The sequence below is a fragment of the Siphateles boraxobius genome, unplaced genomic scaffold (genome assembly GCF_051911475.1).
Source record: "Siphateles boraxobius isolate OS27281-9 unplaced genomic scaffold, OSU_SipBor_1 30, whole genome shotgun sequence".
NCBI classification, from domain to species: domain Eukaryota; kingdom Metazoa; phylum Chordata; class Actinopteri; order Cypriniformes; family Leuciscidae; genus Siphateles; species Siphateles boraxobius.
In genome coordinates, this window is record NW_027508920.1 from 14,741,157 (window position 1) to 14,997,500 (window position 256,344).

At 40.0% G+C, this 256,344-nt stretch overlaps 5 protein-coding genes across 14 annotated transcripts; 2 read left to right on the forward strand and 3 right to left on the reverse strand.

Annotated features, from left to right (window-relative positions):
• Window positions 1-26,472: 26,472 nt before the first annotated feature.
• On the reverse strand, window positions 26,473-34,776 carry grk7b (G protein-coupled receptor kinase 7b). The gene is given in 6 exon segments (XM_077248102.1): window positions 26,473-27,001; window positions 28,249-28,520; window positions 31,837-32,274; window positions 33,474-33,688; window positions 33,691-33,945; window positions 34,722-34,776. Coding segments are annotated over 6 exon segments (1,575 nt in total). The 3' UTR covers window positions 26,473-26,661.
• A 7,232-nt stretch (window positions 34,777-42,008) lies between these two features.
• On the reverse strand, window positions 42,009-44,484 carry rnf7 (ring finger protein 7). Its single transcript, XM_077248345.1, has 3 exons — window positions 44,259-44,484; window positions 43,047-43,094; window positions 42,009-42,476 (listed from the first exon to the last, which is right to left on the reverse strand). Exons 1-3 carry the CDS (start codon window positions 44,431-44,433, stop codon window positions 42,358-42,360), a joined length of 342 nt encoding a protein of 113 aa, XP_077104460.1. The 5' UTR covers window positions 44,434-44,484; the 3' UTR covers window positions 42,009-42,357.
• Window positions 44,485-46,004: 1,520 nt separating this feature from the next.
• On the forward strand, window positions 46,005-89,133 carry trpc6b (transient receptor potential cation channel, subfamily C, member 6b). Its single transcript, XM_077248325.1, has 12 exons — window positions 46,005-46,233; window positions 65,095-65,851; window positions 78,169-78,354; window positions 78,549-78,713; window positions 78,813-79,029; window positions 79,628-79,855; window positions 82,408-82,672; window positions 83,299-83,494; window positions 86,459-86,662; window positions 86,876-86,935; window positions 87,117-87,192; window positions 88,886-89,133. The coding sequence occupies exons 1-12, from the start codon at window positions 46,052-46,054 to the stop codon at window positions 89,020-89,022; spliced, it is 2,673 nt and encodes an 890-aa protein (XP_077104440.1). The 5' UTR covers window positions 46,005-46,051; the 3' UTR covers window positions 89,023-89,133.
• A 7,657-nt stretch (window positions 89,134-96,790) lies between these two features.
• Window positions 96,791-107,180, forward strand: pgr (progesterone receptor). Its single transcript, XM_077248326.1, has 8 exons — window positions 96,791-97,692; window positions 99,411-99,520; window positions 100,427-100,543; window positions 101,772-102,077; window positions 102,245-102,389; window positions 103,185-103,315; window positions 104,041-104,198; window positions 105,779-107,180. Exons 1-8 carry the CDS (start codon window positions 96,920-96,922, stop codon window positions 105,932-105,934), a joined length of 1,896 nt encoding a protein of 631 aa, XP_077104441.1. The 5' UTR covers window positions 96,791-96,919; the 3' UTR covers window positions 105,935-107,180.
• A 1,561-nt stretch (window positions 107,181-108,741) lies between these two features.
• Window positions 108,742-242,746, reverse strand: arhgap42b (Rho GTPase activating protein 42b). Of its 10 annotated transcripts, none has more exons than XM_077248341.1 (26): window positions 242,387-242,487; window positions 221,759-221,971; window positions 213,281-213,376; window positions 196,540-196,601; window positions 175,897-175,968; window positions 149,943-150,044; window positions 147,172-147,282; window positions 144,662-144,766; window positions 142,443-142,572; window positions 139,716-139,816; window positions 139,532-139,641; window positions 138,676-138,732; window positions 135,916-135,994; window positions 135,668-135,707; window positions 135,239-135,301; window positions 134,178-134,255; window positions 133,168-133,252; window positions 132,942-133,000; window positions 132,616-132,721; window positions 131,162-131,321; window positions 127,109-127,277; window positions 123,666-124,007; window positions 122,568-122,727; window positions 118,920-118,982; window positions 118,683-118,762; window positions 108,742-110,214 (listed from the first exon to the last, which is right to left on the reverse strand). In XM_077248341.1, exons 4-26 carry the CDS (start codon window positions 196,561-196,563, stop codon window positions 110,126-110,128), a joined length of 2,385 nt encoding a protein of 794 aa, XP_077104456.1. In that variant the 5' UTR covers window positions 196,564-196,601; window positions 213,281-213,376; window positions 221,759-221,971; window positions 242,387-242,487; the 3' UTR covers window positions 108,742-110,125. The 10 variants fall into 10 exon arrangements, with proteins under 10 accessions (XP_077104456.1, XP_077104455.1, XP_077104449.1 ...); XM_077248340.1 differs by lacking the exon at window positions 242,387-242,487 and adding an exon at window positions 222,286-222,750 and having other exon boundaries at window positions 221,759-222,056; XM_077248334.1 differs by lacking the exon at window positions 221,759-221,971 and having other exon boundaries at window positions 127,127-127,277; window positions 242,387-242,746.
• Window positions 242,747-256,344: the final 13,598 nt, after the last annotated feature.

Sequence of the window (256,344 nt, forward strand, 5' to 3'; positions counted from 1 at the left end):
CCCCCTGGGTCTTTGGGCCTGTTGCCTGGAGCATGTGATGTACAGCCTCCGTCTCATCCACTTCCTCAACCCTGGCATTCCCCGGCTATGTTTCAGACAGCATAATTCCATGCTATTCATATTGTTTCTACTGTGTATGTATATGTAGCTTTTCAGTGTGCATAAAATGCTTGGATGAGCTACTACATTTTTATATTCCATTTATTGTATAAGGGATATAATTAAGGACATAGTTTTCAAAAGATTGACACAAAGACATACATTCACAATAATATAATAGCACTTTAGAATTATATACATTATGCATTATTCACATTAATTATGAACCTGTATATAGCTCTTACCTCTGGGAGATATGAAAAATATGGTTGTTATTGAGCTAGTGAGCTACTGAACCTCATTCAACTGAGCGCTACTTACCAATTTCTTTAAACAGAGTTTCTTGTTAGTTAACAGTAGTTACTAGAATTTAAATATTGCATTACTCGTTTGTTTCTGTGTAGTTATGCATTAATGATGGAACAGTATTCTAAAGTGTCACCGCAGGATGTGCTATTTCAGGCCAGTTCACCACAGTGTTTCGTTTGAGATCAAAGTCAAAGATCCGTATCTCTAGGTGGATTCATTTCAAACCACAGAACTACTGTATAATTTCCCATTTAATCTTCTGACAGCTGTGGACTTGCCAAAAAACAAAAAGTCCAGGTGAAGTGAGCTTTAATAGTAGCTCCGTTTTTAACCCGAAACAAGCTTTACGTGTTTCACCTTTAATTCATTTTATACAACTAAATAGGCAAAACAATGAGAGGATTTTAAGATAAGACAGCTCTGCCTATATTTGCAATCAGTGTGATGTACAGGAGTGTTTGGACTGGCCTTGAAGCCCCGTAGGAAAGTCAAAAGAAAGAGTTTCTCTACTTTCTATTTGACAATAAGATAAAATTTTACCCAGCCTAACCTGAAGAGAAAAAAAACCTGGCACCTGCTGTTGCCAGAATAGTTCTGTAAAAAAAATACAGTAAAAATGTAAACATATTTACAGAATAACATGTTAAAACTGTAAAATTACAAGTGTTAAATCCAATAGCCCTTTTCTTTATTAATGCTGTTACTAAAATCTGTTTTGTATTTTTAACATATATTGACATCCACCATAATGACACTGGTGGTAAAAAAGAGAGCCATATGATGAATCAAAGTTCATCACAAGGACCTTTTCCACAAACTGATGTACAGAACTTTGTTCTTTTTTACTTCCAAAAACAGTACATTTAACAGTATTTTTACTGTAAAATTACATTCATTGTAAGGTTAGATCTATTACAGTTTTTCCTATAACTACTAAAGGAACTTAACCCTTGTCTATCAATTTAAAAAAGTTACACATAGGTCCATAGTGGACAAAAATGTCCAAGTCAAAAAACTGTCATAAAAATGTTAAGCTTGGGAGCAAAGACTTAAGTTTGGTCTCATTTTAAAGAGGATCCTTGGCAGATTATTGTTGAAGTGAAAAAAGTGAAACTACGTTTTTTTGTTTTTTTTTACAGAGGATTAAGTTTATGAAAAATATTTATGGCGTCATGATCAGGCCTTCTTCTCCTTGATTTTCCCTAGTCTTGAGGCAGAATCATGACAGACCCATGTTTTGTGTACAAGCACATGGCCTTTTGTTTGGGCCATGTGCTTGTGTTGTCGCGTTAAGTAACCCCGCCCCCTTGTTATCCTTGTCTTGTCTTGTCATTATTGTCTAGTCAGCTTCACCTGTCCTTGTCATTAGTTTCCCTTTATAATCCCCTTGTGTTTGCTGTCCTGGGCCGGTTCATTGTTTCATACTTTGTGATTCTTATCTGCGTGTTACCTTACCTTACCTTTATCATGCCTTGTGAGTATCCTGTCGAGTGTATTGCCTAAGAGAAGGTTCAGATCCTGTATCTATTCTTTGTTTATCGTCAAGTAATTTGTTTATCGTCAAGTAATCTGTCAAGTCTTAGTCAAAGTTTAGTCTCTCCTAGTCCTGTCTATGTTTTGCCCCCTCGTGGGTTTTGTTTTCCCTTGTTTTGTCCTACAATAAAGTGTGTGTGTTAATCATCCTGTCTGCGCTTGGGTTCATCTCTGTAATTCATAACATGTGGACATTATTATCATTATTTTATATAAAATATATATTTTATGAAATATGTTGAACTCTAAAACTGATAGAAATTCAAAGCCGTACATCTAAACAAGTTGTTATCCAAATTTGAGGATGATTCTGTATCTAAAAAAATGAGCTTTCAGTAAGATTTTGTTTGGGCGCAGTAACAGATTTTCCCAATTGGATGCCAGCAAAACTCCACTGTTGCACACAGTGATTGGATTTTAGATTTGCAGTTGAGTTTCTCTCTCAAATATTACAAGCACACAAACACACACAATTTTTTTTTATTAATACACATATACAAACCACACTTCCATACCAACACACCCACACAATTATCGTTGCATAATTTATCCAATTGGCTCGATAATATGCTGAAGCAGAAAACCGGAATAAAGCGATATTTGCTTTATGTCCAAAACCTGAACAAAAAATGGCACCATCTGTTAAACAATAGTGAAAAATGTAATTTATACGCCTTGCCAACTGAATGAAAGCCTATTAACAAAGATTGGATCATTTGATAGTTAAATGGCCCTGGTATTAAAAATTGTTATAATTGTAAAAAGTATTTTTTGTACCTTGTGCAAAATTGATTTTTTAAAGGAAATGGTGGTGAAATAGTAAACCTCCAATAAAAATACACACCTGTGCCAAATTTTATGCAGTTAGCATTTACCCAGGCAAAGTGATTAAAAAAACAAAAACTGAAAAAGACAAACAGGTCCATAAGGATGCACAAGGGTTAATCAATTAACAGGTTTCTACAGTAATTATTTCAATGTATCTTTTGTGACCTTTTTGTCTTTTAAATATAAGCATTAACTAAAGAACAGCATCTCTAATTTTTTTCTGTCTATGCATGTTCAACATCTAGCTAGTTGTGCAGCCTATAACGTTAAAACAGCCAGCAGTAGAAACACTTTCTAAAAGACACTGAATATTTAAATTCTGCCATGTACAGAACTTTACAGTGTACATAGCTTTGTATAATTAAATTGTTGTAGCTTTGTGGCATATAACAACAAATATGAATTAATTAATGATTAAATATATAAATCTAAACTGTGATATTCTGTGAGAGTTAGGGGTAGTTAATGCAATGTATTCACCATGATGTGATATAGAAAAATGGAAAAGTGGACACAGAGGAACTGTTTAGAATTGGGAAAATCTTTGGCCACGAGAGGAAAAATATGGGCAACATCTGGGTACTGTCTGTGTGTGTGTGTGTGTGTGTGTGTGTGTGTGTGTTTGGGGGTCATGGTATCATGATATTTCATTTGAATGTAATTTATTTCAGTATTCTCCTTATTTTGTTCCAGTTTAGGTAAACTTCTCTTCAAATATATCATAACATGAAAACAACTAAGTTCCAACATTCCATTTGAATGCCAAAGGTCAGACAGGGGCCAAAAAAGCAGACAGAAAGCTATAGTGCAATGAAATTGCAAAGCCAATGATGACCTCATGTCAGAGAAACCTAAAAATATGACTAACATATTAACTTACAGGAGTTCTAAACATAGGTCTCTCATCACCAAGGCATTTTCAATAGGCACATGGGAGTCTGGACATGTGAACGGCATACAGGACCAGCAAACCACATGGTGCTCTCATAAAGAGCAAGACACTAAAATAACCTGAAGGGTTTAAATGTAATAAATATAAGCTATGAATCCCAATCTGCTCTAATGATGGAATATGTGGATTCAATATTCCTAAGCATATTGATTTTTAGTCTGTTTTAATAATGTAACTTGTCTTGAACTATTCTATGGACATAACAAATTGAAAATCCAATATCCCTTATCGGTTACACTTTATTTTAACGTGTCATTGTTACAGTGCAATTAAATATTTAAGTACAGTGTAATATTAATTAACTACATGTACTTACTATAGGGTTAGGGTAGGATTAGGATTTGGTTGAGGGTAAATTGCATGTAATTAGACATAATTCACTGTTATGACTACGGTAATTTCATGTAACATATGTAACAAGGACACTGTAAAATAAAGCGTTACCTCCTTATCTAGTGTCCAAAATATCATAATATCAAAAACTTAAAGGGATAATTTACCCACTCTCATGTGGTTCCAAACCTGTTTTACTTTCTTTCTTTGGCAGAACACAAAATAATATATTTTTAAGAATGTTGGTAACAAAATAATTTTTGTAACCATTTACTTTCATTGTATGAAAGAAACAACAACAACATAGAGACATCTCAAAAATATATTCAAAAATAAAGTCACGGGGGTAAAAATAATTGTAGGCTACACTTTAGCATACTTTTAAAAGGAGTAGTTGTTATGTAAATAATTTTGGAAACACTTTATTTTAGGGTTCAATTCTCGCTATCAACAAGTTGCTTATTAGCACACATATTACTAGGACATTGGCTGTTTATTAGTACTTTTAAAGCACATATTAAAGCTTTATTCTGCATGACCTTATTCTACATCCCTTAATCCTACCCAATACCTAAACTTAAACGCTAAAGTTGTAGTTAATAGTGAATATGTGTTCAGGCCAACTGAAGTGTGAACAGAATGTAATGTTTTTGGACACTTAATTGCATGTTATAGTATTTACAACTAAATGAAAATGTATTATTTCCCTTTATATTCAATTTTATTGAAGTTTAGAGTGCTTTTTCACCCATTTAATTAGGACTTGAGACAATCTTTATATGTCATTTCTTTATTATTGTCTTCTAGTGTATTGCTGAATGTACTGAAAATCATTATGGTAAACTAAAATATCCTTTAATGTCATTTGACACATGTATGTTGTCTATTTCAATATATTTGTAAATTGTTTATTCCACCTCAATAGCAGCAAATGTGATTTGCAATACAACATGAAAACGTACTCGGTTACTAACGTAACCTCGGTTCTCTCTAGAGAGGGAACGAGTACTGCGTAATATCTTACGCTATGGGGAAAACCTCTTTTCCACGAGATATTGAAGCCAAAAATTATCCTTTAATTTTGATTAATGTAAAACGCTGTGCGGCAGCGTGCAGACATAGGCAAGACGGCTCGCGCGCCTATTGGCTGCCCTGCGGCAACAGCAGCAAGCCTATCGAGAGAGGCCCTGCGTGACGTGACATCCAATGGGGGTGCTTCGCGCCCATTTCGTCGCGTCCCGCCAGAATAGGCGTGGCCTTGGCCTATAAATACGCTCGACAGGCTGATACAAACTGGTTTTCAACGCTGAAGCGAACCAGCGCTGTTGTATGCACGGCAAGATACGCAGTACTCGTTCCCTCTCTAGAGAGAACCGAGGTTACGTTAGTAACCGAGTACGTTCTCTTACGAGAGTATCTCTCGTACTGCGTAATATCTTACGCTATGGGGAACACAATGTAAGACGCCGTGCGTACTGGGATCCGACACCAAAGTCCCAAGGGCAGTAGCCCGGGGCTCATATAGTGCATAATCACCGTAGACTCACAGAGAGTCGGAGAAGAGAGGCTACCAGCATCATTCCCCACGTAATAGCATCCCATAGGAGCTAGTTATGTCAACAATATATCCCGCAGACAGGGTGAACGCGTTCAGCCTGAACTGGGCAAAAATACGGGCCATTCAACACCCATGGAGGTGTTCCATCGATCAGTGAGTGATACTCAATCAAAACTCAGCATTTTGCGCCGGCGCAGCGGGACAGATAGTACTGAATTCTAGACCGACAGCAGCTTGGCCTGTAAGGCGGGAACTTCTAGGTTATAGAACCTTATAAATGTAGACGGCGAGGCCCAGCCTGCCGCCATACAGATATCATGCAAGGAAATCCCACTAGACCACGCCCACGAAGAGGCCACGCCTCTCGTGGAGTGCGCTCTGACACCCAAAGGACACTGCAGGCCCTTAGAGGTGTAAGCCAGCGCTATGGCATCGACTATCCATCTGGATAGGCTCTGTTTTGATGCGGCCAGTCCCTTGGAGCGTCCGCCAAACAAAACAAAGAGCTGCTCGGTCTGCCTGAAGACAGACGAGCGGGACACATAAGCTCTCAGCACCCTGACGGGGCAAAGGAGATTAGCATCCGCTTCCTCATTGTTCACCGGGAGGGCGCACAGGGAAATAACCTGGGCCCTGAACGGTGTGTTGAGGGATTTTGGCACGTACCCGTGCCTTGGTTTGAGTATGACTTTTGAGTCATTAGGCCCAAACTCAATACAGGACGCGCTTACTGAAAACGCTTGCAAGTCTCCCACGCGCTTCATTGAAGCAAGAGCCACAAGAAATACCGTTTTGAAAGACAGGTGCTTCATGTCTGACAAATGGATTGGCTCGAATGGGGCACCTCTCAGGGCTTCCAGAACCGTAGAAAGGTCCCACATAGGGACTGAGGGAGGTCTGGAAGGATTCAGCCTCCGCGCTCCCCTGAGGAATCGCACGACAAGGTCGTTCTTCCCCAGTGACTGGCCAGACGTCGGTTTTGCAAACGCCGCTATGGCCGCCACGTATACTTTGAGCGTGGACGGGGTTCTACCCTTATCCAGCAGCTCCTGAAGGAAGGAGAGCACTTCCGTAACCCCGCAGTCTACGGGTGTAAAGCCCTGAGCTTGACACCAGGTAGAGAACACTGACCATTTCGAGGAGTAGAGCCGTCTAGTAGACGGGGCCCTAGCCTGCGTGATCGTGTTTAACACTCCCTCCGGGAGGTTAGCGGGTACCCGTTGATGGCCCACACATGTAGGGACCATAACTCCGGGCGAGGATGCCAAATCGAGCCCTTTGCCTGAGAGAGGAGGTCTCTCCTCACCGGTATCGGCCACGGGGCAGTGCTGGCCAGCTGCATCAGGACTGGGAACCAGGTTTGGTTCGTCCATAGCGGAGCCACGAGTAGCACTGGGCATCCATTTTCCCTGATTCGTTCCAGCACTTGGGGCAGGAGCGAGACGGGGGGAAAAGCATAGAGGGGGCGTCGGGGCCATACGTGGGCCAGCGCGTCCCTGCTCTTGGAGAAAAAGTCCGGACAGTGAGCGTTTTCCTGGGACGCGAACAGGTCCACCTGCGCTCTGCCGAATGTCTCCCACAGCAGTTGGATCGTCTGCGGGTGCAGCGACCATTCCCCTGCTGGGACATTGTTTCTGGACAGTCTGTCTGGTCCCAGATTCAGGTGACCAGGCACATGCGCTGCTTTCAGTGAAAGCAGGTTGTGCTGAGCCCAGCCCAGGAGGCGTTTCGTCAGCCTGTAAAGGCTTCGGGACCTGGTGCCGCCCTGGTGATTTATGTATGCCACCACTGACATGTTGTCCGACCGGACTAAGACGTGGCGGCCTTTTATCTGGGGACGAAAACGCCTTAGCGCGTTGTCTACTGCCAGCATTTCTAGACAGTTTATGTGTAGGAGCTTCTCCCGTTCTGACCACTGGCCAAAGAACGGTCTGCCCTCGAGCAGTGCTCCCCACCCCGAGGTGGAGGCGTCCGTGGACACCACCATCACACTCGAGGGAGTCGCCAGACTCACGCCTGACTGGTACCAGTCGGCTTTTTTTCCAAGGTTTCAGAGCCGAGACGCATTTCCTGTCGACCCTGAGGCGAAACAGACCAGCGGCCCAAGCCCCGGGCGGAACTCGTGCTTTCAGCCATAACTGCAGTGGGCGCATGCGAAGCAGGCCCAGCTGAAGTACTGAAGATGCTGAGGCCATAAGGCCCAGCATTTTCTGAAACCGTTTGAGCTGGACTATAGAGCCGCGGCGGAAGGATTTCACGGCGCGCTGAATGTTCAGTCCTCGCTCCGGCGACAGACGTGCTGTCATAGACAGGGAGTCCATCACTGTTCCCAGGAAGGAGATTTCCTGGCTGGGAGACAGCGAACTCTTCGCCCAATTGACTGTGAGACCCAAATTCTCGAGATGCTCGAGTAATGCGGTCTTGTGTTCTATGAGCTCTGATCGTGATCGAGCTAGAATCAACCAGTCGTCCAAGTAGTTCAAAACTCGCATGCCCTGAAGTCTCAGGGGTGCGAGAGCCGCGTCCATGCACTTCGTGAATATACGGGGTGCTGGAGACAGGCCGAACGGTAGGACTGTGTATTGATATGCCTGGCCCTCGAAGGCGAATCTCAAGAATCGCCTGTGACGTGACGCAATCTGTATTTGGAAATAGGCGTCTTTCAGATCTATTGACATGAACCAGTCTCCCTGGCGCACGTGCGCGAGGATTTTGCTGGTTGTCAGCATTTTGAACTTGCGTTTCAGAAGCGCTTTGTTCAATTGTCGCAGATCTAGAATGGGTCTGAGACCCCCGTCTTTTTTCGGTACCAGAAAATATCTGCTGTATACACCCCCTTCGCTCTGAGATAAAGGTTCTATGGCCCCTTTGCTCAGTAGTTTCGCTATTTCGGTTCGAAGTAGATGAGATACTTCATTGTCCACCGTGGTTTCGACACGCGCCGTGCAACGGCGGGGACGTCGAGCGAACTGTAGCGAATAGCCTCTCTTTATAGTGTTCAACACCGATTCTGATACCCCGGGAAGCATTGCCCATGCATTCGCGTGGATAGCTAGAGGCAGAATGATATCCGGGCTCTGGCCGCGGCACAGCGGCGGCTGCAGAGCTTCGGTGTGCTGAGACATGAACACTGTGTTTAAAGTGCGCGAGGCGGGGGGCGCGCCGATCACGGCGGGCAGCCTGTTCGCACTCGCTTTCTCTATGACAAATTGTGGAGAGAGAACGAGCGGGACAAACCCCGTAGGGTTCAGCGTGTCTGTGAGTGAATGTGGGCGCGGGACAGCGGGCACATTTACTGCACTGAAAACACCGTCGGCTTGCGCTGACTGAATATGTGTTGGTTTCGTTTTTACAGAAACCGTGGGACACGAACTGTGTAGTGTTTGTGGGCACTGTGTCGTGGGCACATTCACTACGTTTGCACAATCGACATGAGTCGATTTTATTTGTGCTAGCCCTGAACTGTGGCGGGCTGTGTCTGTGTGTGGGAATGGGCACTGTGACGTGGGCATTCTTACAACACTCATAACACCATCGGCTATGGCCGGGACACCAGAAAATACACTCTTTATTGGATTTATCTGGGTCGCCGTAAAAATGGCGTTAATGTGCAGGCAAGCGGGCTGTGGTACCGGCTTGTTTACTGCGAAATACACTGGAACAGTCACATTGTTTGGAACTGAACGAGCGAGAGGTTTCGGTGGAGTCTGGCCGCGGCGAGACTTAAACACCGTGGGTCTTAGCTGACTGTATGTGTGTTGGTTTCGTTTTACAGAAAACGTGGCACATGCAGCGTGTAGTGTTTGTGGGCACTGGGTTGTGGGCACATTCACTACATTTAATGCACAATTGACATGAGTCGATTTCATATGTGCGAGCCCTGCACTGTGGCGGGCTGTGTTTGTGTGTAGAAATGAACACTGGGCTGTGGGCATTTTCATTACACTCAAAACACCATCGGCTGTGGCCGGAATACCAGACAATACATTGCTTATATGATTTTTCTGGGTCGCCGTGGAAACAGCATTTGTGTGCAGGCAAGCGGGCCATGGTACCGGCTTGTTTACTGCAAAATACACTGGAACAGTCACATTTTCTTGGAACTGAACGAGCGAAAAGTATCAGTGCAAGTCTGGCCGGGCGAGACTAAATTTTATCTGCTGCGAGAGCTGGGATCGAACACGGGTCTCCCGTGCGATGGCTGTAGGTTTCGCCACTGAACCACAGGGGGAAACGACAAAAGCCTAAAATAGCTCGACCACATAATAGAGCGTCATCACAGTTTTGTGTGTGTTGGCGTTTGTTTGCATGTGTGCGTGTTATACAACAGGCTCATAGCTGCAATATTGACATTTTCAGCCGCTCAAACTAAGAGGAACTGAGAAATGTTTGAGGAATGGAGATTGGTCCGGCCTCGGCGGGACTAAAAATACACTCTATCCTCATTTCGCCGATGACGCATGCCCACGGGGGGCGGGGTAGCTTTCTTATAACGTAAAGAAAAGCTAGCCGCGGTTTAATGCTGGCCCGTTTCCCTGACGACTCGCGGGCAGAAGGGGGAGATCCACAGAGCTCGCCCAATCCTCACTGTCCGACGCGGGGATATAGCAGCTGGCCTCCTCTACAGATGCAGCTATCTCGTCGTCATTAATGGCGGAAGCGGCGGCGCGCGGCGGCCGTTGTCCGTCAGTGAGCGACTCGATTGAAGCTGGTGAAGCTGGCGGGCGAACCGGCGAGCTTTCACGGCTGGAGAAGGATCAGGGACCCGCTGAGTACGGCGCTTTGCGGCGCGGCACTACAGCGGGCGGGAGTCTCACTCACCATGGCAATAGCTGGCCTCCTCTACCGATGCAGCTATCTTGTCGTCACTAATGGCGGAAGCGGCGGCGCGCGGCGGCCGTTGTCCGTCTGTGAGCGACTCGATTGAAGCTGGTGAAGCTGGCGGGCGAACCGGCGAGCTTTCACGGGCTGGAGAAGGCTCGAGGACCCGCTGAATACGGCGCTTTGCGGCGCGGCACTACAGCGGGCGGGAGTGCAGACTCGGAGAGAAAATGCCAGGCAAGTCCTCAGAGTCACCATGGCAATAGTTCCACAGGAACGAAGCGTCTTCAAAAAGACGCTTGCTCTTTTAGAACAGATACAAAACAGAGATAGAGTGTGAGTCGCAGCGGCGAACACACACTCAGCAGTGAAAAGGATATGAACGCCGGAAAGCGTAGCAGGTACGGCGGCTGAAGGCGGCGAGGTGTAGGCCAGCGACTTCAGGCTCGAAGGCTCGTCCCGCAGAAGGCTTACAATCAGACGGCGCGGCTTCTCACTCCGGATCCAGCGATGCAGTAGTGCTTCGCTGAAGAGTTGAAAATCAGTTTGTATCAGCCTGTCGAGCGTATTTATAGGCCAAGGCCACGCCTATTCTGGCGGGACGCGACGAAATGGGCGCGAAGCACCCCCATTGGATGTCACGTCACGCAGGGCCTCTCTCGATAGGCTTGCTGCTGTTGCCGCAGGGCAGCCAATAGGCGCGCGAGCCGTCTTGCCTATGTCTGCACGCTGCCGCACAGCGTTTTACATTAATCAAAATTAAAGGATAATTTTTGGCTTCAATATCTCGTGGAAAAGAGGTTTTCCCCATAGCGTAAGATATTACGCAGTACGAGAGATACTCTCGTAAGAGAACGTATCGGTTACCTAACGTAACCTCGGTTCTCTCTAGAAGAGGGAACGAGTATTGCGTAAGTTAGCTTACGATACGGGAAAGATTCATCTTTTCGAGATATTGAAGCCAAAAAATTATCCTTAATTTTTGTATCCATTGTCAACGCAGTGCAGCAGCTAGCAGACCTAGAGCAGGCTGTCTAGCGTCCTCATAGGCTGCCCTGCGGGAACTGCAGCAGCCTACCACTGAGCCCGACGTGACGTCACGTCCAATGAAGGGTGCTCGCGCCTTCACAGCGTCAAAGCCCGCCAGTATGGGCGTGGCTTAGCGTATATAAGCAGGGCTCGTAGGCTGTCTTCTCTGGTTTTCATCGACTGAAGCGAAGACGCTCGAAGCGAAGACGCCTCTGAAGCGAAGACGCCTCAAGAATGGCCTGTGATGGAGTATTATCTGAATCTGGAAATAGGCATCCTTCAGATAGAGAGAAATAAACCAGTCCCTCGGGCAAACGTGCGCGAGGATATTTTTGGTTGTAAGCATTTTGAACGGTCTTTTCATAAGCACCTTGTTCAAACGTCTCAGATCTAAGATGGGTCTGAGGGCTCTGTCCTTCTCGGGTACGAGAAAATAACGGCTGTAGAAGCCTGACTCGCTCAGAGAAGGCGGTGTCAATTCTATGGCCCCTTTGCACAGCAGCTTCACTATTTCTGCGCGAAGTAGATGTGCTACTTCTGCATTCACAGTTGTCGCGGTCCACGTTTGAAAGTGCGGGGGGCGGTGAGCGAACTGTAGTGAATAGCCGTGCCTTATTGTGCTCAGCACCCATTCTGAAACCCCTGGAATGGCGTCCCATGCTTCTATATATTTAGCTAGGGGGCGAATGGTCTCCGGGTTCTGATCGCCGCGCACTGCGGGGTCGAGAAACTGAACCGGAGGTGTGGGCACTTTGTCCTCACTTAAAACACCATCGGCATGAGCCGGATAACCAGATATTATACTCTTTATTAGATTTCTCTGGGTCGGCGTGAAAACGGCGTTTGTGTGCAGACGAGAGGGTTTTTCTACTGGCTCGTTGTCTGCTAAATGAACCTGTAGTAGCCTGTTTGAAGGGGACTGACAGGGAGAAAAGCTTTGACGGTGGTCCGGCCGCAGTGGGACTCGGCCGTCTTTTCCTTCCTGCTGACGCTAGGAAGGCTTCGCGTGCTCGGGCTTCAGCGCGATCTTATGGTGGGCCCTCGGGTGGGTGGCGGCCTGTGACAGCTGTCCGAGCGCTACCTAGGGCGGCTGCCCTGATGTCGCTGTGAAGGCTGGCTAGGCTGCGATGGGCGCTGAGTGGTGGCTAGTGCAGGCGGCGGATCACGTGAGCGGCCTGTAGAGGAACTCGAGTGTCGAGGCAGGAAGAGATTCATGGCCTGCGTAGTCTTTTGAACCCCTGAAAAACGGTCGACGAGCCCGCTCACCGCTGGGCCGAAGAGACCGGTAGGGGAAAGAGGCGCGTTGAGGAAGGTGGCGCGCTCGGATTCCCTCATGTCAGCAAGCGTCAACCAGAGGTGCCTCTCTGTGACGGCTATAGACCTTCCGATGGCTTGGGCTGCGGTCTTGGTAGCGCGGAGTGATAGATCCTTCACGCTCCTCAAGTCTGTAACGGCAGCTGGGTCCCGGCCCTTCTCATCCCATTCACGGAGGAGGTCGGCCCGCTTGACGGCGGCGACTCTGAAAAAAGCAGCCGTCGAGCCTGTTCGGTGCGGGCTCCTTCGGCGGCGACCACTCGAGCCCGAGTCATTCGACAGCCTGAGAGAGGAGGCGCATCAGCTCAGCGTCCACTCCAGCCCGGGTCCGGCCGGATTCCTGGATCGAAGAGGCGGAGGAGTGGTGAGAGCCCGACCATTCCTCGCTGACCGATGCCAGGATGGAACAGCAGTCCTTAGTGGCCTGTTCCTCTGCCTCGTCATCAGAAGCGACGGCAGTGCGGCACGTGGGCGGCAACTGCGCGTTGTTGATGGGAGGCGGAGAAGGCGAGAGCAAGGCTTGAGGGAGAGAATCAGGTGAGTGCGTCACGGTGGCCATAGGCTTCGGCATCCTATGGGAACGGCGCTTCTTTTTGCGCGGTCCCGCAAAGGGTGGAGTGGGGTTGAAAGCTTCGAGTCGAGCCCGCAGGGTTGACATCGGAAGCGCGTCGCAGAGCTCGTATCCTCCAGACGAGAGGGCGTGGGCTGCGTGTTCCTGGCCCAGGCAGATTGCGCAGATCTCGTGGCGGTCTTCGTCGCTGAGCGTGGCTGCACACGAGCCGCAGGAAGTGCGAGGCATCTTGAAAAAGACGATCGCTGCTCTTTTAGACAGTAAGTTTTGCAAGAAAAGGATACGACGCCGGATAGCGTAGCTCGCACGGATGGCTGAAGGTGGCGAAGACGGCCGGTTTCTTCAGGCGCTGTCCTAAGCTGGCTTGTCGCTTCCTCGATGGCGGCGGCGGCTTCTCTCTAGATCCAGCGATGCGGAGAGCTCGCTGAAGAGATGAAAATCAGAGAAGACAGCCTACGAGCCCTGCTTATATACGCTAAGCCACGCCCATACTGGTGGGCTTTGACGCTGTGAAGGCGCCAGCGCCCTTCATTGGACGTGACGTCACGTCGGGCTCAGTGGTAGGCTGCTGCAGTCTTTCCCGTAGCGTAAGCTAACTTACGCAATACGAGAGAACCTCTCGTAAGAAAACAATAAGTGCATTATACCTAATAATGTTTTGTTGATACAAGAACATAGTAACACCAAATATAAAGTGTGGCCAAATAGAGTATTTAATTTAAAAAAAAAGTGGTAACACTTTATTTTACAGTGTCCTTGTTACATATTTTACATGTAGTAATAACTATAAATTATGCATAATTACATTTAACTAACCTAAACTAAATCCCAATCCAAACTCTAAGTCTATAGTAAGTACATGTAGATAATCATTATTACTCAGTACTTAAAGGGGAACTTGGCAACTCTATCCATTTCTTCGCTGATTTTCACTTTTATTGTTGCATGTTTTATCATTGAGCTCCCCCAACAGCTGTGGGGCGTATATTTCACAACACTGCCGTACAAAAACTCACTTACCGCACCCTCCTCCCCCTTTCTACCGCTGCTCATGTGCATTTGTTATTATCGGAGCCGGTCAACTTCATCGTTTTGGAGCTATGTCTACCAAGGTGGGTAATACATCATACACATTGACGGCGGCGTGTGCGTTTATGTCGAATTGCCGTAAAGCAGTTTGTTTTTCTCGCTCGTTCTCGCTTCTCACGAGACTTCCTATTTCCAATTCACCGGGACGTTAGACCCCATGTTGCAAGGTTGATTTTCCGCCTGGGAACGCTGGGGGGAGCGGGGAAAGTCACCATTCTCACCAGAACAGGTTATTTAACCATCCAAATGATTTCTAAACAGTTTTATCAAGTTGAAATAGTTGCCAAGTTCCCCTTTAAATGCGCAATTACACTGTAACACTGACACCTTAAAATAAAGTGTAACCAAAAAAGTCTACATGGATTATTTAATGTGTATTAGAGCAGTAGGTAAGTGGTAGAGAGGAGGAAAACGATATGAGAGACAGACAGAAGAGATATAATATACTGCATAAAATCAAATAATGACAGAAACACATGGAGAGAATGGACAGATGACAGCAGCGATACTAATGGCTTTGGGACGTCTCCAGCTTACCACTGTGGCAACTCACCAAATGACACCACTGAGAGGGAATGTAATAAATCACGATCAGCTTTGAATCTGATACCTCATTTTCCACACCTGAAGAGCAATCTCACCTGGCTGTCATAGTTTTTATATTGTCCCTGATGCATTCATTGATTTTCTATTCTTCTTCATGAATACAGTATTTATCTTTTTACTTTCACTATTTTTAAATCAAGTTTAATTACCATGTCCATTTTTCTCTTTCCATCTGTTCACTCTCTTTTCACTCCCTCACTTCCTAACCCTAATGCAGAGATGCCTGAGCCAAACCTCTGGACCACATAAGCAGGAAATTGCCGTTTGTTTTAAGTAAATTTGCACATGTAATGATATCTCGATGTTAGGTCTGACAGCGTGCAGCAGCGTGTAATTATTGTTAGAGGTTTGAGGAATATATTCCCATCAGGGTGATCACTTAAATTCTCGGGACAACATGTTTATGAAGGCCTCCAATAGCTCCATTGAGTATGTTATACTAGAGCACTTCGGTGGGACCCACTTGCCCCTAAGAAAAGCTTGTATCCATTTATTCATTCAGTAGTCCATACAACTGAGTAATAAACCCTTGTGATGAAAGAAGTACACTTTAGCATACTTTTAAAAAGAGTCCATATTACTTATTACACAATTACTTTTAATAGGCTATCCTTAAGTGTGAACTGAATGTAATGTAATCGGACACTTAAAATCACAAAAACACATGATTTTAAAACACATTTAAAATCATGATATCTTAATAATCTTGTGTTGTTCTTTAAAGAAGTTATTTTGATGTGTTGACTAACACACTAAAGCTCATGTAAAGTGCTTGATTATAATTTTAACTGTAGTATGTTATTTGATAACTGTCACAGACGTGTTTGCAGGCAGGAAGACAAAGACAGATGAATAAAGTTCTAAACGTAGTTTAATAACAAGTAATCCAAAATGCAGGCAGACAGGCATTAACACAACACATCTATACCTATCTTTAAGTTCACTTAAAGCAGCACTATGCAGTTTTTTTAGCTTAACTGAACAGCTTCAGAGTTATTGGAATGGTTATATGACTCTTTTCGGGTTGAATGGTGGTCGTCTCGCCCCCCTCTGGTGCCTGTGAAAAACTGCACTTGCAACTTTGGGCCGGCGGACCGCTGGACTCAACATCAGGAAGTATCGCGTGATTTCAGCTCTCGCGATGTAACGAATTAATTTACGGCACTGCACACATTACACGCATACACGCCCCCCATCCAGATCCGGCTAGCTATAAGAACAACTATCGTCATGGCTAAACTGGCATATAAGAAGCAGAAAGATAGGAAAGCATTGTCGGAGGTACAAAGAAAGAGGAAACGGCAGACTGACCGAGCAAGGAGTCAGACACGAGTAAATATCGGACCTGCGTTTTCAGAATGGCGGTCGAAAGAGTCTAGAAAAAGGTAACGAGAATCTGACAGCGCGAGGAACCGGACAAGAGTCCTACTCGCTCAGGCTTTCACTGTTAAAGTTGATTCCTGCGATTATCATGAGAACAGTTGTCAATATCTCACATAATTATCAGGACATAAATAAGCCTACATGTTGTAAATAGTGTAAATGAGCGCAATTTGCAAACTATTATGATAAATTGCAATAATCATGTCTAACAACATCATAATAACGGACATTGTTATGAAATAATGCGACGTACATGATGTAACTTGTCATCTGGCATTTAGGTTCAGGTTAGCCTAACGCGGTAGGCTATTTTATTATTATAAAGTGGAGAGGCCGTGAGTGCAGATCATAGACTGTCACGCTCTGCGTGAGTTGTATTTAATTACGACAGTAACGTTAAATACAAGTACTCTACAGCGACACTAGGGGTCGCTGTTTGACAAAAACAGAATTCCTGCATAGTGCTGCTTTAAGTGGCCTTTGATTTCACTAATATTATCTGCAAGTAAAGTTGTATAAAAATATACTTTTAAGGTTTTAAGTACACTACAAATGCACATTCACTAAAATGAGGCACACTTATTTTTTTTATAGGTAAATCAAAAAGATCTTATTCCCAGTCATCTTTTGATATGTTAGGCTGAATGACTTGATCATTTGTACATTTGTGCTTAAAGTTTCCCAGTCATGCACATAAATTGCTTCTATTTGTATAACAACTGAGAACCGACAATAAGCCATTGTATAGACAAATTCTGTACAGAAAAAAAAACAGGCATGAGAAGAAAAAACAGTCTAAAAAGAGAAAAACAAACAGACAGAGACAGAAATAGAGAGAACATATTCTCCAGGTTTAAAATTATAGTTGTTCCAAGATTTCACTACTGGTCACAGATAATATCAAAGTTTACTTAACCGTCCTGGAATATTTTTAACTGATGTAAACAGTCTAACTACAGAAACAATGAGAGCATCTGTTTTCTAGATGACTGTTCCTATAAAACTCATCAAATGATTCTTCATACTTGACCTGCTTACAGTAAACAGGAATAAATCAAAAGTTTATTCCCTGATCAGAAAAAAGTCAGAATAAGAGAGTATCTTGTTGACTTTGTTTTACTTCAATTGTAAGATGACAATAGCAGTTGTGGTGGTCAGTGGGTCTATGGATAGAGCTGAATTCGATAAGCTACTTTTATTTCTTTATCACAACATGGGGGAAGGACGAATGTGCACATTAGGAGAGAGAAGGGGAGAACGAGAGAAAAACATGCCAGTGTTTGAGGTTTGTGTTTCCTTTGGCCTTCTCTATGGAATTCACTTATTTGTGGAAATGTTAAGAATTCAAGTAATGGGCCCTACTTAACACAGAAACATAAATGCAATGGTCAGCATATGAGAAACCAAGACAACCATAACTGTGAACGATCTTCTCTTCTTTCTCATTTTACCTGTATCTTTGATCAAATAATTGTAGCCTTGGTGAACATAAGAGACTTTTTCCATTTATACATATTCTATATATCTATGAATCATCGATATATTCTTTATAATCCAACATATAGAAAGCTGTTGTCATTGACAAGAATATTACATAGCAAGGTTGGTACATGTTCACATATCAAAATAAATAACCTCAAGAAAAGTTCATATTGTCACACGAAGTGTGGCAGGCAACACGCACGAAGACGGAATACTTTAAATAGTCTTTAATAAAAAATGCAGGAGATCGCTTGGAGTACAAATGAGATAAACCACAAGGCTAGGAGATAAACTGAAGTCTTATATAAACAAGGGAGGATAATCAACAGGGAACAGGTGTGGAACTCAATTAACGTCCATAGAAACTCACACCATAAACAACTAACAAAGTCCAACAGAGGAGGGAGGGTGCACGTCCTGATTTTGCCAAGTTAGACTCATTCCTGGGTCAACATATTTTGTTGATCCTGGAACAACATTCCTGTCCGAAACTGTAATCATAACCATATCTCTACCCCTAAACCTACCCATAAGTCATTCCTAAAATCAGAGGGAAATGACAGGTGAATAACACCGATGTAGAAGCACCTTACCCTGGTTGTAAGCCTAAACTTGAAATAAATTGTGAACTTTGTTCTCAAATCTGAGGGGTTGATTGGAATGTTGTTCCAGGATCAACAAAGATGTTGATCCAGGAACATGATGCACTCTGTGAAATCAGGTTCTACGAGGGAGGGTGGGGGGTAGAGCTGTAGAGGTAGACATAGAGCTGGAGAGGGATGTGACCAAGGTTTGACTGGCAGATGGAAACACCATAGTGAAGGATCCAAATGACAACATAGAGTACAGCCAGGATGAAGGCCCGTGGTGGAACCGATGGTGGGAGGAGCCATAGTGGAGTCAGAGGTCTGACAACCAGCGGTTGAGCCAGGAGAGCTTGAGACCCAGTCGTTCCCGTGGAGACACAGAGACCAGGTGACACCGTAAGTCCTAGAGGCCAAGGTGGAGCTACTGTGACAAGCGGCTGAGGTGGAGCCAGGGTGCTGGAAAACTGAGGAGTAGACTTGGAGCTTGACTGGACCATCAGAGATGAAGGAAACTTGGAGCTGGGCTGGACCAGCAGAGACGATTGAGACTTGGAGCTGGGAGGGACCAGAGGAGACGAAGGAGACTTGGAGCTGGGCAAGACCAGCAGAGATGGGGGATTAAGGTTATAACAACTTCTACTTCCTCATCAAATAATACAGAGGCCAGGCACAGCTCACCCTCAGCAGCGAGAGTGTTCCCCCCATGCCCTCGTAGGGCATGAGCACACCCACTGGGATGGGCGATGTTGCCAGCTCACGCATCTGGTCAGACATTCCGTTGGGCTCAGGCTCCAGGGTGAGGATTGGCTCAGGTGTCCTCTCTGGAGCTGGCATTGCAGCAGGCTCAGGCTCTGTGTCTGTGGTAGATCCTGGCATATGCTCCATGCAAGGCATATGTGTGGAACTCATATGTTTGGAACTCAGTTAACGTCCGTAGAAACTAACACATGGAATTATTAGCCGCTTTTCCACAGTAGGGATGGCTCCAGTTATATTTCCACTTGAGCTTGGTCCGGATTGGCATGGAATGGAACGGTTAAGCAACAAGAACGGTTTGGAGAAGCAGCTATTGTACCCCCTCCCCCCTCCCCTGAATGGCCTTTGCATGATCTCAGCCTATGGTCTTTATTGGCTGCCCGCGAACAACATCTACTTTGGCCCGCCCACAAACACTGTATACTATAATACTTTAACTATAGTTGTAGCATGAGGCCAAGAAGAGTTTGGTTCATGTTGTCGACATGTCGAGAAGATGTTGTTTTCTGCTCAAAACCAATCCACTTTGCATGTACTTCCAAAGGAAGAGGACTTGGGCTCAAATTGTATGGTTAAACCGACACCATTGTTACAGTTCGTATCACTGGAATTCAAGGTAATACGTGTTCTGTTTCTGACATGTGCTGTAAGAGGTAGACCAATCACAACAGACTAGGCCATCTGACCAATCAGAGCAGAGTCGGCTCTCGGAAAGGAGGGGTTTGATGTGATAAAAACTTGTGATCCATTTTAGCGGAAGTGAGAGACTAAGTTTTGAATGATTATATCTCCTAAATGCGAATTTTTTCATTGTTTTCTAACACACCAGCTTATTCATAATCTTAAAGCTAACATATTCATACTAAACGCTTGAAAACTAATTTCAGGGGGCATTTAAAAATCTATGAAATATCCTACTTGGCAGAAATCACTGAAATGGTTGAAAAATTGCATCACCTTTAAAAATCAAAAACTTACTTTTTAGAAATGGAAACTTTTCAATAAGATTACATATCTATGACATTGGCACATATAATTTAAACTAGATTTTTTTTAAATGATCTTTTCATCACCCTTTTTTTTGTCATGAGTTCTTGTTTATCATAACATTGACATGTATAAGGTCATAATCAGTGATCCACTATCCACTTTTACACAAATGGAGAAATTCAAGTTATCAGCAGAAGATTGGTGAGCAAGATTTTTTTTTACACTATTCCACCCTGTGAAGTGGAGCCAGATCATCTCTCAAACATGACTTCCAATTTGCCATCACTGTCACTTTGATGTCACACCCCAACTGCCCGCACAAGCGCTAAAAGTGTGCATGTGTTTATGGTTTTTTCACATTTGAGAGTGAGTGCTGAGACAGTAAATATTTAGTGTCCATACACGTAGGTGTGAATGCGTGTTTGAGGGTGTGTGTGTGTGTTTGTGTGTGTTTTGCGAGGAGGATGGCGGCTTTCTTTGGGTGACTTGATCAACAACTTCCATTACCAAAAGACAGTCTTTGTAAGAGTATCACAGTTTCACACTGACAGACCAGCCTGGGAAAAACATGTTCTGAGATCTTCCATGGAGTTCCAGCTGTCACTGCGGCAGCCACAGATGTCACCCTGGTTATGTATCCTATAACTGCAATCATGGACCATCTAAGATTTCCATTTGCACGTTGGTGTGAATCTCAGCACTCTTGTCCTCTAGCACATTTCATAGGGCATGCCATTCTGACCTCATTAACCCTAATCAGCAACTAATCTCTCAGTGCATGCCTGCATTAAAAACCTGTGAGCATATGAACTGTCTTTGTTGGTGCACCATGTTAAAACTAAAAATAAACTAAGTTAATGTAGTACCATTCAAACATTTGGAATTACCCGACTTGTTAAAGGCTTAAACCATGGATGTCTATAGATGCATGTAATGCTTCACAATAAGGTTCCATTTATTGACATTGGTTAATGTATTATGTATCATGAACTAACAATGAACAATAATTAGTTTGCAGCATTTACTAATCTACAGTAGCTTAATGTTAATTCATAAATACAGTACAATTCATTGTTATTTCTTCATAATGCATTAACTCTTGTTGAAAATGTACACAAAGTAAAGATCATCAACAGAACAGGGAACAGGTGTGGAGTAATTAGAAACCATAAAATCTAATAAATATCAGGACACAGGTAAAACAGAGACCATGAAAACCAAGACTAGAAAAAAAGAAAAAAACAAGACAGTGAAACAGAACTTCACCCAACTGTATGTTTGCTAGATTGTTGCCTAATGGTCTAAGTCAAAGCAGTCCATCCACAAGCCTATTGATTCTCTAGTGTAGGTACAGTAAACAGGATTGTAGGACTTTTATTGTTTGTGAGGTGAAATTCATCGGTTACACTTTATTTTAAGGTGTCATTGTTACAGTGTAATTATATATTTAAGTTCTGAGTAATATTAAGCAACTACATGTAGTTACTATAGGGTTAGGGTGGGATTAGGATTTGGTTGAGGGTTAGTTACATGTAATTATGCATAATTTACTGATATTACTATGGTAAGTACATGTAAATGGAAGTATGTCTATGCATATGAATAAGCCCTTTTAAAATGACATTAACCTCTCTGAAATATTGTAGGGCTGACCCCAGTCTGTTAAAGTGTGAAGCAGAAGGCTGAAGTGGAGGGTTTCATGAGAGTATTCTGTTAACAGCCATATGTCAGCTTGTTAAATGAGATTAGAGAGCACTGTCTGTGCCGCTGTGGTGAAATCTGAACCTAATATTTTCAATGTAAAAGAAGATACCCGAAGAGGGGGCCTTCAGATGGTGGTTTGGATAAAACAGCTTAATATCCACCACTAAACACTTAAGAACTGCAAATTAGTCCAACACAAGCAAAATCTCTAAGCAATTATGCCTATTGTATTCAAAAGCACAATCAATTGCTATAAATGCTCTTTCAACCAGTATTAGAACAGACAAGATCATTTGTAAGAGGTGCTGACACCACATAAAGTCCTCTGGAATTGTAACATGTGTTGTCAAGCCCAGAAGAGAATCTCCTCATTCATATAAAGCATTCTTGTGTATTTGCCAGCCTAGTAATGAGATTTATTTCAAACTCTAGATGACATATTGGTATGCAAAAATAGTTTACAGGAATGCCCTTACAATGGAAGTCTATGATACAAAGCAGCGATGTGTACCTCACATTTTTTTATTTTGCTTATATTAATTATTTAACATAAAAACGTGTTATTTGACACCTGCTGCCATTGTCTGCAATGTAGAAATTAGCCTTGCGTAGCCAGGCATTCAGACTGACAGCAGAAGTTTTAGACTACATAGCAGTTTTCCATTGGCCAAGGACAAACCAAGAGGATGGCAATTCATTCAAGAAAGTCCTGAAAGTCTACTGCAACAATGGTACTGTGAACTTCACATAATTTTGAAAATACAGTGTTTAGTTGAACCTGATTGTGGCGAGCAGGACGAGGCCGAGGGCCATGAGAGAGCGGCACGAGGCCGTGGCGTGATTATTGATGAGTGCCACCTGCGCAACGCACTGGTCTCGTATCTCTCACGGAGGAGTGGAAGCATAAAAGGAGGAGCGACAACAGTGGAGATCGAGAGAGGCCAGGCCTGGACTTGTGTTGGGTTTGTTATATGTGACAGCAGTCGTCCGTGAGGGGCTGCCGTCTTTTACTTTCCTTTTTATATTTGTTTTATTGTGTTATTAAATTGTGTTAACTGTTGCCGGTTCCCGCCTCCTGCCGGTTCCCACATCTGAACTGCGTTACACTGATAAGCATTTATTTTCACAGTTGTAAACACAACGGCTTTCTTTTTCCATGAGGGGGTTTGGCATCAAAATGACTTTGTTTCCAGACGGACCATTGAAGAATACGACACACGTTTCCCGGAAATCCTGTAAGATTCAATTAATCAGATTATGACTTTGAAACTCCCGAAGTGTTTATCATTTTGTGTGCTACCTGCATCAGATATTCTTCCAACTGTCTTTGGGCGTGACGTTTGAGGCTGAGACGACATAGAAAAAGGATAAGCGTGTGCCCATCACTCCTCACATGCTATAAGAAAGACATTTTGTTGACGAATGGGTAAAAAATATAGCACTAAAGAGTATAGGCCAAGTTAATATTCATTTTAACTGAGATATGAGTTTTTCTGTAATCAACAGCATGCCACAGATGCTGTTCACAGAGATTCACTTGTGTTGAACCCAAATTAGGGTGACCATACATTCCAGTTTTCCAGGAACAGACCCATTTTGGTGTCCTGTCTTTGTCTGAAGCTGTCCCCGGAAATGTCCCCATTTTACGTTCAAAATAGCCTGTGAATACACTGCAAAAAAGCCTGACCAATATAGCCTGGTGGTTACCAGAGCAACCGTCTATTGATTATTTTCATCAACAGGGGAGGCTGCAAGTCACACTGATTTACTTCATTGTACGCCGCTACTTTAGCCAAGGAAGAACTTAAAGGTTGTATCAGCAATTTCAGGCCCAAACAAAAATTATCACATTCATCTAATCTTTCCTAACGATCCGCTAGCTGCCCGCCCCATAAGCAGGCTGTCAAAAAAACGCGTCTCTGTGGGCAGTCTAGGCTCTGAGATCTGCACACAAAAACAAATCGGTACAACCACCACTCAAAATCAAAATAAACAGTGTTCTAACCAATCACCGAAAGGGGCGGGTGTTGTTTGTTTTTGCGCTCGTGCACGGCGCCTGCACGCGAAGTCGGAGCTGAAGAATAAGCCAGCGTCTATCAACCCTATGCTATCAACGGACCAGATACATTTAACATGGAAGAGGCAATCCCCAAGAAGAGAAGGTTAGGGCGAGGGAATACCCTCGTTTTTCGTCAAAGAAACAAATAATAATCGGGAAGGCTTTTGAACGGTGGAAAGAACTCAAAGAATTGAATTTTTTTAAATTGGACGCAGAGGTTGCACCTTCTGGACAGGTGAGTAGCTTCTAGTGCTGACTTTTTTGTATGTGAACTGTGTGTGAAAATATAATTCTTTAAAAAATATGAGTGAAGCTCGACTAAATTTGGATAGCTCTAGCGAATATCAGCTTGTAGGGATTTAGTGTGTGAGTTGCGTTTGTTATATGAGTCTATATAAATGCGCGTGCATGATCGTTTTTTTCATTATGCACGAAACGGGAGGGAGGGGCAAGCTAATTTGGTTTGTTTGGGATCTCACTTCAAACACAAACAGAAGTGACATCACCCACAATCGCTGATACAACCTTTAAAGTCAAAAAGACAAAAATAAAATTATGGAATATTGCAGTATTTATTGTAAATGATTTATCGGTGCACATCATTATTTTTTAATTAATGCGCCCTTGTAATCTTCAGTCAAAATAACTTCCCCTCCTTGTTGCAGTGACATCTCTTCCCTGGTGATGCATTTACTGGCGCAACCTGATGGAACCTGTCACTCACATGAAATCACAGCAATAACAAAACACAACATCCAACGATTCACTCAATTCATGATGGTCAAAATCAAGTCCCAGCCTACATTATTTCTTGTCCGAGAAGCTGTTTCCCTCAAATATACTTCACAATAGGGACTATTGCAACTTTGTTTCTTGTCAACTTCAAGGTGATCAGATTTCTGAAATGGATTCCAGGGACATTTTCTATTTCAGTGGTCAAAATATAATAAATATGCAGGACAGCGCTTGATTTTGTCCATCAGGAATTAATTGGATCATTGGATTGTTGTGGTTTGCTATGGCTGTGATGATCTCATGAATTCCGCACTCACGCTAGTAAACACGTCATCAGCGAAGAGATGTCACTGTAAGAGGAAGGGGAAGTTATTTTGATTAAAGATTATGAGGGCACATACATTTTTAAAAATAATCATGTGGATGGATATAAGAGACCCAGACACGTTCAGGCACACATTCCAATAAGGGAACAGTCTGGCACGATGAAGAGCAAAGCAGCATAAAATATTCACATTTAATAACGTCAACCGTTGCCCATAATACAAACAGACAAGGCTTGTTTTCCTAATGAAACCACTGGCTATTTCAGTCGGTTCCCGTTAGCCAGGGACAAAACACTTGAGCATGTGGTGCAGGGTGCAGCGCAGTGGTCTGAGTCTGTCTGGCCTGGCCACACCCAGAGATTTCCACCCGCCTCAGGAGAGCTTGTTTATCACACAGTTGAGGTGTCATCCAGGAACATGGAGGAGAAGGGCAAATATCTGCACCCTGTCCAAAGCCACAAGCCTCTTTCCCATGCCGTGCCTGACCCCATCCTTCATCGTATTTCATTAATAATCCCCCAATGACAAGAACAGGATTTATGATAATCTACTTATGAACAGCTAAAATATTTAACAGCTCACATAAAAAATGTACTCCTTTGAAATGGATAAACTTTCTTCACCATGGATGAGTTTATCACTGCAGTTGCTCATCTGAGTAATTTTCCCGCCTAATATACAGCAGTATCTCTTTGTGAACAGTGACCTCTGCTGTCTGTACAGCAATCAGTAGATTCTGTATCCTCGAAAGGGTTTTTGGAAGTGGTGTCTGTTTGACAAGCGTGTCGGTACTGCAAGCCAGTGGCAGAACTTTCCAGTGAGCTCTGGTTTCGTTTTAATGGCCGGTTTATTACTAAAGGGACCTTATCATAACTGACACAGCAATTCACACAGACATTAAAGACATTAAGATATTTTTTTTTAACACATTTAGAATTTCATTTGGCCATTAGGTGTTTCTTTTCGATCAGACTTCTGTATATGAGGCAAAAATAAAGTATAGACATGGTTAAAAACATAGTCGTTCAGAGCATACAGATAAATATCAAGTAAGCGACTAATAATGTCTCATGTCAACTGTTTAAACTTTGTATCCAGGAAACATGGGAAAGTTCATGCATCAGTAAAGCATCATCAGTAACTGAGAACTGTGACTGCAAAAATATACATTTAGGTCATAAAGTTTGAGAGCACCTGTAAAAATATTTCGCTAGAGACCCTATATTTTAAATTATTATAAATTATATTACCAATATAACCATTTTTAAAAATGAACAATTTCAGCAAAAAATATTAACATGTCCATTAACAGCATAGCAACAGCACATTATTTTGCCAATCCATCAACCATAAGAATAACACACAATTCATAATCTTTCAAACAAATTCTCAATAAAAAATAACACTACAAAATAATAATAATATGTATTATTATAACAAAAAAAACTTAAAGTACTGTTACAGTAATCTATTTTCTTCAAAAATGTAAGCTTACAGGAAAGGGTCTTAAAATAAAAAAAAGAGAGGGGGGGGGGGGGGGGGAGTTAAATTAGTTAATAAAACCATTTGTTTTGTTGTGCAATATGTTCTTATTTTGTCACAGAAGAGTGCAAGATTTGGATTTTTGCTCATCATCATGAACATCCAGTCCCGCTGACAATTTCTTCCTATTTGGGTCATTAAGCTCATCAAAGAGTCCACTGTCAATCATTTCCTGTTGCCATGGAATTGGCACTGCCCCAGTACTGAATTCCTTAAAAAAATTATCATCATTGGCATCAAATTCAACCCCCTTAACCTCAGAGAAGTCCCGGATATCGCTTGTGTCTTTAGCGTACACAACATTGGGTTTGGGCACCCATGGAGGTGCAATAAGCCCCGCCTCCAGCCGAGGGATGTTTATGGATTTGAAGATCTCGTGTTTCCGAGGGTCATCCCTGTGGGCAAAAAAAACTGTTACAATCAGAAATAAGGCATATATGGATATGGCGTTAAGATAACCAACAGTTTTCTTAGCCAAAATATTAAAGCACAAACTCAACTCCTAGAGGGCCACTGTTCTACAGATTGTAGACTATCTCCAAAACATCTGCCTGGACGTTTCTAGTAATCCTGAAGGCCTTGATTAGCTGGTTCAATTGTGTTTAATTTAATTTGAAGCTAAAGTCTGCTCAAACTCCACACAGAGAGGCCTTGAACTTGACCCCTTATGTTGTGGGTGCGGAGGCGCAAACCACTGAGCAACCTATCTGTCCAAGTATACAAGTCTTTTGAAGCCATGCAACAGCATTGTGATAAATAGACTAAAGTCATTTAATATACTGACAATCTTCCCCTCCGTCGCAAATCAAATCAAAAGTGGTGCCAATACTGCAGGTTAGATGTCGATGACATCAAAGGTCATTGGGTTTTGCAAGCCTTGTATCTAAACCCATTGATATTAAATCTGGTGTGACACATCTGTCGGCACCCTGTTTGATTTGAGAGCTGAAGATTGTCAGTGAATAATAACTTAAATTTCAGTCTGTTCACTCAAAACTATGAAATGACTTCATAAGATTCAAAAGCGCATGAGTCATATTGACTACTTAAATCGATTCGATTTTATGGTTTTTGGCCATTTTTGACAGATGTGACGGGAGCTGCATAAAGATTTTTAAAACAATTCTCCTTCTGTGTTCATGGAAAAAAAATTGGATTTGGGCTACCATAAGGGTGAGTCAATAATGAAAAAATTTCACTTTTGGGTGAAAGTGTTCCTATAACAGGTTTAAAAAAAATGTAATGGGTTGAAATAGTTTCAGCTACTGACATACGGAATACTGTAGTATCATATGTTAAAATCTCATTTAAACCTATGAGCAATGAAGCTGGTATTAAACCTTTTGGTGTTTTCACCCACAGAATGAAAAAAGAGTCAAAGCTATTTTGTTTTAACATTCATGCTTTGCTCCATCCAAACCCAGTGCTGCGGCTCCAAAACCACTGCTCTCAATGAGAAAGGCTGACAGAAACGGCCTGTTTCTTCGATTTGCTGCCACACTGGCTTAAATTTGCTGACAGAGTAAAGCTTCTCTCCTCTGTTGGCACACGGAGGGCAGTTGGACTGACCATGTCCTAATAATGACCTAGAGTGGAAATAGTGTGTCCTCTTGCCATGAAACACAGAAACGCTGCCACTTACTTGCAGCCGAGGCGGTCTTCAATGTTCTTTTTCAGAAAAAGACAGATGATGTCCTTGGAGGGGGCGTCAAAATTTTCGTGTTCAAATATGCACTCGTCTTCAAGAGTTCTCCTTACTATCTCTTCTTTAGTAACCTTCTCTTTGTGACCTCTAAAGGGCAGACGGCCGGCCACCATCTCATAGATGCTACAGCCCAAGGCCCACCAGTCCACTGACGTACGATATGGTTCACGCTTCAGGATCTCTGGCGCCATATACCCCTTGGTGCCAGCCTACGATGGAAAAGACAACAGAGAGGTTATGAGAAAAAACATTCAGCCTTCTTGAAGCCACCTGAAAAAGCATTTCAAATCATATTTAAAGCCATCTATCATGGTACAAACTCTTTGACCTTTTCTTCTTCCTCACTAAAATCCCATTTCAGAAAAGATTCCTGAAACAAGTTAAAGACACAAAAACAGTCTCTTTCCATTTAACCAGTATCTCCAGGGACTTAAGTCAAACCCTTTGTAAGGGTCTGCTGTGCCAACCCAGATGCTAGCTTTGGGTAATACTGTAATTAGCAGTGTTGGGCAGAAGCGAAGCTACAAGTAGTGACGCTACTAGTTTAACTACATTTCTCTGTAGCGTGGTGGTAGCGTCGCTGTTTTCTGAATCAAATAGCTTTTCTGTAGTGAAGCTCTTATTTTGATCAAGTAGTGCGGTAACGTCCACACAAGCTAACGTTACATTTCCCCAAGCATTTCTAAAGCTCAAGCTCAAATCGGAAATGCAACTACTAAGTATCACTGATGCTGGATCAGTTAGTGACGGTGACTTCTTCTTCTTCTTGTTTTACGGTGGTTGGCAACCATGGGCCATATGATTTCATTACCGCAATACGGAAAACATGGACTGAATCGCGATATTCATGCATAAAAGGAAATTTACTGTATAACGCGGAATTTCACGGAATTTGTCAGATCTTGGATGAAAAGAAGGTAAGTAAACTTAAATAAAATCGCGATATAGACTAGTGTCTATGAATATTAAACCGCTTAAAGACTATTTAAAAAGGAATCATGCATGTTCTGCGTGTTTCTGTTAATGAATGGCTCAGACGTGCGGATTAATTTATCACACACTAAGCACATGACGCTTGCGATGTTTTCAGTGATGGATCGATGAACTTCATCTTTTATACAGCCGCTCTGAGAGTCACTTTAGCAGCATTTTAGCTTGATTTGAGAAAAACTATCGTCATATCAAAAAAAAAAAAAAAAGAAGAGACTCAAAGGTCTAGCTACATGGCAACCTGTCAAAATAAAAGGTTGGTTTTAACCTTTGAAGAAAGTTTTGCTTAAATCATTAGGCCTACATTTTAAATAATTGGTCATTACAATTTAAACCATTAAAAGAAAAGATTTTATAGAGCCCTTAAAATGTAATTTATTTAAAAATTTAATACATTATTGTTAAATTATATACGTTTCATGATTTCAATTAATTACACGTTTTTGATTACTAAAATGTTATTTAACCATTAAAATGGAAGTCCAGAAAAATGAAAACAAAATAAAACTGAATTTGGAATGTGGGAAAAAATCAAACTGATTTCATAGGGCCCTATAAACCAGCTTTTTGGTGCATTACCTGCACCTTCTGCTCCGTATGGTGTGACAACATGTACCAATATCAATCCTTGGGCTGACACGTGAGAAATGGAAAAAGATGCACACACTTTTGACACCTGGTTTTGTTATAGTTTTATATAGTTATATGGTTTTATATAGTTATGTTTTTTTTTTTTTTGCCAAATTGGTTTGGAACAGTTGTTGAATAAACAATTGAACTGACAAATTATGCCTGCCTATATGTTTGATTGACAATTTAATTGATCACTGAGATAGCATTGACTTGGAATTAAGTTGGTTCAATATAAAAATTAAATTTGAAAAAGTAGCTTTAGATGTAGTAAACTACTTTTGCCATATTGCTGTAGCTTAGCTTGCTACATTTCCCAGGGTGGTAGCTTCAGTGTAGTGAAGCTACATTTAATGTAGAGTAACTGCTAGCTTAGCTCACTACATTTTCTAAGTAGCTTGCCCAACACTGGTAATTAGCATTAGCAAGGGCTTATTCAATGTTTTATGGTACCCCTGGCAGAAATATTTGAAAATAATGAAATAGTCCAATATTTCCTAATTTTTCCACTTGGAAAAATTATCTCAGTGTTTTAATTATTCGAGTCAATCAAAGTTTTACCTGTGTCGTCATGATACAGTTAACAGAATACTGAACTTAGTCAAATTATTTAGTACACTAGTGGTTTGTAAAATGGTTGGATGGATTTCGTGGGTTCATTTTCTTTTCAATTATGTGTGATGTATAAGGTACACCAAAACTGAATGGTAGTATTCTAATAATTCAAAAGTTATCTATTCCAATTATATCAATTCTAAACTTACTGTGACAGGGTTTAAATAATGTAGCACTTTAGGCCAGTGTTTTCCAACCCTGTTCCTGGAGGCACACCATCACTACAGTGAAGTATGCATCCGAAAATGCATACTTCACCACAATATAGTAGATGAAAAACAGTTTGTGAAACAGTAGGCAAAATGTACCCAAATTACCTACTACTTCTGGCAAGATATATCTGATGGACAATTTACTATCCCATGAGGCCATAAGAGAAAATTTGTGAATGGCAGTAAAGCGACGCAACTGATGCTGAAAGGTCACAAGACAATGACAACATGACAAATGTAGTATGTCCGGATTACATTCATACTACACACATTCATACTATACAGAACATCGCAAAGTACTGTAAGTACCTCAGTGGACATGTTATTTTTGGATACAGCTAACACATTTTCAAACGCTTTCTAATCAAGCACATCTGATGCAACTCACCAGTTTGTTAGTGGAGACTTCATAGATGGGTCAGATAAATGAGACGTGAAATGTGTACATCCAAAATGTGTACTGCTGGTGTATGGGAGAACAGCTAGTAAGAGCTGTGCAAGTAAACCACACTTCTCTGGCATGCTAGCAAATGACGCTAGTGGCTGCAGTCTTTAGTGTCCTTGTTAGTGTGCCCGTCTCCAATGCCAGTTGATGTTGGTTCATATTCTGCTCAAAATTACTGCTCAATAATGGGTATGCTTCCAGGAACACGGTTGGAAAATATTGCTTTTGTGCAGTTCAGCTTCAACCCCAATCAAACACACCTGATCCAGTTAATCAATGTGTTCAGAGTTACTGAAAATGACAGGCAGGGCTGTTGAAGCAGGGTTGGAACTAAAGTCTACAGGAAGGAAGTCTCCAGGAGCAGGGTTGGCTAGCCATGCTTAAGCATTATAGTATCAATAAGTACTTTACAAAGCTGTAACCACACATTTATTATTTGGGTTAGTATTGGAACTTTTTAGAACTTTTTGTTCAGCAGTTACCTTTTCAGGTGCCACAAATATATACTTTATATACGTGGAGTTCAGTCCTCAAACTTTTCCTCTACCAGCTCAGATTAACCACTACACCTACACATTTTCCAGGGAGATAATATTTTCTTCATCAAAGCTTGTCTTATCTTCCTGTACTTACCTTTTGAGAGATAGTTTTCCCGTTTGGTAGTTCCACAGCTAGGCCCAGGTCTGACAACCTGCACTGGCCCTGACTGTCCAGTAGGACGTTTTCTGGCTTCATGTCACGGTACAAAATATCCATAGCATGTAGATGCAGGATACCAGTGGTGATCTGAGCTGTGTAGTGAATGATTCGCTCCATCTCAATGCCATTCTCCCCAATGTGGTAAATGTGGTACTTCAGATCTCCACCATTCATCAGAGTCATGACCAGACACAGGTGTGTCTTAGTGTCAAATGCATAGGCCAGGTTCACCAGAAACAGGTTATTCACTTTCTCCAAGATTTTTTTCTCCAGTAGAGCCATCTTTTCCCCACCTTTTTTCTTCAGGCGTTTCTTGTCCAGCTTCTTGCAGGCATACATCTGACCCGTGTTTTTGACCTGAAAAGCACACACCTGTACAGAGAGAGATTTAAAAGAACATTAAAAGAGAAACATTGCTGTTGTTGAAATTGAAAGATGGGCTAGATTCTAGATTTTATACAATAAAATACTGTTTTTTGATTGTGCAAAAACACAGAATATGCGGCAGCAATAAGAATACACACTTGAAAATCCATTCAGATGAAGATGACATTTTTTTATGAGCACTGACTATGATGTCAAAGGTATCAGGAGCATTATTTCCTGGGGATTTTATTCCAGTTGGCATTTGCGATTTAGCCAATGTATTCCACAGTTCATAAAAGCATATTCACCTTGCGTATTGTCTCTTTAGTTTTGTATTAAAGGTGAAGCAATCTGAAAAACATTGCCTGTAATTCGAACGGATTTCCAGAACACCCTCCCCATCTTCCATTAATTGGAATAACTGATAGTTCCACCCCAAACTCATCCCACAGGTAAGTGTGGTGACAGTGGTCATGCCAGCTTCTGAAACTAATAGAGCAATGTTTGATAGTACCACAGTAATTAAATATTTGGTGAAATCAACCTATGAATGGCTTACTTAGCTGTATCTGCATATTGAACATATTGAATCCTGAGCATGAAGTTACAATTTCCCTACCCTACTGTGACGTATATCCAACTGAAACTTCTTCTTCTAGAAGGAAAAATGTAGGGCAGGACTTGAAATTGTCCAACAGGAATTGATTGGATAGTTGGATCGTTGTGGTTTGCTTTTGCTGCGATCTCATGTGAGTGATAGGTTGTTAATGAAAATGTAATAAATTACTGTTAGTTTAAAATCACTTCCCTTTTCTGTTGACATCACTACACAGGCTACTGGATACGATCTAATCCATTCCTAATGGATAAAAGCATGTACGCTTCAACATTTGATTCTCATTTAATATCCTGCTTCACTCTCAAATACGGTCGAAATATATAATAACATACAATTACACACATGACCTCCAAAAGTTAACAAAAGAATAATAGAAGGCAATTTAGTTTTATAATAAACATTCATAAGACATGATATGCTATAACTGTTATTAGAGTTAAACTGAACAATAACTATCAAATTATACAAGCTATCAACCAAACCAAGAATCCGGAGCTAAAATCGGGAACTTCTAAAAAAATTCATACTTTTAATATTTAACATCTGTAGATTTGTTTGTGACAGGGTAAGAGGTGCAAACACTCACCTCTCCAAATCCTCCCTTCCCCAAAGTCCTGAACTCATAGAAGTATTTATCAGAGATGGGCTGCTTCTCGAATTCCTTCCACTGCACAAATCTCTCAAAGAATGGGCTAGTCTGATACTCATTGAAAGGTTTTCCTCTCAGAAACTCTTGCGCGGCTTCTTTCACCTGCCCCATCATCACCTCCTCAAAGTCCTTCTCAGAGACGGCTTTACACTCTCCACCATGTCCTCTGTCAGATAAGACAGGAAACTTTTGGAGTCAGCTTTGCAGAATTTGTTAATGATATTCTGCCTGGCTTTTTCTTTAGCACCTGCTTCTGACAAATTCCAGTCATTCAGCTCTTCCAGGAACTCAACAGCGGCGAGGTATTCTGGATTGGAGGCTAAGAGGAACTGTCGGAAGCATTTTTTCCCAATGGGCTGCCTCTCACAGATGTCCTAAAAGTCCTTGGGAATAGCCGGGTTCGAATCCACTGTGAGACACCAATGTGTCCCTGAGCCAGACACTTAACCCCTAGTTGCTCCAGAGGCGTGCGACCTCTGACAATATAGCAATTGTAAGTCGCTTTGGATAAAACGTCAGCTAAATGAATAAATGTAAATGTCACACATGGCTGTGGTGAGGTGAAGTTTCAACTATGTGATGCTGCAGGTAACAATGAATAAGGACATGAAATAATAGGCACCACATTGGCAAGCTGTGATATGCAGAGACAAAAAGAATGGGGCTTCAGCGTCTCAAGTCAGAGTCCTCCCTGTGTCACTCATGTAATTGCATTAAAAACCTCAATAGGGGTTTTCTCTTAAGTAAGTGTCTTTGTAGGCTAATTCGTGGATACTGCTCACAGAAGGAACTTATGCCGTACCCAACTTAAGAGGCTTTGTACTATGTTTAGCCACAATGCTAAGGGATAGACAATGCAATTGTTGCCTGAAGTGCTCAGTCCTCTACTGTCAACTTTAATTTTGTGAAAATAAATAAGACTTGATGAGTTTCTGAAGAAAATGTGAATGGTGCTTGCCCATGCAAAATTTGCTGCTTTAATGCTATAGGGTGTTGCTATCCAGTTTTTAAGGCAGTGGTTCTCAAAGTTTTGCCCAAAATGTTTCTTCTTTTGGATCTCTACTTTTGCGATAATATAAACTCCCCTGATATTAGAGTAACAATTAAAGAAGAATAAAATAAAGAATATTTTGTTACCTTTTGGAGCTTGGAAAGGTTCAGTTCAAGCAGATTTTTGTTTTATACCATCATCACTGTTCTCGCCAGAGCTCATACCCAGTACATCCAGCATCTGGCTCATTTTCACGATCTAGTCTCAAAACTATAATTTTCAACATCTTTGAAATCAATATTTTGATCACTAAAAGCTTCTTCTCCAGATCTACCATTAAGTGACAGTGACACTAATATTCGATTGTGTTCAGTACTTTTAGTACTTCAGTACATTGCAAGTTGTGCTGATGATCAAAGCTATTCTTTTGTTTTCTGCCTACAGAAAATATGAGTGAAATGTCACTTCATTATTGTGTATCAGACATTGTCACCTTTTGGAATAAAGGTGAATTGCACTTACTCAGTCATCAAAGACTCATTATTGTTATATACTTGGGTCGTTTGAGACCCTATAAAATTTTTACGAAAAATGATTTGTTTGTAGCGTCTGGACCAGACACACACAAATTATTCATTATATTTAATGAATAATCAAACTTACTCTCCCAACAATGGTCTATGAAACATCCCCCAAAAACTAACATCCCAAATGAAGCTAATACACTAGCAGAACTCGGTGTCCTGTTACAGGACACAGTAAGACTGATAAGAGTTTTATGACCCCAAAAGGAATGTGCAGGGTATTGTGACTCTCACTTAATTCTTGCTGAGAAGGAGAAATTTACCCTTTTAATCCTATTTATTCTATATATATATAACCATGTGATAAATGTATTAACATGTATCTAATTTTCCATCTCATGATTTTACTTTTATGTGGTTTGGCCTATGTCTTCTAAACTCTTATAAACTATTTTGGTCTGAAACATGACTAGCATACTATGGTTAACCAAAATCATATGTGTAACATGTTTAGTCTCTGTAAACTCCAATCTTCATCCCTCATTTGTTAGTTTACATTACATTTTGCTAACTTTGTGACACACTAGTATTATAAGCTAATACTAATACCAGTTAAATTACATGTTCAAAGGCCTTGAACAAAGGGCGTAAATAAATTCCCTCCAAAAGGAACAACTTCTTATTGGCTCACAACCATCCAGAGGGTTTGACATCTTCACGCTTTAAAAATCATCAACCACAAGATCGCCCTCTTAGTCCTCTCTTCCTCTGGCCTTCACTGCTGCTTCTTCGGGTTGATGTCTGTGGGGGCCCCGGCAGGCTGTGACCACAGCCTGCTATGCCTTCACCCTCCCAACAGTCAGTCCCAACAGACAGTCCCAACTGTATTTTCTTCAATCCAACTCAGAAGAAAACTGCAACTTTACCATCACTGAATAGGCAACCAACTCTTCCGACTTCCTCATTCCTTGGTTGCCTGCGTGGCAACCAAGGCCCAGGGCCGGCAGGTCACAATCTGCATGTGCTCAGCCATGTGCTCATGGAGAGAGAAAAAAAACTTTTATCCAGAACAGAGTCGAACTACCCATGCAAGTTCATCATATCTTCAATGTTTGACACTCAAAAGAAACATCAACATCCTTTTCCAAGATATTTAAGAAATGTATCTGCTGCAAATGCCATGCAAGTATATACATTTAATGAGGTACTCTGAAACATGAAAAGGTGTCACCTTAACCATTTACCCAATGTCTGTGTAATTGTTTGTAATTTAGTTATGTGTTCGTGACTTAGTTAATAAAACTTGTGCACAATACGTATTTGGCTCTGATTCTCTGCTTACAGACAAAGTTTATTTTATGATCTTGATCTTGTTACATGCTCTAAGTGCTGTAAATGCTAATAGTGCAGCAGATTAGCAAAAAAATTGTTCACTTTAGTATAGAAGCATGAAATTTGGCACAGATATTCTCTAAGGGCCACTATTTTGGAAAAAGGCGTTGGCGACTCAAATATTCAATGTGGCGGAAATCCAATTTTCAAGATGGCCGCCATTGCCAAAGGCAAAGCCCCAACTTTTGTCCCCAACCCGCATCTTCTCCCTCAGCTTTTGTCACAGACCCACGAATGAGGCATCAAATTGTGCGGATTATTCGGAAATGGTGTGCTATGACTTTTATAAGTGATCGGGGGTACGATGTTCGCCCCAGGGGCGAAAAAGCGCCCGAAAAATCCCATAGTCTTAACATTGCGACAAACTTTGACGATTCATAGCTCCGAGCGAGGATTTCGCAGAAACGTGCGGTTTACAACATTTGAAGAGGCTGGCAGGCTCTGTAAGAACATACCTCACAATGGGGTTAAAGGCGCACCCCTGGGGGGCAGGAGCTGCCCAAAGTTGCCCCATTGACTTACTATGGTGTAGGACGCCCATGAAATTTTCACGTGATGAGGAAAATAAGGAAGACAAGGATTCAAGTGCAGGAAGGTAAGTTTAATTAAAAGACTACAAAACAACATCAAAACTGAAAACCAAAACTGCCCCGTAGGGGAAAACCAGAGAGCTATCAGGCAGACACAGGAAACACAAGGGAAACAGATAATAACGAACCAACACAGGACTGCAAACACAAGGAAACTAAATAGGGAACAAATGACAGAAGGTAACAAGCAAGACAGGTGAGGGAGATAATACAATTAACAGGTAACTAGATGGGAGGGGCTGACAATAGACAGGAGAGCACATGGCACAAAGGAAATACATGACAAGCCATGTGCTCACAATAAACAGAACTAGAACACAATAACATGACAAACCCGGAATGTCAGACCTCTGTCACCAACTAAGATAAGACCAGACAGAAGTGACAGAACCCTGACAGAAATGGGCAGTCATACACATTGCATAGGGATTTTGTATTGAACATAGCTCTGGATCACAGTGTCATAGAGACAAGGGGACGGGCTCATTTTACTCAGACGACCAATCAGTCTCTCAGGATCATTGTGAAGCTATTAAACCACGCCCTAGCAACTATTTAAAGCACCTTAGCAACAAGTTCCATTGACTTCCATTGAAAGAGATAAAAGGGATATCTCTGGATAGAAGTATTATAGAAACATGAGTGTGGTCTCGTTTTACCCGGGGCAGCAAACATTCAATCATGAATTACCTGAACACTTCTAGCCCCTCTCTAGCAACCATTATTGAGCACCATAGCAACCAAAATCCAAAGAGGTATATCTTCCATTCTGAATGTCACAAAGACATGGGAGTTGGTTTATATCATTCATAGTGACACGCAGCCTTTAGAGTTTCATGATTGGCAGCTGCCAAGCCACTCCCTAGCAACCAAAGAGAGTACCCTAGCTACCATTTTGCGAGACCTATACTGCCCTACAAAGGCAAAAGACCTTAACTCGCTAGAGTGTGGAACTAAGAAAATTGACTTTAAAGATTTTTTGTTGTCCCGGCAAATTAATTATAAGTAGGACACTGGAAATCTGGCAATTAGATGTTTAAGTAATGAAAATTATCTACATAAAAAAATATTGAGCTCAAACTTGACTTTTGACCACTATTTTAAAGTTACTGTACTCTGCCTTTGTATTGTCAGCGAAAAGTGAGAAGTCATGCCAAGGCAAAAGACAGTAACTTCCACATTATCAATATTTGGTTGCTGATCACCATTAACAAAATCATTATATTAACACCTGTATAAAATCTAGTGATCATGGCATTTATTTTGAATGATTTACAATTACTTATAGCCATCTACTTATTGTGCTCTTGTTGCATTCTGGTGGCCCTATTAACTCATTAGACATGACAAAATACTTCAGTAGCGGTAAAGAGTAGGCTATCTTCAAGTGGTACTGAGTGGCATAAGACTTGCTAAACACACGTTCAAAATGATCACGATAAAACAGATCCTCACGCACATTCGACCCGGAGCCTGGTTTATAGCGGTGGATCTAAAAGACGCATACTTTCACAGGTGCTTACTGAGATTCGTGTTCAAGGTGTCACGCTCCTCGTCCGTTCACGAAAAGTAGCCTATGCAGTGCTTTCCCCCTTGAGACTCAGTAGGGAGCGCATTCTGGACTAGCTAGACAACTAATGCATTTATAGCACAACCTTCTGTGTTCTGTGTTCCTCAGGTTCTGAGGACATCAGAAGTTACAGGGACTGATGGTAGCTGTAAGTACACAGGCCAAAAATGTGCCAAAAATATCAATAACTAATTTTCAACCAAAAACGAAGTTACGGTCTTTTGCCTTTGCACGGCAGCATATCTCTGCATCAGAACATCGTATAGAGATGGGGGTTGGCTCTTTTGACTCATGCTAGCAAACAGGAGTTCCAACATGCTACACATGCTAGCTGTGAACAGCTACATGCTAATTGCAATTAGGTAAGTGCTAAATCATGCCAAGAAAATGCTAAGAACTCCAATAGTGACCATCTGTGACAACTACTAACCACCTAGTAACACCATAGCAACCACCCAGAATACCCTAGCAACACCATAGCAACCACCAAAAAACACCCTAGTAACCGCCTAGCAACCCCCCCAGAACACACTAGTAACCACCTATCATCACCCTAGCAACCACCCAGAATACTCAAGCAACTGCCTAGCAACGACCTAGCAACCACAGAATACCCTAGCAACCGCATAGCAACACCCTAGCAACCACCCAGAATACCCTAGCAACCAACTAACAACACCATAGCAACCACCTAGCAACCACCTGAACACATGAATAAGCCATATCTCGGCACCAGAACATTGTACAGACATGTTTGTTGGCTCGTATGCAATCATGTACCACACCCTAGCAACCGAGTGGCGAGTTTTGCCACTGCAAGCACCCACTCACATTTTCTTCTGGAAATGTAAATTCTATGGCCATCTTGAAAATGGTCGCCATCTTGAATTTTTGAGTGGAACACACCTTTTTCCATGATAATGTTCCTTAAAGAATATTTGTAACAAACTTCATGATAGCATCACCATTTGAAAAAAATATGTAATATGCATCTTGAATTTTTGAGGGACAAGCACTGTTATCCAAAAAAACATTCTGAAGAGAGTATTTTCACAAAATGTTATGCCTAGCCTACATGATATCACTGTTTGAACGATTGACATGAGCATTTGACAGAAATAGCGGCCATCTTAAAAAAAAAAGGCCGCCATGTTGAATTTTTGGGTGCCTTTTTCCAACGCCTTTTTCCCAAAAAATGAACCTTGGAGAGTATCTGTGCCAAATTTCATGCTTCTATACCAATTTGAACGATTCTCTTGAAATATGCCATTAATCTGCTGCATAAGAAAGAATTATTTTTCTGTTGACCATGAAAGATACCCTTTTCTTAGGATAATGAATAATCAAAAGAGTTCGTTTGGACGAACTGATTATTTGATTGTAATATTAATTTTGGTACATCAAGTTAATCCAATTAACTGACCCAAATATTCATAATGAATCATAACAAGTTATGATTGATTATTAATATTTCCCCTTTGAGCTAACTCATTACGGGAAAACAGGCATTGTTTTATAAAAAAAACTTTTCTTATGTTGTCTATAATGAATTGATTTAGGAATACCATGAAGGTTGAGGTCGAACTTTAAAAAATGAATAATGAGGAGGAGGGTAGTTATCGATGACCTTGATCACTAACGACTCAAGGTATGCGTTCAAGGGGTTAATGATGCATGATTATCTGCCAGATGATAGTAAAATAATAGCTCTTTTTATGTTTGAAAGTTTAATACTTTTAGAGGTTTCTTAAAATTCTGAACCCTAAGTATGAGCCACATTAGCTTACCACCAATTAGATTTTATTTATTGTTATAAGCTCATAGATTTCCGTTGTTTTCAGTTCTTTGAGTCTGAAGACTTTAGAATCGTATGGGACAGATTTAGAGCTTATTATGACAGTAGAATGAGAATAAGCCTTCATTAGGTGTAAACATTATGGTAAGATCTGTCCTCTAGGCTGCTTTTAATCAAGCTTTGTGCACTGGGGCAGCCATGTTTGCATTAATGGGTTGTCTGGCAGACAGCTGACATATTACAATAATAATGCAGCCTTGCAGTACTTGCATTTATTAAGATGGCAAGTTTTTTCCTTTTATAAATTAAAAATGTGTAATAAAACTTCAAATGCTTGACATGATTTTTGCAGAGTAATAAACTTGTTTCTGTTAACGTCTTTTTAGTACTAAAAAAGCAACTGTTTTTTTTGTGTTTTTTTAAATGAGTGAGAACAGATAGTAGCCAACAATATAATAGACATAATTAGACATTTAACCTGGGGCCAGTTGCATAAACATAGCCAATATGTTAAGACTGTCTTAAGTTCTAGTATGACAACTAACAGTTAGTAAAGGGGCAATTAGTCTTACATTTTAGTATCAAATTAGACCAATCTACGTTTATATATAACTGACTTAAAACGGTTATGAACAGTTTAAAAAAAAAAAGTGATGACTAACTTTTAAGACTAGTCTTAGCCATTTATCCAACTGGCCCCTGGTCTAGATTTATACTAAGCTGGAAACTCTTGTGCATGATGGGTATAGACTGCATACATAATATCCAATGAAAAAATATGTTGGGCAAGCCTTGATTATTTCCAAAGCAGGTGTTACGTAGCAGAATGCTGCCAGACCTGAATGTGAACTCCCTAAAACAATGTCTAAGTAGCTTTATTCTTAGTTAACTATCTATCGCATGCACAGCCTCAAGTATTTTAACAAGAAGTTATTACATTAAATATTGTTTATACAGGACACTTGTCACACTATATGCTTAACATGTCAACTTCCCAAATACAATTTAGTGCATAATATTTCATATCGATGGTACTCATGAGAAAAGTCTTTAACCCCAGAATGCACCAGAGGGTATCAGAACAAACGGTTTTCAGTGGCGCTGGCTGAAAAACCAGCGTCACATTTCTAGTAACTAAATCATTGTCTTGGAAATCGTCCTTATGGGTTCCGGACTAATCATAAGCACTCAAATCCTGAGCTAACTGTTTCACTAGAATTAGCAGAGGATGGAGCAATAAGAAACAGATTGGCGGAAGACTTACGAAATGCTTTTTCACTGAGGTCTCAGTGTTGCGTTGACTTTTTTTTCCAGTTTTGTGCCGTTAAATATTTCATAGATAGATTTCTCTTTGTAAGTACTCATGTAAAAGTAAAATTTGCCTGCAAGCCAGCTTTATAAATATTGAAGGTTATTGATGACAATTTACATTTTTGAACCCTTCCTTTAAATCTGCCCATTGAGGGATTTTTAGAGACCTGTGTACACTAATAATGAATAATAATCTAAACAACCATCAATATATAAAATGTAAATGCTCACCAGAAATACGTATACATCATTTTGAAAAAATCCTCATCCAGTAATCAGTATCACACACCAATAAAACATTGAATTCTTTTTTGAATTTATTTCTAGCACACTTAAAACACACATTCATAGTACAACTTCAGTTAGAATGTCACACAAGATGCCACAAACACCCAAGTGAATCTGCTGTTTCCCAGAGCTCTTCTGGCTGGTTCTTGTTAATGCTGTGTGAGGTGACAGAAGGGTAAAGCTAACCAGTGTCACCTGGATTTCTGCTTACATCCATGGTTTCACTTTGACAGTCACATACATGCAGATAGGTATTCCTACACATTCAGCGGCTGGAGATGATCTGATATTCAGTCTTGTCTCCCTAAGGGGAGAAGTGCCAAAGTGGACGGAGGAAATGTGGGTACAAAGCTCCAATCCTCACTTGCCAATCCTCTGTACGACCCAGTCCTGTTGGCATAGTGGGCATCTATTGTTCTGCTTGACCCAGAGGGACATGCAGCAGTTGTGGAAGGAGTGGTTGCACTCTCCCCATACCACTGAGAGAAAGACAGAATAAGAGACGGTGATGTTTTGGACCTCAGTAACTTTTATTGTAAAAAAAAAAAAGCACTGAGACATTCCTCAAAATATCTATTTTTTTTCCACAGAAGAAAGAAAAATGTGAGGGTGAATATATGATGACAATTTTCAGTTCTGGATGAAGTGTCTCCTTAAGTCTTTGCTGCTTTAAATATCATAGTGTGAGACTCTCCTTTGATTTGACCAGTAGTGTGGAGGCAGGGCGCGTTTGATGACACAAATGAATACTATGGATTGTGCACTTGGTCAAGGCACTTAACCCATGGTTGCTTCAGTTGGATTGCCACTAATAAGTGTTCTGAAAGTCACTTTGGATACAATTATCTGATAAATGACAAGGTCATTTTTATTATTATTGTGCATTAAAAATTAGATAAATAAAGAGATACAACATGACAGAAAATATTGGTGAAGGGCAAACTGTAGTGGCAAAGGACTGTGGGTGCCATCTGCTTCTAGGGGCTTAATGTAATTTATTAAATAGGCAGGTAATTAGTATGCCAGCAGTGATGTTACAGTTGACTCACCAACGCAGTCCTCTTGTTTGTTTTCTGCCTGGCATCTCAAGCAAGCATCTGAAATACATTTTAAAATACACACAGTTCATAAACAAACCTAGTTCTTTGTATTAATTTAGGACAGAAATAAGTTTAAATCTAAATCATGTCTATGAAGAAGTCACGGTTTGAAGCTGTGTACAATTACAGTTTGATAAGGTTGAGGTGGACAAAAGGCTACATTTGCTTGTCTTAAAGTCCCTGTAAAGTCAAAATGAATTATGTGTTCTGAGTTTGTCACACCACAGAAAAATGTGTTATTAGCCACCCAACCAAATTTGAATGATAAAAAAAGCCGACACGTACATAAAATAAGCTATCAAAATCTTGAAAAATGAGCAGTAGTTCTCTGCTCTCAAACACTGGGGGCGTGTCCGCTGTCTGGACACAGGTTTGTCTCAAAGCCTCAAACTGCCTAACGTTACCTAGATAGCTTTTTGGTATATCGTTTATTTATAATTAAGGCAAATGTTCAATGCAACAACAAGTGCATTTTTGCACATTCAACGCAGTCTTCTGAACATTGTTCGATTAAGTGGTTTTTGACGTCTGCGCAGATGCACTTGCAGTTGAATTTGATGCAGCGTTTCTGAGCATCACAGGTGTTCAAACGTTCGCTTTAACATTCTTGAGCATTTGATTCAGCAGGTTACAGTATCATATTGTTAGAATCATAAATGATGATCATAAATGTGTCGATTCAAAGAGTTGATTCACGTTTTTGGGCAGTAACGTTATTCGTTACAGGTTCACTCGAACGTTTGAAGCAGATTATAAACGACATTTTTGAGCAGTGATTGTGGTTCATTAGAACGATCGATGAGCATTAACTTAACGTTACTGTTGCAGAAATTTTCTAATCTCGGATTTTTTTCTTCTTTTTTTCCTAAGAACTAGGTGCATTTGATTTGTAACATTTTGGGCACAATACGATTTACCAACGTTTGAGTCAGCATTTAACGTTAAACGACCACTTATGATTTCCACAAATGTTGTCTATGTAACCTTAGGCAGCAGTAAGTTATGTCATTCACTTTTAACAGTTCACAAGTTTTACATGTTACTAGTGTGTCAGACGAACGCTTTCTACATACATGGTCTGTTGATGTTAACCATTTAACAGTCACATAAAAGCTAACTTTCCTCAGGTAACGTTAGCCTGTTAGCTAGAGAAACACTCACCCATTACTTGAACCCGACAAATAGCGCAGGTGTCGCACTCCACATCCCAACTCCACATTGCCACAGCATTCCACTTCTTGAGGGAGAACATCTTATCTCCCCCTGATTTGGATCCAGAAGAACTGCTGTGAGTGTGCGCTAAACCCGGCTCATCACCATCGTCCATCTCCGCCATGGCGAAGAGGCGCAGAAACAAAATGGCTGGGATAGGCGGGTCTGCAGACACACAGATCGGTCTCTCAGTGGAGTTCTCTGTTAACAGGCCCCTGGCTGGATGTCTTAAAATCCATGCATTAATTCAGTATATTTTTAACATCAAGTTCATTTTTACCAATTGCTCTAATTTCTGCAGATTTCTCATTTATCTTCTTGAAACAAGAAAAATGAATAGAGGGATAAACAAATTGCATATATTTATTTTAATTCATGGAATGATTTTTGTAATAATGGTCAGCATTATAGTTCTTTATATACACACACACACACACACACACACACACACACACACACACACACACACACACACACACACACACACACACACACACACACACACACAATGTTAGAAAAAAAATTGTTCCCTTGGTTTTACATGCAAGCATTATTATTTAGCAAATAAAAATGTTGAAAAATGACAAGCAATTATCAAATGGCATGCACAAGAGTGCTGTTGTTGTGAATTTTAACATGGCTATGACTGCCTAAGTTCATGCTACTGCCGATTAATGCCAAAAGTGCTATAGATAGTGATATTTTCACTATGCCCCATTCTCCACTGGTTATGATGCAATTGTGACATCTCATCAGTAGGCAATAATATGTATAGGCTGCTGTCAGGAAAACAAGGTAAAGGAATAAATAATAAATAAAGACATTCATTAAAGTATACATCCATACAAAATAACGTTTAAAAATGATTTTGAAAGTTTTCAAATTCTAAAAGAAAAGAAAATCAGAAGGAAGCGTGCCAATTTTTAAAATCTGGTCAATAAAATAAAAAGGTCAATTTGCGACATGTCTGCTTTTACAAATTCTGTATAATAATGTATTGCAGCATAAAAGTAGCCTACATTCAGAGTGCTGCATACATTGACATTAACACTGACAAAGTTATACATTAAATAATTTTCATCCTTTCGGAAGCAAACTTTTCAAGGTTATATGACCCGATGTCAACCCTGTTACCATGATTTTGGCTACATTCACAAAATTTGGTCTAGTTAATGATGTTTAAAAATAAAAACCGTTCTAAAGACACAATTATTTCAACTTTTTGTCTATATTTTTCTCTGTATAGCCTACTACACAAACATTCAGTAGCCTCCTAATCCATTTAGGCTGCTGTCGATGCAGGTTCCATTGTTATGTTTGTCAAACTTTGTGAAGTAAATGTATTAGTATTAACTATGACAATAGCATATCCCCATTTAGTATAAACATGCCAGCGCCCATGAGGGGGCGACTCACTCCACTTACAATAAAACAGCTTTTTTCTAGTAGGCTGAATTGATTCTTCATGCATAGGCTACCCTATCGTATGTGATCATTTTAATTATATTTATCAAAAGTAGGCTACTGTTTTAATCTTTTTTTTTGTTACAGTTTTCCCCGCATAGGCCTACGGTGTCTAAAATCTTACAATAATTTATTTTAAAAATCATCTAATAAAATTGGAAAAGGTTTCTTCGAACGACTCGTAATGATGTAGCCGTGACATCATCACACATTTGATTTGTTGAACACACTTGACTGAATAAGCTTACATCAATCCCACACTAGAATTCGCTTCGTTAATGAAAAGTACTTTGAGGACAATTTTGCTTAACTCGATGATCACATATATTCCTAGTGAGCGTCTCTTCCGTGCGCCAGTGATTCATGAAGACAGCAAACCGATGTCCACTGATCACACTTCAGTTCATCAACGGATGAACACCGACTTTGAAAAGAATCCTTTACCACGTTATTGCAAGAGGTAAGTTCTGTTTATTGGACATTTTGGAGATAGGCTAGATAGAAATGTTGCAACATTAACAAAGTTAAGCAAAGTTTTACTACTTAGTTAAGCTCATTTTTTCCCAGATTTTTGTCATTGTATTTATTTAATGCTCTAGATGTAAGATAAATGATAGCCACCCTCTCTGACAAACTGACAAGTTAAATGTCCCTTTAGTACAATTGATCTGAAAACATTGATACGTAATTATAAAGAAATGACATAAATACTAACTCTGTTCTTTGTCACATAGGCTATGGCTATTTTCTGACAAACTTAATAATTTGGACCTAATGTAAGGTGAATTAGGGCAATAACCTCTGCATCTGCCTAGCTGGAACTGACAAACTACTCGGTTACTCACGTAACCTCAGTTCCCTGAGTTAGGGAACGAGTATTGCGTAGCTATACGCAGTGGGGGAAACTCCTTTTCCTCGATTTACTGAAGCCTTTATGTAAAGCGCATTTGCAGCTGCACAGCTAGAACATGAGCGTCTGGCTCGCTCATAGGCTGCGCTGCGGCAACTGCACATCCAATGGCGCAGGCGCCTCTGACGTGCAACCAATGAGATCACTCTGCGTCATACACGTCAGAGCCCGCCAAGGGGGCGTGACCTCAGTCTATAATAGCCCCCGAATTCGCCATTATAGCAGGTTTAACGACTGAAGCGACAACTTGCCATGTTACCATAGTGCGGCTGGCTACGCAATACTCGTTCCCTAACTCAGGGAACTGAGGTTACGTGAGTAACCGAGTAGTTCCCTTTCGAACGGTCACTTCGTATTGCGTAGCTATACGCAGTGGGGACGCCATGCAAAACGCCGCACTGAGTAACTGGCTGTCACTGCAACTCAGGACCCCTGAGCGTACAGAACAAGCCATAACCGCATAATTTATGTAAAAATAGACCAGACACCGTCAGATCTCCGTAGTATACATCAGTAGAAATACCCAATATACTACACCAATGAACCCAGACTCTGTCGGGGTTATTAGTATACGAACATATACCCAGTCAAGTGGGTTTATATATGAAATCTTAACCAGCTAAAGCGGGTTGATATCTGTTATGGAATATAACCGGCCGAAGCGGGTTTTATATATGTATGGAATTTATATATGTCATATAACCGGCCAAAGCGGGTTTTGTATATGTCATATAACCGGCCCCAAGCGGGTTTATATATATATAAATATAACCAGCCACAGCGGGTTTATGTATGAACTACAACCGGCCAGCAGCGGGTTTCATGTATATATGTGAATGTGATTGTGCACAGTAATATATGACAAGACCGGCCACCCACGGGTCTTAATCATACCGAAAGCACCTTCGCCTGCAGGGAAGGCACTTCCATATTATAAAAACTCATAAATGTGGAAGGCGAGGACCAGCCGGCCGCATCACAAATATCACTAATGGGAATGCCAGATGACCAAGCCCATGACGAGGCCATACCTCTGGTTGAATGGGCCTTGACGCCTATAGGGCAAACTTGACCCGCTGCGGTATAAGCCATAGAAATAGCATCCACTATCCATCTAGACAGTCTTTGCTTAGTGACTGGATCCCCCTTGGATCTACCACCAAAGCAGACAAAAAGCTGTTCTGATTGTCTAAAAGACGCAGAACGCTCCAGATAGATTCTCAGCGCTCTGACAGGGCAGAGAAGATTAACCTCTCCATCCTCTGCAGAAGGAGGGAGGGCTGATAACGTCACCACCTGTGCTCTGAACGGTGTTGAGAGCACTTTAGGAATGTAACCATGTCTGGGCTTGAGGATGACTCTGGAGTCATCTGGACCCCACTCCAAACATGCAGGGCTCACAGAGAGTGCCTGCAGATCTCCCACTCGCTTGATAGATGCCAAAGCCATAAGGAGAGCGGTCTTCAGCGAGAGGGGTTTTAGATCAACCGATTGGAGCGGTTCGAAAGGTGGACCTTTCAGAGCCCCCAGGACCGTGGAGAGGTCCCAAGATGGCACAGATGGAGGTCTGGAGGGGTTCATTCTCCTAGCACCTTTAAGGAATCTGACGACCAGGTCGTTTCTTCCTAGTGACTGGCCAGCCACCAGAACATGATGTGCTGCTATGGCTGCCACATACACTTTGAGCGTGGACGGGGAGCGACCCGCATCCAGCAGCTCCTGTAAGAATGAGAGAATTACAGATATCTCACATGACTCTGGGTCAGCCTGATTTTTCGAGCACCAGCTGGAAAAACCCGACCATTTCGAAGCGTAAAGGCGCCGAGTCGACGGGGCCCTGGCTTCAGATATAGTGCTTAAGACCTTCTCAGGAAGGTCTTTGGGTACCCGTTGAGGGGCCACACATGGAGGGCCCATAAATCGGGTCTCGGATGCCACAATGTCCCGTTCGCCTGTGTGAGGAGGTCTTTCCTCAGTGGGACAGGCCATGGGATTGTGTCCGATAACTGAACCAGTTCCGGGAACCACGGTCTGGTTTTCCAGAGAGGGGCCACCAGAAGGACTGGGCACCCGCTCTCTCTGACCCGTTTGATGACTTGTGGAATCATCGAGACGGGGGGAAAGGCATAAAGGGGACGGTTGGGCCAGACATGGGCCAGCGCGTCCCTGTCCTTCGAGAAGAACAATTTGCAGTGGGTGTTGATTCTCGAGGCGAACAGGTCGACTTCGGCCTCGCCAAACACCTTCCATATCAGACTGACCGTCTGTGGGTTCAGGGACCACTCGCCGAGGGGAGTGTTGCCCCGTGAAAGCATATCCGCGCCCACATTCTGGATGCCCGGTATATGCGCTGCTCTCAGAGAGCTCAGGTTGGTTTGTGCCCATAAGAGGAGGTCTCTCGCCATCGCATGCAGGTTTCCTGACCTGATGCCCCCCTGGCGATTTATGTAGGCCACCACTGATATATTGTCTGTGCGGACTAAAACGTGGTGACCCCTGAGGTTCGACAGAAATGCTTTCAGGGCCAATCCAACTGCTTTCATCTCCAGACAGTTGATATGTAAGCTCTGCTCCGTGCTCGACCAGAGGCCGGATGCAGGCATGCCCTCGTGCAGCGCTCCCCAACCCAGGTTGGACGCATCTGTAAGAACCATTTTCCTTCTGGAAATTGTTCCCATTGTCACCCCCTCGTGGTACCAGTTCTGCGCTCGCCAGGGAATCAGGGTTCTTAAACAACCGTGATTTACCATAATGCGCAAGTTGCCTGACTGCCATGCGTGAGTTGGCACACGCCGTTTCAGCCAATGCTGCAGCGGGCGCATGCGCAGTAATCCCAAGCGGAGTACTGGCGATGCTGCTGCCATGAGACCAAGCAGTTTCTGAAATTTCTTCAGTGGCGCGTGCTCGCGCGCTCTGAAAGTGCCTGTAAGCGCTCGCACTGAGAGCGCGCGCTCTGGTGTGAGTCGCGCTGTCATCGCTCTCGAGTCTAAAACTGTACCCAGAAAGATCACACTCTGGCTGGGGGTTAGTTTGCTTTTTGACACATTGATTGTGAAACCCAGGCATTTTAGATGGCTGAGAATCAAATCCCTGTGAGCTAATAGCTCGGTTCTCGACTGTGCCAGCACCAGCCAGTCGTCGAGATAATTTAACACACGCACTCCCTGATGTCTCAGGGGAGAAAGCGCTGCATCCACACACTTCGTGAATGTACGGGGTGCTATCGATAGACCGAACGGCAGAACGGTGTATTGATAAGCTTGGCCCTCGAAGGCGAATCTCAAGAATGGCCTGTGACGAGGGTTTATCTGAATGTGAAAGTAAGCGTCTTTCAGATCCATTGTGACAAACCAATCCCCCGTGCGCACTTGCGCGAGGATATGTTTGATAGTTAACATTTTGAACGGCCGTCTCATGAGAGCTTTGTTCAAATGTCTCAAATCTAGAATGGGTCTGAGACCGCCGTCTTTTTTCGGAATCAGAAAATAGCGGCTGTAAAAACCCATGTGTTTTAGCGCGGGGGGGACTAATTCTATCGCCCCTTTTGCTAATAGATTCTGTACTTCGGTGCGAAGCACGTGACCCACGTTGCTTCTCACCGAAGTCTCGAGAACCGCCTGAAATTTCGGGGGTCTGCGATCGAATTGGAGCGAGTAACCTCGCTTTATAGTGTTTATGACCCAACTCGACACACCGGGGATAGCTTGCCAGGCTAGAACACGTGTGGCTAGGGCTTGACACACTGACTGGGGCTGGTCGCCTAATGTAGGGGGACCGGATACCCTTATCATGTGATTTGTGCATACATTGAGTATTGGACTGACTGTACAGGCATTCGCGTGTGGGGAAGTCAGTGTTACAACAGGGGAGGGGCCGCCTAGTGAAGGGGGACCTGATACCCTTATATTGTGATTTGTGCACACATTGAGTATTGGACTGACTGTACAAGCATTTGCGTGTAGGGAAGGCAGTATTATAACGGGGGAGGGGCCGCCTGATGAAGGGGGACCGTGAACCCACGTGTTGTGTTTGTGAAACATACTCTTTTTGTGCTTTATATGGGTCGCCGTGAAAACGGCGTTTGTTTGCAAGAACGCGCTTACTGTTGCGGGCCTGTTTGCAGTAATAAAATCCCCAGCCACCTGAACTGAACAAGGGGCTGTGGGAAGTTTTGTTGACTTCTTCGAGGGTGGTCCGGCGAGTGCGGGACCCGTGCCCTCTCTCTTTCCCCTGCATGCTAGGACGACTTTGGCGGCGCTGTGTGAGGCGCGGCGCTTGGTCTGGGGCCTTGGCGTCGGGGAAGCGGGAAGCGCTTGGTTGCTCTCGGCTGGCGCTGGGCATCAGCCGCAGGGCGGGGCTGAGAGGCCTGCTTCGTGGGCTTTGTTGGCCGAGGCGTTGGCGGGGCTAGCTTGTGAGCACTCGACGCCGAGCTAGAGCGCTTAGGCAGGAAGTGACGCATGGCCTGGGACGCTTTCTGTGCCTCGGTGTATCTTTCTGAGAACCCCTTCACTGCCGGGCCGAAGAGGCCGGTGCTGGATACTGGGGCGTCGAGGAACTTTGTTCTCTCCGCGTCCTTAATGTCAGTGAGGGTAAGCCAGAGGTGGCGCTCGAGCACGACCAAACTCGCCATATTCCTCCCGATAGCCTGCGCTGTGGCCTTAGTAGCTCTCAGGGCCAGGTCTGTGGCGCTCCGAAGGTCCCGAAAAGCCTCAGGGTCCGGGCCAGCCTCGTCCATAGACCGGAGGAGTTTGGCCTGGTAAACCTGCAGCACGGCCATCGTGTGCAGGGCCGATGCAGCCTGACCGGAGGCGGAATACGCGCGTCCGGCGAGGGCTGAAGTGCTACGGCACGGCTTGTTGGGATGCACAGCTCTAGTTCGCCAGCTAGCAGCTGTGTTCGGGCAGAGATGAGCGGCCAACGCCTCTTCGAGGGGCGGCAACGACTCATAGCCTTTTTCCGCTGCTCCGTCCACGGAGGAGAGCGTCGCGAAAACTGCGGGGCCTCGTGTAGAATAAGGAGTGCGCCAGGCCTTGGTAAGCTCCTCGTGTACCTCAGGAAAAAATGGCGCTGGCTTGTGACGAGGGGCCTGTTGGTGCCCTGGCAGAAACCAGCCATCCAGCCGACTTCGAGGGGGTTCAGCGGGCGCGGCCCACTCGAGCTCGAGGTCCGCTACGGCCTGCGTCAGGATCCGAAGCATTTCCGCGTCGGAGTTAGTCCTGGTAGCTGAGGCGTTGGGCGTTGGCTGGGAAGCCATGACGGGGTCGAAAGAGCCCGGCCATTCTTCCTCAGACGCAGCGATAGACAGGCTGTCGTCGTGCTCGCTAGGCCCGCCGAAGGAGACAAGGCCCGCCACGTGGGGGGGGGGCGCTGATCTCCCTCGAACAGGACCGGAGATGAACGGGTTGGAGAGAGTGAGGCACGCGGGGACGAGGCCGGCGTGCGTTCACTAACATCCATGTTCTCCGGCTGCCGTTGGCTGCGGCGCTTCTTCTTCCTTGGCTGAAGTAGGGCCGGAAAAGGAAGCGCGGGAGAGGCGGCGTCGCCGTCACGGGAGAGGGCTAGCCGAGTTCGCAGCACGGAGATAGGCATGCTCTCGCAGGCCGCACATCCGCCGGCAGATAGTGCATTCTCCGCGTGGTGAAGTCCCAGGCATGGAATGCAGCTAGCGTGTTCGTCCGCCTCGTGCAGCTTGCATCCGCACGTGGCGCAGGTCTTAACACGATGCATTTGAACAACGCTCGTACAAATAATACAATATACAAAGAGCAATGAAAAGGATATCGCCGGATAGCCACAGGAGAGACGGCGTCAGGAGAAACACGGTGAAATGTGTCGTCTGCTGAACTGTAGCTGGCTCAGGCTGAAGGCTTGTTCGACGGCGAAGGCTCAATAAATGGTCAGAGACGTGAAGTTTGTCGCTGAAGGAGTAAAATCTGCTATAATGGCGAATTCGGGGGCTATTATAGACTGAGGTCACGCCCCCTTGGCGGGCTCTGACGTGTATGACGCAGAGTGATCTCATTGGTTGCACGTCAGAGGCGCCTGCGCCATTGGATGTGCAGTTGCCGCAGCGCAGCCTATGAGCGAGCCAGACGCTCATGTTCTAGCTGTGCAGCTGCAAATGCGCTTTACATGAAGGCTTCAGTAAATCGAGGAAAAGGAGTTTCCCCCACTGCGTATAGCTACGCAATACGAAGTGACTGTTCGAAAGGGAACTGAAGATTATGATGTGACATTTGAAACAGTCAAAAGGTTATGTCAAAGGTTCATTACACAAATGTTTTTTTTCTTCTTCTTCTTTCATCTGTGGTATATATGTGGTCTGTTTTTGAAGAATTGGTTAGCATTTCAGCATGTTACGGATTTTTGTAAATCTATGGCAAATTTGACCCAAAATATTAGAAATTTTCCAAGATTTAGGCTAACTACTCTGGTCAGTCCTACTTTTTAGTTGTTGTTGTTTTTTAGAATAATGTCACTCAAAATACAAAGATGAAGTTGTAGATGTTCTTGTCTTGAATTTTAAAGGGAAAAATGATAATACAGATTTAAGTGTGAAGAAGAGAACATTGACACTGATTTATCTAACAGTTAGATGCCCCTTGGCTTCTGAAATTAGTTTTGTTCTTGAATTACAAAGACAGCATTAGTGTAGGAGGACTCATCAATCTCTGATTCAGCGCTGTTATTGCTACGGAAACAAACAAATTATGTTTAATTGAAATACTTAGGCTAGTATTAAATTAAGCATTTTAAATGGAGTCATTCAGGCACATTCTCTATTCTTTGTCTGACATATGCTACCCAGTTTTTAAACTTCTTTTAAACAACTCTGTTATTTCGTAGGCTAAATCTCAGATGATTCACAATTAGAATGTTTTTTTCAAAATTAATAAGCATCTTAGATCCATTAACATGTATTCAAGTATAATCTGAAAAAAATATTATAAACATATCATCTGTGTACAGTGAACAGTCATCCCACAGTGTTTGGACACTTACGATTTAAGGATTTCATTGCAATACTAAAATATCATGAACCAAGTGTGATCTGCAAACATATGCTGCTAGAGTTTTTATCTGAACTATCTTTACTATTGATATTTTTTGCAGTGACTTTAAACCAACTGTTCCCAGAGTCTTTTTATTTTATTTTTATTTTTTTTTACAAATTTAGGAAGTTCTTCTCAAGTTCACACAGGTGTCCTATCAGAGTAATCACAGGTCTAGTTCATCACTCAGCCTCGGAATCCCAGGAGGCTGATATACAGCTAAACATTTTATTAGTCAAAGCATTATAGCATGATAGTGGCCAAGCTAACTGGCTTCTTATTATAATTCAAAGTAGTTAAACTACAGTTAGTTACTAACAAATGTAGATAACTATATTAAAGCTATTCAAGGGGACAATAATTTTTTTAAATACATTTTAAAATCTACAAAATATCTATAATCATATAATATAATTTGTATTATGCCTCAACCTGCATTATAATATGTAATACCTACTGTATAACTGTATACATACAATTAACTGCAGTTCCCTTTCGTTGTCACTCCGAGTTACGTCGGATGACGACGAATGGGGTTTCGCTTAGAAAGCCTATCAACTTCGAGTATTACAAAACGAGCCAATGGCAAAGAAATGCCATGGGTCTGCGGAATTTGCATGGCGTAACTCCGCCCCACCTCGTGGGTATAAAAGGAGGAAGCCGGCAGCAAGCAGATATGTTTTCGCTTCGGAGCCAAGTGTATTCTTCTCTCCACAAGCCATCTCTGAATTGTCAGCTTTACAAACGAGTACCTCGAGTGTTGGTGTGACGGCGATCTACGGCGAGAGTGTGCTTCCTGCTGATCTGTTGCAGTGGTCTGCCAGTCGGTGCGTTTCTCCCCGGGTGCTTCAACACTTGAGTTTTCTCTCACTAAAAGAGCTTACACGTGGCACGTCTTTTTAAAGATGTCTCGCCCGTGTACTTCTGGTTGCGGCAGATTGGCATCGGACTCTGATGGGCACGAGCGTTGCATAGTATGTTTGGGCATTGATCATGCTAGAGCAGCGCTCGTGGATGACTCATGTTCTCTCTGTGGGAACATGACCATCGCGTCATTACGGTCGAGACTCCGTGAACTCGCAAGAGTGAGAGTCCCCTCATCCACCCCCCGTCCTGCGGCTGGTGGCCAGGGTGACCTGAGGGTTACGGTCTGGAACAAGGCGCCGACTATGTGTCCGCGACCCCAGCCCCCCTCTTCAATGACGGTGCCCGCTAGTGAACTGCTGATTCCCGCGGGTCTACCCTCTGGTGGCCCGCGTGTTTCAGTTGAAGCTACAGAGGAAGATGCCATGTCTGTTGCAGCATCACTAGGCGGGTTTGACTCTTCTGGAAGTGAGGGCTCGTCACAGCTGCCACCTTCCGGTGTGCATACGGCTGTGCTCGAGTCTGATCCGGAGATGACGGCCATGCTTTCCCGGGCAGCCAAGAGCATCGGACTTGAGTGGAGGCCTCGACCCTGTCCTGAGCGCTCGCGGCTGGACGATTGGTTTTTGGGTAAGGCCACCGACCCTCGTCCTCGGCAAACCCCAATACCTTTCTTCCCGGATGTGCATGATGAGATCTCGAAGTCCTGGAAGACCCCCCTGTCTTCTCGGGACCGCTCGCTGGTCTCATCCGCCTTTCCTCCCCTCGATGAGGCAGCTGCCCGTGGGTACACTGGGCTTCCCCCGGTTGAACGCTCTGTTGCCATGCAACTATGTCCTCAGAGTGCTTCTTCATCGGGGCGAGCCTAAGCACCCATCCAAAGCCTGTAGATTTTCGTCGACCCTGGTGGCGAAGTCTTACAGAGCGGCGGGACAGGCGGCTGCTTTACTGAATGCTATGGCCACTCTGCAGGTCTACCAGGCCCAGATGCTCAGAGACATGCACGAGGGTAGGACAAACCCAGGGCTCTTTGATGAGCTGCGCGCCGCGACCGACCTTGCTCTACGGGCGACGAAGGTTACCGCGCGGTCCCTGGGTTTGGTGATGTCCACAGCTGTGGTCCAGGAGCGACATCTGTGGCTGAACCTGGCTGACATGCGGGACGCTGAGCGGACCCGTCTGCTTAACGCCCCCTTGTCCCAGGCCGGCCTCTTCGGCGGTGCAGTTGAAGACTTTGCCCAACAGTTATGAGGCCATCAGACACATTCTGCCCCGCCGGCTCGCTGCTGCCTCCACCTTGCCGGCCGGGCAGACGCCTCGACCTGTTTCCCGCCGAGGGCGCCCTCCTGCGGCTCCCGCCCCTCCCGCCCGGACCACGCAGCAGCCTCCACCCAGGGCCGGTCGCGGAGGAAGCCGTAAGAAGGCGCCACAGCCCTCTCCTGCCCCGCCCCCCGCTAAACGCCGGGCCAAGCGGCGCTCCTGAGACGGGCTGCTCAGGGATGATGGTTGTTTCTCAGGAGGTGGTAGCAGGACCACTCCTTCCCCCGGTGGAGGGCCGGGGGAGAATCTTTTGTTCTCCACCCCCCGCTGCTCACCCACGGGTGGGCAGCACCCTAATGTGGTTAAAGTCAGAAACAATCCCCTCTTCCCTGAGCTCACAGAGTTCTCGAGCGACACAGAGCGCCGCCCACAAGCCGTGCTCTCCTCGCCCCCCTCTGTCCCAGAGGCGGTTGACACGGCGTGCCGTCCACGGACCGCTTCGCCCCTGTCCCCCTCTGTCGCCAGACCCCTGGCAGAGCAGGCCCCCGCGGGACGACCAGCCTGGTCCTCCCCTGGCCCCCTCTGCCAGGGCGCGGTTGCTAACTGTGCCCCCTCTCCGGGCCGCTATGCCGTCCACATCTGGGCCAGTTACTCCGCTTCGCTGCCCCTCCGGGGGGACGCCTGTGGCTCGCATGATCCCGTTGGTTCAGTTCCTGGGAGCCTTGCTAGAGCTTCCCCGTCTGTCCCACTGGATCGCGCGTACCGTCAGGCTCGGCTATGCGATTCAGTTCGCACGGTCTCCTCCCCGCTTCAGGGGAGTCCGCTCCACATTGGTCGGTGGCAATGCCCCTATCATGAGAGCAGAGATTGCCAGCCTGCTGGCGAAGGGTGCAATCGAGACTGTCCCTCCAGCCGAGATGAGGTCCGGCTTCTACAGCCCCTACTTCATTGTCCCCAAGAAAACCGGTGGGTTACGGCCAATCCTGGACTTGCGCGTGCTGAACCGCTCCCTTCACAGGATGCCGTTCAAGATGCTCACCGCCAAACGCGTTTTCGAATGCATATGGCCCCAGGATTGGTTTGCAGCGATCGACCTGAAGGACGCCTACTTTCATGTCTCCATTCTTCCTCGACACAGACCGTTCCTCCGGTTTGCTTTCGAGGGGCAGGCATACCAGTACGCGGTTCTCCCTTTCGGGCTAGCCCTGTCTCCTCGCATCTTCACCAAGGTCGTCGAGGCGGCCCTTGTTCCCCTTCGAGAACAAGGGGTTCGCATCCTGAGTTATATCGACGACTGGCTGATCCTAGCTCACTCTCGAGATCAGGTTTGCGAACACAGGGACCTAGTGCTTCGGCACCTAGCCCGTCTGGGCCTTCGGGTCAACTGGGAGAAGAGCAAACTGCCCCGTGCAGAGGATCTCTTTTCTCGGTATGGACATCGACTCGGTCGCCATGTCCGCGCAGCTTACGAGCGAGCGCGCGCAGTCACTGCTGACTTGCCAAGACAATTCGAGGGCAAGAGTGCGGTTCCACTGAAACTTTTTCAGAGGCTCCTGGGGCATATGGCATCTGCAGCCGCGGTCACGCCGCTCGGATTGCTTCATATGAGACCGTTTCAGCTTTGGCTTCCCGAGTCCCGAGGTGGGCATGGCAACACGGCACGTTCCGAGTACCAGTTACTCTGACCTGCCGTCAGTTCTTCACCCCGTGGGCGAACCTCGGTTTTCTCAGGGCGGGTGTCCCCCTGGCACGCGCTTCCCGGCATGTTGTTGTCTCAACAGAGGCCTCCACCACGGGCTGGGGCGCCATGTGCAATGGACATGCTGCTGCGGGCTCCTGGACAGGACCCCAGCGGCTGTGGCATGTCAATTGCCTCGAGTTGTTGGCAGTACGCCTTGCCCTGCACCGCTTCCGGGCGTTGCTCAGGGGTCAACACGTACTAGTCCGTTCAGACAATACCGCCACTGTAGCGTACATCAACCATCAAGGTGGTCTACGCTCCCGCCGTATGTCACAACTCGCTCGCCACCTCCTCCTATGGAGTCAGAAGCATCTGAGGTCGCTTCGAGCCATCTTCATTCCCGGAGCGCTGAACTGTGCAGCCGACGAGCTCTCACGGCTTCAGCCCCTCCCTGGAGAATGGCGACTCCATCCCCAGTCGGTTCAGCTGATTTGGGACCAGTTCGGGGACGCGCAGATAGATCTGTTTGCCTCTCACGACTCGACCCATTGCGCCCAGTTCTATTCCCTGACCGAGGGCACGCTCGGCACGGATGCTCTGGCGCACAGCTGGCCGCAGGGCCGCAAGTATGCGTTTCCCCCTGTGAGCCTTCTTGCGCACACTTTGCTCAAGGTCAGGGAGGACGAGGAGCAGGTCATTCTGGTAGCCCCTTACTGGCCCAACCGGACCTGGTTCCCCGAACTAGTACTCCTCGCGACAGCACCTCCCTGGCCGATCCCTCTGAGGAAGAACCTTCTTTCTCAGGGACGGGGCACCCTATGGCACCCTCGTCCCGATCTTTGGAACCTCCACGTGTGGCTCCTGGATGGGACGAGGCAGGTTTGGGTACCCTACCACCAGCGGTGGTGGCTACCATCACTTCCGCTAGAGCGTCGTCCACGAGACACGTCTATGCGTTGAAGTGGAACCTCTTCGTCAACTGGTGCTCTTCTCACCGAGAAGACCCCAGGAGATGCTCGATCAGTGTTGTGCTTTGCTTCCTTCAACAGGGGCTGGAGCGAAGGCTGTCTCCCTCCACCCTGAAGGTCTATGTTGCCGCCATTGCCGCACATCATGACCTCATCGAAGGTAAGTCGGTGGGGAAGCACGACCTGGTCATCAGGTTCCTGAGAGGAGCGAGGAGACTAAATCCTCCTCGTCCTCCTCTCGTTCCCTCTTGGGACCTCTCAGTGGTTCTAACTGCCCTGAAGAGTGCTCCCTTTGAGCCCCTGCAATCAGTCGAGCTTAAGTTCCTGTCTATGAAGACAGCGCTCCTGGTTGCACTGGCCTCCATCAAGAGGGTTGGGGACCTGCACGCATTCTCCGTTGATGAAGCGTGCCTGGAATTTGGGCCGGCTTCCTCTCACGTGATCCTGAGACCCCGGCCTGGATACGTGCCCAAGGTTCCTACCACTCCCTTTCGGGACCAGGTGGTGAACCTGCAAGCGCTGCCCTCGGAGGAGGCAGACCCAGCCTTGGCACTGCTCTGTCCAGTACGCGCTCTCCGCGCCTATGTAGACAGAACGCAGTGTTTCAGGACCTCAGACCAGCTCTTTGTCTGTTATGGTGGGAAGCTGAAGGGAAAGGCTCTCTCCAAGCAAAGGTTGTCTCACTGGATAGTGGACACCATTGCTTTGGCTTACCAGCAGCAAGGTCGACCGTGCCCCCTTGGTGTGACTGCCCACTCCACCCGGAGTGTGGCGTCCTCTTGGGCTCTAGCGCATGGCGCCTCGCTAACAGACATCTGCAGAGCTGCAGGCTGGGCGACACCTAACACATTCGCCAGATTCTATAATCTCCGAGTGGAGCCTGTGTCCTCTCGTGTACTCGCTTCAACCAGCTAGTACCGGACCCGCTCAGGTGTCTTCGCTTGCTCGCCATTCCACTCCACGGACTGGATACGTGCGATATTTTCCTCAGGTGAGCTTTTCCGAAAGCCCTGAGCTCCTCCAGCACTCCTGACGTCGGCGCCTGTGTCTATTGCCTGCGCGTCGGCTAGGTGCCTCCCGTGTGCATGGTCCCTCCTCTGAGCGACCCCCACATGTGTATTTCCACTGTAAGCCTCTATGAGCGTGTGTCTTTCCCTTGGCAAGCCACCTTGCCACCCCTGGGGTTGAAATATTCCACCTGCGGCTGGACACCCCAGTGTTTTCCATATGCTTCCTTCGGGTCATATGTGTATTCTCTAAGTCCCCCCCCTCCGGGCTGGCATTAATTGCATACTTCCCCTAAGCTTGGGATATGCTTCCCAGTGTACCTTGGTATTCCTGTAATAAATGGAGTCCTTTGTCCAGGCTGACAGGGATCTCGATGTACGCAGGGCACTGGAAGACAGCTGAGAAGGTGGCGTGATTAGACTGGTAACCCCATTCGTCGTCATCCGACGTAACTGGGAGTGACAACGAAAGGGAACGTCTACGGTTACGTATGTAACCCTCGTTCCCTGAGTAGGGAACGGAGACGTTACGTCTGCCTGCCACTTTCCGCTGTAACGCGGGGATCGCCTGAGCTCAGTCTTGGCTCCTCAGCGAGGAAACATATCTGCTTGCTGCCGGCTTCCTCCTTTTATACCCACGAGGTGGGGCGGAGTTACGCCATGCAAATTCCGCAGACCCATGGCATTTCTTTGCCATTGGCTCGTTTTGTAAAACTCGAAGTTGATAGGCTTTCTAAGCGAAACCCCATTCGTCGTCATCCGACGTAACGTCTCCGTTCCCTACTCAGGGAACGAGGGTTACATACGTAACCGTAGACGTTTTCAGCCAAAATTAAAGCCCAATTTATACTTCTGCGTCGAACTCACGCCGTAGCTACGTCTGCTGCGTACCCTTCGGCGTACCCTGACGTGCACCTCTCCAAAAATGTAACAACGTGTCAATTCTACGCGGACGCAAGCGCTGTGATTGGTCTGCTAGAACCCCTCCCTCGGGTTTCACATGTTCCCTCTGCATGTGTAATTGCACGTCAACGCGGACAACGACTATTTAATTTTGTCATTTGCATCATATAACCAGCCGCATATGGCTTTTCTGATATAGTAAACTTGCTCGATAGCTCACCTGGTACAGCATTGCACTTGCAAATGTAAAGTGCTCTGGTATAAAACATGAGTCATAATAAAAAAAGATCAAATATTTTTAGGATCAAGATAAAATAGCATGGGTGCTTCAGCAAATGTGTTTTTATCTCACAATTGCTATTGTTAATACTATCGGTTAGGTTTAGAGTAGTTTAATGTTGGTGGATTTTTTTTTCCAAATGCGATTAACCTTTTAAAGCCACTCACTGGACATTGCATTTCCAAACTACCATGATACGTTCAACAGCCAACACAATAAAACGTTGCCAGATTCACATTAATCTGTTTCAGATAAAACTGCTTTTAGCACCACTCACTGAACATTTCACTTTGAAAGTGTTGCGAAATGTGCAAGAAGCAAAAATTTTCCATTGAGGCTGGGTTGCTTATCTCAAACACAGGGCATTGATCAGGGTGTTGTATGTTGATTTTTTTTCTGGTGAAAAAAAAAAGATACTTTTTGAAGAATCTTTATTTAGATCTTTCCATACAAGAGCAGTTCCCTTTTAGTCTGTCATGTTCAACGTTACGTCAGAGAGACTGACGACGAATTGGGATCTTGCCTGAGATTGCTTCAACATCAGAAAAAGCAATTCCCCTAAAAGAGTAAACACGGGTATGATGTTGCGTATTTTTAAATATGTCATTCCACCCGTGTGTTTCTGGATGCGGTCGTTTCCTGGCCCCGTCTGACACCCACGATCTGGGCCGTAAGCGCGCTGAGGTGGCGTTCCTTGATGAGTCATGCACCCACTGCAGGAAGATGACCGTCGCGATGTTGAGATCAAGACTAAGATACCTTGAAAGAGGTGAAGTCCCTTCTGTTATTGTCAAGCTGTTTCTTTTTGTGCACAATTTCCCCGCTTGAAAGGAACAAACACATAATCAACGAAGGCCTTAACTGGATTCCACTCTTCTTTTTTTTGCATCAATTATGATGAATGTTCAAATAGGCAAACAGAAGAAATGTGAAAAACCTTTAACAGAAATAAAAATGCAAAATATGTAAATGAATTGCAAATAAAGCTTATTAAACATTCGTTGTTGTCATTTAGTTCTTTGTATCTCTTTTGATATGCAGCATTCTCAAATAATATTATTAATATGCTAAATACCCTTTTTGAGTATAATCTGCAACATACAAAATCCAGAAAATGTACTTTAACACTTTATCACAATGTGTGTATATGAAATCAGATTAATTACGTTATTTTAACAATCTGCTTAATCACACGTGAACTTCAGAAATAATATCGTCACTCTCTCCCGCAATTAAATCGAAATACAAACAAAAGTACACAAATCAATTCACCAGTAACTTAATAACATTAATATTTTGCATGGAACTAAATTTAGCTTGAAATAGTCACGTTATGAGCAGTTACAGAAAGTAGGTCATGGAATCTTTCCGTGCCGAGCACATACAGATATGCTGCATCACAAACTAATTCGACATCTGCCTCTACACAAGTGTCATTTAATTCCATTCACAGAAGTAAACCGAATTATTAAAGATCTCACCGGCTGCCACTTCGGGATTTGACGATGTAATGAATGTTTGTGCACTTTTTCCGTGTCTAGCTGTTCAGTTTTCGGCAGAGCTTGTGTCCGACTTCACAGCTTCAGGCTGTGGTTGCTCGTCCTTCTCATGGAGGACCCAGCATCTCATTTGGGGCTCCAGTGGAGGTCCGGTGTCGATTGCTGCATTGGGGTACAGGCTAGAATCCTCTGGGGATGAAGATTTGGCTGCGCTGCCCCCTTCGGGGAGAGTGGCATTGTTTGAGTCCGACCCGGAGCTGACTGCCATGCTTTCCCGGGCTGCCGCAAGTGTCGGGCTCAAGCGGAACCAACCACGTGTCCCGAACCTTCGCGGTTGGATGATTGGTATCTTGGGGTGTCCCGGTCTTATGCCATTCTTCTTTCCTGCCAGAAATCCCCCCGCTACCTCCTCAGCTCTCAATACCCTCGATGGTGGGGCGGTCAGAGGGAACGTGGAGATCCCACAGTTGGAGTGTGCAGTTGTGCCCGCAAAACAGCGCAGCTGGACAGGCCGCCTCCGCCCTGCATGCCAAGGCCCTCCTGCAAGTATACTAGGCCAAGGCACTAAAAGAGCTGCACGAGGGTAGTTCTGACCCCGGGTTTATTCAGGAGCTTGCCTACAGCGAAGGACCTCGCCCTCGACAGGGCGTCGAAAGTCACTGCGCGGTCCCTGGGGCAAACAGTGTCCACACTAGTGGTCCAGTCCATCTCTGGCTGAAGGAGGTCAACAAAGTTCACTTTCTCGACTCCCCCATCTCCCAGGCTGGTCGCTTAGGTGACGCTGTTGAGAACTTTGCCCAGCAAATCTAGGCTGTACAAAAGTAGACGGAGGCGATCATCACATCCTGCCCCGGCGGGATGCTCCTCTGGACGGGATTTGGCCTAGCTCCAGTGGTAGTTGACACCATCACTTCAAAGGGCCCTCTATAAGGAGCGCTTAAGCTTTGAAGTGGAACCTTTTTATTGATTGATGCTCTTCCCGCAGGGAAGACCCCCGTAGATGCCCTGTCAATATCATGCTTTGCTTCAACCTGAAAGTGTATTTTGCCGCTGTTTCCACACACCATGATGCAATAGATGGTAAGTCTCTGGGGAAACACGACTTAATCATTAGGTCCCTGAGAGGCACCAGGCGGTTGAATCCTCCTCGGCCATTCCTCAGCCCCTTTTGGGATCTTTCCTTGGTTTTGATGGCCCTACAGAGAGCACCGTTTGAGCCCTTGCAGTCAGTAGAGATTAAGTTCCTGTTTCTCAAGAATAGCGCTCCTGACTGCGCTCACATCCATTACGAACACCTCTCACACGGCACCTCTCTGGCAGACAAACGCAGAGCTGCGGGCTGGGTGACTCCTAACACATTCACAAGATTCTACAATCTCAGAGTGAAGTCGCTATCTTCCTGTGTGTGGTGTACAAACAGATAATGTGTAGGAGGAATGGCTCTGTGTCTCGCTTGATGCGCCATTTCGCTCTAAGGATGGGATACGAGTCCTTGTTCTGCTCCTCATGGGAGTTCCCCAGCTGGAACGTCAATGATTGACATTCTCCGTACACAGCCCTTTCCATTCTTCCACCCCTACAGATGCAGGAGGCTTGCTCAGGACGTTGGAAGGGGCACCAGTTGTGATGTCTTCCATAGGGATCCTAATTCGTCAGTTGTTCTGACTTAACGTTGAACGTGACTGACTGATAGGGAACGTGAAGTCCCTCAAGGAGGGAACGGAAACATTACGTCCCGTCGCCCTGACTCCTTTCCCTCCGCTGGCACAGCTAGGAACCCGTTTTCGGCTCCTCAGCGGAAATCTTAAAGTGAATATTTGCACACTGCCTTATATACCCGGAAGTGGGGGAGCAGATTGCAATGCAAATATCACTCGCCAATGTGCATTGGCTGGTTCTTTTACAACTCCAAAGTGATTGGGCTCTCAGCTGAGGTCCCGATTCGTCAGTCGTTCTGACGTAACGTCTTCGTTCCTTCCTTCGGGGAATGGGGGTTACATTAGTAACCTGGACGTTCACAAAGACTTTGTGTCTTGGATTGGTGATAGAGCTCTGACACTCCTTCTGTCTTGTCGCTCATTCTTAGTGTACTCTGTCTTGTTGTGTTTGCTTGGGCCATACACGCTTCTGTCCGCATGTGTGTTGTGTTCAATGTAGCATGCATTTCGTGATTATTTCAGTCGTGAGAGCTTTCATGGGCTGCACGTTCATGTCATGTTTTGAGCACATGGATTGTGATTGTGTTCACTGGCCATGTGCTCTTGTTTTTGTTATGTTTGGTGTAAGCAGATGGCACATAGAAACAAACATGACAAGCCATGTCTCTCCTGTCTATCGTCTAACCCCACCCTTCTTTTTATCTGATTATTAATTAATTTGCCACACCTGTCATCCCTCGTTACTAGCTTTGTGTGCTCTCCCTATTTATTCTCCTTGTGTTTGCAGTCCTGTGCCAGATCGTTGTTGTATGTGCATCATGTTTACCTGCTCCCTGTTGTCTTGCTGTGCCACCCTGTCCCTTGCCCCTTGCCTGGAATTCTCCCCCTTGGGGTAGTTTTTGTTTGCTTTATTTATTTTGTTTGCTTTATTTAAGCCCATATCTGTATTCTTAAATCCTCGCCTCATCCCTTTACCCCAAACCCTGACACTATGATCCAGTCCTTTATAAAATCTAAAATGTGGGCTAAATGCAAGGGGAGCTACTTCTTATAACTACATGTTTTGGTTTGAAAGTGACTTCTGTGAGCTGTGTTTCATACTTTGATACACTGTCTGAGAATAGATAATGGACATTTTTTCCCTCAACAAAATTTCACTATGTTTACACTGGTTACTTACCACTACTGTGTTTTAAAAAAGTATGTTGTTAAAATGTTCTTTTCTCTCTGTTGGGATAGGTGGAGCAATGATGACATTCAAAGGCACACATTGGCTAAGAGCCGGCGCATGGCTATGCGAAGACCGGCCTACATGTTTAACGCCCGTTACAATTGTCTGACCTTAATTGAAGAGCGTTTCCTAGAGGCAGCTGAGTATGGAAATATCCCTGTTATCCGTAGGATGCTGGAAGAACTTCCGGAAATTAATGTCAACTGTGTGGACTACATGGGCCAGAATGCATTGCAGCTTGCAGTTGCCAATGAGCACCTGGAAGTGACAGAACTCTTACTGAAAAAAGAGAACCTGGCCAGGATAGGTGACGCTTTGCTTTTAGCCATAAGTAAAGGATATATTCGTATTGTAGAGGCCATTTTGGGCCACCAGGCCTTTGCAGACACAACCAAACTCACTAGCAGCCCCCTCCAGACAGAGACACATGACGACTTCTTTGCCTACGACGAGGATGGCACTCGGTTTTCCCATGATATTACACCCATTACACTAGCCTCTCATTGTCACGAATATGAGATTGTGCACATTCTGCTAAGGAAGGGTGCCCGCATTGCACGCCCACATGACTACTTCTGCAAATGCAACAGCTGCCTTTATCACCAGAGGCATGACTCTTTTAGCCATTCACGTTCCAGAATCAATGCCTACAAAGGGCTGGCTAGCCCTGCCTACCTATCCCTGTCCAGTGAGGACCCAGTACTGACGGCGCTAGAGCTTAGCAATGAACTGGCTGTACTAGCCAACATAGAAAAAGAGTTTAAGGTAGGCATAATAGGATATAGGAAGAGAAAATATAGATTGTATTATTAACCCCCTCACTAGACATCCCCCATTTTGGCAAGTGGGGCATAAATGACATACACAAAATAAAACGGTTGCTGCTCATTCTGGATAGATACATGTGGCGAGCAGGACGAGGCCGAGGACCGTGAGAGATATGAGACCGGTGCGTCGCGCAGGTATTGCTCATTATCAATCATGCCACCGGCCTCGCGCCATTCTCCCACGGCCCTCGGCCTCGTCCTGCTCGCAACAATACATAATCAACATATATTTAAAAAGATGACATTTGGGAGATTACAGTTCAAGACTCATAATTACTCAGACTGCTATTAATATGGAGATATATAAGCTCAAACATAAAAACAAAAATAAAAATATTAAGAATATAACTTTTAAATGTATACAAATACATGTATTATATAAATGTGGTATTACAACTTATACCAAAACTATTCTAAATACTATTTTATTAATCATTTCATAAGCTTATATCGTGTGTTTTTAGAGAAGGCTTTACTATAACTCCCCTGCACTGTAATGTTTGTTGCAGAGAACTGCCTACTGTTAGCACCTCTTCCGGTATCAACACCACTTTCAACCCAGATTCGTTAATCCACCTATTACCTGAATTCTTTATAAAAACAAAAGAAAAGAAAAGGCATAATCTTGGAACCTTATGTTACTTCTTGTAACAAAAAAAAAATCGTGAAATAGATAGCTCCTGGCACAAGAGGTGGGTTAGAGCTACAGTTAGCATCAAGCTACATAACACAATTTAAAAGATTAATATTACACTTTTACTCAATTCACTTTAAACCACCAATGTGTGTTTGTACTAACTTCCGATTGCCATTTAATATGGATTTTGGTCATATAATGTTGTTTAAATATGTTATATTTAGCATTTTTTATGGAGCTAATCGTTACACCTGCTTACCATGTATACTGTAAACGTTCCTTATTCAAATGAATATACCCCAAATCTCACGAAAATCCAGAAATGGAGTACTCAAGTCACATGTCTTGACGCAAGTCTGATTCGAGTGGCAACTTTAAGGACTTGAGACTTGCTTGACTAAATTAAGAAAATTACTTGATTTAACTTTGACTTGTGATCCAATGACTCGAGACTTGAACTGTATGATTTGAGAATGACTTTATATCATTTTTTATATAAATCATCGCAACATCAATTGATGAACAAAATTAAAGCAACTGCGCGATCGCGTGACGCTGCACAACCACAGAAAAAAAAATACAGCGCAGTGAGTACGCTAAATACAAAAACATCTCCTAGCATTGTTTCTTTTTGAATATAAACACTTTGAAATTGACCATATTCATAAAAGGAGATTTGATGTATGCATAATAACTGGAAAGGGATATCGGACAAGACCATCACAACTTCGAACTTCATTCACTACCTCAAAAAATAAGCTATGGCTTGTTTAACCTGTTTGTTATAGTTAATTTGTCTAACGTTAAATCCAGAGAGAATAGTGGTCAAAACAGCATGCCTCTTTATACAAAATTATGTTTTCAAGTGTAGCTTAAGGCTGTCAATTGATTCAAATGAGAATTAATGATGGCATATGTTTTGTATATAACGTGCTAAATTCACAGACATTTGCCACAGTTTCTTTCAAATCATAGAGCTTTAATGCCATATGTGTCACTCTTTCCAATAACAAAAAACCAGCATAAAAAACTGTTAATGATATTTTGTCGGGTTTTATGTTTCTCTTGAAGCAGGGTCAGACATTATCAGCAAAATACCAGCAGAGTTATTAGAATGCACCCAAAATTCAAGATATGGTGGAAAAAATGACCCTAGTATGAGTTATTTTTATATTTATAACATATGATATTAAACAATATTTCCAGAATATTGACGCGATTGCAAATGTGATAATGATTATATACAACAGTTTAGTAAACAAAGAGTGAATATTGTGATGACATTTTATACATATTATTGTCAATATTCTCTGTTTTTGCTCTATTTCTCCAACGTCAATAGTTCAAAACAAGCCACAGAAAAAGTGTTGAGTTGCGCGTATGTGAATGAATCCGGAGTTTTCTGATTCAGTGACCCAGTTGTTTAGTTCCAGAATGAATTTGCCGTTTAGAATTTTAACAAATCATTTGAATGAATGCTTCTGTGACTCGTTCATTAAGACTACATTTGCCACCACTTACTGTTATGTAATAAAAATAATTTATTATTTTTTAGCATCTCATTTTTTTATATTTAAATCATTAAAGGGCTCCTATTATGCTCATTTACAGGTTCATAATTTTGTTCAGTGGGTCTAATAGAATTGGTTAACATGAATTAATGTTAAAAAAATTAATTTTTTCTGCATCCTGGAGTCCGTGACGGGAAGGCGGACTGGGTGCAGATGGACGGACTCCAGGATGGTCCAGGCGGCCATGGCGGAGCAGACTGGTCAGGGGGCCATGGCAGAGTAGGAGACCACCCCTCGGGCGGCCAGGGCGGAGCAGGACGTGCAGGCGGCCAGGGCGGAGCAGGGCGTGCAGGTGGCCAGGGCAGAGCATGACGTGCAGGCGGCCAGGGCGGAGCAGGCGGCCAGGGCGGAGCAGGACGAGCAGGTGGCCATGCCGGTGAAGACCCTTTTGGCGGCCGAGGCAGTGAAGACCCTTCGGGCGGCCGTGGCGGAAAAGACCCTTCGGGTGGCCACGGCGGTGAGGACCCTTCGGGTGGCCATGGCGGTGAGGACCCTTCGCGAGGGCCTACTACCCCCCCAAGAAAAAATACTTGGGTGAGTGACAGTCTCAAGACAATGTTCTGGGCCGGACGGAACCAGCGGTGAAGGAGTCTCTGGGCTGGCTGGAACCAGTGGTGAAGAAGTGTCTGGACTGGGCAGCGCCAGCGGTGAAAAAGTCCCTTGGCTGGACGGCGCCAGCGGTGAAAAAGTCTCTGGACTGGACGGCGTCAGCGACGAAGGTTCTGGGCTGATCGGCGTCAGTGGCGAGGGCTCTGGGCTGGATGGGACCAGCGGCGAGGGATCTGTGCTGGACGGGACCAGCGGCGAGGGATCTGTGCTGGACGGGACCAGCGGCGAGGGATCTGTGCTGGACGCGACCAGCGGCGAGGGATCTGTGCTGGACGCGACCAGCGGCGAGGGATCTGTGCTGGACGGGACTAGCGACGAGAGAACAGTGCTGGACGGGACCAGCGGCGAGGGATCAGTGCTGGACGGAACCAGCGGCGAGGGATCTGTGCTGGACGCGACCAGCGGCGCGGGATCTGTGCTGGACGGGACCAGCGACGAGAGAACAGTGTTGGACGGGACCAGTGGCGAGGGATCAGTGCTGGACGGAACCAGCGGCCAGGGATCAGTGCTGGACGGAACCAGCGCGAGGGATCTGTGCTGGACGGGACCAGCGGTGAAGGCTCTGTGCTGGACGGGACCAACGGTGAAGGCTCTGTGCTGGACGGGACCAGCGGTGAAGGCTCTGTGCTGGACGGGACTAGCGACGAGAGAACAGTGCTGGACGGGACCAGCGGCGAGGGATCAGTGCTGGACGGAACCAGCGGCGAGGGATCTGTGCTCGACGGGACCAGCGGTGAAGGCTCTGTGCTGGACGGGACCAGCGGTGAAGGCTCTGTGCTGGACGGGACCAGCGGTGAAGAAGACTCTGTGCTGGACGGGACCAGCGGAGAAGGCGGCTCTGTGCTGGACTGGAGCAGCGGAGAAGGCGGCTCTGTGCTGGACGGGACCAGCGGGGAAGGCTCTGTGCTGGACGGGACCAGCGGTGAAGGCTCTGCAAACTTGGTTGGCGACAAGGGCTCGGGCAAGACGTGGAGATCAAGGTCCAGACTGCCAAGAAGATCAGGCAGGGCGGGGTGCTCAGGCATGACGTGACGATCTCTTGGGGCTGACTGTGTCCCGGATCGAGGCCCGACACTCTCCAGACACAGGATGACAGTCGCTCTCCAGTCCAGTCCAGTGGTGTCAGGGAGGTCTATACGCTGGTTGAAAGTGGCCCGGATCCGGAACAAAGTACACAGTCTCTCATCGTCGACGTCGCTTTGGGCATCAAGATGGCAGAAGCCTAGAGAAAATGCTAGGAGATCTTGGCTCTCCTGGGCCAGGACGATAATTTTCACTCCGTCGTCCATTTAGGGCGGTCCGTTCTTCTGTCAGGGTTATGCAGGCTGAAGATGACGAGGAAGGCTGAAGGTTCCAATCCAAAGTGTTTTATTTAACAAGTACTCAGATATATAGCAGGTCACACAACAACGTTACACAGACGAGAACGGACAAGGACTGATTGAACAAAGGAAACTAAATACAAGTACTAATGAACATTAACGAGGTGAAGACAGGTGACACAGATGATGAAGACGATGAACAGGTGGGTGATTGAGGGAGTGAGTTCAGGTGTGGAGACAAGGAGGATTCTGGGGAGTGAAGTGAAGACGAAGACAGACTGGTGCAGACGAGGACTGTGAAAGTTGCAGCACCTTTTTTCAGCCTCTGTCTGAACGGTCTGTTTTAGTTTCGGTTTCTTCAAAAGATGCCTTTCTAAAAACCAAGTTCTCTTACGAGAGGTTCTCTCGTATTGCGTAAGTTTAGCTTACGCTACGGGAAAGATTCATCTTCTCGAGATACTGAAGCCAAAAAATTATCCTTAATTTTGTATTCCTTGTCAACGCAGTGCAGCAGCTAGCAGACCTAGAGCAGGCCATCTCGCGTGCTCATTGGCTGCCCTGCGGGCAACTGCTGCAGCCTACCAGTGAGCCCGGCGTGACGTCACGCCCAATGAAGGGCGCCCGCGCCTTCATAGCGTCACAGCCCGCCAGAATGGGCGTGGCTTAGCGTATAACACTAGGGGCTGTAGGCTGAATTCCCTGATTTTCGTCTCTTCAGCGAGCTCTTCGCATCGCTGGATCTGAGAGAAGCCACCGCCGCCGTCGAACAGCGGACAGCCAGCTTAGGAGAGCGCTGAGGAAGCCGGCCGTCTTCGCCACCTTCAGCCATCCGTGCGAGCTACGCTATCCGGCGACGTATCCTTTACCTTGCTAAAACCTATTCTAAAACCTATTCTAAAAGAGCAGCGAGTGTCTTTTTTAAGACGCCTCGCACTTCCGGCTGTGAAGCGCTTCCGCTGTCGACCCTGCGGGCTCGACTCGAAGCCTTCAACACCCCCCGCCTCTCCTCACCGACGCGCAGCTGCCGCTCACGAGCCTCACTGCCGTCGCATCTGAGAATGAGGCCGAGGGACACGTACGAGCACGCGGCTAGCTCTCTTTACGTTACAAGAGAGCTACCCCGCCTTCGTGTCCCCGTTCGCGCGTCATGCAGAGCCCTCTCGAGCTCTCTGCATGACCCAGACGGGCATCATCTGTGTTACATGTAGGTCCCGTGCCCACTACTCGTGCGCGCGCCCTCGTACAAACACTGTTCCAGTTCTGCTCGACCACCGAGCACGCGGCTAGCTATCTTTACGTTACAAGAGAGCTACCCCGCCCTCGCGTCCCTGTTTGCGCGTCATGCAGAGCCCTCTCGAGCTCTCTGCATGACCCGGACGGGCTTGCGCGCCGCCGTCGAAATGTCTTGCCATGTCAGTCCCCTTAGATAAGGCTACTGCAGTGGTGTATTTGGCAGCCAACGAGCCGGTAATGCAACCCGCTCGCCTGCACACATCCGCCGTTCTCGCGGCGACCCAGAGAAATCTCAAGTGAGTATAATGTCAGATTAAGAATGTAAGTTAAGTGCCCGCTCACGAGCGCTCACGCTTACTAACAGACACATCGCCTCCGAAAAGGCGTGCGTGTTTGAGTTTATTCCCTGTCAGTCCCCTTCAAACAGGCTACTGCAGTGGTTCAATTAGCAGCCAACGAGCCGGTCTGTTGACCCTCTCGCCTGCACACAAACGCCGTTTTCACGGCGACCCAGAAAAATCTCAAATTGAGTAAAATGTCTGGTCCGGCTCATGCCGTCGGTGTTGTAAGTGTAATGAAAGTGCCCACGCCCCAGTGTTCACCACTACACATAAGCACTCCGAACCTCGCAGAGCACAATCTCATGAAGCGCAGAAAAACCGCTCGAGTGTTGAATGTAAGAAATGTGTCCACAAGTCTGTGCCCACTATCTGCCCGCTCTGTTACACGATCAAGAAAGCAGGTTATGAATGTAAGTCTCGTGCCCGCCTGAGTGCGTTCACGCTTGCTAACACTAACCTCCCCCCGGGCTGCGCCTGTGCGTTTAAGTGTTATCACAAAACGCAGGGCATTAATAAAACGCTCCCCATCCATTATGATCGGGGTATCAAATACACTTGTAAGTCTCGTGCCCGCGCACACGCGCTCACGCTTACAGGAAGCTTTCCCGCCCGGAGCGCTGCTCGCGCGTCAAAAAATGACAAAAGACTGTTCCCCATCCCTTATGATTGGGACATCTCACATAAATCAGCCGGTTTCGGCTTTTCAGCGAGCAGCCATTGCCCAGAACCGAGAGCGCGCGCACCGCGCTTTCGGCTCCGGTTCAGTTTCACAAGCCCGCAAATGGCGATTTCCCCCCTAGCGGCTCACATAGCTGCGTGGGAAACTATCCCAGGGATTTCAGAATGGGTGTTGAGCACAATAAAGCAGGGCTATACACTTCAATTCATTCGCCGTCCCCCGCGCTTTCAAGCCCGGACCGCGACGATTGTGAATGCGTAAGTAGCACACCTACTTCACGCAGAAATAGCAAAGCTGCTGTGCAAAGGGGCTATAGAAAAGGTACCGCCTTCTCTGAGCGAGTCAGGCTTTTACAGCCGATATTTTTCTCGTACCCAAGAAGGACGGAGCCTTCAGACCTATCCTAGATCTGAGATATTTGAACTAAGTGCTTGCGAAAAGACCGTTCAAAATGCTTACGACCAGGAAAATCCTCACGCACGTTCGCCCGAGGGACTGGTTATTTCTCTAAATCTGAAGGATGCCTATTTTCAGATTCAAATAGTACCCTGTCACAGGCAATTTTTGAGATTCGCCTTCGACGGTCAGGTATATCATTACACCGTCCTGCCGTTCGGCCTGTCCCTGGCGCCCTGTACATTTACGAAGTGCATGGACGCGGCGCTCGCCCCCCTGAGAAGTCAGGGGCTGCGAATAATGAACTATCTGGACGATTGGCTGATATTGGCACAGTCAGAGACAGAACTGCTATCTCACAGAACAGTGCTTCTCAGTCATCTGGAAAGCTTGGGTCTCACGATCAACTGGACCAAGAGCTCATTACTGCCCAGCCAGTCAATTTCCTTTTAGGAATAGCACTGGACTCGGTGACCATGACGGCTCGTTTATCGACACAGCGCGCGCGCCGTGTTCGCCACCTAGCCGCATTTTTCCAGAAGGGCAGCTTTCTCCCTTTGAAAACATTTCAAAGGATGTTGGGCTGTATGGCATCAGCTGCAGCGGTGCTCCAGCTGGGCCTACTGCGCATGCGTCCGCTCCAACGCTGGTTGAATGCTCGCGTGTCCCGCCGGGTGTCTGGCGGCCAGAAAATCAGAGTGACTCAGGCCTGCATAGCAGCTCTGCAGCCCTGGTTAGTGGCCGACTGGTACCAGCAGGGAGTAATGATGGGAACCATCTCTTATCGTAAAGTCATCTCGTCAGATGCGTCCAACTCGGGTTGGGGCGCACTGTTCGAGGGCAGACCGGCCTTTGGCCAGTGGTCAGACCAGGAGAAGGGTTTTCACATAAACTGTCTGGAAATGATAGCGGTCGAGAACGCGCTGAAGTGCTTCCTCCCGTTCATACAGGACCAGCATGTTCTTGTCCGCTCGGACAACATGTCTGTGGTATCCTATGTAAACCGTCAGGGCGGTGTCAGATCCAGAAATCTCTGCAATCTGACGGAACGCCTCCTTATTTGGTCTCCGATGCACCTGCGCTCGCTGAGGGCGGCGCATGTGCCTGGCCATTTGAACGACGGCCCAGACAAACTGTCCAGGGACAACGTTCCCCCAGGGGAATGATCCCTGCACCCCAAACGGTCCAGAAACTGTGGCGCCTATTCGGCAGAGCGGAAGTCGACCTATTTGTGTCAAAAGACAACGCTCAATGCCCGACGGTCTGTTCGAAGGATGAGGATGCGCTGGCCCAGGTTTGGCCCAGCCTCCCGCTATATGCTTTCCCTCCGGTCTATCTGTTGCCACAGGTGATCAAGAGAATCAGGGAAACGCGCCACTCGGTGCTCCTCATAGCCCCGCGTTGGGAGAATCAGATTTGGTTCCCGGAACTAGCAGGGCTGTCACATACAGCTCCGTGGCCGAATCCGGTGAGGGCAGATCTCCTCTCTCAGGCTCGCGGCACGATCTGGCATCCCAATCCAGAGCGCTGGTCTCTGCATTTATGGTTGATCAACGGGTACTCGTTGCCCTGCCAGAAGGAGTGATGAACACGATCACGCAGTCTAAAGCCCCTTCCATGAGAAGGCTCTACGCGTCTAAATGGTCGGTGTTCTCTGGATGGTGCACCGACAGAGATCTGGAACCGCGGACATGCGGGGTGGCGCATCTGCTCACCTTCCTACAAGAGCTGTTGGATAAGGGAAGTTCCCCATCCACGCTCAATGTATACGTGGCGGCCGTGGCAGCGTTCGCAGAATCGACGCACGGCCAGTCATTGGTAAGACACGAGTTGGCCATCCGCTTCCTTAGAGGAGCTAGAAGGATGAATCCGCCGCGCCCCCCGTCGGTTCCCATGTGGGATCTTTCATTGGTCCTCGAGGCCCTGAAAGCTTTTCCATTTGAACCACTAGACACCGTGGGGTTGAAATATCTATCACTGAAAACCGTCTTTCTGACTGCACTGTCATCAGTAAAACGTGTAGGGGACCTGCATGTGCTGTCTGTCAGCGCGTCGTGTCTTGAGTTCGGACCGAATGACTCTAAAGTCATCCTCAGACCTAGACATGGCTATGTCCCTAAAGTGATGGGCACTCCATTCAGAGCGCAAGTTATTTCGTTGTCAGCTCTCCCAGCATCTGACAGCGAAGGTGATGTGAATCTCCTCTGCCCTGTCAGAGCGCTGAGGTTTTACATTACGCGCTCCGCCTCCTTCAGGCGTACGGAACAGCTTTTTGTTTCGTTGGTGGGCGCACCAAGGGTCTCGCCTCCTCGAAACAGAGCCTGTCCAGATGGATAGTAGACGCTATAGCGGCCGCTTACGCGTCAAAAGGTCTGCAATGCCCTCTGGGCATCAGGGCTCATTCCACGAGAGGCGTGGCCTCTTCGTGGGCATGGTCCAGTGGAATTTCTATCCATGACATATGTGTAGCGGCGGGCTGGAGCTCCCCGTCTACCTTTGTCAGGTTTTATAACCTAGAAGTTCCTGCTTTGCAGGCTAAACTGTTGTCAGTCTGAAGGAGATGTGTATTCTGCCCAGATCTCCTGCTCAGATCACTCTCACATGACTCAGCTCTCCTGGTTGAGCTGCACGAAGTAGGGTATGTGCCATGTGCCTATACAGACCGGCGCGCTGCTCTGTATTCCCTATGTGTGCTTATGTACAAGTGATGGCCCGCGTGGCTGGCCACCTTATTTTTTCCACTTATGGGGTTCCCCTGAAAGCTCGGGGTCTCATGTGGATGCTTGGCGCGCACGGCGTTGACAAAGTGTTCCCGTAGCGTAAGCTAAACTTACGCAATACGAGAGAACCTCTCGTAAGAGAACGATACTCGGTTACTAACGTAACCTCGGTTCTCTCTAGAGAGGGAACGAGTATTGCGTAACCGGCCGTGCTCGCGCCACGAGCGACTTCGCTTCAGTCGACGAAAACCAGGGAATTCAGCCTACAGCCCCTAGTGTTATACGCTAAGCCACGCCCATTCTGGCGGGCTGTGACGCTATGAAGGCGCGGGCGCCCTTCATTGGGCGTGACGTCACGCCGGGCTCACTGGTAGGCTGCAGCAGTTGCCCGCAGGGCAGCCAATGAGCACGCGAGATGGCCTGCTCTAGGTCTGCTAGCTGCTGCACTGCGTTGACAAGGAATACAAAATTAAGGATAATTTTTTGGCTTCAGTATCTCGAGAAGATGAATCTTTCCCGTAGCGTAAGCTAAACTTACGCAATACTCGTTCCCTCTCTAGAGAGAACCGAGGTTACGTTAGTAACCGAGTATCGTTTTCTCTGATTGGTCAGCCAGCCCCCATCTGTGGTGATTAGTCTACCGCTTTGGAAATGTAACTTCCCTTACCATAACCATCGAGTCCCAAGTCTTCCTGAGGTCCTGTAAATACGACTGTAATTACATTATTAGTTTGAGCCAAGTCCGATAATGACAGTTCCAAAGCACCTTCGCAAGCACAACTTAAGCAGAACATTTGAAAGTGGATTTTTTTTAAAATTTGATACATCTCTTACATTTCAGTTGTAGCTCATGTATCTTCATCATGGTAAAAACTGTATGTCCGTTAACAAACTGCATTGAAATGCATTGTTCAGGATGCAGTCGTTAGAAAAATAGTGAGAACACAACAAAAGGTTGTAGTTGTACGGAATAGTGTTAAAAATGAATTTAAAACATTGATATTTCAATTCCTCTGCCTTTGGAAGTCCAGGTAATTGTTGTTTCCTCGACATGACATTAACTCTTCCCAGCCTTATAAATACCTTTTGTAAATGTGTTACATGGTGATGTAGCCATGTCATGGAAATAATGGCAGGACTACAGACAAGGCATTCCAGTGTAGCGTTTTTTGTTGGAGTGATTTACTTTGGATTTGTAACTTTGCAGTTTACATGCACAAACAGCTACCTGTATATCAATCACTGAATGAAAGGTAAAATAAAAAAAGCATATGTCCGCTTTAAATTATGGAACATGGAAGAATAGGATATTTCCCAACGTTTCTATAGCTTATATGTCATTGTCAACACAGTAAAGAAGAATGGGTGTGTCCAAACATGTAATTGGGTATTATCAATAGATAGGTATATTGATATATTATCAATATCAGACAGGAAGTATATTAGAAAAAAGACAAGCAACAAATGGGTTTAAGAAATATGATTATTTAAACTTTTTATGAAAAGAGTGCATATGGATGTGGGAGTGCAGTCTTGCCTGGTAGTTAGAGAGTTAGCAGCCTTTGCCATAGAGTGGGTGGATTTGCTCTTCTTGCTTATATTATTATTGATGGGTGTAAGGTTTTGTATGCAGATTCAGTCTTAAACAGATGGTAAGCCTGCTCTCTAAAAAGAAATGAAAAGCATATTATCTGCTATGACATGTGCAGAATCACTTGCCAGTTGCATTCAATTTCCAAGCATTAAGGATATCATAGGTGGCAACCTCTTGCTGTGACAATAATTCTGGCATGAAATGTTTTTGTAACACTGCAATAACTTTCATGAAGTCAATTAAGTGAGTGGTACTCGACCAGGCTGCTGCTGGTGGTGTGGGGGATATTTTCTTGGCACAGTTTGGGCCCCTTAGTACCAATTGAGCATCGTTTAAACGTCACAGCCTACCTGAGTATTGTTGCTGAACATGTCCATCTCTTAATGACCACAGTATACCATCTTCTGGTGGCTACTTCCAGTAGGATAACTTGCCATGTCACAAAGCTCAAATCATCTCAAAATTGTTTCTTGAACAATGAGTTCATTATACTCAAATTACCTCCAAATTCACCAGATCTCAATCCAGTAGAGCACCTTTGGGATTTGGTGGGATGGGAGATTCACATCATGGATGTGCAAATCTGCAGCAATTGCGTGATGCTATCATGTACAAATGGAGCAAAATCTCTGAGGAATGTTTCCAATACCTTGTTGAATCTGTGCCACAAAGAATTAAGGCAGTTCTGAAGGCAAAGGAGGGTCCAACGCCTTTTGGGTAATAAAATGGACGGTGATGTTATATTGTGACTACAAATTAATAACTCATTCCCTCTTTTTAGTTAAATCATGGCCACATTGTAATAATTGTTCCCTTTAAGCTGCTCAGTTCAATCAAAACAAAAATTTGTTTAATTTAGACATGATTTGCTGAAAAGAGGGAACAAATTCAAGTCACGGGAATTAATTCTTAATTCATGGCCATTATATATATATATATATATATATATATATATATATATATATATATATATATATATATATATATATATATATTGTTTTTTGTCATTTGTGGGGCTGCGTAGAAATTTACTTGAAAAAATGCATTCACATTTTATTTTAAAGTATGTTTAGGGTCAAATGGTGTAATTTTTATCATACTTGTGTGTGTGTGTGTATATTTTCAACAGATCTATGCTAATTTCCATTCACAGAATGATTATAAGAAGCTGTCTATGCAATGTAAGGATTTTGTAGTTGGACTTCTGGATCTGTGTCGGAATACAGAGGAGGTGGAAGCCATTTTAAATGGAAACACAGAGACAGGTGGCCACTTTGACAAGAGTGGCAGACCTAATCTAGTTCGATTAAAACTGGCCATCAAATATGAGCTGAAAAAGGTGGGTTTCTCTCGTAACAAACATTAATAATGCAAACAAACTTTTCAGTTAGGGATATAGTTATTAGGCTGATTGATTCATTGAAGTACCCTTCAGTGTTGAAATATATAGGCTTCAACACTGTTGATGATAGGACAGAAATATTAACATATCTGTTTACTGTATCTCTGCCTGCTCTTATGCCTCCCACACAGTTTGTAGCCCATCCAAACTGCCAACAGCAGCTTTTGTCCATATGGTATGAGAACCTGTCTGGGCTCAGGCAGCAGACCACAGCTGTCAAGTTACTTGTGGTTTTGGGGGTGGTGGTTGGACTTCCTATCCTGGCCTTACTGTACTGGATAGCACCTTCAAGCAAGGTCAGGCTGCCTTTAGTAACCAATGTGAATTCAGCTAAGGCATAACAATCATTCAACTATGCAAATTTTATTTGTTTTGTGCAATGTTTTTAATTCTAGTTGGGGAAGATCATACGTGGTCCTTTCCTAAAATTTGTGGCACATGCAGCTTCTTTCACAATCTTTCTTGGCCTTCTCATCATGAACGCTGCTGACCGTTTTGAAGGGACAACTCTCTTACCAAATATGACCATACATGACCACCCCTCCCAATTGTTCCGCATGAAGATCACACCTTTTACTTGGATGGAAATGCTGATCATTTCCTGGGTCGTAGGTCGGACATCTCACTGTGTTACACAACAAATCAAACATTTATTCTAAATCACATCATTCCATAATCTCGCTCACATGACGTTCCAACCTACAGTATATAATTTATTGCAACACAAAAAGAAAAACTTTTGCAGAATGTTCATACTGCTCATATTCTGTATGACAGATGGTGACTAAGTTCCAAAAAGCATCATAAAAGCACTATAAAAGTAGTCTATATGATCAGTGTAAATGGGTTTGGAATGACTTGCGGGTGAGGAAATGATTACACATTAGACATCAAGCTTAAGGAAAGTTCCCCCAGTGATGTACTAAAATAAATCCCAAATGACTGCTGCAAGCACACATCGAATCAGAAGGGACACGACTCTTCAAACTGTCTAATAGCTGTCATATCTGCCTTATCAAAATATATTAAATATATACAGTATATGTAAAAACTATCTGTAAAAGAGATATAGTTCATTTAAAAAAAAATTAAAAAAAAACTTTCACTAGAGACTCAAATCGTTTGCTTAAAAATATCAGACAAGAAATGACTGGGTGCATGAACATTTTTATAATAAAACTAATTACCTCTTTCTTTCTTCCCATTAAAGGAATGATTTGGGCTGAATGTAAAGAGATATGGTATCAGGGTCCTCGGGAATATCTGCTGGAGCCTTGGAATTTGCTGGACTTTGGAATGTTGGCCATTTTTGTGACTTCCTTCATTGCTAGATTTATGGCATTTTGGCATGCAAATGTTGCACAGAGTTACGTCGACAAGCGCTACACAGATCTATCAAACATTACCTTGCCCCTTGAGATAGAATACTATCGTCTTGGTGAGTACTGCTGTCAAGCTTTACTCAAGAAATAATGGTTCTTCCATTTAAAGGGGACCCTTTTGTGCCCCTTTTCTGAGTCTTGATTTTGTTTTTGGTGTCTACTATAATAGGTTTTCATACTTGAATGTAAAAAAAAAAATTTGCACATACTTTACATTATTGCCACATAATAGCACCCCTTTAAAAATCACTTTGCTTTGTTTTGACACTATCACAAGAATGTGGTCTATGGAGGGTAAAAAAATTAAATAAATAATGAGTATGATTTCAACAACATTACTTCAACAGTGCAAAGATATTTTTGCAAAAGATAATTTTTTGTTTGATGCAATGTTGATCATACATAATATTGGATAATAGGATCTATCAAGTAAATAAATGTGATGTGTTTATTTATGCATTTCTTTATTTACATTTTTGTATTTACCACTGATATATTCACTACCAATATGATAATGAGGTGGTGCTGATTGATTACGGAATGTGTATTCAGCTAAACTCTGTACACAAAACATATGGGATTTTCTTTATTATTTGCTTAAAAAATAACTTAAAAATAAACAATACTACTCATATCACAGTAAAGAGAGATAGCATTGTCAATGTTAATTTTTCTTATATGGTACGGGGCGCTATTAATCAACTTCTGAAATAGTACAGAACAAGCATTGCTCATGGACATGTAAGCCAATGCAATAATCAAACATTAACCAGTATTTAAATCAAAACTGCCCCACCTTAATGAATGAAATGTTGACCTATGAAGACTGAAGAGGTATAAGACTGAAGCTTTGGGGGTTTGATGGTGTTCAATCTACTTCATCTATGTTTTGAATCGGTTCCGGATGAAGTCTTTTACAAAATGTGATTTTCTCAGCTTTTTGTTAAAATGTTGCTTTTTTTATTAAACTTACCCACATTTAAAGGGTCATTCCACCGGTGGAGACATGAATATGTATTAAAGTGGGTCATATATGTAGTAGAATAGTATCATAAATTTATAATTTGGGACCTTCTTGACCGATAAAAGGCAGAAAATGACTTTTTAGTGCTTGTGGATTGTAGACAACAATCCCCATAGTGCATTGCAATGCTCAGCTCCGCAGGCCACTCCCACTACTCCGTGCCACAGTAGCTAAGTTAGCATAACTGCAAGAGATTTGTGCCATGAACCTGCCACAAAATGAAAATAAACTTACTTTACAGAAATACGACCATTTGACCCTGTAGTCTTTGGCTGACGTTGGCAGTTGACCTTAGGTATTCTAAAGTAGGTCTCCAGGACGCGCTATCCATATGGGGTGCGAAACTCGGGTGAGCAACAACACACACGTCCGTATCATCCTCCGATTCCGTAATTTCGTCAATTAGAAATTGGCACCGCTGGAATTCTCGACAGCAGACAGACCCTTGTTCTGTGTCCATTGGCGCACAGTGAGAACACAGGCACCACCAATCTGCCGCTGCTCGAGCCATTGCGGGCTCCTCGTCCGCGGCAGGCAGATCGTCTGCATCGGCTGTGGTGGCAGCAGCTTCAGCCACCTCCGGTTCCTCCATAGTCCTCAGCTGCTCGTCGCTATACTGTGGCTCATAAACATCCGTTTCTACCATAACTTCGTAAATATCTAGATCCTCCATAATGCATCAGTCTGCGTATTAAGTACCTTCATCCATATTTTCAAAAAGTTTCTGCCGGTGAAATCAAACGCACTGGCACTGATCTGTGATAGGTCTGTTAGCGCATTAGGTCCAACCCCCTATGGGGGGGTTTGAAAGGGTGGGAACTAGTGCTTGTAGTCTTCACAGAAATCCCCCCCTTATACACTTCCTCCTACAATGACGTAAAATGACGTTTTTTGCGTCATTGTAGGAGGAAGTGAAAAAGGTAAATACAGGATTTCTCTCGTCTCAGGGGAAAATGAACGAGTGTTGCGCGACCATTCAATAATATGACTGGATTTCTTACAATGGAAATCTTAATGCAAATGGGTGGAGTGACCCTTTAAGTCTTGATAAAAATTGCAGGTAGCAATATTTTCTTTTAAGCAGAACATCTGTTCTTTCTTTTAATACATTTAATTTCACGTATTTAATTAACAAAATATTTTGGGGGCCATGAAATTTTTGTGAGAATGGTCAAAAATACTGGCACTGACTGGCAACTTTAAAAAAAATAAAAAAAATAAAAAACACTGGCGGGGAAAGAGTTAAAGGGATAGTCCACCCAAAAATGAAAATTCTGTCATCATTTACTCACCATCAAATTGTTCCAAAACTGTATGAATTTCTATCTTCTGATGAACACATAAGAATATATATAGATATTCAACTTGAGGGTGAGTAAATTATGATAGAATTAGAATTTTTTTGGGAACTATACCTTTAATGAAGTGCAAAACTAACGCAGACAAGTGGGAACATAAATGTAGCAGCTCACACTTTTTCCACCAATGACTTTCCATGTTGAATTCCTTCAGATTGACCATTTGAAAAACCTGTAGAAAAGACCAGATTCTCAGCCTTTACAAGTTTCCTTTTATATATTTCAGCTCGTGTCCACTGGGTTCCTTCAGACCCTCAGCTGATCTCCGAGGGCCTTTATGCCATCGCAGTGGTTCTGAGCTTCTCTCGGATTGCGTACATCCTGCCGGCAAACGAGAGCTTTGGGCCCTTGCAGATCTCTCTGGGCAGGACTGTGAAAGACATATTTAAATTCATGGTGATCTTCATAATGGTGTTTGTGGCCTTCATGATTGGAATGTTTAACCTGTACTCGTACTATCGTGGAGCAAAGCAAAACGGTGCCTTCACAACATAAGCCATGAACATAACTGGTTGATTCACATTAATTCCTTTGATGATTGTTTATCTCTTCCTCTGTAATCATATCACATCCATGTTCTTATTCATTATATAATTACAAAATGCCCAGAGCCTTTGGCAGCAATGCACATGGACATACTGGAAAGTAGGCGTTTGGCAAATTCAATTATCATGACTACCACACCATGACCATGTCCATGTGGACATGAGAGTGAATAAGAGTCCTGGACTCTACATGCTCTTGATATTTAAAAAGCCTCAGGTCGATATGAAATAGATAAGTAAAAAATGAATTCATTAAAAAAATGTGAAATAAAAAATTGGGCTGTTGTGCCATTTAGTAAATACAGCAGCTTTTTAGACCATATATGCAAGTTGCACCAACCCAATCTCATGAGAAAATGAAACTATTTTATGAGTTGACAATTTTGCCTGAATTTGTACATGAAAACTTATGATTTTTTAGAAAAAACAAGTATATTTACTCAAACATTTATATGTGAATGTGTAATTATCCTATATATTGATTTTTTTTAATTGACATTGATGAATGAAATACTATTTTATAACATACCCCCAGACCTAAAGGAAGTCGTCTGTTTCTTCTTTTTCTCCAGTGTGGAGGAGAGCTTTAAAACTTTATTCTGGGCTATTTTTGGACTTTCTGAGGTCAAGTCCGTCGTCATCAACAACGGGCACAAATTCATCGAGAATATTGGCTATGTACTTTATGGAGTCTACAACGTTACCATGGTTATAGTCTTACTCAACATGCTCATCGCCATGATCAACAACTCCTTTCAGGAAATTGAGGTAATCATATTATGAAATGAGATTTGTGAAATGACCAGACGTTAGGATAGGATAGTACAGGCTAAGGGTAAATATCCTTTTCAAATGAGATACAGATCCTTTATATTACTGTTACATTTGTTGAAATGCAATGGGAAGTCATCTCTGGTCACAGAAGAACTTTTCTCTCATCATCAATCAACAATCATTTGTTTCATAAATTACAGCCTGTTTGTGTACACTGTGTAGAAACAACTTGTCAAAACTGGATGTTCACAATGTATTACAGTGGCATCCTACAGTGAAATATAAATTGGTCAAGCATTGAATGGAACATGTACAACAAATATAGATGCTGCTGCAAAGTAAGAATGACATTATTAATAGGATTTATTGCGCCAGGGAGGTCTGATGAGGCAACAGGAAACAGAGGAAGTTATTTTTGATGCATTTTATTGCCAATCTGGGGATCTCATTATTTGAACATTACTAATATGGCAACACACTTAACTGTTCAAATCATACTGTTCTTGCCATAGTTTTAGCAGTGCATTTACAGAAGCTATAAAAATTCCAGTTCCATGTCATTTAGTTCTTACGTATGCAGGGGAAACTGGAGCTAGTGCTCACATGGGGAAGTTCTATATCTTAGTAAAGGTTCTGAGTCTTCCTACATTCATTACTGTGAATGCATTAACAGACGCTCTTTTCCAAAGCGACTTAGTTTTTTAGTAGAGTCATATTTGAGGATATGTTAGGACATCCACCAAAGGACATGTATAGCCATTTTCAACTTAATGGATAAGTTGTGGAGTTATAATGGTTTTTAGTTGTAGCTCCCCCTATCAGTGGAATTTTATGTAACTTGGTGCTAGTCTTCAGAATGTCCTGTTGGCTTTATGTGTCAAGTTTCGTTAAAGGCCTAGTTCACAAAAAACCCAAAATGAAAATACTTTCATTTATTACTCACCCTCATGTCGTTCCAAACCCGTAAGACCTTCGTTCATCTTCAGAACAAGAATGAAGATATTTTTTGATTAAATCTGAGAGCTTCTGTAACTCAATAGACAGCTATGCTGTAGACTTTGACGCTTTAAAAAGTTAGTAAAACTCATCCACATGAATTGAGCGGTTTAGTCCAGATTTTCTGAAGAGACAATCGCTTTATATGAACTGATTGAATTTAGGCTTTTATTCACAGATAAACATTCTATAACTCCCAGATCACTTATGATAAAATGAGTATAAATCAGTTATGATCAATGGTGATGTGCGAGAACCAATGAGGTTCATTCTTGTGTGTTACACGTGCTGCGAGAGGTTTGTTTCATGTGTGTCAAACTATTTCGGTTGAGCTTCTGTTTATGTTTGCTGATCAATGTTTATATGTGAATAAAAGCCTAAATTCAATCTGTTCATCATATAAAGTGATCGTGTCACCCGTACACTTTTAGGGCATACAAATAAGGAAGAAGGAAATCAGTATGTGGCGAACAGGACGGCCGAGGGACGTGAGAGACCGATGCGAGGCCGGTGGTGCGATTGCTAATGAGCAACACCTGTGAAGCACACCCGTCTCGCATTTCTCACCGAGGAGCGGAAGTATAAAGGAGGAGCGACGACGTTGATGATCGAGAGGGGAACAGGCCTGTGTTTTATTTTAGCCAGCAGTCGTCCGCGAGGGGCTGCTGGCAGTTCTTTGTTTATTTTCGGTAGCCAGCAGTCGTTCGCGAGGGGCTGCTGGGGTTATTTTGGTTTGTTTGTTTTATTTTAAATAAAGTTTATTTGATTGTTCGCCGGTTCCCGCCTCCTTCCCTGAAAATTGCTACACTGGTGTCGAAACCCGGGAAGAGGGAGGAACGCGCTGTCAGACAGTCCTCGCCGCTGTGGGGAATCCGCGGTGCCATCGAGCATGGTGCGTGAGTCGCCGCCGCTCGCCGTGGGCCGGAGCCTGCTGCCATCCGCCGAACGAGGGGAGGAGCAGGGAGCGGGGGACTCGCGGCCATGGATGCTCGAGGCGGTGCGCTGGAGTGAGTTGCCGGTGGGACGGTCGAGCTCGCTGCCGGCCGCCTGGGTATTGGAGGGGCGGCTGCCATCCGGGAGGGAGAGGAGGAGTTGCCGCCGCTCACCGTGGGCCGGAGCCTGCTGCCGTCCACCAGCGAAGGGGAGGAGCAGGGAGCGGGGGACTCCTGCCGTCCGCCCAAGGCACCCGAGGAGCCGTCGCCGTCCACCGGGCGGCGGAGGAGCGTCGAGCCGTCCACCGAGAGCTACCCAGCTTCACCGCCAGGCACCGCGGAGGAGATCGCCCAGCTGGTGGGGGACCAGATGGCAGCGCGTTGTGGGAACCGGACCAAATTTCGATCTCTCGATCTGTCGCTCCTCATGCTTCCGTCTCCGTTTCCCTCGGCTTGTCGGTCCATACCCCCCAGGGATCGCCGCCGCCGGGGGGGGGGGGAGTAGGCACAGGCTCGTGGGTGTGTGGCGAACAGGACGGCCGAGGGACGTGAGTGAACGATGCGAGGCCGGTGGTGCGATTGCTAATGAGCAACACCTGTGAAGCACACCGGTCTTGCATCTCTCACGGAGGAGCGGAAGCATAAAGGAGGAGCGACGACGTTGATGATCGAGAGAGGAACAGGCCTGTGTTTTATTTTAGCCAGCAGTCGTCCGCGAGGGGCTGCTGGCAGTTCTTTATGTTTATTTTCGGTAGCCAGCAGTCGTCTGCGAGGGGCTGCTGGCGGTATTTTGGTTTGTTTGTTTTATTTTAAATAAAGTTTATTTGATTGTTCGCCGGTTCCCGCCTCCTTCCCTGAAAATTGCTACACAGTACAAACACAATAGGGTTTCAGCACCTTCGGTGCTTGGACCCTTAATTATGTCCACATCATTTTAGGGGCCCCTCTATATGTATCGTTATACATATACTGTATGTATCAAATTGTATGCCATTTCCATTGAAACCATATTATAATATCTTTGTGACAGGACGATGCAGATGTGGAGTGGAAGTTTGCCAGGGCTAAGCTGTGGTTCTCTTACTTTGAGGAAGGAGGGACACTGCCTGTGCCGTTTAACCTCATCCCCAGCCCAAAATCAGTCATAAGCCTGGCTATGAAACTCAAACAGCTCCTGCTAATACCCCTCCACAGACACAAAGAAGACCTGAAGGAGGACACAGAGCTCAATGAGGTGAGATGAAGGGGAGTCTCTTTAAATAACTCATAATTCATCTGATGTGTAAGAGAGTTTTTTGGTCTGTCTGTGGGGTTCTCAATGAAAATTTGATCCTTTTATTGGTATTTGGTGCCATCTAATGGCCAGACAACATGAGGAGCTTTTCATTTATTGAAAGAACAAAATATTTTTAGTAAAATATTCACAAAATATTTTTTTTTATCGCAGTCGGGTAAACATAAAGAGTCCAGTGAGAAGAATTCACCTCATACATCAAGTCGCTACCAGGTAATTCACACAACTCTGACCAGTCTTATTTCGTGCTGAAGGGTTTTATTTATTTTATTCATTGTACACTATCCTGATTATTACACAGCTACTTACTAAAATAAGTGAACAATATGAGAGACAAGAATCTAGCACAACTATGTAGATTTCCTGCTATTTTTGCTATTTTTTGTATCCACAGAGGATCATGAAACGGCTAATCAAACGATATGTGATCAAAGCACAGACTGACAAAGAGGGAGATGAAGTTAATGAAGGTACACTATGAATTTCTGTTTTATTGAGGATCTCTGTGTTCCAGCTCACATTCACACAAATTCACACAAAATCATTGAAATTGTTGCGAAATGAATCAAACACTGTGAATGAGAATGTGAATCACTGAATATAGTTATTTAGGGTCAGAAAGGGAAATTTTTATTTTATTTTGATGTGTTCATTAAATTGTTCCTTTTATGCTGTATTAAATGTTCCTAATTTTGTATTGGTGGTCTCCTATGCATTCAAGGTCAAAAACACTTATTTTCTCATAATATACATTGCAGCATCACTTCTTTTCTCACAGTGTTTGAAACGGTTGGATCAAGGATTCAGTTTCTTTAAATCCCTCCTGTCTGAAAGCCTACTTTGCTCTGATTGGTCAGATGGCCCAGTCTGTTGTGATTGGTCTACCGCTTATAGCTTGTGTTGGAAAAGAAACACCCATTACTATATTTGAATTTCAGCCCAGAAGGCTTCCTCAGCACTTGTATACAGTAATTCTGATATCAGTTTTATCGTAGTCTCAGCCTCAGACGTCACGTCCACGGACCATTGGCTGAACGTCTGATGCATAAGGCACACAAAATGGGAATCACTTCTGGTTACTACAGTTTCGAAGTTGTCATCTGATTGGTTGAATTCTACGGGATTTCCGGGAGACGTGTGTCGTGTTCTTTAACCCGCCTGGAAACAAAGCCGTTGTAACGCCAAACCCCCTCATGGAAGAAGAAAGCCAACGAGTTTACAAGTATGACATTGAGCGCTTATTAGGATCAACTAAACGCTGGATTTTCCAGACTTTGTGAAGTTTGCGGGGACATTGTTGCAGTAAACTTGCACAACATTTATGAATGAATAATTTAGATGCATGCTGGTCTATTATCGTAGGGACCTCATCTTTACATATTCACTCTCCTAAACATGACGTGGAACAAAACGAACTGTAATTGCTTGCTTTACATGTCAGTCAGACGGCCTCTGACTTGATTTCAGAGAGCAGAAAACTCGACATGTCAGTAACACAAAGCAAACTCTTCCAGGCCTCAGCTACAACTACAGTGTTTGAGGGCAGGTCAAAGTGGATGTTGTTCACGGGCAGCCAATGAACGGCATAGGCTTGCATTATGGAAATTTGTTACAAACCTACGTTGGCTCATACAGGAAGTAAGACTGGAATTACCGAAGATTCGTTTCAGGCAGTTCAGAATCAGTTCTATCTTTTGGGAGACAATAACTTAATTTAACATGCACTTTAATCTTTGAAACTTTGCAGTCCTTTTACATTCACAAACAATATTACACACTACATGAAAGATAACATTCAAAAAGGCGTAATGGGGGCACCTTCAGCTTCGCTCTTAAAACTGACCTTTTTAAAAAGAAAAATAATAATAAAATTATGCTATTATTTGATTACAATCATATTGTTCCAAACCTGAATTTGTGCTGTTAATTAAACATATGGTCACAGCACTTGTTGAGAGCTCTTGTCCCTGAAAGGAAATAAACGTTTGAAATTAGCAACAAAGAAAAGTTTTACTATCTAAAATGTGGTTTCAACTGGAACTACCTTTCTAAGTGGATGAACCTCTGGTTATGTGTTGGTCGTATTAGGATCTAGTTACAGTATGTAAGCATGTCACTGATCATAAAAGGTCTTTATCACTCTCTTGACTTTGTGTCTTACAGGGGAACTAAAGGAGATAAAGCAGGACATCTCAAGTTTACGCTATGAGCTCCTGGAGGAGAAGTCTCGTCAGACAGAGGAGCTTGCAGACCTGGTCAGGAGACTGGGAGAGAGGCTGGCCAGTCCAAACAAACTGTAGTTTTTCCCAACAGGAGCACTCTTTTCATTTTTCTCAATAATGATTGTCAATAGATTTTTTGGAAAGTTGCGTTTTTTCTTCAGAAAATGCTAATAGTTCTGCTGTTTGCCATTGTGTGAGATGGTCCTCACTGCAGAACATGAAATCTACAGGGAGGAGTTGGATCCAGATCCAACTCCTCCTAACCTTACATATACCTAAACCTACCCATCTCCACCCCCTGATCCCTAAACCCACCCCTAATCCTACCCATCTCCACCCCTTAGATCTGGATCCAACTCCGCCCCCTGGATCTCGTGTACTGCAATGAGGTGCTACTGCATTGTGTTGCCATGTTGTGTCATATTCTAAATATGCATTGTTACAAATATATAACATAGTAACAGCAAGACTAAGAAAAAAGCTTCAAAGTTTTCAGTGAAGGAGCGAAACTTATACCACAGAGCAGAACACAGTCTGAGACCTAATGTTTCTAATTTTTGACCACTGTAAAATTGTATTTACTTTGTTTTGCATGGTGGTATTGATGTTAAGGAATGCAGAAATGTGTCATTTTAACATGTTATGATTGTATGTTTGAGAATCAGGGTACACTATTTGTTGCAACCACCTCAAGCATGCTTTGTTAACCCTTATTATTAATTATACATTTTGTGAAGTCTGACAGTTAAAAAGTGTCAGTGTTACTACAGAGGTAATGGTATATTTATAATAAAAAATGGGAATGTAAAAATAAATGTTTTTTTAACAAAAGTGGTAAGTTGCCACACACACACACACACACACACACACACACACACACACACAAAACAATATAAAGCCCATACGTTGACTTCACTTTGTTACTTTAAACCCCTTAACTGTCACCTGCCCGTATACGGGCAACCGAAATTTACTTCAAAATATTACTATTAAATCCTAATTTAATCATGACAAACTATATATCGTTGGAATGGTCTAAGACTCCTGAATAGATATTTTAGCGCTGTTTTTTTCTTACAAATTTTGTATGAACAGTAATATATGAATTTATGACAAGAGTGCACCTCAAAAAATCGACGTCATTACAGGAGTTTCTGACCTTTGTCACAAAAAGTCGACGTACACACTTTTAATAATTGAAACTTTGGTTTTTTAATGCTAAAAGTTCATAATAAAACATAATCTAGTATTTGTCAATAAAAAAAGATAAAATTATATTTTAAAAAGTAAAGTAAAAAGTCCTCTAAAAAGTATATTATATATTATATATATATATATAATTTTTTATTATTATATCACATATTTTAGTAGTTATCATAAATTAGGTATCATTTGAAAGCTTACGAACTCAGAATTCATCCTGTAAAAACCGTTTTGAAATTGGACGTTGCGTTACCATAGAAACGGTATTTTTGTATTAGGCCCCTCCCCTTTTGGGCATCATCTTTCATAATTTATTATCAAAAATTTTCTAATCTTGACAAAACACATATTGTCAGAAAGGTCTGAGTCTCAAGGTTCCATATTTAGTGACAGAAGTGATATTTGGATAGAAATGTATTAATTTGTTATGGCAGAATGCATACAATTAAATTCAATGGAATGCAATGGCACCCGGTGGCTATTTTTGGTATAACGCCTAAACAAAATCTCATGGGAACTTCAATTTTTGTGATATCAACTTTAAATTTGGAACACAACTTGGTTAGATATATAGCTTTCATTTTATAGTAATTTTATAGTAAAAAATATTTTGTAAAATATTTATTTTATATTAAAAAAATATATATTAATAAAGTATATTTGATTTACTGTAAATTTTAACTTCCATAACTTTTTCATACTTTAATTTTTTGAAGTGCTTTTACTTCAGTAATAATCTGCTGATTGTTTTCTTTAAAACAAGACCAAACTTAGGTCTATATTCCAAAGCATTCTTGAATTACAACCATTTAGGTTTGTATACTGCATTTTAATGTCAATTATCAAAAGGGGGATGACAGCTAAGGCAATGAATCTACTGAGATTCTCAGTAATGCCTCGCATTGTTAGTCAGGCTTATAATTTGGAAACAAGATGTTATTAGACTGTTTTAAGTTGTTGAGAGAATAATTCCTGTTCCACTTATTAATTATATTTAGAGAACTAAATGTTCTGCAAGGTTGTTGCATTTACAAACTGACCAATGATCAAGACCTCTCTGGTGACAAAGTGAGCTTAACTGATTGAATGAGTTTAACTGATTTGTAGTATATATATCAAATTTCCTCCTTTATCATCAAAAGCGGATGTTAAGAACAAAGCTGAGCTGGATTTTTGTGCCACCTAGTGGATTAAAAAAGAAAGTCAAATGCACCTTTTACCCCGGTGCACATTTAGCCTCATTGTACAATACTGTTCAAAAGCGACACTTTGGCTTATATGGTAAAAATAGTAAGATTAGCTATGCTACTCCGAAATTGACCCTGATTCAACCAGTGTGTCACTGTACGTAAAAGATGAGGAACCACGGATGTCAATTTCGGCAGTCTTTATTCAACTAGACAACACTCTGGAAAACAGGTGAACCGCTAAGCAAACAAACCTTCACACAAATAAGGTCATGCAGACCAAACTGAACAGGAAACACAGGTTTAAAGGTGCTGTTGAAAGTGGATCCGGCCGAGCACCACAACAAACTAGTAGCCAATCAGCAGTAGGGGGCGTGTCCACTCATGATAGGGGAGGAGAGAGAGTGAGCAAGAGGGAGATCTGAAGAAAGACTGTAGAAAGAGAGATGGCTGAGAGACATTACAAAAAGAGAAAAGGCCAGAGGAATAACACTGGAAAAAGAAGGGTTATGAAAATGATCAAGCAAGAGCTTTAGGACCTGCGTTAATATTAGAAAAGCTTTCCAGCGCTGGAGAGAGCTAAGCAGGAAGGCATAGAAAACAGATGCTGAGGATTTTGTTTCTGCATATGTGAGTAACATTGGTTTTGAGTGTGTGTTGCTGGCGACTAACAATGAACTCTTGCTTGAATTTATTCTCGTGTATGGTGTTCATTTTTTGTTCTTCCTTGTCGTTCGTTATCTTCACTAGATTTTTTGCAAAGCATTATTTTGCAAAGCTTCTACTATGATAAAGAGACATGTTGTGTGTTTGTGCATTTTGGGGGTGGAGCAATGAAGGGAGGGGTGTGTTTGTTTGGGTTGATTTCAAATATCAACAATGATTCTCAGAAAACGCTCACTGGACACAGGCGAGTAACTAAACCATGGCAACATATAATAAGCAGGAACATAGGGAACAAAGGAAAGAGTGGAACAAAATGAAGCAAACCATAAGTCCATAAAACAGAACATAACTGTAACAGTGTTTCATGCACCGCTTTTCAGTGGAGGTGCTCCACAAGGTACGCTGTTAAAAATATATTTTTTAGAAGTTGTAAATAAAACAAAGATTACTGAAGTAGGTTTTACAAGAAAATAGCCTTTGCCGTTTTTGTATTTATTTGGGAATTATTTCTAGCAATTTCTGAGTGAGCATTGTTTGAATTCTTTTTCAGTGTATGTTAATCTACAACATCACAGCACAGTATATTATATTCTGTTGTGAGCCTATGTTAATGAGTTGTGATCTTGCAGTCTGAAATGCAAGTAAAAGGCCTTTTAGCGTAATTCTAAAAACGTCCCCCTTTTAGGTCACAGTGACTCCAACTCCTGCGAGGACTTCATGTGACGCAAACTCTGAATCAACATGCACCAGTGCTACATTTTCTATATATTGTAATCATTATGTTCACAACTTGTAATAATTACTTCAATGAGCTCATTGTTTCTGCCTAAAATATAAAATATACAAAAAAATATACACAAATACATGTACATTTCTGAAATACATATTAGGACACAGTCACAGGCATTATTATAAAGCTGCTTTGAAATATGTATTGTGAAAAGTGCTTTACAAATAAATGTGAATTGAACTGAATAATGCACGTTTCTTTTTGCTATTAAATACTGATTTGTATAAGGTAAATGTAACTTTTATATTGTTAGTCACTGGACTGAAGCCATTTGGGTTTACTTGTTTTTTAATACGTCTTAGAAAAATCATATTAAATTAAATATCAAATTAAATTCAGTCCTTCGAATTCAGACATCTGCGAGTGAAAACATGAACACACTGGAGAGCTGCTTTATAGTAGAAACCAGACACTGACATTGTTTTTCATGTTTAATACGGTAATGCTGCTTGATTTTAAGCAATCTATTGTATAAAGTGCTATATAAAAGTGACGTGACTTTACTGAAGTGCCGAATTGCAGAGCTCGCGCAAACATATTCCCGTTGCTATGATCAGATGTTTTTTTTTTTAAAACACTTGCTGTTTTCTTCATTTCGTTGTGTGTTTATTTTGTTATTGAGAGAAAGGCGCGCAGCACATATTTACATATTCATCTAAACGCTGGGCGGCCTAGGCTATATCGGTGGTCGCGTATGCCTATTAACTATAAACTTCGTTTCACCCGTAAGCGAAGAACGAGAAAGAACATTACCGTGAGTATAATCGGGGCCTTTGTGGGCAGCCTTTCCCTCTAAAAGCAATCGGAAGAAACCTCAGAACATAACTATTCATGTAACAAGTGAAAATGTAAAAAGTAACAACAAATTCAAAGATCAAATCATTGGTCTTCCCTGTTCAGTTCAGAGGTCAGGTATAGTTTCCACACAAAACAGTTCTGTATTCATCCTAAAGGTTTCTGTAATAGACATCTAACATGACATAGCCTATATTTTAAACTCGGCTCTCACAGTAACAGGCAGGGATGTTTCTTCCGTAGTTCAACCTGACCTCTCAGGAGACACTTTTCTTCCGACCACCTGCGGCTGAGTGCAGCCCATACAGATTTAATATACCAGGTGCTACTGTGCCTGGAAATGAGTCAGAAATAGAGAGCTGAGGTGAAAAGCTTTTATCAGCATTGGTTGACTTGACTACCACTGCTCTGACCTCAGTAACAGCCTGTTTAGCTACATCCATTAAACTATATCCCAACATGGAGCGGAGGGGTTTTGCATAATTTATTTTAATGCTATTGAGTTGTTTTTCCATTGTAGACAATCTCATTGTACATTTTCCAGCTTATTATTACACTGCTACTTAACCTAAACATAAATACATGGAAATATTGATTGGAAATGACATTTTTTTATTCAATTATTTGGTTACACTATTTCGATAATCCACTTTAAGTAACTTTACAACTACATGTCAACAAACTCTCAACTTTTTTTTGCAACTAAATGTCAACTAACTCTCATTAGAGTATTAGTAGAGTGTTAGGTTATGGTTTGGGTTAGTAGAATAAGTAGACATGTATTGAAAAGCTACTTATAGTCAGAAAAATGTCTGTTGGGAAGCATCAAAATAAAGTGTTAGTATAAGCAGACAGTCTACTAATATTTGAATGACTGCTAGTTGTAGTTGCAAAGTTACTAGTTAGTAGAATGTCTAAAGTGGACCATTGAAATAAGGTGTTACCAATTATTGACCAGTCAGAATCAATTGATCATTTATTGCATATCATTCTGGAATACTTGGTTTTGAATGACAAATCACAGCATTGAACAGACAAATATTTTTTGTATAATGACCAAATAAGTAAATAAAAGGACATGTAATATTGATTTGACTTATAAAACCCATAAAACTAGCATATCTATGGCCAGGGACAATTATTCTATTGTCATTATGCAAAAAGGTTGATCACTGTTAAAATCAAATTCTCTTAATATTCCAATAATGTATAAATATTCTGGAATATTTGATTTTGATAGGCCCAATCACAGCATTGAGCAGTAAAATATTTGTGTGTAATGGCCAAAAAAAGAGACATGAAATACTGATTTTGAATTCATATTATTTTGTTAGAAAAACAACACTATTAGCATATCAATAGTAGAATGATAGCCAGGGACAACTATTTGACAATCATTATGCAAAAATAAAAGCCAATCATACTAATAAGAATGAAGTATTCCATGTAATACATTATTATACTCTAACTTTCTAATTAAAGTATCACAAGATCAAATTTTGGTGTTTTTAAGGGTGAGTTTGCGATCAAAGGACTGTCCCAGCTCACTGAAGCATGGTTGCCAAGGTGATCAAAAATAATCCCTAGAAGATGCAGGAAAGGGAAGAATAGAGCCAGCTTGGTCACTCTGACCCTATCAACCGACTACTCTTGATGTGAGGAAAGGCCTTTGAATACAATTCTGAGAACATTTTTATCTAGATTGTGCCGTTCCTATTAGAAATCTGCTGAAAGTTTCAGTTATTGTGTCTGACAGCCGTGTGATTGTGCTTTACTTGTGACGTGGGTGATATCATACAGCCAAGGCTATGCAACTGTTATCAGCTGAAAAATCTGTTCAAAACTCATGGAACACGATTATAGTGGTTTACAAAAGCAATCATCATTATTGCTTATACGAGTTATCAAGTCGGCATGAAACGGAAGTTGTGACGTGTATCGGAGTTTCTCGAACAAGAAAAAGAATGGGCGGGACATGATTTTGTCCATTGGGAATTGATTGGATGGTTGTGGTTTGCTATTGGTCAATCTCATGTGAGTGACAGGTTGCCCCGCCCTCATGCCAGTAAACGTTATCAGAGAAGAGAACAGATTTTGCTGCAAGAGGGAAGTTATTTTGATTAAAGATTATGAGTGTGCATTCTTTAAATAATGATGTGCACGGATGAATAATTTATAATAAATACTGCAATATTCCATAAAAATATATAAGAATAGCCTGTTTTGATTTCATGGTACCTTTAAGGTTAAGGATCTGAACAAAATTTGATGTGTTTGACCCTCGTCAATTATTTGCTTGATTAACTACATTGAAAACCAGAACGTCACAGAACATTGTTTTTATAAGCCAAACATTCAAAAAATGAATATTACCCAAATGACACTTTGAAAAGATAGGCTAATTAAACTTGTCTCTTCGCAGCATTAGACTCCTGGACTACATAAAGCTTTAGTGGAAAATTACTTGTTGTGAAAAAGTGTGCTTTGCTGTGTGGAAATGAATTTCAAAGAGAGCTCTTACCCGGCCTTCTGCAACCTAGCACACAAGTACAGGATGTTCACATCACATTAATGAGTGACCTTAAACACAGATGATTTACAATATAAAACCAGTCTATTTTGTTAGTTTTGTTTTGCTTCTGAAGTTCAGACATCTCAGTTTCAGTTGAATTATGAAGCAGACAGATACTTTATAGTTTTCAGTCTGGAAACAAATAGCGTGTCAACAATATGTAACTTCTACGTAGATAAATTAGAAGGACATCTTTTTTCTTCCCATTCCTGCTGAACACATTCTGTGGAGCATGTATCTTGAGCATGTTAGATAATATTTCAGCACTTTATTTCATAACTCATCCATGACAACCAGGTCACTACCATGATATTTTGGTGTCTTCGCCCATCAAACTTTGACATGAGACCATATTCAATTTTATGTCATTGACTTGTAAGGTAAGAAATAAACTTCGGATTCGATTTAATATAGACTGTCTTTACTCAAAAAATATTAATAAATAAGAGGCAGCACAGTTCAAGGGTGAACATAGGCAATATAGTTTAATTAAATATAGGATGATTTCTAAATCAAGAAAAGCATTTATTTAATATTATAGATATTATAAAATAAATCTTATAATTAATAAAGCATTTATTTCAGAGTGATTGTTGTTTTATATTTAAGAATAAGTCGCTGGAACACTTTTGTACAGCCTCTCACCACAAGGAGGACAACATAGAGACGGTTATAAGCCACAGATCACAACTTCCAAACAAACGGAGAGGACGCATCTCGACGGACAGATTTGTGAATATTGAAACCAATACTAACAGTAGAATGGACACTGTGAACACGTCTCTCGTTGATTCCACAGATACGATGACGGAAGTTAGTAAGTTAATAGAGAAATATACGGACGGGAGTTTTGGGCAGGGCAGGGTATCCGTGCGTAATTTTGGACACGCGGGTTCTTTACGCAGCAGCGCGCCTGGATCAAGCAGCGAAGCTCTGGATCAGCTATCTCTGCTTGACTTGCCTCTCGGTACCAAAACGTATACTGATCACATGGATGAATTTCTGAAAGATGAAACCGGACAGTGGAGCGCAAAAGCGCTTCTGCCCAAGGACACAGATGTTCTGGGGAGTGCGTTTATCAAAGATGAGAAAGAACAGTCTCTCATTATGGAGCCACTCAACACTGATTTCGACGTCGGATTAAACATCAGCGCCTTGGGAAGCTGCTACGACCCTACCGAAAGGAAACAGCAGTGTGGGTTTATTGAAGAGTCTTCAGCTTTGAGGCTCTCATCTCAAGCTGCCCAACAGGTAGTTGTGGGGAGTTCCTCTAACTTTCAGTTGGACATGAATCAACCTACATTGGTTTTGCCACCTCAGAGAAGAGTATCACCTGCTCTAGGCAGGGGTGTGTTGAATTTCGATGGAACGAGCCCAGCGCCTATGATGTCCAAAACGGACATTTCTAAATGGGTGTCCGCCGCGGACTCCCCGTTCTGGTATCAGTCCACTAGTGTGAATGAAGAGCACGCTGGATATTCTTCACCAGATGCCTTCATCCCGCGCTCACGTACAGTCTACTCTGCGTTCCCAGGGTAAGAACGACGCCATGTATGCTGTGCGCTATTCTGAATTGAGTTTAAGCAACATGACGCATAATTGCATTAAAAGAAGCAGAATTGAAATGTTGCGTGTAGTCTAAAGTTTATAATTAAAAAAACAATAAGTGATAACAAAAAATACACTCAAAAATTGGGGTAAACATAATAATAATAATATTAATACATTTTTTGGCAATGTCACCTATAGAAATGTGCATTTATTTATATTTCATTATATTTAATAAATTCACTTTATTATTTTATGGCCCATGATGGAACAACATGTACCAGAGTGCTCTATTTTACCCCAAAGTCTTTAAAATGGAGTCGAACATGAAGAAGGTTTACAAGATGAAGACAGAAGATTTAAGTAATCTGTTTTTGTAATAAAAAAAATGAATGTGTTATATTGACTCCATGTTTACTTTGAATTCCTCTTATGAATTGAATGGGGATCAATAAAAAAATATCAACACAGGCTCATTGGAAAAATAGCTACCTGTGCCAACATTTTTGCAAAACGCAAAATACGTACCAATATATGTCTGCAGTTTCCAACAGAAATTAACATAGTCAGTAAAACAAGCCATTTTAATCGTTTTCACACACAATTAGGATTACAGGGGCAGATTATGGATTAAAAACATGTGGCACCCTTGTCACTATTAAGTTATGCCCTCAAAACACTTTTTATCATAGTGTATGATTTGAACGAATATATTTTGGAGTTTGCATAATTAACCAGCTCCATATGTTCGGTTTTATTGACACAACTTGCTCGGTAGTTCAACTGGTACAGAATTGTAGGCCTACTTGTGATGTGGTGAACTCGGGTAGCTACGAATCCAGTGAAAGACGAGTCACATGAAATAGCTCAAAATCAAGAGTTCAAACACAAACTATGCCATTGTTACGATTGTGTTTTATTTCACGTTTGCTAATTAACACTATCAGGTAGGTTTAGGGTTTAGTGTAGATGTAGGCTACGTTGTTTTAAAATGGAGCATTAAGGTTTTATCGCCACTCACCGGACATTTAAATTCAGAACTGCGGTGAAACGTACAAACTTCAACCTAAAATAAATAAATACATAAATAAACCTTGCCATATTCACGTTCATCTGTTCCCGAAAAAGCTAAACACGCGTTTACTGGACATTTCACTTTGAAAGTGTCACTATAAGTGCACTAAGCAACGTTTTGCTAAAATGTTGCCACATGTACGTTTTTCCAATGAGCCTGGGCTAAAAAATAAGGAATCATATTTTAGTTATCCTCCAATCAGGGATCTAAATCAAGGGAGCTTAATTCTGCTCCTAAAAACTACATTCCTCTTGCACATTTTACATCACATCAGAACCAGAACATTAAGGGTTTGGGATCCACTTGGTGTGAGCAGGAACCAAATGGAAGGAACAAAAATGTTTACAAGAGCAATACTGAGCACATCTAGTTTAGCACTGAATGAGCAAACCATTATAATTAATCAGAAGGTCAAAGGTTAGAACATACTGTACTGGCCCTTCTTAGTTTGTGGACACTTGTGGAAATGTGATTGTATTTGACGAAATATCAAGAAAATGTACAGCTATTTGGAATTACATTTAGTTATTATTTTATACTAATTGGTCCAAATACATTTTTAATCCACTGTCATTGAGGATTTGTTTGGGTTATATCATCAAGAGAACATTGTGTCTTGCTTCTATTCAGGGTTCCATCTCAAAGAGTGTGTGTTATATGTGGAGACGAGGCTTCGGGTTGTCACTATGGAGTTCTTACCTGTGGAAGCTGCAAGGTGTTTTTCAAGAGAGCTGTTGAGGGTGAGCAACATTGTAATCATTTTGTCAAAATTGTATTATCTGTCTTAGAGTATATTGAAGACCCCATAAAGTCTGCAAACTGCAGTTTCTCTCCTGTGTTGATGTATCTCATAAACAGGAAACTTCCTAAACAGGAAGTTTGGGGCGGGACATACAGTATCTAAGAGCCAGCCAATAGGCTTTAGTTATGTCACAGCCATGAGCACGATTTGCTACTTGCCAATTGACAGCAGATGGTATCGGGACCAGGACAATCTCAGTCTTGGGAGCATTTTCGATTGAATAAAAACCTATATTTTTCCAGAAGAGCAAGACTGAACATTTTAAATGTGCACATGTTCTAAATGTCAGTTTTGGCAACTTTAAGGCACGATCACCGTGATTTTGCCACGTAAAACATATTTTGTTGATCCTGGAACAACATTCCTGTTCGAAAATCCCTGACCCTACCCATAACTTATCCCTTAAATTTGATGGAAACTATCATTGAATAACATGGATGTAGAAGCACCTGACCCTGGTTGTAAGCCTAAACTTGACATAAACTGTAAACATGGGGGTTTTAATATTGTCAGTGCTTTGTAAAGTGTTGTTGCAAACAGGAGTTTTTATTTCCGTTTCAAAGATCGTCAGCCATGGCAGTGTCCCAGAAGCTGGTAATTATCATTTGGACCGATGTTCACAGTGTTCTTTCTTGTTATTCTTATCACTGAGGACAGATATGTAAGAGCCACTATGTCTGACCATGGCCATGTCACTATGCCCTGTCAGCCTTGCTTCAAACCAATTCCCTCTGTGCCTTTTCCTTTTCTCTCCCTCGCTGTACTCTCCAAATTGCCTTCCTTCAAAAAAAACAAAAACCTGACAGTCATTCATAAGTTTAATAATTTTTTCCCTCTTGTCTAGGTCACCATAATTACCTGTGTGCGGGACGAAATGACTGCATTGTTGATAAAATCAGGAGAAAGAATTGTCCCGCATGTCGTCTTAGAAAGTGCTATCAGGCAGGGATGATGCTTGGAGGTATCACTGTTTGCTTTGTACCTATACATTAACTATATATAATTTGTCAAGCTTCTTATACTTAATAGACATTAATGGGCAGTTAAAATGTTATATAGATATGTTGAAATGTTGAATTTTTTCTAAAGTCCAATCTTAAGTATGCTCATAAAACATTGGTGTTCTCCCGAGAAATTTTGTGTTCCCTCGCAAAAGCTTCACGTTTCCCAGAGAAACTTTGTGTTCGCTCAAAGTGTTTGAGCAAACGCAATCGCAAAGTTTCTCAGGGTAACGACTAGGTTTTACAAGCAAACGCAAAGTTTCTCGGGGGAACAGAACATTTGTGAGAGGACGCAAAAGCATTGACATATTTTTTCCACCATCTCATATTTTTTTCGCTTCACCATGTCCCTTTAGTGGCTCCATATAAAACTCTTCTGAAGTCATATCATATTTTTGGCAGTGCAAAATAGCAAATAGATAGCGATAGATGCTAATTACACTGTAAAAAGCAACAAAAAGTATTTTAAGTGTAAATAGCTTTTACATACTACCCTTAACCCTACCCGATAAACACCCCCCCCCCCCCCCCACACACACTATTAAACACCCATTAGGTGCTTTATTTCCATTTTTCGTACGTTTTCTTAATTTTTTTAACATTAAATGCTATGAGAAAAAGAGAGAGGAATGAGTCTGGAAAAAGCGGAACTTGGGTCGGTTGTGTCAAAATCTAACACTACCGACCTTACTCTCCACACCACTGATCCTGTAATCACAGCGATTTCTTTAGTAATTTTGTCTGCTTAATCAGAAAACGGTAGACGGAGTTAGTGTAAATAGCCTCTGCAAACAAGGCGGGATATTTCCAAGTGTCATTTTTCTGAGGAACAGACTGAAATCTCAAATTTCGTTGATGCTTGTTGAGCCCCAGTCCTCATTCACTTTAATTGTTTGTAAACAGCAGCCTGGACATTGTGTTAAATTTAACTAAATTAAAAAACAATAATGACAACATAAACATAAAGCTTTAACCAACATTAGGAAGAGGAAGGATACCTTTGGGTATACCTTTCCTTAATTTGAAGAGAACTAAATTGAAATTATGAGCATCTTAAAGGTTCTTAAGCTTCCACCCTAAAGAATCACAAGTAATTAATATTATAATGTTCAGTAGCATTTGGAAGTTCAATAGTAGTGACGAGATGATCGAGATAAGCCCTCATTAAAGTGCATTTGCGTGTTTCAGGCCGTAAGATGAAGCGGTTTGCGAATCTGAAGCTCATGGGGATGAGTCCATTGCTGATGTTCCAGGGTCCGATCTCCCTGCTGGCTGATGGTCAAACGTTGTCCTCCCTACCCTGTATGCCAACCATCCGTGAGCTGCAGCTGTCCCCGCAGATGATCAGCATTCTGGAGAGCATTGAGCCACAGGTGGTCTACTCTGGCTACGACAGCTCACAACCAGAGCTTCCCCACCTTCTCCTCAACAGTCTCAACAGGCTCTGCGAGAGGCAGCTGCTCTGGATCGTCAGATGGTCCAAGTCTCTTCCAGGTAACACCTTTACAATCAGCCTAACAAACATTTACGAGACTAGCGTGATTACCTTCTGAATGACTATGAGATCAAACCAAAGCACAGACATTGGAGCTCTTCATAATCGTACCATGCTGTGAGTAAGGCTTTACTAAAGATTTTTCTTGTTCTTCTGTGTTTAACAGGTTTTCGCAATTTGCACATCAACGACCAGATGATGCTAATCCAGTATTCCTGGATGGGTTTAATGTTGTTCTCCCTGGGTTGGAGAAGTTTCCAGAATGTCACAACTGATTACCTGTACTTTGCACCCGATCTGGTCTTGAGCCAGTAAGTAACTGTAAAATCAATTAATTTAAAATCTGTTCAAATACTAAGGCCCTGATTCACTTTAAGCAAAATTGAAGAATGAACTGGAGTGATGTCATTTCAAACAAAATCAGGCCAAACCAATGTTCATTCAAGAGTTCAAAACAGGTTGACCATTGGTCCGTAGCGATTATGTAATAGGTAGGTGTGGCTCTAAAGCTCTGCCTTATTAGACGTAGAAATCTTCTCCGGTTCATTTCTTCTGTTCAGTCCGTCAAGGTCTGCTTTATATTATAAACTGAAGTCGTAATTCTAATCGACAGTTTGACTATTTTTTAATGTTTAATACTGTAAATCTATATAAATAAACGTGACATGACTGGAGTGCCACACCGCAATGCTCCACATCGCTAAAATGCTTCTTTTTTTTGCTGCCACTTGGTTGTTTATTGTGTAATTAAGAGGATTGCGCACAGCGTATATATATATATGTATATATATATATATGATGTTTGCTAAAAGTATACCGCTGCTCCGGTATTTCAAACTTCTTTTTACCTCGAAGCAAAGAACAATAAAGAACTTCGCTTCTAGTACATCTGGGGCTTTATTACCTAACATTACACATAACAACATACACCATTTTCTGATGGTAATGTACCTTGTTTCACTTATAAAGAGAGAGAGAACTATTTCATACACTATTTGTGGCCTGCCATGTAGATCTTAATAGCTACATTCAATAAACAGGTGTGTATATATACTGACAGACATTGACATATGCATATATACTCAGTCGAGCTCTTCATATTTTAGCGATCAACTGAGGAGGTCTCCGATCTACGACTTGTGTTTGGGGATGCAGTTTGTTCCACAGGAATTCGCCAACTTGCAAGTATCCAGGGAAGAGTTTCTGTGCATGAAGGCTTTGATGCTCCTCAACACTGGTAATAAATCCTCTGTGTTTTCTCTCTGACACATAAAACTCTTAAGGTGATGATACACAGGGCAACTTTTTGAGCAATGTTGGTGGGCAATCTTGCCGAGCGATTGTTACTTGGGCACTTTCCCATTGAAAATGGACAATAAATTTCTCTCTGGATAATTTAGATCGGTCATGGGCCCTGTGTCTCATCTGGTTGCCCGTTGATGGCAACATTGCCCAAAAAGTTGCCCTGTGCATCATCACCTTTACTGTCTGACCCTCTACAGGTCAGATCGCTGTTTCATAATGGAATATTAACAATCTGGACCATTTTAAGCCAATGGCTTCATGCCAGTGCGCATGGATAGACAAGAGATACGTGTTTGGCAGACTGTGAGACCTTGAAAATCCAAACTAAGTTTCAATTCCAAGCTAACATTTTTCAAATTAGATTGCCAAATAAGCCTTACAATTGTGCTGACTACAACATTACTATATTGATAGAACAATGTGAAACTGGCATGATTAGCAAATGCAGTCATCAGTGAAGAGATTTTTCTTTTTATCATTTACAGAGCTATCATTTCAGTAATTTAAATATTTTAATATTTAAATATACATTTTATCCATTGTGAAACAGCAGTTTTAATTGATCCGTGACACTAATGCTGTAGTAAATTCTAATATGACCCTTGGCAGTGTAGTGTAGGCTATCGGTAATGTTTCAACATTGTGTGTTTGTGGCAGTTCCTCTGGAGGGCCTGAAGAATCAGTCGCAGTTTGATGAAATGAGACAGAACTACATCTGTGAGTTGACGAAAGCCATCCAGCTGAAGGAGAAAGGAGTGGTGGCCAGCTCACAGAGATTCTACCATCTGACCAAACTCATGGACAGCATGCACGAGGTACAGCAGGAGCTATAGGCTAAATATACATGGGTCATTCTCAGGAAATGCTTGACAGTTTCAGGATTTAAAAATAAATAAAAACATAAATAATAATTTGAAAAGGTAGCCATGGAAGCTTGTTTCTGCCAGTGACTTTATAACTCGCAATTTATATCACGCAATTCTAAGAAAAAAAGTCAGAATTGCGAGATGTAAACACGCAATTGCGAGGTCAGAATTGCAAACCCGATCTCACGGCAATTCGTACATATTTTACGATGGCGGCTAATTCGTACGATTTTTGCTAAATCGTACATATTTTACGAGTTGCCCAATTCGTATGAATGACCTACCCCTGACCCCGCCCCTAACCCTACCCATCACTGGGGTTTAGACAAATCGTACAAATTTTCATATGAATAGGTTGTGAGATAGCGTTGGAATTGCAAGTTTTTGTCACGCAATTCTGACAGAAAAAAGTCAAAATTGCAAGATAAAAAGTCTTAAAAAACATTAAAGGTAATAAGCTTTATATATTTTTTATTCAGTGGTGGAAACAAGCTTCCACAGCCTTTAGCCTTTAAAGCTTGACATGAAAAAAATAGTCTAAAAATCTTTTTTCAATGCTACCGTTTATTGAAACTTTAGACAAAATCTTAAAAAATAAGTTTGTATATGTTTTTTGTTGCACATCATATTTTATATATCAGGCTTTTATGGCTCACATAGTGTGATATAGGAGAATATGGAGCTCATCCTCATGGAGCAAAAAAAACAAACAAAAAAAAACAAAGAAACATATTACAAGTTATATTTAGAGGCCCAAATGCAATTTGGTGGAGTTGCTGAAATTTATATGGCCAAAAAGTAATATCTGATAGCTTGTAATGATGTAAATTGCAAATAAATAAAATTTGTCACTCTTTATTTCCCAATAATAGACAATAATAATAATAGTAAGTTGATATTTAAATGCTTAATTTTATGATCAAAGATTTGAAGTTTTTATTATGGGGGGCAAAACATATAACACAATGATGATTGAGAGATGCCTGATTTTAACATTTTTTTCCATTTTAACATGATTTTTTTAAGAAATGATGTATGGATAATCAAGTAAAACCAAGTTTCTTCAGTCTAGTAAGTGTTCATCATGAAATTTTACCAACGTTACCAGCAATTCTTATGTTTACCTTATAAAAATCAGCAAAGATTTCACAGCAAAAAGGCCGGTGTACCAAGATCTGAAGGGGGACATTTTTAGAATTATACAAAAAGGCTTTTTACTTGCTAAAAAATTATAAACGATCAATCAGACGACAGAAGGAATGTAATAGATTGTGTACAACAGATTTTTCAGGGCGGTTTCGACCATGTTTTCATAATTTAAAGGCCATGTTTTTTTAGAACACACAGTGATAAGCATGTGTGATGTCAGTGTAAAATACATCAAATGAATATTTCATCGCACAAATGTGTAAAACACGATATGAAATAGGTCACATAACAGCTTTATTCACGCCATCACTTGTTATATAATAATGTGCAAAACACGATAGGGGAGCTTGAAGAGTGACGTTGACTTTATCTTTGTGTAGATTGTAAAGAAGGTCAATCTCTTCTGTCTGAGCACATACATCCAGGCGGACGCCATGAAGGTGGAGTTTCCAGAGATGATGTCAGAGGTCATTGCGTCCCAGCTGCCGAAAGTGCTTGCGGGGATGGTCAGACCCCTCCTGTTTCACAACAAGTGAAGCCATGTGATCCAGACAGCATTCTTGGGTCTGGGACTCCTCGTGTCTCTGTTGTACATGTACCACATCTAGTTCATCTTTCCATACACAATTCCTCCCCTTTTAATAGTCCCAAGTTCTGACCTGACGTGTTAGTTGAAAATACACAATTTTTCAAAAGGAGTAAAAAAATTTATTCACAGTCCAATGATAAAGAGAGAATATAATCTGATATATCATTAAACCTGCTATTGCATTTTACAAAACATGACAATCTTTGAGCTTTTTTATGATAACTTTTGGTTTGATTAAAATGAACTCTGGTGACATTGCTTAGACTAGTTAGAGTAGTTCATTTGAGTAAGTGTGAACGCTGCCATTCGAACCCTGAGGTGCAACAAACAAGCGGACCGCCTTTTCAGAGCCACTTCCAAACAAACTCTGGTGCGGTTCGACTGAAATATGAACGCAACTCAAACCAAAGACATCTAAACGAAGCAAAAACAGGTTGTGACGTCATGAGAAATGACCCTAAAAAGGACAGGATGCTCAGATGTTGCCCATTACAGGCGTCGGAACGTGTCTTCTTGCAGCAGATCTTCGTTTGTGTGCAACAGAGGAATTCCCAGGGATGTTTTGACTCCTTTACACATTTCTTAAACTCTCCCTGAGTTCTCAGCTGGTGCCATCATATAGCACATTTAGCCTAGCACAGCATTGTTTTCATTGTTCAGTAAGTTCCATCGCAAAATATACGTCATACTGTAAAATCTGTTTATTTTTTTTGTTGTATCTTTAGGTTCTGTGTTAAAAATGACAGTGTGAACTCTAAGTGAACCAAGACTAAATGTATAATTTTCTTTTTTGGTCAGGACCAAAAGAACCAAGAGAAGTAAACTACAAGTGTGAGCACATAACTGTGCAAAAATGTTATATGAAGTAATTTTTTGTTCCGTGTAATTCTTGACAGTTACTAACATTTCCACAGACATTTTTTAAACCAATTAGACTGCAATTTATGTAGACTTTAATTTATGTTAAAATTATACTTTTCCTCCCAGTTTTATTTTTACTTGAAATCCAAATGTGTGATGAAAAGGAAACACTTGATAAGTGTCAAAAGGACATTTTTCATGGTCAGGTCTTACAAATTCCCAATGTCAGCCACCATGAATTGTACTTCTATTTACACAGTAACCGCTCACTTCACGTCAAATGAAAAGTACATGTGAAGTATCTAATAAAAAAAAACATTGATTGCATATAATAACAATGCTTGAAAGACAAATGTATATATTGAAAGAAAGTGTATATTTAAAGGAACACTCAACAATTTGATCCAGCCTGGGTTTTTTTTAAAGGTACAATATGCAGGATTTTTGCAGTAAAATATCCAAAATTCAAATGTTTAGAACTATTTGTAAATCGTGAGAAAATTGCGATTTTAAACAAAGGAAACGGGACGTGTGAGCAGGGCTGAGGAGTCGCCAGTCAATTGTGTCATATCCGTGTTAGCCTCGGTTTCCGCCAGGTTTGCGCTCGCACTGTAACCATGGCGAAAGACGTGGACAACCGGGTTATTGCCTTTATGCCTAGCAAGACGCTCACGCTGTTGTTGTTTTGTTTAAACATTTTGGACCATGGCAAGCAGACTTTGAGACAAAAAGAGGACTAAAACGAAGATCAACATTTTTCGAGATGCCGAGAGCTCCACGTCTGCGACTAACTTCGACTTGACAGAGATGCGATGTGTTGCATGTACTTTATTAGACAGGTGAGCAAATGTACATAAATCTAATCAATGTTATTTAGTTCAACATGATGAAATGTTAGAATATGATCTGTATGTTATTCTAATGTTGGTCTAGCCCACTCCTAGTCTCATACAGGCAACACACAACCTAACTAACAACATTCAACACACTCAAATGCTGTTTAGTGTGATAGTGTAACTGTTAGAGCAAGTGAAACAGCGCTGCGTTACCTCAAGTTTAATTTGTCTAATAAACTGACCTGTGTGAGTATTAATTCAGCACTTGCGTGTAGTTCGGTAGAATGAAATGTCCTTATTCCTTTATCCGCGGGACTTGTGTTGCGTGTGGCGCTGGTATACGTCTATCAATCGTGCCCTGCTTCATACTACAGTCATGTTAAAAACATCAATGTATTAACTTATCCATAAAAGATCCATCAGCTTGACGACAATATCCATACTTGCGCTTAATGTGGAATATACATCATCATTATACGCCTTTGTTATTGTAAGAGGTTAGCGACCCCTGGTGGCGACAAATCCTGCATATTGTACCTTTAAGCAGAATATTAACAAAATGTATTGTTGGAGAGTATTTAAAAGAATCATGCAACGTGATTGACTAAGGTTTGCACTAGTCAATTTACTGGTATTTTGCACCATTATTTACAGCCCCTATAAAAGCATTTCTTAAACGAGAAGCTAATCTGTTAGTAGATTGTGTTGGTCTTTATGGAAATGATCCAGCTGCGTATGTGTTTTACACATAAAATACGGTTTTATCGGTAGGCAAGAGCATAAATTTAAAAAACATTTCTTGGTGCTCCTATGATTTCCTCCCTCTGACCTTGATGGCCTATCTGAAGGGAGTATCAGTCCAGCATCAGCAGTCAAGGGCACCGAGCATTCTCATGTATTTAATTGGGAAAGAACACTGGGATCTTGGCAATCGGCCGCTTTCCAAAGACTTCCGACGCCGTTTCTCTTCAGGAAGGTCCTTGATGTCTGGGATCTACTTCTGATGATTTAGCTTGTGCTAAAAATATTTTCTTAAATGGAAGACAAGAAATGGGTCTCATTTTGTAAACAAATTTATTGACGGAACCAAAATGAATTAAGACGACAAATATACGATTTGCAAAACAATCATCCATATATACATTTCTATCATCTAGTTGTTTTTTTTTTAATCAGTTATCATCATAATACAAGTTTCAACAAGATCATGTTGGTGTTGTTGACACTGACAGTGGGTGTCATTTTAAACTTCAGAAGGAATAATGCGGCCAGAACATCGTGTACAATGAAGTTGGACTTGTTTCATTAGTATTTGTAAAGACCTGGATGCCTAACCGGGACATCATCCACTGCTATCCCAAGCGAGTGGTTTCCAAAACATTTCAGGAATAGGAATAATTTTGTGTATCAGAAAATATTAGACATTTCAATTATAAACAACTAGAACACTTAGTTCCATTGCTCTAATGTGATAAAATAAGCAGTGATCCAAGGATTCTGATGATTCAGCACAGAATTGGAACATTTTACATAAAATAATTTGTGCTTGAATGGTTGATTTCAGTACTGCATGTAGAATTATATTAGTCAATAACACAATGGGGGTCCAAAAGTCTGAGACCACTAGTAAAAATATTTAGCTTTTTTTTTATTTTATTCCTTTTTATTTTTAAAAATTATATGAACAGCATAATGTGATAAATGAATATGAATTAGGTACATAAACAAAACCTGATCACATTCTCTGTCATGATTTGAAAATGTTCAAAAGAAAATCTTGAGTTTCACTGTTAAGCTGAAAATTTGACCACATTTACTTAATTGATTAGTCAGCTAGAAATAATGCAGAATCTTGAGATATTTTGTGTTCATTTTGTTCTAGTTTCTCTTTGTTAAAAATGCTCAGAATCCTAAAAGTGTGGTCTCATACTTTTGAACATTTATGATGAGAAACCACACACACACACACACACACACGCACGCACGCACACACACACACACGCACGCACGCACTCACGCACGCACGCACGCACGCACACACAGTTAGCTGAATTGAGTTAAATATGACAATGATTCACAGCTCAAATAGTTACTGGTGAGGTTTAACCTTCTTTCCCTTCATTTCAAAATAATAAGAATTGAGCTAAAATAAAAGAAAGCCTGACTAAATGTGTGCATCTACACTCAATCGGCTTCCACCAGTAGCACATCATGTCAGCAAAAGCTTTATCTAGAATTACAGCTGCGATTCAGGCCTTGTGCTGTATCATTGAGGTTTGTGTACCATACATGATCTCTTAATATTCAGTGTCGTATAATGTCATATCCATACAGTTCGCTTACAAATCATTTAATGCTTGATATATACTTTAAGGTCTTGGTCTAAAATTCATGCTACCATGGATACCATGAAATGCTTGGCCTCTCCTGGTAGGACGCCGTCATAGGAACACCACATAGTTTTCAGGAATGAGTCCTGTTTTGCCCTCAAACGTTGCCTGGAGCCAGCCTGGTTCCACTGAAGAATACACTGCAAAGAAGAAACGGAGAAGGTTAAAGCTGTGGAGAAGTCTTATATAATATGAAAAAAAAAATCTATAGTTCCCTTTCGTTGTCACTCCGAGTTACGTCGGATGATGACGAATAGGGTTTCGCTTAGAACACCTATCGACTTCGAGTATTACAAAACGAGCCAATGGCAAAGAAATGCCATGGGTCTGCTGAATTTGCATAGCGTAACTCCGCCCCACCTCGTGGGTATAAAAGGAGGAAGCCGGCAACATGCAGATATGTTTTCGCTTCGGAGCCAAGATTATTTCTTCACTCCACAGTCATCTCTGACTTGGCTCTACGAGACGAGCTTCTCTCTCCGGTGTTGGTGTGACGGCGATCTGCAGCGAGCTCTCAGTGCCTGCTGATCTGTGCAGTGATCTGCCAGTGTGTGTGTGTCTCCCTGTGCGCTTCAACATCGCAGAGTTTTTTTCTCCTCTCATAAAAGAGCTCGCACGCGGCACGTCTTTTTAAAGACGGCTCGCCCGTGCATTTCTGGTTGCAGTGGACTGGTATCGGACTCTGATGGGCACGAGCTCTGTCTAGTGTGTTTGGGCTTTGATCATGCTTGAACAGCGCTCGTGGGTGACTCATGTTCTCGCTGGGAACGTGACCATCGCGTCATATATAGGTCGAGACTCGGTGAACTCGCAAGAGTGAGAGTCCCCTCATCCACCCCCCGATCTTCGGCTGGTGGCCAGGGTGACCTGAGGGTGTTGTTTTGGAACAAGGCGCCGACTCTGTGTCCGCGACCCCAACCCCCCTCTTCAATGACGGTGCCCGCTAGCGAACTGATGATTCCACGAGTCTACCCTCTGGTGACCCGTGTGTTTTCATTTGAAGCTACAGAGAATGATGCTGTGTCTGTAGCAGCATTCCTAGGTGGGCTTTATTCTTCTGGAAATGACGACTCGTCACAGCTGCCACCCTCTGGTGTGCATACGGCTGTGCCTGAGTCTGATCTGGAGATGACGGCCATGCTTTCCCGGGACGATTGGTTTTTGGGTGAGGCCGCCGACCCGCGTCCAAGGCAAACCCCAATATCTTTCCTCCCGGACGTGCATGATGAGATCACGGGTCCGCTCGTTGGTCTCATCCGCCTTTCCTCCCCTCAGGGGCTGCTACCCATGGGTACACTGGGGTCCCCCCGGTTGAACGCTCTGTTGCCATGCTACTGTGTCCTCAGAGTGCTTCCCGGCGCAATCCTAAGCACCCGTCCAAAGCTTGTAGTTCTTTTCGTCAACACTAATCTGTGGCGAAATCCTATAGTGCCACAGGACAGGCAGCCGCCTCACTGCATCCCATGACCGTTCTGCTGGTCTACCTGACCCAGATGCTCATGGACATGCAGGAGGGCGGGACTGACCCGAGGCTCTTCAGTGAGCTGCGCGCCGCCACTGACCTTGCTCTCTGAGCGGCGAAAGTGGCCGTACGCTCTCGGAGTCAGGTGATGTTCACCATTCTGGGGCTGACCATTCTGATGTGCACGATGTCGGGCGCACCCATCTGCTCGACACCCCCATCTCCCAGGTCGGCCTCTTCGGCGGTGCGGTTGAGTGCTTCTGCCCAACAGTTCTCAACCACCTGTGAGCAGATTGAGGTTATTCTGCCCGACGGCCCCGCCATCCGCTCAGATCCCTCAGAATGCCCACCGCCGAAGGCGCCCTCCCACAGTTCCAACCCCGCCCGTTCACCCGGGCCTTGCTCTGGAAGACCGTAGGGGGGCTGCCACAGCCCTCTCCAGCCCCGCCCCCCGCTAAACGCCGGGTTAAGCGGCACTTTTGAGATGGGCTGCTCAGAGATGAGACTCAGTTCTTTCCAGGAGTTGGTAGCAGGGCCACTCCTTTCCCCGGTGGAGGGCTGGGGAAGAATCCTTATTCAGAAAGAGCTGACTCTCTCGTCTCTGAGCATACAGAGTTCTTGGCCGACAAAGAGCGCCGCCCACAAGCCGTGCTCTCCTCGTCCCCCCTCTGTCCCAGAGGTGGTTGACACGGCGTGCCGTCCACGGACTGCTTCGCCCCTGTCCCACTCTGTCGCCAGACCCCTGACAGAGCAGGCCCCCGTGGAACGCTGGTCCTTCCCTGGCCTCCCATGTCAGGGTGCGGTTTTGACCTTGCCCCCACACCGGGCCGCTATGCCGTCCACGTCTGGGCCGGTCATTCCGCTTCGCTGCACCACCGGGGGGACGTCTGTGGTTCTTGACGCCGCTGGCACAGTTGGTGTGGGTTAAAGATTATACATCAATCAGTAATGTACAGTAGTCGCAAATTACATTTTATGAAAATCTACAACTTTCTTGGCATCTTTTGCGGTGGGGTCATTGAAATTGTTGCCAAGGCAAGCCAAAGTCTGAACTATCCTTTTTGTTGAGCCCCGCAAACCCTCCAACCCCTAAGCATCAAATTTGGCATAAAGCCATCCTGCATTTTTGAAACAGACTTGAATGTTACCTCAAATAATGTGATTTACTGAGGTGTGCTATTATTTTTAAATTTTTAAGTTATCAGATGTACGATTTTTTACTTGGTGAGTAAAATGACTAGAGACCAAAATAAGCAAACACTTCTAAAGTCTCACTTTTATTTAATTTAATTTCTACAGCCTTAAGTTAAGTTGACCATTCATAAAGTGATTTGTTTGACCATTATGCTCACAAAGCTACAGTATCCACAGAAAAGGGAGGCACAAGTGAACCACATCTGCAGGTAGTTAATTACAAAGTTGGGTCACTTTGCATAGAGAAAGTACCCTCATAAAGTTTTCAAAAGGACCTCACAAATGACTTGCCCAGTAATGACTCATATACACATTCTCTGAACTATCAAAGCATCTGTTTACACTAAAGCATAAGGCAGATGGGATTGCAAAATAAAGAGTAAATCGTTTTTATAAGCAGAACTCTCAAATGTCAACAGTGAGAACTCGGGTTGATGGGTAAGAGGAGGTTTATGTTGTGCTAAGTGTTTGCTGAGCTTTAGAGAGGAAGACTTGCCTTCACCAGGTTACTGTGACCTGTTTCAATGCCCTAGTGCCCAGCCAAGTTTATTCCTTGCGGAAAATACATCCAGCAATAAAATTCTATTCCTGACATGTACGAGGAACAACAACCGATGGTTGTTCCACAGAACAGACACAGGGACACATTATTTTTCTATCAATATTAATGCCCTGGTATGCAGCAAAAGTGCATCAGTTCAGTCATATTTCATTTTCTTAGATTTTTGTAACCATCACTGCCAATCACAAAAGACGTACATATTTAAACATTCACCAAACCACATTCCCAATACACCTCCCCGAGTTGATATATGATTCATGGCCAGCATTCTTGCATGTTTCTTGGTGTATATTCCTGTCGCAGTTCATAAAAAGTCACTTAAGAACTGAAGTGAAGTTCTAGATCACTTGATGAATTGTGTGAGCCTCAGACAGCCTGACCACTGACCACCCAGGCCATTTACTGACCATTTGTTGCACATAGAAATGACAAGCGCTGGCTGAAATCAGCAGATAAAACAATGGAATGAGAGAACAATAGAACGATGGAATGAGAACAATAGAATGGTGGAATGATAGAATGATGGATTGAGAGAACAAAAGGATGATGGAATGAGAGAATTCTAGAATGTTGTAGGCAATTATTTTGCAAGTAATTACATGTTTAATCTAGTCTTGCCTGGATCTTTGGTGTAAACTCGTGAAAACCCCCCATGAACACCTGAACGGTCATGCTTCCAACGCCCCCAGTAGGGCTGGGACAACGCGTCGACATCATCGATGACCTCGACGCAAAAAATACGTCGACGCAAAATATGCGCGTCGATTCGTCAGACCCAAAACAAAGATGGCGGCGCCGGAGAGTAGTAGCAATACGAGTGGCTCCTCAGACTATCAGAAGTGCAAGGCGGCACGCACTCGTTCCTCTAAAGTACACACACACAACCCACATAAAAATCTGCGTCAGTATCGAGTTCTCTTTCGGGCTTGAAAGAACCATAACTTAAACGAACCATAAAAAGGAAAAATGTCAAGAAGCGCAATGTAATGCAGCGACCTATGTGGCGTTTCCTGATGGATCGAGGTTGTTCCTTAACTTCAGTTTATACGTGCAATTCACACGAGCTCTAAGCGCGTGCGAGACTGCTGCAAGTATGCGCTATTATTGTCGTGAAAAATACATAGAGGACACTGACAACGCGCTGACAGACAGGACCAAGAAGGTAACATTTGATAAAGTCTCAACTTTCAAATTTGGTCAGTCAAGGAAAATTAAAACATAAATAGGGGCGGTAAACCAAAAATGGGGTAGTGATGGCGCAATGGATAAGACACATGCCTTTGGTGTGAGAGACCCGTGTTCGAATCCACTGTGAGACACCAATGTGTCCCTGAGCAAGACACTGAACCCTTGGTTGCTCCAGATGAGTGCGACCTCTGACATATCTAGCAATTGTAAGTCGCTTTGGATAAAAGCGTCAGCTAAATGAATAAATGTGAAATAGGCCTACTATTTTGTGGCTCTTTAATGTGTCGTGACAGATTGCACTTTTTTTCAGTAAGCTAGGCCTAGGCTATGTGTTTTCAAGGCTTCAAGGTTTTATTGAATGCTACCTCTGACTAAGAATGCATTACTTTGCACTTGCATAGTCTTTTATTTTGGAATTTTAAGAGCAATAAACATATATTGCAATGTTAAGGAATTCATGTTTTTTTCATTCAGATATGTAAATCAACAATTGCTATTAGTCAATTAATGGGGAGATAATCGATTTATCACAGCCCTAGCCCCCAGTTGTTCTCTGAACGCCCCCGTTGAGAACCACTATGCTAAATGATTGAATATAAATGTAGATAGAACGAACGAAAGAATGATCGATAGATAGAACGAACAAACTAATTAACAATAGAACGAACGAATAATAGAACAAACGAACGATAGATAGAATGAACAAAAAATAGAATGATCAATTGATAGAACAAACGATAGAACGATCGATAGATAGAATGAATGATCGATAGTTAGAACAATTGAACAATTGTTATATAGAACGATCGATAGATAAAACGGATGAACGATAGAACAATCGTTAGATAGAACAATGCAACGATCGATAGATAGAACGAACGAATGATAAAACGATCAATAGATTAAATGAACGATAGAATGATCGATAGATAGAACAATGGAACGATTGATAGAATGAATGATCAACGGATAGAACGATCGATAGATAAAACAAGCGAACAATAGAACGAACAATAGAACAATCTAGAGTTGTCGAAGAGTTGTCAGACCAAGTCGGTACTGAAATTTTTAAAATGTGATGCTTTGAGCGCTGTTGAGCAGAATCGTAAACACCTCTGATTGGCCATTGTGTTCACGCGCTCATCGGATATGTCTGTGATTGGCTACAAAGAGTGCGTTCACAGATACACGCGGGAGCGTTTGAAAACAGGCGTCTATCATTGGACCGGTCCACTGATAGACGCCTACTTGTGCTTTCAAAAGCTCCTGCTTTCATAACACTTTTAAACACTTCTGTGTGCTCTTTAACGCTCCCGAGCGTTACAATTGATCATTGTAGCCAATAACAGACATATCCAATAAGCGCGTGAACACAATGGCCAATCAGAGGTGTTTACGATTCTGCTCAACAGCGCTCAAAGCGTCACAATTTTTCAATTTCAGTACCGACTTGGTACCGATGTCGGTACTTTCTGACAGCTCTAAAACGATCTATAGATAGAAGGAACGAATGATAGAACGATTGATGGACAGAACGATAGATAGAAGGAACGAACAAATGATAGAACAATTGATTGATAGAACAATCGATAGATAGAGAGACAGACAGACAGATGGATAAAAAGACAGACAGATAGATAAATAAACAGACAGATAAATAGACAGACAGACAGACAGGCAGAAAGATATACACTCACCTAAAGGATTATTAGGAACACCATACTAATACTGTGTTTGACCCCCTTTCGCCTTCAGAACTGCCTTAATTCTACGTGGCATTGATTCAACAAGGTGCTGAAAGCATTCTTTAGAAATGTTGGCCCATATTGATAGGATAGCATCTTGCAGTTGATGGAGATTTGTGGGATGCACATCCAGGGCACGAAGCTCCCGTTCCAACACAATCCCAAAGATGCTCTATTGGGTTGAGATCTGGTGACTGTGGGGGCCATTTTAGTACAGTGAACTCATTGTCATGTTCAAGAAACCAATTTGAAATGATTCGAGCTTTGTGACATGGTGCATTATCCTGCTGGAAGTAGCCATCAGAGGATGGGTACATGGTGGCCATAAAGGGATGGACATGGTCAGAAACAATGCTCAGGTAGGCCGTGACATTTAAACGATGCCCAATTGGCACTAAGGGGCCTAAAGTGTGCCAAGAAAACATCCCCCACACCATTACACCAACACCACCAGCCTGCACAGTGGTAACAAGGCATGATGGATCCATGTTCTCATTCTGTTTACGCCAAATTCTGATTCTACCATCTGAATGTCTCAACAGAAATTGAGACTCATTAGACCAGGCAACAATTTTCCAGTCTTCAACTGTACAATTTTGGTGAGCTCTTGCAAATTGTAGCCTCTTTTTCCTATTTGTAATGGAGATGAGTGCAGTGTTTCCCCTACAATGTATTCAGCAGCGGCGCAGCGCCGCCGCTGGATTTTCAGCGCCGCTGCAAAATCTTTCCATGATCAGCAATATCACGACATTCACTTCATTCACTTACACACCTAACAAGTTAACAAGGAGGAAAGAGCCACATATGGAAATATTTTCGATTAGACTAATGTCACGTTGCCATAAGGGGCCGTTCACATAGCGCGTTTTTTGCGCGTGCAAATTCATTATTTCAAATGCGGCCGGCGCGCTCGTTGTTTCAAGCGCGCCTCTGTTCATGGTTGCATAGCAACGACAGACGCCACGGGAGAGCAAGCGTTTGTGGAAAGGTAGAAAGCGAGGAAGTATCACCTACTGCTCATAGTCCTGATAGTTAACGTTAAATCATATTTAATTTTCAGATGAGTCTACTAAACTTGTTGGTGTCCTTCAGAAATCATTCTAATATACGTGATGCTCTTCTTTTTTTTTTTTTTAAAAGATTCTTTGATTAATAAAAAGTTAATAAGAACATCATGTAATAATATTTCACAATATTATGCTACTGTTTTTTCTGTATTTTTGATTAAATAAATGCAGGCTAGATGAGCCTAAGACTTCTTGCAAAAACAAAAAATACCCCGACAATATCATTCAATTACCAAAGAGCCTTAGAGATCTTCTATAAAAAGCGCAGCAAAATTAAGTGCTCACAGATTGGGTTTGGCCTTTCCCATTAGGATAAAATTTTCAATAAATTGTAAATAATCTTTGTGCCGTTTCATTTTTCCCCTAAACAATTTCTACCAAGCTGAAAATGAACACAAAAGAAAACATGAACAATCCTGTCTAAAATTATAAAATGAAGGTTTCTGTTTGTGACTGCAGTTCAAGGTACGTGCTGCAATAATCATGCCTTGAATCAGTTGATGGTATGTCATATTTGTTTTTCTCAAAATGTCCATTTCTATCCACAAAACTTGCCAGAAGTCATGGTTTAAGGGGTTATTTTAAAAAAAAAATCTTCCAGGGTGCATGCCCCCGGACCCCACCACGCGCGGCTTGGTAACAACCTCGGGCACATAACAGCACCGCTGCTGGAAAAATTTCTAGGGGAAACACTGCAGTGGTACCCGGTGGGGTCTTCTGCTGTTGTAGCCCATCCGCCTCAAGGTTGTGCGTGTTGTGGCTTCACAAATGCTTTGCTGCATACCTCGGTTGTAACGAGTGGTTATTTCAGTCAAAGTTGCTCTTCTATCAGCTTGAATCAGTCGGCCCATTCTCCTCTGACCTCTAGCATCAACAAGGCATTTTCGCCCACAGGACTGCCGCATACTGGATGTTTTTCCCTTTTCACACCATTCTTTGTAAACCCTAGAAATGGTTGTGCGTGAAAATCCCAGTAACTGAGCAGATTGTGAAATACTCAGACCGGCCTGTCTGGCACAAACAACCATGCCACGCTCAAAATTGCTTAAATCACCTTTCTTTCCCATTATGACATTCAGTTTGGAGTTCAGGAGATTGTCTTGACCAGGACCACATCCCTAAATGCATTGAAGCAACTTCCATGTGATTGGTTGATTAGATAGTTGCATTAATAAGAAATTGAACAGGTGTTCCTAATAATCCTTTAGGTGAGTGTATGTATATATATATATATATATATATATATATATAAACAGACAGACAGACAGATAGATAGATAGATAGATAGATAGATAGATAGATAGATAGATAGATAGATAGATAGATAGATAGATAGATAGATAGATAGATAGATAGATAGATAGATAGATAGATGGATAGATAGACTCACCGTTGGAGAAGTGAGCCCCCTGTGGGAAACTCAGCTCATTGCTGTGTTCGGCTTCACAGGAATATATGGCTTTGGCATCTCTATGGATTAATTAAAATCATGAATTGATAAAATTCAAGGATGTTTAAAAAGACAATTTGTTGTTTTTATAAAGATGTTTGCTACGAAATATATACAAGATGTTTGCTACGAAATATATACGAAACAGTTGTTTTTATGTAGTGTGCCTATTTTTACCTTCCCAAGGGAGGAGGTTTTCCGGCTGATGGGTTCTCAAAAAGCAGTGCTCTGGCAGCCACCCTGAAACATACAACCATGCCCAGATGTCAGGATGATTATTGATGCAATGATTTCATCGCACAAGAATTAAGCTGGCTGAACAAACCATTTTAACTAAGCAGGTGGCAGTTTGATTTACATAAAAAAAAATTAAAAAAAAAATTGGTGAGACCCAACATTCTACATTCATTACTGATAGATTTGGAGTTCAACTCAAAAGAAGAATAAGGACACAACTTTTTTTGTCAACACTTAACCCGTTAATACTAACACTCTAACACTAACACATACTAACACACTCTCTCTATTATTATTACTATATTTATATATACACACTATAACTATATATATATATATATAGATAGATATCTATATATATATATATATATATATGTATATATATATATATAACATATATATATATAACTTTTCAATTCCAGAAAAGTTTGAACATTTTGTAAAACACAATAAAATCAAGAATCTGTGAATTGTTAATTATTTTTAACCTTTATTTAACTGAAAAAAAGTACAAAGAATTTTTTTTCAATGTTGTCACTGGCCAAATGAATTGTATTTTGTAAATATAAACTCATTTTGATATTGATGGCTGCAAAAAAAAAAAAAAGAAAAAAGTTGGGACAGAGGCAAAATAAAAGTGAAAAGATTACAGAATATCTAAATTAAACTGTTTTGAAACCATTCACGATTAGAAGGCGAATTGGTAATACAGTAGGTGAGGGTATCTTGTTAGAGCATAAAAGGAGCATCCACCAAAGGCTCAGTCTTTGCAAGAAAAGATGGGTCATGGCTCACCACTTTGTGCCAATTTTCATAAAAGAATTGTCAAACAATTCAAAAATCACATTTCTCAATGAAAGATTGCAAAGTATTTGGGTCTTTCACTATCTACCATATATAATATTGTGAAAAGATTCAGTGAATTCAGAGAAATCTCAGTCTGTGTAGGGCAAAGCAGGAGACATCTGTTGAACGTGCCCTCAGATGGCATTGCATGAGAAACTATTATAATGCCACATGTGCTCAAGAGTACTTTAGAAAACCATTTTCACTCAACACAGTCTGACGTTGCCTCAAGAAATGCAACTGAAATCTCTGTAACGCAAGGAGAAAGCTATATATCTAGTTAATGCAAAGATGCTGCAGAGTTCTCAGGGCTAATCTCAGATGATCCAAAATACAAAAATGTGTGCTGTGGTCAGATGATCCATGTTTCAGAATGTTTTTGGGTAAAATGGACATTGAGTTCTCAGTCCCAAAGACTAAAGAGAAAATCCAGACTTTCATCAGCAAGAGGTGCAAAAGCAAACATCTGTCCTGGTTTTGGGGTGCATCAGTGGAAACGGCATGGGTAACTTGTGTGTGAAGGTATTACTGACATGATGGAGGCATATATTTGGATTGTACAGAGACATAAACTGCCATCAAGATGACATCTTTCCTGGGAAGCAAGACAATGCCAGGCCTCATTCTGCACATGCTAAAACTGAGTGGTTTCTAGACACTCTGCACCATAGAAGGGATGTGCCTGTCTGCAGTCTGCAGTCCAGATCTCTCTTTTACTGAAAATGTATGACCCATCATGGAAAGGAGAATCAGACAACAACGGCCACAGACTGTTGAGCAGCTGTCTTGTATCAGGCAAGATTGGACAAACATTCCATTTGCAAAGCTGCAACTAATAGTGTCAGCAATTCCCAAATGATTAAAAAGTGTAATTAAAAGGAAAGGTGATGTGACACAGTGGTAAACATGCTTCTGTCCCCACTTTTCTTGCAGTGTGTTGCAGCCACCAATATCAAAATTTGGTTATGTTTACAAAATACAACTAAGTTTGTCAGTGAAAACATTGTAAAATATTTTCTTTGTACTTTGTCTGTTAAATAAAGGTTAAAGAGAATTTTAAAAAAAAATCACAGATTCTTGATTTTACAGCATTTTACAAAATGTCCCAACTTTTCTGGAATTGGGGTTGGGAATATTTATACATGCACATAATGCATTGTACACAGATGAGAGAATCACCTCTATAGCAGTGATTCATGTACAATTTATATAACTGTTAAAGTAACTTACACAATCTCAGGGCAAACCTTTTTCAAATCAATATGTTGCTAACACTTAAAGTTGTTCAGCATATATAGGCAAAAAAGAGTATTTAAATCGAATCCAATCGAGTAACGTGATGTTTCTTCTCTTCCTGTCGTGATAACTCAAACGAAATGATACATCCTTCCCTGCAGAGATTTAAAAACCAGTGCTGGGTCACATCAACCCTTTCAGCTGTGTAATTAAAACTGGTGCCAACAAAAAACAACTGCAATCAATCTCCATTCAGCCACTTCCATCGTTGCCAGCAACTACACTATATAATACTGCACAAACTTTCCTCACTACTTTTAATAAATGTTTTTACATTTCTCATGACGTAGTGTTTTTCTAAAACCTGACAGAAACATATAAAAGCTGTCAATGAAGTAATGGAAGAGATTTTCACACAAAAATGAACATTCTATCATTATTTACTCATCGTCATTATTTACTCATGTAATTCCCAACCTGTATGACTTTCTTTCATCTGTGAAACATGAATATATTTTTTTCTCCATATCTTGGTCACCAATATTTCTCAAATATCTACTTCTGCTGTGTTCACAGAAAGTCATTCAGATTTGGACCTAATATTTTAAGGTGAACCATCCCTTTAATGTGATACGTATATTTTTTTGAAATCTAATTTTAAACACATTATAGATGCAATTCACATACAATAATAAGTTCAATATACAGCTTACATGATCAATTCTACTATTTCCTAACCATAAATCAACTGCACTGAGATCGTAATGGAAAAAATTGAATTCTTGAAAAATAACCTTAAGTAGTGTGCCATTTTTATAATTATTTAAAAAAAAATGAATAACAGATATGTTACTTTGTTTTAAATTATTACAATTGTTTTTTAGTTTTTTAAACATTTGCATGCCAAATCAATTTCTTCAAAAGTCAGTGCGGTGTTAACATGCAGAAAGGCATTTTGGGTCACACTTTACAACAAGGTTACATTTGTTAACACAAACTAACAATGACACTGTATCTGTTAATATTATAATGGACCTGAGCTAACAGAGAACAGTTGTATTTTTATTAACAAATGTACATAAAGATAAATGAATACTGTAAAAAAAAAAATACTGCTCACTGTTAATGTTAGTTAATGGATTAACTAATGGGACATTATTTTAAAGTGTTACCTAAAAAGAAAATAATATTTGTAAAAAATAAAAATAATAATAAAAAAATGATATATATATATATACACACACACACACAATCTTTAACATTTGGAAAATATGGATGAGGATGAGGACACTCACAAAAAAAAAAAAACATATGACATGTTTGACATAAATACAAAGAATACATTAATTTCAAAGGCATGTTTTTTTTAAATGAATTTTCAAAGATTTTTTTCATCATTATCCTCAATGTAGCCTGAGATCTATCGCTGATCCATAATCTTTTGATTCGCTCACAGGGTGAGGTTTAGCACCAGTGGGATAGATACTGGTAAAGAGTTTCACTTACACTGATCCTGGTCTCTGATAGCCGTTCGTAGCGCTGCTGTTGTCCAGCTTTCGCCGTAGGATTGTTTTAGGAGGCAGATCGAGGTATGTGGCGGATCTGGCACCATCTTTATGATCCACACACGCTAGACTCTGTACAGACCCCACATAGCTCTTATGACCTCCAGAGAGCCCAAAACAGAAAAGTACAACATTATAAAATGTTAGTTTCTTTTTGTCTAGATCAGAGGGTTACAATCTTTATACTGTATATATAAAGAAATTGCATACAGTTTTGTAAAGAAAAAATACAAAAAAAAAGGACACACACTATCAGTGTGGGATACAGTTTGGAATAATTCAGATTTTTTAATGTTTTCAAAAAAGTCTCTTATGCTCATCAATGCTGCATTATTTGATCAAAAATACAGTGTAAAAACTATTATTGTGAAATATGATTACATACAAAAGAACTGTTTTCTATTTGAATACATTTTAAAATGTAATTTATTCCTGTGATGGCAAAGCTGAATTTTCAATATAATTAATGTCATATGATCCTTCAGAAATCATTCTGGTATGTTGATTTGGTGCTCAAGTATTGATAATATATATTATTATCAATGCTGAAAATTTTTTTGGCTGGTTAATATTTTTGATACCATTTGAAACACATCAATTTTTTCAGGATTATTTGATGAATAGAAAGTAAAAAAAAAAAAAAACATCTTTTTGAAATATAAATATTTCTAACACTACAAATGTTAATTTAATATGTCCTTGCTGAATAAAAGTATTGATTTCTTAAAATATTAAAATATATATAATTTTTAAATCTTACATTTGAATGGTAGGGAATGCACATTTCCACAAAATTATTGAGCTACAAAAACGTTTTTTTACCATTGATAATAATAAGGAATGTTTCTTGAGCAGCAAATCAGTATATCTGAATGATTTCTGAAGGATCATGTGACACTGAAAACTCAAGTAATGGCTGCTGAAAATTCAGCTTTGCCATCAAAGGAATACATTACATTTAAAAACATATTATTGATGAGCATAAGAGACTTTGAATAACATTCTTAATTAATCCAAGTTGTGTGTGTTTGGCTCCTACCTTCTGTGATATGTAAAGATCTAAGAGATGGGGCGTTGGAGCGGTTAAGCTGTGCGGATCTGATTCCTACTGAGTGAGGAGCCTTTGCTGGTGCTGGTGAAGATCTGGCAGCTGAGTTCACACCACAGGAGTCCCATTCCACATGTACAGTGTCCTCTCTGGAGCTGGAGTCGGGACTGCTGGTGCAGGTGGGGGTCTGCCGCAGGCCGGGGAATGGGGGCTTGTCTTTGGGCTGTGGAGAGGAGCAGGTTTTGGAGGAGCTGTTCTGCTCTGAGGAGTGTGAGGAGAGGGAGTCCATGCTGCCGATTGGAGTGCTGCCCGAACTACTGCTGAACGTATCGCCTGCAGGGACAGTAAGGCATACAGCAGATGAAAACTACTGCATATCTTAACTTGATCACATTTGCTTGACTTATACAGTGACTAGGTGAAACATGAAAATGTTAAAATGTCCAGGTCACGGTCCACGGTACACAAAATGAAAATAAAATAAATAAATATGAGCCTAAAAGCCAATTTTCTTATCTTGTTCTTTTGCATAGTATGATTTTAATGGCAATTAGGAACATTTCCCCCCAAAATGTCTTATTACAGTTTTTCTTGATTGCTTAAATACTATATCCAGGCTTTAGAACTAAAATTTCAAAACCATAATGCCATTTATCAAAAAGCACACCCATTTCCCTAAACTATAAACAATATTCCCCTGTTTTGACACGAGTCAGATATGTTGAACTGTCACTGCAAAACTCTTCATACAAATCCCTTAATTTCTCATTGCCTACGCAATGTTGTCATTTAGAAAGCACTAGCATTCAATATTGTTCACTCAAGTCAGCACAGCTTCAGCGCATTTAGCACACAATTACCCAAGTGGAAACACTAAGAGTCAAAATTTATCACACACCAATCCGAACCTTCAATAGATAGGAGGAGGAGGAGGAGGAGGAGGAAGGAGGAGGAGGGGGGAGGAGGAGGAGAAGGAGGAGGAAAGAGAGGGAGGACGGGGAGGAGGAGGAGGAAGGAGAGGGAGGAGGGAGGAGGAGGAGGAGGGGGAAGGAGGAGGAAGGAGGAGGAGGAGGAAGGGCAAGGAGACAAGTCTCGGATGAAATTCTGCCACTCTAGTTGCCCATGTCTTCTTCCATGTTATGACTATGAGGGAGGCTGGGCTACGAGTAAAGCCAAATTTAAGTCACTTTACCGTTGCCTCGATCATAAGAACCTTCTGGGAGAAGAACAGGCACAGTAGATGTACTTCAGACTGCTCTCTACTGTAACTTTTGAGAGCTGTACTATGTGCTGTTACCACACATACATGTACTGTAGCTGTTGCACTATACTACTGTAATAAAAAGAAATACATCAAATTGCCTCACATACAGATAGAGTTTTCTGAGTGCTTACATTTTGTAAAAAGGATGTGTTACAGTTACAGTAATCAGTACTTCTATTTTTTAAGGAGACGATGAAATGGAAGAAGCTTGCCAAATATTTCAGTTGATGCGTGCCAGCGGAGAACAGGCATGCAAGAGGATTTTACCCCTCTGTCTAGATAGGCCCAACATAGCCTGTGATGTGGACGAGATTCTCTGGCCTGACCCAGACCAAAGATGGGATATATATATATATATATATATATATATATATATATATATATATATATATATATGTAAATATATTGTACTGTGTAGTACATGAACGAATAAAAATGTGCCAATGTATCCATTGATTGCGTCTCTTGTGTTCATCAAGTGAAAATGTTTGTGAGGGTGGGAACCACAAGCAACATAACTTACCAGTTTTGGAAATGTTATTTTGAATTTATTGCACCAGTGTGCAAGACTATGTTGTAGTGTGTGTTTGTGAGGGCTTGTGTGTGATGTCTGAGGGTAAAGTTTGGTTTTTAAGCAAGAGTGAATGGTTTTGAGTGTAGTGCTTCATTTTGACCTGAAAATAGGATGTTTGGGGAATTGGGTGAGACGTTATGTATTTGGGTTTACTGTTTTGAGAATACGAGGCATAGTTTCAAGAAATGTGTTTAAGCAATCGAGAAAAACTGTAATGTAATCTGTCCGAGGTGTTTTACTTTTTACTAATTCCCATTATTCTTACTAATAGCGATTAGATTCTCACCTTTTTTATATTTTAACCAGCATAAATAAGGAAGTAAAATAAATGCTAACACAAAGTACAAACAATAAAATAATAATAATAATAATAAAATCACATAAAAATAACAAGAATGAGATTTTTCCCCCACATAAAATATAAGTAAATATAAATTTGTATTTCTTTCTTTTGATTTTAGGTTAAATATGACCCGGACATGTTCTTAACATTTAACATTAAAAAAAATGGGGACACATATAGAAAAATACATTTTTGTAACAATTATTATGTGTTATTATAAATAATTATTATTATGATGCATGTATTAAAACCAAACATAAACCGAAAAAACAGTAATTAGTATAGCAAACAGATCAAGGAATATTATATGACTTAAATGAAACCGATGAAAACTAGCACTTCTGAGCTAACTCGGGTACATTTACATTGTTTCAATGTTGATTAATGTACACTGTCCCCTTTCAAATAAAGAGAAATAAATAATAAAAAATGGAATATTATAAACAAAATGATGACTCTAAAAATATTGAAATAAAGAGAACATATGATAAAAAAATTTATACATATATTATTATATTATGTACAAAATATTGTACACCCTGTGAATATATGGTTTACAGTCATTACAACTTTTTAAAATGTTATTTTATGTTTAATTAGGCTTATTATTTTGCATGTTAGAGAACAAAGTAAGTAAATTTCACCACATGTAATTGTTTAGTTTTTTTTTTTAATGTATCATACATATCAGGGTGTACTTTCACACATGTGTTATAAGACGTGTGTGTGTGGGGGAATTTCTGTGTTTGATCTTTCTGGAACGTTTTAAATTGAGTGCAAATCTTACACCCTCTTCAGGCCCTGTTATATAGTACATACTAAGCGTATTACTTTAACTTAACAAGCAGCTTAACCAGCAGGATATATTGGTTAGGCTTTTTTGCAGTGTATTTGTGGGCTCTAAAATGGCCATTTCCGTGGACAGCTCTACGTCCGGGGACAAGACACCAGAAACTGGGACTGTTCGCCCTATGCTACGGAATTACAAGGCGGTTAGATACTGGCCCAAGTAAGATAAAAGTCACAATAATATTCTGGTCACTAAGGACTTCGGTCCCTCCTTTAATGCAAGTATGTGGGATTTTGTTCCACCTGTTTTATCGAGAATTCGCAAAAAACACTAAAATAAGTACATGGGTTAATGGCGTTAAATAATGTTCTGATGTCAAAATATAAAGTGAATTTCTTACGTAATCATGAAACAGTATGGAGTGGATGTACTATCAACAGAGAATGTGAAATGTGAGGATTACTGGCAGTGTAAGACTCACTGTCCGCGTCAGCCAGGCACAGTGAGGGTGTGTAGAGGCTCTTGGGTTTGCGCGGTCCAGATGAGAGGCAGATGGCTCTGCTCCTGCGAGACCCTGCCTGAGACAGAGGCTGTGGCAGGGGAACATTAGGGTCCGGCGCTTGATGAAATATCTGTGAAGACATACCCAGATAACTATGAAAGTGCCACGGTCAATGGATTCACTGACTCGCCCTTGCTATGTGTGTGCGTGTATTTGTGTGTGGGCGTCACTCATCAGCGGGGCTCGTTAGCGCAGCTGATGAGCTGATTTGTGCCAGCTGTTTTGAATGAGTAGTCCTATATATTGTTTGTGATCTTGTCCTGTCTTTGTCAGATCGTTGTCGAGGCTCTCCAGTGTAGCTTGCCGCTGTGCCGTGCTGTTCTCTGGATTTTACCCCAGCGTATTCCTGTGGATTATTTTCCCATACTTCCTGAGGAACTGTTGGCCGTCTTCGTTCTGCCATCTGCCCATTGTGTCCCTGCGCTATTGAGTTGGACTTGTTGTACTGTACACCTCGACTCTACCACCACCTGCTTCTGTGATTCATCATTTATTAATTAACTTTCTCATTCGCTATTGGACCCTTCTGTCTTTCTTGAACCAGTCATGACAGAACAATCTGACCAATCTATGGGTTCAGCGAGCTCACTCAGTTTAGAGGAGATCCTCGCTGGTAACTGTGCCCGGATGGATCGAAAGGATGAAAACATCGTCGCCACCGGTCTGGCAGTACAGGCTCTGGTAGCGCAGGTGTTCGAGCTCACCAAACAACTTTAACAACTGAGAATTCCCACTGCGCCACCCCCGCCGCCTGTTCCCCGGGACCCACCCAACATCAACCAGCAGGAGCCGCGCATCCCAAAGCCAGAGAGGTATTCTAGCGAACCTAACCTCTGCAGAACATTTCTAACAAGGTGTTCCATCTTTTTCTCCCTCCAGCCTATGACCTTCGCTTCCGAGCAGTCTAAGGTTGCGTTGGTACTGACGTTACTCTCTGGACGGAACAGTTCCCTGTTTCCTGTGGGGAACAGCGGTGTGGGAGAATCAACACCAGTGCTGCTCCTCGTTCCACGCACACGGAGAGGAGATGAGATGAGACGGGTCTTCGACCGCGCGGTAGTGGATCGTGAGGCGGCCCGCAAACTCGCCGACCTTCGTCAGGGAGATAGACCCATCTCTGACTATTCCATTGACTTCCGGATCCTAGCGGCCGAGTGCAAATGGAACGAGGAGGCGCAGTGAGACCTGTTCCTGCATTGGTTGGCTGATCGTGTCCAACAAGAGATCTACATGCTGGAACTACCCAGGAGTCTGGATGGGTTAGATTTCGTCACGTGCCTCTCACCCTCCCAGGGCAACACAGTGATTTTGACTGTTGTGGTCCGGTTCTCGAAGCCCAAACTACCCTCAGCTAAGGAGACAGCGGTTACGGTCGTAGATCAAGTCTTTCACATTCACGGCCAACCAAGATTTAGAAAGAGTTTTACGATGTTTTGTATCTCAGAATCCTTCCTCCTGGAGCCAGCAAATCTCTTGGGTTGAGTACACTCACAACTCATTACCAGTCTCGTCTACGGGCCTCTCTCCGTTTCAGTATAGTCTAGGTTACCAGCCACCAGTCGCGGTCCCCTCTGCTCACGCCTACGTCCAGAGATGCCACACATGGAGAAGACCCCATGAGAGCCCAGGTGGGTAGGCGCACCAAGGCTCAGGACTGATCGCCACCGGCTGAAGCCGTTTACGTCGTTGGTCAAAAGGTGTGGCTTTCATCCAAGAACATTTCTCTCCGCTCCGTTACTAATAAATTGACGCCCAAATTTATCGGCCAGGTCACTGTCACTAAAATTCTTAGCCCAGTGGCAGTCCGCCTCAAACTCCCTCCTGCGTGCAGGAAAATTCATCCCGTTTTCCATGTCTCCAAAGTTAAACATGTTTTCCATTGTCACATTAATCCGCCTGCCCCAGTTCCCTCCCCGCCGCGTCTCGTATATGGGGAACCAGTCTATTCAGTCCATCGTATTCTGGACGCGAGACATTACGCGGAGGGTTACGGTCCGGAGGAGAGAAGTTGGACTTCCTGGATCACTCCTTGATTGATGATTACAATCAACGGGTAAGTTGTCCTGGGAGCGCCAGGAGGTGCTCCTAAGGGGAGGGGTACTGTCACAGTTCATGGATTCACTGACTCACCCTCGCTATGTGTGTGCGTGTATTTGTGTGTGTGTGGGCGTCACTCATCAGCGCGGCTCGTTTGCGCAGCTGATGAGCTGATTTGTGCCAGCTGTTTTGAATGAGTAGTACTATATATTGTTTGTGATCTTGTCCTGTCTTTGTCAGATCGTTGTCGAGGCTCTCCAGTGTTGCTTGCCGCTGTGCCGTGCTGTTCTCTGGATTTTACCCCAGCGTTTTCCTGTGGATTATTTTCCCGTGCTTCCTGAGGGACTGTTGGCCGTCTTCATTCTGCCGTCTGCCCATTGTGTCCCTGTGCTATCGAGTTGGACTTGTTGTACTGCCCACCTCGACTCTACCAGCACCTGCTTCTGTGATTCATCATTTATTAATTAACTTTCTCACTCGCTATTGGACCCTTCTGTCTTTCTTGCACCAGTCATGACAGAAAGATTATGACCAATGAGAAAAGAGTTTCTGTTTGATGAGGGATGCAAGCTCAAAAAAGCATTAGTACACTGAAGTAATCCACATGTAATATGCATTTATTTGTGTGTGTGTTGTGTGTGTGTGTGTGTATGTGCCAGTAAAGACTTTCTATTTCACATCAAAAACATTTAAAAACAACATTTCTATTTGATCAAAGACTCCTGAAAATAATGGTAACAAGAAATGTTTCTAAAAAAAAAAATATATATATATATTCAAATAGAAAACAGTAAAAACACAATACTGTGAAATAATATAGCTGCAAGCAGAAATTATCAGGGCCAAGCACTAAGAACATGACCAACTGGAACAATGAGCAATTAGAGACATAATAAGACCATTTTAGTCAAAAAGGCTGAACAAACATAAATATATTAATTTGATTTAATGGTTTATCACATTTTGGTGTCAATATGCCAAAGCATTGTAGAGACACAGCCTCACAGTCATTTTGGCATCATGCCATTAACTTTGTTGACGCGGTATATGAAAACAGTTTCGTCTATCAAAACGAAATCCATAACACAATCTGAAGATCGGACAAACGGTCTAGGAGTTCGAAAAAAGACACAAAGAAGCCGAAGACACATACAGAGTTTCGTGACGATATGCCAATGCGTTCGTAAATATAGCTTTGATATGAGAAAATTTGGTATCGTTTGACTCGGCATGCTACACAAAATCTAAAGAGACTAGTTTTGTGATTTTTGGCCAAACCATTTAGAAGTTATAATAAACAAAAATGTATTTTTTTCTCCATGTCTCCTGACCACTAGGCGGCACTGCGCCGAAACAGTGCAGGTAGTCTAAGGTCATGATTGTCACAACACAAACCAAGTCTGGTCAGAATTTGCCAAAGCATTGCAGAGATACAGTATCACATCCATTTTTACGCGCTCTTTGTTGAATTAGTTTGCGTGTTATTCGAAAACAGTTTGATTAATCAATTTGAATTACATAACTTTTTGTCAGCATTATCTGGTTACATTTTCGTGAAAATCGGAGTAATGGCCTACGAGGAGTTTGAAAAAGTAGGTTTTCCGGAAAATTCTAAATGGTGGAAAAAGTTTCAGGACGGGTTCCAGAGCTGAAGATGATGACGACGAAGAAAAACGGCCAACGATGAGAATAGCTGCTTGGCCTTCGGTGCTCGACCCTTTATTATTGCAAATTTGTACAATGATCAAATAAATGCAGCCTTGGTAAGCAAAATATTCTCCTTTCTAAAAAATTTTTTCTTCATCTAACTGATTTGACCTTAGTTTTGAACAGTAGTTTACACAGTTATATAGCTATAGATATAAATGCATTATCTTTCACTGGAAATTGTTATGAATTATCTTTGATTTTACTTGCCTTTTCAAAATTTTCGATGAGAATTTCTACCACAATGTTTTGAAATTTGATGTTCATCATGGCAGCAACGGTTTCCTCTTGTGAGCGCATGAGCGTAGGGCCGAAGATCACTCCCAGATTGGACACCGTCATCATGTTACTCTCACTGTGAGCGGACACACTGCAGGGACATGTGTCAATCAAATCCTGCAAACTCCAACCATTGTTTCAAACTTCAAAATTACCCCACAAATTCCACTTACACCAAAAAAAAAAAAAATGACTGGGTTATGCTTGTTATTGCTACCTAGTGGACCTGCTGTTTACCACTCAATTTTAAATGATGAAAGGTCACTGACCAAGAAAGTTTTGTTGGTTAAGGTAGTTTAAGGTGCAGTAAGAGATATCTGAGAAACACTGTTGATATTTGAAATCGACACACAAACAAACAAACAAACAAACCCATAACCAAAAGAAACACCCCTTCATTGCTCTGCCGCAAAAAAATGAAACGCTATGCAACACAGGCAACTACTAACAGCTGGCGCATCGGACAGCTCTGAATCAGCTGTTTCTACATGATTCAACAATAACAACAACAGCATAGAAAAGCATTGAGAAACATAGCAAAAACTAGTTACTCATGTATCGAGCAGAAACAAAGCAAACTCTGGGTCCATTTTCAGGTCTTCCCGCACTCTAACGTCTCTCCTGCACTGGAGAGTTTTCAAATTTCAACAGCGTTCTTGCATACTGCTAGCCTGGCTCCGCCCTCCTACGCACTTCCGCTCAATTTCATTTTCCTTCAGTACTACGTCTGGGATTGCGCTGTAGACTTTGGTTTTCTCCGATCAATTTTTTACCGGGCCAATCAGCGAACAGAGGGAGTGGCTGAGAACGATGACGTTGATGTCGACTCGTGCGTTATTTTGAGTTGTAGTTCAAAATAAGAAAGATGCGAGCGAAGCCATTCGGTCCGTTGTGGCAACGCTGCCGAATATCAAGAAGTTAAAGCCGGAGCAAGAACAATCTTTGCTTAGTTTTGTGTTTATGGCCATCCTCCCACGGGGTTCGGGAAAAGACATATGTCACGACCAAACGTTAGCGATTGGTTATGGCAGATAGAGTGACTCTGGGCAGATCCAATAGTTTTAGACTTCAATAGAATACCCGCCTAAAAGGAAGTTAACGCTTGTCAATGGGGCGGTGCCAGACTCTCTGTACAAATGAAATTTACGAGAGTCTGGTAGAACCAGGCTAGCATACTGCACCTTTAAGGAGTCTTGTGAAGACACCAGCATCCATGAACTACATACTGTACACTGCTGCTGAACAAACATTTTATATAACATTTTGCTCTAAATAAATGTAAAAAGTATAACATGAGACTAAGAAGAAAGTGAGTTTAAAGAGAGAAAGGTTTTAATTTTTGATTAAAAATGTAATCTAAATCTACATTCAGGATGGAGTCATACTTAAGTAGATGTTTGATTAATAGCTCCAACATCTCTTTGTTTTTGTCAGGTAGTTTATGCACCAGCGCGTGAACTGCACACACTCTGTAGTTCTGATCATCAGATTCTGAAAGAAAACAGACCAAACACATCAAGTGAGGTGACGTGTGTAGCCAAGTATGGTGTCCCATACTCGGAATCTGTGCTCTGCTTTTCACTCATCTAAGTGCACACACACAGCAGTGAGTATCAACACACCATGATCACAAACTCAACCCAAATATAAAATAACTTGTGATATGCATACACTCGTGTTTAACATGTAATTCAATTGCTTTATAACTTACTGACAGCCATGAGGAAGTCAGAATGAAGCTTGTAAGTCATGAGCGGCTCAGACAGACACCTAGTGGACGGACACAAGAATGACATCTTGTTATCTCCTCTCTCAGAAATGCTATTGGCTATTTTCAACTCTCTCAAACAAAGAAAGGTACACATTATTTCAGGGCGATTCTCACTAACATCTTGAACCTCCATTAGGAGTAGTGACGTCAGCCTGAACACACGAACCTGAGGTAATTCTTGAGGCCGCTGGTGATAGTCTTGTTGTCCCATGTGTCTGGGTCCAGATCCATATCTGATGCTGCTTTGGGTGCTGTAAGAGAAACCAAGGTACATGTACAACACTGTTTGTGTGCAGATGTTGTAGTGACATTAAACTTTAAATATTTATGACCCATGGAAACGGCTAATCCAACATAAAAGTAATTTGGGTAAATCTCATATTTCACATAATTTTCTTACAAAATAAGAAACTAATGTTGCAAGAAAATTAAGTTGATTGTTAGGAACTATTGAGATTTTTACATTGTGACTATATTTTCATGAAAAATAAACATACTGTCCCCCCCGTTGAGTAGGTTAGTAATGAGAAACATGCTTGCTGTAGAATAAAAAATAAAAATCAGCACTATCTAAACGATGTATCATTATTTTTGGTTATTGGTTATGGTAATAATACTGAGGGCTTTTTTTTCCATTACAGGTGAAAATGTGCTTAACAGTCAAGAAAGTTTCTGAATGCAAAAATATGAATGGTTCTAAAATAGGCCTCAAAATATCATATAAAATATCATATTAAAATTATAATTTATTTATTTACAAATTAATTTATTTTGGAGTTTAACGCCACATCTGATATATATATATATATATGAGGGCACACTAATAAGAAAATCTGCATAGAGAAATCATTTATAATAAACAATGCAACATTCCATAAATAAAATAAGAATAGTCAATTTTGGTGTCATGGTTTGGTGTCATGGACTTTTAAAGTTGGTCTGTGAAGGTTTTATACCTGATTTAGGGTTTACAGACACACTGATTCCAGGCATTTTTTGAGTTCTTTCAGAACAAAATGAATAGCTATCAGATGTGGCGTTAAACTCCAAAATAAATTAATTTGACAATGTTTTTGCGAGAGGGAACTGCGCCAGAGCAATGCATCTTTGCTACCCTGGCCTGAATCACACATTTCTGTGTCTAGTTCTCGAGTTGTGTAGAGTGAAGGGACTTACAGAAGACTGTGATCATGAGCTTCTGCACTTTGGAGTTTATTCCACCGACTCTGTACAAACCCATAGTGTTGAGCCCTGCTGAGAGGAGAATATATACACACAGAACATATATAAATATATAAACACAGCACACATGCACACTTAATCTCTAGATTCCCAGAGAGGGAGACTAAATGACATATAAATGACTTAATCTAATGTCAGTTTAGGCACATTTCTGACTGTCAGGATTTTTGATGAACAGATAGATTGAAATAGAAATATGAATTGAAATTAGAAATATGACTCATTTTAAATAATTTTAAAAATAAATTTTTATAAATGTCTTTAAAAAATGTATTGCACATTTTGCACATTTACAAAGCAAGACAGAGAACATACCCATTTCATAAGGATTTTGTAACAAGTCTCTTTAACCTTTGGGGCAAAAGCGTATCTCAGAAATTTTTTTAGACACCTTAACATTGCCAACAATACATTTTAACAAAACTTTGTAAATCTTATTATTACACTTATTTTTTTATTTACACACACACACACAGACACACACAGACACACACACACACACACACACACACACACACACACACACACACACACACACACACACACACACACACACACACACACACACACACACACACACACACACACACACACACACACACACACACACACACACACACACACACACACACACACACACACAATTCAGGGTGAGATTCCTAAAACATGATATTACTTAAATATCTTTATTTATTTGTAATGCATTACTACTAGTACTATCATTATTATTAGTATTTTAAGGAATAAACACACACACACACACACACACACACACACACACACATACACGCGCGCGCGTGTGCACGCACACATATTTCTTTCATAGGGTAAGATTCCTGAAACATGACATTACATATTTTATATTATTTAGTTGGAAAATTATTATTTTTTCTATTATTATTATTATAAGGATGCAAAAATAAAAAAGTATGGAATGCTTAATCCACAATAAATATCCTATATAATAGGTAAGTGGCAATAAACACAAAACTCACCTCTCATCTCCACCAGCTGTATACACTTCTTCACAAAATTAAAGCCAGCCTCATTTAAAAATGCTATAAAAGACAGGTGAAAAGAAACAATATGTTCAATAGATGGATTTAGTGTGCGTCACACTCAGGGGGATACGGCTTACTCTGGTTGTACTCAGTATAATGCTATCGACCTTGTAAAAGGAAATGAGAGAGCAGAGACACACAAAGGGTGTAGTGATGGGAAACAGAACACAATATCTGAATAAGTGTTTGTTAAACACAGCTAATCTGATAAGAGCATGTGAGGTCAGACTCAAACATTAAGCTCACACTGATTGAAAAAAATAAAAAGGCAAGACATAATATACAATAAAATGAAATATGTAAAACAAATAAAGCCTTCACATGATACATATAAACACACTGCTTAGAGATTTAAATACTTACTCTCCTCTTTCTTGCTCAGAATAGCGGGAAGATTGTAGATCTAAAAGAGTGAACAATTCTATTTATTTTATTGATTTCACCGTGAATTACTTGTTGAGCAATTAAATAGCTGATAATCCATTTTTACATGTTTTGAAGAAAATACCTGAACTTGAGGATCTTCTGAAGCTTGAATCAATACAGAAGCAATGATGACAACTAAGTCAAAATAGTATCAAATCAGGGGAGAAAGTTTGTCCAGCACTCACCGGCTCTTTGCCATCCATAGCTTCCAGCCAGAGTCTCCTGTTGGACTCCGACAGCGCTTGTAGCGTGATAATGCCATGCCTGAAGACAACACAGCACTTTAAAATCTGACAGGCTCTAGAAATATCCTGCCTACTTACTATAGTTCCTGTATAGTGCCTTTGCTCGTATATGCCTAAACTAAAGAATGTAGTTAAAAGAAAGGATTCATTTCAAACGAAATGTCGCAACATCATTGACAATTGACTAAAGAATCAAAATTCTGTCATCATTTACTCACCCAATGTCATTTCAAACCAGTATGACTTTTTTTTTCAGTGTGGAACATAAAAAGATATTTTGAAGATTGCTGGGAACGAAACCAGCAATTGGTTATTGGTTACCATTGACTTCCATTTCTCAAAATATGACAGAATTTTAATTTTTGGGTTAAAAAACTATCCTTTTTTAGTCAGGTTGAGCAGCATTAGTTCACCCATCCTGTATGATTTTTGTCCTTATATGGAACACAAAAGGAAAAAATTAGCAGAATGTTCAAACTGCTCTTTTCCATGCAATGAACTAGAAAGAGTAGCGGTACAAAGATTTTCAGTGAATAACAGCTTCAATTTTGCACTAAACTGTTAAATTACTTACGAAGACTTAGAGCGTATTATATAGGAGTCATATTGGTAACTTTTATGGAGTTTTCCCCCTCATTTTTAGAGTTCCTGGTGACTATATGATGTTGTTTTATGGACAAGAACAGCATGAACATTCTTCAAAACACTAAAAAGTAAAGAAAAAGAAAGTCACAGGTGTTTGAAATGACATGATGGTGAATCTATGATGTGTAATTATTCAAAAAGCATGTTGTGTGATGGCCTTAAAACATTTACATTTCCCATGCTCAGTAACACAACACACTCTTGGGAAAAAAACGATGCATGAAAGTACCATTTCATTTACATAAACATCAATTTAACCATATTCTTTATCTGTGCTCGGAGTTTCACACCGATTAGAATCACAAGGAATTAATTCACCCATAAATATCGCCCATGGATCTTCTTCACACATGATTTGACAGCATTTGCATGAACCGTATCTGTAAGGTGAACGTTAGAGTGAGCTCATAGCCATTAACGCGTTTCATGCCTGTGCAAAAACTGTCACTAATATCTGTGCATGGATGAACGAGCTATACGCTCAGTTATGCTTTGATTATCACCATCCCACTTGTTAGAGCAAGCACGATGCAGTGCAGTTTGAAGGTGATGGCATTAGGAGGATATGTGTGTATATCAGGAAGTGTATGCATATCAGGTCATTTATAGCGACTACCGTGGCTCATCCAATCGGAATTTACAGTCAAAACTATCTGCTTATAAAGCATCTTTCAATAACTTTTTCAGAAACAGAACATTTTGAGATGGAATTTTAAGTGAACTATTGTACAAAACCTAGTGAGCTGCCTTGCTGTCTATATATGCAGCAGCCTTTTAAAGTAACCGGTCATAGAACTTCATTAGTGAGTGATTTAAAATAATATACACAGACAGCAAATCACACAAACTGCCTTACTCACATGAATTTAATTCGATTCCAGAGTTTGAAGAGTAACACATGATATTCTTATTGACAAAGAAGCGTGTAACACACTTTTGTGCAAATAGTGTGTAAAATGCAAAATAGAGCTATTTGTATTGATACTTCTGAATTTTGACTGAAATAAGTGTTTATACTCGTTTCTTATTTTGGATAATTCACAGAGTTTGTCACAATGCATCATAAAAGGGTTTGTGAGGGAATGACGGGGGTTCATGAGATGATGAAAAGCTAATCAATTAATAAATCAAATCATAAGGTGTAAAATAAAATAAAAAACACATGAATTTAGCACTTACTAAAAATAAATATGAAATAAATTCAATATTTTATTTGCTTAGTGGCATGGCATGACACAACCAACATCCAAGACTTTTGAACATTGCGAACGTGTTGTTAAATTATTGGAAATTTGGAGGTTTTTTCGCCTTTGTCTATTTTTAGCGACTTTTCAGACCCCTTTCGCTTTCCACAGACTTTTCACTTATCTGCTTCTCTTTTGTTTTATATTTATAGAATTTTGTTTGACCATTTTAATTTCCTTTCTTTTCTGGTGCTTATTACTTGCAATGCTCATTATCACAAAGCTTTCATCCAGTTCCCGAACTCTCTCAAATCAGATAATTTTACACATATAAATTTTTTTTGTCATTCACTATATCATGGCTAACTGTTATATTGTCTGACAAAAATAATATAGGAAATGAGAACTGCTTTATTGGGCATTCAGCTTTATTATATTATAATAAAATATAGTATATGAGCATGAATTTAGAGAGAAAACACATTAGGCAGGCAGAACGCAACTATGACGTGATGACGTCATGAATATGCTAATTGACCTATGACGTAATTGAGCGACATTTAGCGACTTTTAGGGAAGGCGTTAGCTACTTTCCTTTGAAACTAGTTGGCAACACTGGTTCCTTGATGTCAAGTGATAGATTGTGGTAGGTAGATCAAAAATGAGTAGGTAGAATCACTCAGCCAGTTAAATCAAATCAAACTGTTATCCCACCAATTATGGGTGCAGGAAATGTGCTGGATTTTTAACATGCAATCCTTTAAAACCATTGGGGTGAGAAATGAGCTTTGATCAGCGTGGGATTTGGAATGCAGCACACATGCGCTACAACATGCTTTTTGCGCTGTAGGGCACAGGTCTGGTCACATACCGGGCTTTACAGAAAAATTGCAGTGGTCTGAAAAGAGTTCCACGATAGATGGTATTTCTAGATTGAAATAAACACAGAGAAGGGACAAGAGAAATGGGCACATACAAGGTAAACTGTCAGAAAACAACAGTGCAACCTTACACTAGGTGGCAAAGAACATGAACAGACAGGCAGTAACATTTGCAGCTACTTACCAACATACAGGTCTGCCTGAGTGTTAGTAGAACATGCATGTTCTACTGAGTGTGCACAGTGTATAACATACATATAAATGCAAACATATTTGCCACCTAATATCGTAAGACTGTGCCATGAAGGCAGATGCAAGTAAAAACAGAAGATTATACAGTTAGATTACATAGAAGAAAGATTGTACAGTTAGTGTGAAAAAAAGACACAAGGAGCATGCAGAAAACAGAAATGCAGGCCACTCTTAAAACAAGAAGTGAAGTTTCATATTTGAGCACAGAAACAGAAACTATAGCAAATGTTATCGGAAAAGGAATTCACCCAAAAATTTAAATTTGGTCATCATTTACTCTCCCTAAAGTTGACTAACTAACTAACTAACTAACTAACTAACTAACTATCTATCTATCTATTCTGAAGACTTCTCAGTGCTCACCAATAAGGACTTTTTTTCTGTCGGCAACATTTTCCCTGGCCACATCACAGATATATATATATAAAAATAGAATTTCTATTTCATTAAATGGTCAAAAAAGGCCTGGACATTCTTTAAAACTTCTTGTTTGGTTCCATGGAAGAATGACATGAATGACAAAATTATAATTTTTGGATGAAATATTTGAAGGTTTTAAAACGTCTGTACTGTGCTGTCACTGCAGACACCCACCTTTCAACAACCTCGATATCAAAACAGAAGCGTTTATCAATCGAGTCAGTCTTCCTCCTAATACAGGACTTCAGTCTGAACTTCTCTGGGGGATTTGACATGACACCATTCTGTGAAAGAGAGAGACAGACAGTGACGATCTGAAGCAAACAGCCCTTCTGATCCCACATGAGCATCTTTGTACCTGTTTAGCTGTGGTCTTCGCCTCTGTGTTGCACATGCTGAAGGTCTTACTAACTTTCTCATATGTGCAATAATGCCGTGTCCATGTGCAGCCCAAAGGCCCTGCAACACACACATGAAAAGTGCAAATGTGATATAATTGTTTTGAGGTATTTGGGAAAACATTGTTCATTTGCAGCTCACACAAATTCTGGACAGGACAACATGTAGGCTATTAAAAAAAATCTTAATTTTTATTTTTTAAATATAATGTATGTTATAAATGATTTGTTCACCAAAATATATATAAAAAAGTGCTATACAGGCAATGAAATATATTTCCTACAACATAATACATGTTAGATATGCATGCAACATGTGTGGACTCCAACTCCTAGGGTTCAGTAGCAAAAAGTAGCTTCTTTAAAACGTTTAATAATTTTTTTAAGAATAGAAAATGTATTTTACGTTAAGATTTAAAATAAAATCTATGTACTAAATATGTGTTTATCATTTGTATTTTTGAATTTCACTGAAATTATTTAATATATTTTTGGATAATATTTATAGATTTAGATTTTAAAATAAAAAAAAAACAATACGTTTTATATTAGCAATATATTTAGCATACAACTCTTCACTAAATCTTCATTGTGCTTGATGTATCAGTCCACAAGAGGGCAATGTTTTTCTTTCCTAGAACAGGTCATTCTCTGTCGTGTCTGAAATTATCTGATGATAATCAAAAGCATTCTGTTTACTTGTGGATTTTATTTTGGCATTTCCTTTGCCGTGTGAAGGAACAGGAAAATACAGGATACGACTAGAAAGAGGTCACTTAGGAAAAATGGTAACACTTAATTTTGATGGTCCCTTATGAACATTCTGTTGACTATAAGTAACTTAGCAGATATGAAGCAGACAGCAAACCGTCTACTAATACTCTAATGAGAGTTAGCTGACATTTAGTTGCAAACTCTTTATTGTGATGGTCCTCAAACAGACATTCTACTGACTGTAAGTAACTTTCCAACTACGTCAACTTATTCTAACCCTAACCCAGTAAACTAATACTCTACTAACACTCTAATGAGAGTTACTAGACATGTAGGTGCAACGTTACTTATAGTCAACAGAATGTGTTAAAGCGACGATGAAAATAAAGTGAAACCGAAAAGATAAATATGAATAACAAAATTCTAGACCTGTTATCACCATGTTTTGAAAAAAGTGTCTGGCATGGAAGGTTACAGGCTGTCTGTCCTTTTGTTAGCTCACCGCTCTTGCCAGAAAGATTGAGGACTCAGGGCTCACTAGCCCGGCCTGCCCGACGGGCTATCTGAAATAGTGTAATCAAATTGCTCCCTTTAATCACATTATTGACTAGTTATTTTAAGGAAAAATATGACCGCGCAAGTTTTTGACCACGCTGATTTATCCGCAGAGCAATTTCTCATGAATCTCCATGCCTGTTTTAAGAGAAACACATGATCAGTGGCGTAATTTTTTTTAAAAAAGTGGGTGGGACAAGTGTGTGTGTGTGTGTTACTAATACAATACAAAATCAGATACATGTAACAATTCAAATAACAATTTGAAAAAAAACAAAACATTACGATGTCTAGAAATTAATTTCAATAGTAACGTTACATTGGGTTTAATTAGTCTTTTAATGAGACCCACTAATATTGTTAGTACAGACAATGTTCATGACTTTGCTTGTGTACCTTAGTGGTCTTGTGGTTAAAACTTTTGCCAAGTGTGTCAGAGGTTCTGGGTTCTAATCTGCACACGTATAGATTTTTTTTTTCTCATCAAAACCGAATATGTTCATCATTCGTTACAGTCTATATCAAGAAGGGACACGTTTGTGTGCATTTTGTTTTGTGATTTCACAGGAATGAATAGAGCCTCCGCAATGGCGATAGATTAAAGCGCGCGTCCGAGTGAAGACTGCGCGAGCCGCAAGAGAACACTGTATCAATGGAACTGATCGCCGCGGCAACGAGCGCTCAGCTTGATTTAAAAAACAACACATTTTGGCGCTAGATTTTCTCTTATTTAATAACGAACTGAATGAATGCTCTGCTTGATAACTGGAGATGTATTATTTATTTGTATTAGGTACATCCGTGCCTCGAAATGTTTCACAAATGGTGGGGGACAATATCGACCCTGAGAAAAAGTGGTGGGGACATGTCCCACCCATAAATTACGCCTATGCACAATAAAAATTAAAGCTCCACTTTGACATGAATGCTTTACTTTACGTGTCAGAATGTTTGAATCCATGTGCGAACACACTATCACTGTAAAGCTGCTTTGAATCAAACAAATCTGTATGGTAAAAAGCTCTACATAAATAAAGGTGACTTGACCATCATATATTCTGCTATAAACAGCATAAAATAATTAGAGCACCATTTACTTGCCTCAAAAAAGTCTGGTATTGTTGTTATTATTATTTATTGCTACACTTCAATATGTGAATTATTTCATCAGAAAATTAACACTTTTAGCGTTGTCAGACTTTAAAACAACGGAGCTGCGCACTTGTTGATATTTGTGTTTTGAAAAAGTTTTTGGTTGATGTTTTGACTCCTAACCAATCTTCTACATTAAAAAATGTCTTTTTATTTGGGCTAGTAAAAATCATTTCGGGCTACCAAAATCTGAAGAGTGCCTCCCCGAAGGGCTACCAGCGATTTTGAAATTTTGCAAGCCCTGGGACTGTCCATATGACACTCACGTTTCTCCTGGACATAGAGGTATCCCTCCATAGTCCACTGGCCCGGGGGCTTCTGGTCTTGATCTGCAGATCGAACTCTCTTCATCAGCATTTCTACTTCCTGCTTGGTGCTCAAAAAGTTGTTTCTTGTCTTTGTTTAACACACACACACACACACACACACACACACACACACACACACACACACACACACACACACACACACACACACACACACACACACACACACACACACACACACAAACAGATCATGGGAACCGTATCTCAGCAATGCAACTGCCATTTTAAAACAGCCTTTCATAATTGATCTGACAGATGTGAATTTATTTAAAACCATACATGGCACTGAAATAAGTAATATACATTTGCAGTATATAAACCTGCATAACAACCAAAAGATCTGTTCCAAAAGATAAGTGACAGAAATGAAACCACATACTGTACGTGACTGATTTGTAAAACTCAGGCACGAGGATCACATGCAATCTGACATACTGGCCTGGTCTCTACCTACATTTTTGCAAAACTCCAAAAACGCACCTATACATACAATTCACTGCAGTTTCCAGCTGTAATGAACACTAGTGGCGGTAAGACTCCAACATTCCTTTTCACACAAGTTATAATTACAGAGGCATATTATCGGTAAATAAAGACTTTTTGGTAACACTGTAGAACACTGTTCTGTCATTAATGAATAACTACACAGGAACAAATGAGTAACACAATATCAATATTCTATCTCTGATTAATGAATTAGTAAGTAATAGCGCTCAGTTGAATGAGGCAGTTCACTATTAGCAAATCAGTAACTACCATTTCTTACTCCTCTCCGAGGACTAACAACTACTATACAGGAGGTTCATAATTAATGAAAGTAAAGCAAAATGTATAATTAATTCTGAAGTGAAGATCAAGCTAACCCACCAGTAATGACTCAAGTATTACCAAATTCTTCAGAAGGATGTGTTATAAGATTGCCTTATCTTCAAATGCTGCCTTAGATTTTGACCAACATTTTTGGGAGCATAATTATACTGCCTATCATGCAAATTAGTGTTCACATTGATTCCTAAAATGTTGCCTAGCTAGGCAGCTCATCGGTTTATGAAACAAGGCTATAGACAGAAGACTTTTCAAAAGTACTATAGTGGTAAACTTAATTTTTTTAAAGTACTGTAATACTATAGTGTTCTCCTTGTTGCACAATGATTGTTTCGTACACTGTAATGGATTTTAAAACATTTTCAACTCTAATCAATTTTAAATACTTGCATTATTAATTATTGTTGTGAAAAGTATTTTAATATGTGGTTTGCCTGTACATTATCCCTTAATTTTATGTCTCACACCGCACTGACAGACGGCAAACGACTCTTCGTCGGGTTTTATCAGATCAGTGTGACTGTCGGTGTTGGTTTGCGACTGTCAATGCAGTGTGAATTGGCTTTGACAAATAAAATTCAATATTTGGTGTCCAATTGTTTAGTTATGTGGCAAGTAGCAAGTAATAAACTGGATAATGTACAGAACATTCAGCCATATATTATCGCAAAATAAACCTTCACACAAGACCTGTCCTGATCAACCTGTCCAAATGTATTTATTATATTTACTTCATTCTTTACTCAATGCACAGCTAGCCATGAATTTTCCCTGATATACTGTATACACACCAATTGCTGGAAGGAAAGGAAAAGAAATGGCTTAATTTCCTTCTTTTGTCCTCTAACATCACAGCCAAATACATCAATGTGAATTATCAATGACACTCCTACAATATTAAATGTGCTTGTCCTGCGGTAGTGAATTACATTTAAGGCTAATGTCTCACGCTTTCACAGCAGTGTTAATTCAGCGTATATATGCCGCAGTGCTGGCATAGTTCTGCAGCAGCACAGGGCTTCTGTGCTGAAAATCTGTGACACTACATCAGCTTTAAGCTCACTGTGACAGTGATGCAAAGAAAATGTCAAAGGTCATGGATCCCGAAACAGAGATGCTGACGAGCAGCAGGAAGTGGTTTATAACAGGCAAATATTGATCACAGACACACAGAGCAGGTTAAAGAACAGAGGGCAAAAGGTTTTTATATGCCCAAGCCTTTTTTGAACACCATGTCGCTTATTTTCAGAAGTGAAAACTTATTTTTGGTCAAAAGGAGGCTAAGTGAAAAAGTGAAAGAGAAGTTGGATGACTCACTGGAGACGTGCACTTACATTCTGCAGGTTAAACTGTAGCTGTTGTTTGTAGGGCTCGAATTCATGGGCGAGCTCATAACCCTCATGGTAGAATGTGAACAGACCCTGTAGGAAGGCCAAGAGCTGCAACCCAAACAAGATGTAAATACACGTTACTATATTATGCCTGTAACACAACATATCTACTGTACAGTATTTCTTCCTCTTTCTCAGTGCAAACAGGAATTTTGTGTCAGTTGGTAAATTCTCTGAATATCTAAAGCTGTCACATAACTGCTCAACCAAAAGACTGACATACAATTCAAAGGGATTCTCTAACTTTCAAAACGGTGTGCTAAAACAGGATTTTTTTATTTACACAAAGAAATGAATAGTACTTTTGTAAAATGTTTAAAGTCCTCCTGTAGACAATAATTTTATTGTTTAAAACTCATCTTTGATCACCAAAATTACAAATGTAAAAGTTTTTTCCTTTAAAAAAAATCTTCATGCCTTAAAATAGCTTGAATGTAATTCTACACCCTTGCCTCATTTAGTTTACGACGTTCTATGAATATGCAAATTAGCCCCGCCTCCACTCAATCAAACCAGCTCATAGATCCACTCGTTGACCTGATTGGTTACAAGTTAGTTTGTGTCGTCAGAAACACCAGCGATTTCAAACCGTGTTTTTGAAACTGTCTTTAGTTCACTGCAGTTTTAAGGAGAACATACTGTTGGTGTTGATTTATGAATTTTCACATGGTTTGTCTTAAAGCATATTAAAAACACCACATAGACATATAAACAACATTAAAAGCAGGATTTTCACCACAGGGGGACTTTTAAAACAATGAACACACATTAGATGGAGACTGTAGTCATACCAGTAGCCTAACAAAAATTGTTTAATTTTATATGAAGCGGGACGCCTCATGGGGGCGGCCATGTTGAAATCACATGACCAGCCGAATACAACTTGCTTTATCTCTGTAAATCTTGCTGTTATTTGACATTTTCACTGACAAAAATCATTTAATGATGGTCGTCAGAAAATAGTGCATTTCTACAATGGCATTGATAACTGAAAACTTTTTCTTTTGCATATTTCTGCTTCCACACTACTAGGTGTCAGTAGAAGTCAGACTTAGAGAAGGGGAGAAATTATTTATTGTAAATACAATTACAACCCTTCAACCTCAAATTTCTTAGGGAAGACATTTACTTAACTCACTTAAAACACTGACTGAATTGTTAATGCACAGACCTGATGTGGCAATGGTAAGTGCATTGTGTATTAAGTTATACATCTATTGAGCATTACAGTTAACCCATCTGGCCACTGCAACAATTTTACTTTCTGATAGAGACTTTAGCACAAGAATTCAAAGATGCTGATGTCAAACCCCCGAAACTCAAGAGCAGAACATACTGCGGTGCTTCTGGTAGATTAACAGCGTTGTTTTCCCCATGCCTGGTGATAAACAGTGGATGCCCCTCTAAATATATACAGCGCATTGTCTGACTCACTTTACTGCTCACACTTATGCATATAAATTTGCTTAATGTAGGAATGAGTCATGAAAATTCTGTCCACTGTTGTAATATGTGAGGTTCAGCTGTTGTGTATTTTATGCGATCTATTTGCTGAGTGGAGATTTAGATGGCAAACATGAAAAGAACCCAAAAAATTATAGTAAGAGCACTTCCTCTCAAACTATTTTTAATGGTAGGAAACTTTCAATTATTGGTTTATAATTGAAGGATCAACTTTGTCTCAAAGGTTCCCCTCAAAAAATAAATTAGAAGAAATAAAAATAAACTTAAATGAACATAATGTTGTATTTCCAGTAAAAGAAAATAATTAGACAGTGATGTCATTGACAATGAAAGTGGAATGCATCATTGATCATTTGGTACTGGACAAATTTGGTGAGACATGATATTAAGATTTCTGAGTTTTGGTTGCAGTTCACCCAAAACTTTAAATTCTGTCATCATCCACTCACCTTAATGTCGATCCAAACTTGTACGTCTTTCTATCATAAAAGAAGGTATTTCGAGGAATGTCTGTTTTTTTTTTTGGTCCATACAGATGGAAGTCAATGGAAACCAAAACACTTTGTTTGCGAACATTCTTCAAAATATCTTGTGCTCTACAGATAAAGAAAGTCACACAAGTTTGGAATGAAATGATGGTGAGTAAATGATAGAATTTTCAATTTTTGGGTGTATTATCTCTTAAATAGTTCAGGGGTGATTGTGGGACAGGAAATGACAGCTGAGGTTTGATTAAGTTGGCATGATAAGAGTGTGATTATGACTTCAGTGTTCAAACTCTCAACCTACTTCCTGTTGACTACAAAACCATTACTGACCAGATTGGCTTGATTCTCATTACATTACACATCGTGATGGGCATCAAATGTATTTTTCAGGAGTTACATTTGTCTATACGTTTTCATGTTTATGTGCATAAAAGTGGCTTTGTGAGCTTCAGTTTGTGAAACAGAAACTTCAAGTCTAAATATGCATCACAAAGATCTTACCGGCTCAACAAATTCAAATTTCTTCTTCTCTTGAACCTCCTGGATTTTGAAGACGTATTCTAGCGAGGCGTCATAAAAGAGCTGCCTTTCCTTATCAATCTGAGCGTCAGCCTGGAAATGAACATAGAGCGCTGTTACCCCGGAGACAGACAGAAAGCGATGACTGCCAGGCTTGTTCGCTCATTTGGATGTGTTTGGGCTTTGGTTAATCGTTACATGTGAGAATTTATGGCTTAGCTTTGTGAGAATTTGTGTAACAACAAGCTAAACAAACACATAGGAACATCTCTGAACAGCAGGAAAGAGGAATGAAGGAGAAAAAAAAACAGGAACTAAAGCTTGTAAACCCTGAGGTTTTTAAAAGGATTAGTCACCCAAAAATGGCTATGGAAAATTGAATTATTTTGTACTCATATGTTGTTTAAAACCCATATGACTTTCTTCTGTGAAACACAAAAGGAGAAATTCAAGCTTTCAATTTTAAAAAAGAACACTAAGAACTATACAAGTTCATATGACGTGTGGGTTATTACGTTCCCATTTATTGCAATTGAATGGAAAGTGTGGAAAGTACATTACTAAAAATTTATTTTTATTTTTCTCAGAAGAAAGTCAGGTTTGGAACATCATGAGGGTGAGTAAATGATAAAAAAAGTGAACTATCCATTTAAATAAATTACATCACAAAACTCACACATGCTTTGGTCACTGTTGTCATTAAAAAAGTCAACGTGTAAACAGTTTCAGTTTTACATTTGAAGAAAATAAAACTTTTTTAGCATACTGACTTGCAATCTGTTGTCTTTCTTGCATTGATTTGCATACAGAATTTTGATTGGACTTCATCTTCCTTGTATATATTCAACCATTTACTCACCACTATGCTGCCTTCGTTCTATGCTGCTCTCCTCCGCCATGTTTAAAGTTCATAGTCCGCCCAACTTGGAAACTTGGGAATAAAAATTGTCTCCCAGTACTAAATATGACTTTAGGCGTTTAGGGCATTCATGTCCTATTTCCGAATAGGGAACTGATATTTACGATAATTCTGATAGCACATGAAGGCAGCATTACAGTGCAGTTATTTGTTGATTCACTATCCATGTTTTCATGCAACGTTGTGAATTTAACTTGTGCGCAAAATTAGAATATCACATTTGCACTGTTTCCATCCCATGAGTTCAAGAGAACACAATCGTCACTGAGAAACTGGCGCAAAATATATGAAGGAAATATAACGACATAAAGAATCGCATGCGCAGGGTAAGATTTGTGAAAGTGTACATAAGATTGCAAGCGTAAAATAAATTTGCATGCGCAAGATAGATTTGTAGATTTGTAAAGGTGTAAATTGCCTTTCAAGTGTAAGAAAAAAAATATATGCAGTATTTAACTGTTATTCGTAAGTGTAATTCATGTATTTTGAAACTGCAGCTTCATGCTAACGTGAATTAAACATGATCTGTATTTTTCTGACTTCCATTTTTCCGCGCTTACACTTTTGGCACGTTTTTTCTCATAAATACGGCCAAAAGCATTGCAGGTCTGTGAACAGCAATTTGCAAGCGAAAACAACAGAAAACGAAAACGGAGTCAGGAACTGCAAAACAGATTGATCGCATGAAAAAAATTAACTTTTGCAAATATCTAAATGACTTGTGTGCATGGGGCAAAAAAGTTCCCGAAATAACCCGATTTGTACAGTTGCGTCTGTCTTTTAGCTGCGCTTACAGTTTTGGCACGATTCTCTCGCTCATTGAGTTTTGCAAGCGTGCTGTTCACAGGCCTGCAATGCTTTTGACCGTATTTTTGCAAAAAAAATGTGCCAAAAGTGTAGGCGCGGAAAAATGGAAGTCAGAAGAATACAGATCATATTTATTTTGCGTTAGCATGAAGCTGCAGTTTCACAATACATGAATTACACTTATGAATAACAGTAAAATGCCGCAAATATTTTTTTCTTACACTTGAAAGGCGATTTGCAACATTACAAATCTTCTCTTGCACATGCAAATTTAATTTACACATGCAATCTTATGTACACTTTCACAAATCTTACCCTGCGCATGCGTTTCTTTATGGCATCATATTACCTTCATAAAAATATCTGTAATAAAAATGAAAGTTGCTGCAATCAGGGAAGCCACTCTAGCTCTGTTATCCTACATCATAAATGACGAAACACTGTCATGTGATATATATCATGCAAGATGCTTTTTGGAGGGAATTAAATCAAATCATTTTGATGACATTTTTTCCTCAGACATTTTAGAATGATCAATCCAACATTTGAGATGCTGTACAATGAAATTGGTCTGCTGGTTAATCCAGTTATCCAATCACATCCACTTTTAATTTTTTTTTTGTTGCGGACCGTAGGATTTATTCTGTAAATATGTTTCCATCGTAGTTAATGTGCTATCTTCTTATTAAAAATAAATAAATAAATCATCCACCTCAATTGAGGCCATACGTTTTGTTTTTAATGCACATGTTTTGAATATATGTGCATCTTGCCATTTTTCATCCAGGGTTTTTTTTTTTTTGTGCAATATCCCAAAATGTGCATAAAAATAGGTGGATGTAAACATAGCTACCATAAGTCTTGTGCACAGCAGACAGAAAGCAAGATTTCATGATGGTAAGGCACTTCTAATACAGCACTGCATCAGAATCAAGACTAAAACCTAAACTTACTAAAATTCTTTCTTGCAAGCACTGGTATTTCCTTTGGAAAGTGCAAAACTAGACTTATTTATGGAATGAATCACCTCTTGGAGAGCTGATTCCTTTTTTCTGGACGACAGGTTGAGATGTTTGTCCAGAGTGGAATAGTACTTTTCCGTCTCCTTGTCAAATTTCTTCTTTCCCTCCTATGAAAAACAAATTGTTTATGACATTAGTTGTTTAGTGTATTAAGTCTGTTCTCTGTGTCACAACAGAGTAACCACAGGTAAAAAAGACTTCAGTTGATTATGAACACGTAACATTTGACAGCTACAAAGTGTCTGAATACTTTATTTTGAAAAATATATCTATCATTTTATCATTTAAAACCTAACAAACAAATCTTTTGTGAAAAGTTAAGCGTGGACATCTTTCTTTAAAAGTGGGGACCTCTTATGCTTGTGATGTGCCTGTCAGGCCTCTAGGTGGCACTCTAATGCTTTATCACACAGAATCCGTTCTTGTCTCCCACTGATATGTGTAGTTACTGATTTAAAAACAGTTTAGCACATAATTTATATATTACATGAAATTAAATATATTATCACTCTGAAATGAAATGATATAAACCAAGCTTAAAGATAATACTTAATCATGCATAGTTTCAAGATAACAAGATTCACCCCTTTCTATTCTCTGCAGACACATATCAAATCACACAACATTCTTTCCATCTCATTTTGAAAATATGCACAATCGCATGTCCATGGGACAGCTTTTAATAAGTTATCATTTCCTGAAAGATGCAAGCAGACAGAAAAGGTTTGCATTTGTCTCAATGCTGACTCATTAATGGCACAGGTAGTATGGAGTATGTTCGCTCAAGCATACGAGTGGAAGATTTCAAAATCAAACAAAAAATATTCTAAAACTTCAGCCAAAATAATCAAATTACAGCAACACAAACTCACAAAGTAGGCTCAATGTCATGGGTACTAAAAGTCAAGATGGCAAAGATTACTTTGTCATTAAACACTACTATTTTTGAAAGGCCATCAATGCAAATATTCTGTGTTGGCAGCACAATGGTGTAGTTACTGTGGCTGTGTCTGAAAGCTAAGAAATGCTGCCGGAGGTAAGAAGGTAACAAGGCATTCGAATCCAATGATAATGTGACATTTTGTTTACTGAGATGCTTTCATCTGATCGATTTTTGAAGGGTGCATAGATGTACCCTTTGCTGACTATAATATCCCGCAATCCTGTGTTCAATCATGTCCTTTTCCTGAGCTTAAATATAAAAACTGCATCTGAAAGTTGCACTTGGTGGTCAGTTTGTGTCTAAGGGTGTTCACAGTTGGAGTTCGGTTCTCTTGGTTCTTTTGGTCCAGCAAAAAATAAACTGATACATTTAGTCCTGGTTCACTTAGTGTTCACACTGTCATTTTTAACACTGAACTGACATTTACAAAACAAAACAAAAAAAACTGCTTTTATGATGTATATTTTGCGACAGAACTTACAGAGCATCGAAAACAATGCTGCATAAATGCACTCGTTGTATGTGCGTACATATGGTGGTATTTTTATCAGCTAAAAACTCACAAAAGGTTTATAAAATGTGTAAAGGACTCAAAATAGCACCAGCAATTCCTTTGTTACACACACAAACGAAGATTTGCTTCAAGATAATGCCATTCTGATGCCTTTACTGATCTGTATTGGACAACTTCACAACTAAGACGAAAAAAAAAAAATGCTTGAGCATTCCGTCCTTTTTAGGGTAACATCTTGCGACATCACGTCCTGTTTTTGGTTTGTTTAGATGTCTTTGGTCCGTGCTTCATTCATATTTCAGTCGAACCAGAGTTCTTGGTCCGCTTGTTTGGTGTGCAGCAGGGTTCGGATGGCAGCGTTCACACTTATTCAAATTAACTACACTAACAGAGGAATTGTACCAGAAATTGTTGTTTCAATCGAACCAAACCTATCAAGAGTGAACCAACACCCTAAATGTACGTTTTTGACCAACTTTTTCTACTTTTGATGTAATTTCTAGCAGGAAATTATTAGTTAAACATTCTCTTAGTCATCACCAAAGCTTTCTATTTTGTTGAAGATCATTAAACCATTATGCTGCCGTTAAGTCTGTTTGAAAAATTTTGTGAGGTACCTTCTTGTGCAAATGCGGCCTGCAAAACCTGATAAAGGACATTTTCAGTGGAAAACTTGACCTAGTGCACGTTTTATAGGCTAGCTTTAGATGAAAATAAAGAGGTTGAAGAGTAAAAAAAATGTGAATGATGAAGAGGAGAATTCTGAATTTAAAATTTGGATATCTATCTGCTCCTTCCATTCTGTCACAAATCCCAAGATAACTAACTTCACAAGAGGAGATGAATTTCTACAGGAGAATCCACAACACTGAACCCTCCAAAGGCCCTGACTCCATTCAGTCTGTTTTCATACCTGAGTTGTCTGCCCGAGGCCTTTCATGCAGCGATGCAATACGTGGATTCTACAGTTATCGCAATATTCAAAGGTCATATGTAAATTTTAAAGTGCTCTCTTTCTTTGCAGTAACTCAAGTGCTGTTCTGAATGGGAACATGGGAGATGACAGAGGGTGTGTTTGGACCACTGTCAAAAGAAACAAGCTGGTTTGTTTGAGCCAAACGCAGGAGTTTCATACATGTGATCCCAATCATTTTCGAACACCTCCCTAATTTTTCTATAAAAAATGTGCAAAAACTGACATTGACAAAAATGACATTTTTACATTTTCTTAAGAAAACATACAGAGAAATTGTAATACTGATCCCAGTATGCATACTGCACAAAGTGTTCCCCAGGGTTCTGTCCTTGGGCCTTTACTGTTCATCATCTAAGATATGCTTCCATTAGTTTACATTATTCGTCAGCATGGTAATACAGTATGCTATTCTGAAAATAGTTGTAGTAATACACAGTCATGCACTGTAAGGAAACAACCAGTGAAACTCGAACTCGAGTGTATTTTCATTCCCATGGCCCCATCATTAACCCCTGACTCTGTATAACGGCTACTGATATGACATAGCTAAACACTGCCCTTGAACAACAGTGCGCCACAACACAATTTTAGTAATCACAGTCCTGCATTCTTCGCACTGTCTAATTTTTGACCATAATCGATAAATAATTTCATGACTGCATCTTCAGACGCTTCCCGTACTGTGTGCAGAAAAAGAGAAAAGCTTTCCAGAGGAAAATGTAGAGATATATCTGAAAGACTCCTATGGGATAAGAATTAAATAATAAAACAGACAAATAAATGAATAAATATTTTAGATAGTGTGTTGACAGTCAATAAATTTCCCTTCGGGTTTGTTTGCTTTATATGAGGATGACAGTGGAATATAATATACTGCATCTTTGGGCTTGATGAATTTTTTTTTCTGAGCTGAAAACTGCAAAAAAAAAAAAAAAAAAAAGGACTGAAGGAAATACAAAGAAAATCTCCTCCACAAATACACTGAGAGACAATCAGACTGAGACAGAAAAATAAGAGAATTAAACTGAAAAGCTTGAAATGTATTGGATTACCCCATTATATTTTCAAATCAATGCATAATTTAGTATAACCACAAAGTAAAAGTCGAGCATTTTTTTTTTTATTCGGATGATAATGGCTAATTTTATATGAATATCTGCAAAAAAAAAAAAAAAAGACTGTAATATTGTGAACTCCACAAAAAGTCCACAAATAACTTTTAGCTTGTTTATAACTAGGTTCATACTAAGGGTGTAACGGTTCTCGGTAAAAAAAACAAACAAAAAAATTTCGAACCGTACCATTCTCCACCCACGGTTCGGCACGTGGTTCATCTTAAATCTGACGACACATCTATAATATGGTTCATGGAAAATAACAACACGTAAAACGAACAGACAATATTCTGCTAATGGATGTTTCTGTCGATGAATACACATTCTGGGTTCCCAATACATTACAACAGTGTCTCAGTATGTACTGGATCCGTGCACTTCATCTTAAAGTTGTTGTTTGATTAACATTAAAAACACAGACAGCAGGAATACAACAATTGTATCTTTGCTTTATTGTATTTATTTGTGCTGCTGCTGGTAGTTAGATTATTTGTTATTATTTTATTTATTTATATTTGACAATCCTTTTTTCCCTGAACATAGCACATACAGAATCGTACCGGAACAGTAACACTAAAACCGTGATACAAACCGAACCGTGAGTAATTTGAACCATTGCACCAGTACAGTGCATTCAGATTAAAAAATATTAAGTCAGCAAAACTGATTATAGTAAAATATATTAAAGCCATACAGAGGAATCAATATTTAAAATAGAATAGTAGAGAAATGTTTAAAATACATAATTTTACAAATTGACAATTAGTCCCATTTTAAACATTTTAAATGATGTGCAGTCACATGAGATGAAGAATCCAGTCATATCAGTGGCCTAAAAAAAGTTTTTGATTGACCAGACAGTCCAGAGTGTGAGGGGGGAAATAAATTCTGCAAACAAGCAGTCCCCGTTGGACCAAAGAAACAAACTACACTGACCCGTAGATCCCACGCCACAGAATGAGGATCAACGTCAGGACCTCAAGGGCCTTCCACAAGCACACAATAGCCACAGTCACCAGGAAATGCCTTAGCAGTCCAACACACAGCCATAAACAATGCACTGAATGGAGAAAGATTGCGGCAAACGGCTCCAAACTAGCAGGAAACAATGTAATATGTTGGGAATTTACATTTGATTGATTTGTGTAGTAAAGGAAACAAGAAAATATAAAAAAAGTAACACACTCATTCACTAATAATTGTGTGGATTATTTTGTATTTGTAGGAGAACTCATGAAAAATCTCCGCCTAATTCACAACACGTTCGTACGCACATGAATTTGTTCTTAACCTGAATTTGGAGTATTCTAAATGAACAAGAGGTTAGTCATTTGCATAAAACTCACCCATCTCCATATAAGGTCTTTCCGTACAACCTTTCCTTTACAGTCTTCCGTCACTCTCGTCAAACATACACCGCTCTCTGCAGACGTGCTCTCACCAGGTTCTTGAGCAATACCAAGTGTGTCATTTTCAAAACAAGTTCAAACTACTTTTATACAGAACCAGATTACAGACCTCTCATTAGCCAGCTTTACATTCGTATACCTGCGTTATTCAGAGAAACCTTGCAGCCGAAGCCATAACACAGCCATTCTTTCTCTTTCACTGTATATGAAATATATTTAGGATGAAATTAAATTGTATTACTTATTAACCATATAATATAATATTATATAATATATAATTATAGTTGTGTTAAGATGAAATAAAAATTCTTCTATAACACAATTATAAGGCCCCACAGAGAAAACGCATTTGATCAAAATTAAGGGTGCTTTCACACTTGGTTTTGAATGCTTTGTCCGAATCTGAGGCCCTGTTTACACCTCATATTAAGCTGACGGCTTTGTCGGCTGGAGACCCAAGTTTGGTTTAAAGACGAAAAACGTACCAAGCACAATGTTCTCTCACCATTCCTGATTTCGTACACACACTCACCGTGTTCGCCGTGGTCTTACGGCTATCAGCATAGAAGTGAAAGCTGCTGCTCTCCGTATGTATTTCCGTCATCTCTGTGTGTTAATATGTAAATTGTGAGCATATTTTGTCCATTAGATCGAAAGATCTGAAAAAAATCTATACATTTTCCCACTCATAGATCCTCCCCTCAAAGAAATCAGGACAGAAATGGTTGAAAGTGGACAAAAGAGACGGACAGGTGTAAACGGGTATGTCTCCCTCGTCTACTTGTGATCCGATAGACCAAAACACATCTTAATACCAGGAGTAAACAGGGCCTGAGTTTTTTGTTTGTTTCCAAAGCCTCAAATAATGGCACTTCTGTCTGCAGCAAATGTACTGAAAATATTCTAAAGAATGTGGGAGTTCATTTGTGCAGAAATGATACATTCTCTTTGCTTGCAGTGCATCAGTCTCGCTTGTCAGTAAAGTAGAAACAAACACATTTTAATGAATCATACATTATCACTAGCAGTTAACTACCACAATTTATTATGATTTAGTTCATATCAGCAGAAAACTATACCAAAATTCACATGAACCGTCACCAGACCGCCTTTTTAAAGAGGACTCTGGTACAGATTTCAAGTTTGGAAAACTGTTCACATCATCCAAACGGACCAAACTCTTATATCAAAGGAAGACGTGCACACCAAAAGCACTAGTGTGATAGCACCCAAAGCTACAAAGCGGATAAGTAGAACTTTGTGAATGGCCCACATTAAATATCTGTGGAAATGTTATGCGACTGCTGGAACAGACTCAATAGAGGGCTACCCATAAGACATGCTACACAGTGTGATCCTGTTCTGTTGACCATCAGGGCTTTGTTTCAGACCTTCAACAATTTACTGCCATCCTCTACTGACTTGACCTCACGTGACCTCTGCTCATTGGGTCAGTCTGAACTGCAGCCAGGTTAAAGACCACTGCGCCGTGGAGGGGGCCCTGCATGACAGACAGTCTTCAGATCCCCCACAGAGGGACAAAGAAGCCAGGCAGACAAACATATGTGCATGAGCACACACACACTCACAAAGAATCCTGGAGCCTGCGGAGCCACCTGGCCAGACAGGCTGATGGCACAGATTTTGAGTGATCACTGCCTCAGATACTGACAGCTCCAAGGGGAAACAAACCAATACCCCCCCAGTGCTGCACTGCACAAACAGCCCAGGCTCTTTCTCTTTATCCGTTCTCTCTTCTACTTTTAGTCATTTGAGTCACTAGCCAAAATTCCAATTTTCCAAGCTTGGTGCCAAATCTAAACAATTGTGTCTTGCCACTGTTTATAACACTCAGAAGTTCAATTAATAACCATTCCTGCAGCTCAAACAGTAGAGCGTTGGCGCTTGCAACGCCAAGGTCATGGGTTCGATTCCCAAGGAAAGCAAGAATTGACAAGAATGTAAATGTGTACCTTGAAATGCAATGTAAGTCGCTTTGCCAAATACATAAATGTAATGTAAATGTAATAAATATGATTGGATCAATTTATTAAGTAACAGAAGAGGAGAAAAGAAAGACTGAGAAAAGATGAGAGGGGGAGACAATAAGAGAGAAGAAGATAATACAAGATGAGACTAAAGAGACAAGAGAGCTGACGAGAGAAGATGAGACTAAATGAGGGAAGAGATGACAAGATATTAGATTAGATGAGCAGAAAGAAGGACAGACAATAATAGAGGAGAGGAGAACACAAGACGAAACAAGATGAAAGACGAGAAGAGACAAACTGAGACAAGACAAGTGACGAAGATAAGACAAGAAAAGAGTGATGAGGCAAGATCAGATGATAGAAGAGAATGGAAGAGAAGAAACAAACTACAATGAGATGAAGAAATGCAAGGACAACGTGAGACAAGAAGAGAGAAACAGAGGAGATGAGATTAGGCAAGCTGAGGGGAAAGGAAAGAAAACAACGAAAGAAAAGCAAAGAAGAGATGACAGAAAACTGAGAAGAAATAAAGATGAGGAAAAGCAGAAATTAAACAATAGGTGAAGACAAGAGAAGAGACAGAGAAGAGATACAACAAAATGAGAGAAGATTAGACAAAAGGCCAACTGAGACAAGATGAGCAGTGAAAACAATAGAGACAAGAACAGAGGAGACAATATGAGACAAGATGAGAAGAGACTTAAGAGACAAGAGGAAAGGACAATATGAGACAAGAAGAGGAGAAGAACAGGAGACGCGTCAAGATAAGAAAAGAGAAGAGAAGTGAAGACAAGAGAAAGACTAGAACAGGGGAGAGGAAGACACTACAAGATGAGAGAAGATAAGAGAAAAGAAAAGACAAACTGAGAAGAGACATGAAGAAAAGAGGAGTTGAGAGAAGAAACAAACTAAGATGAGGCGAAAAGAGAGGACAAAATTAGACAGAAAAGAACAGAGAAAACAAGACAAAAGAAAAGAAGAGAGAGGAGGCTTAAACTAGATAAATACAAGAACGGAGGAGAGGAGACAATACGAGACAAAATAAGATCAAAGAAAAGTCAAACTAAGACAAGATAAGCGTTGAAAGATGAGACAAGGAGAAGAGACAATGAGACAAGATTAGAAAGGAAAAAAAACAGATGAGAAGAGATGAGAGGTGAAGACAAAATGAGAAAGAGAAGAGAGAACACAAAAAAAATGAACGAGGAAGGTTGTGCACTTTACATAATATATTTATATTTAGTTTACTTATAATAATTGTGTTTCTTGACTTGAAATGCTTTTTTTTTCTATTAAGGTCCACGTAATTATGTCTCAACTTAATAGTACAAAATCCTAACGCATTGTCTAAACACAAACCATTTATGTTAAAGGTTGTATCAGCGATTTCAGGCCCAAAAAAAAATCATCACATTCATCTAATCTTTCCTAACGATCCGCTAGCTGCCCGCCCCATAAGCAGGCTGTCAAAAAACCACGTATCTATAGGCAGCCTAGGCTCTGGGATCTGGACACAAAAACAAATCGGTACAACCACCACTCAAAATCAAAATAAACATGTTTTTAAGTCTAACCAATCACCGACAGGGGCGGGTGTTGTTTGTTTTTGCGAAGTCGGAGCTGAAGAATAAGCCAGCGTCTATCAACCCTATGCTATCAACGGACCAGATACATTTAACATGGAAGAGGCAATCCCCAAGAAGAGAAGGAGGATTAGGGCGAGGGAATACCCTCGTTTTTCATCAAAGAAACGAATAATAATCGGGAAGGCTTTTGAACGGTGGAAAGAACTCAAAGAATTGAAAATTTTTAAATCGGACGCCGATGTTGCACTGTTTCTTCTGGACAGGTGAGTAGCTTCTAGTGCTGACTTTTTTGTATTTGAACTGTGTGTGAAATATAATTGTTTAAAAAATATGAGTGAAGCTCGACTAAACTTGGAGAGCTCTAGCGAATATCAGATTGTAGGGATTTAGTGTGTGAGATTGGCATGCTAGTGAGCGAGTTGATTCTGACGAATTGGAATTCGTTGAGGTAGGGGCGAGCTAACTTGGTTTGTTTGGGATCTCGCTTCAAACATAAACAGGAGTGACGTCACCCACAATCGCTGATACAACCTTTAAGTAAAACATTCTTACATCCAGAGGGTGGCAGTATAGTGCGACGCCAACTGTTATTTTGCCCTAACTTAATTTGATTGTGTTCAATCTGCTTAAATATATATAAAATGTAAGTTTACTTAATCCATTTGTGTTGATTACATGATTGATTTGTGTTGCATTAACTGAGACTGGGCGGTGCTTGTTAGTTCCCAGCATGATTTGCATATGGTTGAATTAAGAGAATAACTGTTAAAATGAAGTGTTATTTTATAGGGGTTTTTTTTAAGAAAATGAGAAAAGTGGAAGACTTGATAGTGTGTAATTGTGTTTAATGTTCAATTACATTGGAATTATTAGAACCATTTAAATCACAGTGGGTTACCATTGTGGAGAAGAGTGTAGCATTTTGTTTGACTGTGGACTGATTTAATTATTTTCCACTGCTTTGGTTGAAGGAGCATGTAAATCTTAGCATTTAAGATGCTAATATGTGCTACTGCTAGCAAATAGCTAGCTATAGTCTATCAATTCAATTATGTGTCACTAAAATAAATGAAATATTAATGAATGAATGAATATATAAAATACCTGAATCATGTCAGGAAGCATTTATAAATTCACTTCGAGACTACTTAATTCCATGATGTTGAAGTAACATGAACAAATTATGTTTGTTTAACGTAACCCAGTTATATGGAACCTGTTGACGAAACAAAATTAATTAAAGCCAACATATAATTTTTTTTGAGTGAAGATGAGATGAGAGAAGATAATAGGTTGAGACTGAGAGAAGAGAAGACAAGAGAAGAGGAGACAATATGAGAGAAGATACAAACTAAGATGAGATGAGACAAGAGGAGAGGACAAAATAAGACAAGAAAAGGAGAAGAACAGGAGATGAGATGAGTCCTGTGCTGCTCGAACTGAAGATCGTAATGAGCAGTGACATCCTCAGCATCTTCACACAACACTTCAATTACATTCATTAAGGGTTAATCGTTTCTCTGTTACCTGATACGAACAGGTGGGATGTTACATGTGCCTGAGCAGTCGCTTGGAAACATCTGAAGATCTACTGATGCAGTGCAGTGCTCTTGGAACGAACAGCTCTTTTTTCAGCTAATTGTCACATGGCTAATTGCACACAGAGTCCAGTGATAATTAAGCAGTAGCACCTCAACTTGATGAGCTATTTTAATGACACTCAAAGCATGTTCTCATCTTCCAACTACAACATAAAAACCAAAGAAAAACAAACTTTCGTAAAGCATACAACATCATTAACTAACAGAACAGTTCAGTAAACAAACAAAGTTAAAAAAAGTACATTCAGTTAAAATATTCTATGCACACACCATCACTTGTAGAATCTGTAATTGTGTGGCTTTTGATTTGAATAGTGAACAATAAACTGTGTCAAACAAAAGAGCATTTATTTTCACCAGCCAGAGTCTTTTATAACAGCATACAAAGACCTGTCATACAAAGCAAGTGCATGCCTGTCTAATTTTAATTTAACAAGATAATCAAGGCCACATTACAAATATTTAAAGTAAACGTTTCAAAATAAAGAGGTAAAGTGCAATTTATCAAAGTTATAATATTTGATCCTAATTCAATTTATGGTGCAGAAACTAATATAAATACGCCTTTTGTAAACACTATGGGTCAGATGTAACAACCCAGTGTTTGGGTAGCTTTCTTGTGTTACTCAGATCTGGAGACATAACAACCCATGGATTGAGTTATTTATCGCAGTACTTTTTGCAACCTCTTCAGAGGAGAGCAGTGCAGCTCCGTCAAAATGGTGTCTTCTGTAATACAGGTTTGTGTACATTTTTTGTTATCAATAAATTCGTTATTGTTCTGTATATCATTTAATTTTATGCAAAGCAACATTCAGGGGCGCAATATGAGTCACCCAAACGAGCGAGTCTTTAAGAGTTAAGGAAACGCCTGAAGCCTTGCATAAAATTTCATAATTTCATTCAAAAAGATACAGAATACGTATGATGTTAAAATATGTTCTCAGAGACTGTTCGATTACACTTGAATTACTTATAAATGTTTAATTTTTACTTCTAATATTTGTAAAATGAGCTTAAAGGTGCAGTATGTAAGAATTACAAGAATTACTAGTGGTCGAAATAGGTACTGGAGTTGAATTCAAAATATCGTAGATCGTCGTTTCTCCCGCCACCTGCTCCTCAGACTGGACGCTCACACGGGTTGCCAGTTTGAGGACATGCAACAGGAACGAGCGCAATGGACAATGAAATTTGGCAAATTGGCAACGTGCAGTATCACAGACCAAAACAATAACAGCCTGGAAACGCACATTTGTTTTTCAGAGAAACGAGCATGTGAACTTAGCATGTTTCCTCAATATATGCAAACACATCATGGTATGTTTATGCTATAGTAGAGTGAAAAAGTTACATACAGCACCTTTAAATGTTGGCAATATGTACTAAAAAATGATATAAAGTATTCTATACTGTAAAATATGATTTAAAATAAAGGAATGATCATACAAGCCAGTGGCTGTATCGAGTATTTTAAGTATTTAAGTTAGTCTGTACATTAATTCATGTATGAAGTAAAAAAAAAGAGAAAAAAAAGCTAGTATTATAGTAAAAATTAATCAACGATGCTGGGTTAAATCAACCTATTATGCTGGGTTAAATAAATCTATTATGCTGGATTAAATAAACAACCCAATTTGGTGGGTAAAATTAACCCAACATGTGTTCTGTCCTATATTTACCCAGCCCTTGGGTTGAAAACAACCCAAATTGTTTTTTTTTTAACCCAGTGTTTTTTAGAGTGTGTGGTGCTTTAATTCACTATGCATACATTTGGCTCAACAAACTATGTTAATTTTGGGGTGGGACTTCCTGTTTTGGGATCAATGACAGACAGGGGGAGTGCTCATTAAACTTGGTTGCAAACAATTATTATTTAGCATTATTCGGGTTCAGTTTGCTGGTAGATGATGGTAAATACATGATTCTGTGAACAAAAAGTCTATTCCTCTAATATTTCAATATATCATTGTAGATGTTTCAACAGTGCTCAATTTTTTGGAAGGCATGAAATAGCGATAGCTGAACAACTGCCAATTTCATTGAAATGAATGCGAATGCTAATGGCTTGCTTTTGCTATGATAGACCTTGCTGTGTCTCTAGTTGTGCAGAAATTACATACTGCACCCTAAAAAAGCAATTCTTGTGAAGCTACAAGGTACATTATTAAAATAATTGATCATGATTGGTTCAAAAACCTTTAGCTGTCATTTTTTTATTATTAAGCATTATTATGCAAACATCAGTGCTCTGTAATCAGAACTGAATACTAACAAACTACAGTGCATTTCACTTCTCGTTTTACAGAAGCGTCGCAGAGACAAGAGAAGTGTTCTTCCTTCAGCGTTTGATCCATCTTAGACATAAAAACTATACACTAGCACATGAGGTTAAAGGCCAGCTTCCCACCCCTTATTTTGAAACTATTTCTATAGGCAAGAAGCTCCTCTCACAGCTCTAATGAAGGTTTGCAGTAATCCTTGAATGTGTCCGCCTCCCGTTGAGAAGAGTTATTTAAAAATACACTGTATTGCACTCGGCACCAGACAGGAAGTGCCCTAGATTAGACGGTCCTTTAACAACGCTGCCCAGATGACCTGGACACCTACCCATTCATCTCGAATTTTAAAACCCTTGAAAAACCTGACAGAAACAGCTCAGATACTAGAGGCAGCTCTTGTCTGGCCACTGAGATCATTAGTTTGGCTCCAAAGTTGCCTACCTAGACAGGATTGTAAGGCACCTTAGACCTGTTCCAAACAGTAGGCAGCATTGCATGCCTTGCACACATTATTCAATCCCCAAAATACATTGTGAAAAACTGAAAGAGTCTTATTTTATTGTAATTTCATTTTAAGATTGCTGACTGTGGTATGGTACGGAATGGAAGCTTGTTTCCAGCACGGAATAAAACTCGCAACTGCAAGTTTACATCTCACAATTCTGAAAAAAAGTCAGAATTGTGAGATGTAAACTTGCTATTGCGAGTTATATGGTCAGAATTGCAAGATATAAACTCACAATTGTGAGTTACAAATTTATATCCCGCAATTCTTGACTTTTTAACTCAAAATTGTGTAATATAAATATAAATATTTATATATAAATATAAAAAGTCTGAATTGTGAGATATTAACTCGCAATTGCGAAAAAAGTCAAAATTGTGAGTTTATGTCTCCCGATTTTGACTTTATAACTAGCAATTGCAAATTCTTATCTCACAATTCTGAGAAAAGAACCCGTCATGTATATTCACGATTTCAAGAAAAAAGTAGCAAAAAATCACAATTACTTTATTTTTATTTTGTGGTGGAACCAAGCTTCCATAGCACAGTTATTATCTCAATATCAATTAAAAATGATACTTACTGTACATCAAAAAGACACTCAATGAATTAAAGATAAACAGCTTATAAAGTATGCCGTTTACAGCAAAAAATATATATATATTTTAGTATAAAATGTATAAATATTCTTTATTTTCGTTAATATCTTTTATTTTAACTGGAAAGTATGGATAAAAACATATCTGTCTACTTAAAAAAAAACAGTTGCTGATGTAGATGCTAGACATCCCTTTAAAAGACATACTAGTTATTTAAATCCATCCATTAATCCATTGTTTTACAAATGAAAGGACCTCTGTGATCTCTGTGAATTTACACAACAGATGATGCAATTCTTGCCCATGTTCACCAGTTATTCCTTTCACAATGTACTTCTTTCAGTAACTGCATGTTTGCACAATGTTCAGAGTTTTGTGGTAACCTTGAATGTCATCAGATATGCGCCGGTCTAGGGAAGTGGGAGTGTGTCGAGTTTGACGGTGTGAATTTTTGTGTAAGCGAGGTCTAGTCTGAGGATCTCTGAATGGTTAAGGATGCAAACAAATCTTCAGCTCTGTATTTGCCTTGGGTTAGCTTGACCTGCCAGCCGGGAATGCAAGGTCTCAGAGATACACATAACTTGTATCTCTGAGTGCGACGCTTTTGTTCATATTGTACCTTATAGCATCCTAACTGAAAAGGAACCTCACAAGTTTCTGATTTAAAATGGAGAAGCAACTCTGTCAATAGTTTCTCACACACAACACAAGTTAAAATTGGCAATGTGCAATAATTAACTTAAAGAGCTATTTATAACATAAAATTACATTTGTTGCAAATTGATGTATTTAGGTTGGTTCAGTTAAGGTAAATTATATTTTTGACTTGAACAAAAGATCCTTTAGATGTTACTATATTTTCAGTCTACTCTCGTGAAACCTCAACCTTTTCTGAACGTATGCCTTCATTACTTTCCCTCTACATTGGTACAATTCACCATCCATCTCTGATATACAGGTGCTGGTCATATAATTAGAATAACATCAAAAAGTTGATTTATTTCAGTAATTCCATTCAAAAAGTGAAATTTGGATATTATATTAATTTATTACACACAGATTGATATATTTCAAATGTTTATTTCATTTAATTGTGATGATTAAAACTGACGACTAATGAAAATCCCAATTTCAGTATCTCCGAAAATTAGAATATTACTTAAGACCAATACAAGAAAAGGATTTTTAGGAATGTTGACCCACTGAAAAGTATGAACATGAAAAGTATGAGCATGTACAGCCCTCAATACATAGTTGGGGCTCCTTTTGCCTGAATTACTGCAGCAACGCGGCGTAGCATGGAGTCGATCAGTCTGTGGCACTGCTCAGGTGTTATGAGAGCCCAGGTTGCTCTGATAGTGGCCTTCAGCTCTTCTGCATTGTTGGGTCTGGCATGTCGCATCTTCCTCTTCACACCAAGATCAGGCGAGTTTGCTGGCCAATTAAGAACAGGGATACCATGGTCCTTAAACCAGGTTCTGGTAGCTTTGGCACTGTATGCAGGTGCCAAGTCCTGTTGGAAAATGAAATCTGCATCTCAATAAAGTTGGTCAGCAGCAGGCAGCATGAAGTGCTCTAAAACTTCCTGGTAGACGTATGCATTGACCTTGCCCCTCAGAAAACACAGTGGACCAACACCAGCAGATGACATGGCACCCCAAACCATCACTGACTGTGGAAACTTTACACTGGATTTCAAGCAACGTGGATTCTGTGCCTCTACTCTCTACCTCCAGACTCTGGGACCTTGAAGTCCAAAGGAAATGCAAAATTTACTTTCATCAGAGAACATAACTTTGGACCACTCAGCAGCAGTCCAGTACTTTTTGTCTTTAGACGCTTCTGACACTGTGTCTTGTTTAAGAGTGGCTTGACACAGGGAATGCGACAGCTGAAACCCATGTCTTGCGTACGTCTGTGCGTGGTGGTTCTCGAAGCAGTGACTCCAGCTGCAGTCCACTCTTTGTGAATCTCCCCCACATTTTTTAATCGGTTTTGTTTCACAATCCTATCCAGGGTGTGGTTATCCCTATTGCTTGTACACTTTTTTCTACCACATCTTTTCCTTCCCTTCGCCTCTCTATTAATGTGATTGGACACAGAGCTCTGTGAACAGCCAGCCTCTTTAGCAATGACCTTTTTTGTCAGTTTTGTCAGTGCCACAGACTGGCATGGAGACTGTCTCCATACCACGCCGCATTGCTGCAGTAATTCAGGCAAAAGGAGCCCCAACTAAGTATTGAGTCCTGTACATGATCATACTTTTCATGTTCATACTTTTCAGTTGGCCAACATTTCTAAAAATCCTTTTTTTGTATTGGTCTTAAGTAATATTCTAATTTTCGGAGATACTGAATTGGGGATTTCCATTAGTTGTCAGTTTTAATCATCACAATTAAATGAAATAAACATTTGAAATATATCAGTCTGTGTGTAATGAATGAATATAATATCCAAATTTCACTTTTTGAATGGAATTACTGAAATAAATCAACTTTTTGATGATATTCTAATTATATGACCAGCACCTGTACATTCTAGTGTGTAGGCATCCTAATGTTCATAGTTGATTTTCAAAGAGTCTGACTTCCAAGAGGAGAATACAGCAATAATACTGTGCTCTTTGAAATGGATTCTGGGATCACATTGTTTGCACATGATAGATACAAATGTTTGTTTGTTTTTGGACAAAACAAGGCATCTTGTTTGTAAAATAAACACCATACAGTATATGCCCTAAAAATGCTCCCTAGGTAGATGACTCCCGAGTTTTTAGCACACAGCCATAATTTAGAAAGGCCATCCCTCCAAAACTTTGGCACTTAAAACGGTTCATAAAGACATCTTAAAAGTAATCAATATGAACACGAACACCTCACACCTGTCAAGCGAGCATGTTTGAGCTTCCGTTTACCATATTTTATGAGCGTATGTGTGTTGATCAATGTTTATATGTGCATGAAGAGTTTGTTTTTCTTCAGAAGACTTGGGTTAAACCAAGGTAAATTTGTTGTAATCTGTACATCTCTTTTCTGAGGCAGATTCATTTTTTGTACTAGTAGTGTTTGTATTGTTACTTTAATGGTGGCTTTATGTTTGCATCGATCCAAGTTGTTTGATTTAAGTTTAGTGATAGAATAATCATAAAGAATAATATTCAAAGTTTATTTATTGCTGCTGCAATGTTACTTTGCCCAGCACGTAATTACGAATAATCTCTAAGAATAATTCATATTCAAAGTTTTGTTATTTGTTCTTGCCCAATGTTGTTCCAAACCCATAAGCTTATATTTTTAATGAACTCTCTCACATTTTGAAGATCCAAAAATATCATACATGCATTGTAAAACTAATCCATATGAATCGAGAATTTTAAAGTCCATTTTAAAGTCCACATATTAAGGCTTTTATTCACATATAAACACTGATCAATACATATACATAGAGCACTTAAAAAATTTAAACACGAGAGTTGTATGAGAACCAATATTTTCATGTGTCAGGCAAGCATGTCTGAGTTTCTGTTTAACTGGACTTATGTGGATTTTCAATGGATGGACAACAATTATTAACCGATGTTAAAAAATATCTTTGTCTAAAGATAAATTAAAGATGTATGAGTTTGGAACAACATTAGTGATCAATTGATGACAGGATTTTCTTTTTTGGTTGAACTAACCCATTAACAATGTTATATACAATACACGATATATGCACATTTTGACTTACATGTCTGCCCAGACCAGTCCATGATCAACACGTTGAAACTTATTTCTTATGTTAAAAGAACAGGGCTCTGTGAATGATTTCAATTTCCCTTGCTTTTATTTGCAATCTGGCGGTGGCAGATTAACGTTTTTATGTCAATGCTGACTTTATCATTAGTTTATCATTTGAAAGTTTTAGGTGAAACACCAGGATGCTGTATTTAGCACTGGATGATCAGCCTTGAGTGACACATCATTTGTGAGGGCATCCGGCTGGCTTTTCTGTCTGGGCTAGCTGCTGTTTTTTATACTTTCTACAATCTCAATCTTCAATACCAAGCAAATTTATATGTTCTTTGTGAGTAAACTAATTCTGAACAAACACATTTGTTTTTCAGGCGGTTCATCGAGATAAATCCAGTAAAAGGCACCAAGGCTGGAGGAGTCATATCAAAGCGGACGGGGAAGGTCGCCCAGAAAGAGAAAAAAACAGTGAACCCTCGCGTCTTAAAAATTGATGGATTTTTTTTAGTGGGACATTATATAAGTATCACACACACACACACACACACACACACACACACACACACACACACACACACACACACACACACACACACACACACACACACACACACACACACACACACACACACACACACACACACACACACACACACACACACACACACACACACACATTCTCTTGGATCCTTAATTTTGCAGGTATTCACTCAAAATCAGGTGAATCGAGTCATTCACTATGTTTGTGTCCAGAGGTAATTTTTTGGACAGTATACTTATCATTTTGTTTGTTGTGACTTCTAACCCTTAAAGAGCTGACATTTTAGTTATTTCCTTACATGTCCTTTATGCTTTTTTCCCCAAAACAATTTCACAAGTTTAATAAACAAGAGACATGCTTTGAAACAATACTTAAAGCTGCTTTTCTTCCGTTACATTTTAAATTCTCTATTTTACTTTTACATTTATTCACTGTATTAAAACATGGTATTTTATAGCAAGACCGCTACAGTGAAATTTATTAAATCACAAGGTTTAGAAAATAATCTATAAAAACACAGGGGGAAAAGTTGTCCTTTTTGCAAGCTGTCCATTACTCAATCATAGATTACACAATACCATGTAGTATATTTGTGTTGTAGTTTGTGTTCTAGTTTACACTAATTTCACTAGGAAGAAGAGCAAGTAAGCGTCCATTAACTGCCACTGCTTTTCTCAGAATATTACTGTAAAATGTAGAAACAGCTTTATGCAGTATTTGCAAAAACAGTAGCCAACTGTACATTTCACCAACAGTAAGACACTGTTAATTTAACAGTAACTTGCTGGCAACCGTGCTGCCAGTTAATTACTTTTTTTAATAAACTGTAGCCACCTGTAAATTTCACCAACATTAAAACACCGCTAATTTAACAGTAACTTGCTGGCAACCACGCTGCCAGTTCTTTACTGTTTTTTAACGGGGAACATTTTTAACAGTGCACATTTACTGTCGCCATTCCAGAATATTAGGCCTATAAGTCCTAGAGTACATTGATTCAGTCTTTCATGTATTCTGTAATTTACAGAAACAATTTAATAAGCAATGACACCACAAGGATTATATTGGTGTTTGAGAGCATTTTGTGAATCAGAGGATATTCTATGAAGTCCTTCAAACTTAGCGTCCTCAATTATCTAGCATACGTTGAGTTCGGTTGATCGGTAAAAGCCATTTTGACAGATTCCCCCAACCACCCATATGCGGAAACGTGATGGTTCTACACGAATCGCCTAGGGAGTGTGACATATTAGCTTCAAAACTAAGAAATTCACCAATAGACAACACTTTTGGGGCACTATTCATTTTGTACCTACATTCTAAGATTAGGGTAAACTTTATATTTAACTACACAATGTGTAGTAGAATATCGGATATCAATAAAACACGTCAAGTTACATTTGAAAGGATTATTGCCGCTTCCATAGACATCACTGTATATTTTACAAACTATAAATGTTTTTTTTTATTCTTATACTGTACATATCTGTATTTAAATATCAGAAAAATATATACAAAAAAACATGACGAGTGCTGAGCACATCCATCCTTCTAGACAAATGCGAAAGTAGATTTGAATTTAGCAGTTGATAACTTAAATCTCAACGGTGTGATCGTACACTTCAAAGGATTAATCATCAAATGTAAAAATATTCGTTTTTGTCTTTTAGAAGCTGTATAGTAAATTTAAATTGAACTCTGTCTGTTACAGTTTGTTGAGTAATTTCTACTTAAAGTTTACTTTGCTTACTTTACTCTGTTTCAAGGGCATTTTACTTGAATTAAGCCATGATAGTAAAGCTTATGCTATCTAAGTAAATCATGCTGTAGATATTGTGTAAACAACATATCTACATAAAAGAAGTAATGTGGTACCCACCTGAGCACAGAGATCGTGGTACACAACACACAATAACGGTAACATTCGTTTGGATCATTTTAGAGTGTGAATGTGTCATTCAAGTAGAAAATCAACTCCAGATGTCACAACATTAACAGTGTAAATGCAGCTGGAAAACAGTGAAAAATGCTACCTTATTAATTATTCATGCCCCAGTGCATGATGGGAACACCAGTATCAGAAAGTTGAGTAGGTTTTACTTAATTTTTTTAATGTTGATATTTACGCTTTAATTTCTACAAGCTTAAATTGAGTACTTATATAGAATTTACTTTGTTTTTAAAAAAAAATTATTGCCTGAACTAACTTATTCAGAAATGACATTTGTTTTTTTTATGTAGTAGCACCACAGAAAATTATCACCACAGTTTTATCAGTATATTTAGTAGATGTATGTCATCTGTGATCTTCTGTCTGCCAATTTGTCTGACTAACCACCTTAGGCAATCTCATAACGGCATGTTTCATTAGCAGAGTCCCGGTCAGGGCAGATGTTCATCCACCCCCTGCTGTCTGCCACCTGCTCCAGCCACCATCAGTCCAGAGGAGGCTTCACACGTGCCTCGTATCTCCAGCCGTCACTGTGACAGCAAACCATGTGCCCACATCCATCTTGACTCTACATTTCTCAGTAGGCCATGATGATCTAACTGCTGCTAGGCAAACGGATGCTTTTTAAAGTTCATAAGGTGATTTTTAAAGTATTTTTTTTATGAGATTCTATCAGATAAAAACTGCCACCTCAAGCTAAATTAATACATTTTAATTATTGTCGGGGTATAATTACGCCTTCAGTAAAGTAAAAGGGTGGGGACATTTATGATTTTATTTGACTTTACAAGATTTAGGGCCCTATTATACACCCGGCGCAATGCAGTGCCAGGCGCGACATACAGTCAGTGTTTTTTGCTAGTTTCAGCCTGACGCAGTTATCATTTTCACGTCCTGCCATCATTGCCACATTGTTTAAATAGCAAATGCATTTGCGCCCATTAGTGCGCCCATGGGTGTGCTGGTCTGAAAACGAGGTGTGTTCAGGCACATCGTTGGCACGTTGCTATTTTGAGCCAACTGAAATTGACTGCGCCATTGATCAACTGAAACCTGGTCTAAAGTCGGTCTAAAATGGCACAATATTTTTTTTTTTGTTATTTAAAGAACGCATTAGTAATGTGCGCCCATAGGCGGGTGCACAATGCGCGTACACTCTGCTTATTACACACACAGGGACGCCCAGCAGCACAGAAACTAGCCAAATATTAAAAATAAAAGAATTACAATGCAAAAGATTATTAATGTGTACATAAAGATATGGTAGAATCCGGCTTGCCCCGTAGATGGTCTGCTCGCACGCTTTAACCTCACACACGAGCAGATCTGTTTCCTCGCTAGAGAAGCGTTCAGCCTTTCTGCTTGCAAATTCCGCCATGTAAATACCAACCCGACATTGCAAGAGCGCAACTGGCTTTTAAAGGAAATGGGAGATGAGACTCTGATTGGTTTATTGCACGTTACGCCCAAAACACAGCCATTACTCATTAAGAGAATAGGAACAACCCTTTTAGACCATACGCCGGGCGCCGACTATTTTTCCCGTCGTTGAACTAGCAAAAGTGGATTCGGACACGCCCTAAGTGCACTTGCGCCATGCGCTTTAGACCATGCGCTCAGATCGTTAAAATAGGACCCTTGGGCATGAGGTCATGAAGCTAAGAGGTGCTTCTTAGCATGAGAATTTACATGTGATGCTTCTTCAAAAACATAAATTGTAGAAAAATGGCACATTATAACACATTAGTTGGCATGCATTACCACACAGTACAAGCTGGCACCAGCTATTCATTGTTAAAGTTGTGTATATGAGGGACACAAATGGCACCTGTTTTGTAGAATTATCCAGCTGGCTTCCATGCAAACCTATTTTCAAGGTCAAGGTAAGAAGTGCTTGCTGCAGTTTTTAGTTTAATGAACTAGATAATACTGTTACTGTTGGTAATAAATGTATCAGGCATATTTTAAGTTTGTGGTCCAGTTTGAGGGTGTAGCTTTATTTATAAGTTTTGGATCTGATATGCTGATTTGATGACCTGCTGGGGGCAGTTTTATGAGAAGTGTCTCCCAGAGAATTACACACGCCATTAGTTGAGATCATTAACTTCTGTTCTGGGGTAGATTTGTGCCGGTGACATTTGCAGAGGCAAAAGGCAAAAGTGATTTAATTCCAAATCATTAATAAAAACAAAATCAATCTCCAGGACAAATGTGAAAAACTACAATAAATACCAATACTGTCAGTTTTTACTTGATTAACAAATAAATATTTATTTATTGTAACTGCATTGAGAAGAGTTCAATTCCTCAAAAATCCTTGTGTTCCTTTAAAGTTGCACAGCTTGTGATTCTGAGCTCTGATGACCCATGCGTAAGTGCTCTCCTCTCGTAGTAAACTCTTGTGCCTGTGAGGTGGTGGGTAGGGTTGCTTGGCCAACGGGAAATAAATTGTCCAGGCTTTGGGCTTGAGCAGCCCTTTCATCGGCCACTGACCTCACTCCGTTAACCAGCTGGAGCTGCAGCGAGGCTGTAATTCCCTAATAAGGACGTCTATACCTCCCAGCAACCCTCCGAACACTAAATTTGAGCGAGGGGGAGGCCTGGCAGCCGGCCGATTCCCCACGTTCCCATAATCCTTTAGTAAGTCTCCTGACACCATGGCTAGTGTTCAATCCATTCTCCATATTTAGAGTGTGTTTATAGTAGAGGAAAAAGGGATAAGCTATTAAAAGCAAGTGGTTAAAAAGGAGACTAGGGGTGAAAGAAGGGGGATGATTTTTAAAGTCACCATGAAATCTTGTTTTTATGGAATATTGCAGTATTTATTATAAAATAATTATTTGTGCACATCATCATTGTTATTATTTTTTTTAATTAATGTGCAATTGTAATCTTTAAACAAAATAACTTCCCCTCTCTTGCAGCAACATCCCTTCTCTTCTGTGATGACGTGTTTACTGGCACGAGGGCGGGACAACCTGTCACTCACATGAGCTCGACCAATAGCAAACCACAACCATCCAATCAATTCCTGATGAAACCATTTTACAAGAATATATATGGAAGTCTGATTCAGCCAAAGATATATATTCCGAAGCTTGTGACTTTTTCCCCCGCAAATGACCGTTCGCAATGACCCGCCCCCTTTAGTTACTGTTGCTATGTCCGTAAATGCCACGCCGCTCTCACGCCACACACCATGTTCTCAAACAGTGAAAAATACATTGCGGAGCAAAGAGGACACAGACAACGCACTGACAGACAGGACAGACCAGGTTACTTTTGATATGAAAAAGTTTCATTTTTTAAAGAAATTTTAACAATAAATACCGTTTTCTGGCTCTTTAATGTGTCGTGACAGATTGCTGTAGTGCCTCTTAAAGCTGCTCGTGAACCGATCATCTCTTCCTTCTAGTTGATTTATAGCATCAAATAAACATGAAAGAACATAAGAAGGAATGTTGTTTTAACCGTGGAAATAAAATCCCGTTCAAATCCTCCAACGTTAATCTACTAACTCTCCCGACTGCTTTGTCGGACAAAAATGGCAGATTCTGCGGATTATGATTGGTCCAATCTCAAATTAAACTCCCTGCGAAGGGTAAATTGCAAATTTACATATGTTTTTTCTCGTGATATTGGGTGATATAGACTCACAATTCTGTCTTTAAAAAAAAAAGTTTAAATACTATTTTTCCCCTCAGAATTGGACTTTATAACTGCAATTGCAAGTTTATATTTCACGATTCTGAGAAGAGATTGATATATGTCACAATGGAAGAAAATATTATCGCAACTTCTGATTCATGCAGACTTTAATAAGTGCTCTTTCTGCAGAGAGAGGTCTTTTGTTTAGTCATTACAATAAAAGACTGAGATGTACAGGTTACAACGCATGATACAATCAATTATTATAAAAAAATAAAAGAAACAATAAAAAGAAATGGTAGAAGTAGAAGTACATCAGGACAATAAAAAGGCATAAATGAAAAACATCCAACAGAGCAAACTCCATACGACTTGTGCATAATAAGTCTATATTCTAAGTCTTCTGAAACTATACAATAATAGTGATAAAAAAAAAAATATACAAGCTTGGTTTTTGGAAAGGGATCAAACATTTTGCTAAATGTTTCATTCTGTTTTCCACAGAAGAAAGGAAATTAAAGCAAATGATGAAAGAATTGTTATTTTGGTGTAAACTACCCCTTTAAATGCACTGTTTTGCAAATATTTGACTGAAATTCAAACATAATGCCACAGCGGTTGATCACGATTTATGAGAATCAGTCCCTGGTTACACTGTGTCCACCCATCTGCTCAAAAACAGAGAGAACACTGGTCCTCGGGTCCTGCAAGTGAACCTTCCACAAAGAGCAAGCCACAAGCATAAACCCCTTTCATGCAAAATAAATCAAAAGTGGCTTTGAGGTAGAAACATAAATCAGAGGGTTTGGGTTATGTACAGATGGCTGAACCTAACACTCGCCTTGAAAAGACACTCAGCATGTGAGTTTGAGGAGTGAGTGTAGTTGTACATATGTGTGACTGAATATGTGTGTATGATCTTTTAGATGCCCAAATGGGTCAAACTGCTTATTTTAATGTACAGTGATGCAGACAAATGTGTATGTCTGTATTTGGAAACGTGTTTGTTTGGACTATATTCTGCCAAAGTCTGCGTACTGTGTTATTTATGATTTCAATTAATCCTTATAAGGTTTTTGCTGTTAACAAGATTTGATAAACCTATTAAATACCTGAAGGTAATAATATGTTATGAATGTTCGGCCATTACGAAAGTGCCTTCATACCACTAACTAAAAAGTACCTAAAAATACCAGTGGTATGACCATGTGTGCCCTGCCATGTATTATTTGAAAAATCTTGGAATAGCAAGTTAATACCATAGTATATGAATATGGTAATAATTCAGTATCTAAGTGTACATACTAGCATCATTTTATATATCGATTTCATTACTCTACTAATGCCTGGTTCAGATTACACGATTTTGGCACGGTCCATTTGATGTAAGCTGTCGTGGGGATTCGTAAACGACAACGGGCGTCGGAACGCAAGATTCGATCATTTCATCTCGTAGAGTTTGTCATAGTGGACGACAACCGATGCCGCGTCTGCGATGCTTCACGACATCACCATAAAAAGACTGGTTATCAAGAGTAAGTGAGTGAGAGAGTGTGTGTGTGTGTAGGCTAGGTGCGTGAGTGAGTGAGTGAGAGTTAGTGAGTGTGTGCCTGTGTGTGTGTGTGAGTGCGTTTGTGTGTGAGTGAGCGAGAGTGAGTGTGCGTGTGTGTGAGTGAGTGCGTTTGTGAGTGTGGAGTGAGTGAGTGAGCGAGAGTGAGTGTGCGTGTGTGTGTGAGTGAGTGCGTTTGTGTGAGTGTGCGTATGTCTGTGTGTATAATAAATTAATTAATTAATAATACCATCATAATTACAGCTACAGATAAACGAGAGCAACTGTTCATACCACATTTGGGAAGTACATTGACAGTACTATGGTATAGTGATGGTATTATCATGGCTCTCAATATACAGTATACTGAATGATTGCAATTTTTATTGCTATTCAAAGTAATTTCGTATAATACTATGGTTCTAATAAACTGGCCAAAGTCCACTGTACTAATGAAAAAGAAGTTGAAAAACGTACCTTAGTTTTACAAAGGCAGATTTGTAATAGCTGAACTTTCATAAAATATTACTATCTTTAGGTATGTAATCCATCAAATCATGCTAATTTCAACCATACATAACACAGTAGTTTGATATACACATAGATACTAAATTATTACCATATTCATAATATACTATGGTATTTACTTGGTATTCCAACATATTTTAAAAAAATACATGGCAGGGCAAACATGGTCATACTTTTGGCACTTTTACAATTTTTTTTTTTTAGTTAGTGGTATGAAGGCACTCCTGTAATGGCTAAACATTCATAAAATATCACTATCTTCAGGTATATACTATATCCATCAAATCACAGCAAAAAAGCCTTAAGGAATAATCTAAGTCATAAATAACACAGTGGCAGATTATAGCAGAATATTGCAAACAAGATTTGTCCACAGTCTAAACATAAATGCACACAAACACAAGCATGACTCCGTTGCATATTTTAGCCATGTTGGTCCAAATACCAAGGTATTTTTGTTTATTGTCTAAAGGGATATAGGATGACTTACTTTGGCTGCTCCGATCTGCTCTTTCCGGAATCTCTCCAAGGGTGTGATCAGAACATCGTCAGCATTCTGTATCTGCAATTAATCAAGCATAGATATAAGGTATTTCAAGAGAAAACACTCTTCATTAAACTAAATTAACTTCAGTGAAGTTCACAGCTTTAATTAACGTTAGAAGGTTCATGCAGCATTAACACCGAAGGCTGAGAATTCGAAAAATCTCACGATTATGAGCAAATTTGTGGTGTGAGTTAACATTTCTGCAGGAGGCTTGTGAAAACATTCACACCAACACTTCAGAAGAGCAGTAATGATTAGTGTGATAGATCTTCATTCATCAGTATTCATTTAATGAGAATTCCAGAGAAGAATATTCAAATGAGCAATAATACAGACAATGTGAATGTGAACTATAAAGAAATAAGAAAATGGCTTTTGTTTGAAACGGGCCAAATTGTCAGACTGAGAGAAATATGGCCATCAGCAACCAGAGAGGGAGTTTTACGTACGCAGATACGCATGCATTTAAAAGCTGAAATATGTCTCTATATATCTGCGATTGCTGTGGGTATCATAGTGTACCCCAGAAAAGACCCCCGCAGCAGACTGACGCTCTTTACAGCCTCACAGAGAGAACAGGTGACTGCATCAATTACATTTACAATGATGCTGCTATGGTGTCCGGGTATTTGCAAGGGCTCTGCTAGGTAGTTGATAGGATCTTATAGGTTGTTGCTAGCGCATTGCTAGGGTGTTGTGTGGGTAGTCAATCAGGCTTTAATAGGATGTTGCTAGGTGGATGTTGTGGTTCTTTGGCTGATATAATCATTTTTTTCATGATGACCAAGAACAACTAAGTTCAGGGTTTAATTCATCAAAGATCAATGGTTCTCAGCATGTACATAGTTGATGAATTGTGACGCATGATAGTAGGCATGATTGTCTTCCTGTAGTGCTCTCTGTTACACCAGGACTGAATCAGCCTACTTCTAAACATGCTCCTCATTTCTACAAGCATGTCACGGAGGGGGTAGGGAGTGCTGTCCATGATGTTGTCCAGCAGTTTGGACATCATTCTCTTCTCTACAACCACCAGATGGTTCCGGCCTTCTCCAAAGAAAAAGCCTGCTCTCTTGACAAGCTTGTTCATCTTCTTGTTACTGTCCCAGCACACTGCAGTGTAGAACAAGGCAGACAAGCCAACAGACTGAAAGAACATGTGCAGCTGCACATATTGAAAAACTTTTCTCAAGAAGTACATTCAGCTTTGGTCCTTCTTATAGATGAAGTGTCTCAGCGTTGTTTGATCTTTCACGTCTTTCATCATCAGTGTTAATCACATAATATATTATATTATATTTTATTATATGATATTATACTATACTTCAGCCCGAGAGATTGAGAAGTCTCCAGCAAGTGGTATTATATTATATTATATTATATTCACATATGTTAGGTTTCTCTGTCTTTAGTTTTAGTCATAGTTTTCATGGTCTCCATTTTCCCTTAGTTCTTCTAGGCTGTGTCCGGAATTGCCCCCAATACCCTTAAATAGGCCACAATAAAACCACGTTATTGAGTGCACTCATTCAATCCCACAATCCACCGCAATTACAAGCGATGTAAACTCAACGGCTAGAGAATACCCATAATCCACTGTGAAATTCGTGCCTCTAATTAATTCCCTCATCTGAATCATCCATCCATCCATTTTCCAAACCACTGGTCCAAGGGCTACAGTGTAATATCATTCAGGTATAAATGCATTTTTAATTGATTATTTAACTGATTAATTAAGGTTTATACATAGTTTCCATGACAGAGTTCAAGAAAATCTTTTCATCTTACTGGAGCTGCCAGTTTGCCAAGTTTCAGATAATTATTAAACAGCAAGCACAAACTATGCAAAAGCGGCAGCCCTTATGGTACACACAGTGTCCGAATTTGCTCACTCGTTTTCATTCACACCCTCAAGTGAACTACGTACAGTATATTACTGGACTAATGTAGGGAATAGTGTATGAGGGTATAGGGGGCAATTTCGGACACAGCCCAAGTCATTCCTTAGTTGTCATGGTTTCTGATTAGATCACCTGTTCCATTGCTTACCATCTTTTATGCATTTAATTAAACAGTTTAGTGTAAGGAAACAATAATATATAAGTTGCATCAAAGCAGCAAATACTCTGCGTATTTTATAAAGTCTTTTTAATGCCACAAATTGCTCACACAATCTCGCTTCAAGTCATTTTTTTTTGCAGTAGATTTTTTTTGCAGCGCATTGCAGCTGCCATTGAGATAAATGGGAATGCTAACGGATAGCTCTCTCTCCAGGTATTAAACACCTCCTTACCAAAAACATGCAAACATTAGGTCAGTATGCACATCTACCTATGTGGAGCAGAGTTGCCGTGGTGGCGTGACATGACACTCGGTTTGATTTACGGAGTTATTCTGTGCCATGAGGGTGTGTGATAAAGCTATAACACAGCACATAATACCTGGTCTAATTTTAGAGAGACCTTTCTCCTCCACCGTCTCTGGAGAGCGTCTCCCTCCACCCATAAATCAAGAGAATTGTTTTCATTGTCTCGAAAACCTCATGAAACACACGGTCACCCTAACCTTTGCCTGACAAAGGCACACAAACCTCATCTACATCCGAATGCTCTGTGATTAGCAGCAAACCTCAAACCTTGCACCATTTCTATCCGTTTCTCATTTCATTCCTTTGTTTTTATTTCAATTTAGGAAGCATCGCTCCATTGGTATTCAAAGACCCCCCCCCCCCCCGAGCCTTGAACAAAGAATTTTGAAAGCATAACTTTATCAAAGGAATTACTGGTTGGATTAATATTCCAACGCAAGGGAAGAACTGCGATGCGAACATCAACCCTGCGGCTAGTGGAGAGGATAATGGATAAATGTGGCTAACTGGAAAGTAACTCAATAAATACTCAAATTTTCAGCTCATTCCTTGATTATTATTTTATGACCAATGATTAAAGCATGTGTATTCAGAACTCTGAATAATTCGTCTGGCACAAACAGGTCTATGTTTGTGTGTGTCTTCCCAGGATAATGCTTGAATCTGAAAGGGATCAGATTTATATGATTTTAATGCATGAGCTGAATCGACACCTTGGCTCCAATTTAATACCCGTTTGGAGTGGAACGTCCTCACGGCTGATTTCATACCGTCTTAACTTCCCTGGCTGTAGACCAAAACATCCAGCGATCCAGTGCTCAGACACTGTGACTAATCTGAATCTGAATAACTCGATATCAACAGTGAAGGTTTTCATTGCATTTTTTCCTCTGTAGTTGCAGAGGCAGTTCTCAAGACACTTGACCTTTGGAATTAATTTCGGGATGAGCTGCCGTAATCAGCCTTATCTGGAATAGCCTGTCTTGACGGAGCCCTTTGAAGAGTCTCACCTGTAGGGATCACGTCACTGGAGACATCAAAAAAAGTGGTTTGACTTTACATTCCACTCATTGGAAGTGTTTAATGTCTCAAGATACATCATGAAAAAAGCTCTAAATATAATGCTAAAATAATAGAATGTATGTGAAAAAAAAATCGAAAGGAGAAGTGCACAGGAAAACAGTGGATCTGTGTATAAAAATTGATGGGCGATATTTTATGGCTGGATGCCATAGTATTGTAGCCTGGCTCCGCCCTCCTACGTACTTCTGCTAAATTTTCATTTTACTTCAGTACTACATCTGGGATTATGTTGAATGAGTGGTGAATGAGTTGGCTAAGGCGAACGCTAGGCATACGTCACAACCAAACATTAGCGATTGGTTATGGCAGATCCAGAGTGACTCTGGGCAGGTCCAATAGTTTTAGACTTCAATAGAGTGCCCGCCTACAAGGAAGTTACCGCTTGTCAATGGAGCGGTGCCAGACTCTATGTACAAATGAAATGAAATGTACGAAAGTCTGGTGGGACCAGGCTAATAGTATTGTGCAGTGAGATTTTTATGTATTCTGAAGTAAATGTGACCATTGTAGAAGTTGCAAGGTGTTGTGGAAGATTTCTGTGATGTTGCACTGTGATTTCTGATTTGTTTGTAAATTAAAGCATCACTGATAATATATTGGTTTCAAGACAAAATGTGTTCAAATTTATTTAATATTAAAGTGCCCCTAATATGCTTTTTCGAATATTAACTTCCATGCAGTGAGTAATATAGGTGTTTGTGAACGTAAAAGGTCTGCAAAGTTTTAAAGACTAATTTTGCATAATACCAGCCTATGCTTTTCATTGGCTGCCCGTGAACTACATCTAATTTGACATGTCCTCAAACACTGTAGTTGTAGCTGAGGCCAGGATGAGTTTGGTTTGTGTTGTCGAAATGTCTAGAAGATGCTGTTTTAAGCAATGCTAATCCACTTCGAATGCACTTCAAAAGGATGAGGACTCACACGAATTGAAAACCGATGCCATCGTTACTGTTTGTATCACTGTGTATCAAGCGCTGAGGAAGCTGATCCATAGCTGAAATAATAATACATATTTAGTTTCTGACAAACGCTGTAAGGTAGACAGATCGCAACAGACTAAGCCATCTGACCAATCAGTGCAGAGTAGACTCTCGGAAAGGAGGGGTTTAGAGAGACTGACTCTGAGGTGACACTGCTATGTATATTATGAAAAAAATGAAAGTGTTTTTAGGCCTTGGATCCATGTAGATCTATTTTAGGAGACTACAAAACAAAATTAGGAACCTTTAAAACATATTAGGGACAAAAATAAAAATTATTTTAAGTAAAACTCAGGTAACACTATTTCGATAGTCCTCTTTAGACATTCTACTTACTATAAGTAACTTTGCAGCTACATGTCAACTAACTGTCATTAGAGTATTAGTAGACTGTCTGCTTAATATCTGCTAACACTTTATTTTGTTGGTCCCCCACCAGATATTCTACTGACACTTTATTTTGTTGGTCCCCCACCAGATATTCTACTGACTATAAGTAACTTAGCAACTACAAGTCAACTTGTTCTCCTAACCTGAACCCTAACACCTAACCCTAACCTAACAGTCTACTGACAGTCTACTACAGTCTACTAATACTCTAATGACAGTTAGTTGACATGTAGTTGAAAAGTTACTTATAGTTAGTAGAATGTCTAAAGTGACTATTGAAATAAAGTGCAACCAAAACTAATTTTAGACACAAAAATACATTTTAGATATACACGCAAATGTGCGTAGAACAATAACATACTCAGTTCCTACTTTTTTCCTATACATTCTTATTTCAGTGTATACATTGTCAAGTGTTATAGAACCTGTAAGTGCATATGTATCTCATTTTTGTATCTAAAATGTATCTAAATGCACAAACAAACAAAAAAGATAGAAATTAAATATTTATTTTAAGTGAAAACTGAAAATAAAGTTAATTTAATAATCAATTAATTAATGAAATGTATTCAATAATCAACATTCAAAAAAAATTGCAATTTGTAAACATAAACTGCATGTAAGGCAGTTTTTATAACAAATTTTTAATTATATAAATAATAATAATAAATATGTTTCTACTCCAATTCATTGTTAAAGGGACTATGTGTAGTTTTTTAATGTATTTTATTATCTAAAATCAATATTTTTATTCATAAATATGTCCTCAATGGTGTACAAATACCTCAGCCAATTATCTGACTTATCCTCGTAAACGAAGAATTTATTATCTTTATATAGTACATGTGACGGGTAGGTCCACGGATGCTTCCATTTCGTTCCGCCATCTTAAAAAACTATAATAGCAGAGAGGGCTAAAAAGTACTAGGCCAAGTGAGGCGCTGGAGAGCACAATTCGTTTTGAATGCAAAATACAATTTCACCGCTAGATGGGAGAAATTCCTACACAATGTCCCTTTAAAATATAAACATTTAAACAGTGGTTATATTAAAAAAAAAATGTCATGTCCGATTTATTCAAACATTAAAACTAATATGTCATATTAGTGCATATATTTAGAAAAATGCTCTTCTCTAGAGTTTTTGTTTTCTAGCTGACTAAAGAGCTATGGACATTGAATTGCTTCTTTTTTTGATGTAATGATTGAATGATTACATGAGAGAAGTTTTACTGTTTCTTTCAACATACCTTCTGATGTTCATTCATGTTTATTTCATGCTATAATTACTAGTGACTACTTTTATCCTAAACTACTTACAAATGAATAATAATTCATTGTATTTCATTATCAATAATAATGAAATGTATCTCTAATGTAATTCATTACATTTATATAGTGCTTTTCTCAGCACTCAAATCACTTTACATAGAAGGGGGGAATCTCCTCAACCAACACCAATGTGCATCATCCACCTGGATGATGCGACGGCAGCCATAGTGCGCCAGAACGCCCAACACACACTGGCTTATTGGTGGAGAGGAGACAGAGTGATGAAGCAAATCAGTTTATAGGGATGATTAGGAGGCCATGATGGACAGAGGCCACATTTTTAATGACCACAGAGAGTCAGGGCCTCAGTTTAAAGTCTCATTCGAAGGACAGATGAGAAATACACCAAGTGATTCATCTATACAACAATATACTTGTTAGCAGATATATTTGCATGGTATAAAGCTACAGATCACTTACACTTTTCCACAACTCATTTTGTTTGGGTTTTTTTGTCTACTAAAATTCCTCTGAAATATATGTTTGCAGTCTTTCGTCAGCAGAACAATCCAAAAACAAATTAAACAACAGTACAAGCCACTGAAGAGATGTGTCAATGACCTCACAGCCTCGCTTTCATTCCTGTTAAAAATCAAAGATGGCGCTGCTGTGAATAAGGTCAATAGAACACTAAAAGACATCACAAAGACTTTCTTTGAAATGCATTGAACACTAGTGTTGTCATCAAGAAGACCACCTTAACTTTTACCAAGACCAGTGTGTGTTGAGACAAAGACAAGACCAAGACTTTGAGGGGCTGAGACTGAGTCAAGACCAAGACCAGACCAGCACTCCTTAAATTCATTTAAAAAAACTACATTTTCTGCCAGAGAAATGTCTTCAATTTAATCAATAATTACAATTAAAATAATAAGACACTATATAGAGCTGTTACCAATTAAATAAAATCCCTAACAACTAAATTCATCTTTGCTATGCAGAGGTGGCACGGAAGTTGCATCTGAATTTGTGTTTTAAAAATAAAATGTTGTTTATTGAACATTTGTTTGAAATCAATATCACGCTTGCAATCGTGCTCATACTGTATTTGTGAAGACAGCGCTTGTGATTTTGCTTAATTTGTTATAATATAAAAACTAAGATATGACTACTTTTTTGCAATCATATCTCGAAATTTGTGGTCATTTATATTGAGTATTTCAACACAACTGAACAATATATTAAGCTGTTATTAATCATCTTTTATTCAATCGACTTTTATTTAATCATATGATAAATTACTTATAAGTCTTAAGTTACTCATAAAAAACTTTTCATAAGAGATCAAAGTAAATGCCCGCAAGGAACAAAAGCACCTGGTTCATTCCTGGCATTTGAGAGCAGTCTGCTGTGATCTATATACGACTCTAATTGGTGTCAGTGAGGTTGAATGCAAAAATTTGCTTTGAGCTGAAAACTGAAAGTCTGCTGAATTCATTTGGATGGCGTTCAACAGATCTTGAGGCACACATTCTGGCTATAAACCTAAAAAGAGGGAAATCCATTTGGGCTCTATAGCTTTATCCATTAGGCATTTAACCAGCAAGGGACATCTAATTTCTATGATGAACTTGTATAGATTTTCCATGACAGCATTTTCCAACATATCAATTAAGTTGCGATTATGCTATGTGCGCTCACAGCGAGACACAAATCTTACTGAGTCGTTCTATCACCTCAGGTGCTGATGCAGTCTAATACCTGCTTCCTGGACAAACCCTCACATCCTTCACGCACTGAGGCTTGAGGCGACAGTCTGCGGACAGAGTAGATGAGCAGATAAGAGGGTTTTTTTCTGCTTATGACTGCGAGGCTGCCTCATTTCAAGGTAATGCAAGTTGCACTCAAACTTCTCATTGGCAGGGGGATGAGGTGAAGAGTGTTTTGCTTTGACCAAATCAGATTTTATAGAATGGATGTTAAAATAGAGAACTGTGGCAGGTAGCTTCCCTCTGGTCTAAAAATAGGTAGGTATGGTTCGAAATGGTAAATCCACTACTAGTCAAAAGTAGTAACGTAGACTAATCATGTTCCATACACTTTTTGCCTTTCACCGCACGTCAACGGCTGCCACTCAGTTGCTGAGAGCCAGACAAGCTTGTGTGAGTGCTCATTCTCTGGGGAAATTCCCATTGGAGGATATATTATTTGATTGATGTCTTTTAGACCAGTGGTTCCCAACCTTTTTTTGTCTGAGACCCCCTTTTTCCCAATAAAATATTTTAGGGCCCCCCTTCACATTTAATGATATTATCGCTCTTGTAAGCTTGCAGCAAGGATGACAAAATATGTTGTTTTCAAACAAATGGTATGTTTACTATAACCAGATAGGTTTATGCACAAATAATAGCCCATAATATTGAAAATACAATGACAAAAACATCAGTAGGCCCTTTGTAATTTAAAAACGTAAGCCTAGGAGAAGCCTATATATTGGCCCTATTTGAAATGCAAAACCAAAAATATTCCCACTGGTGTGTAGATAAAAAAAGAAAGAATATAGGCTATTACTAAATGACTGCTGTCTGGGGCCTCAATACTTGCACGTTATTTGTGAGGCTTTATCAATGTGAGGCTTTATTTTTTACGTTTTTGGCGCTTTAGCGAGCGATAGTAAACTTGCGTTTATTAACGGAATAATGCGCCTTTCGAAAGAACGTTATAGCCGGAACTACCTCTCTGTGTACGTCTATGACGAGTCACGCCGGTTCTGGGCTACTCCGCAGCGGCAGCGATCCGAACCAGTGTAAAATAGTCCCAATGTAAACACTTATTATAGGTGTACCATAGTGGTTCAGGATAAGACAAAAACACGGATTGATGGATTCATGATGAACTCGCTCATTATATAAATTTTGAACAGGAAAAAGTTAAGGACTTTTGTTTAATGCTCATTGCTCCAAACTTTTCAAAATATGACGCGACCCCCCACAGAGCTCGCTGAGGCCCCCTTGTGGGCCGCGACCCCCCTGTTGGGAACCAATGTTTTAGACCAATAGTATTTGAGAAAAGTGGGGTAAAGTACCTCCTCCACCTGGGTTTGGATGCTCACAGACGTTAACGGTGTTCCGTACAGGCTGCTGACAGTGTTCCGTACAGGCTGCTGACAGTGTTCCGTACAGGCTGCTGACAGTGTTCGTACAGGCTGCTGGCGGTGTTCGTACAGGCTGCTGGCGGTGTTCGTACAGGCTGCTGGCGGTGTTCCGTACAGCTGACGGTGTTCCGTACAGGCTGCTGACAGTGTTCCGTACAGGCTGCTGTCGGTGTTCCGTACAGGCTGCTGTCGGTGTTCCGTACAGGCTGCTGACGGTGTTCCTTACAGGCTGCTAACGGTGTTCCGTACAGGCTACTGATGGTGTTCCGTACAGGCTGCTGACGGTGTTCCGTACAGGCTGCTGACGGTGTTCCGTACAGCCTGCTGACGGTGTTCCGTACAGGCTGCTGACGGTGTTCCGTACAGGCTGCTGACGGGGTTCCGTACAGGCTGCTGACGGTGTTCCGTACAGGCTGCTGACGGTGTTCCGTACAGGCTGCTGACGGTGTTCCTTACAGGCTGCTGACGGTGTTCCGTACAGGCTGCTGACGGTGTTCCGTACAGGCTGCTGACGGTGTTCCGTACAGCCTGCTGACGGTGTTCCGTACAGGCTGCTGACGGGGTTCCGTACTGGCTGCTAACGGTGTTCCGTACAGGCTGCTAACTGTGTTCCGTACAGGCTGCTGACGGTGTTCCGTACAGCCTGCTGACGGTGTTCCGTACAGGCTGCTGACGGGGTTCCGTACAGACTGCTAACGGTGTTCCGTACAGGCTGCTAACTGTGTTCCGTACAGGCTGCTGACGGTGTTCCGTACAGGCTGCTGACGGTGTTCTGTACAGGCTGCTGACGGTGTTCCGTACAGGCTGCTAACGGTGTTCGGTACAGCTGACGGTGTTCCGTACAGGCTGCTAACTGTGTTCCGTACAGGCTGCTGACGGTGTTCCGTACAGGCTGCTAACGGTGTTCCGTACAGGCTGCTGACGGTGTTCCGTACAGGCTGCTAACGGTGTTCGGTACAGCTGACGGTGTTCCGTACAGGCTGCTAACGGTGTTCCGTAAAATGATAATTTGTGATATTATATATATATATATATATATATATATATATATTTGTTGATTTATTAAAGAATGACAATTTTAAAATGTTAAAATATTATAAATATAATCATCACTGCACGCTGCGTCTCTGCTGCCTGTCTCAGTGCGAGACGTTTAAAAATTCCCATTTCAAAGCAGTTATTCAACAAAAGGTAATATATTTAATGATTTGTGATAACATAATAATCATTTCATGAAGACTATATTACTGTGAGAAGCATTAATCCAATTAAAATGTACATTTTCACCGCTGTAGTTGTCTGCCCACCTAAAGCTTATATCTGGGCTGTAGCTTGCCCACCCTCTGTTTGCAGGAGCAGTAAGCGCACCTAGCAGACTTACTAAAATCTCTCAGGAACAAACGGCGGGGGGTTCTCTTTCTTGGCTGGAGATAAAAGAGGGAGAAGTGATGATAACACACATATATAGTTTATGTATAATCTGGAAGTATTTATTTAGCGATCGGCGGGAAAAGGTCATCTGTACGGAATATCTTTGTGTACGGAACATGGTTAGTCTACGTTAGTAAAATCTTTATTTGTCTCTTTGCAGGGCAATTTAAGCAGTAAGTAGTTGGAATAATATTTTTTTTTTCAATGTTTTTAAAAAGTAGAAAAATAAGGAAGTAATAAATACTGTTCTGTTGAACGTTCTATTCATCAAAGACACCGGAAAAAGTCATGATTCCACAAAAAATAAGCAGCAAAAATTGATTTCAATATTGATCAGATCATTATTAAAAAATAGTACCAATAATATACACTCACCTGCCACTTTATTAGGTACATCTATTCTATTAACTGATTTTTAACGCAAATATCTAATCAGCCAATCTCATGGCAGCAACTCATATGCATTTAAGCATGTAGACATGGTCAAGACAATCTACTGAAGTTCAAACTGAGCATCAGAATGGGGAAGAAAGATGAGTGACTTTGAAAATGGCGTGGTTGATGATGCCAGATGGACTGGTCTGAGTATTTCAGAAACTGATTAATCTACTGGGATTTTCACACACAACCATCTCTAGGGTTTAAAGAGTTAAATGGTCCAAAAAAGAGAAAATGTCCAGTGAGGGGCAGTTCTGTGGGTGAAAATACCTTGTTGATGTCAGAAGTCAGAGGAGAAAGGCAAGACTGATAGAAAAGGCAACATAAACTCAAATAACCATTTGTTTCAACCAAGGTATGCAGAAGAGCATCTCTGAAAGAACACTGAAATCGAACCTTCAAGCAGACGGGCTACAGCAGCAGAAGACCACAGCGTATGTGTCACTCCTGTCAGCTAAGAACAGGAAACAGACTATAGTTTGCAAAGGCTCATCAAAATTGGACAATAGTAGATTGGAAAAACGTTGCCTGGTCGGATGAGTCTCAATTTCTGCTCCGATATTCAGATGGTAGTGTCAGAATTTGGCGTAAACAACATGAAAGCATGGATCCACCCTGCCTTGTATCAACAGTCCAGACTGCTGGTGGTGTAATGGTGTGGGGGATATATCTTCTTGGCACACTTTGGATCCCTACCAATTGAGCATCGTTTAAACGTCACAGCCTACCTGAGTATTGTTACTGACCATGTCTATCCCTATATAACCACCACAGATAACAATTTTCTGATAGCCACTTCCAGCAGGATAAAGGGTCATGTCAAAAAGCTCAAATCATCTAAAAAATGTTTCTTGAACATGACAATGAGTTCACTATACTCAAATGGCCTCCACATTTACCAGACGTCAATCCCATAGAGCACTATTGGGATTGGTGGAACAGGAGATTCACATCATGGATGTGCAGCCAACAAATCTGCAGCAACTGCGTGATGCTATCATGTTAATATGGACCAAAATCTCTGAGGAATGTTTCCAGCACCTTGTTGAATCTGTGTCCAACCCGGTATTAGCATGGTGGCCGGGTAGTGTAATTGCCAATAATAATTGAGCACCAAATCAGCATATTAGAATGATTGTTAAAGGACTGGAGTAATGGCTACTGAAAATTCAGCTTTTGCTATCAGAGGAATAAATTACATTAAAATATTCTAATAGAAAAGAGTTATAATAGTTTACATTATTACTGTTTTACTGTATTATTCAGCAAATAAGCCTTGGTGAGCATAACAGACTTCCTTTTAAAAACATTTAAAAACTGTTAATTATTCCAAACTTTTGACTGGTAGCATATATTTTATCCAACAATCTTTGTTCCCTCTGTTTGTTTTTACAGTAGTTCCAGCTGTGAGAGCTATGCAGTGTCTTTTATTCAGACACATTTGTCTTAGTTACAGTAACCTCAAATAAACTTCCCTGTTGTCTAGTTCTAGCTGCAGGGCAGTGATTTTGTCTTGAGTCCTGGGGTTACATTATAGTTTAGAGCATGTGTGTCTCACTTTAAATGCCCTCTTGAGTCCCATTAACAAACTCAGTAAACCTTGGAAACAATCGCTTCTTTTCTGTCCGTCTACCCTCCCTGTAGTCACGCTCGATGTGACATTCCATAAGACTGGCCTCAGCACACAGTGTGCCCACACTGCGGAACGCAATCACAGCGAGGATAAACAAAAGCTCCAGGAGATTGGACAATTCACCATGTCTAGCCTAAACCAGGTTACAGTTTTTGCATAAACACAGTCAGTACTGCTTGATCGATTTTTTTTCAAGATCATTTATGACAATTAATGACAATTTCCTTCCAAATTCTCAGTAATGCACTGCAAAATAAAACAAATAAATAAAACAAATCAATATTAGTCCAACTGTAAAATAAGGGAGACATTTTTTCCAACCACAAACAAGCTAGAGCTAGACACTTACTCAGCATATGCAAAGTAATGCATAAATCTCTGCATTTCATGTAGTGACAAATATTTTAAACTATTTACCATATTTAACAAAAAAAAGTTATAAAAGTATTTTGATGCCTTTAATATTTATTTTGTCTGTAGGTAATTTGTTAAGTTAAATTTGTTACAATGTTACTGAGGTAACTTTTTAAACTATATATATATATATATATATATACACACACATTAGGGGTGTGCGATAACATTGTCTGCGATAATATCGTAATTGTTGTTTTAACTATGTGCGATTTGACATTATCGAGTATAGCCTATCGCTCACACACACCCAGAGAGTGCATGCATACTCTACGTTTATGTAGTCTTGTAGATTAGACTAGTATGGGTGCACATTTAGACTGCACGCTTTTACTGCGTGATTTAGTCTTTATTTATATAATTTAGTAATAAATATCACAACAGTGCAGTTTTTCTCCAAATATCAGCATGATAACAAATGTGATCTTCATTTTATACAAGTTTAATAAACAAGAAGTTAATATTAAGTGACTTACATTTTAGACATCATATTGCCTGTTTTTGCTCTATTTCGCCAACGAAAATAGTTCAGAACAAAGCCACACATGGCGGTGTTTCCTTAATGAGTGAATCAGCTTTTTGAACGAATCAGTTGACTAGGATAGATTAAGATCAAATGCTTCTTTCCTTGAATGAATCACCCGTTTGAATAAATCGGTTGAATCTCAATGATTCGCTCATTAACATTTACTTGCTGCCACCTACTGGCATTTTTCAATTTCACATTTAAAATATCTTTTCTTGTTTTAAATCATTTTAAATATCAATATTCAATATTAAATATTGCAAAGATGAATTTTGTTGATACTGATTTAATTTGATTGGAAAACTGCCCTATTGTGTCTTATTTTTATAATTAAATTTGATTGAATTTATGAAATTGACACAAAAGATGATGCATGCATATTATTAGGTTTTAAAAATGGCTTTATAAAGGTAAAAATGCCCATATAAGGTAAAAATCAATTGAAACATATTGGAAAAAAAAAATCTGTCACTGTTGTGAACTGACCACCACACAGAGTAAACTTTAGGAGTCGGTTGTCCACGACAGTGCTAAACCTGCCAAAGTACCAACACAATAAACACACTCAGCAAAATATCGTCTAATAATCAATATCGAAAAAATCCCAGAAAATATTGAGATATCATTTTTTGTCAATATCGCACACCCCTAGTATCAATTACATTGTTTCACCAGAAGTTGGCGACAAGTGACTGTTAGAATGTATATGTCATTGAATCATTCATTCAATACATTTGCTCAAAAAAGCTGAATTGTCCAGCAATGAAACAACTGAAGTCTATATGAGTGAGTCTGAATCATTCATTCAAACCGAAATCAAATTAATTAAATATTTTTCAATAGACTGCAGCAAACACACACACACACACACACACACACACACACACACACACACACACACACACACACACACACACACACACACACACACACACACACACACACACACACACACACACACACACACACACACACACACACACACACACACACACACACACTGTATAAAGACTGTATTTCATAAGATTTACCCCAGCACAGCTTTTAGCACTTGGCTGCACTCACAGGAACTCAGATGAACTTCAATATACAGTAACTGCATGTCAAACTTAAGCTCATGAAAAAAAAAAAAAAACCTTTGAATGCAAATCACGTAAAATTAAAGCTTAATATGATGGTATAATAAGCTGTGAGTGGTTTAAGGCACAATGTAAGCATAAATGTTTCCTGTAACTCGAGATTACACAAATGAACACAACTGAGCAGCTGAGGCCATGTCTTCTTAATAGCCTTAATGTAAGACGGGATGTAAAAGCATGCTTTGAGCTGACTAAAACACAAAACAAGCTAAGAAGAACGGTGTTAAGAAAAGGGATAAAATTATTAAACAGGGTGCAGGTTGAAGACAACCACACCTGGCTAGACTGACAAAAAGTGGACTGAATTTCACTGCTTCCACAACATTATCGGCTATAAGGACAGATTTGTTCTGGAAAAGCTTAAAGAGGATTTCCCTAAAGGATATGATCACCTTTAAAGAGAAGCACAACATCAGGCACCTGGCCCCTGAATACCATCAGAACTCAGCAGCCTTGAACGATCTCCAACCAAGCAGAGCACAAAACAGTTTCTCTCTCTTTCAGACACAGACACAGACACACACACACACACACACACACACACACACACACACACACACACACACACACACACACACACACACACACACACACACACACACACACACACACACACACACACACACACACACACACACAAGCTTTCCATCTCTCTTTCTGCTGTCTCACACCAGGGGAATTAAACCAGACTTCGCTTTAAAACGGTGGAATTTGATAACTCTGTGCTTCGCAATAACACACTTGGGTGGCTGGCACACAATCACACATGGATACCGATTTCTTCTGTGGCTTTGAGCCAAACAAACCATCATGACGGTAATAAAACCGTCATGCCTGTCTAGTGGCAATAACCCAGCTTCACCATTCAAACCATTCCAAAACTTCCTTAAATTAGTACTGGCACCAAAATATATATTTGAGTTAATAAACCACTCAAACAGGAAGTGGCACTAATATGAGACACATGTATCAGTGAGGCAGTGAGCAAAAGCAGCCTCTTATCGCTCAGTGTCTTTTCTATTTTGGTTTGTTGATTGGCTCCAGATGTGACTAGGGGACGCGGGGGGTTGGAGGACAGGGGATTTTGTTTCAATTTCTAGTCTGTGAAAGCACACACTTTCAAAGCCGCAGGAGAAATTTGATGCAGGCTGCTGGGTTTGCTTTGAGTTTATTTGTTAATTCCCTCAACCATCCATTCACACATCATTTCCGTTTTCATACAAACACTACCGTTGAAAAGTTGCATTAAAGGATAAGGATAACTTAAATTGATTCAAGTGACAGGAAAGACATTAATTGTGTTTAACCTTCTATTCATCAAAGAATCCTGAAAAAAAGTATGACAGTTTCCACAAAAATATGAAGCAGCACAAATTGTTATCAACATCAGAAATGTTTCTTGAGCAGCAAATTATTAGAATGATTTCTGAAGGATCATGTGACACCGAAGACTGTGGAAAATTCAGTTTTGATTACAGGAATAAATTACTTTTACAATATATTCACATAGAAAACTGTTTTTTTTAATTACTTATTATTAGATATTTATATTTTTAAGCCTAAAATCAATCTGTTCAACAAATAAAGCGATTGTGTCGCTTCAGAAAATTTTGGACTAAACCGCTCAATTCAAATGGATTAGTTCTACGATCTCTTTATGATGTTTTTGAAGCATTAAAGTGTTAGTTGCGGAGGCTGTTAACGGAGGGACAGAAAGCTCTCAGATTTCATCAAAAACATCTTTATTCGTGTTCTGAAGATGAACGAAAGTCTTACGGGTTTGGAATGACATAAGGCTGAGTAGTTAATGAACTAACCCATTAAAAGGAGTGGAAAGGCCTGAAAACGGACGCAGAGGTTGCTTTATTTCTTCTCTATATGTGAGTAACACTGGTTTTGCTGTGTTTCAGAGAACTAAGATATGCTATATTTTGCTTGAATATACTTGTGTGTCATCACTTGTTTGTTCATTCGCATTATCATTATTATTATTATTATTATTATTATAAGCCTGAAACGTCTAAACCTCCTCCACCGCCCGTTTCAAGCATCGGCTTCCAAACTGTGTCCGAAAAGTGAGATAACCTACTCCTAATATATGTTTTTTTTACTTTTGATTTCCCTTTTTAGGGCTCGCTATAACACCTTAATCTTGTCACAATTGTAATTATTAGTTAATTGGACTAAAACTGTGTTTCTAGGCTGTTGCTAAAGCACTGCACAGGGGTTGCTAGGCTGTTCTGTGTTGTTGTTAAGGTGTTGCTAGGTGGTTTCTAGAGATTTTCTGGTCCCAAATTCAATGTAAATAATAAAGATTATCTGTTTAGAAAGCTGTCTTTGTGCATGTCAGAGGTTTAGACTTTGTGAGTTGCAGACAGAAGGCTTAAAATCTGAAATGTCACTAAGCATTCGGATTGACACAAGACAGAAATACTAATGAAGACGTGGACAGATAATCACAATTCTGCACTCATTGGCACATGTCAATAGGTCAGCATTATTGACAGTATAACAGCATCACAAGGGCCAGGCTTCAATCCCACTGAAGAGACCTGACGTTTGCATATACGGCTGCCTCGGATTCAGTCTGACAGCGGAGCGTTCCGTTCCATGACTGATTGGGCTCAGGAGATCAAGAATACACTAGCAACTCCACCACGGAAAATATTTGGAAAATCTACTTCCTCCCTTTCTTATATTCCTTTGTTCAAAAATTTATGACACGAGGTGTTGCTAGATAGAGCAGTGAGAGACCTTCAAATCTCTTTTTCTTACAGGTTGTGGTTTAATCACACAAAGAACACTTCTGAAAAAGTCCACACCAGCCATTACATCCTATTAAAAAAGGCAATCTTACAGGCCGAAGTGATGAAACACTTAGCTGAAGACAACATGAAAAAAGAATGTGAATAAACTAAATAAAGTGGAAAGTTTCAGTGACTTGCAGCTACATTCCATGTGGTTTCTCATTAACCAAAGCTGGCCCTGGATTAGTGGATGTCTGATTAAGCGGTGTGGAAAGTCAATTGCTGAAACAGAGAATGGACAGAAGCAGCGAGCCACACAACGTAAACAAAGATAATGGCTTCATTTCAAAACCTAGCCTGTCTGTCTACCGCCTACGTACAGCTGTCTTCAACACCGGAATCCTAACTGAAATGTAACCTCATAAATGACTGATTTGCAATCCTCAAGGCATCAACTCACAAATAGTATACACAGGATACTTAACCCACAAATGATTCAAAGTAAGTATTTTGCTAAAATAATACTCTATAATGAGCCAAGAACAAAAAAAATAATGAAAATAGTCTATTTTTAACACCATTTGGCACAAAATGAAACAAGTTAAAAATACATTTGACGAACAGAAGATCTAAGGGACAGATTTAGTAAACAGGGCAAATAAGCGTGAGAGCGCAGTTCTGCACGTGATCTACTGACGACGCGGCAAATTAAAAAACACATACGCAGCAGGATCATTTACATAATGACCAACGCAATCTACCAAGAGCAGTGCAAATTAGCTTCTGGTTTGTGACATGATCTTTTTGGGCGGTAAATAATGGCACAAACACCAGTAAATTGACTAGCGCACACCTTAGTAAATCACCTTTCATGATCAATTTAAATACTCTCCTCCCATCAATTTTGCATCTAAAAGGGAAACTCCTACAAATGCATATGCAATAAGGTCAGTCACAAAAATAACTGTGTCTACGCCTTTTCAGCGCTAATTTTTCAGTAAATCCTGACAGTAGTTTTTTAACACCAAAAGAGAGTTTGCGCTGGTGCCAGCTTTTAGTAAATCTGGCCCTAAATCTCTTGGCTCAATACAAAATACAAACTTCAAAACTTAATATATTATTATTTATGATAATTAATTTTTTATTAAAAAGATGACCCCTAAAGCATGACATACTGTATCCAGTTGCCCATATTTGTTTTTGCCCGGACCAAAATAATTTCACATGCTTTTGTGTAACTGTACATTTAAACCTCCATTTGATCTCCATTCAACCTCATTGCTGTCTAGGTGAAAGATAATAAAGATATCTCATTTGAGATTTTTCCTGTCCTGTGGGCTTCTTCTCAGTCTAAATCTTTCGAGTTTCTTCCTTGCAAAGAGTGTCGTTGCAGCAAACTATGCATGACGACTGCTAAAAAAAGAGATTAGATGTTTAAGATGAAGGAGAGGAAAATGAAATCAAATCCACTGATGCAGCTACAATCAAACGTTTTGTTCTCAATAAAACTAAAGTGTCTGACTGTGTGAGACCACACAAATGAGTTTATTCCAGCCATAAATCCATAAGTTAGGCATTTAAGAGGAAATTTATATTTTATTATCCTTTGTATTCTATTCAGCCCATTAATCACTGTCTGAAATGAAACCGTCTTTGCTTTTCTCCGTATATGGAGATCATAGTGAGAGAGCAGGGGTCGCAGTATACGAATGAACCTTTAGAGCTTCACTCGAGACAAAGACGTTAAGGAGCAGTTCTTCTGCTGGAAAAACAACAGCATGGGTCGCGAAAACAAACCATTAGTCATTTTATCACATTTCCTTTATCTTCTGTAACTTCAAACATTTTAAAGGAACCAAACATTAATGCTCCCTATTGGGATCACTTACAAACACAAATGCATAAACACAGTTAGCCTTCATGTTGTCAACTGCCTATGTTGACACTGACAACAGTCTTCCAAGGAAACATCCTAACTGATATCTAACCTCATAAGTGGCCAATTAGAACACTGTTCATAGTCAAAAAGATATGATTTCTTATGCGGATGGCTTGATTTAGTATTTGTCTGTAACCCAATGTAGTTACAGACTGAGTGCATCCCTGATGTATTATTCATCCCATGTAGTTAAAAATTTAAAGGTTTAAAAGAGCAGCTGGTAACTGTGTGATAACCACACACATCATTAAGGTCTCATTTTAGTGAGCTATTAAGTCTTTTGGATTATTCTCACGTCTTTTTGGTTATGTTATAAGTCTTTATAAATAAATTAGGCTGCATATTGCTGGAAGTGTTTCAACATTTAGAAAGTCAATAAGGCCCTAGGGCTTGACCTTGAACCTTTGGTGTCAAACTACAGTATAAGGGTTCAAATTCCCAGAAATGTACATCATATTACTGGAATGGTATGTGATATCCACCGGATGTCACTTGCGAGATGTGACGAGTGACCACACACGTCAAACACCTTAACCATACCGTCTCTTCTGGATCTCACTGGCGTGTATGCTCTGAGTTCTGAAACACACACACCCACAGAAACCAGGGGCATGCACCATGAAGCTCACTATGAACAAACTCTGGGTTATTGGATTGTTTTCAATTTGACAAAACCAAACAAACCTAATCAGGTTTTGTTAGTATCAACTTTCTCAACCTATTGTGAATAGAAACATTTGACATTCTCCAGAGCACAAACAAAAATATGCACTGGATCGCTTGCCAAATCTGTTTCGCCTGTTATGCTATTATTACAGAGAAAACTGATCCAAGACCTGTTGTTATGTGCAGCTTTTCCCTCTAAAAGCAATCAGAAGCAAAAGCAGGCAGGGGAAGGTTAAGCAAATGATTTTATGCTACCACAACCTGCACACACACGGCTGTCTTAACGCCAGCACCCGCACTTGCCCATCACATCTTGTCCCGCACTGCACTAAGTTGCGTTGGGTCCCGCAAAAGAGTAGGTTTCAACCATAAAGGTATTTATAGTATGCATGCTCATTACTTACCAGCCGCCTTCTCTCCTCTTCCATGGTGTTTAGCAGCTGGGAAAACTCTTTGAAGGACTGAGCTGGAGGAGAAAAACAGAGTTATTAATCCATTTGTATTCGCTGGTTAAAGTTCAGACTTATATAATAACTTGATTCATGTGAGTCAATAGAAATGGAGTTAAGTAAATGCTGTTAGCATTGATTTATTGTCACAGCTACTTATATAAATGAATTAGCATTCAATATAAATGCAGAATGAAAAATGGTGATTTTACAATGAATTTAAATCAATATGGAACAGTTAAAAAAAAACCTTCCTCCACTTCTGGTCACCTAAAAGGTATGAAAGAGAAGTGTTCATTAATTTATCCACAACTAACAGAGCACTTATAGGCTTTTAGACGCCACTGATAGGTTTCAGGTACTAAAGCTTAAAGCGAAATTAAAATTAAAATTTTACATTTCATGTCATCTGACATCAGCTATGAATGCCATGTGACAAATCAATCTGGAGCTGCAGGACAATGACAATTTAACGGTTTAAGTGTCTCCAAAAAAAAAAAAAAGAGTAGGCACTGGTAAAATATTTACTATAATATACTGAAATATTAACAATTTGAATGTTGCTTTTAGAAAGATTTATTCAATCAGAATATAAGGCTAATCAATGAACGGCTGCCAATAGAGAATTTGATGTCCGGCATCTACCATCAGCGTGTAACAAGCAAAACCTTGACCCAAGGGGAGCCGCTTCATTGAAGGTAGTTCAATCCTAGGTAGAAGTGACATGTGACCTGGAAATTACTTTAATTCCCACAATCCCCACTAAGTCCTTGAGCAAAGCAAGCACTTAACCCAGAGGTTACACCAGAGATACTGGGCCTACAATTAGTGTACTATGATACTTGGAATTAAAAAAAAATCTGATAAATGACAGATAACTAAGCAGGTGTGTGAACAACTAACCTTGATCCTAATTTGTACATACATAAAATTTGCCATACACTCAAGTGAAATGAAAAAGTTCAACCATTGGATGTTTGCATTTTGGTTAGCATGAAAAAAAGATATGAGTGACGCAAGTAAGGTATAAACAACTAACCGGTTGTTATCGCAGAATAAACCCTGACCGGGTGATCAGGACCTTGCCGGGAAGTCGTGTAATAACCATATATAATGCCCTTAAGTTAAAGGAAGTCTGCAAGTTAAAGGAATATTTCACACAAAAATAAACATTCTAGAATAGAGTGCATTATGTTTATGTGCTAATCTTACTAATCAATAATAATCGATAATGAAAAAAATTAGGCCTGCCACCTAATGGTAGACTAATTGTTAGTCGACTAGAAGAGGCTTAGTCAAAACAAGTTAGACAAAAATGTTATTAGTTGCAGAAAAGAAAACTGGTGGTCAAGTCACGCAGTTGTGAGGGACAGATTGTTAACGGCGGGTCCTTGTGGTAGTTACATTATGTCGGGCAAGAAATCCAAACATTCGCCCATGTAAGTAGTAGCAACTTTACATGGCTGCTCGCTCTAACCTAGATAAATGTGGTTGCTGATATCCAAGTTTTTATGTGGAGTGTGGAAGCTGGAGTAGCATATAACACGTTAACTGCATGACATGGAGGCGCCGGCGCGAACACTTGCATTTCACTTAAAATACTCTCTTTTTGGTCTTATATCAAGAGTAGCCTAATACATCATTCAAAACTGACAAATTTTATTTGTATTAAGTCACAATAACAACTTAACGTTGTGCTCTTGTAAAATAAAGAAATCAAACATGATGCGCTTTCTGCTGTCTCGGTCTCTGTGAACTTGAGAGCGTCAAAAAATACCAAAAATATGGAAAGCTTGACATGTCTATTTTTTTTTAAATTAACCGATTCAAATGGAAAACAAATATTCTCAGATTGTGTTATGAAACGTGCATATAGGTGCTTGCACTACTGCTGAGTCAGCTTCGCCAACTTAATCACTGCAGCCGAAAACACAGAAAACAGTAGTTTATCAATAAATTATTAAAATTATAAGACAGTGTGGAAGCTGAAGTATTGCACGTTTTACTGCACGACATGGAGGCACCGGCGCAATCACTTGCATTTTTTACTGACAACAGCGGAAACAATTTAAAATAGTACTTTGTAATTTTTTTTTCAAACAGAAAACTGTACATTTATATGTGTAAAATCGCAATAGAAACGAAATGTACCTTTGTAAAATGGCAAACTCAGTTTCTTTGAACTTGAGCACATCAAAAAAGACACCAAAACTCAGTTTATACTTCCCTCACAGCTTGAAAAGTCAAGTGATTTATCAACCAATTAAAGTGAGAAACAAATATTCTCTGATAAGATTATGTAATCCGTATGAAACGTGCATATAGGCGTCCACTACTGGAGATGACGAGTCAGCATCGTAAACTTAATCTCTGCTGCCGAAAACACAGAAAACATTATTAATAAATTATTAAAATGTTCAGACACTCTCCTTGCTGTTTTTTCACGACACATTCATAATCATTACTTTTGCCGGTGCGCTGCAGCAAGCTTAATGCTCGCGTTTGAGCGCTGATTAGGCTATGTGTTATAAATAGGCAATTAAAGGCTCATTATTATGATTTATAGTGGTCGACCGATATATGGGTTTTTTGATGGCCGATGCCGATATCTTAGAGAGCAGGGTGGCCGATACAAAGCCGATATTTATATTTATATATCAAACATACATATATATATATATATATATATACACACACACACACACAATTTATATTTATATAAATCAATATTTAATAAATAAGATACATTTAATAAATATTTTAAAATATTTAAAATAAACATGCTTAGGCCCTATTCTTTAGATGGGAACTTCTTGAATCTGCAATCCTATTACAGTATTTTTCACAAATAAAGTAATTGTTTAAAAATATATGAATATGTGAATAAAAAGGGAGTAATAACTGTAACAGGGCACTCAGTAATCTGGTAATTTCATGCGCACTGATAATCATATTTCTTTTACTTCGGCTTTTGACAAGGTAACGCTAATTTTACATACAGCACACAGTGAAAACGACATGAATATGACACAGTGGCCAACTGGATATAGCACAGCCACAGCATATTTTAAAATGAAGGATTTAAAGTTTTTCGATTGCATCTCCTGTGAAGCTGATCTTCTGTTCGCATTTAACGTTACTCACTTCGCACGGACCGTCACGTAACACGTTTATGCAAGCCACAAATGCAAAGTCAAAATAAAAGTCCCGCTTCCAACACATCGGCCAGTCAGAAAAACTTATCGGCAGATGCCGATATTTTAAAAAAGCCAAATAATCGGCCGTGGCGATATATCGGTCGACTATTAATGATTTATATGGCTTATTAATATACACGTGCGATTGGTCGACTAATCGCTTAAATTAACAACTACTAGTTAGACTAGAAAAGTTTTGGTCGAGGGCAGCCCTTAAAAAATCTAGTATTTATAATCCATTTATTGATTAATCGAGCCTACTCACTATGCACAGAAAACATCTGCCAGTCACTTTCCAGCAGGGAACAACACATTTTCTATGGACAAAACACATCTTCCCTGCTGCGGGAAAAGTGCACACTAAACATCTTCAAACAAAAGCTTATAGTTGACTGAAGCTTGCCCTGTCATGTGCTTTGACGGATGCATGTGCCGCTCAACGTGCTTGACGCGATTTCAGTCCATAATAGTGGCCGGCCGATTTAGATTTTTTTTATGACCGATGCCGATATCTTAGAGAGCAGGGTGGCCGATATAAAGCCAATAAATGTATGACTCATATTTATTTTACATAATATTTCATAAATTAAAAAATAAATCTGTAAAATTAACTTCTTGATTCTGAAATTCTATTACAGTATTTTTACACGAATAATGAAATTGTCACAAAAAATATGAATAAAGAGGAAGTAAACACTGCTACCAACAGTGCACTCAGTAATCTGTTAAGTTTGTGTGTGCTGGGAATCATATTTGTTCATGTACATGTTCTTAAGTGTGCATTTGTAGACTGCATAACATATCTCAGCTGAATTTGATTAAGTCTGCAAGGTTTGTGGAATTAAATGTTTATTAGATATTCTTAGATTAGTTTAAATTATATAAATGCACATTGGCTGAATGCCTACAGTAAATGAGAAAGTATTATAGTGTTTGCCTATTACTAATTATATTATTACTAGTAGTAAACACTATAATAATTTTTCGTATACAACTTACTTTCTTTGTTTAAAAGTTCTATCTAATAACATATTAGACAGAGCTGTTAAACAGAAACCGTAAACGAATGAAGATGGAGAACGGGAGACCTGTGTGCTCAGGTGCTGGCATTCTCAGAGCTTGAAAATAAAAGTCCTGCTTCCAACACATCAGCTAAAGAGAAAAACGACTACTACTAGTGAATAGCTTACATTTTGTGGTTATATCCTTGTAAATGTTACAAGGTCAAGTGAGTATTTCCATTTTGAATAAAAGCTCATATTGACAGCAATGTTCTGACTTCAGTGAATGTGATACACATGCGCATCAAACAGATGAAGCACAATAAAAAAATGACCAGTTCAAATTTTAACCCCCTTTTTTTGCACATAATTGCACATAGCCAAGATAGATCCATTCAATATATACATTCAATACATTAATACAATAACAATTTTGTAAATAATATTTTTTTTATCTTATCTTATAATTAAATCTTAAATGCTTAGCTGTAGCCCTACTTTTATGGTGCTTTCTGTTCCTGTACTGTGCTAAACAGTCAAAACATTTACCCCTTGTGAATATATGATAAATGTATTTTTTAGTGAACTGTTTTTGAGCTTGAATTCCAAGACCATTGCATGTAGTGCTTCACTAAGACATACGCATCCTGCAAAATAATACCCGCCACCTCATCCAGAGTTGGCACTACCCTCTGTCTCTTGCTGTGGCACAACGGCAGTTTGTGAATTCTCAGAACAGCGTTTGCGTGCCACTCATGGCTCCATCGTTTCATTTAAACAAGATGTGGATAAGAGACAGCTGCCGTCTCCCCTGGATGGATTTTACCTCCGTTTATGCTTGGACACTTGGTCAACTTCAGCCTGCCAACTCTATAAACACAATTATCAAACCATCGGCCCAGATAGCCTATCCACTCTATTTGTTTCCATTCACGCTTCCTGGCTTTTAGCAGCCACAGCTGAACGAAAGACTACCATCTCCCAAAAGACACTCAAAAACACCCATAATTTCCAGCCATGCACACAATATTAGGGCTGGGCAATATTATTTTTCTAGCTACTGTATGTCTAGCTTTTGTTGAAGTTCAATATACAGTAAAAAAAAAAAAATATATATATATATATATATATATATATATATATATCAAGTAAATAAAGTCCCATAAAATATTTCACACACATCACAATGATGCATGTGCAAGCTCCGTTCATGCTGGTCACTTCATGTATCGAGTAGCGCATTATCTTTTCAAGAAGCTCATGTACAAATTGCCACAAATTAAACTGAAATGTTCAGCATCACGTCCTGAAGCTCAACACACAGTTGCCTTCATTAAAAATAGCAAGACTAAATTATATTACCAGTGCTGATGCCGCTCTCTCCCATTGCGGTCTTTGATCTGAAATCAGCTGATGATGCATAAAATTAAACCAATTCTGTTGCTTTCGTTGATGTGAATTTGCCTGAATTTCACCAAATAAAAAATAAAAAAATGGAAAATTGATTCCATCAATATGTTGGAAAACACTCTTATTAGAATAATTTCTCTTAAGCTTGTGTTTCTTCCGATCTTCAACCAGATGGAACTGGATAATATTCTGATTGTTCCAATCCAATCTAACTTCTGACCTGTAATGCTGCCTGAATCATAATCATACACTGTTCGGTCATTGGTTTGTCATTGGTTTGGCTTGCTTAGTTAGGGACATTAAACGTAACATTTAATTTAATATTCAACAATAATATTGATCTGCCTGCATTGACACTATTATACAAGAACTGAACTGAGCTGGACGATGACATCACGGTTTACTCCAGAGCGGATAAATATATATATATATATATATATATATATATATATATATATATATATATATATATATATAAAATGAACTAAATTAATAAATGTTTTCAAACAAAAATGAAACATCACTGAACTTAAAACAAACTTTTTGGCATATTTTCCTGTTATCTCTGTAAAGCTGCTTTGAAACAATATATATTGTAAAAAGCACTATATAAATAAATGTGACTTGACTTGTATATTTTTTAGTTAGTTATTAAGCAATGTATCATGTAGGTTCCTCTTGTGTTTTATATACTGACCACTAGGAGGTTTCTTTGATTGGTTTTCCGTAAAGATACATATACTTTGTTGTTGAAAACGAAAGTTAAAGAGTGACGCACATTCATTTCGTTTTACCATTAAATGAGAGTACCGTGTCTTTATTAAAATCAACCAATTAATGATTTATCTCTCATTCACCCACAACCCACCCGCAAATTTTGGAAGGTTTTTTTTTTTTTTTTTGCTTAATCTTCGGATTATCCGCAGTGTCCACGGATATAATCGGGATCCGCGCATCACTAATATGTGATCCTGGATCACAAAACCAGTCACAAGTAGCACCGGTAAATTTGTGGCAATAGCCAACAATCCATTGTATGGGTCAAAATTATCGATTTTTACTTATGCCAAAAAGCATTAGGATATTAAGTAAAGATAATGTTATAACCAATTTCGACTTTAGTGGCATGCAGCTATATATATGTGTGTGTGTGTATATAATATGTCTGAATAATAGGAGGGGCCCACCAACTAAGAAATTAATGCTGAAAAAACATATATCTTAATGTTTCCCAGTGAATAGCCACAAACAATAAAGCCACTTTATATATGGTTTAGGAAATCCAAAAGAAATAAACAGGACAATGCATTTATATGAACATAAAACTAAATGAAACCAATGAATGAAAGCAGTATCCGCACAAATGCTACGTAAAGTAAGACTTAATCAAAATAGAAAAAGCATGACAATGAAAATAAAATCTAAGCTAATCAGTTCAATGTTGTAGTTGAGTGATTCTTTGGGTAACACATTTTAAATAACACATGGGAACCGAGTCGACCGTTCTCTGGGATGCGTTTTCATGATAATCGAATTTACCCAGTTTTAACGTTAGTTTTAGTTTAACCACAGATTAGCTTATAACGCTAGTGTATGGGGCATTGAATAAGTACAAATAAAAATCGCTAGTTACTAACATCAACAAGGCTCAAAATAGCCCCACACTAACACGGAAGCATAATTAGGGTCTCTACCTGCAAACCGAAGCATTGAGAACTTTGTAAGTGTAAAGACAGTTTAATAAGAAGATACTTTTATAAAGACAGTATTTACTTTTCATTAACTATTAAAAAGTATTAACTAGCAATTTTTATTTTTTAAGTATTAACTAGCGATTTAAATTTTTACTTATTCGATGCCCCATACACTAGCGTTATCAGCTAATATGTGGTTAAACTAAAACTAACATTAAAACTGGGTACATTCAATTATCATGAAAACGCATCCCAGAGAACAGTCAACTCGGTACCCAAGTGTTATTTAGCCCTAGGTTCATGAAACTGGGGGAATGTGTTATTGTTGCGCTAAACTCAACTCAACTAGCCCTAAACTTACCACAGTATGAGTTGCACTCTGAACACCCCCGCCCCTCCCCTTTTGATTGACAGGATATAATCGTAGATCAGTGCATATTTATATACATATATGAACTGATGGTTTGATGATGTATGGATGATTTAATGATTCATAAATAAAATATATAATGATTCGTAAAAAAATATATAAACATCAAATTTGCCAAATAAATGTTGTATAATTAGCAACAAATATAACCAAATGTGCATGTTAGACATTTTAGCAAAAAAACTAAAGTGACTGTGCATTTATTTATCAGAATTAGAGAGAGTAAGAATCTGAATGTGAAAAGATAAGAAGAAGAGAACAGGAAATGAGTGGGAGAGAGTGAGAAAGATTTGATGTGGAAGATAAGGGTAGAGGGCTCTGGATAAATGTCTCTCTTGAACTATATGAGGTACTTAAGGCAGAATATAGTGGCTAAAAGGGGTTAGAGCATATGTATCATTCACAGGTTAATGGGGAGAATGACATAAGTGATGAGTCATTCTGTGAAATGGGCTTTTGGCTCAGGACAAAAGAGATCTGACATACATACATTTGAGAAGGACTGATGAGAGAGGCAGGCATGGAATCGCCCTCTCATTTAGAAACACCAAATGCATTATCCATAAATTAAGACCAGTCGCACATGACACTGCTTCCAAAAAAAAAAAAAAAAAAAAAATCCCTTGAAATTGGTCTGGATTGCAATATTTCTTATGGAACAGGATGTTTAGGCAGGACATATCAAAACTATATATATATATATATATATATATATATATATATATATATATATATATATATTAGTGCTGTCAAACGATTAAAATTTTTAATCGCGATTAATCGCATTAATGCCATAGTTAACTCGCGATTAATCGCACATTTTTATCTATTCTAAATGTCCCTTGATTTCTATTTGTCTCATTATTTTTTCTAATTTTAATGCTCTTATCAACATGGAAAAGTGGATCAGCAGTAAGTTTGTTCTTAGCTGTGGTATCCATGTGCTTCTGTCTGAAGTCATCCATTGTAGAGCTTACATCGGGCCCAAAAAATCAAGCCCGACCCGAGCCCGTGCGCATTGTGTCCGAGCCAGGCCGACACATAAACTGTAATTATGAGCCCGAGCCCGATTTAAACCTGTCCATTTTTTTAATACGTGGATCGTTATAACTGACGTTCTCAACTACTTTCTATGTTACTTTCTCCCGCCCGCAACATTTTTGTCCCGCTCCCGCCCGCAAATAGACTCTTTTTTTGTAGGCTACCTCCAAATACTTTCGCCTACGTGTCGCCACCATACACATCAGCATAAATGCTCTTTATAAATTATTTGTTATTAAAGCATTAACACACAAACCACTGTTATAACATAAAAGCAAGCAGGCTACTGAGTGCATGGTTTGGCATGACTCAATGCGCGCAAAGTGCGCTCCCTTAATAATTCCTAAAAAGCTGACATCAGTTCATCGCAATCTCACACATCTGTTATTATCAATGAACCTGACTGCACAATGCATCTTTCATAAAATATACAGTTTGTTTGTTATAATTTGAGGATTTGCCAGCATACAGAATTCAGCACTGAACAAAAAGTCTGTTTTGAGTGGTGAGGGGAGTCTATTTTAAATGCTTCTGATTGGCCATTGCGTTCAAGAAATCAACACATATGTCTGTGATTGGCTACATCCCTCAACGCTGCAAACATGTCATAAAAAGAAACTCTGGCCTGTAAATCGTTTCTATTTTGTTTTAGTTGTTCTTGTTGCTTTTCTGCAACATATGAATAAAAATGTATTAGTTTTTATGTTTTATTCATAGATATTTCTAGTTTGCGGGAGTCCCGCGAATCGTTTTATTCTCCCGTATCCGCACACAGAGTGAGTGCATTACCACTCGAGCCCGCCCTCGCACTCGGCCATCAAATCTAGTCCCGCGCCCCACTCTATTGCATTGAGAGTGCACGTCTCTAGATCGGCGTCTCGGCGCTCGCGCCATCCACTCAAAACGTAACGTTAGCATAGAGAACGTTAGCCTACTACTCTGGCCGGCGCGCAAGCCCAAACAAGTACGTGCGGCGTGCCTGTTGTTTTGTTTCCGGTCTAGCTATCCGGTGTGATGTTGTAGTTTTTCTAACGTTACTAGTTGTTGCAACAGCATGTGAAAAAAATACAAAGTTTGCTAGACCAAAAAGAGCGTTAATCTCGCGATAAAAAAATTGACGCCGTTAAAATGTGTTTGCGTTAACGCCGTTAATAACGCGTTTAACGCACAGCACTAATATATATATTTATTTATTTTATTTTATTATTAAGCTAGGCTACTTGCAAGTCAGGTGAGTCGGGGCAGGCCATTAACAATCCAGAGAGCATTTGATTGGACAAAAATCTGTGTAGTACAAGATGAGTCATCAAAATGTTTAATGTCAATCTAATATGACTGACATATATATATATATATACACACACTCACATACACACACACACACACACACACACACACACACACACACACACACACACACACACACACACATACAGCATATTTTATGACATGGTTAGTTTGTAAAATATCATTGTGATATGTGACTCCCCAAAAGCTTAATATTTGATTTTTATTAATTTGTAAAAAATAAAAAAAAATAAAAAAAAAACTTATCTTGAAAAATATATTTCAAAACATTGTTGAAAATAATGATTCAAGGTGTAAGGGAAAAATATGAATTTCTACTTGATGATTGCACTATTAAATGTTTAGATCAATTTCACACAATTTCCTTCAGGCTTGGTCTACAAATTAACAGCTCTGTTATGTGAGACAATGGGAAAGAGAGAGACTCAAAGATAAAAAAAAGTGGAAAGTCAAAAAGAAAGAAAGTATGGTCGGCAACAGTCATCGGCTCATCGCGGTTGAAGTGAAGCAGTCTTGTACTTTTTGGACAATTAATATTTCTATAGCTACATCAATCTTTCAGTGAGATTGATTCCAGGATAACTGGTGTGGATTGTGAATGTCACAGCAGGAAGTCATGGAATGAAATCGATAGGAGGTCAGGTGACCCTGTCTGTACTCCCAGGCAGACTGCTGATGCGACGCAGACTGGTTGGAGCTTCAAAGTAGATTGCAGCTCAGCTACATCAAGATTCTGGTCCCACAGCACACGAGGGGTCCGGTCAAGTCACTCTGAAAGCTCACTTTCATCGATGACCAGATTGATTCCACAAGACAATTACATTTTTCTTCAGTAAGAGTAATCTTACCCTTTTAGGGATGGGACACTATGGGATCACAACAGAAATACCAGACACTTTGAAAACTTTCCATGAAGAGTGATAGATGAGAACTTTCTAGTGGGCAACTGATATGGGCTCTTCAATGATCGATTCCATAGCGGATGGCTGCTATAATACTGCTCTATTAGTGGGTATGATCCTTAAAAAAAATAATACTCTGAAAGTGTGAATCTTGCTTCAAAACTTGGTTAAATGAAATGTTTCATGCTACACTATATCTACACCGGACGTGACAGCTGTCGCGTCGCGCAACAATAGTTTCAGGCTGTCTACACAGCGACAAAGCGACCATTGCAAATCCAGTCAGAAGTAGTGTGAGTGCTTTAAATAAAACGGGGCATGAGTTTAATGTCGGGAAATTGTCATGTTGTGTCGCGCCACATCTAGTGTAGACAGCATTACTGATTATAATGGGTTATAATGCGTCGGAGGAGTAAGAGGCCCTCTACCGAGGGCTATCCAGCAACACCGCCAGGCATCACAGAGGAGTTCGCCCAGCTGGTGGAGGACCGAATGGTAGTGCGTTTTGGGAAGTGGACCAAGATTTTTTTTTCTTTTCTCTCCTCTCTGTCTCTCCTTTATTTTGAGATAACAACTGGATGGATGTACATTATCCCTTACATAACATGCCGCGGGATGGCGCGATGTACCAATCAGAATCAAGCATTCCACAGAGCTGTGTGATAATTAGATATAATAACACATCATTCAATAATGAAAATTATTTTTACCGTTATGTTTTCTGTTACCGAGGCAAAAAAGGATAAACTGAAATTCAAGGAATTTCACCAACTTCTGCTCACGTATTTGAAGGCTGCATTGAGGGTAAACGTCATTTTATGTGACTTATGTGACGACCTACTACGTTAGTTCTACCTTAAGAACAAATGGTTCAACCGAATAAAGAACAGAGTTAGATACAATCTAGCTAGTAGTTACTAAGCCTCTAGTGTGGACTTTACATTCTAATTTAAGAAAGAACTTAGGAATGGCTGGTGCAACTCTACCCTGAAGAGGGTCTGAACGATTCACACAGTGTAAATATACTTTCCTTTGGGGCGAATGAATCCTGGTGTTGTGTCAGTGTTAAGCAAGCATCCACAGCTACACACCTGGAAGTTGCATAGAACCATTAGATCGGATCTTGCAATTTTGTAAAGTGCCTGGCCTGCTATTTTTGTGCACAGCATTCATCAGAGTGTCACTGAATGGACTGTGAACAAAATGCTGGATTCATGTCAAAGAGATTGCATTAGCATGCAGTCACAGGATTCGTCAACATTCACTTGTCCATGGAATGTAAACCAAAATCATTCTGCCACATTACAAGTGTAAATCAAAATCTGTAGCCCTATTATTTCCTACCCATCAATGCTTCTGTCCATTAAAGCTGTCCATTAGATAAACAACCATACAAATGTCTTTGTGGGGCTACCTTACAAAACATTCCCAATATGGTTGGCTTGCCCTACAGTACATCCTTTTTAACCAGACAAATAGGGGGGGAAATGGAAAATATTCACCACATTCCAATCTGACGACCAGACGTGGATATTAAAGGGCCAAAATTAAGGCGAGACACTACAGGTGAATAGGGTAACATTTTAAAATAATAGATATCACCATGAAACTTTGCCAATTGATTACTTACACAAGTATATAAAAAAATGTATTACAAGTTTTTGTAATTTGCATGTGTAATTATGCAAATAAGGCATTATCTCATTAAATATGTAAAATTTTGCATATATTTTCGGTAGATAGATCTGAACATATGATAAAGCCAGGTGCAAAATTCTTTTTTCATTTTGTTTACACACAACATGAAAAAAAAAATCAGAGGGATTTCAGGATATATGCTTTCATAGGAAATCAAAATAGACTGTCCATAGCCTTAAAAAAATGATTTTTTGCCATGTTTTTTTTATTTTATTAAAATGTCACATAAATCAGTCCAGGGATTATTTATTAACAAATCCCTCTGGAAATATCTTCAGAATACTGCTAAGTGTATAACTGGAAAGTTTGGTGTACATAGGTCCTACATAGGTTGAGAAGTTTGTACTGGAGAATGAGAAAAAACTAATTTTGAGAAAACTGCATTTTAATATTTAAATAGTAATTTAATACATTTCTATTGGAAAAAAATGCTCAAAAACAGAATAAATGTTCAGGACCTTAGTAATAATAATATATAATATTTCAAGCTCATGAAAACTGATTATTTAATAACATGGCAGGCATATAAGGCCTAAAACTGCAGTAACTCAATTAATTAGTATTGTCAGAGTACACCACGTGATGCGTCTGAGCGAATCACGTTAGCAGAAACCAGCAGTAGCCAATGAGATTTCGTCATTAGCTTTAAATTCCCCTTTGGACATTGACGATTGGTTACTGATAGAAAGGAAATGCCCATATGTGGGTTATATAGCGTTGTGCAGGAGACTCAGAGCTTTACAACTATACCTGTCATGACAGACTTCAGTAAACAGACGGAACTCGGCATGTCGCATTGGAATGCTAACTTCTTAGTAAATTCGGGAGAAACTTACTGCCGCAAGTAAACAAAATGTAATAAAATAAACATCTTAATGTATATTTTCAATGTTTTCTTTATAGCAGCTTGAAATAACACATATTGAAGGAGAAAACTAGCCCAAAATCTCAAAACTGACCACTGCATAAAAAAATCTGTGTTTGCCTGCCGTGTCTCGCCTTAACTCCATTATGGGCTTGCTTTGCCCCAACTCAACACATATAATTAGCTTTTCTCCCATCAGATTCCCTGGGAAAAGAAGGGGAAAAGGTAGTAGGCTAAATGACAGGTTGCTTTGTGAGATCGAGAGTACGGAAAGACTGGAAGCCAACTGTTAGATGCAGATGGTCTGAGTGTCAAGCCAGAACACAATGCACAGAGCAGAGCAGGAAGATAATAAACAAAGTAATGACACAGGAACGAGAAAAGCATAGGAAGAGATGAATGGATGCTAAAAGAGACAGAACAGAATGAGTGATCAACCCATCAGGGCATAGGAACTCTCAGCACATCTGCTCAGTGCCCACTGTGGGGTGAGCAGTCTGCATTCTCCTTAATCTCTGACACAAAACACAATTAGTTACTCTGATCTTTTAAAGGGCTGAGCTGAGAGCTTTTCGTCTAGAATGTAAGCAAATCAATACAATACATTATGCATGCTGGGCAGGCAATCTTACCAAGACCTGCCTTGAGCTAAATCTGGATTGGGACAGGATTTCAAGCATGCCCAATGCTTGTTTTCATACAAGAATACATTTACTAATCAAAACGATGAATTCTAAATCCTTCAGTGACTGCTCACACGTTTAAGACTTTAAAAAGTTTGTGTTCAATAAATGAAAGTAAAAGAGTCGGAGTGAAATAAAAAAAAACCCATTGAAATCCCTTTATGCTCCAATGAACTCATGAAATTTCCAGGGATAGGTCTTGATTAAGATGACAATCCAATCCATCTGGGACAGTGTGCAGGACATTTGGGAATTGGGAAGGAAACTATTCCTCAGAGCATTAGGGGAACTTTCCATTAAAATGATCTCAGAATGGATAAGCAGATTGTCTTCAATGGGTCTGGAAGAACATTTTATCGCTCAGATGTTGAGTTCATAGCTTAGGCGAGTTAATGGACTTCTCGGTTATGATTTACGTTCAATTTACTTTTAAGTTCAGTTTAATATAACACAAATGTAACACATTTGTATTTATACATTTCCTTGCATGGTTGTCACATTTTGGTTATGATTACTGAAGTTCCAAAGTTCCAAAAAACACTCGATTGCCTAATGTTTGTTAATTTAGCTGTTATGCTAAAGATAAACTGATTTAATTTGCGATATAAATGCGATATGCGATAACTTGTTAAATGCGATATTCAAGATGCGATATAATATTGCTTTAAGTGTGTAAAATCAATTTAAAAATCAAATTAAAAAATATGATCTGGTCTGATCATATTACTAATATACTGTATGTGTTTCACATTCATTCTGGGAAAAGCAAGTATTCTGAAATTCTGAAAGGAACAGCAGTATTTTAGCATTACATAAAAAATAATGTCTCAAATCTGAAAATTTTAACATCAATGTAAACGAAAAAAAATAATCCTAATATTATATTAATATTATATAAACCAATATTTAAATACCAAGAGCTCTTTGCTCAACTTGGTAATATATAGTTTTATCAACCTAGAACTTAACATTAAGAACATCCAGGTAAACAATAACATCTGAAACTAGGGATTGATGATTAGTTTTTTTTACCCGCATCAGCAGTTAAAAATAATAACAAATAGGCAAATTACAAACAATAAGACAAATACAATAAAACAAAGATACAAATTAAATATAAAGAGCTCTACGTTTGAATAGTCTAAGTATATATATATATATATATATATATATATATATATATATATATATATATATATATATATATATATATATATATATATATATATATATAGGCTGGCGAGTAATAAAATGGTGATTCTATTGAGTAGGGATGTAACGATATTCGAACCGAACCGAAAAACCACGATACAGAACACACGATTCGAATCGCGATACTCACATTGCGTACCGAACACGCCCCGCCACCTGCTACCCCGGCCCCGCCCAGCCCGGCTCAATGGACCTCATGTCTTATGTGTACAGTACACAACGAATTCAGTTTTGTAGCCTAACCACCATTAACACCAAATAACAAGCTCCTTGTTTTGTTACTTTCGATAATAAGCAAGGTGTAATCTTTGAAATTCTGTCTATTTGATCACGAAATTCAAACATTAAATGGCGTTTTGGCGCTCTTTGCTGTGGCGTGACAGATCGCTGTAGGCCTACTAAGCTCCTCATTTCAAGCGGCAGCGCGGCGCGCGGGTAAACACGATCATCTCTTCCTCAGTTACAGAATGGACACCTGAAGGTATGTTGAAAGATGCAGTATACTTACTGAAAATCACTCAATCAGTGTTTCAGCAGCGGAAAGACGTCGATAAAACAGCATAGCTTGTCACTAGCATTATATTTACCTCAACAGGCAAGTGATTCAGTGTCCACAACTTTGGTTCCTATAAATGAACTCTTGCACTAAATAAATGCACCATGTTAGCCTATATATTATATTTTACTTAACCTGTTAATGATATCTTGATTATTTAATGTATGTTTAAAATATCTTTCATGAAAATGACAACTGTGTAAAGTATTATATTTCAATAACAAATTAGAGTAACAAGTTAATGCAAAAACTGCCTTATGTTCAGTTTACATGTTTTCATACAATGTGTTGTGTGTTGATTATTATATCTAAAAAATAAATAGCATCTGAATTTAGGTTAAAAGTCTAGGCTACAACCTTTAATGTTATAGTAATGTGCCGCTCCCTATATAGTTTACAGATTTAGCAGATTTTTTTTTAATCCTTGTGAAACGTTTAATTGTAATTGAATTAATTAAAAGACAAAGAAATTTTTTTCATTAAACCACTGTTTAAAAAAAAAAGAAGAAAAAAAGCAATTTTAGCTTTCTAAACCGAACCGAGACGTCAAAACCGTGGGAAAACCGAACCGTCAATTTTGTGTATCGTTACACCCCTACTATTGAGATATTCCATTTGTGATTTGTCATTCCTACATGCAAATACAAGACATGTATCAGCAGTAGCAGACCTCAAAACAGCAGTTGACCTCACACTTACCAATGTTCACCTCATCATCCGTTTCTGCATCACCAATGCACTCAAACTGGAACTCCTGTAAAGACTGGGAGAACTTCTGCACGGCTGCTGAGAGGTCTGAAACAGAGGAATGAGATTTATTTACCATGTATGTTCTGCAAGTGTAATGCAAGTAAAAAATAATTGACAATGGACCGTTGAATTATTAGAAAATAATGCACAGCCGAGGTGGTAATGTGGCAACAACGCGAAGTGGAGTTATTAATGCAATTATTACAGAGAGAGAAAGCTTAAGCATGTGTGAAATTACCTAAACTTAGTCTGTGCATCTCTCAACAGTGTTCGGCAGCAGCGTCTCTTTAGTACCTACAGCGAAACTAAGTTTATTTGCTTAAAAAACAGCGCTGTTACTACCTCGTTAGTGAGTCATCGCTTTTAAGTTGCTAGCGCTGACAACACATTTCTGTGCGAGTGTGTGTCAGTACTGTATGTGTGTGCGAAGAGTGGAAGTGGAAGAGTATGTGCTTTTTCCAAAAAATTTCCAACAAAAAGTGTCGTGATTTGTAGTTTTTATCCCATTTACTATATTTATTTGTCTTTTTTTTATTTTATTTTTATGTTGTAGTCTTTAAGGACTTTTGAAAAAACTGAAATCATTTGGCAAAGTGATATGGACATGTAATGCGGTCAATACCTGCCTGGAACTACTTAAGCTGTGTGTTTTCCTGAAAATAACTGCACACGTTCATCAACCAATTAGAACGTTCATCAACCAATTAGATTTAAGCACTCAACAGCCCCGCAATATAAGGTTTAATTAAGGTGACAATCACTTTAAGGGGCCATTCACACAAAATGTTTTTCCGTTCCAATGCTCTACTGTACCATTGTTCTATGATGTAAACGCGCTACAAAGACGTCTTTAGCTGTTGACTCGCGTCTCGCATCTTTTGCAGCGCTAAGGTTAAAAGAAGTGCAACTTTTTAAAAACACATTTCTAGACCTTGCACTTTTTTTCATTCCACTGACCTGTGTCTCAAGTCTTTAACAGCAAAAACCCATTCTGTGTGAACCAGGCCTGACAGAACTATCATGGTGCATTAAAAAATGTCATGACATTCAAAGACTTTAAAAACGCATGAAAGCTAACTGAGCTTAAATCAAACTAAAATCGATCCACTTCAGTCAAAGGTGTATCCTCTATTCAACATGAAGCTATGGGTCTGTACAAAAAGACAAATAAATAATCTTCACTCCCTGCTGAGAGTAAATGAGCTCTCATTTGGTGTGCTAAACGCACATCTCAGTCATGAAGAGTGGGCGGAAAGGACTCGATCAGGAAACGCTAAGCAACTCAATCAAAAAAGGTAATGAGACTGCAGAGAAAAGCCATTTCATCATGTATTAAAGAGGTGATAGACCCGACTGCTCCTCCAAATACCAAGAAAAGCCTTCAAAATCTCTCTGACAAAGAAAACTCTGAAAAGGATTTCTCATTACTTTCTCCTTAAATCTTATTTTTGGAAGAACGCAGGGTTGGAAAATGGCTCTTTCAAGCTTAAGAGCATAAGATTTGTCAAAAGAGCAATATGAAGGGATTCACAATGGGGCGGGGAGGAATACTAACTTTGCACTTTTGACTGTCGGTTTGATAAATTATTCATTGACATCCAATCAGGCCACATGGTTGCATTGTAAGGCTCATTACATAGACCAGCGCTAATACGCAGACTAACACTGATCTGCTGCAAAGGAGGCTTGTAATTCCAGAAAGTTCATTCCATATCATTCGCAGTACTGTGGTTACTTTGCTTTTAGGTTTAATCCAAGTGTAATTTGGGGCATTATGGTTCACTTATAAAATATATCCATAGCATTGACACTGAATACTGTAAAAAGCTGAGAGGATAGAAAAGTGAACATAAGGTTGTATTTGTGGCCTTTTTTCCTTGGGATTTGCACTTAATGACTTTTGTTTTTATCTGAATAATTGTCTTTTATTTGTGCATTATACAATTTCAGCAAACTGTAATTTTTGTTAATTTTCTGCCCACTTTTTGACCTTACATGAAGGTCGAGAGTAGACAGAAATAACATTTCTGTAACATCTGGCTCTTTGAGTCTCGTGTATCAAACATACAGAATGCAGTTTAGATCATGCAGAGGTCACTAGGGAGGACACAGAGAACACTGCAATCCCACATTTAGTAAACACTGGAACATTCCACTTCCAGAGTTCAATTCCAAAGGTTACAGATTATATATGAATAAATTAGCCATGATTACTAACTAAAAAAAACAGTGCAGCAAAGGACAACAGGATGTGATGTGATTTTTCCCACACTCCATACAAACAACATTAGGGTACAATTTTACAGGCTATTTAAGATCTTATAACATGAACAGTGTTACTTTAAAAGGAGTCATGTTCTACACATCTGTTGCATTTGTCCCTAAACTTCCACTTACAATAGTTTGTGGTTACAATACAAATTGTATGTTACAATAGTCAATGTTTGTCATAAAAGTTAGAATTTTACAGTGAAATATAGATTTTCATGGCCGTTTTCTTTCCTTTATCTTGCCTAAATAATTAACAAGGTTGTACTATATCTGCTACCTTTCAGATATAGAACCTCACATTTTGTAGAATAATCTGTGGTTTGTTATTCTCTTGCAGTTTTATTTAACGGACTAAACTATGAAGAAACAATTTCCAGTGTTTTCACTGGCCAATAAGTGTATTTTGTAAATATAAACACATTTTGATTTTGATGGCTGCAACACACTTCAAATAAGTTGGGACAGAGGCAAAATAAAAGTGAAAAAAAAAGAGAATATAGAATATCCAAGTTAAACAGTTTGAAACAGTCTACAATGAAGAGGTGAATTGGTAACATGGTATTGTGATTGGGTATAAAATGAGCATCCTTTAAAGGCTCAGTCTTTGCAAGCAAAGATGGGTCATCATGGCTCACCACTTTGTGCCAAATTTCATGAAAGAATTGTCTAACAATTCAAAATTCTCGCAATGCAAGATTGCAAAGAATGTAGGTCTTTCCCCATCTACCATACATAATACTGTGAAAAGTCTCAGCCTGTGTAGGTGAAGGCAGGAGAATGTTGAATGTGCATGACCTTTGAGCCTCCAGATGGCACTGAATAAGAAACTGTCAAGCTACTCTGTTAAAAAAAATGTTGTCACTTAACAGTTTGCCTCTGCATCAAGAAATGCAGCTCATCTCCGACAGTCCAAAATACAGTGGAAATGTGTGATGTGGTCAGATGACTCCATGTTTTTAGATTGTTTTGGGGGGAAAACAAAATCAATTTCTCAGTCCCAAAGCCGAAAAGGACCATCCAGATTTTCATCAGCAACAGGTGCAAAAGCAAACATCATGGTATGGGGTGCATGAGTGCAAACGGCATGGGTGACTTGAAAATATCTGAAGGTACCATTGATGTGGAAGTGTATATTGGGATTGTACAGAGACATACAGTATACACTGCCATCAAGATGACATCTTTCCTGGGAAGCAAGGCAAAATTCAAATTCAAAGAAATTTATAAAACTAACTTATTTTTCTATTGGCAAATGTATTGCATCCTATTTAAAGAAAAGGCTTATATCTAGTCATGGCTTCTAACTGAGATAAACACAGGAATTTACTCCATGATCAGGTTTCATCTGTGGCCTTATGCGTCACCCACTGCACTGAGAGTGCATAACAAGGTTATCCACTGATGTGTTGAGTGAGCATGTATATCATCTCATGGCATGCACCAGCTCCGAGACTCCAGGGTGCTGGTCAATAATCTGTTTGAGATGCGAGTCTGCTCAGTCAAGCTGAATGAGCCCCATCAATAATGCAGTGCCCTTCACCTCTCGTACCGCCAGACAGCATCACCACTGCAGCGCTGATCCACAACTACAGTACTTTCCTCAAGCCTTCGGTGAGAGCCTTAACGTATAACAGGCCGGGCTTTTTCCGAGATCAGAGGTTGTTCAAATGGAAGTGGGTGTCTTGAGGGGACAATGAGGGGGACACCTGCTGTCCAATCAGCTTTCAGATTCAAAAGAAAGAGAAAAAAAGTGAAAGTGCACAAGTGATGGCCAAGTATGGTAACCAATACTCAGAATTTGTCCTCTGCTTTTAACCCATCCAAGTTAGTGCACACACATTACGAGTAACACTGCAAACCGTGGACACACACACCAGGAGCAGTAGACAGCCATTTTTGTTTTGCTGTGCCGGCCGGGGAGCGATTGGGGGTTAGGTGATTTGCTTGAGTGCACCTCCGTCATTTCCTGCTGTTATTGAGAATCGAACCAGCAATCTTCGGGTTACCAAACAGACTCTAACCATTAGGCCACAACTGCCCCCAAAGCCGTGAAAAATCTCCCAAGTGGACATTCCTTCCTGCATTACTTCAGCTCTCCAAACTGTCTCTTTATCTCTATAGGTAATGGCTCGTAGATCTGCTGTCCGTCTCCACAGAGCTGTCACTTTGTGCTGCTTTCGTTTCTTCCTCCCCTCTCACCTACAGTAGTAAGTGTAGAACATGCTGCCCGTCACAAAATCCTGCCTTCATGCCTTTTGAGTTGTTGGCTCTGTTTCAAACCCAATTGATTGAATTGAAATTATCCTCTTAAGAAGCAACTTCATTAATAGTCACACATTTGTTAAGATATACAGATAATTTTATGGGGGGGGTGGGGGGGTGGGGGGGTATTGTCTTTATAATATCAGATCATGGATAAAATGAAAACGAATCCCAAAGACATAATTTTGTACTAAAAATTATGTACTAAAACGGAAAAGTTTTTCCTTTGCATTTTTCATGTTGACAAAATGATCCCCGTTCACACAGATCATCAAAAACGACAAAAAATGCTGTATTATGCTGCCAGGCCAGAAGTTGGCGATGTCACTTTGTAAGGAAAAACTACACGCCTATAGACTAAAGGTAATATGTAGGGATGGCCCGATACCATTTTTTTTCAAACCGATACGAGTACGAGTATTTACATTTGTGTACTTGCCGATATCGAGTACCGATACCGATATTTCTACCGCAAAAGTAACTATAGGCTCCCAGAAAAGAAGACAGAAGACTATTTTAGAACACAGGTTAGAAGACTGTTTTTATTTTCTTCTCTGCTTGTTTTAACAAGTCTAAAAATAAATAATAGTAAATAATAGAGTAAAATAATAAATGTATTAACACACAAACCACTGTTAATTTAACATAAAAGCAAGCAGTTACTGCGTGCATGGTCTGACATGACTGAATGCGCCCAAAGTGCGCTCCCTTAATAGTCTAATTCCTAAAAAGCTGACAGTTCATCGCGATCTCACACATCTGTTATTATCAATAAAGCTGACTGCACAATGAATCTTTCATAATATCCACACTTTGTTTGTTATAATTAGAGGATTTGCCAGCATACAGAATTCAGCACTGAACAAAAAAGTTTTGAGCAGTGAGGGGAGTCTATCTTAAATGCTTCTGATTAGCCATTGCGTTCAAGAAATCAACACACATGTCTGTGATTGGCTACATCGCTCAACGCTGCAAACCTGTTATGGATAGAAACTCTGGCCTGTAAATCGTTTCTATTTTGTTTTAGTTGTTCTTCTTGCTTTTCTGCAACAGATGAATGAAAATCTATTAGTTTTAATATGTTGTATTCATAGATATTTCTAGTTTGCGGGAGTCCCGCGAATCGTTTTATTCTCCCGGAACCCGCACACACAGAGTGAGTGCATTACCGCCCGCGCTCGCGCTCGGCCATCAGATCTAGTGCCGCGCCGCACTCTTTTGCGTTGGGAGTGCACGTCCCTATGGCTCAGTTCACCTCGACAAGGCACTCGCGGCGGCCAGTTTCGTTTCGCAAAATGTACGTGGTATCGGGGCGTGGTATCTGCGAATTTTTATGAGTACGAGTACGAGTATATGAAGACAGTATCGACCCGATCCCCGATGCCAGTATCGGTATCGGGCCATCCCTAGTAATATGCATGCACATAACGTCACTGTTTTTGTAGTTGTAGTTTACACGGAAACTATAATGGTATAATTTTCAGAAACTTGCACTTTGAAACCAGTTTTCAAAAGGTTGCGTTTTCAGGCCCCCAAAACGTCGTTGTCGTGTAAATAATTATATAACTTACGAAAAGTTTTACGTTTTTAGTCGAAAACGGTATCGTGTAAACGACCCCTAACTCTCAAGAGTATTAGTAGATTGTTATGTTAGGGTTCGGGTTAGTAGAATAAGTTGGTAACGTTTATAACGTGTTAAGTGATACGTTTTTTCGAATAATAATTACAGATCGAATATTCGAAAATATCCCTAGTCATTACCTACCCAGTTTCAGGGGTAGAGAAGAAAAACATCCCCTTACAAGACAATAAGAGCTCAAAGGGCAAAACCAGATAGCAGACCAGGAACATGTTCTCAAAAGGTCACATACATCACCCCTGCTGCCTCTCGAACCTTACTAGATTTATTTACTTATTTTTCTTTTCATTTAGTGTTTGTCACAAAAATATATCATGGCTGTGACGCGAGACCACCATCCTCAGAAGACTTGGAAAATAGCAGATACGGATTATGGACTACTTTATGATGCTTTTCTGTCTTTTTTGGAGCTTGATAGACTGGTCACTGTGAACTGTCAAATTTTGTATTCTACAAAAAAAACAGCATATACTGCATGTTTGGACTGACATGAGGGTGAGTAAATAATGACAGAATTTCTATTTTTGGCTGAACTATCCCTTTAAACACGATCCAATGTGCACAGAACATGCATGTCGGCACTTATCAACATTCCTGTTATGACATTAACAAGCACGATGCATCTGCTGGGTAATTTTGCTGCGAGTGTAATTACAGGGCATGCTGTGGAAACTGGCAGAGGCAGTGTGCACATATGACGGGCTTCCAGCCTGCTTTTATCACAGGTTTTATCTGATGTCACACCTCCACACAGCCTGCCATGGAAGAGTGCCTTCATAGCTCACTGCCTGTTAGGGAAAGGACATTTCCTCCAGGCCCTGCTACAAACAACAAGCCAAAGAGAGAGTGACGGTGCTTGTGTCTAATAGTGTACTGCAGATAGTGGGTGGCTTCGTGTATCTGTTTTTTTTATATGTTTTATATAAGTGTGGGTGTGTAGCGAAAAGGAATTTCAGTTCTGTCTTTACATTCCAAAACGTTTCATCAGTTAGTCAATAATGTGGCAAAAGTTTACTTGCGTTTTCGTCCTTTTGTGCAGATACAAGTTGTATATGTATGTACTGAAGTCAGTACATTCGTATATACTGTACAACCCAAATTGTTGTTACGTTAATTCAATGGGAAACTATGTAAATGTTGGTCTATGGCATGGCATGATTGATGAACAATCATCAATAGAGTTGTAGTTGAACAAAAGCAGAGTGGTGCCACCTGTGTGTGTACACTCATAGAAAATAATGTATTCAAATGTAATTTAACCAAAGTCCCTTTTAAACCAAGTCAGTTCACTCTGTGGCCATCTTTGGAACAAGTACATCCACTACCTGATTGAATGTGGAAACATTGACATTTCAAAAACTGCTCGTCAAAACTAGTTACACTAAAAATGGGAGTTTTGTCAATTTTAGCTCATGTCTAATCTCTCATGTTCATCTACAGTGTATGCTAGCACATTCCTAAAATAGAAAAAAAAATCAGATAGGCCTATACACGTTTATAAAACATTGTGGTTTTTCACTCTCAGTAAAATGGAGCTTGAAAATATATTTAATCTTCAATATTTTATTAAATGATGTGTAGAATGTGAATGTCTCCTTGTACTATCACAGCCATCAACTGTTGTATATTTTAAAATAATAACTGTATTTTTAAGCTTTATTTAACGCAAAAAATAAATAAATTGAAAACAAGAACAAAATATTTGCATTTCTGACAATTATCATGATCATCTGCATAAAATAATATTTGTGTTGCATTCCTAAATGCTTTGGAACGCATTTCTGAAAGTATGTGTCAAACTATTTGTGAAGTACAGAAAGTGATAAGACCAATACAAAGGTAGATAATAAAAGTGTTTCCTTGTCTAAAATACCTGCTTAACATGTTGCAGTATCCATTTATCTAACAAACTGCACAGCATTCAGAGTAGACCTATATATTTTCATAAATGTGGACACCAGCTTACAACATCATTTATTTATCCATTACTGACTGTCACACACTGAAGGGGCCGTTAACATTTCTTTTGTTCGAGGTTCATGGAAAAGTCATGGAACAGAACTGCTAAATTACGATGTTCTTTTGAGGACTGACAGGTAATGTATTAGGGAACGTCTCAGAGAGAACTTGTATTCCTCTGATACCCAATCAGATGCTCTTGACAGGAAGACCATACTGATTTGCCACGAGAGCGGCCCATCAAAGAGACCCTCTTCCAGCTTAACAAGAAGCATGGGATTGTTCTCTGATCGAACCTTAGGAGTTCCCTGTTCTTTGATTCCACTCAGAGGGGATCGAAAGAGGAAGAGTCTTGCTCCAGGTAACGATGACAATCGTTCATCAGCCTCTCAGCGGGGGTGCCCATGTGTCAGCCGGAGGAAATCAGGCCTGTCACTCCTCCAGTCAGCACTTCTCTGAACACCAATCCCCCAGCCAGGCCTGCTGTATCTCCACGTAAACAACACCATCTTAAAGGGACAGTTTACCATAACATGAAAATTAAGTCATAATTTACTCACCCTGTTGTTGTTCTAATGCCGTATGCCCTTCTTTCTTTTATGGGCCACAAAAGGAGAATTTTTTTTTTTTTTTTTTTACGTCCCGCTCGTGTTCGTTCAATGAAATGGCAGTGAATAGCGACTAGCATCAAGCTTTAAAAAAAAAAAAACGATAACTGAATAATTCTATCCAACACGTGCAGTATATGCCAAGTGTTCAGGGGGTATACGATAGGGTGAAAAACAAAGCAAAATTGTATGTATTAATACATAAAAATCCTGACCTTGGCCGTTGGGCTTCAGCACATGGCTACACGATGTGCATATTCGACTCTATTAGTGCCTCAGTTCACTCAATGCAATGTACGCAATCATATATTAGTGACACTGTCACTTGATGGTGGATCTGGTCAGTGATCAAAATATTGATTTTTAAGGTGTTGAATATGACAGCTTTGAGAATATGGTTAAGATCAGGCCAGATGCTGTATGTACTGGGAAATGAGCTCTGATGATGACAGTGATGATGGTATAAAACATCTGCTCATATTGAAACCTTCCAAATTCCAAAAGGTAACGAAATATGCTTTATTTTATTCTTTTGTAAAGAATATTTTTTAATTTAAAATATTAGGAGAGTTGTACACTACTGCGGCAGTTATAAGGCTATCCGTGTTAGATACAGATCCGGGTCATCGAGACCTGAAATTATGTAATAATGAATGGTGAAACATTCATGTATTTAACTCTTTCCCAGTTGCCAGCCACCACCAGCATTTTTTATCATTTTCAAATATTTTGAAAGAATATTTGTTGTATGAATATCTGAACATGCAATGCAACAATGTATAAAACATAGATGGAGTAGATCGAGTCTATCAACACCCCTAATGCATGCACAGTCATATAGCTCATCCTGGGTCCACATTTTAAACAGTAACATTGGGCAGTTTTGATTTATATGCAGTCATTTTACATATGCAAATGATACATATGAGATCGCTTGTTTCTGTGTCTTCTTCACATGATTCGGAGATTCAGTAGGCCACTCTTTCAGAAGATGTGTCATAGTGCCCCCTACCGTATAACAGTGAAAACACGGAAAGCCGAAAAAATGAATTTCACGTCCTGCGCCATGTTGTTTAAATAGCAAATGCATTTGCGCATATTTATGAGCTGGTCTGAAAACGAGGTGTGTTCGGGCGCATTGTTGGCACGTTGCTATTTTGAGGCAACTGAAATTGACTGTGCCATTGATCAACTGAAACCTGGTCTAAAGTCAGTGGCGCAATATTTTTCTGTTATTTAAAGGGCACATTAGTAATGTGCGCCCATAGGCGGGTCCACAAATGCGTGTACACTCTACTTATTAAACACACAGGGGCGCGCAGCAGCATACAAACTAGCCAAATATTAAAAATAAAAGGATTACAATGTAATTTTTATTATTATTGTATACATAAAGTATTGTGTACATAAAGATATGGTGGAATTCGGCTTGTCCTGTAGATGGTCTGCTCGCACGCTTTCACCCATGCGCTCAGATCGTTAAAATTAGGGCCCAAAATGCTACATGTAACAGAAATCGTTTTATTTTTATTTTATTTTATAAGAGCAGTAATTCTAAGTGAACTGCTGTAACAGGGAATAAATGTAACATAATTGCTATATTCAAATAAGTGAATGTCAACGTTTATTCTGTGCTTCTTTTTTATGTTATTATGGTGGGCAAGTTTTTAAATGAAACATTTATAATTGAACCCTTTTTGTTACATAATACATAGCATAGACAACATAAATACATTTTGCAGTTTGCACACTGTTTGGAGGACAAAACTGAGCAAGATTTAACTTGATGTAATAAAACGTACCAAAAAAAAATGTGACTTTTTAATCCGATTAAGTGAATACATAATTGACCGATTATCTAGATTGGGCTAGATTCAACAGAATTAGCCCAGCCGCATTAAAATGGTTAGACCACAAAGTACAAATGTTGTGTAACTTTGTTAAATGACAACATGTTGCCTTCTAAGACACATTATGTTGGCTAAAATATAAGGCACTGCATGTTTCAATCACAGAGAAGGCTAATCCTAGAATACATCTTGACAAGCAGAGTGGGAAAAAAAACAGGCAACATGATGGATGGAGCGAGATAAATGTTGAAAGAATGATTTTAATTTATTCAATAAAAAGTTTTTTATTGAACTATTTAAAATATGTATTTTTTACGCGTACAGAAGTAGTAAGCACTTCATGTGACATTCTCAATTGATAGTTATAAGAAACAAAGCCAAATTATGAAAAGAAAATTCTTTTTTGGCAAACTTTTGTTAATGCCATAGTGCCTGGCCTATATATTCTGGGAAACTATCTAATTTCCAGCTGAACATCAAGCTAATACATACTCACATTTTTTTCTTATTCTTTGTTCTTTTGAGGTTGTATTTTTCTGTGCTCAAGGGTGAGCGAGTACCTAAAGTCTGTCAGTATTTCCAGAGGCGGCTTAATTAGATGTTCCAGGCAACCGTGATGTGATGCGTCAACGTGCTGACAAAATTCTTCAACACACCCTGTCAAAAAAGTATATACAATTTTGACTATTTGTTACCAACTTATGAAACAGTTCCATCATTAAAAAGAAGTCAAGGTAGCACAACAAACACATCCAGCCAATAAGATGCCCAAACATATTGGCCAATCAGACGGGTTGCAAGACTTCCATTATCGGCCTCGTTCAGATGGAAATACTAGACATGAGAACCACAAATCAAGAACAACTCTGATCACAGTGGCACAACAGTCTCAGAAATCCATTAATTCTGGACAGAATCACTCTCACAAGTCTTACAAACAAGCCTCTTACAGGAAAAGCAAAGTGACATAAGCATCTCAGACTGTAATAACACAATGTCTACAAACTGAGGAAAGTCGGAATGACAAAACCAGCTTTCTTGGTGTTGGCTTTAATGCACTAGAAGCATAAAAAGCAAAACAATGCCTGAAATAAATTGCATTAGCAAAAGCCAAACAGCCATCAAGCCGAACAAACAACTGCATCTCATTCAGATTCCATCAAACAGTGTCACTTTCAATTAGCAGCAAAAGAGCATATCATTTAGTACAAATTGCTCCTTTCTGCTGAGCAAAGGGAAATGTTTCCGTTTAGCACAACACATCACGTATACTAACCAGTCCCTCCAGAAAAACACGATTGTGCGGTCATATGATTTAGTGCATAATCACCCCTAAGTCTGCATATTTATGCGGGGGGCGCATTTTTTCAAATATGCCGCACTTTCGCCCGCATAAATTGCAGATTTCTTGGCAAAATATGCGGGGCTTGCATGATTTCATAATCCCGATATTTTCGTTGCAAAAAAGTCACGTATTTTCCAGAAAGTTGAAAAATTTTGCTTTTGCTTCACACAAGAGCAGCCATTTCCCCCTGTTGCCATGGGAACATTATGAAGTGATGTAATTACGCGACGTGAACATCATCGAAAAGCTGTAAAACAGGAGCACACTTTATTTTTGTATATTTTATTTATTCATTTTTACAGAAGTTGTAGCATATTCCTTTTGTAAAGCTACACAACTTGTTTGACTCAATGTTTTGTAAGTTTGATGTTTTTATTTAAGTCTGAAATAAAACAAGATGAGAACTGAAATATTCCAGCACTTTCTGTGATGTAGTATGCTTGCTTATCATAGGAAGTAATAAGAAATGACTCTTTGCATTAAGGTAGTAGCCTAGTGAGAACAGGGTGTTGGGGAATCACTTTGTTTCTCTCTTTTTCATCAAACTGCAGTTTTTGCAAGTTCCCTCAGTTTTTGCAAGTTCCCGGAGTTTCATAGCATAAAATTGCATAACTATCCTGCATATTCAATCGCATTTTTTAAGAAAACGGGCCGCATAATCAAAGATTTTTGCCCGCAACAATCACAAACAACTCCGCGTTTTTCTGGAACGACTGACTAACATCTGCAGGGATTATTTAAAGATCGTTGCTATACGGATTAGCTGAATGAAGTTCAGTTACTTCTCACAATTCATCTGGATAAATTAAATTGTCAATTATACAGAACTGTATATCTTCAGATCTTGGCACCTGTTTTGCAACATAAGACCATTCAGTGATATTGCAGTTCATGTTCCAATGATAATGCTAGTCATTTTTTTTCTGGCAACAAACAATATAATTTCGTTTTTCATGACCATCTTTCACCCTCTCGCTAACCCTTTTTCTTAAACCGTTATGCCTTAAAGTTTGCATGTGAAATGAGAATCAGTGGTTACTTTGCTATCTGGTCCAAACACTTCCCAATTATTCAGCAACATCTATCTTCTTTGTAAAATTTGCATCACATTTTGATAGATTGACAAAATATTCCACTGAATTTAGGATCCTGCAAAATTGTTTATTTCCAAATTTTCAGTTTAATTCACCCCCCCAACCCCCCTCAAATTTGGTGTTTTTTGTTGTTGTAATTTTTCTGGATTCAGTTTAAATTATTCAGTTAAAATTTAATAGATCAATAGCCTGTCTAATCAATAGAACTTATAAATGTTAAATATGTTGTCTGTTTTTTTTTCCTAAATTCATAAGAATTTTGTGATCAAGGCTGTAACATTTGAAGGGGGGGGGGCAACTTTTTAAGGGAATAAAGAAAAAAGAAGTTGTCTAATTGTAGTTATGACGAATTTAATTAATTTGTAAAGAATATTTTATTTTACAATATACACACATTCACTCTTATTCGTATGTCTAATATTTCAAAAACGCAAAACGTTTCTTGTCTTTTTTACATTCAGTCATGAATTACATGAATCATCATTTCAATTCAAAATAGCAACTTAATAAAGAAGTTTGAATCACTGCATATTACACTATACACATTTCTATCATTGTTGTCAAATATTAAATGTTAAAAAAGCCACTTACTACATCTTACTAGGGATGCACCGAAATGAAAATTCTTGGCCGAAGCCGAATAATAATGAAACGCTTGGCCGAAGGCCGAATACCGAACGTGGCGTTTGACATTTTTTCCATTTATTTTGACAATTTTTTCACCATTGCATTTAATTAAATAGTAAAAATATTCTTTTTTACTATTTTGTCTTGCTTTTCAGAGAAAAAAAATCAAATTGCAAAAATACAATTTATTTAAAACTGAATTTCTTTTTAAACATTCCAGCAGATATTATTTAAACAAAGCACTATATAACTTAAAATAAATAAATTAGTAAAATAAAAAATATATTTTTATTTGCCCATCTTTGAAGCCCCCCTTCTTGAATAGCCTATGTTAGGCCTATAACTGACTGCAGAAAGAATGTAACTAAAAAAGTGCATTGAGAAGTGCAAAAAAAAATGTGGATGAACCCACAACAAATGAATAACTGTCCTAGACATAAGCCTTCTTTCGCGGTTTACATACACTTTACCGTGGGCGTTGACAGGTTTGCATGGATTGCCTCACATCATTTGGGTTTCAATATAGTGCGCGCTCTCCGTGGCGATTAGCAGATAAGGAGTTGCCATGAGAACGACTGACATCTCTCTCTTTTCATAGATTACATAAACAGAGAATATTTGTTTTCGTTTTGAATTAGATGATTTAAAAGTAGACAATGACTATAAAGATGTATTGCCTTTGCCAGTGTGACTAGTATTGGCTAAGTTTTGTTTAAGTTTAGAGACGTGCTCCAGAAAAAAAGTGAACGGAGACAGAGGTAGAAAGCACACCCCGTTTATTTTCTTTATTTTACAAAAGCACAGTTTTGTTTCGACTGTAAGTGGACACAAGTAGACATTTAACAGTTTATTTTTTCATATTTCTTAAGTCTGCATTTAAGTGACCATAAATGACGGAGTATTTAAGTCTATTTTGCTGCTATGTGAAAAAAATCCAGCAAAACGTGGCGGCGCGTTTGTCAACTACAGAGTGTTAAAAGACGCTTTAGTGCTGCAAGTAAGGGTATAACGTCTGCCACAGATGCATCAGATGAGCTTCTCTTTTGTTATATGCAAAAGGGGGCATGTTGGCTGCATTTATAAAACGCGCGCCTCTCACTCTACGCTGGTTACTATTTGATCGCGTCATCGAAAACGTCATTGTTCGGTCAAATTTATTCTGTCTTTTTACTTATTCGGCCGAACACCGAAAGTGCTTTTTTTGCTATTTTCACACTCACACTTTTCACCACACTCTTTCACTGCTAAAACTAAAGCGTTAAAATTTCACATTTTGTCTTTGCTGAACAGCAAGCTTAAAAATGTAACATTTTGTCATCCAAACAACAAATAAAGAAGTGTGTATAATCAAGTGAAGCAGAGCAGCATCAATAATCAAAAAAATAGCAGGCGGACAATTTGGGCATTTCTAATTATTTTAAATATTTGTATACATTTAATTAATCTTTTCAAATATAATCAAACACAAATTTCTTCTTTTTTTGGCAAACAAATAAAAGAGGTTCACTGTTAAAATTAAAACATGGATAAAAAAAGTGTTATAATTCTTAAATAATGTTTTACTAAACTGTATAGTTGTTATTGTTGTTACTACTTTGGGAAGTACATCTATTGTACAACAGAAATATATTTCTGTAATAATTTCTTCAAGTTAAACTAAACTTTTATTTTGGCAGGTTGTAGTGAAGACCTTTGAATTTCTGTGTGTCTGACGATAGTTTAATCAAATGAAATGGTGAAATGCCTGTGAATGCTTGACTCTCAGAGCATCTCTGGGGATGAAGCTCATGTGTTCATGTCTTCATATAGAGAGACGGCAGACGCTGAAAACACCATGGGCCCTATCATAAACCCGGCGCTATGAATGTGGATTCAGATACACCCTAAGTCGGGGGTACTCAATAGGCGGACCGCGGTCCGGATCCGGACCCAGACGCAATACAATTTGGACCGAAGCCAAAATCAACATTATATAATTTAGTCATGATCCAAGCGAGTTTTCATTGGTGCGTGATTTCACGCCTATATTGTTTTCCTACTAGATGTGGTTTATCTATCTTCTGTGTCTGTCCATTCCAAAGATCCAATCAGGAGCTGTAATAACTGTAATCACCATGACAACTCACTCACTCGTTGGCCGCGCTGTGTGCGTGTGTGTGTGTGTGTGTGTGTGTCATTCGCAAATCGCAACGCAGGCGCTAATACATCTGCGGTACCTGTTTCCTTGCTAGCGAAAATCATGGCGTGCTCAAAACCTGACAAAAAGAGAAAAGTCGATTCTGAAAATCGCGAATTTAAGACAGAGTGGACTGACAGTTATGCATTTGTGCTGCCGGCAGGGCGCACAAAACCAATGTGTTTAATTTGCAATGAGACGGTTGCCATTGTCAAGAGTGGTAACGTGAAACGTCATTATGACTCAAAGCACGGACACTTTGACCACAATTACCCGCTTAAATCTGAGGTAAGAGCCAGAAAAATCAAACAACTGCAATCATCATACCATACAACATGCAGTGTAATAGTTAGATCAGCCACCCAACAAGAATATTCTGAAAACACCTTCTGGACTAAGATGGTCCCTGCAGCAGGTGTCCCTTCCTTGCAGAAGGTGGCCCTTCAAATTCTCACCATGTTTCCCTCAACATATTGTTGTTAGTCTGCCTTTTCAACCATGAATATGGTGAAAAACAAATACAGGAGCACCCTCAGTAATGAACACTTACATCAGTGCCTCCGCCTGGCCCTCACACCTTTTATGCCCAAGTTTAAAGAAATGGTGGCACAAAAAAGGTGTCACTTTTCACACTAATAAGGCCAGACCCCATCACCTTTTGTACATAGTTTGAACGTTTTGTGGGATTTACAACCTTTTTTGTTGGAGTTCTGTTTTTGGATTTTGACTATCACTGTTCCGGACCCTGGACGCAAAGAAAGTTTGGTGAGTGGACCTTTTAGGTTTCTAATTGAGTACCCCTGCCCTAAGTGTACTCGTGCGTGTGCTTTAGACCATGCGCTTAGGTTGTTAAAATAGGCCCCTATGAGTCTGAAGCGTGCTTGAATATCTTTAGCAGACGAAACTGTGCCACTCACACGAAGACACACAAAATATGCAGACTTGTTAAATTTAAATAGCAGTCTTTTTTGCGGTTTAATATTCACAGACTAGTCACAATATATTGCAATTTGATTAATTGTACAGCTCTACTTTTGAAAAAAATGTATATAAAATTTGCCAAATTCTATTTTTATGACATGATTCAGTCTGCGTTTTCCACATTGTGGAAATCATAGAGCCCTGAAATGTGCCTTACGAAACATTAGCAATCAGTAACCTTGGAAAACAATAAATATAAACAGCCCAGTATCTGACAAGGATCTCTTATATCGCTCTTACTGTTAATTACTGTATATGCCATATGGAATAATAGTATCCAATCTCCTTCCTTATTACTTCGCTTTGATTGGGCGGACCATATTAATGAATACTAAAAAGTCTTGTTAACGTCCAAAGATCAGTTGGTTAATACAATAGCTGGGTTTTGCCAACTATGTCACAATACAATACACATCACAATACAGATCAATACAATCACCATCTCATAATAAGATCGCCATTGAAACTCTGGAGTTGTGTAATCTGCAGTACTGTATCAGTATCAATCAATTCACTTCGCCCAGAAACGGCTCTGGCTGCACTGAGAAACAGATACAGTTTCGGAGTACACACTTACTTAGACAACGTGCTACTTGATTGTAAGATATGAAACGCATGCATACAGTAAATAAACATGTTGATAGAAGGACCTGAAGAAACAATGCAACATGAGGGAAATAAATCATAATATATATATATATATATATATATATATATATATATATATATATATATATATATATATATATATATATACATACATATATAATTGTATTGGTAAAGCCACAGTTCAGTAAGTTTAGAGTTTCAGTTAATGGCTTGTTTGGCCTGAGAAGGAGGTTTTCAGTTCTGTATCTTTACATAGTACATGAAACTTTACTTCCATTATGTCACATATTTTGAAAGGAATCAGGATATTTGTAAAAAAAAATTGTGGCCGTCATACTGTATATACCAGAATGGAGCAATTAGAGGAGAAAAGATTGAAAAGTAAAAGTGACTCCTGGTCATTTGACAAGTTGTTTAAAATGGAGAGCACGTACCTGTTATAGCATTAGATCAAATATTACAAAGATCATCTTTTTTTTATTGAACTGATGAATAATGCACAATTAACACTAGGAACATGCATCAAAAAAATGTAAATAGGCCCAATTTAGATTTTGTTTTTTTATGATATGAAACCTCTAAGGATAAAACAAGCTTTGATCAAGGTTGTCAAACCAGGAAGCCAAAAATCTGTTGTACTGTGAACCATTTTTGCGAACATATTTCTGCAAGCAATATACAAACAGCTAAACATTGTTTATGGTGTAAAATAGACATACATCTAGTTTTTTTGTCTGCTGCAAGGAGGTATGATACAGAATAAGCCACATTCCATTAAGCTGGAACTGGTCAAGATGGCTGGTATGGGATTTATGTTGCAAACCAGTGTATCACTGACATACTATTATAAGTAGATTTTTATATTTTCTGTTTTAATTTGAGTTAAAATGTAATTTTTATTTGTGTAATTTTTATTTGTGTAATTTTTATTTGTTTATTTTTTTTTTACTATGTAGTTTTGTTAGATTTATTTTTAGTTTATATAAACAAAATGAGATGCTTATTTAAATTTAGTTTTAGTTTATTTTATCTAAGCGAAAATGAGAAATGTTGCCTTTGGCAAGTAGATGAAAATATTAAATATATATATATATATATATATATATATATATATATATATATATATATATATATATATATATTTTTTTTTTTTTTTTTTTTTTAAATTCCAGTAGGCTAATGATAAAGTTCCTTATACATTTAGTATTTGTTATTTAACAATGATAACCATACAGGAAACTATACTGTATCAAATTGTCTGTACAGAGCATAACATAAGCAAATAGTGAAACACTGGTTTAGAAAATTGTACCGTAGGTATGTTCATTTAGCAATGCTTGATATGTTAAATGATGTATTAATCGATGAATAGCGTTTCTCTGAACAAGGACATCAGGTCAAATCAGGCAACAGCTCTTGGGGAGTGAATTTGTAAAGGTCAGAGCCGTATTCACACTGACATTGTTGTATATAGAATCGGGTATAGTGTAACATTTTCTAACACAGTGCAAAATAACACTGTAACTTGTTTCTTAGAGCCTTGAAGAATTAGAACATTTCACTGTGAAAATAACCCCCGACAATCCAATCTTTGTTCAGATTAATTAGTCTCTCAGCATCCTGAGTCTTACAGATACAAACTAGCACAAACACAGACACACACTTACAGTACTGTCAGTGAGGAAAGTTATCAGTGGGAGGAAAGGACAAGGCTACACAACATTGTTTACAGCGCATTTCCTGTGGCAAAACCCCTGGAGCATTGCACTTACTCACATAAACACACAACACTCCCAGAAGAGTAGTGAAATCCAAACAGAGACATTACTAATGCGGAGATAGAGGAAGAGAAATGCTTTCAGATTGAATGCACTGCTTGTGCTTTGCAAGAGTGGAGAAGCACAAATGTCACTTATCAATGCCACAATGTGGGCTCGATGTTTTGTATGTCTACAATGTTGCTGCTAAAAGCTGCTTCTAAATTTACAAACAACAAAATCCACTCAAAATTCAACTTTTACAATATTTATAAATGACACAAGACACGATTATAAATACCTGGAAAGGGCTATAATTAGCATTTAGCCACTAGCATTGTCTCAATGGCTGTTGCTCAGCTAACGCAGCAGCTCAGAAAGTACGCAACCTGTTTGTTTCTATCTTTACTCGTGACATCATGAGTGCTTAGTTCTTTAACTCTTTCTGTTTTTTATTTCAAAAGTTGCCAGCCAGTGCCAGCATTTATCATTTTCACAAAATCTTCATGGTCTCCAGAATACTTCGTTGCATATTGTTGAATATCTGAACATGCTCTATATAAAAAGAACAGTCCTTCTGCTTTTTTAAACAAAAACAAACAAAAAAGCATTTTGTCTTTATTTTAGTCGATAAAGTTTTAAATATGGATATTTTTCTCACACGAGTGCATCGCTTCACTTCAGAAGGCCTTTATGGAAGGCCCCGTGAGCCGTGTGGAGGACTTTTATCATGGATGGATGCACTTTAAAAAATATACAGCCATTCACTGCCATTATAAAGATTGGAAGAGCCAGGACATTTTTTTTATATAACTCTGATTGTATTCATCTGAAAGAAGAATGTAATATACACCTAGGATGCCCTGAGGGTGAGTAAATCAGGGGGTAATTTTCATTTTTGGGTGAACTAACCCTTTAAGTTCACTACTTGACAGTTTCATGCGTTTCTAGTATTTACTAGTGTTTATTAGTTCTAAATGCTCCTGTTGTCTGCTGTGTTCAGGCTTAGGCTACATTTGATACATTTAGGAAGTGTACAGTCTTGGAGCAGATCAAATAAAAAGGGTGTTCATATCTGTGTGATTTCGAATCGAAGACATGATCATTGTAATAGGACTGAATCGTGAGACCAGTGATGATTCACACCCTACAATTACTGGAGATTTTCAGCTCAGTATATGGAGTCCTTCACATTCCACACACAAATCACAATGACGTAAGGTGAAAAGTACAACATTCACACACACATATTGCGGGGTTTAGAAGGATCACATTGGAAATCTGTAATTCAAAGTCTAATCAAGTTAAACTTGATGATTTTAAGAAGTTTTAATGGTGACGTTTTACATTTTAATACAAGTCAGATTGTCCGAATGCACACAAAAATCGCCAACCTGTACAATACTTACGAATTCGGGCTTTAATGCACAATACTTCTTTCTAAATATTTCAACCAGTGCTGAAGAGCGATTGTGTGCCAGTTACACAGACATCATTATTTTAACATGGACAGAAATCCGACCCCATCATCCTTCTTATTCAGAGCTCACTAATCACCTTCATAAGGCAAAGGGCCTTTTGATCAGCAGCACCTCTAACCCATTTGGGCGGTAAGTAGTCTCTTCAGCTGAAGCTCCCCTTAATTACCTTGACAGACTCTCTGCTGCAAAATTAGATAGGACTAATCATGTTTTCAGAAGGGCCGTGGTTCATTTCCAACTTCCATTGGTGGGTGAGCATTGAGCAACTTTGAAGTAGAAAGAGATTGGCTTTGGTAACAATGCCACTCAACTAAAATAGTTTCGTATAGCTCATAAAATGAAATGTTTTTGTTTAGATTAACATGTGCACTGAATGAACACTCACAATTAGATGAAGAACATGTAAATAGCACCAATTTTGATTTCATGTTGACTTTCAGCAAAAATAATGGTAAAAATGTTCTGTCACTTAAAAATTGTGATTTGTGTGGGAAGGAACGTCTCAATTAACAGACAAATTTTAGCAAAGAATACTATCCAAAATCAACTAAAACACCTCTGGCCAAACACTCATATCGTGCAGAAAATACCCAGAGTCCCATGAGAGTGAATTTGATAAGTACAGCATGTTCCTGGATCAAGATCTTTTTTGATCTTGGAACAACATTCTGAAAAAAAAAAAAAAGAATCAGATTTGAAGGACAAGTTTACAGTTTATGTCAAGTTCAGGCTTACAACCAGGGTTAGGTGCTTCCCTACACATCATTTAAGAGTCTACAGTACAGACAAATCCCTAAAAGTAGCAATAACAATTATGACTGAATGTAACAATGTAAGTAGTGTAAAGTGATGTAATATAATGTAAGTAATATAAGTATTGTATGTTTCTGTCAAGTATTAAAAATGGTACACACCGAAAAATAACCAGGAATGGTGTCTAGTATGTAACTCCTAAGTATCCATACTGTATGTATTTTATATAAATGTCGTTCTACTACATTTACTTGCGTTTGCATAGACACTAAACATACAAGAATGACGTGTTGACAGCATCTGAAATGTAAATCATGTACCAACAACTTTACAGTTTATGAATCCTTATTTTAAACTATGAATATTTAATTCATGAAATTAATTGGTTGATTCTATTGCATTTATGATCAATTAAATTGTTTTCAAATCACATTTATTAAAAGGGATAGTTCACCCAGAAATTAAAATTCTTTAATCATTTACTCACCGTCAAGTTGTTCCAAACCTGTATGGTTTTTTTTTCTTCTGCTAATACTCCAAAAAGGAGTATCAGCAGAAGAAAGAAATTCATACAAGTTTGGACCAACATGAGGGTGAGTATAGTAAATGAGGACATCATTTTTATTTTCTAAATATGTTGTGAAAAAAAGACAAAAAATATGCTTGCTGAATATGCTGTGCATAAAATTGTTTGCATAAAATACACCACAAATGCACCATAACATAATCATAAAAGTAATTAATTTTATTATTGCACTGTAATCCAAATTTTCAGAATCCACATGACTGCATAATGTGAGGAACGGAACCAAATCCAAATTCTTATTCAGCGATCTTTGAATATAACCTCAGTACTAGCGGCTGCATCTATGAAATTAAAATTGTACATTTGCCAGAGATGTTAGACAATTGTTTTACATCAGTGTAGATTTGAAAATTAAGCTATTCCTTATGGCTTTTATGGTTGAATCAAGGAAGCTACACCAGTTATTTCGCCAAGAGATCTCCTATTTATTATTTATACATGTTTAAAACATTCCTTTCCTTGCAAAGAATATGTCAACTGCACAACAGTCAATGTACACATCATCATTGAAAAACCTATGCACCAGTGGAGTATTGCATAGAACATATACACACCCTTCTATGCAATCTATAGTCTAGCTCATGCATTTTAAACTTCATAAGATAATACAACTGATTATGAATACTAATAAAGAATAATAATACATAATATTAAATAATGAAATTATATTAAAAGATGAAATGTTAGTCTTCAATCAGTTCTATCAAATGCTAATTGGCTTTTGTGTGCCTCATCACTATTGCCACGTCATTTTTCAGGTCATTGTATTAACTTAAATGAGATATGCATGCCTTTACGAAGTGGATCAGAAAATCTTCATTTTTCAGTGATCATCAACTAAAATAAGACAAACCATGTGCAAATTCATAAATCAACACCATTGCTGAGTATTTTCTCCTTAAAACTGCAGTGAACCAAAGACAGAATCAAAAACGCGGTTTGAAATCGCTGGTGTTTTAACATCACAAACTACCTTAACCAATCACGACAACGTGATCGTCAACGAGTGGATCTCTGAGCTGGTGTGAGTGTGTGGAGGCGGGGCTAATGTGGATATTCATAGAACCGCATATAATAAATGAGGCAAGGTTGAAGAGTTGCATTCAAGCTATTTTAAGGCATGAAAAAAATGTCAAATATGTAATTTTGGCGATCAAATATGAGTTTTAAGGGATAAAATGATTGACTACAGGGGGACAGATCACGTAGATGGTAACAACTGCACATATTCAAATACATTGTTAGATCATTGTTTAGTAAGCCACTGCAAATAACGAGGAAATAATGGTTAAGTAGCTCAATGAATGTAGTATATTACATTCAGAAAAATCCCAGACAGTCACTATGCGCTGCCGTTAAACGCAGGATTATGTGACCTTTACAAAAACATGCACCCCACTGAAGCATTGAATGAAGTGAACAAAATTGCACTGCCAACCAGTGACACATCAGTCTGAGAGACGCAGTATTATTCATCTGGGTTCATTTGACTGAAGAGAAGGATATTAAAAGTGTATTTGGATGATAAAAAGAAATGCTAGTTTCAAGTTTTCTGCTGCATATAAAGCAAGGTTAAAATCACAAAACACACAGGACAGAGGAGGATCAAAGACCTATTTGAAAAAGAGCTTTTAGGACAATTAGTCCTCTATACGATCTTGGGAATTGTATTTAGTTTTTTTTTTTATTAAACTTAATTGTAGTTTTGTCTGTGTGCCATGTGAAGTAAGCAAAGGAACAGAGTTGTATGAGTGGCAAAAAGACAAAAACAGAAAACAAGTATCATTCAAATGGAAATTAAAACTTATGTCATGATTTATTCACCATCATGCTTTTGTTTTTCCAATGGAACAAAAAAGTACAGGTTTTTAACACTGCTTCTATGCTTTTTCCATACAATTATGGCTTTCAAGCTTCAAAAAGGATGTAAAAGTAGTTCCTATGCTCTGTAAACTCTTCGCGAATGCGATCGCGTATTGTTGTGTTTAATGTAGAAATTAGTTATTCTAAAAATGTACATACATTTCTTTCATACTTTAGACTATATAAAGTAAAAGTCATTTATAATTTTTTTTTCTTCCAGAAAGTAAAAAAATAAGCAGGAACGAACTATATCTACATATCCTATATTGGATATTAACATCCAATAGTGTAAATCGCTGCAGCAGCTTCAGGTTGGTAGTCCAAGGCATTGTTGTTTATCTTTACTTCCGGGGTTCTTCCCACCGGAGCCTCGCTTTCGATTTCAAAATAACGGCTGCGTGAAATAAGCGTATAGGTTGGCAGAACTCAAAAAACATAAATCATCAGTTACACATTTTTATTTTTAAGGTAAACTCAATGATTATGATAGTTATAACTTAAAATTCAGACTTTTTCTGATAATTTAATTTAAATATTGACTAAGCTACCTCTTATAACTAGGGCTGTCACTTTTGTGAAAAAATCCTGTTCGATTTTTGAGACATATGTGTTCATTGAATCGATTGTAAAATCCATTTCCATTTTCAACACCAAATATTGGCAAATCCACGGTCAACTAACAGGCATTAGGACGAACGTAAAGAGGGAGCTTGAGACGCGCACAAGTCAGCAATATTTCTGATGATTTATTGGCGTGAAGTTTTTTGCACAATGACAAACAGGAGTGCAGCATTCAAGGATTGAAATTAACACCCGCCAAATTCGGATAAAAATTAACTTCGGCGGGTAACGCTGTCATATCACGAGCCAATTTGGCGTGTTTCTATGTTTACTCACTTTGCTGGGGAAGTTCGTGTAAGCCAAATCTGCGTGGATTTAGCGCAAATACGCAACTCGTGAGTCCTCGTGATATATTAAATACAGCGTATTGCGCAGAATCTGCGCATTTCTGGCTTACTTGAACACACACGTCACTAAGCAACAAATAACGGCAAGCTTGTTCACTTGCACCGAAGTAATAGCGAATATTAAAAAGCATTTGGTTAACAGAAAAGACACTTATTTTCCAACGTCCTACATGTTCTGTGTACTGTATTGATCTGTCTACCTAAAACACATTTTTGGTTAAAAAAAGGCAGTTAAAATAGATTCCCTATTTTCGTTTTCGAAACTTGTGTTGGTTGGTCCGATCGATTGTGCAATCGATTTTCGAACGTAAAGTAACAGCCCTACTTATAACTTGATTTTTTTTGCAGTTAACTGCTTGCAAGCAATAGCACATTTGCATGTGCTAATATATTTAGCAAAGAGACTATCCCTATACACTTGCATATACACAGTTCAGCAACATCCAGCATATATAACCTCAAACATTTACAGCCCCTCATTGAATTAACCACAGGTAACACCACAATATGATCACCACAATAACAACATAATAGAAACCCATATAAAACCCAACATAACAGGATATAACTCACCTCTCTTTATATTAATATTTGTGCACCCAAAAAAAAAAAAACAGTTAATTTCAACATTTATTCTCCTAACACATCTCTCTTTATATTAATATGTGTGCACCAAAAACCCCCCAGTTCATTTCAATATTTATTCTTATTCCATCTGACACAAAGTATGCTGGGAACTAGAAATCTGTTGCAACTCATTCAGTTTAATTTCAGCTTAACATAATCAGTTATTGAGTTCATGTAACTTTTTTCTATTAAGTACAATAAACTCATTTCATTTAGTTGAGGTCACTGTCCTCTGAAGCCAGTTAATAGCATTTTTGAACTTGATGAACAGACTGAAATTTAAGACATTATTCGCTGAAAATGTTGACATCAATCCTAGCTGTATTTACCACAATATTGAGAGTATGTGAGATAATTGGTTGATTCCATCTTTTTAACAAAGCAGTTGATCCAGTTCATAAAACCAGAAATTATTCTCACTGACTCAAAAATCGCATGGCTTCAGAAGACCTGAAGTCATATTGGACAAATTTATGACACTTGTATTGTGCTTTTCTGTACTCTTTTGAAACCTTCAGTCCATATTCATTGTAAGATATAAAAAAACATAAAAATAAATATCAGCACAACCTTCAGAATTGCAAAAAGAAACAAAGTTTTGAATGACATGGGTGAGTAAATTATGAAAGAATTTAAATTTTGTGGGTTATTTATTTATTTAACAACATTACACAGTTCTCCTACTGTCTATTGTTATCTTTGAGCCAATGTGGCATTTACTAAAAACAAGTTATCTTTTGTTTCCATGTCTGAAGGTCAGCAGTCCCACATAATATTATCATTAGGTAAAACATCCATTATGCAAAAAGAGAAGCAGCAATTGCACGGCCTTGGCATGGGAATCAGATAACCTTGAGGGGGGCAGGGGGCATATTGTATTTACCCACAATTTATCCAGATCCAGAATCACAATTCCAGCATTCCACACACAGTACATCTACATTAATGCATTTGGCAGTCAAATACTAGCTGAAACAGTGTGAATGCTTTCACAGATGCATACAACAATATAATGGAAATATACCAGCCAAGCAAGCACCTTTGGCATACTAATTTTAAAATTGTGCATACATCAACCAACAAAAAAAGAAGAAATATCTGCCTTGATTTTTAAAAGCAGCTATATGTCCATCCAAGTATTTTTAAAAATTGTGGCATTTTGTGTAAAAAAAAATGCTGAATGGAAAAGCCAAGACAAACTAAATTCTAAAAAGGTGCATAAAAAAAACGTACGTGCTCAGTTTTTTTTATCCGATAAAAAGACATGCGCATCAACTATGGTGGAATCACATTTACTGAATAAATTCCTCATGTGAAGTTCCTCAACTCTTTTCATTCTTTACTGGTAAATTACTGTTAAGAGATCATGTGTAAACAGGAATTAATATAAAAATAAAATGAAATAAAATACTGGTAAATCGGTTCTAGAAATTTACCTCAATGAGAAGTTGTAAGTTTTAGAACATATTTTTCGAAGTAAGTTTCAAAACCAAATGTAGAGTAGTATGTACAGCGATTTTGGATGCAGCAACAGCAAGGCCTTCTTTTCCATTCATCAGGTTTTGCGTACTATATTAACTGCAGTAAGTAGTAAGTGATTCTCTTTATTCAAGTGGATGAATAAAATGGCCAGCGTTTTAAATGTCATTTTGGATCATTGAAATCACAATCACACAAATTTTACCGGCATTTTGGCACTGATGTGTGAATGGTATCTTACCGGTAAAAAGACGGAACACAGTTGCTTGTGTGAACAGCACATTTGTGTATTTACCAGAAAAGTCTGGTAATTTTTACGGTAATTTACCGGTATTGCTGTCTGAAAGGGTCATTTGTCTCAGAGTATGTGATTTAATAAAGTGTACTAAATAGTTGACAATTTCATTGGGCAGCATCAGAAATGTTGGTTGAGTCTGAAATGGCTGAGCCAAAGTATGTCAAATGGTTGGGTAGCCTATATTCACCTCCCAGAACTGTCTCACACAATTGCGTTCCCAAACATCAGGGTTCCGCCTCTGAAGGCAAGATACAGTAACACGACAGCATTTATTGAATTTTGTCTGCACACTCTGAAATACAAGTAATTTATGATGTATGAAAAAAAGAGCAACAGTGGATTTCTTGCAACTTTCTTTTTTTATTACAGATATTTTGCAATAATTTCTCAGTAAGTTTTGTTCTCTTGAACACAGGATGGAAACAGTGCTTTATTCGCAAATATTTTATGCGATATTCCAATTTTGTTAAACTCACAATTTTGGAGGGAAACAGAGCTAGTGTACGCTAATAACAAAATCCCTGTAGTGAAAGACTACACTGGGACTCACAACAGTCTCTATGTATCTGTGACCTCGATCAGTAAACTATTTGTCATTTAGAACTTTAGATAACCCCTGAATAGATACTATCACACAAACATTTAAACATGAACTGTCTGAAATAGAAATGTTGACATTCAAAATTCAAGTTCTCCTTTTCGGTCTCTCTATCCTGAACAGCAAAAAAAAATGTCTTGGTAATTTTATAGTTGGGTTATAGTTTCAAAACCATCACATAAAGTAACATGATGTCACACAATCATTTATGAAAAAGGCTTGAAAATACTTTTAAGACTTAAAACTCTTAAAGTTCACCTAGAACCCTCATGGTTTGTTTTATTACAAACATTCTTTATAATATCATCTTTTGTGTTCAACAGAAGAAAGAAACTCATACAAGTTTGGAAAAACTTGAGGGGGAGAAAGTGATGACAAAATGTCCAAACTATCCCTTTAAATGGTCAACAGGGTAGTGAAAGGACTTGTGATATGACTCATGATATGAACTAACAGTCAGATGTACGTTTCATTTTCAATAAACATTCAAGAAATGTCGGTTAAAAATTCAACAATACGCCCAACTGGGTAACATTGTTGTAAGTAACAATGCTGCAATTTAGCTTAAATTAAGTAATTATTTTTATTATAGTAATTAAATTCTTTTAAAAAATGTTTGGTAATTGTATCTTTGTTAGCCATGTCGAATATATGAGCTTCAGAAATGCTGTCAACACTACAATTAGTGTACACACTTATCAAATGTACTGACATTATTTACTTGTGGCTGTCATGCTGTAGAAAGAGTCCAAATGATATCAATTTGAGTGTCACTAGTTTAGTTTCTTTTTTTAATAGAGTGAACACCATGCAGTAACAAGATAAATATTATGTTTTGGTCATTAAAATAATTAAAATGTCTGTGAATTGAATTCTTGGATACAACAGAGAAAGACCAGTGAGGTGAGGCTAAAATTAATCATTTTGTTTGATGTGTTTAAACCAGCTACATTTCATGCTGTGTTACATTAGCTGTGGTAATTTTATCACTGGATTATTGGCTTTTACGCAAACTCGGATGTTTTTAATTCATCATGTTGGCTATTTGTCAAAACTTAGTTAGACGCCTACTTAGACTGCATTGTTGTGCATCACAAGCGCGCTTTAGAACAAGTCTAGTGACCACATGCTATCTATATAGACAGCAAACTAGGTATTGAGTTACAGCCACCAAGAACGGTTAGAGATGCGGTTGTGTATTGATTTGAAATGTTTAGTACTCACTCTTGAGCGCGCAGATCAGCTGGTGTCCATCTTTAATCAGTTCTTTGATGAACTTGTTGGTTCGGTCCAGCTCGATCTCGTGACATTTGAGTCTCTCTCTAAAGTCTGGACTGTCCACAAAAGAGTCACTGAACTCTAGAGTCGGCAACCCCATTATCAGACCTGAAATAAAGCCTCACAAAACAACTCAGTATTTCCTCAGACACACTAACGGATCCGTGTCATCATCACCACCATCATCATCAACATCATCCACAGTCAAACGCGGGAAGAGTCGCTCTCTTGCAGAGATTCATGCAAAAGTTTCTCTTCACTTCCGCGCTCTGAACTTTCATCAAGCCAAACTTCTGCAATCAGCCTGAGATCATGAGACTCCTGCTGGTTACATTAGATAACACCCAGAGACGTGCTATCTGTAATGGCTTTCAACACAATTTTTGTAAACAATCAAACAAAAAAAGAAACATCTATAAAATCAACATTTGTTGTTTTTGTGACATTCTTTCATACTTTGTACAATTTATTTTGGCATTTCAACACAAAAAAGTCACAGAAAAAAAAAAGCAACAATATTGGCATGTCAAGGATCAGAACAAGTAATTATCTCCTTATTAAAGGTAACAATTTCTTATTTTCACAACATTCAGTGGTGAATATGTTATGTCCACTACATTTACTTTTACATTTTCACATATTTAGATGTTTAGTAGGGGTGTAACGATACCCTCATATCACGATTCGATACATATCACGATACGATATTATTGCGATACTACGAGATATGTTGCTTAATATGCTAAATTTGATATTACATTGTGGGTAAAGCTGAAAATCCAGAATTATTTTAGACGAATATGCTTGCACTAAATAATGTAGGCCACTTTTTACTGGTAACATAAGAAATTTGGCATTATCAGGACCCACAAATATTCCCCCATGGCATTATTATACATTATATTCAACTTTTATGTATAGTAGTTTATTGTCGTACTGACACAAAAACTCCAAGAAACTTGATTTTTCTTTTCTTTTCTTTTTTTTCACACAGAAAATTTAATTTTGGGTGAATCAGACACAATATATATTGTCTCTATCCACGATACATATTTATGCATTTTTGTATTGTGACAAATTTTGACAGAATATATTGTTACACCCCTAATGTTTAGCATGTGCAGGATGAGGATGCATTAGCCAAGGGGGTATAGTAGCCTATGGGAAATAAATAGACTGTACACACATTTGCAAATTTTGTTGTCAGAGCACAAAACTAAGTGTCATATAAATTAAAATTTTGTTGAATAATTTATAACTGTTGACAAACAAAAAAGAATCCTAGAAAAAGAAATTCATCTGAAAGGTTATTCTATAACTATAAAGGCATAAACAATTATTTCACTCAATTTAATAAATAGCAATGTCTGAAATGTACATCTAACTCAAATTATTCAATAATAATCCCATGAATGAAAAAAAATTACATTAAAGAGTATTAATAGGAACACCATGCCACTCAGGTTTTACCTTTTTTCTAGTAAAATAAAGTAAAAATGGTAAAAATGTCATCAAATCTAAAAAAAACTAACAAAAAAAACATTAATGTGTCCACAAATCCATCATTAACAAACAGACACAAAAACCTTTTATAATCAACATTATACAAAGTCACAGATCAATATTTTCTAGAGACACAAAAATAGTAAAGAACCACCGCTCATCCGTCAAAAAAGTCCTGTAGAGAGGTGCTGCTACATTAAATCATCATGGAAAATTGTTAAAATACAGCAGCCGCACACTCAAACACTGTGCAAGATCAATTTATTAGCAAGCTTTCGGTCTTACGACCTTCTTCAGGCATATGGCGACTTTATTTCAACTATTCATTTCCTTCTCTGTGGGCCTCTAGTCAGTTAACGTAGTGTGATTGCGTAGAGCTACGTCACACGTAGGCTCACTATTGGGCGACGCTGGTCATGTGTGTGATGCGTGTGACAACAGAAGCTTATGCTATTATACTAGTGAACTGACTCGTCGTTTGATAAATTTAGGATTGAGCCACTGTAGTCACTTGGACTATTTTAACGATGTCTTTAAAGTAGCACTATGTAGTTTTTCAACCTTCATTATATATTTCCAAGACCCTTGTGATGGTACATCGACTTACGATAGGTTAAATGACACGTCTGCCATAGCCTGACAGTGTCTGTATCACTTTTACTGGCACTATGTAACTTCGGGTTTCGGGTAGGAACCCGAGCACAAAAAAAACTAGAAAAAATTTGACTGCTTTACGGCATACGTCACTTCCCCCACTTCCTCAGATTCTGACGTGAGAGCCCAACTAGCGTTTGATACCCGTCTGTATGTTGTTGTCATGACCGAAGCAACAACTACAAGGAAGAAGGCAAAGGTTTTGTCAGAGTGGACTAAAAGAAGAAAACGGGTTGAGTGACAAATTAAAACACCGGACGAGGTTCACTATTGGAGGGAGAGCAAGACAGTTTGAAGACGGTGAGAGTGTACGCACGCGCGACCGGCTCTCTCTCTCTATGCTCGTTCTTTCAGTAACATGCACCCTGTCACAAGTGCAGCAGTCAATCATCTATAAAGTGTTTATACATTTATAAATAAATCAGGGAGTCAGGGAGCTGACTATCGCGCGAAATGTTACGGAATCTATCTGCTCCTCCATTTATCTTCACGAATCAAGTAATGCTAGTAGAGTAGCGAATTATCAATCTGGTAGCTACACTAACATGCTAGTTTACGATGGTTATAATAAATAATCTTTCAGGATAACTATCCTAATGTCTGCAGGCTGATATGTTTGTGTATTTATTTTTCTGGTGAAAGTGTCTTGCCTCTGGCTATAATGCAAATCGATTTTCAAATTTGCCAATTCATCTATGGTAGCTTGATATTATAATATTGACGATGTATGGCTATTACCTACCACACAAACATTGAATTGAATTAGCATATCTGTTATGTAAAACAGTAGACAATAGGCTACTATAATGACGCTGTCTTGTAAACGTGAGCTACGCTATCTTTTGACGTTTGAAAAAAATAAAACTCATGAAATTATATTCATATGACAAACTGAAATATATGCCAATGTACCTGGGATGAAGACATTTCACACGCAACGCTGCAGGTCTGCCCGCGAGAACTCAAGACAGTATCGGCTTGTCATCAAATGCACACGTGTATCGCCTGGTGTAACCATGACAGATTTTACGACAGTAGTAGAAGACAATACTGTTTCCCAACTGTAGGGGGACCCCGACAGCAAAAACCGCAAAAACGACATAATGTTGCTTTAATAACTTTTCGGGGAACAAGTTTCAATCCCTTAGAAGCCTATGGAGGAGTGATCCAGCTCTCAGATTTCATCAAAAATATCTTAATTCATGTTCCGAAGATGAACGAAGGTCTACGGGGTTGGAACAACATGAGGGTGAGTAAATACTGACAGAATTTTCATTTTTGGGTGAACTATCCCTTTAACATCTCTGTGTAATCTACATAAACTGTGATGTCATGTCCATGCGTATTACGTGTCCACGCTAAAGATGCGTAGCATTTCTTTACAAAGTGACATCGCCACCTACGGGCCTGGGATGCATAATACAGTGGCTTAAGTCGTTTTTGCAGATCTGTGTTTACAAGGATCGCTTTGATATCATTGTCGTCTGAACCCTAAAAAGTTTTAGTACAGTGCTGCCATGTAAACATACCCTCAATCTCAAAAATTTTGATATTCAGATGAAATGACAAAATTAAAGACACCATGAAACAAAAATTGACAAATAAACGATTGTATGCATGTATAAGGAACTTTTTTTCTATTTCCCGCTTAAGAATGCGGTCATCAACATCAGCATATATATCATGAATGAAAACAGCATATTGATCTGCCTAATGTTACCGAATGAAATGTCGACCCAGGACTCAATCTACTCCATCTATGGTTTGATTATCATTCTGAACCCAATCTGAATGTAGTCTTTAACAAAAATATTTTTTTTTTTTTTTTTTTTTTTTTTTTTTTTACATTTTTTTGCTTTTTTTATGAAACTTACCTCATTCATGTGTCAGTCAAAAAATGCATTAAGCTAGAATAAAACTTTTTTTGTTTGTTTGTTTTTTAAAGCAGAGGCTCTGTTCTTTCTTTCGATATATTGCTTGTTCAGAAATTCATACAACAAAAATATTCTGGAGGCCATAATTTTGTGAATATGATCAAAAACGCTGGCGGGAAAAGAGTTAATTGCATAGTTAAAAAATAAAAAACTGAAAATGCACAACCGAATATAGTCGACTCATTTAATCCTCAGAGAGAGACAGAGAAATATATCAGAAAGATGGCTTTGACAATAGCTTGTACAGCCTGAAGGGCCATACACCAGTGTACATCTATCTGTGTGTGACATCAGTAAAGCTGCTAGATGTCTGATGACCTGCAGCGTTTCTCAAGGTCTGATGAAACGGGCCAGACATGGCTACAATAAAACAAACCCTTAAACAACTCCCACACCACCTTAAACCCAGATGTAAAACTGCCAAATTCACATAAATATCAACCAAGGAAATAAAACAACCGAAATGAACTATAAAGTAACAGCAATCACATTTAGGCCTATATAGCAGTCGATGAATATTGTCATGTCATATGGGCAGGTTTCTTTCTTTTATTCCCCTTTTCTATTCCAAACAGGCAACTGTAATTATACTCTCTGATAGATCGTGCCAGAACTAATGAGAGTGGGGAGAGAGTGAATTCTGAATTAATACCTTACTAAATGAAAGTAATTAGACTTCAGCCTAATTGGAGCCGGTAGAATCGGCCACATATACAGGGCACGCTGGAACGATAATGATGTCAAATTCCAAATGAGCATTCAGTCGACGCAAAGCAGGAGGAAGAATTTAAAACACTTTAGCCATCTTATTTGCATACGCCATGCTACATTTCCCATTACCCCAAAACTGAAAGACACAGCAGCAAACAAAACAATTGTGCAACATAATAGACAACCTAAAAAAGAGGCGTTCACACTGACAACCATTTGTAGCAAGACCAAAGGTCATCTATTTTCAATTAGATTTGGTGATTTAAGTTGACAAGACTATAGCGCAACAGTGACCACCTGCTTTTCCAGTGACGTTTTGCTGTTTGTTTTTTCACATTTACTTTCTTCATTTCAAAAGCTTCTTCAATAAGAGTTCTAAGCCATAGATCAAAATATTACAAACTGTGTTTTCAAGCAAAAGTACATTTCGCATAGGTTATACATATCGGTAACACTTTATTCTTCAGACCCATCTATTTTTTCCGTCTGTCTTGTTAATGTTTCTACATTATTGCATCACAATTCTTCTAAAGAGAAAATAATTGCGATTTTTACTTCTGCAATGTTGCATTTCATACGCAAAACTCAAATTGTAGAGCAACACTTTTGGTGTGAAGGCTGTAAATCCCCACAGATGTAATTTTCGGAAATTCAGTATTCAACCAATTCAATTTGATTCAGCGAATGTCAGTTCTGGTGACAGGGAGAATTGGAGCTATTTCACAGTCTTGTTGATGAACCAGAGACCTCCTCACAGCCTGAGACTCAGAAATGCTCCTATGATGGGATAATGACTGAGAGATTGCTCTGTGAATGTGAGGCTTAATGTAATTGTGTTGCCTAGAGGAGAATTCAGTGGGGGGGGGAAAAGTTCTTTAAAAAAAATAATTTAACCGCAATCGTACAATAGCAGGCTGCATGAGGCTAGGCTAATTGCAGTGTAGCACGGCCACCTGTGGTGTCTTTCAAAGCAGTTTGCTTTAATTAGGATGATACCAAGCGAGAAAACAGCTACTGTAAAGTCTAATACACACTCAGTCAAACCTTACGACCACACTGCGATAGCACTGACACCACACTTACTGTACTCCCACATCATACATCAAATCCCACCCATTTACACACACGCAGGCAAGAATGGAGCACCAATGCAGTCAGTAATGTCTATGTCTGGTAGTTGCACACACTATAGACATCAATACGCATGCAACCTCATTGATTAGCTTCCCTGAGCGGGTTCGTTATTTGCAAGCTCCTGATTAGATTTCAGCTGACGTCAATGAATCATTTAGCATCTTGGCTGAGGTGTGTGTTTGGAGGCCTTGGCTTCACCAGCCACGTGAGTCTCCCGTGTGAACACACTAATAGGGTGTCCCAGGAGTCCTGTTTGACTCATCATCGTAATGAGCGGTGAAATTATGAATCAGTCAAGACACTTTAGTACAGATTTAACTGCTCAATGAGAGTATGAAGAATCAGATTGGGGAAATATTAGGGGCCAGATTTAATATATATGGCAAATTAGTGTGAAAGCGCACTTTAAAAAAAGTGCAGATGGAAGTGGATGAACACAGATGCAATGACCAACACAATCTACCAAGAGCAGTGCAAATTAGCTAAATTAATCTAGTTCAAGACATGTTTTTTGGGGGGAATATATGGCACAAATAAGTAAATAAAATAACGTAACATCACCAGGCAAGCCCTAACATGGAACCCACAGGGCACGCAGAAAAGAGGCACACCAAGAACACATGGTGCCAAGAACTGGACGCAGAACTTAAGATCATGAAGATGACCTGGGACGAACTCGAGAGGAGAGCCCAGGACAGAGACTCTTGGAGATCCCTTGTAGATGGCCTATGCCCTAGTAGGGGTGGAAGGCATGACTAAGTAAGTAATATGGCACAAATACCAGTAAATTGACTGGTGCAAACCTTAGTAAATCACATTGCATGATTCATTTAAATACTCTCCAGCCATAAATTTTGTGTCTGATAGGGAAACTCCTACAAATAACAATGTCTATGCCTTTTCAGCACTAGTTTGTCACTGCGTGTCTTTAGTAAATACTGTCAGTATAGTTTTTTAAAACCAAAAGAGGGTTTGTACTGCCCCAAGCTGTTAGTAAATCTGGCCCTAAAAGTTAACGGTTCTTGAAACTGCTTTGGAAGTTGGAATGATTAGACCTATGTTGTGAAAAGTGGCAAACAAGTAACTACTGTATAGGACTTTTAAGTATCTGGTTATGGGTGGGGGACATAGAGGCATGGTGAAGTATTAGTGATGATGTTCAGTCACCAAACCAAATGGAATTCCGCTACAGACAGAGACGTTTCTGTCTTTACTCAATTTTTAAACATTCTAACCTTTATTTGATTTAAAAAAAATCAAATCAGTTCATATCATATAGACCTCAAAATTTGTAATTTATCTTGAATTCGTGATATAAACTTGCCCAATCGTTCCAATTAAATCAGTGGTTTCTGAATTGTCAATCTTTTGAAAGAAGAATAATTTAATTTGGTCAATGTAACACGAGTTCTCTTACGAGAGTATCTCTCGTACTGCGTAATATCTTACGCTATGGGGAAAACCTCTTTTCCACGAGATATTGAAGCCAAAAATTAATCCTTAATTTTGATTTAATGTAAAACGCTGTGCAGCAGCATGCAGACATAGGCAAGACGGCTCGCGCGCCTATTGGCTGCCCTGCGGCAACAGCAGCAGCCTATCGAGAGTGGCCCTGCGGGACGTGATACCCAATGGGGGCGCTTTGCGCCCATTTCGTCACGTCCCGCCAGAATAGGCGTGGCCTTGGCCTATACATACACTCGACAGGCTGATACAAACTGATTTTCATCTCTTCAGCGAAGCACTACTGCATCGCTGGATCCGGAGTGAGAAGCCGCGCTGTCTGAGTGCAAGCCTACAGCGGGACGTGCCTTCAAGTCTGAAGCCGCTGGCCTTCACCTCGCCGCCTTCAGCCGCCGTACCTGCTACGCTTTCCGGCGTTGATATCCTTTTTAACTGCTAGTGTTTGTCCGCCGCTGCGACTCACACTCTATTGTTCTAAAAGAGCTAGCGTCTTTTAAAAGATGCATAAATCCTGCGGCTCGTGCCAAGCCGCACTCAGCGACGGGGACCGCCATGTCATCTGCGTTTCCTACCTGGGTGAGGATTATGCAGCTCTCGCTCTTGTCGACGGCGGATGCCCTCACTGTGAGCTGCTGCCTATGGTGACTCTGAGGACTCGCCTGGCATCCTTCTCAGAGCCTGCACTTCAGCCCGCTGTTACGCCGCGCCGTAAAAAGCGCCGTGCTCAGCGCGCTCCCGAGCCTTCTCCTGCCCGCCAAAGCTCGCCGGTTCGCCCGCCAGCTTCGCCGGCATCGCTCGAGTCGCTCACCGACGGACAGCGGCCGCCGTCTGCCACCGCTTCCGCCATTGAGATCGACGAATCAGCCGAGGCCTGTTCTATCCTGGCGTCGGACAGCGAGGATTGGGCGAGCTCTGTGGACCTCCCCCCCGCTGTTCGCGAGCCTTCTGGACGAAGGGCTGGCATTGAGTCAGAGTTTATGCGTCTGCTCTCTCAAGCCGTCGAAAACCTCGGCCTTGACTGGGAGGCGCCCGCGCAGCCCCCGCACAACCGACTGGATGGATGCTTCCTCAAGAAGGACCACGCCCCATCACAGTCCAGACCCGCGCCTTTTCTTCCTGAGCTTCACGAAGAAGTAGCGAGGTCCTGGAACGCCGCCTTCTCAGCCAGGATGCGTACCTCTGTCTCTGCTGCATTCTCCACTGTGGACGGTGCGAAAGATAGAGGGTACCTTTCTCTTCCTCCTGTGGAAGCAGCGGTAGCAACACATCTCTGCCCGCCCTCTGCTGAACGGCGAGCACAGACGGTGTTGCCATCTAAAGCCTGCCGAGTGACGTCAGCCAAGCACGGTCGCGCTTACACCTCTGCCGGGCAAGCTGTGTCGGCGCTACACACAATGGCCATCCTGCAGATCTTCCAGGCCGACCTTCTCCGAAAAATGGATGAGGAAGGCGCGGGATCGATCAGCGTTGCGGATTTAAGGAGCGCTACAGACCTGGCTCTACGCGCCGCTAAATCTGCTGCACAGGCCGTTGGGCGGAACATGGCCTCTCTCACCGTGGCTGAGAGACATTTGTGGTCAACGCTGTCTGAGATGACGGACTCGGAGCGCTCTGTGTTTCTGGACGCGCCCATTTCGTTAGCGGGCCTCTTCGGATCTGCCGTCAAAGATTTCGTGGACAGATTCCAGGGGGTTCAAAAGACATCGCAGGCTATGAAGCACTTCCTCCCAAAGTGCTCTAGCTCCGCAGCAGGTCGCTCGAAACAGCCGTTTGCCAGGAACTCACAGCCACAGCCCGCACCACCCGCCGCCGCTTCTCAGCGCCGCCAGGCCCGAGAACAGAGACCGTGCTCTCGCTCTGCTGGACGCCGCCCCCCTCAGCGCGGGCCCCGGCCAAGGATCGAGATCAAGCCCAAGGTCTCAAAGCCTTCCTAGCCATCCTAGGAAAGCGACGGTGTTCAAATCTCGCTGCGGCCGGATTTTCACCGAAACATTTCGCTCGTGCAGTTCCATGCAATGTGACTGTTCCAGCGTATTTAGCAGTCAATAAGCCGGTTCATTTGCCCGCTTGCCTACACACAAAAGCCGTTTTCACGGCTACCCAGATAAATCCAATAAAGAGTGTATTTTCTGGTGTCCGGGCCAAAGCCGATGGTGTTATGAGTGTTGTAAGAATGCCCAGGTCTCAGTGCCCATTCCCACACACAGACACAGCCCGCCACAGTTCAGGGCTAGCACAAATAAAATCGACTCATGTCAATTGTGCAAACGTTGTGAATGTGCCCACGACACAGTGCCCACAAACACTACACATTGCGTGTCCCACGGTTTCTGTAAAAACGAAACCAACACACATTCAGTCAGCGCAAGCCAACGGTGTTTCAAGTGCAGTAAATGTGCCCGCTGTCCCGCGCCCACATTCTCTCACAGACACGCTAAAACCCACGGGTTTTGTCCCGCTCGCTCTCTCTCCACAGTGTTTATGTCTCAGCACACCGAAGCTCTGCAGCCGCCGCTGTGCCGCGGCCAGAGCCCGGATCACATTCTACCTCTAGCTATTCACGCAAATGCGTGGGCAAAGCTTCCCTGGGTATCGGAATGGGTGTTGAACACTATAAAGAGAGGCTATTCGCTACAGTTCGCTCAACGTCCCCGCCGTTACACGGCGTGTGTCGAAACCGTGGTAAACAAAGAAGTATCTCATCTACTTCGAGCCGAAATAGCGAAACTGCTGAGCAAAGGGGCCATAGAACCTTTATCTCAGGCTTAGAGCGAAGGGGGGCTATACAGCAGATATTTTCTGGTACCCAAAAAAGACGGGGGTCTCAGACCCATTCTAGATCTGCGGCAATTGAACAAAGCACTTTTGAAGCGTCAGTTCAAAATGCTGACAACCAGGAAAATCCTCGCGCAAGTTTGCCAGGGACACTGGTTCATGTCAATAGATCTGAAAGAGACCTATTTCCAAATACAGATTGCGTCACGTCACAGGCGATTCTTGAGATTCGCCTTCGAGGGCCAGGCATATCAATACACAGTCCTACCGTTCGGCCTGTCCCTAGCAAACCGTACATTTACGAAGTGCATGGACGCGGCTCTCGCACCCCTGAGACTTCAGGGCATGCGAGTTTTGAACTACTTGGACGATTGGCTGATTCTAGCTCGATCACACTCAGAGCTCATAGAACACAGGACCACATTACTCGAGCATCTTGAGAGGCTGGGTCTTACAGTCAATTGGGCGAAGAATTCGCTGTTTCCCAGCCAGAAAATTTCTTTTCTGGGAACAGTGCTGGACTCGCTGTCTATGACAGCACGTCTGTCGCCGGAGCGCGGACTGGACATTCAGCGCCGCAAAATCCTTCCGCCGCGGCTCTATAGTCCCGCTCAAAAGGTTTCAGAAAATGCTGGGTCTCATGGCCTCAGCATCTTCGGTACTTCAGCTGGGCCTGCTTCGCATGCGCCCACTGCAGTTATGGCTGAAAACGCGAGTTCCACCCCGGGCGTGGACCCCTGGTCTTTTTCGTCTCAGGGTCGACATGAAATGCGTTTCGGCTCTGGAACCTTGGAAAATAGCCTACTGGTATCAGTCAGGCGTGAGTCTGGGGACTCCCTCGAGTGTGACGGTGGTGTCTACGGATGCCTCCACCTCGGGATGGGGAGCGCTGCTCGAGGGCAGACCGTTGTTCGGCCAGTGGTCGGTACGGGAAAAGCTTCTACACATAAACTGTCTGGAAATGCTGGCAGTCAACAACGCGCTACGCCGTTTTTGTCCCCAGATAAAAGGCCACCACGTCCTGGTCCGGTCGGACAACATGTCAGTGGTGGCATACATAAATCGCCAGGGTGGCGTCAGGTCCCGAAACCTTTACAGGCTGATGGAACGCCTCCTGGTCTGGGCTCAGCACAACCTGCTTTCACCCACCTGAATCTGGGACCAGACAGACTGCCCAGAGACAATGTCCCAACAGGGGAATGGTCGCTGCACCCGCAGACGATCCAACTGCTGTGGGAGACATTCGGCAGAGCGCAGGTGGACCTGTTCGCGTCCCGGGAAAACGCTCACTGTCCGGACTTTTTCTCCAAGAGCAGGGATGCGCTGGCCCACGTATGGCCCCGCTGCCCCCTCTATGCTTTTCCCCCCGTCTCGCTCCTGCCTCAAGTGCTGGAACGAATCAGGGAGAACGGATGCCCAGTGCTGCTCGTAGCTCCGCTCTGGACGAACCAGATTTGGTTCCCAGTCCTGATGCAGCTGACCAGCACTGCTCCATGGCCTATACCAGTGAGGAGAGACCTCTCAGGCAAAGGGCTCAATTTGGCATCCTCGCCCGGATTTATGGTCCCTACACGCATGGGCCATCAACGGGTACCCGCTAACCTCCCGGAGGGAGTGCAAAACACGATCACGCAGGCTAAAGCCCCGTCTACTAGACGGCTCTACGCCTCGAAATGGTCGGTGTTCTCTACCTGGTGTCAAGCTCGGGGCATTTCACCCGTAGACTGCGGGGTTACGGAAGTGCTCTCCTTCCTTCAGGAGCTGCTGGATAAGGGTAGAACCCCATCCACGCTCAAAGTATACGTGGCGGCCATAGCAGCGTTTGCAAAACCAACGTCTGGTCAGTCACTGGGGAAAAACCTGGTCGTACAATTCCTCAGGGGAGCTCGGAGGCTGAATCCTACCAGACCCCCCTCAGTCCCTGTGTGGGACCTTTCTACGGTTCTGGAAGCCATGAAAGGTGCCCCATTCGAGGCGATCCATTTGTCAGACATGAAACACCTGTCTTTCAAAACGGTATTTCTTGTGGCTCTTGCTTCAGTGAAGCGCGTAGGGGACTTACAAGCGCTTTCAGTAAGCGCGTCATGTATGGACTTTGGGCCTAATGACTCTAAAGTCATACTCAAACCAAGGCACGGGTTTCCCTCAACACAAATCCCAAATCCCTCAACACACTGTTCAGGGCCCAGGTTATTTCCCTGTGCGCCCTCCCGGTGAATAATGAGGAGGAGGATGCTAATCTCCTCTGCCCCGTCAAGGCGCTGAGAGCTTATGTGTCCCGCTCGTCTGTCTTCAGACAGACCGAGCAGCTCTTTGTTTTGTTTGGCGGGCGCTCCAAGGGACTGGCCGCATCAAAACAGAGCCTATCCAGATGGATAGTTCATGCCATAGCGCTGGCTTACACTTCTAAGGGCCTGCAGTGTCCTTTGGATGTCAGAGCGCACTCCACGAGAGGCGTGGCCTCATCGTGGGCGTGGTCTAGCGGGATTCCCTTGCAAGATATCTGTATGGCGGCAGGCTGGGCCTCGCCGTCTACATTTATAAGGTTTTATAACCTAGAGGTTCCTGCCTTACAGGCCAAGCTGTTGTCGGTCTAGAATTCAGTACTATCTGCCCTGCTGCGCTGGCGCAGAATGCTGAATTTTGCTTGTGCATCGCTCACTGATCGATAGAACAGTTCCATGGGTGTTGAATGACCCGTACTTATACCCAGTTCAGGCTGAACACATTCACCCTGTCTGCGTGAAACACTGTTAACATAACTAGCTCCTGTGGGATGCTATTTCATGGGGAATGATGCTTGTAGCCTCTCTTCTCCGACTCTCTGTCACCGAGTCAACGGTGATTATGCACTATATGAGCCCCGGGCTACTGCCCTTGGGACTTTGGTGTCGGATCCCAGTATGCATGGCGTGTTGCAATTGTGTTCCCCATAGCGTAAGTTATTACGCAGTACGAGAGATACTCTCGTAAGAGACCGTACTCGGTTACTAACGTAACCTCGGTTCTCTCTAGAGAGGGAACGAGTACTGCGTATCTTGCCGTGCATACAACAGCGCTGGTTCGCTTCAGCGATGAAAACCAGTTTGTATCAGCCTGTCGAGTGTATTTATAGGCCAAGGCCACGCCTATTCTGGCGGGACGTGACGAAATGGCCGCGAAGCGCCCCCATTGGGTATCACGTCCCACAGGGCCTCTCTCGATAGGCTGCTGCTGTTGCCGCAGGGCAGCCAATAGGCGCGCGAGCCGTCTTGCCTATGTCTGCATGCTGCTGCATAGCGTTTTACATTAAATCAAAATTAAGGATAATTTTTGGCTTCAATATCTTGTGGAAAAGAGGTTTTCCACATAGCGTAAGATATTACGCAGTACTCGTTCCCTCTCTAGAGAGAACCAAGGTTACGTTAGTAACCGAGTACGTTTTAACAAACATGAAGGAATACAAAGGACATGAGATCAATGCTAACATTTTCATGGCGTACTCTGTACAATCTTTCCTCAATGTACCAATTTGTATGCCCGTGTCTTGTTTCAGTGTTGTTTATGATGCTGCATGCATTATTGTTTGTATTGTAATGTTGCATTTCTGTCAAAAAAACAAAACAAAAAATAAATGGCAGGAATAACAAACAGCCAGACACTGTGAATTGCTGCTTACATGCATGTTTCCCCCTGATACTGGAAAATACATGCCTTCATCCAGATGAATGACACAAAGCCATTTTTCTT

Excerpts from the sequence above, each read along its gene's own strand:
- rnf7 (XM_077248345.1), bottom strand. The coding sequence starts at position 44,433 with ATGGCGGAGATGGACGATGGTGATGAGCCGGGTTTAGCGCACACTCAC. Across the intron at positions 43,095-44,258 it reads TTGTCGGGTTCAAGTAATGG|ATGCTTGCTTGAGATGCCAG; the intron begins GTGAGTGTTTCT and ends AATGTATTTCAG. Across the intron at positions 42,477-43,046 it reads CAAACAAGAGGACTGCGTTG|TGGTATGGGGAGAGTGCAAC; the intron begins GTGAGTCAACTG and ends TCTTTCTCTCAG.
- trpc6b (XM_077248325.1), top strand. The coding sequence starts at position 46,052 with ATGAAAAGTACTTTGAGGACAATTTTGCTTAACTCGATGATCACATAT. Across the intron at positions 79,030-79,627 it reads GATCATTTCCTGGGTCGTAG|GAATGATTTGGGCTGAATGT; the intron begins GTCGGACATCTC and ends TTCCCATTAAAG. Across the intron at positions 79,856-82,407 it reads GATAGAATACTATCGTCTTG|CTCGTGTCCACTGGGTTCCT; the intron begins GTGAGTACTGCT and ends TATATATTTCAG.
- pgr (XM_077248326.1), top strand. The coding sequence starts at position 96,920 with ATGGACACTGTGAACACGTCTCTCGTTGATTCCACAGATACGATGACG. Across the intron at positions 100,544-101,771 it reads GGCAGGGATGATGCTTGGAG|GCCGTAAGATGAAGCGGTTT; the intron begins GTATCACTGTTT and ends TGCGTGTTTCAG. Across the intron at positions 102,390-103,184 it reads CCCGATCTGGTCTTGAGCCA|CGATCAACTGAGGAGGTCTC; the intron begins GTAAGTAACTGT and ends TTCATATTTTAG.
- arhgap42b (XM_077248332.1), bottom strand. The coding sequence starts at position 242,540 with ATGGGGTTGCCGACTCTAGAGTTCAGTGACTCTTTTGTGGACAGTCCA. Across the intron at positions 124,008-127,108 it reads CAGTGAGTCTTACACTGCCA|GCGATACGTTCAGCAGTAGT; the intron begins GTAATCCTCACA and ends CTGTCCCTGCAG. Across the intron at positions 110,215-118,682 it reads GGGGGCTCACTTCTCCAACG|TGTATTCTTCAGTGGAACCA; the intron begins GTGAGTCTATCT and ends TCTTCTTTGCAG.